This window comes from Centropristis striata, chromosome 12 (assembly GCF_030273125.1).
Source record: "Centropristis striata isolate RG_2023a ecotype Rhode Island chromosome 12, C.striata_1.0, whole genome shotgun sequence".
NCBI classification, from domain to species: domain Eukaryota; kingdom Metazoa; phylum Chordata; class Actinopteri; order Perciformes; family Serranidae; genus Centropristis; species Centropristis striata.
The window spans coordinates 12,144,385-12,432,742 of NC_081528.1; the positions used below are offsets into that span (position 1 = coordinate 12,144,385).

The following is a 288,358-nucleotide window of genomic DNA, read 5'->3' on the forward strand; positions in this document are numbered from 1 at the left end:
AAAGAAACCCACTCTCCATTAGTTGTTATTAGTTTGTTATCATAGCCATCCATTTTTTTCAAACATTAGAAATCTCAATTTACCAAGGGAGCTCTTAAAGCCTTTTTTTTTTTTAGCTTTCACAGAGTGCATGCAGCAGGGATTCTTCAGCACAACTGCTGCATTAATTCACAGAGGTCAAATGGAAAGGCTCAGCTCGAGAAGATGGATCCAAACTAATGTCACTCTGTTTGAGTATTGAGGCCCGGAGAGTAGATGGAGAGTGGGAGCCATATGCTTAGTCCTAATGCAGCAGTCGCAGTGAATGTACATCGAGTTGACATCGCAATCTGCAGCCGCGCACGACACCGCAAAGTTTAACGGATAATGGGATGCGAAACTGGCCACATATCACATCTGTGTGAGCGTGCTCCTGCCGACGATCCCCATACAATATGTCACAGTCTATTACAATCTCAACCACACGCCGACACGTGCCGACACACAGACACACACACTGATTATTCTCACTGCCATTTTTTGGTGTAAATGCACACACAAAAAAATTCCTCACACACACCGTGCAAATACCTCAATTCAAACATGCAGAAGTGTTATTTCTACCATTTTCTGTGCTAACTTTCAACTCACACCCACAAACTATTGTTCACAGCAACACAGCAGCCTGCACACATTACACAGAAGCTCAAGCTTGAATAATAAAACACCGCGACATGCTATAAGGAGACATTTCCTTCCCCTATCTTTCTTATTTAACATGCAAAGCATTAATTGTCCACATGATAAATTACAGCCATCTCAGCAGCAACCATGTGACATATACACACGGGTTGTTTATAAGCACAGATGTGGCAGCATAATCACTGGAATTGCGGGTAGAATGTCAAGGGAGAGCTCTCTCTTATTTGCCTTAATTAATTCTGCTATACCTTCATTTGGAATATGAGCGTGTGCATGTGCACCATGTTTAATTATGGTGATGTGGCTCTGGCAGTACATTTACACGTGAGACATGGAGCTTACGACTTGTTTTTCAGGATTTACATCAAAAGATGTTAGGTGTTGAAGTAGCAATCTCTGGGATTATTCTTGTTTTCATCTAATAGGGGAAGCATGTCTTGTGCTAAGGTGTCAGCAAAACAATATGAAATCAAAAGCTTTCTGTGGTGGAATAAAAATGGATGTAGGTAGAAGAAGTTATTGGGCCAGACTGGTCAGGGGCTATCCAGGGACTATCCAAAAGTGTTTTTTCACCCGGGGGTGGTGCCTACTGTCCAGAGTCACAATGAATATTCCTGACGGCTCAAATTGGGTCATCTTGTTTAAAATAAGATAGAAAAATCATAACCTAAAAATGGTTTAGCCCTTAGACTCTCCTTGTTTCATTGACATTTTCATGTATTTGCCTTATTTCTGAAAACCCAATAAATATATTTTGAAAAGAAATCTCAATGAACCATAATCGGTCATAATTATGTACTGCAAATTACATACAGCTAAATGCTAGCAATGATAGACTACAAATTAACTGATTTTATATTGTTTGCATGTACATATTTTTCAGCTAGTTTGCCAGATTGTCCAAGCTTTAGAAATACAACTAGCCCACACTTTGCTACTCAGTCCAACTCCTCTTCTTCAGGATTTTTACTTTGCATTCTTGCAAATGTACACATAGGTTTAATATATATGAAGCAGCCTTAACGTGAGCTAAGAGCATATACTTAGAAGTGTGTACAGCTACGTCATGCAAAACCATGCCCATCTGGGTGAAAAAACAAGTTTTGTGGATTTCCATTCAGTGATACAAACAGTTGGGAAGAAAGAAACTCACATTACTTTGCTATGCAGACAACACTCAGGTTTACTTAGCTCTGTCACCAAGTGACTATGGTCCCGTAGACTCACTCTTTTAATTCAAAGTGCAAGTCATTAGCTGGATGCAATTAAATTCAACAGTATCCGACAATACAGAAAACTGCCTTTTCTTGCCGAGGTCAGGTCAGGTCAGGCTCACGTTGTATCACCCAACAAGACCTTTCCAGAGAACAGCAGCATCGGTTGTTTGTTGAAAATGACCTGTGTTTACATTTTCCTGACAAGTGACCTCTTGTTGTAAATAGAGTCTGTCCTTTCTCACAAGCAAGAGAGGAAGGATGGTGATGAAATCTAACAAACGAGGCTTTGGCCATACAAAGTAGCTGCCTTTTTTAATGCAGAACATGGTCCTCATCAGGTCTTCTCTCGGTACTACCACCTACGAAGGACTTTTTTGGGACCTGAAACTTTCCTACAACAGCTAAATTTAGTCTCTGGCTCCTTTTGGCACAACACAGGATAACTTCAAAACTCAAAAGGTTTTAGTTTCTGCAGTAGAAAAGAACCAATGATTGAATGACCAATGAATGAATGACCAATTATCTTTTAACCATGAACAGGTTTTAAAAACATCAAACAAATAGCTATAGTTGCCAAAACCCGATTTAACCATGGAGCCGACAGATCAAACACAAGACGTTCACCATTGTTCTTGTCCTCTGTAAAACAAAAAGTCAACCTTGCATTATTTTAACTTTTGCATGTATACCCACATCACATGACTGGCAAATGCAACAAATGTACTTATTTGAGCTTATCTAACTTGTTCAAAAGTTGTTTCAGTGCTTAAATACTTACTGAGTACTTCCGTTTCACAACAACAACATGTTTATAACAGCAACCATGCCATTCCATCACTGGAAAACAACCTTATCTGTTGGTTCAGGTGCACATTTTGTACAGGCTACAGTGCATTTATGCATTGAAAAATCATATTTAACACCATAACAACAGCAGTACATATATACAGTAAACAGTGAAGTGACAGATGACGTGTTCTTAACAGAATTAGAACAAGAGCAGCCTGCAGTGCAGAGCATTATCTAAGAGTCTGATGCCTTGAAGTAGAAATGAAAGAGAGAAATTGATATGAATAGAAACGAGGCAAAACAATAGGCTAAGCAGAAATAAATACATGAATAAATAATGTTAAATGCATAAATAGCTGCATTTGCACACAAATGCAAGTTTGGCTGCACTGTAACTGTGTCACACATTCATGCATCATAAATAGTATTAACCTGATGCAAGTTATTTAAAAACAGTCCGAAGGGGCTCCAACTCATGAAAGGTCTCTGTGTGCACAATTACTGTATGCTCAAGTACACTGACAGTAGCTATAGTAGCTGTTGGGATTTATGGTTTCCTCATACAGGAAAGAGTTGTGATGCTATTCAGGTTAGACTAAAGACAAAGCGTATGTTTTATTTTTTATTGCGCTTTATAAATGATTCAAGCAAAATGTCCTTCATAACTACGCTTGGACATTAATAAAAGACTTGAGTTGTTTTTTAAATTAGAAAACCTTTTTATGTCACATTTTATTTGAAGAGCATTGCGAGATGAGCTCTTTATTTGCAATATATATGTAGGAAGTTAATGGCAGGGAAGAAATGTGCAAAATAAGGACATATTCTTACCTACCGTATACTGAAGAACTATTTTCAAATAGTAATAATCTTGTATTTTCAACTCTATTACATTCCAGAGTGAAATATTATGCTTTTCTGCCTTATATTTACTTGAAAGATTTAAGCACTGTTCCTTCACAGTTTGTATATTTTACATCCAAGATGTATCACAATCTGACAGAAGTATACATGGATTTTTCATATTTTATATGAAGACAAGCTACAACATTACAATGCTGCTTAGGTGGTGAAGCATCATATATAATCTTCAAATTTAAACCTGGAACGTACAATTATTATTATGGTTAGTTATTGTACTTCTACTTAAGTAAAAGGTTTGTACTAGAGATTATTTACATTGTAGTGTTGCTATTTTCACTTTAGGATCTTAATACTTATATCTAAGTCCATGTTGGCTGAATACTACTACTTCTACTACTACTAAGTATTTAGATGCTGCAGTTACTCCATGATACAAGATACTCTGCTACAAGTAAAAGTCCTGCATTCACAATCCCACGTACACTAAGCAGAAGTACAGCAACATCATCTGCAACATTACAAGTATAAGTTATCTTAATGCAGAAAATCTGAAACTGTAAAGTAAATATAGATATTAGATGAAAGTAGTGGAGTAAAAAGTAAAATATTTCCCTCTGAAATGCAATGGAGTAAAAGTAGAAAATGTCATAAAATTAGTACCTTAAAGCTGAACAGAAGTACTGTGTACTCACAAAAATGTACTTAGCAGTGAGGGGGGTGTATCTAAGTACATTTACTTAAGTATAAGTGTGAGGTACTTGTACTTTAATTATTTCAGTTTAAGCTTCTACTCAAATACATTTCAGATGGAAATATTGTACTTTTTACTTCACAATATTTATTTGATAACTGTAACTACATCACATATGAATACCAACACATAAAAGTACTCATTTCAAGTAAAACCCTGATCCATTCCTTAACATGTAATACAAGTAGTTTTGTTGTCTAATGCTGCTGGACATCTGTAAGTTAACACATAAAATGTATGCTTAACTTGTTGTAAGATATACAAACTGATTCAGATTAATACGAAATGCTAAATTAAAATACTACACATTGACTTTTCCTTGTAGCAGAGTATTCCTGCACTAACATTTACTAAGTTACTTCCACTGACAACTACTGATAAACCACCAAAAAAGATTACTCTTGCTATCATTATTCTCATATTTCCTTATATGATGGCCCAAAAGGAAGTAAATAAATGAACGAAATGTAAACACATTGTTATTTTAGGGGTCATTCTCCCCTCTGGATGATCGCCTGGAGGTCACACAGTAACAGCACACGGTGGTGTTGTGCTACTGAATAAAACAGTGGATAGAGCACCATTCGCTATTCATCACTCCTTCACTGGAGCACGCGCATATCTATGTGTGAGTGAGTGGGGCAGCCACAGAAGAAACTCTCTCTCCCTCTCTTTCCTTTTTCCTCCCCCTCTTTGTCAAGGACAGTTCCGTTTGGCTCAGACCCGTTTCACATTCCGTCTGTCAGTCTGCCCTCGTTTTGTTGCTTATACTGCCTACTACGGGATATTTGTGATTGGTTCATCCCCTCCCTCTGCCTCTCTCCCTTCCTCCCGCGTGATTGTATGTAAATCCGGTCGGGACTGAGCCAGTAGGTGAGGTTGGGGCTGGTGGCTCCTGCCTCGGTGGCGCACACGAGACCCGAGAGCGGCCGAGGTGAGATCGCTGCGCCGTCAGGAGCTGTCCACTGCGCCGTGGTGCTGAACTCCACATCCCTCTCCTGCTTTGCGTCCTCTTCCATCGGCTCTACTCTACACTGGTGATATTTTGGGAAAGGATTAACAACCTCCCCTTTGGCTGATTTTAGGTGCAAACTTCTCCCGAGGACATCTTTCTCTTTACACATCGGAAATTACACGCGCCGTGGATTTGACCGATCATTAATAATAGTTTGTTTAGAAGTGTTGCTTCCTTGCTTTTTCCACTAATATCGTTTGGATTATCCTCCTGGATGGTTTACGTCTGGACACACAGGTAAGAAAAATATATTTTTATGTTTTGGACTAATTGTTAAAAAGCCTATCCGAGCTCAGCTCCGTCCATGAAAAGTCTCTGACTCGCTATCAGGCAGCAAAGCTTAACCCTCATCATCGCTGAGGCGACACAACTCTTGTCTAATAATCCAGCAGGTCAGTCTCCTTGACTTGAAAATATCTCCCAATCTGTCGCCTCGAGCTTTTACCATTTCAATTTACTTGTCGCCAGGTCCCGGAGGCTCAAATCAAGTGATATGAGGATGTGTGAAGTTGAGATAACAGTTGGTGTTATTGTGTCAGGGGCGCTCTCACCGAAGCACTAACACTTCCTATTGTAGCACAATCAATGTTTGTGAAACGATTGGAGACACGCCACGTTGCCCAGAGCTTTTAATTTATCCGCCGTAGTACTTAGTGTGTTATTTTTTTCCTTGGCACGCTAATCCTTGAGTGACACCGTTAGCAGCAGAGGGATTATACTTTTGTTTTTCATCCTCTGCTTTGCGCCTGACTCATTTGGCTCCATATTACAGGCTGACGCGCCGGGGATGGACATTAATTGTTTTGTTTGATTTTGATGGTTTTGCGAATAAAATTTAGTGTCTTTAAAAAAAAAAAATCTTTATCACCGCGATGGTGCAGCAGATGGAGTTAGAGCTAACCCAAAGCCAGATTAAGTTCTGCCATAGATACGACTCAGATTTACAGGCTGAAACCCTTTGAGGACGTTGTAGGATGTACAGTAGCCTCATTGTTAGTTCCGGGAAAATATTATGCTATACATGACAATAAATACACCAGGATTACTGTAATGATATGTAAAATACTGTATACACAGCATCAGAGCTTTTAAACCCCATAATAATACCAGAAACACCACACTAACTAAAAGAAATGGTGCACTGTAACTGAGTAACCTACATTTACTGCACTTCTGCACACATCTGCTGAATTTCTACTACAGTTCCATGAGTAATTTTACTCCATTTCAGCTCAGAGAGAGATTTACAGCTTAAGTTTCTTGTAACTTTATAAAACACAAAACATTTTACGATACAAAATGCATGGTGGGTTCATAAAAAAAGATGTTTTATTATAGATACAATTTCTCAACAGTAAACTGAGTGGTTAGTATTATCTTCAGAGAGACAATAGAATCCTAATTACACATTAATGACAAATGAATTAATATAATAATGTAAAACTTTGTTTTTCTGCATTGAGTACTTTTACTTTTCACTTAAAGTACATTTAGTTAGTTTCACTTACATACTTTTACTAAAGTAACATTTTCAAAATGGGACGACAATTTGTCGACTAAGATTTCTTCAGCTGACTCGTCATCTTTTTTGCTTTTTCTCAAGCTGAATGACTTTTTCAGAGAAACTTATGACCTCGTCTCTGGCGAACACAAGATTTGAAGTGGTGCTTTTAGTTTTACTGTCCTGTCGAATCAACTAATCGATTTGTTGCCAAAATGAGGGTCAGTTGACTAAGAATTTCTTTATTCAGTGACAGTGTTTTTACAGTGTATGAATCTAATTCCTCCACCAATGAATATGAGAATATCATGGTGACTTTTGCTTAAGGCTTGGTGAAAATATCCACTTTCTTTATGACTAGTTATTCTTGCCAGGGTTCCTTATTAGTCCGGAATTTAATTTACAGTAAAAAGTAAAAGTGACATGACAAAAAATGTGTGTTGCTCCACTCAACTCCACAGCAGCCTGTATGTTGTATTTCCTACACAATTTTGACATTTCCTGTGATACGCAGACACTAATGATCCCAACACATAATTGCAGCAGTAATTGAAATTCTTGCGGAGGAAGTGTGAATGCTACAGAAACCGTGCAGTTTGGATGTTGAGCCATCTGCGGGCCTTTACAATCCAACTTCAATCCCTTTATTCCCACAATGCATTCACTTTATCTGCGAAAGCTCTTTGAAACCACAAGATAGAATCTATTTCCAGTGGCACACTGGATGAATGAGTGGATCTGTTTTTCAAGGCTGCTAATTGATTCTCCACTTGAATACGAACCAGTGTGCTGAGTAATATATCATTCATATAGGCTATATATTATATATTGTGCAGAATAAAGTGAGGATTCTTGATAAACGTGCTCGTCCTAATAAATGATAGACTATGAAGAAGAGGGAAATAGAAAGAGATAATGCTAATTTCTTAGAATGACTACAGGCTTTCAGCATTGATATGATATTACATACAATACATTCAATTCGCTCACAGGGGGGAGAAATTGTTCCATTGCACCAAAACCAAAAAAGCTTTTCCCCCCAGCTCAGATCCAATTAAGCCATTTAACAACAGGTAGGAGACGGTGCCAGCTGAGCAGCTAGTGGTGTTAATGGAGCTGCTCTGCTTTTCATTTCATTACAATGTCTTTCTTAGAGCACCGCGGGGAAGCAAAGGCTTTTGAGTCAATATTTCTTTTCACTAGAAAGATGGAAAATAATGCTAGGAAACTGATCAAAGCATCTCAGATGTAAGAGGAAAAGCAGTGTGTGTGTGAAGGTGTGGTCACCCAGTCCTGCTCGCTGGTAGTAGGGGGGCAGATTTGGATGATATGACAATGAAGCTGTGTGATGGGGCGGACAATTGCGCTGCCACTGAAAATGGCACCGTTTTAGGGTCTTCATGGTAATCTCAGGTGTCCTGGCATTGCAGCAGGTTCAAAAATCTTCAGCAATTACCCTTTGAGGTGTTTTTATGGGGCTATTTTAGGGAACAAACTGGTCTAAAGAAGCAGATTTTTTCACGGTTTTGCTTTTAAAGCTTTCTGGACAGATGCATCGGCAAATCCAACAGCTCAAGTCAGGTCCGAAAGGTTTTTTTTCCTTTCCACACCAATAATATTGTGACAATACATAATACTATATGGCTACTGTCAAGTCTACTTTTAAAGCCATACTGTGCAGGTGTTGTCCCTTACTGTTTCTAAACACAACATGTGTGAAAACTAAAGATTCACTCTCATTTTGGAAGAGCTTCGGAGTTCTGCTTTGCTATTTTTGTGTTTTTTTTTCTGCATTGTGCCTGCTATTTTTGTAACTTACTGCCCAAAGGCTGGTGCCCCCCGAAACATCCCGAACGCAACAAAATGAAAAGAAAAGAGAAAATACAGCCATCTGCAGGAATGGACCGCTCACTCCCAGTGGGTCATAAGTGCTGACTGAGAGGAATTGCATTTGTATCGGTCTATACATTGTTTTGTTTTTTAGGAAAGTCCTGCATAGTATACCTTTAAACTCCCAGTGGTTTTCTGCACTGAGCAAACATGGGAGATCAAACAGCTGCACTGGAACTCTGCCTGCTTCCTCTGGGCTCCGATGGGAACTATGAAATCCATTATGTTTAGGTGCCTTTCCAACATGTACCGTCATAACCCTGCTGAACAAAAATGTGAACAGAACATAATGGAATAAGGTGCCATACTGTGCCTGTAAACAGTATATTATATAAGCAGTATTGTTGCATTCATTCAGTCACAAACATACAGAGTGCATGCTGATGCACATCTGCATATTTTTCACATCAGAAAACACTGAATTCATCATCATGTCATATTATTGGACACATTTCCAAAACTACTTCTGCTATTTAAAGATTCAATTCACCCACATTACCGGAAAAATAATAATTTTCTCACTTGGTATCCTGCCATGCACATGGATTTTGGTTTTATTTGCAAAAGTTTTGAGATATTTGTCTCTGAAATGTCTGCCTCCACACAGTAATACATTAATTTAAACACAATGACTATTTATTAGTTAGAAAGTAGTTCCAAAGGAAACTGCAGTACCGTGAATTCTCTAAATTATCCTGAGTGATAAGGATGAAAACACATTTCTGTTGATTTTATTGTTAACTTTTCAGTGCTTTTGAGCAATTTAAATTAAATGTCATTTACCTCGTTAATAATCGGGGTGGTGGCAGCAGTAATTTTGGAGATGGAAATCTCAAAATAAAACCAAAGCTTTCTGCACCAATTGATTCACTGGAGCTGAGTGAGAAAATATGTTCTTTTGTAATTTGGCTGAACCCAACCTTAAAAGGAGTACTTCAACCTTTTCAAAAATACACTAATTAGTTGTTGCTTTTTTTCCTGAGTCAGATGAGAAGATCAATTCTTCTCTCATGTTTGTGCCCTGAGCCAAAAAGTGATTAGCCTAGTTTTAAACAGATAGCCTGGCTCTATGCAAAGTTCAAAACTAAGTCTACCAGCACCTCTAAAGCTCACTAATTAACATGTTGTATCTCATTTGTGTTTTTCCTACACAAACAAAAATCTAAAAATGAGAATTTATGACAAGGACAAAGTTATGTGTTATTGTCCTCACAACCCTAGGACCATCATATTAGCAGGTCCTCATATCTTTATTAAAACATGTCTTAGACACACTGTTGACATTATAATTGTTGCAATTTCATTTGATTCAGGCAATAAACCTTCTCCATTAAGGTTAGGGCAAAAAAAAAGTACCTGGTTTATCGTTATAAAAGATAGTTAAAAAGGTATGAGAAATAGATGTAGCTGTTGAAAAGTGAGGTTGTCTCGCAGAAGTAACTACCAGAAATAAGTTACGCTGGTGACGGAAATCATGACAGATGGAAGTTATGTTACGCAACTCCAAATAGCATTGTTTACTTTTGTTTTCCCATGGTCTCATGTGTTTGTTTGACTCATCAAACACTCCTCAAACCCTCCAGATGTGGACCTTATCATTCTTTATATTCCGTATCCTGGCTTCCACTTTGCTTTAACACTCACTTCTAACTTTGCGTCCTTTCAAGTAACGACTGCCACTAGAGAGCACTGCATATCTACAAGCGTAAATATGGGTCGTAACCTGCCTGGCACCCTTGAAGTGATTACAAAACTCCAAGAAGTTAATGAACCCAACTGTCTGCAAGAAAACTGTTGCAGCACTAAGACAAAAACTTAAATGTGTGCAGGTAAGAATGGAAACTACCATAGTGACATTGATCCTTTCATGCAACACTTAACAAGTGTATATTTACCAGAACGAACAACTTCTCATTGACAGGTCCCATATTGTAAAAAGTGAGATTTCCAAGTGCTTTTTGATTGTAAAGCAGGTCTAGGTGCGATATAAACCATGAAAGTATCAAAAATGCTCAATCAGTAGAGAAATGTGCACAGCCCGTATTCAGGACTTCTGTAAGGTCCTGATGTCACAACTCCAATATTAATAGGTAGCAAGATCCACTACGGTCATTAGCCGCCTGTAATGAAAGTGCAGAGACAGAGCAAATGCAGATGAATCAGAAACACTGACCAGAAAGAGGGAGTTTTCAAACAGACAGTATGAAAAAAATAATGTGTTTTTCTAACATTAAAGTGTAACTGCATGTATGAGCCTGACTGAAGGCACTCAGAGGGAGGCAGGGAGGAGGTGGAGGGGGGTGGAGTGGGTGGCTTTGATGTGTGAGGCGTTAACTTTGATGACATCGATAAGTTTGCACCAGTCGACTCTATATGTCAGCTTTGACCTTAAGGGTTCAGCTCTGATTTAAAGAGTCAAACCATAAGATGCAGATTTTTTACATTTGGTAAGATATGTCAACCTTAATACCAGCATTGATGTGTTTTTTATGAAAGTTCAGTTCATTTATATATCATTTGGTCAAAAAAGATGTGTGCAGTACCACCTTAAAGCATGTAAAAGTGTTGTAGTAGAAACTTAAAACACAGGCATGGACCTTAAAATAAGCATAATCAGCAATCCTTCATGTGTTCATTGAAATAAGCCACCTGCATTGACTCTGAATGTATCCAGAGTAGATTTTCTGAGCACACACTTGTTTCCCATTCACAGTTACATATCCTCACCTGGGAGTTGTCCATTACAGCCACACTGAAGCAATATGGAGGATAAAGCACTTCCATAATGGGCCCATCAGTACTATTCATACAGTAGTTACTTCTTCAATCTTCCCCAAAGTAGTTGACCAGCAACTGTTGGTATGGATGCTGACTGTCTCCCCTTTTTAACCATCAGGCTGCAAGGTGATAGATAAAAGAAATAACAAAACAAAAATATATTTAACATTTGTGCATGTAAAACAATTAAAATAATCAGAATCAGCAGATGGACGGCTTCATGTCTTCCTATAGGAATCTATGGAATCTATTTTTTTAAAGTGTCTATTCAGGGTGCCTTGATTTTATGACCCCCCCCCCCCCCAAAAAAAAATAAAATTAAAAAAAATAAAATAAAATAAAATAAATTAAAATAATAATAATAATAATAAATAAAATAAAATAAAAATAAAAATACTATTGAGTTACCTATAGAGATTGTCAGTAACAGTCACTTATTTATTTTATATTAGAATTATTAGGGTTTTTTAAAAAGTAATTCACACTCAAAAAAGGGGGTGACGAGTTTATAACCCTGACTGTGAAACAGTGCACAAATAGAACGATAACACTTAATAAAGTGAAAAGGCAACCACCAAAAATCCACAAGATTTAAGAGGTGCTGGATTATTTAAATAATGAATAAATATTATTAACATCACATCAATAATTCATTTCTAAATGAATATTTTTAAATATCATGGTTACCATCAACACCGATAGAGTCCTTTATATGTTTTTATCCACCAGCTGTAGAGGTTTTATCCGTCAGTAGCTCAGCCCCAACCCACCTCATCAATAACTCGTCTCACAATGCTTCCCCCTTTTTCCATCCCCTCTTCCCACTCTGACTTAAGCTGTAACTGCTGCCAGCTCCCATTTGTGTCTGTGTGTGTGTCTTTGTTGTTCCCCTTTCCAGTATGAGGAATCTTCATTGTGCAGGAGCCCCCCCCACACACACACAGACACGTTATCCTGCTGCCATGTTACCTACTGACATTCTTATATCTCCTGGTATGCAGGGGGTTTGTTTGATGAAGTGAGAAATGTTTTTCCACTATTGTGCACAATGCATTTCTCTTTTATGTACAAGCCCGAAAGCATGAAAACAAACGTCTTTTTGATCAGCTACAGATGAGACCACCTCTCATGTTATTTAGATCTCCACTGCATATTACTCAATATGATTAAAAAACATTTTAATGTACTTTACTACATCTACAGCTTTTTTTGTAAAACAGTAAATTTGAATTTTGAAAATTCATGGATAACAATAATAAATATATTTTAGCTTTAAAAAATATCATTTGGGTTAAAGGGTTTCTACATACTTGTGTTTTAACCATTACAGAAACATAAAAAATATTTTAGTAATGACTAATGCTAATACATTTGTTAAGCACTGTAGTTTAGAGGGGAGCTGTTGTAGAATTTCCAATTTTCATTTTATTTTATTATCTTATTTACTATGCCTCTTAAATAGAAATGTACACAAAAGTGAACCAGCATACACATTTGGGTGGGATATCATACGTTCTTCTGATTTCCACTTTTATAACAGAACAAAAAATTTCAGAAATTACAAAATATAATAAGTAAAAAGTTGGAAACTCTGAATGCCCAGCCAGTCATTCTACTTCGATATTTGCATATATTATCCATATAACGATGACATTAATTTTGCCATTCTACAAAAAACATGCCACAACTTGATTAAAATGAAAAGTCACCCCAGATAGTATTTTAAAATGTTTGAAGGAAATCTGCCTAAATATGGGACAATTAGACTTTTGGCCTTCTTATCATGATCTTCTCAGTCGGAGTAACAACAGGATTTTCTGATCAAAATATTTGACATTTTTTTGTCATAAAATAGTAAAAACCCCCTTTCACAACTATACAATAAAATATGTATTTTCTACAACTGTTTTTAAGAAAAAAACGTGATAAAGTAATTGTTGCCATGGAGCAACAGAATGCAACAGCTCAGCTTGCTGTAATAATGTAGGAGAATGTCTCTTCTTTGCAGTGAGGTCAAACATTCATACTGGATCCTATTTTTTTTGTTTCCATTTTGCTTCAAGGATCAATCTGAGGCAACAGTACAAGACTCCATCTCCTGACTTTTCAAACAGCTCTGGATATCTGAAGCATGACCTCCTCCACTCTCTGTCTTGATTGAACTCCAAGTGGATTGTTAAATTGTTGTTGTCATAACCCATTTCGTACAGCACGGCAGAACAAGGCTTTCCAGGCTTCTTTAAAGGCTGACACTGGATAAAATATTGAGACGGCTCTTTCTCTGTCTAACTGCTCTTTGGCAGATGGTCAGACCATAATAGAAGTTGCAGAAACCTTAAGGGTGAGGGTCAACGGGCTCGAGGTTTCTGCGCTAATCCTGTCAGTTTGCTGCAGCGGGCTGATGGAAAGTGTGGCTTGAGGCATTGTAAAATATGTTTCAGTGGGTGGGGGAGTTGGTGGCGCTGATCTCTGAGATAATAATGCTGTTGTTTGCTGTTTGTTGAAAGCGTCTAACACTTGGGGAGGCTGGTGTTTGGGTGGTCTGACCATGCGTTGCATTTTAATGGCATAACAGGTCGCAGTTCAGTGTTCGCTGCCGATGTGGCCAAGTGTGACGGCACTGTTCTGGGCACAGTACAGTAGATCAGATCAGTCTGATTATGTAATGATTGTTAACAATGGGAGAGCCAATGTGCCTCCGCCAGGCTTTTTCCTGCAGAGTTGTAGCGACAGCCTGTACCTCCAGACATCTGAAATGCTCTATAAATTAAAAGGCTATAAAAAAAAAGTCAAGGTCTTTCCTGCCACCACCTCGTATGTCGAGACTCCTGCGATCATAAATGATTATAACGTGGACCGTATAAAGCCTCAGTCCCAGCTGTCAAACCTTTGTCATACAGAACTTATAGGGGCACTCTGGTTCCTCTGCACAAAAAGGTCCTGAAACCTCTGATGTGTAAAATGACTGTTAAATATTTTGTGGTGTTGTGGTGCTCACTCATCTTAATTGTTAATAATTGTGGCTTTTTGGATGAGTCCCAGGACACAGTCGCAGCTGATAGTACACACTAGGCTGTTTATAATTCTCAGATGTTGTGCCAAGCTAAACAGAAATCCAGTGCATGACAAAAGATATATTAGAATCACTTAATTTTCTCACTCGGTGGCTATTCAGAGCTGTGATGAATAATGCGAACACTCTCTGAGGATGAATTAGTTAAAATTTTCATACAGCACAAACTGGCAGCCGGGGACTGGTCACAGTGTGCTATCTGGCATTTCTTAGAGGACTGCCTGGGTGGATCAAAGACAAATTATATAGTCTGAGAAAACCTAGAGCCTCTTTACAAGTGCCAGTCTTTAGAAGCCAAAAATACTGTCCCACAGTTTCCCTGCAAGTTTAAGTAGATCCTGGTGTTGGGAGAAGTTACTTTTATTCACTTTATTAAGTTAACTTTCAAAATATGAAAGTGTGTGCTGCTTATTACTTTGATTTTTTAAAAAATATATCTTGATTCTAATTTGGAAAAACTAAAAATTAATTGTGTCTAATTGTTCTCCAACTGTCTTCGATCAGTCTCAAACCAAAACACAACTAATTTTGAGCATGACTCATTTTCACTCCTGCCACTTATAAAAAATGATATTACTGTTTTTAAGTTGTAAATTTATGCACCGCTATCGGTATGAAACATTTTTTGTTAAACAGTTCTGAAGTCCGGTTCAGAGAATGAATGTTTAGCTGACAAATATACTATTCTGAATCCATCTCATAATAATCTGGGCTGCTCTAATGGCAACTTAATGACAGTAAATGTCTTCAGTACTCTGCATTACATAGCAGACCAAAATTGACTCAACTAGAGGGGCCAATGGTGCATTCACATGCTTCCTGAGCTGGGAAGTTGTTCATCTGACTTCAGTGTGTTCATGAGCTTAAAGTCAAAAACAACATGCACAGATACAAAGATTTATTTTATTGCTCAGGGTGTTAAAACAACATGTTGACAGCTTTTTGCAAAGGAAGGTGAGCCATGAAATATGATTTGGAATATTTTTTTCCACATGAATGAAGCAAAAATTAAATAAAAAAACTTGAAAAATAATAGTATCATAGAACAACCCCCATGACAATGACGATCCAGTCAGTGGGAGTGAAGGTAAATGACACAAAGTTGAAGGTTTTCTTAAAAACCTAAAAAGGGATTTTGAATAAACATTTCGAGGCTGGAGCCTTGCTTCAGGGTTGAGATTGAACGTTTATTCTTGAGAGTTATAACAATGTCATATTTTAAAAAATAGTCCTTTCAGGGGCATTTGTCATCTGTAATGGCCAGTAATTTTGCACTAGTGGTGTATATTAAGCACATTTAGTTATCTTTCGTGCATAAACACACTTTGGTCCTTAATAACCATTAATTAACAAGTAATAAGGCATTGTTCTTGCTTTAGATCCGGTAGTTGCAAAAAGCATAGTTAACTTATAGTTAACTTATAATAGATGAGCAATAAAGTATATTTTAATATCAATAAGCAAACAAAATAAGATTAATAAAGGCATAATGGGTGGGTCATGGGTGTTTGTAATGCCATTATTAACACTTATTTAAGCTTATAAACACACAATGATGTTAATAAGCATCTTGTAAGGACTTACAAGGGCCTTATTACTTGTTAATTAATGTTATTACAAGGACCTTAATATAAAGCGTTACCGAAAAAGGTAAATATGATAAGGTGAAAGTGACAAAGGCACATTTGTGGGTTCAAAAAATAAAGTCTGAGTCACTGCAGGATCCCTGAGCCAGTCTTACTGATCACTGAAAGCTCACACTCCGTAACACAAACCATCTATAGTCCTGCTGAGAACAAAGCAAGCTGCTGAGTTAGAAACACATCAGAGGCTCATTAGCGTTCCAGTGATTGACCAGCTGAACTCCCGTTACCCTCACGACTTTCTTAATGTTTTCGCTGCTGTAAATCCCCTCTCCCCTTCTCATTGTGTGCACCAGTCTCACACGGTTGACATCACTGTGATTCCAGCAGAAGTCCTTTTATATCCCATCTACAGTTAAAGAGTCATGCGAGACTCGAGGAGAGAAACACCTGGCTTGTTTTGTTCCCGAGACTGTCACTGAATTCTGCTGAAGCACCTTCTTTGTGAGTGCGAGGATCATTGAAATTCCACATTTGATTTCAGAAGTTTCTCTGCCTAGATTTGGACTGCCTGCCAGGATTTATAGCAGATTAACTTTGAAAGCGATTTAGCTCTCGGCTTCTGCGGTTGCTACCAGGGCAAAAAAAATTACTTTTTCTCAGCCACTCTTCCTTACCGACTCACACATTCCCACATTCACTAAATATTCCAAACATGCAAAATATGATCTGTTTGTGTGAATCCTAACAGTGTCAGCGGAGTATATCAAAATGTAATTAGAGTTCTGGGTTTAAAACGAGATGATTGACAGCCATGCAGGCAGAGAAGAGACACAGCAGCATATAGGCGTTATCTAATAACACACACACAATAAATACACTCTTCTTTGTGGTATACCTCCGTCACTGGTAAAATGTAAATGTGGTGCACAAGGGATTTAGTGGAGAGACACAAAACACCAGCATAAGTTCAAAGCTCGGTGTAATCACATTTTATGCGTTTGGATAGATATCTGAATGAAACAGATAACAGCCTCATAAAAAGGATGGCAGATAATGAATTATGTCATCACAACGGGCAGCCAACAAATTTACACAAGGGCCTATCTGGTTCTTTATCTGCTTTATCTGGTGGCACTGGGATGCACTGCTATTATCTGCTTGCCATGCGGAGCTGCTGTGCGTCCTGGTTAATGAGTCGGGGATATCGGAGCGGCGGGCTCCTCAAGGGTTCAGAAGCTCAGTTGTAGATGGCAAAGTTGCTTCTTTGAAGTCCAGTAAAAGTGACGGTTCACAAATCCTAAGAAGTCAGAATTAATTATTTAGTGTGGCACTGAACTCAGTCTCATAAATGTACAGTAGGGACTGAGGCGTGATTGATATGTGAATGATGAGAGAAGTTTCTCTGAAATCCCTTTGTGCCGGTACTTTCTTTCACGTTTTAGCCAATTAACAACAAGTCAGGTAGTAGTAGTTGATAAAGTTGCTTGGAAATAGAGGAACTGCTGTTAAGTGTAAGATATGGGCAGATCTTTGAGTCCGAGTAAAGGTTTCAAAACCTGTTTGATATGAAGCCAAACAACGGACCAGACTGTTATACTTGATTTTACCACTAGGTGTTGCACATGACTCGGCAGCCCTTTGCCTTTGAGTATAGCAACTCCAGTCGAATTAGTGGTGGTGATGCTCCTCTAAGCTGGTTTTTCAACCGACAATAAACAGAAGAAGAAAGAAAATGAAGACATGTGTCTCATTCATTATCCTTAACCGCTTATCCAAACTCCGGAGATGCTGACCCCAGCTGACAATAGGTGTTAAGGGGGTGAGGCTTTTTTTTCATCCAAAAATATTCCATAAAAGGGCAGTTTGAGCTTTCCTCTAACTCCAATTCTGCCATGTTTCATCTTGTCAAAAACACATGAACTCTCTAGTAAACGAACACAAAGTGCTCCCCGGGCAAATGCCAGTTCAGCTGGTCGGCATAAAATTAAACCAGTTTAAGATCGTACACATGGCCAACAAAACTGGAACTAACTAATACACAACTGTATGTGGAACTCTTAACTCGAACAACGTCATCGCTGTGAAAGGTAAATCATGCAATTCTTGCACAAGACGAAATGCTGCCTCTTATTTTTTAAAGCATGTGAGTATGGATAACACTTTGCTCTTTAGCCTTGAAGCAAGTTATGAGGAGCTGATCCCTCACCGGCTTCCCACTAGCAAACTCAAACCCAATTGCAGTTTCTCCAGTTGTTGTAAAATTCAACATGTTTACATTTTTAGTTCGAAATCCATTCTTGGAATTGAAGGCTGCACAAAACAATCACGCATACAAGTCGATTTAGTAGCTGTTCAGGCGATTTGAATTCTCTGTTTTGTGTTAAACTGCCATTTGGCATTGTAGTAGGTGAGTGCTTTCCCCTGTGTCACCCTGCTGCCCCATGTTGTCTGAAAGTTAAAGCAATAAGGCACACAGATATCAGAGGCCACAGTAAACTTTTTTTTTTCTCAACTTTTACTCATGCAGGTGAGGTTCACGGAGCATGAAAGCAACACCATGCTTCATAACGCACGGTCACACCTGAGAGCTGCCCTGAATAACCGCAGTTTTTATCTTCCAGCCACTGAGCAGCCCCACTGGAGCAATTTTGAGGGTTAAGTGCACCTTAGCAGCAGGTAATGAGGAAGCAGCAGGTCACTCAGCCAGTCAGACTCGGATTTATCCTTTCTTACTTCCTTACTAGTTTCTGTAACTGGCTTATTATTGACTCTCTCATGTTCCCTTCAAACACTTAAATGTATTACTGTAACTTGGAAGGGTTGGCAACATAATCTTCGCTTTCAACTGAAAAAACAGAAAATTTAACTTTGATCAAACTAAAATGTTGAGCAAGAACTTTACCCAATGAATTATTAATATAAAACAGTTTTTTTTTTGTTTTTTTTTTACAACTCATGTACATGTAATGCTTTTTCTCACATAGGCTTAAAACTTCATTGACAAAAGCAGACAGCAGTGAAATCACCCTAAAATGTTCTTTTAGTAAAGTATCACACTTCCTCACCATCAGGATGTTTTTACCTCCTACCAGTGAGGCACATGGTGCAGCACGCTTCATCATCATACTGGGGATGGCCTGCTATACGTCATATTTACACTGCGGATCATTGACTGATGTGGTTGGATCCTGGAGCACCTCGATGCATACATTTGCATATAAATGTAGGGAAAACTCGAATTAGTTTAACTCCTTACTGATTCACAATACTGTGGAGAGTTGTTATTAACACCTACATGTTACATGACGACAATTAAACCAACATAAAATATACACAAATGAATGATAAATCATTACGCTATCTCATTAATTAGGTTAATGAATTAGACCATTAGCATAACTGGTCATATTTAATATATCATGGTGATTATGGAAGGACATTAGGCAGCTCAAGTGCCTCTTATTTGGACGTGATCCAGAATATTTGAGAGATGATTAAAGCTGTGCCAGGTTTGGGCCTTAGCTTTTTCGAGGCCTGTTCCGATTTGGCTCAACTATTTGGACTCAATTTAAGCTGCACAAAAGAAATCCCCTTTTCTGAAAATTGCTCCTCAGATGAAAAGAGAGACATAAAGCACAGCCTTACTTTTTAAAAAGGGCCCTTTTCAACACTTTTCTCACGCTGTAGCTTCTATTGCTCATTATTTTTTACTGGGAATGGTACCAACCAGGATACAGTTAATGAAGTCTTACCCCTCCGTTGGCATTTTACCCATTCTAACAGAAGGCTGCTGTGGCTTAAAGGTGAGGTTGCGTTTGTTAGTCTGTCATGAAAACAGTAATATCTTTCTGAAGTTTAAGTTAAGCGAATCAAAAGGACTGGATTATAACTCATGAGGTGTCACTAACCCGTTTTAAGCCACAGTCAATCAAAATCTATTTCCCTTTATGTCAGCAGGGACTCTTAATTCATTAAAACAAGCTAGAGCAGAAGCTAAAGGTCACATATGAGTCAGCCTGCGTAGAAACATGAGCTAAATATGTTAAGTGTAAATGTGTCATCCAAATATGGAGATCACAGAAAATTTAGAGGCTGCACACAAAGCAGAAACCATGCTAGCTGTCAGCAGATACAGCTGCCAGCACAGCTGGGCGTCTGCAGAGGAAATGCTCTCATAGCAAAAAGACACTGTACATCCCTTCACCAAAACATCTGGCTCCATGTCATTTTAGATGAATGGCTGGTGATTACACAATGATGGTTTTGTGAGGAGGTGGCTTCGAATTACCTAATTCTGGGAAGATTACATGACTGTTTGTGTTGCCACATTTTTCGGAGAAAAAGAAGAGCTGATGAGATGTGTCATGTCTGAATTTGGAATCATTAAAAAGTGAATAGGCATTTATTTCTCATAGTGGTAGGGTTAGGGTTGGACCAAAAAACGTCTTATTTATTTGAATGTATGTAGTTGTATATTTTAGCCACATGCTAAACAAGTACATGACAGAAAATAGAAGACGTTATGTTTCAAAAGAAGCCTCATACATGCATTCTTTGTTATAAGCTTTGACTCCATTTTTTTTTTGCCCAGAACCCTACTTTGTCAGGTATCTTTAAAGAGATTTGAGGAAAGTTTATTAAAGCTTTTTGTCGAATCCAATAGTCCTTGGAGTATATTTGATCCCCAGGAACCAAAATTAGAAACCAGCTCAGGGACCAATAGTTACTGTGATGCAACCATGTTTTCGTTTCTTCAGCATCTAAAGAGCGATGAGGAGGCAAATTTGTTGAGGAGGGGTCGAATAGGAGCTTGAGCTCATGAGAAATACAAGGACTGCATCTGCAAAGCCAAACCAAAATACCAGAATTCAATATTAATGTTTTTTTCTGTTGCCCGGTCAGTCAATCCAATCAGAAATCTTCTTGCATGGAGACAATTTTTTCTTGATGCAATATAAATTGTTTATTCATTCTTAGTTAACTGTCATGTTTAGTTGGAGTTTCGCCCACATCCTTTAACGTAATGCAACAAACCCTTGCTTCCAGGATAATTGAAAATGCTTGCTTGGGCTTCAGCTCATATACTTTCTTTTTACAAATTTCTTGCTTGATCATTACTGCACATGTGCAAGTCTCAAATATGAATAAAGTGAGATCACTCACTCCTTAGCTACTTCCATCGTCAGCTCCAGAAAAAAACCCAACTTAATTTATTCATCAGTAAGAACAAAAATAAATTCCCCATTCAGCATAAACATCAACTACAATCAGCAAGGTCGCAGGTTGCTGCAGTGTAAATACTTTCTCATATGGATTCAACAAAAAGCTCCTTCTGAAACGGGAGACACGTTCCACTCTGCATTGCCAATTGATACCACAGAATTGTTATTCAAAGAAAATCACATTCATGACAGCTTTCAGCTTTATTTGTGGCTCTAAGCACCTGGTTTATAGTACTTTTTTTCAAAGAAAAAAATCCTCTGGCACACAGGAAATAATGCAATTTATGTTTCCAGCTGCTGCAACAGCTTGGAGTAAACAGAGGGACTGGGCAGTTATCATGTGCAGCGATTGTCACCATGTCTGAATAGACAAAACCAGAACCTAGCACTTTATTGATAAAAGTCAAGATGTGACAGTATCGGCCAGAAGATTTATTAGACAAGTGATGTCTTCCAGTGCTGAGCCAAAATCCTACATCCATGATTACGTATTACAGAAAACAAAGAGGCAGATCAGCATTGTACTTATAGTTTACTGCACAGTGATAAACACGCAGATAAAAAAAAAGATGAAAACTGTAAAGAAGCAAAACAATATTTAGATTTTAACATCTTTTACCATATCACTGAAAAAATCAAATAACTTTTTTTTTAGCATCAAAGTTTATTCTTGACCTTGGAAACAACAGTCTTATTTTATAATTAGTGGTACTTTTTGCACTCCCCTCATTCTCACTATTTGTTCATGTATTGATTTATTTCATTTTATTCCATTTGTTTAATGTTTCATGTGTGTGTGGGATACAATGACTCTTGTAACTTTGTATAAACAAATCTGAAAAAAAAAAATGATTTGCATTTTCCAGATCTTTCAGATATAATCCATAGCACTTTTAGGACGAAAAAAGTAGGATCTCTGAGCCAACACAGATGAAAAAAGTGAAAATCGCTAAGGATTAAATCATTAAAGCTACTGAGTTTGCATGTCAACAAATCCCTCTCCAACGAGCAAAATACACATCTGACTAGGAAGAAACAGCAGAAAAACTCTAGGAAAAGCTAGTAAATGATAGCCTGGAAAGTAGACAGATCTGCAGAGCTCATATGTATTTGCTCTGGCAGATGAGTCTGGTCTCTCTCCTATTCTGATAGGTTCATTGATGTCCAATGCAACTCACGCAACTCAAATCAAACTGTCAACCAAGCGGCGCCGGTCAAATATTAATCAGGATTCTGTTACTACGCTGACTATTTCTTGCCTCAAATGTTTTCAGAAATATACCTTACCACACCTTTGAGGATAGCTGATGTTAACAACCATTCAAATGCATGATAATGTCCGAACTGGATGCTCATAGACCTCTCCATGAATCACAAGGAAATAAAATGTTCAGATGTGACTGTTATAGAGTTTTGGAAGTGGAGACTCTTCCAACACGCATTGGGCAAAACTCAGTGAGGCACACTGAACAGGTTGGCAGTTGTTCTGGAAATGAACAATCTCACATTTATTCTGCATATTAGCATTAATAAATTACAAGCACAGACTTGTGATCAGTGTTGCAATTAACAACTTTGATTTGTGCCGTCTGTTAGGGAATTGAAGAGTTTTGGGATCAATGTTTAACAGTTTTTTGGTAATGGCTTCCTTTTAAAAAGGCGACAAGAAAAAAATCTGAACCTTTAAAAAACTTTATAGCCAATATAAAGTTCAATTTCAATTTATAGTTTATAGCCTACACACTGTACCTGCACAGTTTATAGGTTTAAGTTACGAGGGAAGCATTTGGAAATACAAGATCAACAAAAATGACATTATATAAGTACAAAATCTCTACATTCTCCCTATAATGTAAAGGTCAAACAACAGAAAATAAAGAGGGTAAGCTCAGGCTCTCCTTATACTGCTGACCAGCTTGTCCTGTCATAGTAGATATTTGGGGTTGAGTGCTTTGCCTCAGGGAAACTCAGCAAGTATTCAGCAGTATATTTGGAGGGAAAAGGGTTTTTGCCCCCTTTACATCAAACACACACTTTCTCTGAGCTTATATGATATCATATAAGCTTACAACCTTACATTCACCAGCCAACGTCTCTAACCTCTAGGCAAGTGCTGCCCCTTTTTATGAACCCACTTTGGCATTTATGAACTGACTTACTGACTGCAAGAGTTGCAGTAAGAAATGCAGTGTGGTCTGTTTGAGTTTTTTACTCCTCTAGAACCACTGGAAAACCGCAGAGAAATCTTTTTTTTTTTGTTTTTCGCCCTATATGCAAAACATTCCCAGCAAATCCTTTTGAAACCTCAAGTGTTTCATTTTTTATGCACATCATAAACGTCTGGACTACAGAGGCGGCTGATGCTTCCTTGATGCACAAAAATAATAGCAAAGCAGTCGTTGGGTGTAAGGATCTCTTGAAAACGATTCCTACAGACACCATGCTGGGATATAACATGAGTACTATTTGAGATACTCATTTAGGCATGTATGACATTCAAAGTGATCCTTTTGTTCCTTTGTTGTAAGGAACTGCTCCTTCTGAGAGATTGGCACTGCGTTTTCTGCATTTGTAAGGGAAGAACAAGGACCAAACGGAAGAAGTACCCTAGGGGGAAGTGTGTCGCCTGTGGTTTTGGACGTGCTTTGAACTTGAAGGAGTCCTTTATCAGTGCTCTGTGCTGACGGGGATATATGAGTATGAGAAGTGCCATGATAACTCTGCCAAATAAGACATGCTGCAGCAGGGTGCTTGGGCAGCAAATACACAGCAGATGCTCCAGTGTTCTCCAGATATCTCAGAGACAAACTGTAGTACTCCAACCAAATTGATCTGTACATAGAAATACTGCTGAGCGTGCTTAAAGTGATCTGCCCACAGGAGGTCAGAAATGTGTCAGCTGAAGCATATGGCGAGAGAGCAGAGAGAGAGCAGAGCAGAGCCGTTTATCTGCTGACTTCAAGTTCCCCTCCAGTGACCTCGCTGACAATTTGAATAATTTCAAACAAGCCTCTCAAGGAAATCATTGGTTTACAGAGCAAACTGGGAGCACCGGTGCATCTCTGCTAGTTGAAACAGGCCCATGTGCCACCACCAGAATGCGATTTCTCAGCTGTGCAGGTGGACTTTATTGTGACTGGAAATGGGCCAGGGGAAGATAATAACTTTTTCCACGAGGGAACAATCAGATGAGCTTTCTGAACATGAATGAGGTTAGGTAGGTCTGCTCATCTAGTCTGAAGTTGACATTGTTTTTAAGTCTGCAGTGTACAGACTGAGAACTTCTGAAATCTCAATCTGCATCATGAGGGACTTCCACTAAATCAACAATAAAAAGCTGTCTGGTTAAGTTCTTGTGCATGCAAAGCAAAATAAATCTCTTGAAAGCTCAGACGCTCTTGTAGAGAAATGTTTTGTGGTAATTCTAAAAGAAAAAAACAACAACACAAGCAAAGTTGTTTACATGTCAGTAAACATTTAAGGGTCAAAATTCATGACCAGAACTGACGGCAATGCAGAAATGAAAAACAAATCCAATATCTTGAGGTAAGAAAACCCTGTGCTCTAAATTGTATCCTTGTTTAAAGTGTTTTTTTATGCTTCCAAAAGCTGTGAACAAAACAAACAAAAAGTGAAGAAAATTGAATAAACCTTGAGAATATGGTTTGAAATTTCTTTCCATGGCCTGAAAGTCTGAGAATGCTGACTAGAAATTTGAAAATATACAAAATGAATACACTGACTGGGAAAGCTATAGTGTGTCAGCGAGGTGCTTGCTGTGATTTGTCTTTTATTTTTATTTACAAATAGTTGGTGGCAGCCTTTGTCATAGAGGTGAACATAACTGGTGAAGGAGCATGTTGACAGCATTATTAATGCCTGCGCTTGGGCCTCATAAACATAAAACACAAGTATGTAGGTTAATTATTAGTCAAAAACATTAAAAAAAATAAGTTCTACTTATAACACATTTCACTGCAAGCAAAGAACTGTATGGGATTAGCATACAGTGAGCATGTCTGTAAAAGGTAGACTCGTACAGTACTACACTTTCATACAACCAAGCATGACACGACTGATACCAATCTCCAGGGTTGGAAAACTACCAGCTACTCAACTTTTTTACCAGCTACTTTCTCATTTTAACCAACAATGTGTAAATACATGTGTAAATAAAATAAAAATCAACAATATTAAAATAATACACTCATCATTTATTGTAGAATCAAATGGTTTTTTGTCTTTTTTTATGTATTTTATTTCTAAAACAAATCCCATATTGTCCATCCCTACCAAACAGTTGTGGTTTGTTTGGTTGTAAGTGCTTTTATTGCAGCCTCTGGGGCCGATTTCCCCTGAAGCATTTTTTTATCCTGAATGTGACATTTTGACGACTTGTGGTCTTTTATGGCTTCTAACTCAAGGTTTTGAACAATGCAGCTTTTCTTACTGGAATCTGAAGTGTATTGGTGACACTCTGCACAGAACATTATCTGGCTTGCCTCATCAAAAACAAGCCCCTCCCGGCACTCTCCCCTCTCCGCCATTTTTTGAAAAAAAAAAAAATTTTTTTTTATTGTAGACTCAATGGGCTGAGTCTCCTCCTGAATGGGTTTATCTGTAGACCTCTTTGCCACCGATACATCTTTCTTGTTTGCTAAAAAGTTTGCTACGTTGCAGTACGTTTACATGACACTTGAAAAAAACGAATTATTGCCTTAATCTGACTATAACTGGACGACTGAAGTGCATGTAAACGTGTTAGTCCAACTAATATCAGAGTTCTCCAACTCTGATTAAGACACCCAGATAATGTGATTGGAAATCTATTTTGCTGGTAGTTATGACAAGACAAAGCATGTATGCATGCTCCACCCCCCCAAACCCCCACGCTGGCATATGACCCCAGAACAAAAACATCCAAGAAAGCACAGTAGCCGGTCACAGTAGTGGGTCGGTAGCGACTGCACAAAGTGTCGAACCGAAGACATGCTACTGTTGTAGCCCTCCTAACAATATACGGCATTCTTGTCTGCTACTCAAAACCACCATCCATCTTGTTGTTCTTGTTGTTTGAAAATGCCGGTTTCCACCTTTCTCCACTTGTTTATTATGACGTAATAGGTCAACCGGAAAGTGTTGAAGAGGAGGACACGTTCCCGTCAGTTATTCGAGTTGCATGTAAACTGGGACAAGAGCAGAAGTCCGATTTGATGTCAAAATCGAATTTTAAGCAAAGCTTGATTAAACTGTGCATGTAAACGCAGTGAGTGGTTAGTGAATCAAAGAAATGTACCCGACACTTGAGGAAAACAACTGCTTCCTTCCTCCCTGTCTTCTAGTTTAATATGATATCAATATCTTCACTGTGGCATTAAAACTGAGCCTGCTACAGCCTCTGTAAGACAAAAAGCCGGCCGAGGACGCCGGCATCCACAAAGAGTAGAGGAGGTTAAAGTCTTATGTAAACAAGCAGAATTCGAAACCGATCAAGGTAAAACTAAATGTAATTCTTTGTCTCTCCTCTATTCAGAGGTCACACTATGCTGATGTAGCATTATAACAAATTCTGAATTGGTCAATGCAGCACCTTGTCTTCGTCATACTACAGTGAAACTGTTGAGCAAGGCACTTAAGCTTTAGTAAGCGGCTCAGTTACACAACACGTCTGACTGAACTGGACCGCTCCCTGCTGTAAATCTGCAACACTGGCTGACTTTGAAGCAGTGTGATTGCAGAAAAAACCCCATGCATGCTCAGCAAAGTGGATAAATAACAGAGAACGAATGGAAAAAGGGTAGTTATTTTTCCTCCTTTGACACTTTGCATTTTATACTATAGAAAATAAATAGGATATACCTGCCAAAGTGCTGAGAAGTTGCTGCCACAGGAAAATGATGAATGAAGCTTCAAATGTCATTTCAACACTTGACAGGTTTCAAACAGTTTGCAAAAATGGCATTTAAAGACACTATCTAGAATAATATTGGTATGAAGAAAATTGTCTATCGTGCAGAACAAGCTTTGATTTTCAAATTATCCTACTAGGGTGCTGCTGATAGCGTTTTATGCCACGTATTTCTATTCGATCTGTCATCAGTTTATTTTGTGGCGGCATACAAATAGAAATAAGATAAGCTAATGTGGCAGGGGTGTGACCTTGTGTATCTCATAAATGGTATAGCGCTTCAAAGATGTGACACTCACACATTCACACACAAAAATATTGGTTTGTTTTAAAGCAGTGAATGAAAAATGTGAGAATATACTGTGTTTGAAATACAACTCTTTACATGTTGTTTAGTCCAAGCTGTTTAACCGTCACGATGATCAAGTCTCATGCTCTGCCAGGTTGTTTTATTTTGTGTTGAAGGAGATTTGGTTCAACATCCATGTGATGTGAAATATTCCAAACAGCTCTGTAACCTTGAGGAGGTCTCAACCTTCACATCGAGAGCGTTTTAGAGTTGTGTTTGGTTATAGTCGGTTGATAAAGTATGTATGTTTTTTTTTCACCCTGTCCTTTCTTCATAGATGTTTACTGCACTCACACTTGTGCAGCACAACCACAGAGCTCCAACTGAACAACTCCTTGGGAACTGAAGGGGAGGTTAAAAGATGTCAAACATGACAGCCTTGCATGTATTCAGCTTCAAAAAGCAACAAGAAATACACGAAAATGTTTAACTTTAATGTCTGTAAACTGCACACAGCAGGTTTATATTACTAAACTGAGATCAGGAGCTCAACCTTCAGTCCAGCTGCTGAGACAAGACAGTCTTGTTTTACCTAGATGTCACAAATATGGTTGCAGCAATATGCTGGTATTCTTTACTGTGATGTAAACACTGCCATTATGGATGTAATGATGCATCAACCCATACTGATTTATCAATTTATCAATTATTGATTCAATATCATTGATGGAAAGTTGAAATATACATACCATCCTCTTCAGGATATGGCTTTTTTTAATTCCCACTTTATTTTAATTCTTGTTATTAAAAAAGGATTTATTTAAGTGTCGGGAAGGGTTCAGTAATAAAATAAAATCATACTTTAGTTGCATTTTGTAAGTTGACAAAAATGTAACTGATCGTGTTAAACTTTTGTTTTCTAAAAAATTGCCATGTTCATAAATGAGGAACTCTACTGCAGCTTGTACAGTGAAAATCAAGTTAAAGTCCTTGCGTTGTTCCTAGTAGATTAACAGCATATTGAGAATTCAGAATTCTATATGAGTTGAGCTGGCTGTAGTTAGAAAGCTGTACATTGGAGAGTAATTAAAACGAGTCAGAATTAGTCTAACATGACTAATAATACTCTGTTGGGAGAAGAGTATTCCTCAATTATAGCACTTTGGTGAAAATAATCCTGTATAATGTCAGGGAAACATGTGCATGTTTTAATTATGTATTCCTATTTTCCAGACTTGTGACTTGCCAAACATGCATGACAGCTGATAGTAAATTACAATGTGTGCATTCATTCAGACAGCTATTGCCCAGTGTGTTGCATTCAGGTGATATATACATACACGCAGTCTCTGTAATAGGGGGCTTTATAGGAATTTCTGTTGTGAACCATGTCCAGTACACTGACTGACAAAATGTGCTGAATGAGACAGATGGGGTGGGGGGGTTGGAGGAGAGCGGCTGTGAGCTTGTCAAGACATGATGCATTGTGTACATACTGGGAAATAGGTAGTCTTCATTTGAAAGTCAATGCCAAAGCTTAGACGTGCTCCGGGGAATTTAAAACCACAAGCCAAAGTTATGATGACACTCCCACCGGGGGTCTAGGCAAAACTTCTGGACTGTTTATGTCTGCTGTACTTTAAACATGAATAAATAAGACTTGGGACTATTGACTCAAACATGGACTCTTACTCTCTTACACAGTGACTTGTATATACAATGAGCACTCACTCGCACTCAAAGATATTGTATTTTTTCTCATTTAAATCTGCATTTAGCATTTAGGCTTTTGTTAACTTTGATGTGAATAAATAATACCCTTGCTTTCAGGGCTGGGAATCAAGTACGAGAAGTACACTTGAGAACTGGTTACAAATTGTCTGATCCAACAGAATTGTATGTCTCCAAGCTCATCAATTCCAAACTTTCGCTTCATTTCACAAAGAAAAATGAAAACTGTGCTGCTCGTATTGTCTGTAAAATGATCAATTCAAGTAAAGCTGGAAACACCAGTGATATGCTGAAACACAGTAGGGCATACATCCCTAAAATACCATGTATTTGACATTTGATGCATGAGTTCCACTGATTGCCAACTGAGGAACAGGACGGTAACTATCTCCAAAAGGGTGATTTAGCAGTTATCGTCCCATAAGCATGGGTGAGTAGGGCCATGCTCCACCTGCTGGTAGGCCAGTCGGTTGTTATCAGACTGTTGTACTGGCAGCTGTATTAATGTGTGATATTAAGTGGTTTCCACTTCCAGCTGGAGTAATTATGAATGACACCAAGACGAAAGTGACGTAACAGGATGTGAAGTCAATGGGGAAACATAAAAAGCATAAAAAGTTGCTCTTACTGGGGATTTCCACCGGGAACGCAGCGGCCGCGGTTTTGCTCCGTCCTCTGCCTGCCGTCAATCCCCACCGGGCGAATACAGGCACGTTAAAGGCAGTGTAGCAAGCCAGACGTATACATGCAAGATCATGCGATAATCCTAAATATATGGGAGACCGCGAGATCCCGTGATATAAAGGAGTGTATAAAGGAAACAACAACAACAAACAGCTTACTTTACTTCTCCGACGTGGAAGACCTGTTGATCTGACCATCTATCCATCTAACAATAATGTTTTATGTCATAAATGATTGTATGCTGTTCCACTTCAACAATCAGTCTCTTGTCGTCCATGTCGCCGACCCTCTGAGACCCTTTGATTGATCGATTGCTGATCTGGTGCTTCGGTCATATCGTAATGTTGATGTGAAGTTGTTTTAGGCTACATGAACTGCATATTGTGTTTTATTTTGAAAGGGGGCGGAAGTGTTGATTCTGTGTCTGATTTCCTGTCTGGTGCGATCTGCTCTGTTGAGCCAACCAGAATGTTTTTATTTTAAAATTTGTTTAGTTAAGTAGTGCAATCATAAGTAAAGTGCAGCTTTTTAACTGAACAAAACTGCTTTGTTTTCAGCAAGCAGTCATTAAATAGGTTGATAACTATCATTAAGTACAGCTTTCTAAAGGTAATGTAGCCCAAAAAAAGCCCTGTGATGAAGCAAACCTTTGTGAAGTTTATGATGAATTTGATGAATGAAAACGTTTTTACAGCATTGTTTTTGGCAGGGCTGTTGAATAGTTACGTATACTTGGGACAATGTTAGCGTTAGCTGTTAATAGTTTTACTTGCAATGATAGTTTTGCTTTTGTCAAACATTTGTCTTCATCCCATCATAAAGTTTGTCATTGTGCCACAAAGCTCTTTCAACAGTAATGGTGCACATGATGAATAGAAAACTACACTCAATGACAAGAAAAACTCTGAAAAACTCTTAATGCAGTCTGGGGTGGAACAGGAACAATTTAATTGTGCATTGTTCAATACACAGTAAAGACAGTTTTTTTCTCTCTCTCCAGGGGGCTTTTGTAGTTTTTTACAATACAGAACAGTATAGTTGGCAGTTTAGGAACTGAGTTCCTACTAAATTACTAATAAGTCAGTAATCAATAGTAATTGAACTGGAGATGAATTTGCATGTGCTGCAGTTGTGGCTGATCACAACGAGTTAAATGTCAGCAAGGATCTGTACTGTATGACGCAGTTAAACTTCTTAAAAGTGTGCATATGTCTCTGTCTCTGACACAGCATCCTGCAAAAGTTAGTCCATTAATAACCCATTTAACACTGGGACGCTGCAAAGAAGTTGATTGATTGTGCTTGCAGATATGGTAATCCACCCAGTGTGGCTAAAAGACTGTGTTAGCAGAGAAGTGGAGCAGCAGCAGCTGCAGGCAGGGTTCCTACCTGGGACTGGAGAGTTTGGAAATGCACAGAGAATGAATATGATCGCATTACAGAGGCAATAAGTACAATTTTTATTGCCCCATAGCAGAAAACGACCATAATATGTCTGCAGGGGGTTGGTAAGGCTGTTGATCATTAACAGAGTTTTAACAATTACTTTGCCAGGTTCAGAGATCTTTTGAAATTCTCAACTCATGCTGCAGAATAAAGACTCCCTGCCCACTGCATTATCAAGTCACTTTCAATGCCACCCCCCTGCTACACTGACAGCAAAGGAGTGACGGACTGGTAGACGACACATTTCATCTACAAAGGCTAAAAGCTTTGTTCTGAAGGAAGGCAGGCTAAAGACCAAGACTTAAAGCAGCATCATTATGCTGTTTTGTTGCATATAACTTGTCCTTTAGTTTCTTTGTAGATATTTCCTTTGAATATTTGCTCTAATAAGCTGGTTTGTTTGTCTCAGTTGTGAAAATGGGACTTTAATGTGTCTGTAAATTCAGCAGAGCGAGGTGAATGGGTTGGGACAGTAGGTAGGCTGGTGGTGGGTGTAATTCTGTCAAGGTTGCCTTTGACAAAGAACATAGTTTTTTAAATGTCAGTGTCTCAAAAGGTGAAACAAAAAGTCTGTAAATTGGTTGTTGAATCTGGCAGACAATTATATATACACCCTGGCTGTTGATGTTTGTTCTTCTGATTTAAAGTTTACATTCACGTCTGCGTGACTCACATACAGATACAAAAATAAAAAGGATGGAATTTCAAGGCAGATGGAATCTGCAGGAGGCAGACAGCTCATGAAGTCAAAAGAAAAAGTCACATAAAGTCATAAAAATAAAGTTTCAGCGTTCCCTCTTCGTCCAACACATCACAGCGACACACTGCTCCACCGCCACGACCTCCTGACCTCCAGTGAATAGCATGTGGGCCCACAGAGCTGCCACAACAGTGCCGTTGATGTCTGACTCAGTGTCACTCCAGAAGAACAAGGAGGCAGGGTCACCGTCCTGCTGTCACTCATTTCCTCTGCTGCAGGATGATGAGCTGGCACTGGTGGCTTGACACGGCTTAGAAAGTACAGCTCAGTGTTTGTACGTGGAAATCAACAAGTCAAGTGGAGTCAAATTTATTTATAAAGCCCTTCTAACAAAGGGGATTTTTATGTTGTAGTAAACAAAGAACTGAAGGCATAAATGCAGATAAAGATGAGGGATAAAAATAAGAAGGAAAAGGCATTGCAGATTGTAACATAAAGCTTGTGTGCATGTGTTTGTGTGTAAAACCTCGAGTTAGGCAATATGAGAGCACTGGCGAAGACATATCCTCTTCTATGCGTATTTCCGACATTTTTACTTCCTTGAACATTGCTGTTTCTGGGACACAGACATTTTCACGGGGCATGTTGTTTTTTTCCCCCCACAAACACGGTTTTGTTTAATTCATGTCGTGCAAAGGTCAAACTCGTTTTTATAAGGTGCAATGAATTATTAAAAATACACCCATATTGGAGGTGAAAAGTGAATATTCTCACTCCCTTAAATAAATATATTTAGCCTGCATCTCTGTGAGGGTGTGAGGAAACTGTTTAAGATGTAATCTTGCCGCCACATCACAGTTGCTTGACTTAGACACTCAGACTAATTAATCCAAAGCCCTCTCTTTAATTGCCTTAATATATTGGCTCTTTGTCTTCTTTATCTTGATTTTCTCATGACGTCTATTTCCCCTTAATTGATTCAGAGGGAGATCTAATCTCCTAGCAGAGTGTGAGGCACGTATTGATAGCTTTAGTTTAAACCAGCGACAGTTTCGCGTTTCCCATTGTCTACACTAATTACGGCAGACTTGATGTATTGTCTCGGCCAACTGGTATTGAACCTCCAGAGTGTTGGAGAAGAACACTCACCTTTCTCGCTTTGTTTTTGACAGGAAAAGACCAATGAAGACAGCCAGATGGTGGTCGACGGCAATTTTACTGTTGGGGCTCGCTGTGCTTGGCGCCGACGGGAGACCCAACAACGAGGGATTCAGGTCGACGCTCTATCGACCAGTCGTGAGATTCCGACACAAGGTATTGATCGCCGCCTTTTTTCATTTGCTGCCCGTAACAAGGGCACTATGTGCTTTTGCCAAGTATGAAACTAATTACAGCGGCGCTTTTTTCCTCCATCAGATGACTCTCCCGTGGTTGTTGTTGTTTTTCTGCCCACTGAAAAATACTTGATGAATCATTATCCCTCCCTCGGTGCCAGGGGACTGTCTTTTCAAAGACAACATCGGATTTATGCAGGGCACAGCTGAGCGAAGATGAAGATGAGCTAAGAATGAAGTGAGGATCTTCATATGTCATTTTAGCTGAGCGTTTAAAGTAAAAGATGTCATTTAATGCTTATTGACTCAGTGATACAGGGTCGGCCCCACAAGCAAAAATATGCTTTTATTTATTGCTCTCGCTGCATCTTAAAGAACAAGTTACATTTTTTTCCCTCTAAACTAGTAGCATGGTCTGTTTTTTTCTCTGGTGTGGTTACAAAACACCAGAGTGGCAGAGATGGATCAATTAGAGCCAGACTGGGAAAGAAATGGACTGTTTTGGCAGACGGGGACTTGAGGAAAGCAAAGTGTTTTGTCAAGAGGCATTAGTCGGATGGTGGTCCTTCAGAACTCATTTCCCATAAGCCCCCTTGCAATTCTGTTCACTAATAAATACTTCCCCTCTCCACCAATTCACAAATAAAAAAACTTCTCCTCTCTATGAAAATACAAGATAAAAATTATCAGTGACAATTAGTTATGTTTGCTTTTTACTTCAAGACAATCTGTCATCTTTTGACTAATTATTGCATTTAAAATAAGTTCCAGCCAGCTTTAGTTATGTCTGCAAGAGAATGAAAGGCGAAGACAGTGGTACTACAGGGTGGGAGGGTGGGAGGCGGTTAGAAAGCGAGGGATACAGAAACAGATGGTCTGAACGTCACTGGACTGTATCAGAGTTGAGCGAGGAGCTGCGAGCGATGCAAAGCTGTTAAATCGACACAATGGTCAAACACATTTTGACCTTTTGAAATGAGATTTATTCAGAGAGATGCTTTCTAAACAGGCAGACGGCAGATATCAGTTAGGCGAGAGTTCTGCTTCTTTCCAGCCACAGCAACTCTGGATATAGTGTGTGTCGAAGAAGTGGAGAGATTTAAAGTTCAATACTCAAAAATCCTGTAATATGATCTCCATAAACTGCAGAGATAGCACTTCTTCCAGAGAGAGCTGCTTTATACCAAAGGGAAGAAAGGGGAAAAACGATCCAACGTCCACTCCTGCCTGGACAGTGTGGGATTTTAGTCTTAAAGGACTAGGGGTCTCATTCATCAAACACTGTGATCCTTACTAAAAGTACTAGTTCATACAAAAGCTGCAAATGGGATGCACCAAAAAGAAAAAACACAACAGCAACTGTGCATACACACACCTGCCAGCAATGTTCCCTTCACAAATAACAGTGCATATATGGATCAGCCTCATATTCTGCCTCTTTACACCCTCATTCAACCATAAATGGTCAATGCAAAGGATTTCATGGTGTATAGAAATGAGCCGGCTGATCAATGCAACAACTGACCATACATGTGTCAACAGCAATCAAACTGATTGATTCACACAAAATGATGGCAACGATCAGTGGTAGCTCCCACCCTGGGATATCATTTGAAGACGGAAGTTGTATAGGTTAAACACAAATTTTCACAATTTAGTCTGTTTATGTTGGTCTCATTATGGAGTTTAATGATTGTGTGAAAGCTGTCGCTGGCTTTTTTTTCAGACTTTGCTCATTTTTACAGCTCATATGTTCGGGTGGTGAAGGTGTACAGTAAGGTGGCTGGAGGGTGTTGCAGCCACTAGTTGTCTCCAGGATATGCTCTGTGCGCTTCACAGCAGTCGTGTTTACTGCAGCAAATTTACACACTAAAACTATATAACAGCCACAATCTTACTTAATGATAAATGCAGAGTACAAGAAGATATTATTGAAAACTCAAGCTCTGTTCTGCAAACCTTTAAAGCTATTTGAAGTGATTTTCTACAATCGCTGATGATAATTTCATCAGTTACCATAAACTCCGGCCCTCTCCTCTGCGCTCCGGGGGTCGGGGAATGGGATGGTGAGAATATTGATTCATTATTGATGAAATATTAAGTAGACTGTGATTTAAGATTTGAGTTCACTCATGACTTTAACCACTGAAGGTGCTTATGGCATATTTAGGGCTCACTACAAGTGCGAACAAATAACACTGCTGATTTTAATGCTAATAGATCAATAACAAACATTTGATATTAAGTGAAATATAATGTATGAGAGGCGTCATGATAAAAATTGGGCTCAATGCACCACTTTAAGAGCCAATTTCTTCTGTGTCCAAAATTTAGAGTTTACTTCAAGGTGTACCCATCAAGTTTTAATTTATAAATTAAAACTTTGCATGGGAAGTGGTGTATGGCCATATCACCATATGTCCATGTACAGTTTGGCATTGCTCCACTGTTTTCTTCATTCTTTGTTCTACAAACCTAGCTATGGACTAAGCAGAAGCACGAAAAAATAAGCTTTCTAGATTTCAGTGTCTCACGTTTTCATGTTTTAAAGTGAATGCTGGTTGATGAAATACATCTTTCCTTATCCTGTGTTCACGCCTTAAGGTCTTGGATTTTGGAGGTAGATCGAGCATTTGGGTCTCATCAAGTGTAACTGATCTAGGCAGAGAAGTGTCCTGGTGCCAGAGTTATATTTCAACTATGATAAATTCAGAATTTGCTTCAAAAATATATCCTTGCATTATTGTAGTGGCTTGTTGACATCCAACAAAAGAGAAACTAAGACACAGACCTTACAGGTATCTTTCTTTGTCTTGACTTCAAAATTTGAATTTCAATTCCAGCTTGTGTTTTAATATATTTTCCCCCCACAAAACAATCCTAAGTATCCCTGCTTTCACAATACTGTCTGTTGTGCTGCGTTGAGACTGTACTGTGTGCATTTTATTTTAATGCCATGTAATTTGAATGAAGCAGGCATACATTCTTAAAGAGGGTTTAGTTCAAGCAATGGCAAATTTTGAAGTTGATGGAAATTGTGCTAAAATAGTGCTTTCCCTTCTTTTGTATCAAGCGATATATTATCTCCAAGTTTTAGCTTTCTTTCAGTTTATTGGCCTGGTTTGGAAGCAGACTGACTTTAATAATTAAAGTAATGTACGTCCACATGTAGTGGGAATTCCACAAGGGAAGCTACAAAGATGATGTATGTGCTTTTCCACTCCAATGAAATTAATGCGCCTGCCGCTGTGATTACATCGCAGAGGAATGTCATTACAGCATCTGCATACCATTACAATTCATCCTGTGAGAGGACAGAGGTAAACTCCGCTCATCTATCCGCCTGTCAGAAGAGGCTGTGAAAAATTTACAGCTCTTTGGTGAGAAATGGCCACATTGCAAAGCCCTTTCTCCAAAATATGTCAGCGGCCTGTTTTGTTGCCTGGAGGATTTTCTCCTCTGTCGGCTAGATTGCAAAGAGGCTCGGGTCATCCACTTGTCAATACAGCTGAGTGAGCAGCGTTAAAGAACAGTTGTTTCAAAATGAGATATCCACAGATTGTAGAAAAGCAATATCAAGTTTCTGAACATGGGTTACTGCTCAAAATCTGGTGGTACCTTTGCTTACTAAGGAAAGTAGGTTCTCAAAGTCTCTAATTAGAAAACGGCAGCAATTAAAGGCTTCTTTAACACTCTGAACTCTTGTGTTTTTTTCTCTTTTTACATTTTGGAAGTAAAGTAGTTACGAGGGTGACTTGAGCCACTGAAGTTCCAAAAAAAACATAAGTTGCTGCTTGTGATGTTTTTGAGGGGAGACCGGTCTGTTATTTCTGTTAAATGACTGTCAGAATGTTCAAATTCCACTGATAATGCCCGTTTTCACAGTATTTTTCTCCAATGAACGGTGTATTTTTGGTATGTTTTTTAAAGAAAACATACTTCAGAGGGTTACAATCTAATTTCAGCCATATATTTGAATAAATTCCTCTTACATTCATCTTTTATGGAACATGACAGTACAAAAACAACAGTCATTTTCCTAAATGACATATTTGCATTAATGTCCACATCTGCACATTCAGAGGAATGTGCTGAACGTCCTTTGAGCTCACCAACACAAGCTGTGCTTCACTGGCTGTGGCCGTGTTAATGCTATGCCTTTTCCTATTGCTTTGAAGGACAGTGTTTGACAAGGGTAACGGGATCGGCTACGACCTTTATAAGCTTTCCCTCACAAAGACTTCAATCACCAGGAGGCACTCGGCCATAAACAGCTGGTCACATGCTCTACCCATAATTCCCATGGTATTGTTTCAGAAATTCAATGTGAAATCCTCCACATGGGGTCAGGGATAGGACACAGATGCTGGGCCACCAGAATCCAGTCCTAATTATAATTCACCAGAATAGGAATACCACTCAAAGTTACGGTTGTAAAGCTTCTATTACATGGAGATTTTATTTCATACAGCCTTATTTCACTTGAGCACGATGAGTTTCACTGTAAGAGTGATGGAGAGAAATTTGTGGAATAGCGGCCGGACTCGCTCGACATGAGGGACAAAATCAAATTCTGAGAGTTTGTCACTCTGACATCAAGCTGTTATGTCAGGACAAACAAAATGGAGGCAAGGACAACTGTGTGCAAAGCCCCATCCATCCAGCACTGGCTTGGCCACATGGCAAATCTAGATTAACAGGGGATAAGCAAAGAGAGAGAGAGGGCGTGGGAGGGGGCCGGGCAAATGAGATTGAGATAAAGAGACGTGGAACGGGAGAAATAACAAGAATAAAATGTCAAATTTACTTAATCTTAATGTACAGTAGCTCCAGTTAAAGCTGCAATAGACAATCTTTGGCTTAAGTGTGACTGCTGCCAGCATTATTTCCTCCCTCCTCCTCCTCTGCTGGTCAGTTTTAGCCCCAACCCTTGTCACTCATCTTGATGAGCTGTCTACTTTCAAATGGCAGCCAGCCGGAGGCTGAGGTAACCAGCTTCTGTAAAGTCTCCAAAGGGGCCGATGAAGCAGACGCTGTATGGAGCCAATCTGCTCTAACAATAACAAGATGTCGATGTCTGTGCTGGTGTTAAACTGTGTTTTTCAAAGCCAGTTCCGCTGCATGCTTGTCTTTGCTGTTCATTGGCTTACTTCTGTTGTCATTGATATCATGTTTTACAGTCAATTAAAGGGTCTGCATTTGTGTTGGCAGGGCCAGAATAGGACTCATTTTCATCCTGGGTGTTTCATGCCTCATACCAGCCCACTTCAGCCAAAAAAACATTTTACAGGAAATATGTAATTATAGCCTTACATTGTAAGTCCACTATGGTGGTCTATAATGTCATTATTCAATTTTAATTTCAGTGGTGTTAGCACTCTTGCCTCAAAGCAAGAGGGTCGCCGGTTCGACTCCGGCCTGCGGCTCTTTTGTGTGGACTTTGCATGTTCTCACTGGGTACTCCGGCTTCCTCCCACAGTCCAAAAACATGCACTTTGGTTAAATTGGTGACTCTAAATTGAGGTGTGAATGAGAGTGTGGTTGTCTGTCTCTATGTGTCAGCCCTGTGATAGTCTGTCCAAGGTGTAGCCCGCCTCTCGCCCAATGTCAGCTGGGATTGGCCCCAGCCCCCGCAACCCGAGTGCGGATAAGCGGCTATGGATAATGACAAAACAACAAAAGTGTTCTGATCATCTTTAACATTAAACAACAGGAGGTGGAAACACACCTTAGTCATGGGAAGTGCCCCAAAGTGCTGCCTGCGTCCTTTCTGCACCCATGTTAACTATTGATCAGTCAGACAAGAGTGTGGCTTGTGAATTTTGGCAATAGTTTCGGTGTTTTGTCTATTTCTTCGATAGCAAACCTGGCAATAAAACACACTAATAATCTATAAAATGGATATATTATGTACAATATAAATTATCTGATTCTCATAAAGGGGTCACACAGTGGTGTAATGATTAACACTTCGAGGATTCAAATCCGGCTTTGCTTGTGTGTGGATCTTGCATGTTTCTTCCTGTGTCAGTGTGGGTTCTCACAGGGTACTCTGGCTTCCTCCCACAGTCTAAAAACATGCACTTAGGTTAAATTGGTGACTCTAAATTGCCCGTAGGTGTGAATGAGAGCGTGAATGGTTGTTCGTCTCGCAAACCTAGTTATTTTGCTGGGCTGGTGCTGGAGCTGGTTCATAGTTGGTTCAACTTGCGCACTGCCTCAGAAGCTGTTTGCTTTTTTTCGGAATTGTCTCCGCTCTCCACCACTATAATAACAATGGCAGACTACATTGTCTTTTTACAAATGTTGCTCATGGTTTTGCGAGCCTGCGTTGGCATCCAAACACGACTGGTACAACACAGTTGTTCTACTCGTCTTGAATGCTATGGAGGGCGATTACGTTCTTATTAACACTGAACATTATATGACTTAAGTGATTCGTTGGTGCCACTCTGGAAGCAGTTTTCCTGGCCCAGAGCTGGTTCTTTGTCAGGCCTGTGATAGACTGGCGACCTGTCCAGGGTGTACCCCGCCTCTCGCCCAGTGTCAGCTGGGATTGGCTCCAGCCCCCACCTGACTGAAAGAATGAATGATTGTGACAAAAGATTAAACATGCATCCTGTGCTTCCCAATGCTTTTGATTTACCTTTCACTCTCCCCTGCTGTGAGTTTACATTTTTACCTTCCACATGATAAATTTCAAAATCTGCCCTTCCACTGCGTTTATGAGAAATAGCCTAGTTGTTTGTGATTGTATTTCTTAAATTATGAACTTGTGTCACATACTTGTCAGCTTCATGGCGCCTCTGCCTCCTGTCTGAACCTGCCTCCTGTGTAATGCGACAGCCTATAACGGATGGGTAGTCGACTGAAACCTGCCATTAAATGGGCCATTGGCTAAATTATTTAGCATGAACTGGAGTATTGATAAGCTCCAACGTTAATGGTTCTTTTGTCTGTAATTTTTTACATTTTGGGTTAAAACTATAACCATTCCCACAGTCTACACGATCAAATTATAAAGCGACACTGTCACCCGCCACCCAGTTACAAAGTCATCTACTCTGAAATCTTCCATGTTTTTGCTTCTCCAATCGCGGGTTGTTGCCTGTTGCACAAGTTCAACCTTTTTGCCAGGTGCCTTACATTTTCTTTTTTCATTCTGAGCCCAACTGTCACATTGAAGTGAATGAGGCAGCTCAGTTGTTTTTCACCCTGCACTATCGCTCTGTACTAAAAGACAGATTCAGCCTTGCTGATAGGGCGTTGTACTGTAAATTGTACGCTCTTGTCATACAGGTATGTTGCAATTTGCAGTTATATGTTTCAGGTTGAAGTGTACTTGGAAGTTGATGGTGTGGAGGAGTGAAGGATGTGAGATCTGAAGCAGCAGAAGGAGAGGAAAAAGGGGGGAAGTGTGGAGGGAGAGGTGTGTAGAGATAAAGGCAGAGAGAGCAGAGAGATGTGGGCGGTCAGCCAGCTCGCTGTGACAGGGCCAGATGAACCACGGGCTGTACAGCTGGGTGCTTCATCGTCCCCAGAGTCTCAGGGCAGCAGAGACAGGCCTGCGAGCAGCCCTGGGGAAATCACTCTCCTCAAACAAATGAAGTGTGAACACTGTCTGCCATATGCAAATAAGCCCCATTTGATATCTTCCCTACCTGTAGTGCAATTCTAAATGTCACCTCCTCCAGAGGGTGGGGGGATGGGAGTAATGTCAGTGAGCCACAGGTGCTTTTTGTGATTTGTCCCTACCGGGTCGCTAGTCAGCAGTGTTTAGTCAAATATCCAGATCATGATGTTTAACTTGGTTGTCGATTAGTTTCACAGTAATATCGCTTATTTAAAGCTGACAGTGTAGCCAGCTTTACACCAGAGGGAAAAAGTCCAGATTAAAATCATCCAACATTAAATTGTTGTGACTGGTCATAAATTTGCCTCTGAATATGACAAGGTTCATTACAAACATACACAACCACTATTAATGTTTGTATTCATTTTAGTGCTGGAATAAAAAAAAAAAAAAAGTAAAGACAGAGGATGCAAGCTTGGAGTCTCATTCTCAGGTCGTCATATACTGACATTAAATACTGGTGTCAATGAACTATTGTTCTCCATAACCACATACTGCACCTTTAACTGACAAATTGATTGACATAAATCTAAAGTAATTTATGAACAAAAATGCAAACATATTAGCTTGGAGAGTTTTCATGTTTCTCTGTTCTATATTGTTGTGATTCTGTGTAGGACCTGCAATTTCTACCATATATACTGACATTTGATGGTATGCTTAATCAATCAGTTTATCGGAAAGTTAATTACGAGCCCTAAAGATTTACCCAGAAGGGAATTATTGCTTTTCTGGAAGTGTTTTATGGGCAGTTGTTTCTTGATGCTTTAAGATTTATTATAACTGACATGGCAGTATTTTGTTGTCACCTTTCAGCTGCAGTGCATAAACACCAACAGTTTTATTTAGAGAACACATTACATTCAACTCAGGACTTGTTTTAAGTGTATTATTGCTCATCTGGGTGTTATTGCCTTTTATAAGGGTCTCATTAGCAACAGCAGCAATTAATGAGTGAACAGACTCACTACAGTCTTAAATGAAAATATGAAAAGGACAATATGGAGAAAACGGCACAGATAGTAACCAAAAAAGTAATTTTTTTTGTGAGATCTCTTAGATACAATTACCCATATATGTGCAAAATACTTTAAATACATTGCATACTTTAGTATTTGATTTAGAATTAAATAAAGCATATTTCAGTTATAAAATACACAGTATGCATATTCTCTGTGCAAACACAGGGATTCTGTAATCTGCTATTTTCAGTAGGCAGCCAGGGACCACTGTTCATTATTGATTGTAGACCTGTTGCATAATGCATCTTCTCCATAACACCACCGTGCTGGAGCTGCTAGAGAGTCTGAATTTCCTGTACAAGAGCGAGAAGGATGAGCTATGCAGATTCCACTGTAGAGAAATCAAATATTTATGCCTCTTTCTTTCGTATTCATGGTTTTTGTGGAGGGCAGCTATTCAGAATAGTAGTCCTGATAACAGCGTTTTCTACCACCATCATCACTATGCATGCTGTAAATGCAGCTCATTTTATAGTGCACCTACTCAAGGGGTCATGGTTATTTGCTTCTATACTTTAGAAGCAAATAATTTACTTCTAATTAGAAGGAGAAAAATATTAAGTTAGAATTCAATAATGTCCTTAAATAATCCTAAAATATAAACAATGGGAAAAATACTGCCTTCAACTGAATCTTAAATTCTCATAATGAACATGGCTGGAATTATATGCTTTTCTTACAGTTCTACTCTATCACTATGTACTGATATTCTTTGAGATTTGATATTATGATTTAATTCGATTTGTGTTTACTTTTCCAACGCTAGACCATGGGGAAAAACTTGAATGGTACACTTCTACAGCCTGAGGCATATTTCTAAAAACAGTGCACAGCACGTCAGTCAGTCTTTCTGACGGATTTCAGCAGCATCATACGTAAACTGCATAGAAAAGTGGGAAATGAAATGTTCATGTAGAATGAACAGTCTATGTCCTTCCACCTTCTTTTTGACAAAAAAATGAAGCAAATTTGAATGACATCAACTCAGGAATTGAAAAAAATCAACTCAAGAGCAAATTAAGATACTTAATTGAATGTTTTTTCCACTCCCAACAGTGACCATCTGTCTTGCCCTTCTATCTTGCACTTCTATCTCTGCTCTTAATGTTTTACAATTTTCTTTAAAAGGGGTTGTATTCTTTTAATTGACATTCATTCAGTTTTTCATGCAATGCTTGTAATATCCTTTTGTGTATGAAATGTTAATGCACATATTGAAACCATCAGGGATGTGACTGTGTGTAACTAGCTGAAAGGTTTATCATTGTGCATGTAATTGAGGCAAATTACCACTTAATGTAATGGCACGTTAATGTATGACTTATCAGTGCATCGTTAATTGCCATTCAAACAGAGCACAATACATTTTGTTAAACTAGTTCTCTCAGAGTGAAATCCTTGGACCTTAACGTCACACCTGCACTGAAATATGATATCAGTTTGCAAAGAGAGGTGGCTAATGCATTAAGTGGTCTGAAGAATACAATTTCTATGGTACAAGCAGGATTTCACTCCCTTAGCTAAATGGAAACACATTGTTGATCTTGTGGTTTATCATAACTCTGATCTTGTCTCCCTTTTCTTTTTGCTCTTGTTCCTGCAGGATGGGATCCCTGAAAGCTTGAGGATAAAGGGTGAGTTTTCATTTCTCATTCCTTTCTCTCCAGCGACATGCAATTTACACAACTAGAGTTGTAAATGATGCAGGTTAGGTGTAGGGTTATTGTCTGATGGAGGCCACAGTGTGGCTTAAGCACATCTGTTGTAGGATCTTTTGTACTACCCATGGTGTAAAGGATTTATGAGTTTTCTTTTTTTAATAGAAAGCAGCAGAAAACAACAGATACAGAGAGCACCACTAACAAAAAGCTCCACTCTAGGAAACCCATTAGGAGCACAGCACTCTATCGTCTCCTCTTTCTGGCTCAGTGTGAAGTTCTCACCAGATAACCATATTATCAAACACAGTCAACCAACCACGCTCTGGTGCAAACATTTGCCGTGGTGATCTCTCTTGGTTTTCACTGAACCAGGTACTTTTAAACGCTAGATAGAAACAGCAAAAACCAAGTTTGCCACATAGGAATTCACCAGCCGCTGACACATGTTTGCAGAGATACACCTTGTTTCATGCCAGATTCATGTGTTGTAGTGGAACATGTATGACAGAGCTTGTACAGACATAGGAAAACACTGCTGTGGTTCATGCTGTTTAACCCCTCAACATCAATATCATATCATCTCCTCAGCTTCAGTAGGGGTAGTGGTCCACAGCAGGGGTGTGGAACAAGTCACGGGAGCGGGGAAGAGATCCAGCTCAACTATGGTTTTTAACGGAAGCTACAAAAGATATACTGTATGTCCACCTTCTGCTGCTACAGCATACTTTGTATTAGTTTAGCTACAGTGTAGTTGCAAGAAATAGAAGTTTTGGTAACGCTTTATATTAAGGTCCTTGTAATAACCATTAATTAACAAGTAATAAGGCCCTTGTAAGTCCTTACAAGATGCTTATTAACATTATTGTGTGTTTATAAGCTTATATAAGTGTTAATAATGGCATTACAAACACCCATGACCCACCCATTATGTCTTTGCCATGCCTTTATTAATCTTATTTTGTTTGCTTATTGATATTAAAATATACTTTATTGCTCATCTATTATAAGTTAACTATAAGTTAACTATGCTTTTTGCAACTACCGGATCTAAAGCGAGAACAATGCCTTATTACTTGTTAATTAATGGTTATTAAAGACCTTATTATAAAGCGTTACCGAAGTTTTTTTCCAATAGACTTCAGTAAGTCTGTAATATGGATCTGAATGAAGGTTTTGTGCTTTGGATCATTTTTAATACATTCCAGTATCTTAGTAACTCATAACATTAATACCGACAAGAGAAGTTCAACTCTCAGCTTTTACAAAAACATGTTGTACTGTCAAGATTCAGCTACGTAAACGTAAGTAAAACTAAAAATATAAACGTCAGAAAATTCAGTCAGCAATTTTTTCGGATTGGCTCAGTCCTAATTGCAGTTATAATAACCTAATTGCCTGCACAGATATACTGATAATGTTCACATCTGAGAAACTGTAACCTGTGATTTAAGAAAAAACTTTTTAAACAATTATAAAATAACAATTAAAATTGTTTTAGCTTCAATTTACATCTTTTTATATCTACAGTTAATGTCTCATTAGGTCTCAAGCTAAACTTTTCAAATTATTCATTCCCAGTTGGTAAATACCTGGCATATTTAACATGAGCTCGGCAGTTTTAACTGGTTTTCCTGTCCAATTATTGGAAAAACACTGATCATTGTTAAGTGTCTATTGGTTTGACAAATCAAACAATTTCAAAATGTCACTTTGGACACCGGGAAATTGTGATGAACGTTTTCACTATTAACTGTCAATTAAAAAAAAAAAAAAAAAAAGAATCAATAGTTAGATTAATGTAAAGAGAAAATATCCATTAGTTGCAGCTGTAGTTGGCACCATTAAGCACAACAGCTTAATCTCCCAGTATGTCACAGGCCGGTGTGGGTGCATTAATGCGCTATGGTCCTCATGCTGTTTGACAGATGCATCTCATCTGTCAACCTGCCACCTTTCTAATGTCTTCTCCGTCTCCTCTAAACAAGAGTCAATGTCAGGCAAAAGGTGATGCTGCTGCCCAACATGTCTGCCACTAAGTGTTTGAAAGGGCCGCTAAATGGACGTCTCCCCATTTTTCTTCACCGGGGAAGGTCGAAGCAGTAATTGTAGAGGGTGCATTACCATAAAGGGCGGCCCCAGCTGTCTGCTGTGATTCACTTTAATGCGCCAAGTTCTGTAAGCCGAGAGGGGAGATCTCACTTTGGCCAGTTTTCAGCAAACTCATTTCCAGCCCCGATAACGAGAAGGCGAGCGGACTGTAGAGAAAATCATAAATAATTCAAGCATCACCCCGTACATTGGAGGCTTCTCATTATTACGAAACTGAGGTCAATTTAGCGTTAAAACTTCAATTTTACAAGCTACGTCACCATCTACATCTCCAATGGACATCCAGCGAGCCAAAATGAGAGGAGACACAGGAGCAGCTGAGCAGAGTTCACTGACCCACTTAATATTTACAAAAAGGCGCAAAAAAATCCTGGTAGAGAGAAGGTGGGGATTCAGTCCAAGTTTTTATTACTGCTGCAGAATACATTGATTACAGTTCTGTCTATAACCTAAAGCAAAACCACAAGTCACAAATCTTTTTAAAAATGTGCCCGGATGTGCTAAGGATTTCTTTATGTACTTTGCTCCTTTTTTGTGAATAATAAAGAAAACCCTGGTCCTGTACCTAAATATACACACATAGACGTTTGAATGTGTTCATATTATCTGCAATATTCCTTCCCCTGTGATTGATTGGCGACCTGTCCAGGGAGCTCCAGTATTTCACCTAATGTGTGCTGCAACCCTGAACAGGATGAGCAGTTTAGAAAATGGATGGATGGATATTATATTCCTACATTTAGTGCACATGAGAAAACAAAAAAAACAAAAAAAAATTATAGACTGGGGGAATGCGGCGGCCTATAAACTTTAACTGAATGTCAGCACGGAAGAGACAAAGACAGACAAATGCCAGCCGTTTTCCAGGATGCTCTGTAATTGGAGTCCCAGAACGAGCATGCCCCAATAACTGAGCTTGTTATGCAGGCTGCAGCAAGACCTTGGGCTGCCGGTGAAATGCAATTTTACGGAATAAATAGACTGATTTAGCAATATGAAATACCTGATGGAACTTTGTGAGATAATCGTACCTTCCTCATTACATGTAAAAAGTGTCAGCGGTGGCAACACTACTATGAGGGATGACATGGGCTGGCCTGGTGTGCAAACAAGAGACTACCATTTGGTTTGTTTACGGTCGTGTTCAGTGCAGCAAACCCCTGTTTAGATTAACAAATGACAAGTTATTCTTGTTCTGCATATATCAGGCTAAAGGAAGATTATTCAGAAATCAAGAAAACAGTTTTGAATTTATGTTCCTTTTTACCTCTTAAACTCTGTCCTTGGCAAACTCTCTGTATTCCAGAGGCTGAAGAAGGCTCTTTTTGGGAAGGGGACCCTGACCTCTGACATCAAGATAGCTAAATGAAAAGGGTATTATGTTTACCCACAAGTCTCTCCTTTACAGGCTTTGTAGCTTTGGTCATGCAGTACAAGTGTTATTTTGGCATAATATTGCATATGAATATTTCAGCCTACTGGGGTCCTAAACAGTCCTGGAATTGCATAACTTGTAAGTCCACATAGCAGCTCACCTCAGTGTACAAAATGAACTGCCTCATGAAACGTTATAAATACAAACTTAGAGCAATGAAATGATGGATGAAAAGAAGTAATAGCCATCCACTCGCTAATTCTTACAGAAATCTACAAATACAAAAATGTTTTTATACCAAATAACTGTGCTGATTTTTTAAAATTGTGTTCTTCAAAGATTTAGGTCGCTTTCACAACCCAAGGCTGTTTGGTTAGTTCAAATCAGAGTGAAATTGATACATTTAGTTCGTTTTGTTTCACAGTGCAGAAATGTAAACTGACCAAATGAAACAAAAAGAGGCAGTGAAGAATATAAACACAGAAATACACAAAGCAAATTGGAACCGATCACAAAGCGAGTACCATTAAATTTACCGGTCATAACCTGCTCTGGTGTTTTGACCAAACTAATCTGGAGAGAAACGTTCAGAACAAGCTCCTGTTGAGGCTTCGGGTCATCAATAACGCGTTGATCCATTATTTCCACAGAAAATGTGCTGCGATCAGACAGCTGTATAATCAGAGAAGGTGATCCTTGATGCGCTCCTACCACAATCTGCTCTTTTTAGCAATATGCTGATAATTCTGCAATGAAAATGAGCTTGACCTCAGTGGCAGCCTACAGAATGAAACTTAAGGACACTAATGTCATCTATATGCTATTATCTGTGTACAGCTCACAAAATGCCCGCGCAGGTATCCTACAATCCTCTGCGTGTTGGTTCATTTCCTTTAATTGTGTTGGATTCTGGTCGGATTACGTTCACAGTGCACTCGAATTGCACTAGAGATTTTGAAACGTTTTGAATGTTTCAAAATTTTGAACGTAGTTTTGAAACGGACCGAGACCCTCTCACAAGTGGTCTCAGACTGGTTGTTTTGGTGCACACCAGGGTACGATTGGAGCATTCACAAGCAACCAAACCTACCATAACAAGGATTTAACCGCACCAGAGTTCGATTCAAACAGACTAAACTTTAGGCTGTGAAAGCACCCTAAGTCAAGTGGTCTAGTTAATCTAGCACCAAATCTGTGTAGCAAACAGTATCAACCAAAAGTTTTGTGAAACAGCTTGTGTAACATAAATCAGCATAAGAATGGCCTGCTTATCAGAAGGTTCTCAGCCCTTAAACACTTTAAACTTTAAAATTGTCGCCTAACTAAACATGATGTTTATTACAGATTTCTAACTACCAAAACTTGACAAACAGTGCAGAGCTGCATCTCTAATTAATTTTAAGGTTCCAAGCTTTCAGATGATGTACAACACTTCTGTATAGCAATTACTGTTGACCTGCTACCTCCCCCTAAAGCAAAAGACAAAAATGGGTCTTTAGTAGTGTGGGGTTAAGCAGAAGAGGTTAATTAGGGTTGTTCTACTTTCTGTGTATTCTTAAAATGTTGGGACTAAAACTACGGATCACATTTTTTTTAAGTATACGACAGACCATTATTCTTAATCAAAACAACATGGAAACCAGCATAAATTAAAAATGTTTTTTAATAAATAAATGACTTTTTAGATTAATCTCTGCAGGTATGGTGGAACACGGTGACACATTAGAAACGGCACATTGCCTACATCTGGAGACGCTCTCCCTAATCTGCTTTGGAGAGAGATTGAGCAGGTTTGTCGGCTCACACCTGTCCAGTGGACGGTGCCAAAGCAGTCTAACCTCATCACTTCAATACAAAACATATTTGTGTTCACATCACTGCAGCTGATTGCTCAATGACGTTTTGAGTGCATACTAATGACAGTGAGGTGAAACAACTTCACAAATGTGACATCCTCCATGCTGTTTTATTGTTTTTCACAGGAATGTAATTTACTTTTCGGTGACAATACCATCGTTATGAAAAAAGTGTATAACTACAATTTTGTTTCATGAATATTCTTGACTTTAACAGGGTTTTTTTGCAACTTTTGTTTAAAGTTCATTTTTATTGAGTTTGGTGGTTCTGAAGGAGAAACATTTTTGTTTCGGTCTCAAAACAAGATTTGTAAAGCTGTTGGTTTACTGAATCAATTTAAGAACACTTTCTGACATTCTTGCCATCTTTTGTAGCTCTCTCCTGTGAGAATCTTAAGTTGTGATTCCTCGTTTTTGCTTTAACTTTGCTGTACACACGTCCTCTGCACATATCAACACCCTGAAGGTATGTTGACGTCAAGGGGAGACAAAAGTGAAGCCAATGCAGCAGTGCTTTATACGTGCATTCCTTCTAATGGCGCTGGCTTCAAAAAGAAGTATATAGAAACCAATGAGAAAATTACATACTTTTCACTTGATTTATCACCTCAGTAAATATTTCCCTAATGAGGTTTTAGTCTGAATAACTACTTTCAAGTCTTCTTCATACAGCATGATGTTTATTTTATAAATGATGCTCCTATGCAAAATAGAAGGTAAACCAAGCTATGCATTGGGGCTTGTGATTGACAGGTCACGATGATGGTGAAATGTAATGATGGTGTCTTGTTCAGCATTTATTTGTGCTAAAAAGCACTCTAGGAAGTCAGCTGTTCTGTTTTTCCAATAAGTATATTTTGTTTTAACGTTTTTTATTCACAAGCCAGAATAATCATCCCAATAAATATCATGGTTCATGTGAATAAGGGATGCATTAGTGTTAAATAGTAACTCAGCATACTCCTTCCCAGCTCCAAATACCATCACTTCTAGCTCCAAAAAAACATGATGGCAATGGCCAAACTCAAGGTTTCAAACACCTGCCCACAGCATACTTTGGTTAGTATAAGGAAAATCTTGCATTTTAATCAAATTTCTCATAACACAGTAAAGGGCAAAGACTTTTTCAAGCATGCAAATATGGCCAGTAAAGAAAGATTTCCCCACAGACAGACTTCAATATCACTCTTAAATAACAATCGAAAATCCCAGACTATCCCCACTGGTATGCTTCAGTCTTTTGAACTCTACACAAGAGCAAACATCTTGTTTTGTTGCCTTGCGCCAATGTTTATGTTTCCCTAATCTATGTCGTCTCCTATTCTTTCAAATACTGACATAATATATTAATTTGTATGCATAACAGCTGCCTTCCCCCCACCAGACCCTAGACCATAGCAGAAGCACATTTGAATAATTCAGTGGCTGCAAACACCAAGCTCTAAATTGTATATTAATTCTAAAATTACACACCACCCCCTGGGCCCGGGGTACACTTTTAATAACTCGTCACAGACGTACAGAAGAGCGGTGCATGTTGCCTTGCACTTTTCTTACACAGAATTATTGGAAGACTCCCTGTTGTTTCATCTAGCCTTTCACTTTTTTGTTACAATTTAATTTGTAATAGCTTTCATACAGTAGGTCTTAATCAAGAAACTGTAATTTCACAGAGTGCGCAGTCTGTTTCTGGGCAGGGAGAGAAGTCGTCTTTAAAGAGAGGCTGTGGGACTGCACTGCACCATCTGCTTATGAGCACTGCTGACAGGCTTAGATGAGTTGCCGAGTTAAAAAAGAAAGAAGATCCTATAGGATTTTCCTTTAGAATTCCCACAGGACTTCTCTGGCTAGCTTTACAGGCCACTTATGCTCCTTGACCCATTAAGCCATAAGAGGACAGTTGTGTCTGGCCTAAATACTTTACAGTACAACTCTGTCACCTCCTCAGGGGACAAAGCCGGCTATACCTTTCATGGTCACACTGCACTTCAAAAAGCATTAGTCTGTGTTTGAACTAAAGGTCTCCACACTCAGTTTTAAATTGTTGCTCATATCTATTTTTTTTGTGTGCGGATGAGTGTCCAAATCCTTGGATATAGCTCCTAAGTTATCTGGTAGCAATGTGACCTGACAATGATCTCAATAACATAATATGACATTACTTTTGGATGTCTACCTGTCTTTCTCCAATTGTATAGAAATAATCATCCACTAAGTTGTGTTTAATAAAGGCCACTGATCTCTGAATGATGCTTAGTTATTGCCTAAATGGAAAACCATAAACCTTTAATTTATACCACATGATTTCATGATGACTTCTGTGATAGTTAATGAATGCGTGTTAAGGACAGTAATGAGTTGAGGTAAGTTAAGGCAAAGTTTAGGAGAAAATTTGCAATAAAACAGCAAATTTAGCATATATGTACACTACATGTATATGACTCATATACTTTAGGAACTTTTAAAGATCTTATGACAGAGAACATGTATTTTACAATGGACTAGAGCTCAAAATATAAATAGTTATTGTTAAAAATGTGCTCCTGCATTTGTGTTCCAATAAGGCTAATCACACTGTGTTCATAGCAGATGGTGATTTCTAAAATGTTTTAATTGGTGACCACTTGGTGACTTATTTAAAAACTTCTATGGTAAATTAAAAGGTTATGATATGGCAATGTTGTGTTCACAACTTGTTCCAGCCCTCCCTTGAGAGACCTTTTGAGACACTTTGATGATTCTTCCTTAGAAAAAGGTGTTGAGTCCAAAAACACTGCACTGAAAATAATCACAGAGGGGCGCTCTGTGTGGGCGTGTTGTTATAGTTACTGGTGAGAAGATAAAATACAATCTAAGAACCCCGGTTCAAGTGATTACATCCTTGAGTTTGAAGGCTTGTCACACTTATCAGTCTATGATAATTTAAGATTTCATACCTATGGAAACTTACTTACTTTATCCTCCAGCCCACTGGGAAAAAATAGAATGTGGCTGTTTATGTTATAAGCATTAAAAGGAGACTATGGTGGTTTTCAAAATCCATAAATGTTATTCCTTTGGTCAAAAACAGTTCAAATATGTTAATATTAATATTATGAACTACTCTGCAAAATCCCCCCCCCAAAAAAAGGTAAATTGAACACTGACTCTCATTTTTAGTCATTTTTCTAATATTACTGATACTTGTGTTGTTATATATCATATTATTATTGTTACTGCCACTATTACTGATATTACAATGTCGATTCTATTATATTCACTCCCATTAGTACTGTCATTAGTCACAGATATCATTATAGTGTTAGTCCTGCTATTGTTGGTGCTGTGCATCTCTGTCTCTCTCTCTCTTCTCTGTTAACAAGATTTCCAATCTAAATGAAAGAGTTGGTCGTCTGTCAATACCACCTAAAACGACCCATATGAGCGTTACGCTGGTACAAAAAACGGGCAAACAGCAGACTTTCATCCAGGACAACGGGGTGTGTGTCCCATGTAAAAACAGAAGTAAACAGCTTTCTAATCAACTTCAACTTTTTCAGTATCGGTGGTTTGTAGCCTAAATTCACTGAAACTGCAGCTTTTTTGACAACCGAGACCTGTACGTGTACATATAATGATGTGTGCTATTTTTAGAACACTCTGCAAACACTCATAGGACTTGTTATGGGTGTTATTGACATGGTCTGTTCTGTCGTTTAGGTTGGAGGAAAAAAAAGGCTGAAGTTTGTCTGAATTTAGGCTACAGAACCACTGAGCTTGGTTTAGAAACAAAAAACTTCTTGGTTAGGAGTTAAAAAAGAGAGAGTTTAAACAGTAAATAAATGCACATTAATCCGGAAGTGAAGAAGTTATGAGGATGACATGACTACTGGAAGTTACGTAAAAACGTATGCACGGAAGTTAAATTATGTCTGAATCACATTGTTCACTGTTTTCAAATGGGACATGAAAGAGGTTCTCCAGAGTTTGTTTGACCCATCCACCTGAAGTGCAACTTTTGTGCTTTATACTCCGCATCTGCGTCATTTTCAACAACAGCAAGTCCTCCAACATAAAGGGCAGAAGAGATCATGTGTCAGTACCTCGGCGCGGTTCGCGGGCCCTCTGTACACCGGCATGTTCTAAAAATACACACGTACGGTCTGCGGTTGTAAAAAAAAAAAAAGACTGCAGTTTCTGTCAATTTATGTTGTAAAACTACTGACATTAGTTTAAGGGAAAAAAAACTTCTGGTAAGGTGGTATAAAAGACAGTTTTGTGGAGACACAGAAAGCTCTAAACCCAAAAGCATGAATCAGTGTCCAAAAAACAAAGTTTATTTAAAGCAGCAAACAACTTAGGCAGCAAACAAAAAGCGAACTAAACTGAGGGAGAGAGGCCAAAAAATCCTCTAGCAGAAGTCACAGGAAAGACACAGGCAGCGCAAAACAATACTGGCAAGACAAGAGCAGGGCTTGTGGCATGACGATCTGACAGAGGGTGAATGAGAATGGGTAGTATTTGAATGGGAAACTGATGAGGATAATGAGGGCCAGGTGTGGAAGTGGGCGGGGAAGCACAGGTGAGGGGAATGAAGTGATTGCAGGGGAGCTGCAGTCCAGTTCCAATCAGTTCCAGATTGGAACTGGAAGGCTCTTTTGAAGTCTGAACAGTCACAAATCACATGAAATACGATTTTTCAGACGCTCTGATGCCGTTACTATAGCAACCTGTCAGATCAATAATGTGGCCCAGTCTGAACAGAGCCACTTGCTAAAAACAGTGTGGACAGTCAGCCCTAAGAATCGGATTTGAGTCGGAATCTGATTTGAATCAGATTTGCCTGCAGTCTGAACGCAGCCTAATGCTGGGCTTACACCAAACGATTTTCCCAGTCCCAGACAAAAAACTAAAAGTCTTTAGTAAATCTAGGAGTCTTACTGGAGTCACAGCGCGCTCCCGTCATCCCGATCGTTAAGTGTAAGATAGTAATCTGCGCTGTTTCTTATCAGTCTTTTCCTAGTCTTTGGTTTGCGATCATATCAAACATGTTTGATATTATCGCAAGTCGCAGTGACGTAACACAATCAACAACCAATAGATGAGCGGTTCCAGACCGGCAGTAAAACCACTTATCATCACAGTATCATCACAATAATGTTAGTAAGCTCAGTCCTAAATACAAATATAGAGATGTAATATATTTACGGCCACAAGCGGGATTTTGGGGGCGCTGTTTCTTAGTAAAGAGAACAGTAAGCAGAGCCAGTTAAAATGTATACATAAATAAGTAATAAATAATTGATGATGAATGTGTGATTAACTAAATGAAAGTTGATAGAGCTGATAGTATAATTATTCAATTAAACAAATTATAATTAAATAAGACATAAATGTATATCATTAATTCTTTTCTACAGTTTCCTTTCCTTTATTCTTCCTTATATCTATTTTTACTGTAAAATAGTCAACTTTTCAGAAAAACAGAAATCCTTTTTCAGCTTTGTGAGGGCATCTTCTCTTCTTTTTTTTTTCTTTTTTTCAACACAAACCACTGCGCACACAAAAATTGCATGGTAGGTAAAAAATGCTAAAGGAAATCTAGTTGTAGTCTTGTAAATAGTGACCCTGCAAGATTCACAGTCTTTGTAGAATCTCAGTCTGAGACTAGGCTGGGACTAAAAACTCTTAACACTTGTCTTTAGATGTGAGCAGGTGTGAGCTGATAGTCTTGCAGGAGTCTTTCCAAATCTTTTCAAAGTCTTCTGGTGTATAGGTAGCATTAGTGACAGGCAGATGAACAGGTGATAACAAACAAAAAGAGTCCCCAAGCAGGCGATCCCGTGACAAGTTTAAACAGTAAATAAATGTATATGAATTCCGGAAATGAAGAAGTTACAAGGGTCACGTTAGAGATGGGTGGATGAAGCATTGTGAAGCTTTTGAGGCTTCTTCCTGATTGTATCGAAAAACATCTAGTGGTCAGCTGCAATTATAGCAGCCACAAACTTCCAAATGATTGACACATCTTATTGATAGCAATAAAATCAGTCCTATGCAGCGGTGTCCTCTTTCTGAGAATCATTGTCCTCACATGAGTGTTACAACAATGTGTAAATGTCAATTTACTAATAACATGTTTAAATGTGTTCCGGAAAATTCAACTATCTAGAAGTACTTTCGTTTGAATGATTCTGAAGGGCTTCCTTGTGCCACAATATGAAAAAAGCTTGCTTGTTTGACACATCCACCACCCCAACCTCTAACCAACCACAGGAATCCGCCCTTTTAAACTTCGCTTGGCTGTCAATCACTACTACGTCAGCAAGATGGCGGTGGCTGCATTACAGCAGCCAGTGAAATTTGTAAATATAGCTGGTTTTTCACTGCTTGGACACACAACTAATATTGACGTTTTTGACAGAAGGACAGTCTGCTCAATTACTACAGCCACTAAAGAGCGGGGAAGGACAGTCTAAAATGTAAATATATAAATATATATTGAGCTGCTTGTAAAAACAACAAATTGCTTCATTTTTAAGGGGAGAATAGTCTCTGTCTCCCTTGCTCCCCCTCTCAGCCCTTCCCCTCCCTCTCTATTGTCATTTTATTATGTTGATTTCTTCTGTACAAACATCAGACATCTGTTGATCCCTATGAGGGGGATCCCTCCTCCGTTGCTGATTTTTCCTTTTTTTTCTCTTTTGTTTACCCAAAAACTGTCAGTATGTATTCTTAATTTGCTTGATTTTTGAATAGCGTGATGTAACCCCACAGTAGTTTTCCATCTTTTCTGCTTGTTAACTGCACTCACCTGATGTCCCAGGTGTGATTCACTTGCTAATTAAGATGTAAACCAGCAGGACTCCGCAACCTGTGAACCATTTCGTACTCACTCAGATGTTTCTTGCCTGGGCACAGACTTCTAATGAGCTACTATCTTTAAGAAGTTATTGTTCAAATAGTGATTCTATAAATGGCAATTAAAGTGGATAGCTCTAATTGCTGGATACACATTTTTAAATAAATTCGCTGATTGCCTTTTGCTCTCTCTTTAAAGTGAAAGAAGTCAACAGAAGAGTGCATCTACTTAAGTACTTTGGAGTCGATCTGCTGAAATTCAATGAAAGACTGATTTGTGGACTTGTGGAGCATTTGAGTCCTTTGAAAACCAAATAAGAGGAGGAAATTCACCGTTATGTCCAGCAAAAAAAAAAAAAAAGCCTTTGTGTGCTTGTATGAGTTACTTTTTTCTACAGACTTTGAATCCTGATGACACAAAAGGTTCAAATCATAGTTGTCTGGCTCGTGGCTCTGAGAAGAGTTATTAATGCTCGTAAAAACATTGACTGATTGACTGTCCTGGGCTATAATAATAACATTTATGAGCCTTTACCGTAGTATACGGTTATGGCATGCAATTTATTTTCAGCTCTTTGAATTGCTTAATGAACTTGCAAAGGACGTTAAACTGCTTATTTGAAAATAATAACACGCACAAGGGTAAAAAAGAGAGTGATAGGTGTCATGGCGATCATCAGTACTGCCAAAGGAAGCATAACGTGCTGCACACTTAGCAAGATCAACAATATTACCAGCAACACTCATCTTCAGCGTATAAATGACTCCCAGGATGTTGATACCCATAATTTTTGGCAAACCATATCCTGAATATGTAGAATTAAATGGAGTGAGACGAATCTAATTGAGATTCATCAATAATTCTTAGTGATCTGTATGAACCCGTGGTACTTACAGTGGATAATGATGAAGGCTTGGCAATAGCAGTCCCTTCTTTTCCATCTGAAGGTCAACACAGTAATCACAGGAAGGAACATTATCTTGAAGGACAGCTCCTGCTCTCAGCCAAGATTATCTTTAATGTACCTTTTTTACTGAACAGCGGGGCCGCATCTGTGTCCAAACAGGAAATATCACCATAAGAGATACTCCCGACTCTTTCACATGGATATATTTCTTTATTCTATTGTGAATTAATGTCCAAAATGAAAGTGACTTCTTAAATTTTGCCGCATATAATACAAGAATGAATTCTTTAAGATTTATCTGAAGTCTTTATCCAATTTCTCCCAGCAGCTTGATATAATTTGCCTCACAGCAGTGACAACAGCTTTAATATCTAAGACAGTATTCGGGTAAATTTAGGAAGCATCAACACACCATATGAGCGAAAACAGCAAAGGCCTTAGTGTCTCTAACACACTCAGATTCCAGATTATATTTCAAAGCTGCTTTTTTTGTTTTGTGGATAACACTGTTTGCATGTAGAGACATAAAAGTGGATTTGACTGACAGTAGACTCTCTTGTTGTATCGTCTTGTTCTCAGCAGGGGGTTTGGCTTATTGCTGCAGTTTGCCGGGAAAAAACACGACTGCAAATTTTGTTTTCTTATGTTCTTTCTTGAGCTGAAATCATAGATGTACTTATATGTGTTTCATCATGGCAAAAATATATATATTTTGCTTTTTTTTTGTCAGAAAGGAGCATCATGGGCTTTAATCTCTTCACAAGTCAGTTCTTGTCCTATTTTTGTTTTGGTGATTCTGGGTTTTCTTTTCTATTTTTGCACTTTAGTACTAATAAAGTACTCCTATTTGATTGCTGGACACAAAAAAGTGATGATACAGCCTTGATCTTACAGGCAAAACAAACAATCACTTTGTGGTGTGCAGCCTTGTAGCAGCACGGCTATTATTGTGATGGCAAATCATGTCTGCTGCAGCACAGGATGGACAACGGCTAATTTTGACAGCCAATTGATGACAATTGTTGGCATTAATTGTCGATATTGGCATAAAACACTATTGACTGCAAAATAACAAGAAAAGTTTACCAAAAAATCTGTTTCACTGTAACAACTTTCAGCCAAATCAATCAGTGGTTGCAGATAATAAACACAGATGATTAACATTATGCATTCAAAATTGACTAATGTAAAATTAAAGGCTTTACAAGGACACCTACATGCAGCTGCGATCATTATGAGCAACCAGGTAACTCATCAAAACACCAGAGAACATGTACTAATGTTTTTAATATTTCACAATAACGCTTGTGATCAAATAGTTTGACATAGAAACCTTAGAAAGTGCTTGATTCTGGGACAGAAGCAGCTATATTGTGAGAATTCTGTGTAGCTTATTTGTTATTAACCTTCATTTTCACACGATGATATTACTTTGAAATTTCAAAGAGCTCTTTATGCTTTGGAAGGGATTGTTTAGCATTGAATTTTACAATAACTTTTAAATGGTCAGATGAAATTAACCCATAAGAACCCATGGTGACACCCATGTGACAAATCCTTTAAATCTTCTAGAATCTCCCATATTCAGCTTTATGCTTCACCTTAACTCATTAAGTCCCTAAGCAACACATACTCAACACCCTGGGGTGGTGGTCATGTGACAGTCATGTGACTTCTCCAAAATGTGGGTGTGACTGGAAACAAGATGTGAAAAAGTAGCTAATTTCTAAAAGCTTATTTTTGTTACGAGGCTAAGTTTAAACCCATTTAACAATTCTAATCTGTTAATAGGGAACTGAACAAAATAAACTCACAATTTTGATATATGTTATGGAGATGCAAACAAAAAGGCACATTTGTGTTTCTTTAAGCAGAAAATGTATCTAGTTTTTTTTTTATTTTAAAACAAGAAATATCATAAACATAAATACAATAAACGCCAAATGTATCATATATGTCACATCACAGATCTTTGACATTTAGGGGTAGTATTTTTTTTTAAAAACATCATAAATGTGTTCTATGTGGTCCACTTGGTCTGTGGTATATCCCCCATAATTTTCCTTTGAGGATAAATAGGTCTGGGTTCATATGGGTTAAACACTATACCATTCATTGTGCAAAAATAAAGTATTCTCTTTTATTTTCTTTGAATGTATTCAACTAAGATTCAGCTACTTGAGCCTGGTTTTCAACGTTGTGTAGCAACAACCTTCTTTGCAATTCAGCTCTCATTCACCCATTCCAATGTCACTGAATCGTTCATTATTGTACCTCAACTTTTCTTTATGTCGCACATGTCTTAAACTGAGATTAAAGTGGAGCAACTTCATTGTCTTGCTCAAGAACACTTCGACTTACAGAGAGGAGCCAGGGATCGAATTGCTAACCTTATGATTAACCAACGACCCAATTGTCTGTTTCATAAGTTAATAAAATCCAAAATAAAGCTACACCTACTCCTGATTAATCTGTGGAACAACACTAGACAATGCATACCCAACAGAATACCATAATTCTGATTTCAGCCTTGAATCAAAGACAATTTCTTAACCCTCAACACTATTCTAAAGAAAATCCGATTATTCATCTTTGTATCCCAATATTAGATCTTTAAAGGGACAGATCACCCCCAAATCAAAACAACATACTTTTTTTTTTAAATTAGTAATCTAGATTTTTTGATGTTGTGAAGATCGGCTTGTCGAGCTCAAAGCACCAGAAGAAAAATACCATAAAAACTCAACAGCATGTCTTTTCAGAAATCATGGTTATTCAAGAGTTTCATAAAATCACTTTGGAATAAAAGTGACTAGTAATAAAATATTCCTATTTGATTGCTGGACACAGAAAAGTGATGAATCAGCCTTGATCTTTCAGACAAATCTAACCTAGCTTTGTGGTGTTCAGCCTTGAAGCAGCAGCGCCATTACTGTGATGGCAAATCATGTCTGCTGCAGCACAGGACCATGCATTTTAACAGCTAACTGATGACAAATGTTGGCATTAAATGTCATAAAACACTATTGACTGCCAAATAACAGAAAAGTTTTCCAAAAATCTGTTTCAACAAGTAACTTTGAGCCAAATGAATCCGTGGTTGCAGATAATAAATACAGATAAGTAACATCTATAACAGTAACATTGTATTTAAATATTTAAATTAAATGCTTTACAAGGACACAAACATGCAGCTGGGATCATTATGAGCAACCAGCATATCGGGCCATAATTCTGATTTCATCCTTGAATCAAAGATCATTTTCTTAATCGTAACACTATTCAAAAGAAAATCCTTGAATCTGACATGTTTTCTGACTTTTGTGAGAGATTATTCATCTTTGTATTCAATATAATGAATATATAATATTGGATCTTTTAAGGGACAGATCACCCCAAATCAAAAATACATTACATATGTATTTCTGAAGTTGATCAATATAGATTGTTTTTGTCTTGAAGATCAGCTTGTCAAGTTCAAAGCACCAGAAAAAATACTCAACAGCAATGTCTCTTCCCAGAAGCCATGGTCCGGATATTCAAGAAAATTCACAGTAGGAACTATTTTCTTTTGAGATGTAGTTACATAAAACTGCTCACATCAAGGTCTGTGGGTTATCTTGACTAACAGGATCTTTATATATGGAAAGAGACATTGCTGTTTTGCATTGCGGCTGTGGGTCAGTTGGTAGAGTGGTCGCCCATCGATATGAAGGTTGGTGGTTCGATCCCTGACCGTGGCAGGATGAAGTATCCTTGGGCAAAATACTGAACCCCAAATGGCCCACCGATGCTGCAATCATCGGTGTGTGAGAATTCCCATTGGTGGCAGGTGGCCACTATAGGATAGCCTTGGCCACCAGTATGAATGTGTGTGAATGAGCGCAGTCTGTAGTGTAAAGTGCTTTTGATAAACGCGCTATATAAGTGCAGTCCATTTCCAAGTTTGTTTGTTTTTTCACCACGAGAAAAGTGCCATAGTTCCATTATATTTAAGAGAAGGATGACAACTCTATTTCTCCAACACTCTTAAACTCAAACTAAAACAATCTAAATTGCTCAATAGCACATATTTTTCCTCTATGTATACATGGAAGAGGAAAAATGTATTTTTTGTATTTTGGGGTGGACTGTCCCTTTAAAAATATAAATACAGTCACACAATCATCTTAAAACTGCTACTAGAAAAGAGGAAGAAAACCTGCCCAGCTTTCTGTTGGGCTTGCCTCCCAACAGGATGGCTCACTGTAATGTGAAGTAGTAATGGGAGTAGCGTGGGGTGCTTACAATTAGTCGGCAATCTCTGATAAATGGGATTGTTGGTGGAAATGCTCTCAGTGCTGCATCCTGATGTGGACAGAATGAGAGAGGAGCCGGGCCCACGTTCAGTCATTAGGCGAGGGAATGAAATGGGACGGAAAGTTGCCAAGTGGCTGCCAGGTGCTCTCATCTCCACTCTCGAGCACACACACTCAGCAAGGGAGCAGCACACACACACACACATACTGTAAGAGGGTGGAAGTAACACATTACTTTCAGTCTTGTTACTGAAATTGAAATTTTATTTTATAATGACTTTGCTGCATTTTCAGCAACATCGATTCCATTCCAGCCTAATCTCTACGTAGGCAATGCAAAAATTGAATAAATGTTAATATTCTAGTGTCTGCTGGAGCACATGTAAGAGTTATATTGCAAAATATAACAGGAGAAAGTAACAAGTAAAGTAAGCCAGTAAAAAGCAGGTGCACATTAGACTGATTGATATGCAGTGCAGATTTTTTTTCCATTAGCTGATGTCTTAGCCACATTGTGTCTTCTAGAGCTTAAAAGTAATAAAAAAAAATAACGCCCAGCTGAGCAATAGGATGTTCAGAATTATTGAATCAAAAGTAGGAATTGTATTTTACCTGCTTAAAGGGATAAGGTGGAGGGATTAAAGTTTATCATTATATCTTTAAAATGAAAAAGGTGGAAAAGCTGGTGCCATGGTTAGAGTTTGAAAATAAATATGAATCTTTTTATTCCCTGAATAAATTGAATTTAATTAGGATAAACTATTAAAATCCTTAAGCAAGTTACAAATAACACTCACAGATTTAATTTGCATCTGTAATCACATTTGATTGGCTGAGAAGCCAGAGTGATGGGAAGCAGCCTAATACTCTTCATGAACTGTGGATAGAATCAGAAAAGCAGCAGAAAAAAAGAAATGATGATTAAATAAGATGTGATGCTTTCAATTAACAGGTATCATCTATTTACTGCACATTTTTCAAAAACTACAATACTTCATCCAAATACCGGATCAAATAGTAAATTACTACACTTAAAATATGAACATGTTTATCTCTGAAATTCCAGCTCTGATAATTGATGTTATGCAATCAGATGATCGATTGGCTCGAAAAGAGTAATCACACTATTTTCCTGACTTACTGACTCTCAGAGCACAATAACTTTTTAATTCTGAGAACACCGCCGGTGGGAGCGATCCATTGCATAATTATATAAAAAAGACCTATTTCATAATCATCTATTTATAGAAGATATGAATGTTGAATCTGTTTTGTAATCTGATGTTCTCCAAACTATGTTTTATTATCAAGCATTTTAACAGTACTGTACAGATATAAACTTTGTAAATATAAGAACAAGTTGTGCCACAGAGAGGATGAAAATCAGATTTTCAGTCATTGCAATCCTTTCACTCTGGAACGGAAATAGAAATAGATTTGGATTCATATACCGATCAAAGGAAACCAGATAAATGCATTATAGTCTCAGGGTTGAGTAGCTATTTTAATGCATTTTGGGTACGTAAATTCAAGCTTTTGTTATTTTCCATGGAAAAGGGCGAGTGAGTAAGAGGTTAACCAGAACAAAGCCAAAGGTTTCATTTTTCACAGGTGGCTTCCAGGTGAAAGTGATCTTCACTGTCAATTGAAAATGAGAAACCTGCTCATATTACCTTAATTGTTACTACGTTTCTTTTTGCTAATGATAAAAAATAAAAAAATAAAAGCTTTTTGATGAGGTTAATGTGAAGTCAAAGCAAGAGAAACGTAACCTTCATTAATGTCCAATTACTGGCATTTATCTAATCCTTTTGAATCATCTCTCATGGTCTTTATCAACAAATTTAAGCAATTTTGATTCAGTTGTTATAGTCTCATTATGTGACCTTAACATGGGTAAGGTGATGCTCATGGCTAAAATGTTTAAACACGATTTACAATCTTGAATATATGCTTTTGGTTTGTGCAGTGGAAAAAAACTAAAATAATCTTTGTAGGAAACAGTACAGTTGCTCATATCTTGCTTAATCGGATAATATCCACAAATAAATATATTTGTTGGTGCGTTTGAACCAAACATGCAATTATTAGGAATAAAAAAATGTCATTATACTGCATCAGAAATCTCAGTTGAGAGATTAATGGCTGTAATTTATGTCCCAGAACAAAGTGTTTACAGAAATAATAGAGCTTTTTTTTTTTTGCATAAATTAAGATTTGATGTTTTTAAAGAGATTTTTTTTTTTTTACTAATTCAAAGAGACTTTTTTCTCTCTCTTGGATGAGTGTGAGAGGTGAATTTGTTGTGACTCAAATTTGTAAAACATAAAAAAATAAGACCATAATGGGTAGGTGGATAATTGTTTTCAGGCACTATATATGACAGCCATCTTTTTGAACAACAAGCTGCAGAATATTCCAGATGCAGTATATTTACATGGTTTTAATTTGTATTTACAGTACGTTCTTTGTACTCTGCAAAGTGGTTTGTGATGAATGTGTCAGGCAGCATTTTATGAATAAATTGGACGTGACTTGATTTGGTTGTTCTGTTAGATTTCTTGAACACCCAGCACAGTCTATTCATGTGCTGTCAGATGTGTTTGTAGTGAGCTACAAGATAGATGCTCAGTGGTTAACACCCCCCATCCCATATCTGCCTCCTATACCTGCACTGAAAAAATGTTCCTGTCTTGTTTAAAAATGTAATACATTTCCACCTTGCTGTATTTTTCCATCTAACACCTTTCTGTCGAATGTGATAATTCAAGTCACACAGGAGCATTTTTTCCTGCTACTCCTGTCAGCACGCAGTGGCTTTGACCCTTACACTTTTAACTGTGGCGGCTTTTACTGTTAAAGAGGAAATTGCATTTCACTGTTGAGTCATCTCGTATAAGAGGTAAAACATCTAAAATGTGAATGTGAAGGCTTTTCTCTTCACCGTGAGTGTTACATTTTTATAGTCAGGAGGCAGAGATGCAGAGTAACGCTGGCAAGGTTTCAGATCAGCAGGTTGCAGAGCTCAGCTTTCATTATAAAGAGGAAGAGGCATTCCCTTTTTATTAATGATACCAAGGATTTGTCCTCTGTTCATGTACAGTTTGCATTTAGTTTGTTAAACAAAACTAAAATGGAAAAAAGAAAGAATGGGGCAAATTAAAAGCAAAATATCCGGTCTAATGCTCCAGTATGAAACTAAAATGACTGCACATATTACATACTGAGAGCTACATGACGAGTTGTTAATATTGACTAAAAAGGGGTGAACTTTTTAAATATACAACGTGGCATGACACGTTTTTTTTTTTTCAAGACTTCACTTGTGCTTTGCATTTCAGAGGAAGGACTATGGAACGGACTCATTGATGTGGAAGGAAAGTCATCAATGTTTTAAACATAGTGGGTTAGTCTGCTCCACAGGGTTGAAAAAGCTCTTATGCCTTAAATAGCTTCTCATAAAATGTTCACGAGTTGTTTATGCCACCAGGAGTTAAAGTGTTGTCACAGTGGTGCAATTAGCATACGTCTGGGAGGGGGGGTGCACTCCAGCAGGTGATAACACGACACCTCCGTAACGTTGCTGATGGATACAGCTTTGTGAGCAGGTCTGGTCCTCGGGGGCAGAGAGAACGAGTCTTTGACTTGTCGTGCGTATAAGTTGAAAATAACAAAGCTACAACCTGCTGCCTTTCTGACGCTTAATACCACCAGACAACAATTTTTAACCACACGAGGAGGATCTTTGCCAAGAATACTTGCAGTGAAGTTTCTGCATACATCTCCATATTTCAAAACAGAGAAATTGACAGCAGAGTATGAGAAAGTGATAAGTATGCACATTTAAACATGCATACATGGAATAATCTTAAGCTGTGCAAACTTCCCATTAGACACAGGAGCTGTGCAGTGTGAAATGTGGTGGTAGTAGCTGTAGGTTTGAAGGTAAACCCTCAAGTAGCTTCTCAAAGTAATATGTGGAAGTCAGAAACATTGCTTCAAGCTTAATTTTAATATAGAGTGCATCCTTTGGCAGTGCAGTTGTTTTCAGGCTCGACTTTGAATTGATAGCCCAAGGGTAACTACACAGAGCCAAACAAAACAAAATAAATCATTTCTAAATAAATTAGAGGGACATTTTTCACCATCTTAACAGTATGTACAGACACCAGTTTGAGTTATTACCTCAAATTATGAAATTAGCTCTGTCTTCATGTGAAAAATCGATTGTAGCGTTCTGCACTTACAGGTTTGTTGAAGGGTCTCTGGGGCCCAGTTCACGCTTTGTATTAACATGTTCTGGGTGATCTGATCACAAGAGGACAGCTTTAGGGTGTGATCGCACTCAAGGCAGTGAGAATACATTTGAGATCTGATTGCTAAGATCACATTCAGGGGTATTCTGGGCTGCATATGGCCATATTCTTGCGTCCTGGACCACTTTAAGGACTGAGCTTAGGAAATGCATTTCTGCCTGCCTGCTGCTGTATTTCTTATGTTACAGAAACCACAGAGAGTGACACCTTTGCTTTGGATGTTATTATCATATTGACAGTGATGTTGGTGTTGTTCTGCATAGATCTGACACTAGCCGCGTTTCCATTAAAGTCAAATCTAACTTTGAAGCAAAATGTCATTAAACTTCCCTTCAGTTCACGTAATAAATTAGGAATGTTTCCATCAATCGGTTTAAAGAGAATAAACAAAGCTGCATAAACATACTTTGGTCGGACAACTTTGGCCACCCATGAGAGAAAATATGTCTTCAGGAATTTGATTCAGTTGGGCAACTTATAATTGTTCTTTCATGTCCACTTGACCGGCAGGGTAGAAACAGTCATGTGAGTTTATTGTCCACTACATCGTTTCCATCTCCCACTTAGCACATTAAATATTTTTTAGAAAAAGGCGAAAAAAACACCTCAAACTAAAATAAACTAAACTTTGTATGTGTATTGTGTTTCCATCAAGCTTTTCTCATGCGAACCTTCAAAATGCGCATCGAAATTTATTGATAGAAACGCGACTACTGTGATCTGTCGCCTAAATTCCACCTCAGTTCCCTGAAGCTCTGTGTCCTCAGTGTCCTTGCAAAGGTGCTGATGTCAGCAGCCTGGAGGTCTGCAGGGACCCCAATTTACATGTATGTATTTTACTGGACATTCCTGTAATCTTATATTGCAATGGCCGCTCTATTAGCCATAGTTCTTTCCTTGTTACTAGTCCAACATAAAATCTACAAGGTTCTGTTGTGCATACTGACAGCTAAAGACGGCTGGAAATGAAGCCATTAAATTTCAACCTGAACATATATGTCACAAATAATTTATTATCAACAAATTGGTGACATTCAGGAACCTGCTGCTCCTGAGACACTACTAATGGTCACAGTTAAATAATTGCGGGAGAAAACCCTGAGTGACAGCGGGTTGAATGAATACATTAAATCTTTTCTTTGCATGACAACAGGTTGGCTAAAAATACACCTAACTGCTGCCGCTACTGTAGATGTTTATGTATTCCAGCATATGCAGCCCTCCACACGGCCTTATGTACCTGCACAACATCTGCTGAAGCTTTCAAAGAACTAAATCGAGCAAAGTATCAACCGGCATACGGGAGTGTGACATTGTTTATGTGCAATGTAAAGTTTTAGCATTGTTTTAGTAGTTGTTTATTCTGATTTGCATCCCCTTGTACTCGTTCATGGGCCTTGTGGGCCAGCTTAACGCCACACCGAGTGAGCTTAGAGCCTCTGACTGTTGTTTACCACACTCTGGTCTGTCCCTCAGGACCCGGAGCTGCTGTAATGGAAAACATCAGATGGGTACTAGACAAACCTTCTTAGTTTAGAAGGAGAAGAAGGAAAAAGCCACGGCAGAAATAGGAAAGTATAGCTTGTTGGAAAAGATTCATGCCCAAGAGTGAATTTCCCTTAAAACATTGGGGTATATTGCTTAAGTGGTTTTGAGCATTTAGATTCAGCGCGAGCACCAGAGACATCTGAAAGGAGCTTTACAAAGAGGGCAGGCTGTTACACACATTTTTAAAGAGCAGTCCCCATTTTATTGCTCTGTGTTTTTTTTCTTCTTTTGCTGCGATAGCGAGACTTTAATCCATCTGCAATGACAATCTGATTATGTCGACCATGTCCAAGTACGTCTGTTATCCTTTTACACAGTGTCACCTCATTATGCATGCATCAAAGGACGATGCCCTTCAAATGATGGACTGGAGTCACATATGTCGGGATCTTGGTGTTGCCTACACGCTCTGACTAAAGGTTAACATTTTACCTGTGCACGCTGCATTTTCTGCCTGCTTTGTTTTTAATGAGATAATTCCGACCAATTTTCTTTGCATCTGAAGTGGCTCTCCACACAAAGTCCTGTAATAACAAATCAGACAAAAAATTTGATCAAACAAGGTTAGATTTGCAGTGTCTTATGCTTAGTAGGTTTACATGACACTTGAAAAAAAATAATTATTGCCTTAATCTGACTATAACTGGACAACTGAAGTACATTTAGATGTGTTAGTCTGACTAATGTCAGAGTTCTCCAACTCCGAATGAGACACCCAGATAATGCGATTGGAAATCTATCTTCGCCGGTATGTATGACAAGACAAAGCATGTGCACATGTTCCACCACCCCAACCCCCCGCGGTGGCGTATGACCCCGGAAAACAAAAACATCCAAGAAAGCCGGTTGCAGTAGCCGGTCACAGTAGTGGGTCGGTATGGATGGCCCAAAGTGTCGAACCAAAGCCAGGCTACTGTTGTAGCCCTCCAACAGTATTCAGCGATCTTATCTGCCCCTCAAAATCACCATCCATCTTGTTGTTCTTGTTGTTTTAAATTCCGGTTTCCCACCTTTCTCCACTTATCATTATGTAATGGTCAACCGGAAAGGGGGCCGTATTAACCCGTCAAAATGAAGCATATCTCCACCTAGTGTTGAGGAGGACACGTTACCTTCAGTTATTCGATTTTCTCAGTTGCATAAAAACTGGGACATGGACAGAAGTCCGATTTGACGTCAATTTTAAGCAAAGCTTGATTAAACCGTGCATGTAAATGCACACAGAAGAAGTTGTTGAATTTACTGTAGTAATGTAGCCTAATTGTTCTGTTTTTTAAGGGCTTCAGTCATAAAGTCAGGAATTATTTTTTCTATATAAAGGATCAGGTAATTGCCTGTTGTGAGTCTCGCAGTTATCAAGTGTTGACAGAATTTCCAGGTAAACTTGTTAGTCAGTGTTTGAAGCTATTGTTAGCGCAAACAGCTATAGAATTTAATAGCTATTTAATTTCACTTAATTAGATGTCATCAGACATATCACAACATTGTCCTTATTACAGTTAGTGGGCAGCCATGCTGATGTTATCAGCAAGCACTTTGACTGAATGTTTTGATTATATTTCAATTGTATTCAGTGATGTTAAAATATGCCACTGTGATAATTGTTTATATTTACTATAAATATGGGGACATTGTGTAGTAACAAGATACAATCTTGACAATGCTTGGTACAATATCTGATACAAATCTCTTTACTTTCCAGAAAAACTAAAATAAATCTGTACTTATTTTATTAAAACAAACCAAATACATGTTTATTTTGATCCTTAAAATGTCAAACTTAACCCCAAATTCAAAAGAAAGCCAATGAATAAAGTCATAATCGCTCTCTTGTAGGGCTGCAACTACTAATCGCTTAAGTTAAATATAATAATAGATGGCAACAAACTTCATCTTCGAGTACTTTGGTCTATGTTATGATCATACATGTTGTACTCCAGTGTTTTTGATTTAATTTCAGCTTCTTTGCATGAGCTAAATCACCGGTGTTTGTCAGATTCGGCAGAAAATTGACCGTTTACCGCCGTTATTAACTCAAACACAGTATAAATTGAGTAGGATAGACCTGTTTAAATACAGATTATTTTATGTATTCTGAATAATATGCCAGCTGCTGATAGGAGGCCCCAGGGAAGACCCAGAACACGGTGGAAGGATTATATCCCTCGCCTGGCCTGAGAATGCCTCGAGGTCCCCCAGGAAGAGCTGGACATTGTGGCTAGGGAGAGGGACGCCTGGAATGCCCTGTTTAGAGTGCTGCCCCCGCGACCCGGCCCCGGATAAGCGGAGGAAAATGGATGGATGGATGAATAATATGCATTAAATAATAAAATGCAGTTTTTTTTTCATTGTACCAGATTAACAATCTATTATTGAAGTGAAGGCATATTTACAAAATACTTTAGTTGCAACTCTACTCTCTTGTTTTCCTTTTTAATTTTATGTTGCAGCAGTTTGTGCTGACATCCCATCCTACATTATATCTTATATATCATAGTGTATCACCACAGATGTTACTGTAATATAGTGTTTTGTGTTGTGTCTTGTAATAAAATAAGCAGCACAACATAAATAAACCTACCTCTACCGTGATCTCTGCCCTTAGTAGGTGTTTACAAGTACAGTTACAGCTCAAATTCCTCACAACAGCCCTTGGGTTCACATTCAACTTTGAGCATCATGTATTTCTGCCCATGCTCTGAAAAAGTAATAGGTCATCAATAAATGAATGGCCGTGCGCAACTTCTCATTTGTCTCTGATGTCAGCTGATGACCGGACTCTTGGATGTGCATACTGATAACAAATGACTGCGCCCTTCGCTGACCCTGCTGGTGGCTGAGGATGCCTGACTGTGCGACACAAATTCACTGAATAATCATTATGCCAGGGCACCGCAGGGATTTAATAAACTAGCAAATTGACTGGCTCCAATCAGGTCACAGTGTACACACTCGTATCTCGTCGAAACCCTCTGTGACGGCTGGAGGATAATGCAGGACTGTGTTTGTGTGTGTGTGGAGGGGGATGTGAGTGGAGCTTAATGATTTAAGTTAGTGTGTTTAACAGAGAGCCAACTGCTAAAACTTATATTCATGTGCATGTGTTAATTGAAAGCCGTAAACTCTCAAAAGAGAATTCCAGGATTTAAATACAACCTGATTTCTCCATGGTGCAGCTTTAAAGTTTCACAATGTGTGTTTCTCTATTCTCATGTGATCATATTAACTTGTACTTGAAAAATACATTTTGCATTGATGTGTGTTTTAGCTGGTTACAGGATTATATGAGGCTCTGAAAAAAGACAAAGGGTTTTGAATTTGATTTTTAAAGCAGACGGTTCCAAACCTTGCAACGTGTGATGCATCTGAGCCACAAAGCAGAGCCACTTCTAATGCATTGCTCTAACTATTTGCTTAGGCGTATCTGTGAACACTGGGTGTTCATCTTGCTTTGCGTTTGAGTTTATATATCAGGAGACCATTCTGCTCAAAGCCAAATGCATCATAGATCGTAATTAATTCAGTGAAGCACCACTCTCTAGTCAATATTTATTGGTCAGTGAAACACAGTGTGTGCAATGTGAGAGTGAAGTTTGTGGACGCCAGTCTGAATGTGCCTCAGTTAAGTTATTTTTCTTTCTCCCATGACAGCTTTACAGTTCAGTTGGAACCTCTTATCTCAAGTAAATGCAGTGCAACACTGTCTTCTATAAATTACAGACGTGCAAACTAATTTGCAATGCAAATACGTTTTGAAGGATCGTTCTGTTTTCACACATGTACTGTGTTTTGACATTGTGCAACAGTGAAGACCACAATTATTCCCCAACTATAATGAGAAACATATTTTGAGGTTTCAAGAGTTGATAGGGCAGGGAAAACAAATAAAATACATTCAATATTTACAGATAATGTAAATATGAATACTCTGCAGATACATTTGTTACAATTGTTGCTTCTTTTCACATATATAAATGTCTGGATCCTCTAAGTATGTCATTTATACGAAGATTACAAATGGAAGCCAGTATTGTTGAAATAAAAGACTGAAAAGTTGCCAAATGGATCATGTGACAATAACACAATTAAGTCATTATTTTGATATTCCACATATAAAGAATTTAGCTGAACAGGTTTGTGTTTTTATGGCCAACATGTTGCCTAATTAGACAATAAGAATAAACAAGTAACGTTGTTGTTCCATCTGGAGTCTTTATTCAGACCACCTGATGAATGTGACTCTGTTTTTCTCTCTCACCAACCCGAGAGAAAAATATCTGGTTATGGCTAAATGCATTATGTTCTTCAAAAGGTAGTCGCTAACTTTGTCTGCCATTTGGTGCTGGGCCTTAGGGCTAAGATAGAGGAGAAGTCACAGCGCCATTTTGTGTCATGTCTTCGGGGTACAATCAGCACAGTTAAATCTGGTCTGCACAAATTCACGATGCACAACCACAGAAAATGGAGCTGTTTGTTTCATTTCACTGATGTGACTGCAGTCAGCCATGAGTCTTAACATATTTTAAACATATTGTAAAGATACAAGGAGGTTGTTTAACAATAGATGCTGCTATTTTGCAGCATCAACAGTTTTTGCACTTTCAGATGCAGCCAAAGAACGTGAGCGGACAGGTGCTAGCGCCATCTACTGTAACCCCTCAACATCACAGCTCCAGTTACATTGTGCATATGATATAACACATAGCTCCTATTGGGATCAGAGAGTGTGTCTAAGCATCCATTAAATACCTGTGGCACTAGGCAGGAACCGTAGCACAGCTTTTTTTTAGCTTGACACAAGTAAAACATTCATACCATAAATGCGCTTGTCATTAAACAAAATATATAATGAGATAGAAAATATCTTTTTTCTGGCTTTAGACATGGTTAAGTACATTTTTAATGAAAATGTAGTCATTGTGGGACACATCTTATATCTCTTATATTGCGCCATTATGGCTTGGGTGACTCCTTGGAGTGTCTGTTAGTCCAACCAAACGCTGAACAAGACAAGAATGAACAAAGTGAAAATACAGTGTGAAAGGGTCAAAGTTATGAGATCAAACTGGTAAATGTGTGTAATGTGCTTTCTTTCTTCTTTTTTTTTTACTTTATTGACACAGTGCCGTGGACACACATTGCTTTTCTTCTCTCCTGATCATACAGTCTATGCTCCTGATGATGTTAGTGACCTGTCAATCAAAGGTAGCCACGCCTCAAATCATATGATTCTTTATCTTCTATTTTATTCTAAATGGGGCCATTATTTGAACTATGAACATCAAATTGTATTGAAGAAGATTTTTTACTAGCGATTGAGACCATAGTGTTGTCCTAAAAAAAATTTCTGAGGTAACAAATGAAGTGAGAAGTTTTCTCATTTTGCATTGAAATGAATGGACCAAAATGCTTTTGCAGCCGCTGTCAGCACACCCTACTGAAATTTTCGGTAGAATGCAGGCTTAAGGCACTTCCTGGTTTGCCTCACTGCTCAGACCCGGAGGTTGCCGACTGGGTTAAACAGACCATGTTTTAATGATTGGCTAGCTAAAAAATCTGGAATTGCATAGACGCTGGTTTAAATTGTCCCCAAGACTTCCAGAGGAGAAGAGGTCTTTGGAGCCGCTCTGACCTCGTAGTATGAACAACCAGATTGTGCCGTTGGGATAGCGCCGCCTGCAGCATGAAACAGACATTAGGTATACAAGACAAACTTATGATACCCTGATCTCACTAACAAACCAGTATCTTTCATTATCCTTCCATGATGATTAAACATTCTGTATGTTGCTTACTTGATATGCACAAGGCATGTTATTTGATTTCTATTGTGTCCATTAAAAAATAATTCATAAGACTGTTTAATGAGGATATTTTCTGCATAATAACTTGTATCAAAGCTTTCACTCATCAACACTGGAGGGAAAAGAGCTCCGTATGTGAGGAAGTGTGTTTGAACATTTTCAATTTCATTGCAGCCTGAAAACGCTCTGCTCGTCATGTGATAGATAAGAAAATGCTGAGATATGATTTTATTATTGTAATCTTAATGCTTGTCTTTGAAGGGCAGTACACCAACACTTATGGATACCTTGACCTTTTCACAAATAGAATAAGCTGTGGACAAACCTATAATCATTTTCTGTGTAGTCATTGCCAGCCATCCCTTATGTTCATAACTTTACGTAACAGTGCAGCCTTGAGAGGCATTTGCTCTAATGCTTTTTTTTCCTTTTTTTTTCTCTGCTCATCATACCCGTCCACACTCCCTTGAGGACTATTCCAAAGGGCAATCTAAGAGTGAGCAAGCTGCTATTAGAAAGCCGATACATTTGATGTGGTTCATGGGTTACTGTACAGACTGATCTGCAGCCTGTCAAGACTTATTAGTGTTCATGCAGGTTGAAATGGCAGACCACAACAGAATCCTGTCCTCAGAGAAAATCACACTAATAACTTCTTAAAAAGGAAATTTTTGTTCTCATAAAATCTTTTGTAAATTAACCCTTCCCCACAATCCTGCAGTATATCAAAGTTTTTAAGAATTTATGTGCTATTTCTCCAAACAACAGCTGCAGAAACCCCACATTCTCCAATGTTTGGCTCTGTTGTTATCCGTCTTTCCCCCACTGCTCTGCTAATCCCCATAGGGAAATTCTCCTTTTCTTGCCTCCTCCACACAGTGGTCAGGGTTCAGGGTTTGCTGCAGAATGGCACCCAAGAAGCAGGCTCAGGAGTAAGGGTCTTGCTCAAGGACACCCTTTCAGCAATCCATTTGCTTTGCTTTTCATTCCAAACCCTCAGTCCTTGGTTCTAATGAATTCTCAATGATTTTTTAGTCCCGGCCACTTTGTATGAGAAAGTATTGGCTCATGTAAAGGTTCCCCTCTAGTCACCTACTGTGGAGTTATAATTCATATCAAATGAATGTATAAATGAACAGGTAAACTGTGCGACACACTGTCAACATACTGAAATGCTGAAAAATGTGCATTAACGTGGCATGTGAGGCAGTTTGCACATGCATTTTTAGAAAGGCAATGTGACAGCATTAACACGGTATGAGGGACTGTGTTTTCTAAGTGTACACACAACATCCCATCAGGCGTGCTCATGATACAGCTATGGTTATTTCAACAAGATGTCCAACCTATAGGACAGAATAGGTCGTGTGTCAGTACCACCCATTATAACAAGTATGTACATATCGCGACTCGCGTTTTTTCAGCTTGCAGTACAACAGCACGTTCTAAAAATAGCACACACATCATTATACATACACACATTAAACAAGCTGCAGTTTCTGTGAATTTATGTTATAAAACTACTGACCTAGGTTTAGGGCAAAAAACTGCCTGGTAAGGCTTTATAATACAGGGCTAGTAGCTCGGGTCAGTGCAATATAGTTTTATAGTTTAAAAAAGCAACAATTATAATATTTTTATGAAATGTAAGTGCAATATTTAAATATATTTCTCTGATGCTGCTCCTGTGCTGTGATGATGATGATGATGATGATGATATCTGAGGCTTCAACTAGTTGAAGTTTTAAGTTTTTAGTTTTGGTATGCTGTATGTTTTATTGTCATGTGGAAGTGATTGTGTTGTGATTGCGTATACTGCATAGTTTTTTGTAGTTTTTTAGTAGAATGTATGAATTTCGTCGTACTGCTGGTATAAATACATTAAAGATTCTATTCTGTTGTATCCTATTCTATGAAAGACAGTTTAAACAGCAAATAGATGTACATAAATACCAGAACTTAAGTAATTACGAGGGTGACGGGGCTACTGTCTGCAGTTTGGCTCCGTCCTCTGCCCAGTCTTGATTCCCACCGGGCGCAGAACGACAGCGTAGAGAGTTATATACACGATTACGATTACAAGAACACACGGAGACCGAAGATCCCGCGACAGTGTGTATAAAGTAAACAACAACGACAAACAGCTTACTTTGCTTCTCTGACGTCAAAGATCTGTTGATCTGACCATCTATCCTTATAAAAAGAATGTGTTATGTGATAAATGATTGTATGCTGTTCCACTTCAACAATCAGTCTCTCGTCGTCCGTGTCGTCGACCCTCTGATAACCTTTGATTGATTGATTGCTGATCTGGTGCCCCCGGTCATAATGTAATGTTGATGTGGAGTAGTTTTAGGCTACATGAACTGCGTATTTTGTTTTATTTTGAAAGGGGGCGGAAGTGTATTACATTGATTCTGTGTCTGATTTCCTGTCTGGTGCAATCTGCTCCATTGGGCTTGACGTGGAAATCAGGCTTAAGTGGCTTAAAAATATGAGTAACATAAAAACGTAAATTCCGCTCAAAAACGTGATTCATATAACTTACATAAACAACGTAACTTCAGATAAAGATTGTTGACTTAAGTTTTCGACCCATCCACCACCCTCCAACTAACAGTGGCGTTTTACTAAAAAGTATTAGACCATAGGAGACATGACGTGCGTATTAAACTTTGCCATATTGAGTTATTGTCCTGGATGTTAAAATAGCATTAACTGTCACCTCTCTTCCCCCCTCAGTCCTAGGCTTTTTATTAAATTTTTTAAATCTTCATTTTAATTCTGGAAATATATTCCACGTTATTGCATTACTTTAGACATTAGCACAACAAAACACAACTTGGTTTATTTCTAAGGCTGGTTATAGTTTTAAAATATATGTTACTATGAGCGGAGGCAGACATGCCTTTTGTTGCTGCAATAACCATGGTAACCATAGTAAACAATGCTGTATGTGTGCAATATATTTGGGAGAAACATGCTGTGAGCAGGCAACAGGCTGTGGAGGTTCCATATCCAGTCCTATTTCCTTTTGTAGGTTATATTGTGGCTAATTTTACATGCATAACAATTATAAACAACTAGCATTCATTATTAAATAAATTGGGGTTTTTGATAATTTACAGTGCTAATGAGTTAATAAGTGTTGGTGCTTCAAAGTAGAATTGGTTGAAAAACATTTTTCTGGAACAATTTTGATAATTTAGTTATTATACAAGTAATTCTTAATACAAAAGCCCTCCTAAATGCAGAAAATAAAACATTTATTTACATCAACCTTGTACTCTATTATGAAAATAAATTTTAGTTTTTAGTTGCTGAGTGATATATTGTCTTCTAACTTACACTTTCTGTCAAGCCTAAACTCGCCATGAAAAAGACAGCGAAAAGGGAAAGTAAGGCTATTTTATATTTCACAATGTAGCAACACAACTTTAGAATATCTTATGATGTGTATTCTGTTTTTTTTTTTTTGGCATGTATGCTCCATTAAGTGGTGCTGTTGCACACACGTTTAAAAAGGGCACTCTCCTCACCACATAGTGATGATGTGAAAAAAAAAAAAAAGTCCTTTTAAAAAGTAAAGCCTCCACACTAATGGACTGGATAGGGTTTTAAGTTTTACTGGCCGGATTGGGACAGTGTTACATGCTCACATAGATGGAATATATTACTCTCTGATAGTTAATGTAAAGTTACTGTATATGATTCAGATATACAGTTCTTAACATTCATGTAACATATTTGCAGTGTGGCCTCTGTTGGTAGTATAATACAAAATGACAAAACAGGGCATGTTTTGCTGTGCATCGCATTATCTGTGAAATTTTGGGTGGAAGCGAAGAGACTTTTTTAATCACTCCCACTGTGGGTGCTTTATAGTGAGCTTGGCTTGCATAATGTATGCAGAATTTGACTGACATTTTGTCAGTTTAGAAAAACACCATCCAGTATTGATGGGGTTTCCCTGAGGGTGGAGGGGACTGCAACAGAGATCCAACTTGTAACAAGAGTTTAAACCCAGACAATCCATCTGTTCTGACACATATAGATCACTGGTTGTGGTAACATAAAAATGTAATTTTTTCCCCCTTCTGTGTGTTTTCCACAGGGTTTATGGGACACAATGGCTATCCAAGTCCATGTGAACACAAGTACTGTGGCTTGGGGCGTCATTGTGTGGCCAACCATGAGACGGGCCAAGGGGAGTGTAAGTGCTTGGATCACTGTAAACCACACTATAAACCTGTGTGTGGTTCAGATGGGAAGCTCTACCAGAACCATTGTGAGCTCCACCGGGCCTCCTGTCTCAGAGGACACAGGATTACCATCATGCACAGCGAGGAGTGCTTCTACAAAGGTAAGAGCTCATGTGACCTTTCCCTAACGGAGGATGCCTGTGGTCCAGTGGTTACAGTACATTTTGCACCCTTTGCAATTTTATTAGAGGTCCTGTTGGCCCTGTTAACTGATTTAATCTTGCTTGTGTCTCGCTCTGACAGGCACTACAAATGTCTACATAAAAACATAATTTGATGCACTTCAGTATGTACATTTCAAGCTAATTTCTGCAAAAGTATCCCAAAATGCAATTGCTGCATATTTAATGAAGCATCTTGTTAGTTCTAGTCAGCTTTGATCGTCTGACAGCCCACTGATTAAATCATAACTCTTTTCAGCCACACCAATCACAGCCCATTCTAACAATAAGGTGGACTCTCTCGTCACTGATCTCTGCAACACCAATGCTGACACACGCCCTTGCAGCTGCTTCTGCACAAACCTACCTCTGCCACCCCAGAGTCCAAATGTCTCAAAGCCTTAAAAAGACATTCACTGTCTTTTTTAAAGGCCCATTCCTCTGCATTGTGCTCCCTGTTTTGACTCAGCATGCTGCTTGGTAAATCAAGAGAACATCCTTTCATAAAACCATCAGTGCCAACTTTAACTGCTTACATTTGTCTTAATAAATAGTTCAATCCATGACAAGATTGTTCCTGACTGAAGTGCTGATTCGGACAACTTCAGCATTTGAAGGTGGTATATTTTTACTAGAATGAAGGATAATGACCTACAAACCACACTGTATATGAGGTCAGGGAAACATTCATCCAAAACCACAAGCAGTTTTACTTTAGGTGCCTCCATGGGACGTAAATGCTTAGCCCTGGGCAGTGATGTCGTCATGTTTGACCCATTCAGAGACATGGGACTGTATCTGGGTTACTTATGACCTAAAGGAATTAGAGAAATGAAAGACTTTTTTCAACATAGAAGAAAAAGAATAACTGAAACATCTATGAGCGAGAGACTTAAGCAGTGTGGGAAATTATCACCAGCCCAATGTTGGCTGCTAAGTCAGTTTTCTTCCCCCGCCTGTTTGGCAGTTAACCAACCATCATTAGGAAGTGCCCTTCTAATCTTCTGCTACTTGGTTAGTCTCCACTTTGACTTGTACAAAGTTCCTGCCCTCTATCTGAATGGCTTATTGAAAATATTTCAACACTCCAGTGAAGATAAATATTAAACTCACCCACAAACAGTCAATAGGGTAAACAAAGAAATTGATCACTATGTTGTAATTTGTAGAGTTTGCTCATTTTGCAGAAATTAGATCCAAAATATGGAACTGGCTCTGATATTGAGCAGCTTGTGTTGAATTTGCTTTAGTGAGTGTGAGCTTGAATGAAAAGATTGCAATTTAGTGGAAATATGACTAATATCTGTTTGTTTAATATGAAACTAGAATAGCACTCAGAGAGGGCAGACCTCTGCTGAGGCCAATTGCACATTCACATGAATGACCCCAGTTGGGAAGTTGTTCTTCCGACTTCAGTGAGCTCATGTGCTATAATTTGCAATGTGAAAACAACATGGATGCTACAAAGAAGATGTCAGAGTGTGTAAACAACATGTTGATGATTGTTTCCAGTATTTGTGTCACAACAAAGAGCAAAGGAAATGAAACTGGTGAGCCATCAAAATGATCAGGAACTAATTTTTCTGATTATTTTGACACAATACAGCACCGATGCCCTGTCTCGCTATGTTAATTCAAGAAAGAATAATTTGTCTTTCTGTCAATAATTCAGATTTGCAACAACATATAAGGGGTTCTTCCATCTCCTATGCTAAAAATCGGGCCAGTAGTTTCCCCATAGTCCTGCTGATAGACAGACAGCATCCTAAATTTAGAAAAACAACCTCCTTGGTAGAGCTACAGCCAGCAACAGTTCAACAATAACATCTTAGCTTAGCATAAAGATTTAAAATAGGAGAAGAGCTAGACCAGCTAAGTATAAAGATAAGAAAGGCTGCCAACCAGCATCTCTAATGGTCACTAATTAAGTCCGTCAACAGTCCGACACATAACCCACTGTGAACCAGCAAATATTCATTTTTACTTTTATGCTTTTGTACGGATTAAACAAACAAGACATTACATGTAAATTAGTGAGATTTTGTAGGTGTTGGTAGGTTTGCCCTTTTAATCAAACTTTTCACCAGAATCAAATAAAATCAAATCAAATCAATTTGATTTATATAGCCCAAAATCACAAATCACAGATTTGCCTCAAAGGGCTTCACAGACTGTACATGGTACGACACCCTCTGTCCTTAGACCCTCACATCGGCCAGGGAAAAACCCCTTTAAAAAACCCTTTTAGCAGGGGAAAAAAGAAGAAAGAAAGCAAATAATAGAAAGCAAATAAATGTTGAACTAGTCTGACATGACAAGCTGACATGACAATATAATAACACACCTTTCCCTACTTCTGCAAACAAGCAGGAATGCAGAATCTTGTAACAACACATGGTTTTTGTTGCTAGAACTGTACTCAATGAAAGCGGATCTCTTGAGCATCTGCATTTTCATCTTGTTGTAGAGAATATAATGATGTTATTGAATCCACTTGGGAGTATTATACAGGGAAAAACATGAAAAGCAGAATTGTAATTACGGGGGTATCTCTAATGCTCTCTACAAAACAATTACCATTCTGGAAATGATGCATCTTGTACTGCAAATTTCGCCAGTTATTCTCAAAATACAAGCACATACCGTACATCAGATAACAAAAGAGCACATATCTGTGTAACAGCCAGCACAAAACCCATTGTAGAACCAAGGACATGAAATATTGACAGATACAGTAGTGTATAACACTGCATAGTGAATGCAATGTAAAGAACAAAAGACACAATTTGAAAACAGTCATATCGCTCTTCATGAAATGTGCGGCACAGTTAAGAGGCAGGAGCAGGTGGTAGTGCTGTAGTGTTCATATTTCCCCAGAGAAGCTTGAATGCTCTCTACCATTGATTGTATAAACACACCAATTATTCTTAGTCCCAGGAAACAAGGCTACTCTCCCTTTTGTAAAGCTACACATCAGTGAGGTAAGAGCTAAAGACACTCTGCACCTTTGTTCTATACAGAGCAAAAGGGGAAGAGTTGCAAAGTACTCACAGACAGCATATTCATAATATTCATGAGGGATTGACTGAGTCTCTGCATTGATTCAACAGGGTTCCTTAGCTTGCTTTGAAAAGTAACTTCACACGAGACTCGGAATGGCTTTGGATCTATGTGCTGATGTAACTCAATGTGGTGCTCCTTACAGAAGGGTTTTGAGGGGCAACATCCTTGGATTGTAAAGCCCAAACAAACCAAACAGCACATCCGCCTCACCAAGGATTCTGCTACTACTGATATGTTCAATTTAGAGATGAACAAAGCCTCACTGCAGGGAAGAAAAGCAGCAATTCCCTTCACTCTACTGTACAAGAGCCAAGAGCTAGCCTCATGACTGCAGTGTAGCTAAGCCAGTGCTAACAGTCAAAGCATCTGTTTCATCCCAATCACAGAAAAGGCATTCAGATCAGCGATACATCCCTGGTGAGTGACAGTCCTAATCGGCCTCTCTCTTGTGACCCGTCCTGTCAAACTACCTCCAATCCCCCAGCTCCTCTACAGCCAATCAGCATCTATCCGCAATGCAGAGTGGGATATTTGACCAATGTCAGACGATCAATATCAGATCAACAGGAGCCAAAAGAAGGAAGAAAAAAAACACAAGCCTTCTTTTTTTTCTCTCATCTCCTCCCTTGCTCAGTCCAGACGGTTTCTCTTTTTACTGTGACTGATATGTAATCAATTTCTCATTGGATGAGAGCTCAAGGGAGAGGACACAGGAATCCTTTAGAGCGATTACTGCTAAAGGCATTGTTTTCTTTTTAGGCACTTTAAACTATTTAAAAATAAAACTTTAAATTATACAAATTCTGTTTACAGTTTAAAATCTTTACACAGGAAAACAGGAAGGATTTCCTATATTATACAGCCACAGAGGATTTGTTCTTTGTTGCGACGACAAAAGGCACCGTGGCAATCAGAGGAAATGGATAATTGAGCAAATGTAATAGAGCTTACAACCAAATCCAGATGTAATTATGATCCAGGGGTTATTAGTGGGTAAAAGGGAATGTGCCCTCAACGGCATGTTAAATGTGTCACTTGATTATTTGTCCTCCAGGTAACGGGTTCAATTTACCGAGCAATATGGGGAGTTTCATTATCACAGCATAATAATGGATTTCCCTCAGTTCAATATTAGTTACCTCCACCAAGGTGGTTATGTTTAGGTCCCATTTGGGCCTCCATCTGTTTGTCTTTGTTAGTTACACGGATATTTACTTCATGGATTTCCATTATGTTGGGTAGAAAGTCAGGCCATGGGCCAAGAAGCAGTGATTGCTTTGTGTTCAGTTTATTTGAAAAATGTATATATATGTATATATTTAAGACATTGTCAGAGATAACATGATTAAGCCCAGGATTTATTTCCATCATGGTGTTCCATCTGTCTATCCTTTTCACAGACAAGATGGAGGCAACCAATCAACATCCATAAAGGGAGACACCTGGCCATAACAAATCACATCCCAGCATCACAATACGTTTGCAGTTAAATATACCAATAAAAATTAAAATATTATGACATACAGTATGTGCGATTCACAGATTCCATTGTTTTAAAATGACCATGACCTTTTTTAGAAATGTTTTCTTGTGCTGGGTTTTTCACCCTCACTTGCATTGATAGGTTGAATGTTTGGTTGGGCGTCTGGTGACCCCAAAGGGGGGGATTATATAATTAAATATAGTGAACATAGTGTGGGGACACAGATGTTGTATCATTCTCATGTCCTGAGTTCTATAATCCATAGTGAAACATAGGAAAACAGCATAAGCGCAGGTGTTCCTGGGGAGACAGTAAATGTCTCTGTTAAATCAGTTTTTGAGCAGGTTCCTTTGGAAATAAACTCCAAGTCTACAAGTTATAGTTTCTGCTTCTTTTGTGAAATATTCTCAAGAAGACCACCACCCTAACAGCCTCAATGTAACTTTTATTTATAGGTGTGTGGGTTCTTCACCTCATTGATATCAGAAGGACGTTCACTCTGTAGCACTAGTATATACTGTATACAAAAAACCATACCCATCCTATAGTGTCAGATAAGCTGCCCTAGCTTTTGTATCGTGATTATGAACTTCTTACAAAGTAAATATCTCTAGGGGCTATAACTAGGGGCTCTTTCATTCAAGATCTTATGGACCGTACTAATATGGAACTGGTACATATTAGCCATTGGAGTTGCAGAAACTGAGACTAGCGACATGACTCCTATACTCCAGCCCAAGTGCTACTATCGGCAGTTTGTGCTCTCAAGGAATTTCCTGTCCAGTAAGCTCTTGGTATCTAGTTCTGGCATGTACCTTCCTCAGAAAACTTCCGGGCCATGGAAGCCCTCTGTAGGTTTGCCTTTCTTTTCTGCCCTCTACTTTGTTTAGTCCACCTTAGACGACTTGCTGGAAGCCAGAACTGGTTCAGAATTCCAAAAAAAAAGTCAGTCTCTGTGGCAATAAAACAGTTCCATTGACACTGAAAACCTGTGTAGGCCTACTATTTTCAAACATAGAAAAGTAATTTGAATCGATAATTTTTTTACAATTGTATCAATTTCAATCATTAGTTGCACCGCTGCTGTTGTGTACCACACCAGTGCTACATTTTTCTGCATATGAGTCAAATTATTACAAATTACACACTATCACATTTAGTGTGCATGACTATTAAAAAAGTTATAATTTGTTTATGTTACAGGAAGTTTTATTTTTAATATTCAGATTTGAATGATACATAAGCCTATATATTGATACCATGCATGCAAAAAACGACTCCTTGTGCTAAATACAGCTCGGTTTGAGGTAGAATGTGTCGAATCTGCACCTAATGACGTGCAAACATCTTAGCCTCATCCTCTGCCCTCAGCTGTTTCCACGGGTAATGCATGGAAAGCCTGTCATTACAGCAGCATAAGGTCTTCCCCTTGTCCAGTATAATAAACTGGCTGTAATCTACGACCACAGGCTGTTAAATTCACAACACATTGTCATAAATGAACTGTCAATGCCAGATGGATGACATGCTGGTTCCACTAATGCTCTGCTGACTGCCACAAATTGCCTCGTACACTTTCCTTGTTGTTAGATATACAGAAGCTAATGAAATGGCGATCGGGTGGTCATACATGGTGTATTTCCATCATTTATCAGCCAGTTTTTACCTCACACCACATTCAGTGGCAAAACAATCAGTGCAAACCAGGTTTTATTTATCAATGCCCAGCTTGTTTTATTATGTATTTAACCATATGTGTTCAAAATCCTCCACCACACTGCTGCTGATTGAATACCTCCAGTGTAAATATTCTGAAAACAACGTGTTAGTGATATGCCTTTTTCACAATCATTAGTATGTTTATTTAGTGGATTTACATATTCAGATTTATCTTCAGTGCTGTATGGTATTTTTAGCATTTTAGCATACCCATTTAACACTTTGAGCAAGCAATTATGCTACATAAAAATATGTTTCAGTGCCTTCGCTTAATTGTCGAACAGACGCTAGGAGATTGTACCATTATCTCCTGTATTCAAATGTCTAAGTGATGTCTTAATAAGACCACATATAATCAGCAGGCAAGACCAGCACATCACATGATCACTGAAAAGATTCTGCTTCATATTAATTTGATAGACAGACAATTAGTCCCCGGGGCAAGCTTAAACCCCGAGCCGCTGTAAATGATTGCTTTTGAACTGACACCCATATGCAAAGAAGCTGAGCCATTATTGGTTCTGGTCCCAGTTGGACGTGTGTATGTTGGAAATGGACAGGCCCTGTCAGCCATACCTTCTATGGGCCTCATATCAGCTATGGTAGACAGGATAAAAAATGACAGCCATGTGTTGACTGAAGCTTCTCATTAGCACTGGGGAGAGCATATGACCCACCATTTACCCCTCGCGCTGCATGGCAACTTAGCCGGGATCGGATCTGATTGAAAATTAAGTGGTGCACAAAAGCCTGTCCAATCTGCGGAGGGAAATGTGTGCATGAAGGCGAGCAATCTCTGCAGCAGGCAATTGCCACGAGCGGAGACAATCAGGGCTAAGGTTGCGGCACATCAAGCAAGTGGTTTCAGTGCATTCAGCACATCCAATTATCTGGGAGATCATACATTTAGAAAACCTTCAGACATTTGGCTCCCAATAAACCTTCCGTGCCCGAGCTTCTCAATTTTGTATTTACTACTTACTGTGTGGTTGCACTGCATCATTTACTTTGCTATTGCATCATTGTGTTGTGTTGTGTTGTGTTGGGGAACATGGATCACCGCTGTATACACACTTTGTTTCTACATTGAGATGAGCTTCTGGTGTTAGATTACATCATATGTACCGTATAATGGCCTGCAGACTTCATCTAGTCCCATAAAACATTGATTTGGATATTTTAGGGGTATCAAATCTAAAACAGCGAAGGAGAAACATACACACACAGTCAGCATTCATGCAGAGTTTGAAGAGATTACCTCTAATGCATTGTGTACATTGTGTTCTACTGAAGGTACAACACTGTATAGTCATGTAATACATCCAAACATGTTTTAAAGAGTAGAGAAATAGAGTATTTAGATTGTACTTGAAGGGTATTTTAGATGGCTACAGTTTCAATTATGTAAAGTTAACATTCTGCCTTTAACAGAATGTAGTTTCAAGCTTTTATGCAAGACATGGGAATAGTTGGTCCAATAATAAGGAATGGGTTGCTGAGTAACATAATTACTGCCAAAACATGATTAATAAGTAATATCTAACCTATAATACCACTTTCATGATTACAGTGTAAATTGCAGTCCTGATTATGTGCTTGATTAATCAGTGAATACTGCTCATCACAGTTTCTCAAGATGACAGCCTCAAATTGTTTATGTTGGCAGACCAGAACAGTCCAGAACCTAAAGATGCTAATTTAATAGTTTACTATCTTTGAAAGTAGAGAAAACAAAAACTTCACCCAGTATAAAACAAGGTAATTTTTCATGATGTTTGCTTAAAGAAAGTTTAATGATGACTACATTTGCAAAATTCTTTTTCTTATTTTTTTGTTTGACAAATTGTGTTAGCTCATTAGTTTAAAGTACTGCAAGCATTGCAGAGTTACAACTTTTTTGGTATAGCTGCTGGTTAACAATATGAGTAATACAATGTATCATTGCAAATAGCCAACAAAATGTAAGCATGACCAACTGTACAGGGCCCCTATACATATAGTTTTTTAAATATTATTTATGTGTACATATCAAATAACAACAAAGACTAAAGTTAATGGTCATGAGCAAAATGCGTATCTGTAGTTCCACCCACATCCTTTCACCCACATAACTAAACTCCTGTTATCAGGATACTTAAAGTTCTCGCTTGCACTTTAGCTCATAAACATTTTTTGTAACCACCACCATTTTGTTGTGATCACCTAATCAGTACTGCGCATGTGCAGCTCTCAACAGAGATGAGACGGAAGTGAGATGAATCACTGGTTAGCTACTTCCATCATCAGCTCCAGCAAAAACAACAACAACAACAACATGTGTTTAACTACTTTTTTCCACTTGCCCGATAAGGCGGGTTGCTAGATTACAATAGGGTGACCATATTTTGATTTCCAAAAAAGAGGACAATCGGCACGGCCTCGAGACACAAATTCAGACAGGCTTCTCGGAGGTTGATGAACATGCTTTATTATGCTTCAATGGTGCAAAATTAACTTCTGTAATAAAATAAAATGAAATCTGTAAAAACTTGTAACAAAATAATAGCTCTCGTAGACTCTTTTCAAATAAATGAATAAATAATATGAAATAATGTTCTAAATATGAACTCTTCTGTTAGAAAATCTAGCTTCAACAATATATCTCTTAATAACTGCAATAAGATAAATAATAGAAGAGTCTCACAAAGATACTAACTTAACAAACAAAAAGGATCTATACTTTTCATCTTTAGTTGTCTTTGAGCTTTGAGCTTTGAGATCTCCAGCATCTTTATTAGACACTGAGACATATGTGCCAGCATTGCACACGGTGCACTCCGCCTCCCACCTGTGACGGTACGTCGGAATTTTTTTTTGCAGTTCATCTGTGAAGCTGCACTTACGCTTCGGCATTTCCCGTGTAATGCTGCTCCGCTGTTCGATCTGCCCTCTGTCTGCTCTGCTCTCTGTCTCTCTCTGTGTGTGTGCGTGGCGCTGACCCGCCCACTAGGCAGCCTCTTGGTAATTACGTCTCGCGAAATTGTGTGCAAAGCGCCGGTCAATTTACGTGCACGTGTACTGGTCCTATGAAAAACAGTGAACACCGGACATTTTCGTGAATTTATAAAACCCGGCCGGACGCCCCGGACAGGATGTAAAAAGTGGACATGTCTGGGCAAAAGAGGACGCTTGGTCACCCTAGATTACAACGATGTGCCAATTACGTTGTCTTTTTTGCCAATCCTTATTATTGAGCCCTGATGTATTTCTAACATTAAAATCTATATATTGGTCCTACTTCTTGTTTGGATTTAATTTCTGCAGATAAACCATTAGGGGTTTAGCTGTAGGATGCAGTGATATAATCTGATGGACAGAAAGACAGAGACAGGACGAGTCAGCTCTTTTGTGGGTGAGAAATGACTCAGAGGGAAAACATTTCTGAGTTTACATTATCATAGTGAGGGAAAATCAATAGAGATTTGACATTGATGGGTGCTTGTCCCTCACATTCCCCCTGTTAAGTGAGTCACAGGCTCTAATGTAACTGTTGCTGTCTTGCAATCAAACTTGGGGAAAAAAAGAGCTGTATTTATATTACAGATATTAAATAGACTTTATATTAGATTAGGGCTGGATAATAAATAAATATTAGCTCGCGGCTAACGAACAGCATAATGCAGCAGTGTGTTTGGACCGTTTGGACCTGTGACAGGCCTGGACAGGTTGATAGTATTTAGTTCGGCTCACGCACACACAGGTAGGTTCTTGTTTTGAAGTGCTGTGGGAGGGCAGCTCGGTATATACAGTGCTGAGCAGAACATAACGCAAAAATAACTTTATATTATGAATAGTGCAGATACACTTTCAGGAGCTTGAAATGTGATGTTAGCGCTAACTATGTTGGGTCGCCACAGTTTAGGTAATTAATGGGAAATCCTAACGCCACTACGTCAAGAAGTAGGAATGTCGGCAATATCATTATATGCATTTTTTTTACCCCACCCACAAAAATGTACAGGTAAAATCGTGAATGATACGATATGGCACACCCCTACCCTATATTAGATATCAGTAGGGCTGATTATCAGTATATATTTAGTTATCAATAGTGTGTACAGTATGTGTCTGAGAGCAACTTTATAACTGACTTTTGAGTTGTTTTTATCTTAGTGTAGTATTGTTATGTTTCTCCTGTACAGCAAAGTTATATCTTGCACTGAACAGGGCCCATATGCTGCACAGCAATATAATGAACATCTGTAATTAGGCTGAGTCTATAAAAGTAGAGCTTGTTGAACTACAGTGCTTTTGTTGTTTTCTGCCTCTCTGGCATCTCCGTAGAGCAAACTCTTTGTGGACGAGTCCCCTGGGCTCTGCCAAGAAAAACATGCTCATGAAGCATCATAGCTTCCGGCCTCTGGAGACCCTCTACCTCAGCAAAGTGTCTGTGTCTTTCCCCCACCGGAGGCATTCCAGTGAGATCAGCGTGTGTACAGTAAAGGGCTTCTGAACCTCCTGTGTGTTCTTGCTTTCTTTTAATGACTCTGTGGCGCCATTAATGCTGCGACCTCTGCGCGAGACCTGGCATTGTCATCGACAGCAGCGCCAAAGAACAAGCTCCTCATTAAAATCTAGACCTGTGGATCATTAAGTTTGCAAGGGCGTCCAAGCCATTGTCAGCTGCAGGGTCTTGGTGCTGGTTGACTCTGAAGTTAGAGACCTTGTGCATCCTGTTCTGCTTCGGTGATTAAAGGAACATTTTGCTCCAAAATGAAATTCACCAAATTATATTGATTTATTTGAGAGCACAACCACAAAAAAACAGCTTAATTAATTATTTATGGGGGGAAAAGTGACTTTACAAGCTAAAGGGGGTGCACTGACTTTTTCAGTCCAGATACTGATGCCCAGACTTGGGTATCAGCAAATACAGAGTACAGATCCAATACCAGTGTTCAATTAATAAACTGAATGCCTCACAATGTGTACGGCAACACCAGGCTAGACCTAAACATTACTTTCCTAACATTGTAAAACAAAATGTAAAAAATAGATACAAAGATATTATATTACTGAGCTGGAGTAGTTATTAGCACTTTCGCCTCACAGCAGCTTTTAATCTTTTTTTTTGGTAAACTTGGTAAAATATCTTCAGCATTAACAGGGATAATAATTTAAGTGTAAAACTAAAATAAATTTATATTCTACTACATAATGTGTGGCATTTTAAAATCAGATATTTAATAATTTTATTTAGCCAGAAGCAGGGATATCTCATATTCCCGCCGGGTATAAAATTTAAATAATGTCAAAATCCATCCCTCCGGCTATTCACATCTAGTGTATATAGTATATAAACATATACATAAATTGAATAGATTGACCTCAATGCCACCGTTATCCCATCCTGGTATTTAACTTAATATTGGCCTGATATTCAACATTAGTATTTGTATCATTTTTATCTTGGAGATGCACTTATTATAAATATTTCTCTAAATCTAAGTTTTGGACATACAGTCTGGAGGCTGTGGTGACTGGCTAAATGCTCCTGTTGAATTCTGCAGCACTCAGAGCAGGAGATTAATGTTCCACTTCAATCTATCCAGATTATGTGCTCATCTGCTGTGTATCAGATCAGTTGATGCAGGATCACATTGGGTTTTTTTGTAACTAAGAAGAGCCACACACACATCAGCACTAAAGAGGTTGTGCAAATATCTTTGGTGCAAGCAATTTTACAGCATGAAAAAACAAGCTAACATGATAACACATATTTGTGGGTGTTTGTTTCTATGAAAATGAGTATTTGTGACAACTGCCTTATCACCGTCGTGAAAAAATAAAGGGCAAACAAGCCATTACCTGAGAGATAAACTTGCTAAAGAGAGAAACCTATCCTCAGCCTCAGCATTAGTTCAATCCCATCAGCGAGCCATTTTCAATGGGCAGGAAGAGATTTATTGTTTCACATGATGCAAATAATAGAGGAATACACGGCCAGGTTCATGCTATGGCCAATACTTGAATGAATACAATGAAGTTACCTTTTGGAACAGGAATGAATGGTGCCTTCATGACTCACTTTGCCATATTTTAATAGGAGCCATGAAAAGGTCTATTGTCTGAGGCAATGACTCTGAACATTCATATGCCTCTTTCTAGTCGACAAATCGATTTTTCACAAAACCTGACCACTGGAAAACTTTGAGTAACAAAACAAGCCTTCCATAATCAGTACAATGAACAATGTACAATGAAGCAAAGATGTTGTCGCTATTTTTAATCGATTTTTTTCACCTTTTTTTCTCTGACAGGGGCATCTGCTAATGATAGTCATATCACTGCCTACACGGCACCATTGGCCTCTCTTATTATATCTCAATGAAGACGGATGCAGCAGGAAAACATTGTAGATGTATGACATAGCTGTAGGGAGTGGCGCCGGCCAATTTGTTGAAAACTGATATGGTCAGGGAAATTTCAGAGCACAATGGTCTCATCACTCTTTGTGTCTCGGCTTGCAGGAATAGCTCCTCTCGATCTGGAGGGATGCACCGGGGAAGGAAAGGGAATAACCAATAATAATACACACTGAATTAGGGGCAGAAATGGAAAATACGATGAGGATGAAATGTTATGTCAAGGTGAATCAAATCCACCTGTACATAGTTGAAAATCTTTAATCTCATTGTTTTCCCGAGTAAAGGCCCTCGCTGTATATTTCACACTAACCTTGTTCTGTATGACAGAATATTTCCAGTTTTCTGCCTTGGCCTCCACAGTCACCGGGAGCACTCAGATGTATTTGTCTTGCTTGTGTTATTGATCAAAAGGCAAGATTACTGAAACCTGCAATCATGGGCTGAGCCGCACAAGATATATGGGGATCTACTGCACGGTGGAGTTTCAAAGGGAAAACCAGGGCGAAAAGTCACTGCAGATGGCGAGGACAGTTAATATTTGCTGAAGGACCGTGGCCTGGAGCCGCTATCCCCTGCACTGTGACAAGGAAGAGCAGCTACAGTGGTCTAATTTTAAAGGCTGCAGGTTCAGTTTGTTTATGCATAGCCCTGACTCCTGTCAGAGTGACAAAACACTGAACCCCCAACATGTCGCCTAAATTAGCTGGTAAGTCACTGCTTATATAGCAACTCCTGTCATAAGTGGGTTTTGTTACAAGCTGATGCCTTCAGTAGCAACAGTAAATTACAGTTGCTCACACTCTAAATTTTTAAGACAAGGTCACAAGACCGTGATCCTAATGTGGAATCATAAGCCTACCACCAAAATTCAGAGTCGGCACCTGCTGTCTCTCCAAAACTGATTGACAGGTCATTTAAAACAGTTTGTTACATAGTTGCTTACTGGTTGACACTGTCACCTCACAGCGAGAAAGACCTGAGTCTGATCATATCCAGGCTAGGGCCTGTGGAGTCTGAATATCCTCCTGCTGTTTGTTTCTTCTCACAGACCAAACACTTGATGTTCAGGTAAATTGGAAACCCATTACATTTGTAACATTTGCATAGGTATTTGCAAAATACATTTCAGCTAAATGTTTTTAGAAAGACATTAGAGAGAATCGTAAATTAACTGCTGCCTCCTCATAAAAGGTTAAGAGCATCACAAGCAGCAGAGACACTTACAAAATGTGTCTTTTTCTTCTTTCATTTCAATTACTTTCATCATGGCCACTGATGCTCTCTGATGAAAAAGAGATACAAGAGATAATTTGTAAGTTCAAAAAAAATAAAAGTACATGAATAGCCACAGATACTTTAGTCTGAACAAATTAAATTAGAAAATAAAAAATAATGACCTTGACAGGCCAATACAACACACACAATGTAGATGTAATCGACAAAACTGTGTTTGTGTGTGTGTGTGTGTGTGTGTGTGTGTGTGTCTGTGTCTGTGTGTGTGTGTGTGTGTGTGAGAGAGAAAATCACTGGAATGGAGAGGACTCTTCATTTGTTGGAGGACATGCAGTCACAGATGAACAAAACTGATCAAAACTAAGTTTGAACTTAAATGTTTATCATGGGTGGAAAGATGTTTCTTGCATACTTAAATATTGTGCTGGTGTAAAAATGTTTAAACCAATTTGATTCCACACACCGGACCGGTCTGGACTTACCACTAGGTGTCGCATTTGAGTCAACAGCCACTCCCGAGTGGAACATTAAGACCCTGACAACCCCAGCGGTGGTAATGCACCTCTAATCTGGTCTGCCAACCACCAATAAACAGAAGAAGAAGAATCAGAGTCAGTCTTGCCTCTTTCATACAAAATGTTACCATTTTGGAGCAATTTAAGATTTCTTTAAAACTCACTCTGCCATGTACAGAAACGCAACATGCAAACACACCTCTACCCCTTCATGTTGCCGGTCTTAGTTACAGTAAATTGTGAACATGGCCTGTTAAACAAACAGATTATTATGTTAATCACATTGTCCCATTGCACCATGTCCGTGTTTTCAAACATTATACCAGAGAACATCTCTTTCTCTCCTTGTTCCTCTGCGGAACATGTAAACAATAAGCGAGTTAATCAATCGCAGATGCTGTCAATCTTCCAGATAAAAAATAAAAAAGTAAAAATTCTTAAATGGGCCAACGGATATTTGGCGGCCATTATATCTGGGTGCCCACCCAAGTAAAGCCTTTGTTGGAATACAAGTTTGGTTTAGCCCTGTGACACCACAGGTTGCTGATGCTACTTTATCCTAATGACAAATGTTAGCTCAGCTGGTTTGCATAACATCACATCAGTTTAGACTGCTGCATCATGGTGGTGCCAAGTTATAAGTATCTAGGTGTATACCTGGATAATAAGTTGGACTGGTCCTTAAACACAGGCGAGCTCTACAAAAAGGGTCAGATCTGCCTCTTTTTCTTAAGGAAGCTCAGATCTCTGGACATCTGTAGTAAGATGCTACAGATGTTTTATCAGGTTTAGGAGGTGGTGGAGAGATGCACTGTCAAGATGTTCGAGGCCATCTTGAAATACCCGGATCATCCGCTACACAAAACCTTTAAAGACCAAAAAACAGCAGTGGACGGCTCCTCTCTCTCCATTGCAGGACGGGGAGATACAAAAGATCCTTCGCTCCTACAGCCATCAGGCTGTCTCATTCTTCCAGAGTTACCAGACTAATTTAATTTCCCCTCGTAGATAAATAAAGTAATTTTGATTTTGATTGATTTGATCAGACTAGTCTGCAAAAACGGAAATCAACCATACTCTAGTATTCTCTATTGTGATACCAAGATCTAGAATCAAATCTTGAGATTCTCAAAGAGTCCTATTTGTTTCCATCTGTCGCTCTCCTTCTCCTCCTCTCAGTTATGTAAAGGTATCATGATCATCAACCATAAAGCAATGATCTGCAGCAGAGCCATCATGATGATGACTGCACAGCGCTGTGATGAAGAGATGTGCAGGACTCTGGACATTGCACGTCATCCCATATTTTATATTGATCCCTAGTTGTCAGCCTGTCCTTCCCTTGAATCTAGCAAACATGATGGGCTTCACTGCCAATAGTTCCTCTAATGTGATTATAATCAAAATCCACTTTTATGCGTCATGATCTTTTGTTCTTGAGTGTTCATTTATTTCCGTTTGTATGTGTTTTTTAATTATTTATTTCCTTTGTTGGAGGATTTCCACTCACAGATGGAGATCTTCTAGAGCAGTGTTGGTATGATGACACATGCATGAACTGTTCTGAGAGTTTCTACTCAGAAAGTTGGGAACTATCTCTTTGAGGCTTGTTTTTAATTTGTATTTAAGTGCTTCAAACAAAAGCCAGGCTGATTAAATCACACTACAACACTACCATGTTATAAGCTGCTTACTTTACCCACATATTTGAAGTGTTTAATCATATCTTCTGTTGACTCTGCAGAGTATGTGACAGTCTCTCTTTCAAAGCATTACAGGATTATCCATCCCTATATTCTTATAGCTGTTCAATATGTTCTGGTTTGTGTTCACAGCAGTCACCGCTACATATGACGTATATTTGCTAATATCATGGCAAACTGACAGAAATAAAAAAAATGCTCTTTTTGCATTTGGTTCATTGATCCAAAAAATATGAGGTGGGACTGAATGCATGCCGTGTTATCAAAATTATTATGCAGTTTTGATTAAATTTGTCCCAGTGCCCCCATCTCTCCATGTGTAGCTTTAAATAAGTATGTATCAGAGTGTTTTTTTCCTCACCCTTGAGGATTTCTCCACTTCCAATTTATGCAGCTCGCACTTATGGGTGGTGTGCCTTCCTATCTTTTATTATCTGTACGTGCTTCTTGGTTGTACTCTGTCTCGACACCTGAGGCTTGCTTTAACCTATTTATAAGAACAATTAGCACCAGCTGCGTTGGATTGTACAAAAAAAAAAAGATTCTTTGGGCTTGCTTTATAGTGTGTGAGATAGCGGAGGTTTAACTTCGTCTTTTAGAGGCCTTTATTACGAGCATGACTCAGAGGAATTAAGAGAGAGAAACGACCATATCTAACTTCAAATGCAGGAAACATACTTAACTAATTCACTCTATTATCCATTACTGCCACTTTTAAACTTACTGAGCCCAAAAGAAAGTCCCGTACAAGCTCTCTTTATACATAATATAAGGCCTGTGCAAGAGATCCAAGCCAAAGGGTGTCTGTGTTACAAGTAGAACTGTAAATTATACAGTTAGAATGGTATCAGCAAGAAATTGCACATAGAAGTCAGAAACAGACAAGGTGTGGGTGGAAATACCTTTTTTTTACTACATCAATTATATAGCATCAATCATTAAAGTGAAAATAAAAAAACAAACATATTTTTCGACCAAACATTATGTTCAACTGCAGTCACGAGATGTTTTCAAAGATAACCACAAGCAAATCATAAATATTACATATAAATTTTGTGGTGTATTGATTTCCAGGACTACAAACTTGGCTTTGATATAAAACATGAACACACACATATTTTTGACCTACAGTACCTCAAACTGCAGAGAGAGGAGAATCTGAAAAATCTTTAATTATTTTTCATGATACATTTCATACCTTACAGAAGCAGCAAATCTATTTATATGTTTAAATTAATTGGTACTGGTACGTTTTTGAAGTGCAATCTGATGTAGACAACGACAAAAACCCCTGCAGGTTTGTACACTTAAAGACGAGGAACTGGTGGCTTTGATCGATGGGTTTATTTATAGCTTGCTCAGTTTCAAAGCATCCTATATTCATTTGCATGTTCATTATGTGCCTAAAATGGCCAATTATTCCATCAGAGGCGTGTGCGGAGGACTGGGCCACAGATCCCAAACAATCATATGACAAATTAGCCAATTAAACCTGTTTGATGTTCCTCCCCCCTGTAGTGCTGAATAGGAGGTTGACAGTGCAGAATAATTTCATTGATGTTCACAAGAGGAATTTGTGACAATGATAACCTAAGCTACAACCATAGTTAACAGAAAATGGTTTAGGACTAAATATATTAAGCATAGTTAGACGTAAATATGTATAACGTTTTTTCCAGCAACTTTATGTGACAAAGTTTCAAGGAGTCACAGCTTGACTACAGGTTGTACTTATCTGCCGGCGCAGCTGCAGGTTGAATGCTGTACAGGAGGGGACCTTGGCAGTGGTTGTTGACTTTCCCAACTTTATTCAGTCCATAAAATTACCTATTTTCGCTTAAATTAAGAATGTATTTAGCCCACAGTGTGCTCAGTCCTCTAAAACTTTCCAATAAGTTTATACAAACCATTAAAAACCCTTTAGACTCTTGATAAATTGGCCAATTGAATTCTGTTGCAAGTGTGTTTACTTTGAGTGAATGGATTCCAAAAACCAGCTCTGTTTTTTCTTCTTCTGCAGTCTGCGCAAGATGGCTTTCCATTAAAGTATTGGTTAAAAAGCTCTTTTCCTGTGCAAGCCATTATCCTGAAAATTTTTCATTTTATTGCCCTCTGCCTTCTCCCTCTCTTTTGTTTCCGACCTTTTCTCCAAGTCTGGATATCAAGCCTTTTGAACAATTTGGTGAAATAAAAGTGAACAATAGCTGCCAACATTGCTTAAAGCAGTGTGTTTTGTGAGTAAGACACAGATAGAGAGATGGAGAGAAGAAGAGAGTGTGGAGGGGGAGAGCGCTGACTGGGTTGCAGTGCTGTGGGCGTTTTCTAATATCAAAGTGTTGACTTCATTCTATGTATAGAGCAACCCATCTGACCCAGTGACGTGACAAATGTGTTGGGTTTTCAGGTTCAGGACAGTGCAATAAATTGAGCAATGGGTCTCTTTTGAGGAAGAAAAGGGAAAAAAAACCCTCTGCAATACAAGGTCATGTTTTTAATTTTCCTGATGAAAAGTCTGCTCCAAACAACAGCTAGTGTACACATGAGCAGGGTGGTTTTATGAAAAAATATATATTTTCTACCTGAAAATGTCCTTTGACATACAGTCTCCATTCAAGGTTCATCCACTTGTTCTACAGCCTTCGACCAAACCTCAACCTAGTTTCCCTCAGTTGTCATGGATCTATTCTCTGTACTGAATCATTTGACTGTATCACATGGACCTGTACACGGTCATGGAAAAATTTATCAGACCACCCTTTCCTTCAGTTTCTTGTTCATTTTAATGTCTGGTACAACTAAAGGTACATTTGTTTGAACAAATATAATGATAACAACAAAAATAGCTCATAAGAGTTTAATTTAATAGCTGATATCTAGCCAGTCTCCATAGTTTTCTTGAAAATAACCAAAATCATTATCAAGAAAACCATGGAAAATGGCTAGATATCAGCTATTAAATTATGAGCTATTTTTCTTATCATTATATTTGTCCAAACAAATGTACCTTTAGTTGTACCAGGCATTAAAATTAACAATAAACTGAAGAAAACAAGGGTGGTCTAGTAATTTTTTTCCATGACTGTCTGTGTTCTAAAGTGTCTTGGGAGACGCAGAAAGAAATTGTGAAATAGGGATGCCTACAATTCACTGTTTTACCTTTAACTGACATTAAGAATTTTGACCAATTAATACTAATTTGTTAAAAAATCATAAAGAATGAAAAAGTACATACGACTTATGGGGGAGACATGTGAATACTCAGTATTCAATCCGGTCTCACAAATCTGCTTACAAATAACACAACTTTACACTTTCAAATAAGCTGCAATACATATGCAAAAAAAAAATCCAATTTATATATGCATATATGTGTTCTAAAAAAAGCAACCGTAGCAGCAGCACAACATCGTAAGGTTTGTTTGACCCATCTGCCCATCTGTTGTGCTCTATACTCCACCTCAGCGTCATTCATAATGTAAATGACTGAGAGAGCGAGTGCACCACTATCTCAAAACGTATAACATATAGATTACATGTGACTTCAAGGTCTAAAGTTTGTGTTATCTGTTTGCAGATCAGAGAGAACGGGCTGCTGTGTTGCTCTGTAGTTGACCAGCATGACCGCCGTACAGCTGTTGATTGTGTGAGTCGTGAACTTTGCAGGAATAAAAGGAGTTTAAAACTCAACCTGCTACTGCAGTAGCAAGAGCTCAGTGACACATGGCACTATATCAATGAGGACTGGCAGGTTGAATCGGCCATCCAACTAACACAGAGTAACTGCCGGACAGACACACAGGTGTCAACCTCACAACTCAACTAGCTGTAGTGACTTCAGGACATGGCTGCATCTTTCCCCCGAAAATGCGGACATTATCATGGCTTTTTTACTGTACATGTCTGCAGAAAGTACATCCGATTCGCTAGTTCTTCTCCGGGTAAATTTAGACTTAGTTGCCTGCTGTTAATGGTTTGCAAGGGACGACTATCAGTCATCAAAAAGTGCCCAAATTAGCAACCCTATTGTAGCAGCCCTTACTTACATAACATTACCCTTCAAAGTGTATATGGCAGGCTTGACAGTTGCTTAAACATCCAGCAAGATACTGAACAGTATCATTCATTTCAAGTTGTATTTGTGTCCATCTGATGAATGTAACTCCAATATTAACTCTCCTTTAGCTCCCTTTTCGGGTTTTACCAACTCCTGAGAGAAATACTGCTCACTCTGTCTGTCTGGTAACAGGTACAGAGAGGTTTTTAAAGCTTTTTCACTGAAAACAGCTGCCTGCTGCTGCTGAAAATGATGCTATGAGAGCGATGAGAGTGGACCAAAGACAGACAGCTAAACAATGTGCTGAAACAAACCATAAAGCTCTGTAACACCCAGGGGGAGCTGACGATTAAGGTGATATCTCTGAAGCTCCTCACAAGCAAGCGACACCTATCACATTGTCAACTTGTTTTCACATTGTCATTTTTTTTTTTTAAATAAAAAAATATCAATTATATTGCTTTAGACTTTGCGTTATGCTCAGCAAACTGCATCTGGTGGTAAAGACTGTATAATATGGTTGACAGCTGCAGAACAAGCGAGTAAATGGACCTTGAGTGGTTTCATCTTTGGAGAAGCTGCAGCCTGAGATGTACGGCAGATGATATCTCTTTATATATTCAAGCTTTATGCTTTTTTATGAGCGATGAATTAATCTAAAAATGCCCCGAAATGACATACTAAATGTTTTACTAAAAAAGCAGTAAAAGGCTAATATAATTAATTATTAATCGAACTGTTTAAATTCCTCTGGTGGTTTGGTGAATACTAAAGCCTTTCTGCATCTTTTTATTGGGAAATTGCAGTAATTCAATGCTCAGCACACGGTGCAGTGCACATAAAGCCTCAGCTTTGACTTTAGTTAAGGAACTTTTTTCCTCACAGCCTCTATCAGTTCGAATGTAAGTCTGTCAGAGGCAGAAATGACTGAGCAGGCTGCCAATACAGCAGATTACGCCATACATCAGAAAACATTCCAATTCCTGACAAAACCATCAGCAAGAAAAATGTTCTGGACACAGAAGAAATGCTTTACAATCCCGCTGACCTGGACCTGTTCACTCCTCCCTACTGATGGTCAAGGTGATCACAATACACCTCAACAAAGACACATGATTAATGAACATGTGTCACAGTAATAAGTGATTTGGAGATGTATGTTTTGACAGAACGCTCCTGTTTTCATCCGTGTTTGTGAAGCTGAGTGCTTTATGGGCCGATCGATAACGGCTGCAGAATATGCCATATCTAGGGCAGCAGATCTATAGGAATTCAAGTCTAAATGGTTTCAAGCTATGGCTCGAGTGGCGAAATGGATGATAATAGAGTCCTTTAACCTAATGCTGACCCTGCTGTGGGATGAAAAGCAGGACTCAGGAGGGATTGTGATAATCAGAGTTGTACTGCCGGTCAGCGTAAGAACCTGCTTTGTACTCTAAGCAGGAGACTGTGGGTGTGCGTCTGTGTCCATTAGTATCTCTAATATAATACCAGCCACTACATAAAGCTGCATGGATTCTTGTTCTCCTTCAGACCACAAAGCACACTTATGTCAGACTTGAATTTTATTCATGCGGTACAAACATATATCAGATGCTGAGCTGCTCTGGGGAACAAAATAAATTCATTCGTTGAGGTAAACACTGATATGCTGAGTCAAAGAAGCAAACAGTTTCTGGGTGCCAAAGAAGCTAGCTGGGTAAAATTTAAATGCCTCAACTTCTTACGGTCAGCAGAACGGCTAACTATCACTCCACGGACCTATTTCCACACAACAACGCAGCAGAGCCAATTATTAGCCGCTATAAATGGTAAACTGTCCTTGGTTGACAAAGTATTCTTAACTCAACGTCAGCTTATGCTAATTTTACACTGCTCAACTTTCTGTTCACACTACACAGCGTGTTGTAATGTTATTAAGAGGCTTGAAGTACTTTTTTTCTTTTTTTTTTTACTGACCGGCGTAGGATAAATCATGGATGAGTGATCAGTTGGGCTTCAAGCTTTATACAGTCTGTAGTTTGAACTAACTAGAAAATATAACTTGTTGGCACAGATGGGACAAGAAGTGTTTATTATCATTATTATTAGCTTACTAATAAAACATTGTGTACAATCATCTGTCTTCCACCTTCTCTATTTTCTATCTCAAACAGAGTGCATGCATAAGTGATGTGTTGTCTGCCAGAAATTCGAGACACAAGGAATTAAGTCATTTGACATCTGACTTTTAAGTTATCAAAGAAACAAACTGAACAAAAGTTAGCAGCAACTTGCTTGCAGCTGCTCCAGGACATCCTGTGTCCACCAGACATCATTGGAGAAACACTGATTTTTAACATGAAACTGCTTTATTCAGTGTTTTTACCCACTCGAATCACCACATTCATTTTTTTTTTTTGGAGAGGAGACCTCCCCCTGTGGATAATTCGTCTCCCGGACAATGAACACTGAAGGAATTTTAACTGGGAGAAACTGAGTACATGACAACCAAAAATAAGACGTCAAATGTTTAACTGTGCTTACCTTACTTGTTCAAAACAAATTTACCTGGGTGAACCACTTGCACATTTAATTGATAAAAAGTAGAACCATTCGGAAACAACAATCATTCGGAACAAACAGAACATCCCTTTTTTTAGATTACATTTTTTTTCTCTGAGAAATTTAGGAAGAAAACAAAACAGAGAGGGAAGCAAAATGTAAATTCTGCAAATAGAGAGTCATCCCAGCAGTTCACACTGACTAAATCTAGGTAGGCTTGGTAGCTAACCAGCCCACACTGTGAGCTGCTATGGCGAGTTTAAACTGGGATCATCATCTAGGTTTATCTTTTGATGTCAAGACTGCATTTTTCTTGTGTTAGTATCAATAATGATGTGATTTATGATATCAGACACTTCCCATTTATCTTGTGTTTTCCTCTGAGCTTCAGTCTAACATATTAAACCTTTAAATCAACTTGTGACATCATTAACGCCACAACTCTACATGTGAGGCATGTCTCCATGCCTACTATAAAGCCCCTGTCTGCCTCTGTGGATGGCCCAACTGTGGAAAAACAATATTCCCCAGTCTCTCTGCAGAAGTCCAAATATAGACTTGCAGCAGTGTGTTGATTTGATATCTCTGCCTAGGTGTGTTCAGCCCCTGGGTCACTGTCCTCTATCATGTCATCAACAAGACTTGCCACTGAAGGAGTAAGCTCTATGTAATCAACTCTACCGGGATCAGATTTGAGAAGTGAACAAAGCCGCCCTTCTTGCTATCTCCTTCTCTTCTCTTCTTCTTTCTCTGTCTGACTTTCTGACTCATTCCACTTCCATCTCACTATTTTTCAGGTTTGTGTTGGCTTTGGGTTGGGCATCATTTCTTTTTCCATATCGTCCATTTGTGGTTACTTGAGATTGCAGATAAGTGATCCGATTTCCAGTCTAACAGGCGAGCTACATCTAACACATATAGAGCAGCTGCTGCAACACTATACTTCCACTATATTTAGTGAAACTGGTACACCAGCATGGCTGATGTACAGCTGTGAGCGTGTTGCCTCATATCTGGTTTTCGCCGCCTTTGTGTTAGCTTATTCTTGCTGATCTATCTCAACCAAGTCATATTCTTCATTACAGAGGCTTGACATATAAACCTCCACTAGTTCTGCTCAACCACTATTTTTCTTTTGGTACCTCTTTCTTGCTAGTCTTATAGTTGTTCACACACTTTGCTCCTTTAGCTATGCAGTAAGCGATGGCTTCTCTCTTGACCTATTCCTCTGTCGCCTTTAGTAATAATGGCATATTACATTAATGTACTTTTATGCATTTGGTTAGTGGTTGTTTTAAAAGTGTGGCTCAACAAAATGAAAAATTAGGATATCCAGGGAGACAGACATGTCCATCCACCAGAAGCTTTTCTAAATGCGCAGTAGCGCACAGATTGTAGAGATTATTTGAAAAAGTTTTAATTCTGATAGAAAGCTAGTTAAAATTAACAGAATATTGGGGTAGATTAAGGCCCCGTTCACACGAGGACGCTCGCGGGTGAAAACGACAAAATATTTTATCGGAAGTGCCTTTCGTTTAGACGGTGATGGCGTTTTGGGGGCTTAAAGACGCAAAAATCTGAAACCACCTTCCAAAGTGGAAAAGTTAAATACGCTCCGCCGTAGCGTGTCCGTCTACACTGCCAAGACGCAAAACTCTGCTCAGATCTGCTCACGTCACGTATGTGTTTACGTCACATACATGCTCCAGTACAGGAAAATAAACAAACGTGGAATTATTTCCATGCGTCGGACCTTCAAGCTGCTCTGGCAGCTCTAATAAACTTACAGGAGTCTTTCCACCAAATGTACAGGATATGTACAGATAGTATTACTGAACAGAGAAGGATCTGTAATTACCTCTATCACATTTTGGATGCAGCAATTTGTCGGAGGCGAGCCAGATGGCTTTGGAGGAGACCTGGGAGATCTAGTGGATGGTGGAGAACTTTGTGGAAGGAGTAGCTGATGAAAATGTGTGGCGTGAAAACTTCTGCATGCCCAAAGATGCTCTTATTGCTTTAAGTGATGCCGCCTGGCATGCATACAATCGAATTTCACACACTTTTGTGTCACCGTATGCACGCAGATTTCCCCCCGAAAATGCTTGTCTAAACGAGGAATAAAAAGTGAAGACGCGACGCCACTTTTGCGTCTTCTGTTCAGACCGTCCTCGTGTGAACGGGGCCTAAACCAACTGTCAATCACCCCTTCAGCCAGCTTTTGTTGGCATCAAATCTGGCAGAAAATGAGTTTGAACCAGTCTTTTCTTTCAAAGAAATCTGGCTATTTTTTCCGACTATTGAGCCTATAGCCGTTAGACAAAAGTGCTTACTACTACACAACCATGTAAATTACTTAAAACAAACCAACACAAGAAGTGATGAGCCTTATGAATAAGTTCAACCAAAATGTTCTGTTCCCTATCTTCAGCCTTGCTCACTTATCCATGTTTCTTTTTAATTTATTACGAGCTCCAGAATACAAAGTTTGCTGTGGTATACTGTAAATACAATTTCACTGTATGTAAAAAATAAATATAATCCATCATTAATCACAGCCGCCATGGATGGATCAGAGTTGGAACAAAAGCTCATTAAAGTGAAAGTGTTCCCGTTTGGTGTTACTGTAGTGTATGGTGGCAGATGGCACGGAGGCTGAGATTGTTTAAAAGAGGAAATTTAGAGGCTCCAAACACCTCTGGAGGCTTCTGTCAAAGCCCGGGAAAGAAGATGGGAGTGGGAGGGGTGAGCTGGATCGGTGCGGTAGGGTTGGTGTAAAGTCTCCTGGATGATAATGATCCCCTTCAAGGTGAGAGAGGAGGGGTGGAGGGGGGTAATACATCAAAGATAAAGACATGAGGAAGAGCAGCGGTCCTGATGAAAGATGGGAGGGAGAGAATTACACCTGCATCCGAGGAGGAAACAGTAGTGACAGAGACTGAATGAAGGGAGGGAATCTGTCTTCAGCTGTTACCAAACACTCACAAAGTTGTACTCAGACAAAGTTCCCAAAGAAACTGTTGTGTGTGGAGCCTGTTCTCCACAGAACAAACAGTATTGGTTGTTCAATAACTGACAATGACCTTTGTTAACATTTTCCTCATAAGTGACCTCTTCTGGCTGTGCAAACAGTGATGTTCTTTCTAAGCTGCAAAGATAGGGTGACCATATTTTGATTTCCAAAAAAGAGGACAATCGGCACGGCCTCGAGACACAAATTCAGACAGGCTTCTCGGAGGTTGATGAACATGCTTTATTATGCTTCAATGGTGCAAAATTAACTTCTGTAATAAAATAAAATGAAATCTGTAAAAACTTGTAACAAAATAATAGCTCTCGTAGACTCTTTTCAAATAAATGAATAAATAATATGAAATAATGTTCTAAATATGAACTCTTCTGTTAGAAAATTTAGCTTCAACAATATATCTCTTAATAACTACAATAAGATAAATAATAGAAGAGTCTCACAAAGATACTAACTTAACAAACAAAAAGGATCTATACTTTTCATCTTTAGTTGTCTTTGAGCTTTGAGCTTTGAGATCTCCAGCACCTTTATTAGACACTGAGACATATGTGCCAGCATTGCACATGGTGCACTCCGCCTCCCACACGTCCCGACAGGGACGGTACGTCGGACATTTTTTTTGCAGTTCATCTGTGAAGCTGCACTTTCGCGTCGGCATTTCCCGTGCAATGTTGCTCCACTGTTCGATCTGCCCTCTGTCTGCTCTGCTCTCTGTCTCTCTGTCCCTCTGTGTGTGTGTGTGTGTGTGTGTGCGGCGCTGACCCGCCCACAGGCAGCCTCTTGGTAATTACGTCTCGCAAAATTGTGTGCAAAGCGCTGGTCAATTTACGTGCACGTGTACTGGTCCTATGAAAAACAGTGAATACCGGACATTTTCGTGAATTTATAAAACCCGGCCGGACGCCCCGGACAGGACGTAAAAAGTGGACATGTCCGGGCAAAAGAGGACGCTTGGTCACCCTATGCAAAGATGGAAGTAGTACCATATACTTATATTGCTGCAAAACTGTCATAGAGGAGTTTGCATGGGTTTTTGGTGTTGTTTCAGTACAATATTATATTTTTTTTGTGTTGTTTTTCATGGTTAGATAAAAGGTCTGTTGGTTGTGATCCTATCATAAGTGGATGTGCTTGGATTTAGCAATTAATCCATACCTTTTCATAAATTTCACATTCATAAATCTGTAAGGGAGAGCAAAGATGTTTCTCTCTTCTTTTTTTTTTATGTTTCTGATTGCCGTTTCGCTGGGAAAATTCTGTAAATCTGTTTCAGTTTGTTTCAACTCCAGCAGCTACTTTGACATGTGACTAATCATCATTTAGAGACTCTAATTATCAAGCAAGCAGGTGAGAGTGTGGTAAGTAGAAATTAGGTTGGCTAGTTTCCAAAAGTTCACTTCACATTCAGGGCCACTCAACCAGGGACAGGATAGAAAAAACACAGCGACACAACATAATACACAGGCAGACATAACTAAAATAGTTCAAATTAAATATCTACAGCTCCATGATAGCTGGACAAACTCCATCTACCCATGAGGATCATGCATCATGCTACAATACACACTATTTTACAGAAACAAGTTAAGGCCGATGGTGAAAAGTGGCGTAATGATAGTGTCATATAACTGTAGGGCTAATTCGAAGTTAAAACTTGTTTTTAAGAGGTCTCAATAACATTTAGAATTAAAAACATTCCTGAAGCTGATGATGGGAGTAGCTAACACATGAGCCATCTCACTTCCTTCTCATTTCTGTTGGGAGTTGCACATGTGCAGGACCGACCAGGCCGACCAGTCAGCTCGGATAAAACACTGACAGCAAGATTTTCTCAGGGATTTCTAAGCTCAAGAATGAAAGTTGAACCACACATTTGTATTTCTTTACCCTCCAGTTTCATGCAGATGTACAGCTCTTTAGCATGTCAGTCAGAGACTAAAAGTTTCTCTGGAATATTAGCCAAAGTCTGTTATCTGTGCCCGAGGTCTGCTATAAGAGTTTAGCATTCGTATCATCCCGGACAGAGTGGCTGTGAGGAGTTTTCAGCCCTACTGCCCAGATATCCATTTCAGATTCAGTCAGGTGTTGCAGCAGTGACACCTCTAGTTGCTCTTAAAGATTGCAATCAGTGACCTCTGATTTGGGTAACCCAGTTGTCACGCTGTGCTGTCTTGATGTATTGTGAGCCGTGGCAGAACCCAGGGCCCTGGAGATGGAGATGGAAAAGCTGACGGAGATTGTGGGGGGCAGGCTCCAAGGAGCCAAAGATGGGACAGTTTCAGCAGAGTGGACTTCAGCTTTTCCGCTGAGCAACCTTTTCTTTATATAAATAAAACAGTAGTGCTTTTAAAGGGGTAGGTGGAGGAGGCAGGGTTGGTGGGTTCACTCACGGTCAGTGAACACAGACGGGAGAAGATTTCCTTTTTTCTTGTTGACTCTCCTGCGATTGATTAGTGTGTATTTTCAGCTCTGGAGTCAAACAAACACATAGACTTGGACTGTAAAATAACCTGAGCAAAGATATGCATGTTGAACAGTGTTCTGAGCAGCTTCTTAAGTCATAAAGTCATTTTTTAATCTAACAAGTGGTGCCAAACAGTGATTGTTAATGCAGGAGTTTTTTCTCTGTGTTGTTTGAGTCTGGTGGTGGCTAATGGTGCTCCTCTCAGGTGTTTAGAGAGCACCACCACAGTTGCTGTCTTGAAAATATTCAAAATATTCTACTTCACGCTGGTGTCATCTGCATTTCATTACTCACATATCTGTTAAACCACAAATCCTTTAAAGCAAACATTGTTGTTAGCCTTCATGCTTCATCTAGCTTGTTCATCTCTAGCCAGCATTCCCTGTGGATCTGTGCCATCGTACCCAGGAGAATGTCTTCATGCTCTGGTTTGCATGCTGAGTTTAAAAAACAAAAATATGTTGAGGTTCATTTAAGTGCCACATAGCCAGAGAGGCTGACTTTGTTATAGGAAAGTAATCGCTCTGTCACTAACGACTAAAAAGAACCTCTGTGCAGAATTGAATATAACATGCTTAAGGCCATTGAGACCAGTTACATACACACCGTGCAGTACTTACACAGTACAGTTTCTACACAAATCACAAGTTGATGCATTGAGGTTGCATTTAAAACATTTCGATATTCATACAGCATACTGTTTTCAAAATATCGTACATGCTGTATATATTTTTTACATGATACTGCAGTACCCATTTAACCATAACTCATGGTTCCATGCCTTGGGATCATAAATTAAATGTATTGTATGTTTACTTTATGGCTTGAACTAGAAAAATGTACCAAATACGGGAAAAATTCAGGAAAGTGATAGCAGCATGTTGAAATCAGTGCTTGTCACATGTCACATTTCATAGGATATCATAAGAATTGAGCCTGCAGACTCTTAGGAAATCAACTGAACCCTTTATGAGTGTTGCATACATTGTTCTCTTCAATTAGTCATTGCACATAGAATTTGGCACATTCAAGGTTTGGAATCAAACCTTTTCTCATCATGTCGGTGGATTGGCTGTGTGGCTGAAGTAATTCATGAACTACTCAGCAGTATCTTTCATTGACACAGTTAGGCGAAATTGCAAGAAAGATAAAACACCATAAAAGTACCTGCTGAATTTTGAAATACTTGAATATCTGACCTTTTTGGTTCGACCTTGATGGTTTCTCCTGATACTATAATTATTCTAATAAAAGGTGTTCAGTCTTTGCCCTCTCTAAATGGACCCTGGATCTTACAGTTGTACTACAGAAGGGTCGAACTCCACCTCTGGGCCCTGTTCTGGCCCCTTTTTAATGGTTGCATGGATTTAATTAACTAGAGGGGAAGTCTTCCGTGCATTTTAAAGCAGGATGACATACTTGTGAGAATCACCTGCTAAATTATGGATCACTAAAGGCCACTGTGCTGACTTTCCTGCTATATACGCATTAAACCTATTTCTTTCCTGCAGATTTAAATTTGTCTACAGGCTGGGGTTTATTTAAATATACAACATTATTGCTGCTAAGTATTTCATTTTCAGATTGTTGCCAGAATAATAAAACAAGCCCACTTCTGATACATCTATTCTCAGTGTGACTTCTAACAACTTTTGTACACTGGCCACGCAGAGAAAGTTACAAGTAAGCAGCTTTAGAGCATATTTTGTCTATTTAGATAGAGAAAAAACTTCAAATGGCTGTTATGCACTAAAAGCAAGTGAAATGCAAAGCCATTATTTGTCATGACGAGACAGCTCAGAACTTATTTTACTTTACAGGGTTTTTTTTGTGTCAGATGCCAGTGAAATGCAGCTGCAGCGGGCCCGTGTAGACAGCTTGTAAGTCCTAATTTGCACCTAAAACCAACAGCTCTTTGCACTGTGTCATTTCAATTAAAGTCCCACCTGTGTTTCTCTCCTCCCACCTATTCACCGTGAGACGACTACACAAAGCAGATGGCTAAATGGAATTTCAAAGTCAAAAAGTACCACATAGTTATATAGCGCTGCTTGCGCCATGTTTGACACTCAATACCATGAAAATAGTCTTTTTTCATGTATTTAGTCTACATCATAGCACTTAGGAGTAAATCCAGTCACCAGAAAAAATGCCTGAATTGCAAATTTCTGCAAGGCACATATGCTGAATCTATATTTTTGAACCACAAATATGTTGAATATTAATATTTCTGAACCGCTTCAACACGTTCTCATTGTAACACATGACAACCAATGCTTTAAACATGTAACGACTGCAACAGTTAAAAATATGACGATATCTATGTCAAAGAGATTACAATCTGTTTTAAATTTGGATTAAGATTTGGTTATGTAAAAATAACAGGGTTTGTCTAAAAAAACAAATTCCAGACACTACTTGTGATGCAATCACTGGGCAAACCTTTATATAACCTTTTTAATCATGTTGTTTGTTGTTGTTGTTTTTTTTTTACACATATGTATTATTACTCTTAAAGAACTGTAAGGATATTCCAATGCGTTCTCATCCCAACTCGTGATATACCGAGGCTCACATACATGGAACCCCTTTCTTCGATTTCAGGCACCCTTTTCGCTAGGAAATGGATAACTAAGTAATAAAACCACTTGACTAAGGTTAGGGTAAAAGAACAGGGTCGGGCTTAAAAGCAATTACTTCTGCACATAACTGCAATTACTCTGTATGACTCCAAATCACAATGCTGATTCTTGGTTTCACACAATCACAGCTCTGCTGGGTCAAAATCTGGGGTTTGTTTGAACCTCTATCTCTCCACCATCAGGAGTCTGAGTTTCTTGTACTACGTCCTTTCCTCTAAGTGTCCAATGTTATCACGGATGGATTTCCATAACAGTCAAAGGAAAGCCCAGTGTGTCTCATACACATTCTCAAGGGTTCCATATGTATGAGTTTCCCTTCATAATAAAGTACTAGTCTGTCAACATGCTATTTTAGAGACCTTTCCTTGTGAAACCAAGGACTTTGAAAGCATTCTTCGAACACTATTTATGAATCACAACCCATTTAACAGTTCCTTCAGCACACTACACCTGAATAAATTACCATTTCTTGAAGCTTCAAAAGCAGAGTAAAGCCTGATTCATTCAAAGCTAAGGTAATTAAACAAGTATACCAATAACAGCGAGAGTTGGCGACAATAGCAACTGATGGCTTTGCATTTTAATAACATTCTCTTCACTCAGTGCCTGCTGCTACCGTGTTGCTCTTTTTGACCAATAGCTTTAATCAAATAAATTATCTGGCCTCAATCGATACAGCGCATATGTCCTCTCACTCTGACATGTATTTCCATCCAGGTGGGGACTTGACCTCCACATGATGTGAACAGTTCAAGGCAATTAATAAGAGGCAATGGCTTTGCACGGTGGAACCTGGCCAGCCGCTTTCCACATATGGAGCCTATGTGACTGGAGACATTTGTCACGAGCAAGGTCATTGAGCAGTGGAAGCTAAACGACTAGGCCGTGTCCTTCATGTGCTGATAAAATCTGTTAATACCTGAAAATACCACTACATTTTGACTAAAAGGCACTTTGACTGATTAACAGCCACTATGAAAATGTACTATATACCAAAGATTCTTAAATCGTGAAAGAGATTGAGAAATATTGAGTGAAAAAGCTCCTGTGAGTGGATTAAAAAAAGTTTCACAACCTCACTCTTCGCCACCCAATTCAGTTCGCTTTCTCTGCAACCTCCTGCCCCTGGAAAATGTCATGCGTTCCATTCATGAATAATGTTGACAAAAGCAACATTATACTAAAGCGTTCCTGAGAGTCTTCCAGTTGATGGTTCTATTACAACAATGTTACCTCTCCTTGAACGGTGTTTACTCAGCTTGTAATTGGATGTTACATAAAAAGGCTTTGTTGTCATTAGTATGTGTCATAAAAAGGAGCAGGCCTTGCATGACTATGAAAGGAACATTCTTAGATTGCATGTCAAGATGGGTCACATCTGGTAATTAAACCTACTCTAATTCAAAACAAATATATGGGATTGATAGAAAGCCCATCCCCCCCATCTTTATTACTATGGGGAAACTGGTCAAAATACATTGAAATTTTAGCCATTATTCTAGAGGTTGTAGCTACCTGTAGAATGATTTTGAGCCTTTTTTAGAGGAGCTTGTGAAAATATACAGATGCGGAAAAAACTTGTGTGCAAGTTTATAAGACAATTAGATATAGTGACATGGCATGACAACCACTTAGCAACATGTTCTGTCTACTATCACATACTTAAAAATAAACATGCAAAACCATCAGTTCCATAAATTAGATTGAATTTAGTCACTTAAACAAAATCTGAGAAGACTACCAACACTGCAACGCCTATAATTTGCACTGTTTACAGCTGTTTCATTTGATTAAATCAGGAAAAACAACATGCATAAACATGTTGATAGTGCTGTACAAATAATGTGCTGTGGCAACGTGTCCATATATTTAACCACAAACAGTTTTTTCACTGAGTAAAACTAAAGTTAGCTATAGCTAGCAGTCTGACACCAGTGAGGCTTCCATGTTCACTTTTTAGTATAAGTAGCAAAAAGACCTTTAGTAAACCAAAAATCAAAATCAAAACGGTAATTTTTTAATATTACTTTGGTTCCGATGTTGTGAACCAAACCCACACAGATTAGTTCTAATCCTCCAAACTCTTGTACACAATGGCAAGTTTTATAGGTGTTTGGAGTCTGTTGCAAAGACACATGAGAAAGATTATTTGACAATCTGAGTTTTAAATCTGGCCTTTGCAAATGATGTTTGTTTAATTAGCATTTATGGGGCAGCTCTAGTTTGTCAAAAAGCATTATGGATGAAGTTGTTTTATGTGGAGTTATTACAAGACTTGTTATAAAGAGTAAGCAGGCAGGTTGCATTGTAATGTGTCCCACACAGCTCACAAGCAATTTGGGTGGCTGACATGCCTACACAACCCAAGGCTGGGTTTTACAAGCCTGAGAATCTTATCGCTAGATCTCAATTGGACTGAAAAAATACAACAGATTTTTGCTGAGTTGTTACTAAATCCCGAAAGGCCTGTTTTGACTGAGGAATTTTAGTGCAGCTAATTTGAGGGAGATTATTGTAGCCATAGTGTAATTAATGCTGACACTCCCCTGTGTGGACTGTTTGCATATGTGGGGGTAGGGAGGCTGTATGTAAAAGCATGTGTGTACGTGTGCATTGCAGCGCTTGTGTACGTGTGTGCGTGTGCATGCTCCTTTGACGCTGCTGACCTTCATATCCCCTGGTTATGCCAGCAGCCATTTATCTTTTATTCATTCTGCCATTTGTGACCAAGGCAGCGTCTCTGGCACTGACGCTTGTCAAAACAGACCCTCTCCCATGATATGCAGCATGCTGTAGCCTGAATGGCCCGCACACTGACAGCTGATGCACAAGAATTAGACTGGCTGGTTCCTTTCCCAAGAATTCACCAGCCACTCTCCCTGTTTCCACAGCCAAAACTTTGTAATTCCACAGATCCTGCTGTTGGTTTGCTATCTGCAGTGGCTCGTAGAAAAAACAAGCTCACCAGCCACCACTGTTGTTGTTCACGCTCTGCTGGGTTCGTGAAGCTTCTGACTGAGCATGCGGCTCCAACATCTGTCAACAACTCGGCTTGTCTCTCACTGACAGGTGTACCTGCTAAAACAAACTGAAGCATTGTGTCTGAGCTCCTTGCTTATGTTTAATTCTCTCCACCTGGCTATGTGAGCTTTCAATTATTCAGTCTCCAAGTTGTTATTAGAAAACAAAGCTTTGCAGGAGGAGATTTCCATTTTGGACCACGTTTCTACAGCCCAGATACAACTGAGACCTTGTAAAAACACAACATATACAGATGGTAGCAAATGAAAAGACAACCAACATAAAGTGGTTTAATAAGGTGTTGGCTACTACAAGCCACTGGTCCGACTTCAGTGCTCCTTGGCATAGAGTCTTTACTGCTCCTGCTACTCCAACTCCACTGGAAGATTTACCATTATTCTTCCAAAATATATCTCTCATTTGTTGATGAGTTATTGGTGGCAGGGAGCATTGTCTAGCCCATTGGTGCAGAATTTCCCTGGGGTGTCCTACTGCATTGAGAGCTGTTGACTAAAAAAGGCCACAGCACATTATTCACATCACTTTCACACTCATCAAACCGTTCTGTGACCTCTCTTGTGTGGGGGATTTGCATGTATTGCATCATTCTCCACTCATTTATTCAGGTGTTTCTTATATTTCTCACCCATCTGGAGCTAAAAAGATTTTCAGAAAATTGGAATTGTTCATGCAGAACTAAGGAGCTCACTAAATTATCTCTAATCAGTTTATATTGCAGTTAAGCCCTTTCTTTATAATAATACTTTGTCTTAGAAAAGACTCCCAATGCTTCCTTCCTCCTTATTTCTTAAACCAAAGAAAGGCTCATAACTTTTGTATCTCACACCTTTCTCAGCCACAATACTAAATATTTCAATGTGAGGGAATGAAGCTTTTACAACTTTGGACTTTGCAAGGTCAGACAGAATTGAGATGGAAATGAAAATGCCTTAATAGCCTTTGTGGAAGCCCATGGATTTATGTTAGTTGAACCTAAGAGACCTTCTTCCAGCCTCCCTTATATCCTAATGATGGTTAGTGTCAGGATTACACAGACACGGTAAAAAAAGGTAAATAAATGGTAAATAGTCTGGCAGCAAGAGTTGCCAAACAATCAACATCAAATAAAAGTAGACAACAATATTTTTTTTCTTTCTTTCTGTATTTAAAATATATACATATCTATAGAATAACTAAAGTTAAAGTTAAAGTTAAAGTTAATAACTATATTTTTTTTAATTTAATATGACGGTAATTTATTGTAAGTCGCTTTGGACAAAAGCGTCTGCTAAATGACATGTAATGTAATGTAAATGTAATGTAACTGCCAGGCTTTTTACCATTTTTTTACAATTTATTTTCCCTTTTTTTTTTTTACAAAAAAAACAGAAAATTGCCTTTATTTTACATTTCGCAATATGATGTGTATTTTTACATATAATTCACTGTAATTCAACATTATATGGACCATTAAGCAATTGAATAATAGTGTAAAAAATTCTATAATGTCCTATTATATCATTTGACAGATTTGAACTTCCATGTCATGGTTAATATTTGTAAAAAATAATTTCAGTTTTTGTGGTATTTGAACTTAATGCAGAAAAAGATCAAATGCCTTGTAAAGTAGTACAGTTTCTTTTACAGTGTACAACCATCATCTCATTGTTCGCTGATTGCAAAAAAAAAACCCCAAAACCTAGCTCCTACACATCAGATAATGGCAGAGATTTCGTCTCTAGGGTCATTTTGATTCTGCCAAACTAGTCATGAGCTCTCAGCGATGACTCAGCGAGATCTCATTACCGCTCTCACTAAATCATACTCGCATGATCATCCTCAACAAAGTTCATTTGTCTTGTGGTAGACTCCATGCAGCAGCTATTATTCCAGATCCTTTTCCTGAGCACAAATGTTGCAGTGATGTCACATTTCTCCCCTGAGATTCGAAAAGCATCTTTGTGAACAACAAAGTTTTTCTTGTGGGTTGGTTGACATCAGCTAATATAACTGTTATTAGAGGAGAAGCGCTTCCAGATCTAACAATGAGAAGTTGATATGACATGTGTCAACCTGTAGTTCTAGTCATTATTTTCTCTTTGCCTCCGACTCTACTCTGCTGAACCTTTCATGTAGTTGACTTCTTTGATCTCGAGTCTTTGATGGCGGATTGTAAATACAACACCATCATGTTTTCTGTTGCTGTCAGGGTTAGCTCTTGACACCGATGTGATGGATTTGTTCGTCGGTTTCTTTGTGGCGACGAGGCTTCTGCTCTCTTAGTTTGAGGCAGTGAATGCACAACTGTCACAGTTCATGCTCCCCCCGGGGGAAATAATCCTTAGCATTTTGTTATTGTTATTCAGACAATCATAGACATGCTCAGATTTGCTGAATATACACAGCAGCCTATTGTTTGATATTATGAGTCTTCAGGGGGGGATTCTGGTTTTCACAGGTACTAATTGGCTGACATATAAAACACTGCATTCATTTTTAGGAATCAAAAGTTCAATGCTTTTAATCATGCACCCCTTTCAACACCTGGGAGTTATTTAGGCAGTTATGCAATATCTGTTTTAAGACATCTTGTTAACATTCAAATATTTTAGTAATCCAAACAAAACAAAAACATTTTTTTTTCTCAGTACAGTAGCAAGTGTTACAAGTTTATTATAAATATTCTCTGCCTCTCTCTTTATCTTTTTCTCTCCCAGATGATACCTGCAGACTGAGTGACTACCGTCGGCTGAAAACCAAGATTCTGGATTTGCATGACAAACGGTACATGGGGTCTAGCATCCATGGAGCCCACAAGGACAACATGGCTGCCAAGAAGCAACTGGTTGATATGATGTTCAAACGCTTTGACGCAGACACCAACGGTCAAATAGATGCCAGCGAGCTCTCACAGGTATGGACACTCAACAAAATGTGTTTTAAAGCCATTTCACATAGAAAAACAGATTATTGTCTGAAAAAATTTGAAAAAAATGTATAAAAACATATTTTGTTCTTATGAATGCTTGCACATGGTTGCAGAATATGATTCATGATTTCAGCAGATTTCAGGTTGCGAAAATATGTCTGACCAATGAAATCCTTTGTTCCAACTGATGTCATATACCTCTAGGTCATAGGTCATAGCTAGCTTGCTGCCAAAATGGGGGAACATCAGTTTGGTTTTCTCAACACTAATGTTGGGCAAAAAAAAAAAAAGATATAATGTAGTACTGTGATATGAGGGATATCGTCTCAGATTTTGGAGAACACAACAAGGAATAAGAGTTGTCTTCTCCTGGTTTTAAAAGCTGCATTATAGTAAAGTGATGTTCTCTTGTGAACTCAGTGGTCTGTTCTTGTTGCTCTATTATAAGTCATCAAAATCTGTGAAATATAAATCAAATCATTAAAAAAAATTAATTATTTTTTATAAAGTATTGTGAGATATTTGATGCTGATATATAGATATTTGATTATCTCCATATCACCCAACCCAACTCAACACCCAATACTGTTTGACAAAAAAATCTGCAACAGCTCTCTTATCAACCAAATACAGAACAATATACAGCATGATACCGTCCAGCAACAATAGCAAGTGCATATCAGCTAAATTACCATCTTCACACCATCATCACCCAGTTGCTCGTACTTTCAAGCATTACATTGTAGCTTCTTTGTCTGTATACATTTTTTGTGTGTGAAGCAGAAAACACTGCAACACAGCCAATTCCAATAAACTTGGTGTGCATAGTTATCATGCGCAAACATTTGCATGTGGATTTTCCATTTTCACACACTCGTGATTAGAACACAATACACATCACATTACAGTGATTAGATGGCTTTTAATGCACAACAAGACATTTTCTTTAAAAAAAAAAAACAATACTTATTAAAAGGGGGGAAAATGCATTAACTAACACGAAACTTTTCAGAAAAAAAGATTGAGGAACAGGAGATCTTCTAGTAGTCAGGTTCTTTTATCCAAAAAGGAAAGCTGTTTAGCATTTTGTAACAGCACTTGCCTTTTTTAAACCACTCCACAGCACTCCTTAAGCCTGTCAATACTGCACAGTCATTTATATTTAAATAACCATTCAAATGTAGACTGCAAATGAACAAACCATCAGTATGCTCAGGTGTTTAAACCAGCTGCTTTGATGTCTGCTATAATTGTGTCCATTTTGCTCCTCTTACCCTTCCCTCTGGTAGCCGTGGTGCGTGGCTTGAGGTAAAGCGTTTGAAAAGCAATGTGGGTCAAAGGATTCTTGTGCTCATGGGAGGCTGCAGCCTTTGACCAGCGCTGCCAAGAGGAATGCTTGTAAAAAGATATTCTGTGCATAACAAATAAAGTCTCCCAGTACCTGAGGACTGATTTAACATAGAATGTATTTAAATAATTGAAAGGGTAAGCAACCTGCAGTGGTTTTCAAGAACATGAAACCAGTTGCTGTTCTCAGGTCAGTTTCCTGCTGATCCAGTAGGATATCCCATCTGCACAGGAGTCACCTTGGTCAGCTCTGTCTGCGCCCTCTTGCCCAACAGGGGAGGCCTCGTTAGATTAATTTGAATATATTTTGGTATTTGGAGTTCAAAGCATCTAAATAACGCCTCAAAAATAGTGATATTTTTTGCCATATTTTCATATTATTTACATATTTTTGCATGTTTTTACATTTACTTGGTACCCCGTGCCAGCATGAGAGAAATCAATGCCTTGTGAGTGAAATGCATAGTCAACAAAGCATGTAGTGCTCTGTTTCATGGAATAATATTGTCAGTGTGCTCTGAATGTGGATTTGAATATGCCCTCTAAAGCTATTGAATATTGTTCTGGATTTCCAAACCTCTAGGAGATGCCATTTGTTCTATTCCAGGCCAAGCTGTACATCTCCACCTCTCCCTAGGTGTTTGAATGAAACAAGCTAGTCGGTAATAATTAACATCCAGATGGAGGAGCTCTTTTTAGGGGTTCCTCAAGGGCTGCTTTTAGCCCTCATCCTCTTTTTATCCTAGACACATATGGGAATGTTGGCAGATTTCACACACCAGCTACAAATGCTGAGAGAAAAGAACAGCAGTGTGCTTTTCTGGAATAGTGAAAAATTAAAATATTAGTGGATTGCAGGTGGCTCTTGTTGGTTTTCAACTAACTCCAATTTTTTCCATCGTGCATACTTTGATGGTCCTTTTTGACTTTGAGGCACAGAAATTTGTGTGACTAACTTGGTTTTCTGACTTGCTTCTTTTTTGTTCTGAGCTTCAAAATCAGGAGTAGCCCTGTTTTGCTGCAGTGACAGGAAACCTTTTTATCTACAGCCTCAGAAAACTTCTGAGCTTCCACATACTTTCACCTCACATCAACATTACTGCATAATAGATGATTGCATGATAAATAACAGCACAAAGTAGCTTAATCAGCCTGATGAATCACTTAATAAACGAAGACAGTTGTGGGTTGACAGTGCTTCAACATAAGGGCGCCGGAATGTAATTATGGATTGGGTCTTTAATGAGTTTTTATGTTGGTGGATTAAATGTTCTCACAGAATGTAATTTAAAAGTAATTAATAGCTTGGAATGTACAGTTTTCTTTTCTCTCCAAAGATGTGGCTTTTAATATCATACACAATATATAAGGAGTCAGATTCACTCAGATTTCATTGTCAGAGCAATCAGCATGTTCTTAACCCCGGTAGCGGCTGCAGAGTTCTGCCTTATTGACAGAACTTGAATGTGATAGAAGACAAGATATTCATGCAAATTAAATGTTAGTGTGACAAAGCCCTCAAAATGAGCATTGCACAAGCATATCACATTCTTATCAGCTGTTGAAAGTATCAAACTATGGCTGGCACCCCCGTGCCCTAAAGTGCCCTTTATAATTGGAGTGTTTTCTGATCTCATTTCAAATTCTAGGATGGAAATCCCTCACCCTGGCTTACTTGACTTGCTAGAGTGTGCACATGAAGGGGCACAGGGAGCAATTGTCCCTGCCCTTTTAGTCTTGGGTGCCCTTTTAAAATGGCAAATCAAAACTTTTTTTTTGCATTGCTTTATCTATCGTTTGACCAAAGACAGAATGCCTGAAATGAGCAGAAAAGGTATGATAAGACCCCTTGCTGCTGCTCTGTCCCTGTCTGCCCACACTGTTGTGTCTAAAAACATGACGATAACGATTCTTGTCATCTGATTGTACTATTTTTTATAATGCAACTATAGAGTTTCTTTTTTAAATTATATTCTGTAAAAGAAATTCAAGGTCATAGCTTTTGGAATGATTGCGCTTATTGTCCCTTCATAGAAGTGAAATTTGTCATGCAGTTCTGAAAGTCTTTTCAGAATTGTGTTTTAATTGAAATAAAAAAAAGTGTGAGATCAGATGACCCCTGCTCACTCTTACAATTTGAGGATCAGACATGTCCTCAGCTAGACCAGAATAAGGTACAATAAATGAGCAACAATATGCTCATATTTTCTTAAAACGAAACAGTATTAGATATCTGTCTGCAGCAGTTTTCTCAACCTGGGAGGTCACCGGCAAAAAAACAAACAAAAAAAAAAAAAACTGTTACTGTGTAAAGTCGGTTGCATGTGTTATTCAGTGCTTAATTTGTAAATGAGGAGGAGCTGCAACACAGAGAGGAAGCTGGTACAACCAGTCAGTGGGAGAAAGTCACAACATGTATTGTGAACGGCTGTGAGGCTCAGTTGGAGCGCTCGGTGGTTTGATCCCTGACCTAAACCCTGGCAGCCTACATGTTGAAGTATCCTTTAGCAAGATAGTGAAAGCTCCTGATGCTGCGTTCATCTGTGTGTATCAATGAATTCCTGATGGTGGCTAGAAGTGGGTGAGACATATATATGTAGTCTAAGATATTATTGTTAACGTTGTTTTGAAGATGTGCAATTTTACATTATCAAGTATAATATCTTAAAAAGAAAACAAACGAAAGGCGCATAGATGGTAGGGGGGAGGTGCATGAAAGTCACTTTGTTAACAATATTAAGAAATGATAATGATAGACTTGCCGCTCTTGTATGCTGCACAATTTACCTCAGGAGAGGGAACCTAAATGTTTACCCATTTAATGTCTCTACATTTAAGTTTAACTGGGAGTCTATTGAATGATTAAGTTTAAAGAAAATAAACAAGAGCTGTTGTTTCGATTGTGTTCATCCATAGATGTCCTAGTAAGCAAGAACAATTTTAACAGCTTTTTTTGGGTAAAGAAATCATTTTTTAAAATATATCGTCAGATTATCGTTATCAGAAATTAATAAAAATAATCAAGTTTTTTTTTTTTTTTTAACATATCACCCACCCATAAAAGTGGCAGGTGGCAACATTAAGGGTAGCCCTTGTCCACTAATATGAATGTGTGTGTGAATGGGTCAATGGGCCGTGTGTAGTGTAAATTGCTTAGAGTAATAGCAAAGACTAGAAAAGCTCTACATAAGAGCAGTCCATTTACCATCCATTTACAGTGCCTGGAGCACATGTGCTGGCTGTTACAACTTAACAAAAATCACCTAAAATGAGCAGGGGGAGGTGTATAATAACAGATGTGTACGCTGGTTTGTAGTTCTTTCTCATCGCTGATGTTGTGGCTGGTCACAAACTTCATCTTGATTATTTTGAGCAGTGGTGGAAGTATAGTCCCCTTACTTAAGTAAAAATACTATTACCACACTGTGAAATTACTCCACTTCAGTAAAAGTCCTGAATTTAAAACTCACTTCAGTGAAAGTTTTTAAAAAATCATCAAAATGTACTTAAAGTATCAAAAGTAAAAGTACTCATTATGCAGAATGGCTCCCCTAAGATTGTTTTATATATTCCAAATGTATGATTGTATTATTATTGATGCATTTATATAAGCATAATTTAAATGTGGCCAAGGTAGGGTTAATGTTGACTACTTAATATAGTGGTATGTTGTTTCATTTGTTAAAATAAGATTTTAAATTTTTCATGTTTTTTATGTTGGCAGCTTAATGTATTGGAATGAAAAGTACAATATTTGCTCCCAAATGTGGTGTGGTAGAAGTATACAGCTAAACAAAATGGGAATAGTTAAGTAAAGTACCTCAAAATTGTACTTAAGTACAGTAAATGTAAATGTACTTAGTTACATTCCACCACTAATTTTGAGTGATCACGACTAAAAAATAATAGGAACCCATTATTAACAGAACAAGGTCTGCAGTTTAATACAGTATCCTCATTTGTCTGTAGTAAAATGAAATAAGTTAGCTCAGGAGAAGATAGACCTAACTTTAAGACATTTTGTGTCTGTGATAATGTGATAATCAAGAAGAATATGGAGTTAAAAGAGACAAAAGGATGTCAGAAGGCTGGTCGTGAAGGTTGGACAGAGGAATAAAACTAAACTTAGTAACACTATCTGATCAGAATCATGTGGTTTTATATATAAATAGTGAGTTTTCTGCTCGTACAGGACAGCAGCATGCAAATGTGACCTTGCCTACAGCCTTTAAAAGTAGGCCAGTGACCAGTGCTGTGTTACATTTGTCCAAGTGAGGCCATGTCTTGGCCCTGTGTAATCACTGGAATGGGTCTGAAATGTTATGAAGCAGTAAAAGCTTTTGTCAATAGGTTTTCTATCGGACTAACTGGCCAATGCTCCATTGGTTTTGTAAATTAAGCTTCGATTTGAAACAGGCAGAAGATGCATTCTCAATAAACATTACAGCTGGTTATCCCATCAGTGATGTGCATCAGTTCATTTAGCTCTCAAGGTCTGCTGAAAGCGAGTCGACGTGCCCGTGGTCCTCTTTAACTGTGGTTCAATAGTTACTCAATACAGAAAAAATGCCTGCAAATTTCTAAATATTTTTGTGTGCAGGGATTAATGTCATGCCAGGAAATATTTAAGAAATAGAGTGAAAGCATCAAAGTATACAACTCCAAAACCATTACAAATCTCTCAAAAGTGATTACTCCAACACATTACTCCAAGTCAAAGCATGCAAGAATCAAACATATTTTTGAGTCTGAATACCTTTTTCTAATGAAGAATCTGAACAGCATTTTAAGTGATCACTCATCAGGAGGTCTAGATGAAAAAAACCTTTTGCAAATTCTGATCAAATAATTCTTTATTTGAAAGACACAAGCTGCTTTTTTATCGTGCACACCAGTTATTTGTTACTTGTTGTGTTTCTGGGACACACTAAGGATGTGCCATTACAGGTGACTCCTAAATTTTGGGCAAGTCATCTGGGAAGGGAAGTGCAGTGATCCGATGGACGAGGCATGATGTATAAAGCCGTCCCTTGTGATCAGCTTTTTGACAGCTGATCTAGTATGATGGATGTTTCACTGCCAGGGCCACGCGGAGGGGGATGAGCAGGACCATGCTTTAGCAGCATGATGATAAAATCTGCACAGAGTTTGGGGCCCTTTTCACCATCTACTGTGATAAAACTTCAGCTTGGCTACACTAAACTGACAGCTAATACCCTGAGTTGTTTCATCAGCTTTGACATTCAATGAAGAATTTAGTGAAGTAACGTTGACTCATTACAGAGATTAAACCCAAACTTTTCAAAGTAGAATATCAAGTACTGGTAAAGTAAACACAGGTTACACAAGTACTGCTCTTAGGTACAATTTTGAGATACTTAAACTTTGTGTAATTCCATGGAAACCAACACTTCAACAGAGCAGTCTTACTATATGTTTCTGTTACAGACATTCTAATAATTCACACTATTTCTGTTCAGTGATTGATTGAAAATGAACCGATTGGTTTTATTTTATTTTATCTGATACAGCACAGGGTTACACGGTGTTGTAGTGGTTAGCACTCTTGCCTCACTCTTGGCTCTTCTGTGTGGAGTTTGCATGTTCTCCCCGTGTCAGTGTGGGTTCTCACCCAGTACTCCGGCTTCCTCCCACAGTCCAAAAACATGCACTTAGGTTAAACTGGTGACTTTAAATTGCCCATAGGTGTGAATGAGAGAGTGATTGCCTGTCTCTATGTGTCAGCCCTGCGACAGTCTGGCAACCTGTCCCCCTAATGAATGATGCAGCACGAGTGCTTCCCAAATTGGACACTCTTAAAGTTGAAACCATATTACACCAGACCATGATTTATTTCTAACCTTAACCATGTGCTGTTTGCTATCCCTTAAATCACACGCGGCCCCAGCCAGGCCTCCCCGTTTGAAATGGTCTAGAACAGCCCCTGGCATGTTAGCAGTGTAGCGATTGGGGGAAAAAATGGGCTTTTTCTGCAGAGGCTTGGCTCTGGAGCTCCCTGCCCGAGGCCAACAGGCTGAGTTTGTTGATGCTTTTAAGATGCACCTTTTCTTCTCTAGCTTTTTACACTGTTTTTCCTTGTTTTTATTTTTTATTTTTATATTTCTGTACATGTATACTGTATGTTATTTTATTATATATTATATATTATATATATACAGTATATATATATATACTGTATATATATATATATATATATATATATATATATATATATATATATATATATATATATATATATATTTATATAGTCATGGAAAAATATTAGACCACCTTTGTTTACAACAAAAATAGCTCATAAGAGTCAAGAGGGAGAGTGCAATTACATAAAACACATAATTGTACATGGTTAAAAAAGCCAGAGTTAGCCAGAAGGCTAGTTTTCATCTGTAGTCCCCTGTAGGCCATGATGTAAAAAAGCAGAGAATTACGAAACAAACTAACAAACAAAAACAAAAAAAAAAAAACGACAACAAAAAAAAAACCATGTACAATATACAAAATACATATACAAACACTTACGATACAATTAAGAAAAAAATACAACAGCATCACAACATAACATTTTATCATAAATTGGTTTAATCACAGTTTAATTTAAGAGCTGATATCTAGCCATTATTTCTTGAAAATAACCAAAATCTTTATCAAGAAAACCATGGAAAGCCATGGAAAAAAAGCTAGATAACAGCTCTTAAATTAAACTCTTATGAGCTATTTTTGTTCTTATTATATTGGTCCAAAAAAATTACCTTTAGTTGTACCAGGCATTAAAATGAACAAGAAAATGAAAACAAAGGTGGTCTGAACATTTTTTCCATGACCGTATATGTTTCATCTGTCTGATGCACTTGGTACAAAGAACCAATCAATAAAATAAACTTGAAACTATGCTGATAAATAAGAGAATGTAACCTGGAAGGCATTATTGTGGAATTTTCAATTTCACTTAAAAGTACTTCTTAAACTGAACATCAAAACATTCTCATTGAAGGTCATCAAGCAAGAAGGTCTGTCCAAGGATGTCTCTGAGTGCACATTGTTCGACCTTCTAAAGTACAACGATGTCAACGACGATGAGCACCTGACAAAAGAGGAGTTTTACACAGCTTTTGGTGAGTCTGAACTTTTATTAATAAAATGTTTTGTGCCGTTAGAAAAAAAAAACCCTTCTAAGTTTTTCCAAAGGCCTAACACATTACCAACAGAATACCAGTATTTTCCATTTACTTCATCTAAAAAAATAAAAATAAAAAAAACATGGATAATTTAGCAAAAATTCGAACTCAATACTTTTAATATCTCCTGAAGTGTTATTATATGGGCTGATGTTCATCGCTTCTGTCATGCTCGTCTATAAATATTGTGAAAAATGTGTTCTCATCATGTTTCACTAGTTGTAATTATCTTGGACAACAATGCAGTTATTGTAATTCAACCATAATATTCAAAATAACATGAAACCATAGAAACTCATAAGCTCATTAAATAATTAATTTCCGTATCTTCATTACAAAACATTAGATTCTGTTGATAGTCATGCTTTGCTTCCTGCTGCTTGCCTTTTATTGCATTCAATTAAAGACACCTGCTTTAAAATTTACAAACCTTAGAGGCTTCATTAAAGAAAAGGGTTGTCGTATTAAGTTTTTTGTAAATAAGTCTATTGCATGTCCTTAGAAACATGGATCATTACAAAATTATGATAAAAACTTGGAATAATGTTTGAGTTCTCTGAAAATATTTACTTACTTCAAGCTCAAGATTGTTGTAAATTGTATTGCCTATATGTTTGGTTCTCTTATGTAAATGGATATAGTTGGTGCCAAAGGAAGCAGGTCATGACTAATGTGAAACAGTAGTTCAAACCTAACCCCCCCTCATTATAATACAACAGGTACTCTGCCACGTCTGAGTCGCTCCAACACATGTGCACCAGTTTCCTCCTTTTGTTTCCTCCTCATGCTCTCTTTCACGGTTCCTCTCTGTCTGACATTTTCAGTCAGCTCAATATCCTCTGACAGAATATCCTCTGACATTTGGCTGGCTTGACACATTTAGCAGTGGGAGAGAATTCATAATCAACCTTCATCTCGTAAGCCCTTTTGTATTTAAAGCATTTCTTAGAGCAGACAAAGTCACGAGAGCAAAGAGAAGGAGTCTCATCTTGTCTCCTGCTCTGCACATCATGCGTGGATGTGTGGGAGCAAACCCCTTCTGGCAAATCATGAAAATAAAGTAACCCCAGCCAATCTGGGGAGAGCTGTGTTTCCTTGAAGAGTTGAGTTCGTCTAACTCCCAACTACTTCCTTTTCAGTTTTCAGATCTTTTTATGCAAGCTTCCAGCTTAACTCCTCATGAGGAAATGGGATATTTAATGTCAGTAAATCTCCCCCTCTGTGGTGGTGTTTCTTTCAACCTGTCTTCCTCCTCTTTTTTACTTCTTCTTTCCCATTTCCATAAAGCACTATTTAAAAAGTACCAGATTAAATCAAGCAGTAATGCGGTAAGTAGTAGTTTTTGTTTTTTTCTCAACTCAGCTTGAGTCAAGAATTTCTGCAGCGCTCAGAGCCATTTCACCTCTGTTCACCCGGTACTGAATTTATATGAGCGTTTTACATACTTAGAGGTCATCGTAGTTCTAAGCCTGTGTCTTCTTGGCTTCATTCATCGTTAAACTTACTTCAGGCTGCTAAATGCTTAGGTGCTTCAAAGCTAGGCCTGTGAGGCAGTCGAGAAAGAAAGACAAATAATAAGGTCACAATTTCACTAAGCCTAACAACTCCCCAATTCTTCAGATTTCAATACAACTCTATTCATCAACTAAAGGAGATAACAAAGCCATGGTGCTGAGGAACTGAAGCCTTAAGAAACAAAGAGACCTGGATTTGTTAAAACATTAGCACCAGTTGTGTGTGTTCCAAGAAAAGAGTGGGTAGATTGTAGATCTGTGCCAAACAAGCAAACCAAAAAAGTGATCAGAAAATGTGTGGACTCAGTATCGAGTTGCAGATGCTGGTGCAGATTCTCAGTGGGCTCAGCAGTACTAGCAGACTCTTCACATTATGGGGAGCCATTTAATTCAATATTCATATTTTCATTAGCTCCAATCAAGGATGTCAGGGTCTCATTAAGTTAAAGGACATCTAACCATTAACATTTAAAGCTTTTGTAGCTCAGCAAAAGTTACTGACGTCATGTCCAGATATCGCCTCCTTTTCTTTGTTACATCAGAATCAGAATCAGAATTGTTTTTTATTGCCAAGTAGGTTTTCACATACAAGGACTTTGCTGTGGTGTATTGGTGCAAAGGAATAAAAAACTTAATATAAAGATATACTCCAAGTAAAAAAAACAGCAACATAAATAGAAAATATGAAGAATAGAAAAAGTCGGCATGGAAAGAATATTTAAAAAATATAAACAGTGGAAAGAGTATGTATAAATATTGAGGTTTTTAAATGAGGGAAGGAACTGTGCGAACAGGAATGTTGAAGTTTACAGTATTAATACTAGCAATAGTGCAAAATAGGTCAGGTGAAATGTAAAGTCTACGTGGCATTCAAACTTGTCTTATCACCAGATCACCGTGCTGCATTATGTAACCTGCCCTGATGCTCATAATAATCTGTCATCTATAAGATTCACTTTAGGAAATAAATGCAAATTGGGAAAGCATTACTTTTTATTATGTTTTGGATGGACTGAAAAACACTAGTCAATCAGATTTATGGAGCTTGGCCAATCTATTTTATTGCTGTTATCATGGTGTTCTTTCACATACAGGTTTAAAACAGCTATATAACTTAACACACAGATAGAGCTATGCCTTTATTTTAATATGAGCGGCCCGGTGCACAGCTGTTTATATGATGCAATTGCAGGCGTCTTTAATAATGACTTGCATCACAGCCTTAAACATGTATTTCAAATTAAGGTTGCAGATGTAAGCAGGAGACCAGCAGTGCGGCGTGGGCAGAAATTTGTAGATTGATTTGGCCTCTCACACCACTGTCAAAGTGCCTGAGGAAAAAATGCATTGCAAAGTTATAGTTTTCAGTTCATTGCCAGCATAATCTGTGAGTGGCAGCTATAAAAATCTATGCAAATACCTTAAGCGCTGTCGTAAACTGAGCACCGTCATAAAGTAAATCAGTTGATCCAGTGTGTCCAGAATTATGGTGCAGCTTGGAAACGAACAGCAGTAAATGCAGAATGACTCCCCATGAAAACAGCACCTGTCTGACTGCTCTGCTAATAAGGACCCTTTGCACACCTTTGTGGAATATTCAAAGCGTGGCAACGTTGTTTGTCAGGACAGAAGATAAGACTTTAATGTCCATGCATTATTCATTCCTCCTTTGCATAGACTAGAAGAGGGTTGAGAATCAATTTGCTTCAGCTAGCAGTAAGGCAACTGTCTGGCAGGAGTGATGTCTTTTAATTAGATGATGTTACAGATATGAATGATGTCTGCCACGCTACAGATAGTCGGCCCCTTGTCATCGTTGAATAATTTGGTGAATGATGGCCTGGTGCATCATGGGTAAACAGATAAGGTGTCATCTATCGTAATGTGTCATTAACTTTTGGTCGGATAGTGTCACGATACATCGGAGTATTGACTGTCAAACATTAACTATATGCAGCACATGCAAAGTGTATGAGGAAAACTACAGTATAACAGGCACAGCAGTGACCTTGAACATAACTCACTAATGCACGTACAAAGGGTTGGTAATAAATAATTTGTAATTTAGTACACTTGATAAAGCACTTACCCTATATACTGTACACACACTAGTATGAGCTTGACACCAATGGCAGCCAGGTCAGGTCAGAGCTGCAATATCATTTTTGCATTTCAATAAGCAGAAATTATTTTAGGAAGGCCATTGCGGTTGTGCCGTAATGTCACAGGCTAGCACAACCAAATATTTTTAACATTACCATTCTTTCCTTGATTTCATCCAACCTATATCCAACCAGTGCAACAGCATACACAAAGAAGACAAAATAGATATGATATACTACAAGGTCTGAAACCTTAAAAGAGAGGACTCTTGGCTTGTAACGTTGTACAGCTTTACTTCAGATTGCATGATGCAGGTGCACATAGAAACATATCCTGCATGTGTTTACACATTTGCCTTTCCCTGCTTTGCCATGGAACTGTGCACTCTGCCAAAACAAGATAGTTGAAACCACTTTGTGCAGTCAGTGCTGGGAGGGAGGTCTGCCATCTGCAGCAGACCAGTCAACATCTGTGATCACTGCAAAATAAACTGAGGAAAAGGTCATGCTCACAGTTAGTCATGTTTTTTTTTTTACGTTTGCACTATTTCAACCTTACTTTAAATAGGTAACTTAGAACATTTGTACTCCTGATGTCTGAGCTACCACTGAGTATATGTGATTTCAGCTACAACACCCAGGCACTCTGAGCAATGAACAAAGTGTATATGTTAGCTTAGGGTGGGTAGCATTCAGACAGAGGGTTTTTAAAAGCTCCTCCACACAAGGCAGGCTGTGACTGCGTCCTTGTGCCAATGTCCTCTTTAAGCCCTTTGAAGTTGGCTGGACAATCACAGGGTGCTTTGCCTGTGCATCACGCAGTTTAAATGTTATTAGTTTGGGTACACCTACTAAATGCATTTACTAAGCCTCTAGACACACTGCTTCACAGACAACAATGAAAATGAATGTGTAAGTGTTTGGAAAGAATCCTCTGTCTGAATGCTCCCCCAGGCTAGTTTGTTGGCTTGAATCTCATCCTCAACAAAACCCTCTTCTTAGCTCCATGCACAGCAGACTTGCAGTGCACAGAGTTTTTTTAACACATGAAAATGCCTCATCCCTCAGAGGAGCTACATTTACACATTACCGCAGTAACATTTGCTGTCTTATTTGATGTACTGCACTGCTATGACTACAGTAGTTATCATTTTAGCTTGTCTGTCAACTACATACGATTTATTTATTCAGTCCATGTTTTTCAGCTGACTCACAGTAATGACCTTAACTGTGCTTTCCTATCAAGTGCAGTGGTAATGCTATTTGTGCTGCACTGTGGGACGTATCTCACCCTTGCTTGTTGTTTCTTGGGTGCTAAGATATTGATCTGAACCCTGACACCCCCTGACAGAACACACAGCCAGGAGATACAGCTCTTTGATTTCTGCTGAGGCTAGAAGCCTTGGAGTGCCCGTTAGATTCCTGAGGGACTGGTTGGAAACTTAGATGGACTGAAATGTGATCCATCATATTGTAACGTTGATGCGGTGAGTTGAAGGTGGGGACTGACAGTGCTTTTTGAGGACAAGAACAGTATATCAACTGTAAGTCTGGACTAGGTATGATCCTCCACGTCCATCAGTAGGAGTGTAACAGTACAAAGAAGTCACGACCTGGTTTGGTACAGCAGAAAAGAGAAACAGAATTTCAGAAGGAAGCATTTATGTTCAATCATTTTGAACCGTGTCAAAAACAGACAACAACATAATGCTGAGACAGCCATTTGCCATCACGCAACTCTGGTATTTTTTTTTTTTTTTGTGGTCCACAAACCATCACAGCCCTAATGACAATTAGCATTCATATTAAGGATGCTAATGATTGATTGATTATTGGTTAATTGCTGAACAGGCTGAATTCCTAAGTATAACAGTTGCCCTTTTAAACACATCATTCATGTTAATAAATTGTTAGTTCTGTTAGGTTAGGGTAACAAAACTACTTGCTTAAGGTGAGGAGAGAAATACATGGTTTTGAGTAGGAATAGTAACTACCTGAAGTCAGTAGGTGACGTAAAGCATGAAATAAAACATGTTAAGTTCCGTAACTTCAGATAACAATTTTGACTTTTGGTTTCTCATCAGACACAAATGTCCTGTGGATCTTGACGTTGTTTATACTGCGTATCCTCATTTCTGCTATATGTCTTACTATGTAACATCACTTCTGCCTTCGTGTCCTTCATATTACTACCACGAGTGTAAAAACAACAGATTGGGTCATTTTTTGGTGGGGTATAGTCTCTGTAATTAATTTAACTGATATATATATATATACATATATATATATATATATATATATATATATATATATATATATATGTACGGTGTACACTGGGTGGAGCCTCCTACTTTTTAAACTTTTTTTCCCTTTTTTCGACTTTATTTGATAGTAGTAGGGATACAGAGTGAAAGGGGAGGACAGAGTCCGAAAGGACTGCACAAACTGTAAAACAATCACCTCCCTGGTCTCGGAGGACGAAAAAGATAACTGTGTGCCTCACTCTACTCATTGAGGCTGTCCTGTCGATGAACTCTGAAGCATAAAGTTGTGAAAATCCCACGGAGGTGCTATCTGGTGGCTTTGCGGTTTGGCTAGCTGCTCAGTTAAGAGCCGAGTGTCAGACAGCAGGGAATCTAATCACACATGCCTCCAACAAAATCAACACATAATGATGAACTGTATAAGTGACACTCCCCTGCTCTGAGTGTAAATGGATTTTAGCGACAGCAGTAAATGGACAGATAAGTCAAAGCAATAGTTTGTTCTTTAGAGATCTTTGCAGCTGAGCAGATGAAGGTGAGATGATTTCTCTCAGCTGATATTGTCAGGGTAAAGAATGACCTATAAACTGCAGGACTTGGTAAAAGAAACTGTTGCTGGGTATGGTTTAGCGTTAGTAAGTCCCACATGGACTTGCCATCATTTGTGTCATTAGGCGGAACATTTCAGCTGAAGCAGAACAGCTGTAATTTTCTTCTCACTTCCTACATTTTATCTTTTGTTTCACTTTATTCAGTTTACATTATCTTCCTTCTCATTGTCTTTTGTGTTAATGCAAGACAGCTCTAATCTTGTGTGTTTCCAAGTCTGGTGTAATCCTTATATTTGCAGAAAGTTTGCCAAGCTGGAAAATGAGTTGACTTACACTCTCTACTTCTGTGAAGATTATAATTAGACATCCAAACCAACAGCCGAGCCTCCTCCGGGGAAGGCTCCTTCCATTAAGGCAAATTTGCTGTTATGCAGCACCCATGGCACAGCGACAATTAATGGATACTCAGGCTTTTACTTGTCAAAACCCCTGCTGAGCATTCTATTCACATGCTGCGAGAAGTGGTGTTAAAATGGTTTCATAATTCATGGTTCATTTTCCAGCATGTGACTTTTTATCTCCAGAACGTATTAGAGAGATTTAAAAGAAGTTGAATTACTTTTTTTTTTTTTTTTTTTTTTAATTCTAAGTGATCCTCAACTGAAGTATAAGGGCCACTTTTCTCAACAGTTCTCCAGGGGAGGATAGTTTTTTTCCTTTTGATCTTGATGACAATGGGGTGGCATTGTGTATTTTTCACAATTATATGTTAACTGAACACAAAGGTAGGGCTGTTTATATTTTAGCTTTGAACAGAGTAAATGATTAAATTACTATTGTATTATATGAGAGACATGAGCCGGTCCACCCTATAAGCTTTTCATTCGTGTTGGATAAAATGGATCAGTTCACAATCCAGCACGGTGCAGTTAAGATCAAATAAAATGGTGGTTAAAATATTAGATTGTAGCTGGTAATTATGGTTTGGATTGCTCTAAATATTATACTGACAGGTTTATGGGCAGGTCTTTGCAGATGATATTATGTATTTACTGATTTACTAGACAGGAAGCATTAGATAGAGTCTGTTAATGCCATTGGTCAATGATAGTGGTAAAAAGTTGGTGTACCAGTGCGGTCTGGTGTTGGGGTTTGAAAATATTTCATGGCACAACCCTAGGTAGGTGTTAAACTAATAAGCCAAATAAAATTAGAGTGAAATGTTTATATGCAGCTGATTTAAACACCATTGTGTAGTCAGAGATGTGTTTTTTTATTTCTAGAAGCAGAAACAGCAGTTGGTTTAAAGTATTAGATCCCAAAAAAGATACACACAATAAATGAAAATATAACTGCAGAATGAGTTTTGACAGAAGAATAAAGCCGAATGAAGGCCAATCCAAACCAGCAGCCTTTTCAAAGCTTCCACACCCAGTCCCATGAGATGTGCATCACTGTGCAACCTCCTGTATATTTTACTGCTACAACTCTTATTTTATTTTTCTGCTGGTATGCTTTGTGAAGTGTAATCTGCATCTGCAGTTGTTCACATCACATAAATCAGAACTGCTTGTTCTATATGTTATCAACTCCATTGTTAATTAACACTTAAGAGCCCCAGTTTCAGTGTGAGCGAAGTGGTTTCTATGGAGATCTAAAGGTGGACTTTAATGGAGTTTACTTTAAGACAATTTTCTGTCCATTATTTTCAGATGTTAGTGGTGTAGACAGCGTGTCCTGCTGCTGTCAGGGCAGCTTGTTCTGAGGACAGTGACTCCATTACAGAGGTCTTTGTGGATTCAATGAATGAACGCTTCAGTAGTGCTCACGCGCCACTGACGTCTCTGGTTTATATTCACAGTAAGAAGAAACCTTCTCTTAAAATATATTTGAGTGCCCTCTGACTGCGAGAGGTTCAATGTGCTTTTCTGGCTGTCAGGATTGTTTAGCAGTTCAGTGTAAACAGATTGCTGCATTCATCCTCTTTTCTCAACATTTAACGTCTCCTGTCATGCAGTTGGAGGTGTTGGCACCCAACATCCCGAGTGTGCTGCGATGCTGATGTAAGACTCGTTTATACAGAAGGGTGGAAGCAGCATACTGTACTGTAACCCTCTCTGAGTTTGTAATGGCTGAAGTTAACCCTCTGAACCATGAGCACTTTCAGGGTTGTCTTTTTTTTTGTTCTTTTTTACATTTTTCCTCACTGTGGCCTTCTTTTTCACCGCAATATATAAAATATATATATGAAACTTGTAACAGCACAATTGTGGCTAGAAGTGGCAACAACTCCACAATGTCTTGTGCAGAATAATACAGTTATAAAGACATGAATCATAAAAGAAGAAAAAAGCAAGTGGAATTTCTATTAAAGTAAAAAAATAAAAAAGTATATTTTAAGTGGAATAAAATGGAATTTATATATATAATAATTGTCCAAGAGCCCACAATTGTCATAAATATTGAAAAGGAATGATTCTACACAGCCGTAATATACGTATTGAACTACTCTTTCAAAACATTTTTACAACATCTACCTCTCCTCTCCCCTCCTCTCTGTTCTGTGTAAACAGCCTGCAGTTCTGTCCGGTATTCAGTGAATATTTGTCAAGTGAAGTTTTAAGAGGATCTAGTTATTTCAAACAGTTTGTTTTTTTGGTGACATTTTAAATAAGACACGTAGAATAAAGTCATTTTGACAGGAATATAACAATTTAAAGCTTAATTTTTGTTATTTTTTCTAACAGAAACGTTTGTAACCTTTGATATGTTCAAGGACTGTCGTAAAGATGACGATAATGTCTGTTTTTCCAGTTTCTTTTCTACAATTAACGGTGTTTCTTTGGCGATCTTTTGAAGAAAACATACACTTAAATCTCGGCCGGCTGGTGGGGGTCAGAGGGTTAACTGATGCACCTTGTTAATAAACTGCCATCTTAACACACACAAACATGCAAATGTGTTTTTGATGCTGCTCTAAATGGTGAAGGAACAGGTGTCACTCAACATTAAACCCTCAATAAAATAAAATAAACAATGCAATCTGATATAGTTAAAAAGCATGCAGCTTATGTGTGTGAAATATGATGGAACAATTAAATCACAGCCTCTCTTATGCTAAAGCTTAAGTGCTCTATGATTTACTTATTGCAGCAAGATAGGGGATTTTTCATTAGTTGTTTTCCACAAGGTAGCTGTGATAAAATTAATCCAATTAGAGCTCCTCTTAGGCTCTGTTGCATACTAATGCCGGCCGTCCCTCAGGATCTCTCCAACAGCTGCTTTGGAAACAGACTTGAGGCAGATCAGCCAGAGGTAATGCACTCACTAAGGCCATTTGTTAATGTTTTACAGCCATCTTGATGTGTATAATGTTTGTGGGAGGAGAGAGGAAGGGGGTAATAATTATCCTCTCGCCTTCTACCTAACACCTGTAATTTCTGCATTTTTAATAGCGATAATGCTCCGAAAACACTATTATTTCTTTTGGCTTGCTGGAGATGCTGATAGATACTGAAAAGACTGGTCACTGCAGCTGTGCCGGGGATATATTTTCCTTGGATTGGGACTGTTCACAGCATTATAGAATAATCTTATTTAAGTAGGAAAGCTAAGAAACCACATCAAAGGTAATTCCGCCCTCGACACGATGCCAAAGTTCTTTGACCTGAAGTTGAGCTGCAGAGTTTTCCATGTAAACAAACAACATATTAATTTATATTGATCAATTCAGTCATGCAGATGTGGAGTGTGACTGTCTCAGACGATGTTGACTGAAGTTATTATATTCAAAGATGCTCAGAAGATCCTAGTTATAAGTCTGTGATGTGGAGATAACAAGCCTCCGATGTTTACATCTGTTCTATGTTTCTCTTTCTTGTTTTCTCAGTTTAGTTTGTTTATTTTGCACGAGATATAAAGCACACAATACACAAGAAAAGTGCTGGATAGATTAAAGACCCAAATGGTCTTATGAAGTTATTTCAATATCCATAAGACGGACAAATTAAACGACTTTAAACAAAAGAAACAAAAATCGTTTCGCCTTATTCTTGTTTTCTCTCTAAATTTCACTTGGTTGTTTTATGTTAGGCTGTTTTGTAACTTTCTTTATATATATTCAAGGATTCAAGAAAGTTTATTGCCATTATGGGGATGTTGGTTCATGAGGTGGAACAAAATGATGTACTCAGGTACTCAAGATAGAACAGAATAGAACACTAGAAAACTAAAGCGGAGGCCCTAAAATAAATAAAAAACAAACAAATATAAAATAGACAATAAATAGATAAGTGTGAGAGAGGTGGTGTGTGTGGAAGGAAACACACTGCCATTTGATAGTTCATGAGAGTAAAATTAAAAAGTTTAATAGGCAAAGGCTCAACCTTATTTGGGTGAAAAGCATGCAGACTAAAATAAACAATAAAATAAAATAGACAATTTTTTACAATAGCACAGGGAGAGAAAACTATGATCTCTGTTTTGTTTAAAGATATAATAGAGGAACATGTAGTCATGATTACGGCATAGGAGCAAAAACTGGAGGCAAACACCAATCACAGCAGAGGAGTCAGCTCCGTAAGCTACTGGAAATGCCGTCATATGTTTTGTTGGGTGACAGAATTGAAGAAGTAGTGGTCAATTTGAAATGTTATCACATACTGCCAAAGAAAGTCAAAGACAAATATGGTTAAATGTCATAAGGTAAAAGGAGTGAACTGAGGCAGTCGCCAGAAATACTTATTTCTTGTGATTGGGTTAAATAAAGGTGTCATGTTTGTCTGTAAGATCTCATTTTCTTTCAGGTTAGTTTACAATCTTCAGCTTGCAGACTGTTTTTTTACTCTGAATACAAAACAATCATCATAAGGTTAACATGCTTTTATTTGTGTTTCCACACTCAACATCACAGTCAGGTTAGATTTTTTGTTCTTCTAAACATGGAATGTGTCTTTGTGTGGAGCTGAGACAGTATGACTTCTCCCCGTCTTTATGGGCTTAAAGATCACCTGATTATTTTTTGCTATTTTTGCCTTATTGTACAGCAGGGATCCACTTTGTTTAGCAGCGCGACAAGTGGCGGCAGCTCGACATTAAAAGCAGAAATAAGTATTTTCCTTGGTTAGACAAAGGAGGAGTGTGTATGTTTCAACGTTCAAGCTCTCTTCTTTCTCTGTCAAACATTCAAATCCTCAGAGTCGCTTATCTTTGGTATCAAAAAACAGAAACTCTATTCTTCTTGCTTTGGGAGAGAGTTGGCACAAATCAACTCAACCATCCAAGATCAGAGGCAGGAGTGTGTATTCTGTTGTTTTTTGTGTGCGCGTGTGTGTTGTTTTCCCCTTTGAGTCTTTGCGTATGGGCTATGAATACTCGGCATCAGGGAAAATACTTGTATCTCCACTTCAGAATGTCAAACTCAAAGCAATTGGGGGTACACAGCCGTTCAGCTTTAGTAATACTGAACATCATTGAGAGGGAGAGAGAGGGAGTGGGCTGGAGGAATGAGGGACTCGGTGGAGAGAGACGGAGCGAGCGGGCATGTGTTGGAGAAAGAGAGCGACAGAGCATGATAGAGGATGGAGTAAGGGGGTTGGCTAAGCAACCTTAGTGCAATTTGTCTTCATACAGCCGGCCCCTCGCTACATCCTGCAGGCCCAGGCTATTTTCCCTGACAAGCTTGTTGCCTCCAGTGCAATAGGTGATTTACCTCTCGCCGTGGCACTGACCAACATCCCATTCTGGGAGCAGAGCAGAGTAAATCAAAAGTCTGGACTTCACCGTTAATCACTAATTACAGGTTGGATGGTGAAGGTTGATCCTTCTCAGGGGGCCGAGTCCCTCAGGCCTCAAATCAGACAAAAAAGAGGAGCCAAGGCCACTCCCTCCTCTGATAAATCTCTCACAGAGGAGGTGCGGGACTCAAAGACTTTGAGTCGGTTCCAGCAGCCCAGACTCCCCATCTCTCCCAGGAGTTTCTCATTCAGGTCGGATTCTAACCCTCTCTTCCTTCCTCCCTCCCTCCCCTCTTTCCTCCATGCACCAGCTGAAGCTATGATGGAGCCCGCCCGGCCGTGTGTCTGCCCACTTTCTTCTTTAAATTCTCCCTATAACTTCACACATTTCTATCCCCACTGGGGATCAGCAGCAAATCGAGTTTGTTGCTCGCAGCGTATTCCGAAAGCATTAAGATACAAGGGGGCTGTAATTGAATGGTTAGGGAGGACATTATTGAAGGAGATTTTTGTCAGCGTATCCACCCACCACCACCTCAACATCACGAAGAGCGCCAAGTGGCTGCATGGTGTGTTGATCTGCTGGCTGTATAGTGCTATCAGTGTCAGGGGAGGAGGAGGATCATGGATTAGCCATGCGTGACTGATGGAAGATCTACTTTCCTTAATTCTTCACTTTCTGCATCAGAGCTGATTTAATGTCTTTCACTTTCTCTGCAGTGTTGTTTTTCCTACTCTCCTATTGATATCTGTTTTCTTTGCTTGACATCATTTATCCCAATGTTGTGTTACAGTATTTCACTAAGATTAATGTATTTTATTTAAGCTGAAAGCTCTTTAAAAATGCACTGAATTTGTAGATATAACCAAAAAGATACATTTCTTTGGAAGAAAAAGTGAATGTTACAATGGTATAATTTCATTCAGCAGACACTTTCATGCAAAGTGTTTTATAAATGAGAGACTCGTGAGGTGGATGGGTCGAACGGTGGACTTTCATCCAGGAGAACGAGGTTTGTGTCCCATGTGAAAACAAAAGTAAATTATTTTTTGTAACTTCCGCTTTTTTAATAATAGTAGTATTGATAAATGGTCTATTCTGTCGATCTTGTTGGTTAGAGCAGTGGTTCTCAACCTTTATGAGTCGCGACCCCCAATTTAACATGCATGTTAATGCACCCCCCCCTTGTCTCTTCAGTTTTATTGGTTTCAAGCTTTCGTTTGCCAGCACTTTAGAGCAAATGACACCCTGTGGATATTCTGTGTTATTGTTTGTCATGCATGAAAAGCCATACTTGAAGAAGTGGGTATGATATTTAGGGAGCCTAGCTGGTGTCGGCCCCACTGCCCTCCGTTTCTGGGCTGGTGGTCCCATTAAGCTTTCTGCTGGTAGACATTGGGACCCCTGCTGCTGCTGCTGACCCAGTCTGGAGCTTTTCTTTGCAGCCATCGCTACATTTTTCCAGCATCAGTTATAGCTAGCTGCTAGCAAACTGCAGCTGCGGTGAATCAACAACAGCCAGTTTTTTTTTTTTTTTTCGCTGTGCTCACTGGACAGAATCTCACAGTTCAGATCATACAAACTCAGTAGATACGACGAATGTTGGACAAATAATGAAGCAGACAACAACTAAAACATATCCCTGTTTGAAAATATGTAATTTAATATTCATTTTGTGCATTTATATTTTTTCCAAAATGATTTGGCGACCCCCAGAAATCATCTTGTGACCCCAATTGGGGTCGGGACCCCAAGGTTCAGAATGGCTGGGTTAGAGGACATAGCGTCATTACACAGTGTCATTGAAGTATCCTTGTGCAAGATATTGAACCCCAAATTGCTCACCACCTTGCATGATAGCCTCAGGAACCAGTATATATGTATGTGTATATGTATATGAATGCTGACCTGGAGAGAAAAAGCACTTTGATTGGTCTCTATGATAAGAAAAGCACTATACAAATGCAGTCCATTTACCATTTAACTAATCTGGCAAAATGATCTGCTTGTTTATAAATCTCAGCAGTTTCTTTTAGTAATGTGGGGATTTTTTTCTTCCAGATTCCGGTTTTCATACCTTCAACCTTCATTCCAAAAAAGTTGGGATGCTGTGTAAAACGTATATAAAGAGTGTATATTTACAAAAACCAAAGTGTATCAGTTTGACAATGAAATATATTGTCTGTACAATTTCAGTTGATTATAGGTAATGTCACAAAGGATAAGCAAACTATTGCAATCTGTTTTCATTACATCAGGGTTGTAAAATGTTATCCTAACCGATAGAACTCACGGCCAGAGCTATAGAAAAAAAATAAAACCCAGCCTGTCATAATAAACAACACATTTGCCGTCCCAGTGAGTTGTGATATTTTACCAAAGAAACACCAGAGTCAAAAGGTCTGATACGATTAAGTTTTGCTTTCTCTGGAGGAAGCACTTACTCACCTCAGTTTAGGACACTTTGTGCTTTATTTGTTCCGCCTTGCCGGATGAGAAAAGGCCACCAGAATTTAATATTTGACAAGTTGGATGACTTTACAATGTCCCAGCTGTGGCGGCTGCAGATCTGCAGTCTGAGGCATTTAGTGTCAGTTTGTTCTCACAGTTTGTTATCACAGCTAACGACAGAAGAATATCTGTAAGCCCTGAAACAACCATTTTGTTGTTTGAAAATAACTACTGAACAGAACTAAAGTTGCCTCACTGGATGAAATGGAGTTTTAATGAGGCCTTGTGAAAGCAGAAAGCTTTAGTTCACCATTGTTCACTTGTTTCCAGTCATTTATTTTCTCTCTGACCATGTTGGCTCTCACATCAGCCCCGCTGACTGCCGTTGTCATGTCTTCATTACATACAAACAGCTCTTAACTGATCAAACGGGTTCCATCAAATGATCTCTGTCACATTATGATGTCCACAGGGGGAACATTTCAGTCTCTTTATGAAGTTGGTTATTTCTCTTCATGTACCATTTAAACCCGTTCTGTCGTAGATCAATACAAGTGATGGGTTATGTTTATGACAGAAAGGATTTCCCTCAGTGCAGGCCATCACAAGACATTCTTATCACCAACCAGTGAAAGAGACTGACTAATGAATGAGTAAGATCATGTTTTTGCTCAATAATGGATGTTTGAATCTGCTTTCTCATTTCTTCTTTTTAGTGTGTGTGTGTGTGTGTGTGTGTGTGTGCGTGTGTGTGTGTGTGTGTGTGTGTATGAGGTAATTTGGTATTTAGAAAATATCAAAGTACTACAGTTAAGGGCTAAATAAAAAAGTGTATAATCCAAACATCACAAGTACTATTACAACAGAGTTGAAAATTATTATAAAATGTATATATATATATATATGTATATATATTCTTGTTACTATACTGCAACAAGAGCAGCTGCTGTAATATGAGATACAATCTGATGCAATAGTGTGGCAGCTCGTACTCACACTGGTTTCATGGGATTGATGATGCTCAATTTTTGTCACCCGTCACAGAGGTGTTAGCCCAACACTGGTAGGGAGGGCACCATGCAAGATTTCGTACCATGACTATTATCAGGGAGAAAAAATCCTGGTTTCAAGATAATTAATCAGGAATTTATAACAATATTATTAATTAGGATAACTAACTTAATCTGTATGAAAAAAGATAGCAGAAAAGGAATCAAAAGGGACCCATAGCAGTAATAGTAACAGACCTTACTGATTTATTTGTATAGAGTTAATTAACTAAAAATACTTATTATCATCATCAACTATATAAGACTGGATCGTAATATGTGACTATTTAGATTAATAGGTATGAGGTTTTAATTTGGGGATTTTTTTTTTTCTTCTTTCTTGGTACTGTAGAATAACAGAATCCTTAAAAATTAACATCTTCAATCAAACTGAAAGAAACTGAAAGACAATTGTTGCAGCACAGTGTCATTTCTCTTCACCCACCCCCCCCCCCCCCCCCCCACCCCCCACACACACACACACACACACTATGAATCAGGACACAATAGATATTGTAGCTTCTTAGCTTCTACAGTTATTTGGTTTTATCTTTAGGTTAACTGTGACATTATGCTACTTTGGGTATGGCAAATACCACAACCAGTTCCAGATGGGAACTGCATTACAATAAAGTGATGTTACACTGTACAAGCTGGTCTATTATTTGCCATTACCCACTATTATACTCACGTCACTGATGATTACTTTAAAATCTCATTGTCTAAATATTTGTGGAAGCAGTTAGAGCGCTGGGAAAAATAAAATCGGAATACATAAATATTCAACTGAATACAGCACATAGACAAGATATCTAATGCTCAAACTGGGGAGGTTCTTTTGTAAATATGTAAAGTCATTCTGGATTCGACGCATTCTGTTCATGTTCTTCTTTTGGATTGGGGTTATACTGTAAGGTGTTTTTATCCTCAAAGCAGTGAAGAAAGTGAAGCAGAAACAGCTTTCTACTGTTTTGCAAAGCTGTTTTGAACTTCTTGATATGCACAATAACAGAAACATCTTACAACACATTTTGCAAATTTATTCAAAATAAATGAACCAATTTATTAAAATACTAGCTGCCTGAGAAGGTAATTTTCACCTAGACTTTAGGTCTTCTTGCACCCAAGTTGTTTCTTGCAGCAAGAGCAAATTGATCACAGTTTACAGTAACACTTATAAAAATAAAAAGTGGAGAAAAAAAAAAAGTAATTGTGAAAATTAAAAAATGCAAATTAGCTGTTGATTGCGTGCCACACTTGGTTAAAAAAAGAGAAATACATGAATGATTAAAGTATTGTATTTGTTTGAAAACTTTTTTGAACCAGGATTTATGTAGGCCTATTGTTTAAACTGTTTACTGTATTAAATGAAATGAAACAAACGGTTAAGCTTCTGCATATTTTAAAGAAACACAAAGAGAACAAAAGTCAGCCTCATGAATAACCACAGAGTCTAATCAACTCTCCACTAACAGTATAATCATGTAAACTTAGAGTTATACTCCACTCAGAAGAAACGGCTGTTATTAATCCTCTAATTTTGATGTAATCCTGGCGGAGATTTGCCCGGGCTTAAGCGGGGTTTCATTGGGCCAAATGAGAGATTAGAAGTCTTAACTTGGAGATTCCCACTGAAAAGAAGTACGGGTTGTCTCACGGCTCCAGTCTGATTGGCCTGGATCTAACGGGCGAGCTAAGTTCACAGTTCAAAGACAAAACAAGTGGAACAAACACGGTAAATGAGTGAGAAGGTTAAAACAGCATTCAGAAGCCATTGGTACGGGGCCACCGGAGTCACGCTGTAATTGAAGGTGCTCTCATCCTGATTCTCTGGGCTGTGGCGAGCGAACACTGTCTGCTGGACCTGCTCTTTCATTAGGTTTTGTATTTCATGCCCTTAGGAGCAGAACAAATTGAGTCTCTGTTTCCTTTTGCTCTGTTGCTCATTACCCAAGAGAAAGATTAAAACGCATTCTCTCACAGGCCGCGTTACATAATACCACCACAGAATGGATGAGTGTACATTGTGCTCATTGTCTCATCGAAATACTGGACACACAAAAGGCGTTAACCAACCATAGCCATGCTGACCTCTCACCAACCCAAAGTGGATTCTCCCTGTGGCAATAATTCTCTCAGTAATGGGTAGAAATTAACAGCAGAGAACATCTCAGCAGCACGGGAAACATGTTTCAAAAACTTTGAGCATTGTAGGAATACTGAATGGAGCAAAGCACCGACTCTGGTCGAGGTCTCGGTTCTGTGTTTCCATGCCTCTCTGACAGCACAGGATTTTTTTTTCCCCATGTTACTTTCATCAGAAAGGATGCACTCCTGGGCTTTTTACAACAATGTTGAGAGCCTAGCCTGTTTTAACTCTCAGAGCACTGAGCATGGTAAAAATATTCCATCTAGTTACAAAACAGCACGCTTCAGATGAGGTTTCAGCAGTCCAGAATTGTCTATTCTGTACCGTGAAAAAGAGCTACTCAGTAGTGAACCCCGGGTCCTCGGGGAGACCCAGCTTCCATTATTGTATCATTACATAAATTATGCAAAGTATTTACGAACATTTAACTTAATTCCTTCCCATTACTTTACAAATTGCAATAATTGTGCTGCCTCAGTGCATCTTTAACTAAAAAAACATCTGCCTCTGTAGCACAACAGCAGCTAATTGAGACACTCTTGTGTTCGGTATTCTTGTTTTCAGGCTTCATTAAGAGAAAAATGTGTGCAAAACAGGAATTCTTTTGCTGTGATGTATCTCAGTGGGTTGATTCCTCTGAATTTTAAGTTGTTATAAGAAACAGAGGTCCATCAAATTTGATGTATAAAGTATAGGCAGACTCTGACATAACAGAGTTTTCTTACTAACTAACTTACTCAAATTAAAAGTTTTTACTGATAACTTCTATGTTGCCACTCTTACCACCAAGCAATTTAATTTAATTTCTCAAAGCTTTGACTAAGTCAGTCAGTTTACACGTCACGATTTTAACCCTGATTTTTCACTCGCAGACAACTTTTGGTGATCAGAGGCAAATCACGTGTCCTTCCTGTGAGCGAAAGATGTGATCTGAGAGATGTGTTAATGCATTGCAGACACTGAGGAGATATCTAACAGGTTACATTTCTGGACATGTTTTTGAGTCCAGACCTTGTAGCGTGAAATCTGTTTTGACTGGTAATGAAAGCAGCAAAGACATTAAACCAATGAGAGTGCAAGATACAGGGTGAGGGAAACATCTTTTCTTTTTCTCTCCAGGCTCAAACAACTTGAATCACAAGCTTCTTGTGAACATCTGTTTTAGAAGGAGAGAACTCAAGTCTCACATGTGGTCTTGTGTCTTTTCCTGTATCACTTTGCACATGTGATTCATCGACTAAATGGGTGACTGATGACATTCTTAATAAACTAACACACTCATGAGTGGATTTAGTCGAAAGGTCGGTATTACAGAGTTTCTCTATGAGGAAAAATGGAAAAACTGCACTTTAAATCTTGTGTTTACCAGAAATGTACTCAAAAGTTTCTTGTGACAATAATTTAGCATGAAAAAAAACACAATAAATTACTTATTGACTAAAGAAATCTAAGACCAAAACAATCTTTTAGTCAACTAATCATCAAGGTCATTTCAAGACCAGACAGACTTGCCAGAGATTCATCTTATTGTGAAATATCTTGTAATTTGTGTGACCTGCTGTCACTCATCACTTGTGTACAAACAACTTCAAGATGCCCCATTAAAAGAAAGCAGTCATTGTGGTCAGTAATCTGATCGCTAAAGAAACCTTATGACTGTGAAAGTCATACAGTATGTCGGTGCCATGAGATACAAGATTTTCTGACATTTTTTTGACATTTTGTTTTCTCTCCTCTTCAGACGTGTACCTGCTCACACTTCCAGATGACCAGAAAGTGAGCGTCACCACAGTAACAGTCGGCCAGAGCGCTGTGTTGACATGTGCCATCACAGGAGAGCGGAGGCCTCCGATACTGTGGAAGAGAAACCATCAGTATCTAAACTCCCTGAACCTGGAAGACATCAACGTAAGAGCCAAATCACTCTCTCTCATGTCATCCTTATAGATAGATAAATGGGTTGTAAAGTAGGCATTAAATAGTAGATGCACAGATAGGTAGACAGATACCTGTGCATAATTATAGGCTAGATGAATGGCTCTAACACATGCTGTGCACAGGTCTAATTATCGTGTTTTCACATTGTGAAGCATCAATTTTTAATGACTGCTTCACAGCCGGAGCTGCAAATCTAAGATAATTTTATCCTATATTTCTTTCTCATCATATCATATATCAACTTTATTTTTGTTGGCAGTGGCTCAGATTGTCAGCACATTTTATTTGACTGTTGGCGCTGGCTTTGTATTGTCGGCCTGACAGTAATCCAGGATGTCAGTTTGTGTTCCTGGTGTCTGTGTTTAGAGACTGCTGGGAGGGACAGGGATTTCAGACAAAGAGAGAAGATGAAGGGGGATACCAAAGGGGTTCAGCCCTAGAGGAAGGACCTACTTTTACAACTGAGTGAAAGACTCTATGCGCGTATGTGTGTGTGTGTGAGTGTGTTAATGTGCATGCACAGCTCTAGAAAGCCCTCTGTGTCACTTTCATCCACATCAAAAGGAGCAAAGATGTGGCGAGGTACAGGAGAGGCAGACCTCCTTAGCCTTACCCTCTCCCTCTCTGTGTGTCAGCGCTGACCAAGATGAGTGTGATACTGCTGTGCATAATTAAGTCAACACTGTCGCAGTAGATAAAGGGAGACCCAGCGAAGCCACTAATGTAACATTAAATGTTGATGACCCTTAAAATGAGTAAGAGGCGCCCAGCTGTCGCCAGTCATCCTTGGCACCATCAACTGGCTCTAAACTAGTCTGCTGGTTCTGGTTGTTGGTGATGTGTGATCCCCATAAAGAGCGCCGTAGACGCCATGAAGGGATCTTCAGACCGTGCATACGAGAGTAACAGCTTTCCCACAGTTTGCCTTTTTCAGTCATTTTCTATAATATATTATGACTGCTTTTAAGCAATTCATAGCCAGAAAAGATGTATGCAAGTGCTGGGTGTAACAAAAAAAGGAAATGTCAAGTCAGATTATTTCTCGAAAAAGCTCTGAATATCTTTTGGAGGATTTACACAAGGAAAAAAGGGGTGCGAGGCCTTGTAAGGTCATGGCAGGCTTTGATCTATCTTTCATATTTCTTTTACCAAGAACTGGTTTAGTTCTTTCTCTTTCTTTTTTTTTTGCAATTCAGTAGATCGCACTTGTGTTTCATCTCCTGATTTTAGCCTGGAGACACATAGCACAGTTCAGAGCCCCGACCAGAGGTGGTCTTTGTCTGCGCTTCACACACAGTCATCAGTTTCCCGGTGATTAATATCAGATCTTGCACAGGTGTATTTTGAATTCAAATGTCAGCTCAGTGATGAAAGCTTCGGCTGCCAAATGCTGTTCAGTATATCCACTGTAGCCAAAAAAAGCTTTGTGTGAAGTTCATCAATAGTTGGGATAATGACAGCATATAACCCAAGAGCCAGAAAAGACCATTTATCCTTTAAAATGAGCATTGATACGAGTAGAGTTAGTTTTAAAGCCTGACCTGCTGATTCAGATTTTCTTTCTTTCTATAAACTATAATTGACAGCAGGCACACACATCTTTCCAACTTTTATTTCATAGAAAATCTAAATTAAAGTACATGTCCATAATAAAACATTGACTAGTCAACAATTTCCATTTTCTGCCCCAAGTTATAATACATTATCTTAGTCTCTCTCAAACAAATCTCAAAATAAAAGTGTTATAACTGGACAAAGGGGATCTAACTGAACATGGATTGCAATAAATCCCACTCTATCTGTCATTAAAATAAGACTAGCTGGACCACCTTCAAGGCCGGTCCACCTTAAGAGAGCCTGAGCCGCAGTTGTTTCTAATTCCATGTCTAACCCCCCTCACTTCAATCAGCTGGTGGCAGCCAGACACTACAATTTAGCTTGGATCTCGAGGGGAAATAGCATTCATTCACAAATGGCCCACATTATGCACACATAGCTACGCAGGATGGAACTGATCTGCTGGTCACTATTCATGGCCGATCAGCTCAAAATTGTCTGTTTTGACCAGCAGCCAATCGATCGATGCATCTCGAGCTATGAGTTTGCATCAAAACTTTGAAAATCCTTCTTTTTTTACCTTTTCATTGGGGAATGATGCATGCTTCACTTTTTATCCCTTTTTTGAGACAGTGGAAAGAAGAACAGGCTGTGTTGGTGATCAATCACAGCTTGGCCTTTTGTGGTTTGCAACCACCATACTCCTGGAGACATGAAAATTTGATTTCAGTCTACAGATCCCATAGCTTGAGTTATACATCACAGATAAAACAGAGCTGAAAGGAGGATGCAACTAACGCTTTGCATTTTAATTAACCCTGAACCACTTTGGTACCCCCCTGGATCTTTATATTGCCTGTATTTAATGTTGTTGCATAAAATTACACTTTCTCTGTCTCTGAGGTGAATGCTACACTCTGGGCTGATGCCAGTGCAGCTTCACGAAGTGTGACTACGTTAAACTACTACAGGGACTAATCCGTCTCCTCAGACTGAGAGAACTCGCTGTATTTTGACCCCGGAGGTCTGCGATTGTCAGATTTAATTTTTTGTTGGTGTCTAACAAAGCCTGAGTTTACAACCTCTGCTGGTGCACAGATTACCTCCAGAACACCGAACACCAGCAGCAAGCGAATCAGCATGAGTCTCTTGTGGCTCATCAGAAAACTGTGCAAACCACGCAGCAGTGAGAGGAAGTTCCAATAGAACATTAGCTGCACACCATCGCTGGCTTAATCCAGATTTATTTTTGGCTCTCAGACTTCCAGTCAATCATTGTTGTCCCTTCCAGAGAGGAGAATGGATTTTGTCTGCACCTGGCATCCACAGACTAATTCTAAATTGCCTTGCAGACAATTTCTGTATAATTGCAGGCTGTTAATATTTGTGAGCATCCACTGCCAGCCTTAATTAGAGTCATATTCCTGTGAGTACACATGGGAGGTTTATGCAGCCTAATCTTGCAGGCCTTCCCAGTTTAGAATGTGGTTATTTTAGAAATTTTGTCGACATTCAGACTTAGTGGATCGCACATTAATCCCAGTGGTGCGCTTGTATCCCGGAGTTCAATAGAGCCTCTCTAAATTTTGACAAAGCAGCTTACTGTAATTCCATGAAGTTGACAGTTGCTGGCTATTGCATCATCATCCAAGGCTGTCAGTATTTCAATCCTCCCTGAGTGGCCGAGCCAAAGACACAGTTTTGTGTATGTCTGTGTGTGTGTGTGTGTGTGTGTGTGTGTGTGTGTGTGTGTGTATACATTTGGGGATGCCGATATTGTGGATTCTGTGGCCCCCGGAAATATTTCAGAAGATGAAAAATGCATTTGATATTTTATAATTCTTTAAAAGTTTGACAATCCGGCAAAGTCAAAGTGTATTTTGCAGAAAGATTCTTTAAAGCTGCTACTTTTTTTGCAGTAATACTGTCTTGCTGGACCAGTCAACTTGCAAGGTCACCATTAAGAAATATCTGATTTAGTACCAAAATCTTTGAATTCAGTCATGAAAATGAAAAACATGGACTTATTAAAAATAGACTGCAGCCTTAAGAGGAATAGATATAACGCAGGAAGAAGAACAATCGGAGCAAAATCTTTCTTCTCCTTCTTTCTTATCTTGTCCTTTGGAATGTGTGTTTTTATCTCCCATAATGCTTTGGTGCCTTATTCCGGTGGGTTTAACATTATCCCTGCATTGTTGATATGTATTAAATGTATGTGATCATTTATAATATCTACAGTTAGTTTTGATCTGTGTGTTGTGTCATACTGTGCATTGTGTAGTCTTCCTGTGTCGTTTTCAGAGGATGAATAAATGAAGCTGTGTGACTTTATACAGCAGATAACACATAGATCATACTGAATAGTTCTATTTTATCTCCAACTCATATAGAGAATGTTTTTGTTATTGTTGAGTTAATGTTGTGGTCAGAGACCTGAACCACACATGCACTCATCTGTACTATTTCTATATTATCCCGACAGTAGATCTACATTGAGGTATATGCTGTACTTTGCCTGTAACATCATGCGATTCATTCCAGAGTACAACACCAGCAGTGCTGTCACCTGTCTGCTTGAAAATATATTTCTTGTGCTTTTATTGAGGTAAACTTCTTAATGTTTGACCTCTGTTTTACTCCCTAACAGATCCCGTCCCAGGTAGGATGTTTTTTTTGTTTTGTTTCTGTCTCAACAGACATAACTTCACTATTTATTTTCCTTTTACATTCACAAAAAGCCCACAAAGCTAGCAGGGTGCCTTCGACTGATGCATCAATTTCATCCAAAACAAATATTCTGGTCAAATCAAAGGATAAATCAGACTGAAAAATATATTAGTAGATTTTTGTTTATGTCAACAAATCTAGTAAAACGACCAAAACCAACCACATTTTTGTTCATCTTCTAATTCTCTGACCACAGCCTGTCTGTGGTTCTCAGCCTCAAGCTCTTTCATTCCCATTGAAGATGAATTAGATAAATTATACTTGATTTTAAAAATAGAAAAAAAAGGCTAAATCATTCTCGAAACAGAGTAAACAACAGTGGCTTTGCTCATATAAAAGATGGAAGATATCACACAGTGTGACTCATTTATGTAAACAGAATTTAGTTTGTGAGGCTCACAGCATTGAAAAAAATACATTTAACAGCAACATCAACCAAAAATAAGTAAGCACTGTCAACAAGTTTCATTAAGTCTGTTTCTTTGGTAAAAAGTAATTCCAGTGGAAACTGTTTACAGGGAAAGAGGTGGAGCAACGTTATAATATTACAACACTTGGCACAACTGCTTTGATCAGGAACAGTGCTGAACTACCCCACTATTACATTGATAATGTTAGCTACAGTGGCTGCGTGGGTAGTCAAGTCTAATTTACTCATAAACACATGTAAAAACATTATATGTTGACCAAGGTGTTGCACAGACCATAGCAGATAGTTTTAATTGACAAAAAAGAAAAGAAAGGAAACATTGACAAACATCAAAGCACACAGCTCATAGAAACAAATTTAGAAATAGTAGGCACCAGTTACACACCATTCGACTCCCAGTCGACTCCTCTAATATTAGGATAGCAAGTAAGCATTACAATGTTAGCTAATGTTACTTGCAGCTATTTTGTTTGACCCAAATTACAAGATCTCCAACCTAAACGACAGAATAGACAGTTTGTCAATACTAGTGATGTCTTGTTCTTGAACGTTACGCTTTAAAGAAACAAATTACTTGGCAAAATGTTCTTTTCTCAACTCCCATCTCGTGTGTCTGTCTCTCCAGACCGTAAGTGCTAAGTAGCGTGCGCACGGAGTTGCTCAAGTTCACCCAACTCCAGACTTTATTTTTTATTTTTCTTCCGTTTATGTTTGGCAACCACCAATAGGTGCACAATTGCCACCTTCTGCCACCGAACGCCCTTTAGCCCTCTCCAAGGAACTGCCATTTGTTGTCGGCATCTCAGTCAGTGTTTCAGTTCATGTACTGAAGGTACTAGTAGGAGTTAACAAAATTCTTGATTCGCTCTCTGTCTCACTCGGTGAGACGTTCAAAGAACGTACTGCCTCCGCCATCCAGTTCAATGAAGTAACAGTATAGTGAACTGGATCCCTGTGAGAGTCACCTGTTTTGATAACGGACACTTTTATTTTGAAAGGACAAAAAGAGACTTCCTGTCGATGGTAAAACTAAATCAACTGAGATTAAACTGTAAAGATAACGTCAAGGTGTTCAATGTTTATGTTTTAGCCCCTGAAGAGGCATGAGGTTAGTTTTCAAGGTAATTTTGCATATTTAACTATTTTTTTGTGTTTAAATAAGCTTTGGATAAAATTAAACCTAGTAATTCATGCTAGCAAGGTTTAATACAGTAAGCTAGTTTTTCTCCAATTAATACTCTTGTTTCTGTGTATTTTATAATCGTTATTGCAACTTTCAGTTTGCAATCTGTAGCTGTATCCAACTTAATTCTCAGTTCACTGGCTTATTCATGTATGGCCATTGTCAGTTCACTTAGTGCAGAACTTAGTACTGAATGATTCTGTGTACAAATCTTTTGTACTTATCTTTTTAAAGAACACATTCTGAGGATTCAGTACACTGAAAATAACATTCCCACCACCATTTTAAAAAGACAGTTTAAAAAGTAAATAAATGTGTGTAAATGCCAGAAGTGAAGGAGTTACAAGGGTGATGTGAGCCATGGAAGTTACATAAAAAGAATAAGTTACCTACAAAACATGGTGTTTACTTTTTTTTTTTTTTTTAAACGAACCCTCTCTTGGGAGAAAGTCCACGGCTTGACTAGTTATAATCATGATTCCCCTTCCTGCACTCTCCTGTTTTTCTCCTGTCCTGTCTTATCACATGAGAAATAGTAAATATGACTCCTATCCTGCAGGAATCCAGGAAAAAATGTCAGCCTCTAGCATGTATCATTCATGCTGAGTAATGAGAAACATTGTTTCATGAAAAGCACATGGTGCTTTTTTAAATGTCATTTTTTCAAAGCACCAAAAAACAAAATTACTTTTAACTCATTAAATTGGTGTGAAGGCAGAAATGTAAGCAGCTGAAATCTCAAATCACTGACACACAAAACTGTGCGGTTAAATACCACCAGAGACAAGTGAGAAAATGTGATATTTGTTATTTGAGTGAACCTGCTCTTTAATGTCAAACTACGTCTTAGTTTCATATAATATGCTTTCATTCTGGGGAGCCATGTTTCCATCGCACCTTGGGGTATTTTCACTCAACTTACTGCGGTGGTCTCACAACGTTTCACGAGGAAACTTCTTCAGAGGCCATTTTCTGAAATGCCTCGTCACGAGCAGAGGTTAGCTATCCAATGAGGTGGCTCTTTAGTGTCCTTTCAGGGGTGACCTGGCACTGACAGCTTTATTAATTATAGTTTCTTGAGGGCTATGGCCTATTTGTAAATCAACCTCTACCTGCCCTTGTCTTCCCTCTGAGTAGTCGTACGCTGGCCTGCTTTGTCTGCAGAGAGCTGGGTGCTGGGTGCTGCTGATAGCTGAGGTGAGGGTGGTGAGGTGAGGTGGAGGAATCGTGTCGACAGCCTCCGCCGTGGCTCGTTCCACCCCTCTGAGTTTCATTTCTCCCTCCATTCATTTTTCATTTAAGAAGGTGACACAATATGCTCTCAGCCCAAGGGGCCAAAACGCACCATCGATTTCCCCTCATATTGTGAAGCTCTGATGCTTCACTCAGCTCGAGCCGTTACCGAGCTCGTAGGTTAGATCGGAGCACGCCGAGACGAACTGATAAACACACTGTGTGCCTGTAAACATGAGGGCTGACTCCTCGCTTGTCTGTAGACATTTAAGCAGAAGCTGGATGTCAACACGCAAACAGCCAGCAAAGATGTGATCAAAATGTTAAAAACTATTTAATGATATAAGGCACTCTTCTTGTTATGAACTTTTCTGAAGGAGGACTGATAATTACAGAGACTTTTCAATAAAAAAAAACCCTGCATTTGGTTATAAGCAGTTAGGAGCACAGGGGCAGACTCATGGACATTCTTCAGAGCAAAGGTTCACAACACTAAAAAGATTCCTCGATGTTTTTTTAATGCGATGCAGCAATCAAGAATGAACACGTTTTGGCACTTGGCCTACATCAAGTTAGTGGGCACTGAAGAAGACTATAATGAAGGCTGAGTGCTGGAGCTCCCTGATTTATGAAAAGCTGCTGTGCATCAGAAAGAGGCGAACACCTATTATTGTGACATCAGGCAGTTATTTAGTCCATAAGCTGTCCCTTAAGATTAGTAGTATTATCACTTGATTTCATTTAATCAAATGTATACTTTGAAATCATTTCTATATCCAAAACCTTTTTATCTATTTGGATAATTATGTGTGTTATTGTAACATAAAATAAGACTGATTATTTACAATGTAAGAGCAGAAACAATATCAGGTAAAAGCGAAAGAATAAGACACATTAAGTGTCTCACCTATGTGTAATATTTAGTCTCAAGTAACAACATACCACATTACTTTACATATGCAAATGATATATGTGTGAAATCGTCAATATTCTTCCAATTAACACATGACAGGAACAGGGCTTGGCATTAACAGTTGATTGGTTGTAAGTTTGAGAAATTGGCATCCAATTTTTTGGCCTTTGGTTGCTGTGAGTGGCAACAGCTTTTTAGCATGCAGTATAATTATACAACAGGGGCCGCAAACAGAAAAACATGTGCCTAAATAAATAAACATTAATATTTGTTGGATTACTGATATTTAAATATGGCTGTTACAGTCAGAAGTGGAATCAAACAAATCACATGATGACACTGAAGAAATACAACAATACCAGCACTATTGGTGTTACACTTAAAACACTTTCGATTTAAAGATGATGAATTACCAAATAAAACTACAAAAAATGTGTTTGCTTTTATTCTTTTATGTCAGATTATCATTATTAAGATGATGTATAACTGCATAATAAACTCTAAGTATAAGGGACTGAGTTATTGAAACTAAAAACTGATGTCCCCACATTTAAAAGTTGGTGTTAAGCCCTACATGAAATGAGCAACAATTTAGTACTATAAAAAATATATTTATGGCAATAAAATTGACTAAAATTAAAGGAGATCCACAATGACTAATTCACGAAAAAAAAAAATGCTGCAAACAAGTCAGTGCTATCCTATTCTGAAAGATAAGATAATCAGAATATCCGATTATCTATTTTTTAACTTGCACTTTTTCTAATTAGAATGTTTAGATTTCTAAACATGTCTCATAAGCTGCATGCTCGGATCTCTCTATCTTGCAGCCATTTCAGACCCTGGCAGGCTGCTCTTAATAGACTCAAGATATCTCTTGTATATTCTTAATTCAAAGGAAAATAAACAAATAGTTTTTAAACTTAAGTTTACAAGTAAAATATTTATTTATTTTTAGGAAAAGTTACTTTTATCCAGAGCAGAGGCGGTTGATTTTTTGTCGGAAATGATCAACGCCCCCCCGTTTTTCACATTTTTTTGATAAACATAATACCACTATAACGCTCTATATAACACAAAGAAAGTCATTACCATGGCTCGCCAAAATGGCTTTTTACTGCGACGTGATCTTAAAAAGGTGGCACACGTTCGCTCTTTGCCAAATGGATACATCACACCGGCATAGCGTCAATGGGCTCATTAGCTTTGGGGGCTTCTATCTATTCTCCCACTGAATAACTTATTCTTCTGTTCTCTCTCTCTTTCTTTGTCCAGCATCATCTTCTTTGTTCACTGGCCTAATAACCACAACACAGCATGAATTAATCATGTTCAGTTTGCTCTGCATAAGTTCACATCATAGATAGGTTTCTGTTTAATCACATCTTTTGTTTTTTTTATTTTAAACAGGCCACATGAGAACTGAAGTGCAACATGTTTTGTGTATTTGTGGGACGTTCATGTTAACCAAAGGATTAAAAAAAGCTGCATTTTGGGTTTTTCAGGGACGTTTGAAATGAGCAGCATACGTTTTTTGATTGACTGTATGTCTGCAGCCCTGTTTTTCTTTTGAAAGCAGCTAAAACTGTGTAATTTCTATGCTAATCAATTATGGCCTCAGTCCCTTTCCATCAGATCACTTTACTCTGATTGGAAAAATGACATGTACCACAAAACTATTTTTCTTAACAGTTATTTTCCTCATTTGTTTTCTGTGCCACCAAATGGCTTTAACTTCCTACATAGATTGATGGACATTGCTCTCCAATGTGCCTTTTTGGACGGTTGTATATTACATTTTCTATGCTATAAAACATATTTATCTTCTCATCTGCACACTGCAGGCGTGTTGCATTCCCATTAAAACCATTCATTTCCAGCTTTAAACGCCTTCAAACATCACTGCACTGTTGGAACAAGACCGTTAAGGCGCTCTGTTAGTTATTAAGACTGTTTTTCTCTCTTTCTCTCTCTGATAGGACTTTGGGGATGATGGCTCACTGTACATCACCAAGGTGACCACAACCCACATGGGCAACTACACCTGTCATGCTGATGGCTACGAGAAACTCTTTCAGATCCACAGTCTTCAAGTGAACGGTAAGAGGCCGCCACAGAGACAGAATTCACTTTGTTAAAGTATTGTCATTATCAGGTTTCACAGGCTGTTCTCATGAAGCCTTTATAGCTATTCCTATGAAAAGTAATGCACTGGAATTTGTAGGTATCACACATAATCTTGTCGACTGAAGAAGCAATGTAATGTTAAAAGCCACCAGTAAGTCTACTATCGGGAGGGTGTGAAGGGAGGCGGATTACCCAAATGAACCCAGGACTTTCAACCAGGAGGGAGATGTTCATAGTTGGAAGTTAGGTTTTTATGAAAGTAGTGTTTAATGTTCTAACCCTTTATTAGCCAAGTGGTTTTGGTGCCTAAAATAACTGTTTGATAAATGTTAAAGTGCTGCAAGCTTCACATGTCTGCAATATAAATGGACGGCGTGACTCCACTTCCTCCCATCATACAAATGTGAAACCAAAATATCCCTGATATGGCCGCTGCCATCTTGCGCTGGTGTCATTTGGAGTCTGTGCTGAAGTGACCTATGGTATAATGTTTCTGTCCAAAACACCCTCGTGACCCAACAGGAGCATGATAAAGTTCCACCCTCAAGATGTTTTGGGGAGCTGTCAGGCCATCCATCTTTATATACGGTCCATGGCTTGTAATGTGTTGAAAACTGGGATCGTAACATGTCATTTTTCGTAGGACATCTAATGACTTGTGCTGCCAAGTTTTTGTAAGAAATTATATGAACCCATTTATGAGAATATATGTTGAGGTTGAAAACCCTTAACTGGAGACTCTGTCCAGGAAGTCTAAAATCAACTGCATTTTTTTTATTCTACAGCATACATGCTGTATGCTTATGGGGAAAAAATAGACTAAAAGGGGTAAAATAACTATATTATCATCTTGGGTTTTGCACCAATTCAATGGGACTTGGTGTCTGTCTCCATAGATGGAGACCTTGTTTGGCATCAGCCAGTCAAAACTAGCATGGAGCAGGAACACTGGCAGACAGCAGCCTGCTACATAACACAAGAGCCAGACAGTTTTTACAACAACCCACATTAGCTTTGTACATAAACATGCATGTTGTCCTTCACATGAACTGGCTATAGCTAATTAGCCGCTCAGCTGCAGCACATTAAACAGCATGTAAATGTACCTGCAAATGTCACTTTGGTCCAGTTAGATGCTGGTGTGGTCTTCAGTACCACTAACTACACGTTATGCCCACCACATGCACGCTATAGCACAAGTTTGTTAAATTAATCTCTCTACGGTTTAACAACAAGATATACTCTGGGAGCCTGCCAGCTGTCAATCAAACATTGACACACCCCTCCAGCCGGCTAAGGGGCATTTCTGACATTTCCTTAAAGAGCTTTTTTCCTTCTTTTAAATCATAAAAAAACAGCAACACATTCAAAAACACATTGACATTATTCGCAACTTTCTTGAGTAAAATGCATTTTGGGACCCGTCAGCCACTATATGTCTGGCAGATGGGAGATTTGGATTCTCACTCATCTTAAAAGACAAATAGATTTGCTCTTGTTGTACAGATTTACTGACTTTTGTTGTGCTGGCAAAGAGATTACCATAGTCTCTTGTCATTGGTCAAAGGGATTTGTTCAAACAGCTCTCATCTATGAGAGAAATCCCTCAAATCTTTAACTCAAACAGAATTTGCTACACTGTGACGTCTTCTGGCTTGGATTTTATGTTGATGAAGTGTAAGTCTTTGCACTTTTTTCTTTGTCTGATGGCTCAAACTATGAACCCAGTCTTGCTTCTGTTTGTTCCAAATGCAGCAAATTAGAGTCAGTAGAAAAGTGGAAATGCACTTTAAGGGAAATATATTGGATTATTACCTTATGTATTTATTCTGGATGCACAAAGGTCCCTTTCCAAAGGGTCCCTCCCCAGCAGTACTTCAAAACAAGAGTGTCTCTGTGGAAAGCTGTGGATGGCTCTCCTTATTAATGGAGATGCTGCAAATAAATGGATGAACTGTGTGACGCCATGCTGTTCTCAGGACGCCGACATTGTGCCATGTGATGTTTTTGTTGTCTTTTTAGCTTCTCAGATAAATGAATAATATCCTGCTATAAAATCGAATGCTTGATAACATGATAAATGTTTGACAAGATGCCAGACAGAGCTCAGTTTGTGTGACAGTTACTGAATGTTTATTCTCTTAAGGGTAGTGAAGTACTGTGAAGGAAAGGACACTCCAGTGTTGATATTTTTTTTGTTAGGTCTAGAAGGATACTCAACTTGATTTGCCTGAGGGCCCCTTAATAAACAAATATAATAAAAATGTAAAATAATGTTTCTCAGGAAAATGAATAAACACTAAAAGACCCATAACTTATTTTTTTCCATCTTTGACTGTCTATTTCACTTTAACTAAATAAACTTGGCATGAGAAATAACACGACGACAGATAAATCAGTTATTTTACTGCTTTTAATAGCTGCAATTACATTTTGGTTGAAAATGATGTGGCTACATTTGAGATAGTTTAATTAACATTAAACACAGCTTGAACCTTTTCCATCATGCAGTCACTCAAATGTTGAAATGATACATCATCTACTTTGATGTTTTTTAATGCACTCTGGCACCTTGTTTACATTACAAGTACAAAAACAAAAAATCCTGCTGTTAATTTATCAGATTATTTTCATTGTGAATTAGAAAATGGCAGGGCACCTATTTTCGGCCACATTTGACCCCAAGGCTGTAAATTAAGTATCAATGGTGGAGTTAATCGAGGATTTAATCTCTACTGAGTCTGTTAGCAGTAGCAGCTTCTAGTAGGCCAAGACCTACCTAACTTACACAAAAAAGGAACCTGAAACTGAAGAGTCTGACTAGTTTTGCTCCACTCCTTCCCCACCATGCTGCACGCTCGACTGCTGTGGCTGCCAACTCGCAAAATAAACAAAATACTTCCCAGTGAGGGTTATCACTTTGTTCATCACAGTCTCAGCAAAACAAAATGTGATTGCAGCAGCAAGCCACTCTCTTCTACTCACTCCCGCTTCATTGGGCGCCTGGCCTCTAGCAGGACCTGTTATGCAACACATGCCCTCTTCAGATTGACAACCAATCAGAAATAACAAACACCAACCTCTGACCGTGACGCTAGCTGCATCTGTAAATATTTATTTGGTCTCTTTCACTTTAACCCAAGCTCTAAAAGCCTGTTGGATTACAACACATGAGCCACTGTTCAACTTTGACCTGTGAACTACACAGTCACTTACAGAAGCAGTGTTATCTTTATGTAGAAGGCATTATTCTAGCACTGTATCACTGCCTTTGTTTTTATAATATCACCCGCCAGACTAGAGACTGCTGCTCTGCTCTGACATGTTGCTTATTGTCGAGTCACTTTGCTCAATATGTATTTGTTACCCACATTGGACCCATAACTTCACATCTGCTTGACTAAAAGCCTGCACTTTAAATCAGCCTTGATACTCATTAATTGTGAAGAGTTTTATATTCCACTTTCTGCTAATTGGTTTTGAATAGTCCTCTGTGTGATGAACCTGCCATGTGAATGCTCAAACAGGGACCTTACGGAGAGGTCAAAGGTGTAAAGGCTGGATCGAGTTTATGTGAAAGTTATCTCCCAGCCTCGCCCTAATGAGTTGAATGCAAACGAACCACAATGTGTCGATGCAGAAAGCGCCACATCTTCATTACAATTTGACAGACAGTTAGTTCATTATCATTCTTCTAAAAGACTACTCCAAGGTTAATTGCAATGATCTGCAGGTCTCACTATACCAAGTATTGTGTTTACAGAAACAGAGTGAATCTCATGAGACCTGTGACTTTTGCTCGTAATTGATACTGAAACTTCCAGATGACCTTTTTTACTGCAGACTATGAATTTCACATTCATAGTCTGGGTAAGGTCTCCCAGGACCAGCTTATTACCCTGCCATGACTACTGAGAATTTCTCAAACTCAATTAAGAAACAGCTGAAAGAGTAATTTTGAGAAACTAGATTCAGAGTGCTGTCCATCACTCTGAAGCCACATGAGAATGACAAGACATAGACACCATTTGGAGTTTTATTCAGAAGACCTGATGAAATTTAGAGTGGAGGTACATTTGGAGAAACTTTTGATTGATTTCCTTATGGGTTTTTATCTGGTTTCTGTACTTTAAAGGCCCTTCCATAACAGGGGTGTTTTTTTTTTTTTCAATCAATTTGCAGGTCAATATAGTATTCTGAAATGTTTTTCTTGTTGAGTATTTTAACTCTGAACGCAAATATTACACATTTTACAAATTTTCAGAATGATGTGAGTTTTTACACCACGAATGGCATCGACCAATCACATTGTGTTGTATGCTCATGAGGATCATAAAACAACATGGAAGCTCTGTAGTCCAAATCAAGACGGCAAACTTTATTATTCCTTTCAACCATAACAAAGTTGGCACATTCCACTCATTCTGTTCTTACCTTTAAAATGCTAGCATATACACTGCGTTTACCAAAGTGAACTCAAACAACTTAGGTCATTTCACTATAAGAAAACTTTACAAAAAAGCTTACAATTGCTTAAGCAGGGGATGTCACAAAAACTGATATTTCCATCATTTTATTCCTTAATTCTGAAAACATTACACTGCTCATTGTCTACAGAAGCATACTGTAGGTAACATAAAGAACAGAGGATGCAAAGTGTTCCTTCAATTCAATTCCACCAATAAAAGTCCCCCGGACTGCACAAGCTCTATGCACCTTTGCATGGAGCGAAGCTTGGTTTGCCTTTATTCCAAACAGAATACCATGTTTGAATGTTCTCCTGCATGCACGTTTTTCAGCCTAACATTGTTGAAACAGAGCAGTTCATATTGGTAGTGAGAGCAACAAGTTAGCGGACTGATGAGTCGTCTTTGAAGCTTATTCTCTGCTCCGCAACAGGTGAGAAAAAGGAGAACAAAGGAAAGCGGAGACAATAATAGCAAAACTAGAGATGCAGATGTAACTGAGACGGACCTGGTCCCTCGATCACAATGAAATCTGGCTGTCTGTAGAATGAAACAAAATAAGAGCTAAGGATGAAACTAAGGTTATATGAATTCTAGATTAATTCCAGGTATTCCATACAGTCTTTGTGGTTTATTTTTATTTTATTTTATTTTTTTTATTTGATAGGGACAATGCAGTTAGCATAGATACAGGGCATGCATCCGATGTGCTGCATATAGGGATATAGCTTCAGCTAATTTTCAACTCCTGTCCCTAGTTGGGCTTTTACAACTACATACAAAATCACAATACTATAAAAATCCAATATACAAATACCCCATCTACAAAATAGAATAAAATTACAAACAATTACAATATACATTTATCCTGAAAAAAAAAATATATATATAAAAAATAAATCCTGTATAAATATAGCTTGGAGTTTAAAATCATCATAAATCTATACAACAATAAGGAGAAAAGAAAGAAATAAGAGAGAAAAGGAAGAAAGAAAAAAAGAAGAAAAAAATTGAATTTATTGTCTTGTTTTTTTTTTTAACCAACGTATTCAATTGGGTATAAAGAATTGTCCATTTCCATTAGTACTGGTATCAACTACTAAATTTAATTGATGACTTAAGCGACACAAAAACTGACCTGGGACCGACTGCTCAAGGCTGCTCTGGATCAACAGGATCCAGATAGTTGGTCCTGAAGAATAATTTTGAATCCATTCAAACCTTTCTTAAACAAGTATTATTGGTATAAAATAATAAATGGTTTTGATGCAAAATATAGGCGAGTGAGTATTTCAAACTATCATGTTGCTTATTCGTCACGCCCTCAGTGTGTAAAGGCTTTAAAATTGTGCAATGTGTGGAAGATGACTCATCAGTTTTGGGCTTTAAGTATAACTTTCCCCACTTACACACAATGACTCACATGCACTTTGTGAGCTTTTATCATCAGCCTCTTTATGTTGTCTGCCTCATGTTGATGAAAACACTGTAATGCTTTCCTCCTTGTACACTATTATCTTCAAGATGTTCATTTTGTTGTGATTATTTGTTATCTGCAGTATGCTATGTCTGCTTGTTTTTTTTTTTTTTTTTTAATCTATAGCCCTTTCTTTGTTTCTGTGACCCCACTTTACCCACAGGAATCAATAAAGTTGCATCTAATTTGTACTGTGGCTGCAAAGTTTGTCCACTCCTGCAGCCACTTTGGCAGAAAACAAATCGTTGTTTGGGGTAAATTAATGAAAGTCTTGGTTGAATCGTCAAATACACTATCCACTTCTGCTGCTGGAAAAATAAATTTAGTTTTCCACTCTGGGAAGCTGCATTCATTTTGAAAACATAATTTGAAATATAAGTATTTCTGATGGGTAAAATGAAACAATATAGGCCCTAATGTTGTGTTTACTTCTGCCTGGCAGCATCATCTTTCAAAAGGTAGCTCTAGCTGTTTGTAGATATTAATGATACAGAACACATACATTACTGATGCAGTATACATGTGCAGCGATTTGTCACTGTCATTCATTATTGCCCTCTCACTGTTTTGAGAATGACATAGTAATACCCTTCTGAGAATTACCGCCTTATCGTGGTGGGGGTTTGGTGCTCCTGTAACCCTGGCAGTCATGTTGTTGGGGATAATAGCTCCTGGTAGGGACTCCCAGTTGAAGGGGGGCATTAAGATCTGATGCGCATGGCGGCCAAGCCCAGACCCATGGGGCCTTGCTGGGAAGTAATGTGAGATAGCCACTATGTAAGCCTGCAAGCTTAGGTGTATGTTGCAGGAAAAGGCTGTGGTGTGTTGATCTCTGGCTACATAACTGGTCTTCAGGACCGGGGATATCATATTTCTAGTGGGAAGGGGCTGGAGCTAGAGGTGGTGCAATACCAGGTGGATATACAGGGGTTGAGCTCACCTCGATGCACAGCTGTGATCCGAAGCAGAATCTTTGATCGGGGCTGGACTGACTTTTTTTCCATAGTTGCTCAACTGTGTTGGGGATTCTCGCCTGTTGGAGTTTCCCCCCTGAGAGGGGGAGTTGCCCACATATGACTGCATGTTGAATGAAATGGAACTCTGACTGTTGCTGTGCCAACATGCTGAAAAGAGTTCGGAGTATCCTGACTTTGACTAGTGTGAGCCACCTGGAGACATCATAGTTTGGGCAACTACCACCCACTCACATTTCTTATACAATAACGCCAAATGTTCTGTGGTTGCAACTTGACAAATTCAACTATGTGCTGTTTTTTTTATCTTTATTATTTGTCAGTAAATTAAATATAGGTTTAAGACAGTCAGACTGGAAAAGCAACTTCAATTCAATTATTTAGTGATTAACTATAATCATAAATGCCCCAGGAGGAACAGACGACCTGCCCCAAGATTGTTGATATAAATATTTGCCCTGAGAACAGTGAGAAGTAATTTTTTTCACATGGATTTTTAGTATACCATTGAATAATGACTGAATACATAAGCTTAAGCAACAAAAATATTGTTTATTTTTGTTCAAGTCCAACAGACCAGTGCAATTTTTGCCATTAAGTGTAGCAATAGCATATTTAGAAATATAGTACATTTCATAAATTCAGGTAGCCCATAGGTAGGTAGACCTTCTGTAAACTATAATACTTTGGTTTTTTAAGTAAAACACAATCCACGCTAGCTACCACACTAGCCGCTAGCTGCTAAATTTTTTGCATTGAGGTGATACTTGAGGCTGGATGTGCTGCGGTGATATGTGAATTCCTTGTTGCATAGCAACACAACCATGCTCTTATCGACGCTTCCATCCGTTCGTTTTTTGTAACAAAATTTCCCATCCACGGGGCCAACCAAAGCGTCTCATCAGCTTCTTCCTTCATGTTCACTGTGGTTTGTTGTTGTCTGAACTCATGAATGCTAGTTGGTGCTCCAGTATAATTGGTGTGCCTGAAACTCTTCCAGTGAGAAACGTTTCGTGGTGCAAAAATAAGTGTGATTATTAAAATGCGTCAATTTTTTTAACACGTTAATTTTTGTGTGATTAATAATTCTTAATTAACGCGTTAAAGTCCCGGCCCTAAAAAAAAGATAATGTTAACACCTCACACATCAAAGCCTCCACCACCCAAGTTCTATTCATACTAGATGAACTATAAACCCCAGTTATATTCATAAACAGTAAATTCTGACACATGGCTTCTTAGAAATACTATTTTTATATCCTAGTGAAAAAAGTTATTTTTTCCCCCCATTGCTCATTATTCCTTTAAGCAACATGTTCTCTGTGGACTTAATTGCCTTAATTTTAATAGTATTATTTAGATTCACTGCAGTAAAAAAAAATAAATCAAATAAAAACCCACAGAAAAAAGAAGAAAATGGGTGCACACTGAAGTCAACACCTCCTTCAAGGTAAAAGAGAAAGAGCACCCAAACACGGCATAGTAGTACTTCTCCCTAGAGATCCATTATGCTCCTTAATTTCTGTCCCAGATCTTTTTCAGAACAGCTCCAGCAGTTTTTACTTTACCCTTGAAAAGTACTTTTTCATCAGCTATGTGATGTACATGTAATGCAATGGATTCAGTCTCTGGTAAAAAAAAAAACTGTTGTCTGAGCTGGATTACTCCCACATGTCCCTCGGAGGCATAAAGCTCAGGTGAGAGAGTAATCACAACTGAGAGTGGAGGCTTCCATCATGGTGTGAGCGTATTTGTCATGGTGTGTGTGTCTGTGAACATCAGTGTGTGTGTACAATATGTCATGATGGGGTATGAGTGAGTGTTTGTATAGAGAGGGTATGTGTTGTTCTGACTGTGCGTTGTTCACGGTTAGCCGGTCACTTCTCACAATGCAATGGTTATGACCGCCATTTTTTTCAGTAGCAACCACAAGTTGAATTTGATTGAAGAGTTGTTACAAGTCTGCCAGGCTTTGTTGGAAATCTCCCAGTGGTGTGATGGCGAAGTGGTCTTCTGCCATGGTGTTTGTGTGTCCTTTGCTTCTGCGTGTATGTGTTTGAGTGTGTGTGTGTGTGTGTGTGTTAGTGTGTGTGTGTCTGCCCGCCTGCTCATCTTCTAGAGCGCCATGGCCGACGGGAGCCTTGCTGAGTGATTGACGACTGGCTGGGGAGCTTTATGATGGAGCTGTCAGCCCTGCTGTGTTGCATTCTCCTGGCAGTGGCTCTCCTGACACTCTCAGAAACACATCAGAATGCAACTTCTCTCACATCTTGTCTGAAACGAGTTTTGAGTGGAAAAATCCCACCGACCGGCTTCGCTCCTTTCATTTTCCACGACTGTCCGGGCAAAGGAAATGGTGATTTGCACGCAGGAATTGAGTTTACACATGCACATTGGCGGAGTGTGTAAGTGAGGTATTTTCAACAAGGCAGAAAACACACTTTTCCTGTTTGGAGGGAAAAGAAGAGTTTTATGGCTTTTCTGCAGCTAATAAGGCTGTTAGGGACCTGGTGAAAGATGCAGATTTACTGTGAGGGAAGAAAGAATATTTATTGATGTCTGCAAGCAGAATACTGGATGTTTTTTTTGTTTTTTTTAAATGCTTTCAATAAATGATTCAATACATGCACTTTCTCATTTAATATCATTCAATATTAATGTATACGAGTAGAGTCAAAGGCTTATTTGCAGTTTCAAATCTTTGTTTTCACTGTGAAGCATCATTAGCATCAGGTAGAGGTGTGGAACTCACAAACACCAAGTGTGCCAGCTGATAGCTCATACGTTTCACAGGATTTCACAGGTCTGAACTGTAACATTAAAACACTTAAACCAATCAACACCTAATGCTCTCTATGTCATGTGAACAACATCAGCAGCTTAAAGCTTTAGAACTACTTTAAGGGACATTTTCTACACTCGAATCGTGTTAAAGCTTAAGTAGAAACTTTAAGTAACTTTAACCTTTTGTCACATTTGATGAAATTGTCACTTTATCTTGACAATAATGCAAGAGACACATTATCAGCAAAAAATAATAATTTGTCTTCTAATTGCATATGCAAGAATAGATGAAATATGACTTTTCTGACGTTTCTGTTACTACATTGCATATTCCTTACCTCAAATGTTTTCTGAAACATATTTTAGTGTGCCGTTTAGCTGTAAAATGAAAAACTTCCATGATCTAGTTGACATTTTCAAAACTGCGCTCAACCAGGTCATGTGATATGCTACTTCAGTACACTTTATTAAGAAATATTACTGATGAAGGTTAATTATCCTGGAATTCACTTTAAAGACACCACCGCTAGCTTTTCATGTAACACTTTTAGCACAATTAAGCACACTGGGCCTCATGCAAGAACCACTATTTATTCTGAAGTGGCTTGTACAAGTGAGGTAGGAAAACTTAACGCAGTCAAGAATTTTCTCATATTGTGAATTTTATCTTTGGCACAAAGTGAATTTATGAATTGAAGTGAAGTGGTTAAGATTTGTTGTATGAGTCTTGTGCTGTTTTTCATCAATGAAATAATGGATTCATGAATTTTAAATGACAAAGTGAGAGATAAGCTTAGAATACGAAAATATTCTTGCATGAGGCCCAATAATTGGATCCCACCTTATTGTTAATGCATCTACAGCCTCCTAAACTTTTTTCTTTTTTCCAAGCTGTTTCTAATTTAATATATTTTAACTCTAACAATTTATAGTACTTTATTGACCTCTGTCTACAGCAGCACATGATTTACTTTTTCTCCCATATTCACAGTCACAGGGGGGATTTACTGAGCTTTTTGTTTAAAAAATGGGTTTTCAACTAAGGAATGACCTTTATTGAGCTCCATGGGCAGCCATTGGGATTTTTGGCAACACTGATAGAACTTGGCTCATCCTACACGAGTCTCCCACACCTCTCCAACCCCCTGAGTAACAGCAGGGCCAGTAACTGAAGAGTAGCAGTCTCATTTTAACAGTAGAGACAGGCATGCTAGATATTCAGAGCAGACACCTGACAGAAAAATCTATAAGAGGTAATACAATGCAAACTGTGGTGTCAGAGCTTCAAAAAGTTTCTTGGGCTTAAGACTTAAGTGAGCAGTAAGGGGCTCCATTGTTGAAGTGTTGTTATTAAAGGCAGAAATGCAGCACTTAGTGAATATAACTTTTGTTCATTGATGTTTTATCAATGATCCTATTCTACCACCAAACAATAATTGTGCTTTTACACTTTGCTGTGACATCACATATTGTTCCTATAATAATATCCATTCTTTAAAAAATCAATTTAAACACTCTATTTACTCCATTGGTCCAATTTTCATACAAAAACCTTTTTAGAAACAACAATAATAACAAGTTAAAGAATCAACCTGGATGAATGAACATGGAACGTGTCTTTTAGAGTTAGAAATAAATATGATCCTTCATTTAGTCTGACAATCAGACTAAATATCTCCAAGCAATAGCGAGTGATGTATTCTTCCAGACTATGTGATTATCAGTTGATAGGAAAGCTGCGGACTGCTGACAAATTTCACAACTAAAAATTATGCTCATTTGGGAGTTATTTCTGTTAAGCCCATTTCACATTAGCAGTTTATCCCTGACATGCCCAGAAACATTTCCTGTATGAAGTCATGTGTGAATGGGAGCAGAGGTCGATATTCAGAGAAAAGTGTAAAAGATGCCATAGAGTCGTCCTACGAAACCCTTTACAGTTGTATCCATCTCATCAACTTTTTTTCTTTTGTAACTATGTTTTATTAGTTGGCCTTACCCTTTAATTTTTTCTCTGACTGGTCAATTGTTCCTTTAACGATGGGAAATAACTGCCAATAGGCAAAGCAACAAATCTCTTTGAAATACTGAACAACTCAGAAAATGGTCTGGAATTAGGCTAACAACTCCAAAGTGGTTGGGAACCTTTGGTTTCTTTAGGCTAACTCTGTGAGAATATAGTCAGCCTGGATTGTAGGGGGTAACTAGCTTTTATAGCCTGATAACTCTGTAGTAAATAATGACTACGTGATAACATTGTACAACCCAAGTGGGTTATTTCTTCCGTGCAGAGCACACAAAAGGCTGCCTTTTCTTTTGCAGTTGTTATACACAAGCACCTCACTGTGTCTGCAGCACCTGCAGATTACACCACTTTTGGTGTCACACATAGGAGAGTCTCACTTTCAATAACAACGCCAAATGTCATATACGCACATTACCCACAAGACCACCTGTTTCAATGGGGAAATGTATGCTGGTAACTTCAGCAATGGAAAATGAGAATTGTGTGTTTACCTTTGTAATAAGCAGCCAAAAAGTTGTAGAATTACATTGCACGTCCTGTGATGTGACTCCTGCACATGCACATGTCGCAATATCAATGTTAAAACGACAAATGGTGCAGCACTAACACTGATTCTAAACAGGCTCCTCTCTGCTTACTCAATATGCTCAGTTTTCATACACGTATTTTAAGAATGTTCACCAACGCAGTTATGTGTGTAATTATGCTGTGCTGAACTGCGTAGAAACCTCACTTGGATGTTTGAGGAAACTAGGCTGGGTTAGTGAAGTTTTGGCAGGCAGCGTGTCCCTCCCATCACAGATGTTTGGTTGAATTAGGTCCATGAAACCTACAGAGGACTCAGCTGCAACTTGTGCTCTGCCTCAGCCAACCTCTCTGTGCCCATTCAGAGCTCTGATTACACCTGCACTTACATACTCTGTAATTACACCTCTACACACACTGCACCAACACTTTTCCTGTAACCTATCTGACTCCTGTAGTGGTGTCACTAACTCTGATTGGAGACCTTCAGCACAGAATACGAGCCAGTTTCATCTTCTCAAATCTCACAAGCAATTTACCCAAAAAGGTGTATGAGATGAGATGTGAGCTCGATGCCATGCTATCTATTTTCTATCAGTCCAAATAGCATCAGAAGATAGTTCTATATACTGTATTGGCCCCAACAAAAGAGCATCTTCATCATGAGATCACAACCCTGTCTCCCCTTTTCAGCACCTGTTTCCAGATGAATTTTCAAGGTTAGAAAAACCCATAATCTCTCAAAAAATTGAACATTTAAATTGAGTTATTAAACATGACAAACTGCAGCCTGTAGCTATTTTCTAATTCCGTTTTACCATCTCAAAGAGAATCATTATTAACCGGTGGATTAGTGTGTTAAACCACAAAAGAAAAAAAAAAACCCTCGGGAAGCGGCTGGTTAAGTTACATCCAGATATTTTTTCTGTTTTTCCCTCACAGTATTCACCACTTTACTCTTCTACAGAGAAAGGCTGTTGAATGCATAATGACATCCTTCAAGTCCTTGACTGTAAGACAGCTCTACTATTTTCAAATGCAGCTTCTTCAGTGAAAAGAAAAACCCATCATGTTAGATTCAGATCCATTGGGCTCAAGTATCCAGCAAAACTAATGCATTTACATCTCTTATATCTACATAATGTACTATATATTAAGTGCTGAAACTTTTGTTCACATTAAGTGTCTGTCCCTGGAAAACTATTACTTACTCATACCGTGAATATTTTTCATGAGTGAAAAGTCGTGTGGATTAATTCCAACACACTAATTAACGCTATTTTGTGAGATTGCCTGAGAGGCTTTATTAACAAGGTGCTCAAGGGAATGTGGTCAATCCAGACTCACACTATACGGCTGTTGATTAATAGGTTGTTGTGGTTGTTGGCCAGAAACATAGGTTTATACCATGTGTGCCATGACCCCAAAATCTCCCCGAAACCACTGCTACAAACACATGAACAAATGATGACTAGATGTACTTGTACCATTCTCTTTTTGTACAGTGAGACTTTTCATCTTCTCACGTCTTGAACCTAAATACTACTTATAACTTGCCATGAATTTACAATACTGTGCTTACTTTAATTTACTTCAAACTGAGGATAATTTACTTCCAACTACAGCCTGAGAGAAGGGATATGTTGCCTTGTCTTCATGAGGGGCAAATGCGCGTGCACTCTTACCTATTCCACTTTACAGGAATGGTTTTGCTCCTTAAGGGAAACATTTGCCGATTTTGAACAATGCCAGAGCTTCCCCTGTTCATCCTGGCAAACCGATCACTTTGCCGCAGGTGAGTGGTGGGAGGGAGATCGGAGGTTCATCTACAAATCTGCAAGTTTCCGTGAGGGAGCAACACTGTTCCTGTAAAAATAAATAGGTCTTTATTCACTGGTGTCCATCATCAGGAAGTAATAGCCAGTGAGGAGAGCATTATTCCTGATAATTGACACCTTGAATGGTCACTTGCCAAAGAAAAAAAAGAGACTATTTTACGTTGGCATTTCCAAAAACCTGATCAGAGCCCGTTTATTCGCATGCATGTAAACATACTTAATTACAGGGTATTTAATGTATAATGGATAATAAATAGTGTGCTCAGGTTCTTTTAGTTGAAAATGCAGTTATCCAACTCACTGAATATGCATATTGCTTTAAAAGTATATACCTTTTAGAAACACTGAGATTGCTGTTCTTATTGTATGTGCATTCATGAAGATTGATGTAAAAATGTAGCTATACATTCAAACAAGCATAATTCACAGAGTCATTTCCACCAGCCGGTCTGCGGCAAAGTGATTTATAGTAAACGCACAGAGGGATAAAGAGAAGGATAATGAACCAGAGAAAGAACATGGGCTGCACACACACAAAGAGAGCTTTTGTATGCTTGTATGGCCATGCGTGATAATATTAGGTATGAGTAATAAAAACTGCCTCTGTGGGCTGTGTTCAGTCGACCTTGTTACTGCTGAGGGCCACCGGTGTGAGAGCGTCTCTGTGACTGTGATTGGTAAAGTAACCTGGGTGTCACAGGAGCCCCTCGGTGGCCCACTCTGGATGGCGTGTTGGCAGTGAAGTTGACGTGAGCTCAAAAAGCCCGGGAGTGCCGTGGTTACCAGATGGCCGTGGCTACAATCTTCAGTCATTTCACTCACCTGGCTGAGTAAAGACTTCCTCTAACCCAGTGCCCACAGGAAATGGTCTCCACAGCATGTCTGCCTTCTCTGCTTCTGCCAAGACTTTCCCTTTCCATCCTCCACTCATGTCTCTGAAGTCTGTTTCAGAAAGGAGAGAGAGAAAAAAGAGGACACTGATTTGGGCCACAGAGGCTGTGAGGGATTGCTCAAAACAAGATGGAAAGATAGAGAAACTTGATGTCCCTACTTAAACCGCTGCCAAGTTGTCGTCTTATACGTGACAGTCTGTTGTGGAGTGACTCATGCTGCTTTTTTTGTTGTGGTCGCTCTGTAAACAGTTCATTGTCACTGTCCAAGTTTCAGTCACCATGTCTGTGGGAGAGTCTCCTCAGAGATACTACTATCCTTTTTGAAAGGTTTTTAGCATTGTTATGCTACTCAGAGGAGGCTTCTCCCTTTAAAGGATTATTCAAATTCATTCTTTTGATATTTTCCATGTTTTGTGGAGCAAAACTCGAACAATTTAGCCACCGGGTGTAGAGCAAAATTTGTGGCACATTCTCAGCAACTGCATAAATACATATTATTAATGTATTTGTGTGTTTTATTGATTTATGTTGATTTATGGTTCTTGAGAGTACAGTATGCAGGGGAGCTTTTTTTTTTGTTTGTTTTTGCTCCGGGGTAGGGTAAAGAAGTGAACCTCCAGCGTGACAGTGGCACACTGTGCAGAAATGTGTGAAGTCAGCGTTACAGAAAACAGCGACATTTAGTTTGTGCCTTTTTCTTTCTTCACACGTTTGGTTTTCCCTGCTTCTATCCCCTCATTCCCTTCCTGACAAAAGGTTACATAAAATCAATGGCTACCAAGCAAAATCAATAGCGTCCGAACAGAGGTTCTCTGCCTTATTTATCTATCTGATTTGTTTGGCTTCACAGAGCATGGTAACCTTATCTAAAGGCATTCAACAATGCTGAAAATACACTCGATTGTATTGATAGTGTATGCTAATGCCAAACCATAAGTTCAGAACTTGGCACCTTCTCTAAACTTCTCGCTCAATAAGGCTGCCTCACCGCTCAAGTGGTACTTATGTAAACAACCGTTGTGGGATGTACTGCATTTATTCATCTCTTTGTCTTCCTGTCCTCCTCTTTCTCACCATATTCCAGTTCCCCCCGTCATCCGAGTGTACCCAGAGAGCCAAGCCAGAGAGCCGGGCGTCACTGCCAGCCTGCGGTGCCACGCTGAGGGCATCCCCAGCCCCCAGCTGGCCTGGCTGAAGAATGGCATGGACATCACAACCAAGCTGTCCAAACAACTCACCCTGCAAGGTACAGAGGAGACGAGATTTACTGCTCACTGCATTTACACATGCGTATTTTTATTCCCACGACTGCTTCTTCTATTATTATTTTAAGTACTGCAGTTACTAACATCTTTACTGCAGCTGCTACTACCACTAAAATAAATGTCACTATTATTGCTACTATATGACCATGACTACTATTAAACATTATTTACAGTGCCCAGTTTTCTCAAGACACTTTTCATATAGAGCAGGTCAGGAGCATACTATAAATTACAGAGACCCAACATCCCACCATGAGTGGGCAATAGTGCACCAGTGGCAAGGAAAACCTGCCCTTTAACAGGTAGAAACCTCGGGCAGGACCAGGCTCTGGGTGGGCGGCCATCTGCCTCGACCATCACACTAAGACTGTACCTGAGTGGAGAACAGGGCTGTATGATACAAACTAAAATCAAATGAATATTAAACTGTGTTTTTTCATGCCTAAGCAGGAACTTTTTCCCCTTACATCAGAGAGGTAATTTTGTAGCCTAATCCAAACAAAACTTTGGCATTTTTCAGTGCCTAAAACTTGTGAAACTGAAAGTGAAATGTAACAAAACAGGGACCGGCCATTAAATGGGCTTATGACAACCTACTACAAGGTAGAGTAGGCCCCTACTTGCCCATACTAGGATGATATGCACTGATCAACGCCCATTCAATAGCGTGATAAAGTCCTGATCAGGTCTTCTAATCTTCAAGTTCTGACCTTTCAGATGGTGTATACCACTTCCAGTGTTGACATGCTCTTTTTAACAGACAGTAAAGCCAAATGATTTTCCTTTGAGGTTGTACACAAAAACCATTAAACCAGAGACCTGTCCTCGCACTTACAGAAACATGGCATGCGGCAGACGTGTGCCACCATCTTACTTTGAACTTCTAGCCTTTTGAATCCTGCTTGAAACACACTCTCACCTTCCTGCCTCACATATAAGAGAACTGTTATGTAACAGAGTAATGGTAGCAGAGGGCGGTAGCATCGAAGTATCCTTTTATCTCTTTCTGGAAGGCAAACTGTCTTTTTTTTGTCTGTTCTCTCTCTGTTGTTCCTCAAAGCTAATGGAAGCGAGGTGCACATCAGCAACGTGCACTTTGAGGACACTGGCGCCTATACCTGCATCGCTAAAAATGAAGCTGGCGTCGATGAGGACATCTCTTCGCTATTTGTGGAGGACTCTGCACGCAAAACCTGTATGTATAAGTCATGATATTGGTCTGTTTCCATCCAAGGGATAATGGAGCCATGTAAATGGAACTGTTAATAATTTAGCCTGACAGTTCTTAATAGTTTATATCCTGTGATGCAATGATAGAGCCTCTGCCAGGGAAGTAATGGTGATACTGTCTTTATTCTCTTTGTCTCCTGCTTTGGTGGCAGAAATAATTGTACCTGCACCCCTCTGTGCACTCAGGATGACATATTTTATCTCCTCCATGCTGAGATACACTAGATCTGCAGCTAAGACAATTTTTTATTAATTGCGCTGAAGCAATAAGTTGATTTATGTATTAGTTTAGTTCAGTTAATTTGCACATATACACGAGTGTACAAAAACTAAGATGGTTTAGCTAAGGTTTAGCCAAAAATTACTTGTTAAGATGCATCCCCTATTAAATATCAATAAAATAAAAAAATAAAATAAAAAGGTAACAAACTTCACAGTTCAAAGTTTCAAACTTTTAAATAATACTAAGTAGATATAGAAATGTATATTAGCACCTACTGTTTTCTGCAAGTTGCAATGGATTCAATGAATATTGATTGAGGGAAAGTCCAACAGTGTGGAAGATAAACTTGTCTTGTGGAATACAAGTGAATTATATATAATTATTAATTAGTCAGCAGACAGAAAAAAAATAACATTCACTACCACCTCCCCTTCCACCCCACACTGGAAGCGCTCTTTTCTGTATTATACAATGTTTCCTTACTTTGTTTTCACATTCCAGAACATCACTTCCACCTTTACGTGGTCCATAATTCATATGGCCACTAGAGGGCACCGCTACAAACACCTGTTACACCCCCAGCTGATTTCAACCTACTAGAAGGTAGATCAGTCCCTGCTCACTTATACTTATGGGATAGCGATAATGACAGAATCAGCTGAAATATCCTGAGCCTAAGGTAAATTTCAGAAAGCTTGGTTTGCCTTATAAACAGTCCAAAACCCTTTTTTTTTACTGATACATGATACAGAAAATAAGAGCAAATCCTCCTCATCTCTGTTCATAAGGTGAGACCACTAAATGTTTGAAAATTGTTGTCAGTTACTCCTCTAAAGTGTTCAACACCACCATCCTCACAGTTTCCTCTCCTTCACGCTCCACATCAGTAATTTTCAGCATGCATATTAATTGATTAAGGTGGTATTTGGAATTAGTTGTCAACTGTCAATATGTAACATTAGGGTTGTGACACGAGCAACCTTCTTATTCAAATGTGGCAGCATTTTTCGACACAAACAATCTCCTCTTGTACCCTCGTCATGAACAGAGTCTCACACGGTAATTAACTTTGACCTTCTCTGAAATGTCAGAATCTGTCTTTGTGGTTCAAGACCAGTTGTTAGTGTGTTGTTCTTTTTGCTGTGGGTAATTAGAGCTCCCAAACAGCACACTTAGCAGCTTTGCAGTCGAGTCACACACACAAATCACGTGTACTCTGTCCCGCACCTCTACTACACCCATCACGCTCAGATGTCATCCCGGCGGTACGACACTTCCTCCACCCAGCCTGTCATGCATCAGAGGATCATGCTCGCTGAGGTCGGAAGTCACTGGTGTGCTTTGAAGCTTTTGAAGCTCTACCGCGGGCCAAAATGGTGCTGGGAGATGGATATTGCAGACGCTTTGGTGCGAGCAACCCCACAGGACAGGAGTTCAAAGGGATGTCAGCAGACAGACAGACGTGGCTGCACTACTACATTACGACAGGGGGGAAAATTTACTACAGTCATCGTCTGGCATGAATATCTGACTGACTGTATACTTGACCCACTCCAGTTTCCCTACGAGAATGCACCTTCATTCACAAACTAGTTAAGTGAGCAAAGCAGAGCGGACTCTCTATCCTTCCTGGACTGGCTGTCTCTGTGAGCCTGAGGCTAATGTGGGGAGTCAGCTCACTCCGCCTGCAGGCCTCCACCTCTGAAACCCTCACCTCTGCTCCCAATAATGCACGCTCTGACACCTCATTCAGTGCTGAAGGGAAATACTCTAGAAATACATTATTTATAGTGTTTAAAATGCTTCCAATGACAGTATATCATTTTTGATGGATCTTATATTATGCTGGCAACTTTTTAAGGATAAAGCTGGTGTTAGTCCTACAGGTACTTGCAGCTCCTTGAACTAGGTTCGGACTACTCTCCATCATGCCCTCATGCACTGATGCTGCATCAGGGCTTATTGTTGCCCAAGATGAATGTCGTTGGTTTAAAGGAATACAAGCAACTGCAGCATGTTTTTCTTTTCCCTATGGCAGAATGATAATGGGAGCAGCCAGACCTTTCTCCAGCACTGACACAGCACTGTGGCAGGTCTGGCTATACAAGACTACAAAACAGGTTAAAGGATAATATACAAACTACTGAATGTGCACAATTTGACGCTTTTAGATCTCCTCAAAAATAAATGGGAATAAGATTTTGATGAACCAGTTTCAGAGGTAACTGCAGTATCCTGTAGCAGTGTTTGTTCTTGTGATTTATAGATAGTCAAAATTATTCCCTGGAAGTTTCACTTTATCTACCTCCAGTAATTATGTCAAATATAGAACATTAAGATGATAGAATTAACTCAGTAATTCCTTCAGCCAATATGTCAGGACAATCAAAAACCATCATGTTTCATGTTTTCAACCCTGACTTCTTCTCTGGGAAAGAGAGACAGAATTGTTCTATACACGTTTAATTAGTTTAATCATCACAAAGGTCAAGTAAAGTCAAATGTATTGCCTTCAACACAGTTCATCAAAAATTACTTTACAGCTTACTTTTAGTGTGTGTGTGTGTGTGTGTGTGTGTGTGTGTGTGTGTGTGTGTGTGTGTAAGGGAGAACAAAAAAGTTTCATATAGGATTGATCTACCAAGAAAGTAGATTGATAGAAAGAAGATTTAAAGAATTCATTTAAATAAATAATTTCCTTTCAGAGGTAAAAGGAGAAGCACGATTTTTTAAATTGAAAATATTGTGCATATAGACAATTCAAAGTGCTTTACATAAAGCATTAAAAACGTACAAATTTATTTATTTTATCAGGGGTGCCACAACTTCTTTTCTTGGTTAATAGATTAGTTATTTCATGGATAAGTTGATTAATATAAATGATTCATTTTCCTAAAATAAATAAACTTTGACCATTTAATTTAAGCCGATTTTATTTTGACACATTCCCCCTGCTTAACAATCAGTAATTGTCCAAATCCAGGACTTTATCCGACCAGTGTTCTTAAGTTTGTTTGAAGTTTTATCCAGAAGAAGTGATTTTGCATCCCATTGTTGAAAGTTATGTCTGGAACAACTTAATTAGTGTTTTCTGTGTTTAAAACAGCGACTGTTTACATGTCTGCAGCATGTTAAAGCAGCAGAAGTTACAGTGAGATTGGGTTGTCAAAACTGAGAAACCTTTATAAAAAAAAAGAGTTTCAGTGTTTTCTGTTGTTATTAGTAAAAAAGTACAATGCAAACATCAATTCTGTTGACTGGGTTGCGATGCATTTTCGCCATCAAGATCATCGATTATGCTGACATATTGTGCCTGTCCTATAAATACATAAATAGATACATAAATACAAATATAAAATAATAAAACAGATTTAGCTTGTATAAAACACTCACAAATATCAATGTGTAAAACAGCTGTACATTCATCGCTCAATAGTGAGGGAATTATTTGATCAAATGAACTTCAGAAATATGAAGGTGTGATAAAAGATTCATCATATAAATCTGGGTGGAAAGGAGAGAAAGTGACTCACATTTAAATGCAGTCGTATTTATGACTGTGCATCCTCTTATATGAGAAGGTGAAACAAACAAACACAAAACTTATTAAATCTGTGTGAAGGCTGCGGGTTCTGATTTTTGACCTTCTCTTGTCATTTGCATTATCTTGGCATTTGATTAACCACTGGAGATGGACAGATATCTTTATTGGGCTCTCCAATAAGGGGGCGGACGCGTGATATTTTCTCGGAAAGCTGCCAGCTGCTCAGACTTAATGTGATGTTCAGTGTTCAGGCACAATAAGTGTTTTACTGCAACTGTGTTTTTTTCCATGTTAATGTATATTTATATTTAAAAGAACATCTGTTATTAAAAAGATAAGATTAATATAAATCACCAGTTGATTGGCACTTACATAGTGCAAACAGATGATCTTGCAGTGAAAGTTTAGCGCATGCAGGGCTGTTTGTTGGATGCGTTACTTTAACAGCAGAATCCCCGTCTGCAGTTTACACACACTCCTGCTGCTTCATGCTCACACACTCTGGGAATCTCACACTCATAAGTAATTTATGCATATTTACCCAGACACAATGTAGCCATGTTCCTATTTCAGCAATTCAAACAGTTGAATTCTGTTTGATGAAGACTGAAAATGAATTATTACAGTAGTTGATGCAAATTCATTCACCATATTTAAAAGTGATGAAGATAAAATATTTTACATTTAAATGTTTCTGTTAAAAAAAACAACACTTACAGACCTTTTACCCTCAAAAATGTGTTTTTCCTATTTTTTCTTATGTTTTTCTTTCATCCCCAAAAATGTCTGACCTTGACTATAGCGACTTGTATCTGTGCAACGTTTCTCACTACAGAGGTGTTTTCACATCCTTCAACTGAAGGGAGAGATGTCAGTGGATGTCTCTAAAATCTGAGATTCAAACATGCAGCAGGCAAGCTAGATTTGGTGCATCACAACTTCAGAAGGAAACCAAAATGTGGAAAGTGTGGAGGTGGTTTTGGGTCTTTTTTACGCAATCAGAAAATGTTTAAAGGAAAACTTTCACAACATTTACAAACAAATGTTTTGGATTCCAAAGAAAAACCTTGAATTTGCAAACAAAAGTTTTTGCAATGACACATTTTTAATCACAAATTTCTTTTAGTTGCAAAAGAAAACAATTTTTGGATTGCAATGCTGAAATGTTTGCTCTCAAACCTATTCAGTGTTGAACGTCATGGTACGTCATCACTGTATTTTTCACAACCACTAACACTGTGTCAGCTACTGCCAGTTAGAAGCCAACTTCCTCTTTCTGCATTTTCCCATCGGGGGTTGCCACATCGGATCATCCTCCAATACCCTCTGTCTCCTGTGTCCTCCTTCCTCACACCAATCACCTGCATGTTGTCCCTCTCTGCATCCATAAACCTCCTCACTGCTCTTCCTCTTCTCCTCTTGCCTGCTAGCTCCATCCTCAGCATCCTTTTCCCTCCATAACTATCATCTCTCCTACATATGTGTCCAAACCATCTCAACTTCATCAACTTTCCCACCAAACTATCCAACATGAGCTGTCCCTCTAATGTACTCTTTCTAAAGCCCTTTACATACTCCACAAGAAAAGAGAAATTTGTTCTTAGAAAGAAGAAAAAAAGTCTTTCTGGCCAGGACATTTCATACTTCACGAGAAACTCTTCTGCAGAACTCCTGGGAAGTCGTCATAGGGCCCTCCCACTGCAGCACACGTCTCATTCAAATTAAAATTTCTGACTAATCACACAATAGTTCTTGGACACCACACAATAAAAAAATTCTGCCCAGATGATCAAGAACAGAGAAATGTGTTCTCTCTCCCAGGGCTGCAAGAACAAATTGACATCATTCTGTTCTTGCAGCCATGGGAGAGAGAACACATTTCTCTGTTCTTATGTAGTATGCATGTTATATAAATATAACAGTATGCATAGCCTTTATTCCTGTCCATTATAGTCACTCCCAATGAGAACCACAACATCCTCAGCTCTGTCACCTCCAGTTCAGCTTCTTGTATTTTGGTCAGTGCCACCGTCTCTAAACCATACAACATAACTGGTCTCACTACCGTCCTGTAGACCTTCCCCTTCAACCTAGCTGAGACCCTTCTGTCACAGATCACTCCTGACACTCTTCTCCATCCAGTCCGCCTTGCCGCCACTTAGAAGCCAACAAGCTGAAAATTAAAAAATTTCTTGATAGACCTTTTTCATTGGAGACACTTTGACACGTCATAGTAGAAAAACACAGGTGTATTCAACAGCATTAATGATAGGGAGTGTGGTGTTATGTGTGCCGGCTTACTGGGACACTTAATCAAACCGAGCCATCGTTAGTGTTATCAATTTCACCTGTGCTTTTCCTACTCTCACAGTCAATTTCTGCTGTGAAAAATGAGATATAGATTTTACTTTTGTTGTGGGAAAACCATGTTTAAAAAACATTATGAATTCAAATATTTGTTGTAGCAAAGTACTTTTTAAAATGTGTCATAAAGGGAACTTCAAAAAAGTAAATCAAGGTCCTTTGACTAACATACAACAAACGGATTAACATGAAACAAACCTTTGTTATTAACTTCAATCCCAACAAAATGAACAATTCAGTCTAGATAAAGAAACAAGCAGACATGTTAAAGCTCATAATGACAAGTACGGATGAAAGACTAATTAAAACAAGAAGAAGATACAAAAACAAACAGTACAAATATTTGTTGGATAGCATAGAGTTCAATATTTATCCCTTCATTGAATACAAAATGTTTCTTTTTACGTGTCAAGGTAAACTGACCTTAAGAACAGAATGAGTAGGGAGACTGATTCAGCTGCAGGTCACCTGCTAATTAATCTCTGCCTGTTTTCTACAAGCACTCAGGTTCCCAGTAACAGCAGTTGATCTCACAGCACTGTAGAACATTTATGTATGCTTTTTAGTGTATTTTTCTCTTAAGTATGGAATTTCCGTCAAGGGGTACAAAGTACATTGCTATTCCTGACTTCAATTCAATTTCCTGCCCACCTTCCTGTAAATGGCGTGCAGCCATCATGGGGCAGAGGTAACCTGCATTTATAAAACCTGAGCGAAGAAGCAGAAGCATAACACAGCCAATGCACTTGAAATCACATTATAATTAACTTATGTATTAGTAATGCTCTCACTGACAGAGCCAGAAACATTAGCAGATAGGCTGGCCAGACTTCACCTGTTTTGGATATCATCTTTCTCAGTTTGTTTACATGCACTCAAGTGCCACTTTTTGACCAATCAACGCTACAAAAATGTAATCAAAAAGTAATTATTTTGAAACATCTGTGTACCCACTTATGTCGGATAAATCACAGTCATGCCAGAATCCTCATTCAATCTCCCAAACTGGAGTACCTGTAGACTGTGAAGCCAGATTAGCTCCATATGGCATCATGTTCTGGGCTGAGAGTCTCTCTAAAGACATTGGTCCACTTGTTCTTTATCTGTAGATTAACAACAACAAAAAAAATGCTCTTCTTCTTTTCTCTTCTTCTCTTCTTTTCTTCTTTAACATATAGCACTCCTGTAGCGATGACAGTTGGCTCCTAAAGTTATGTACTTACTTGATTCCTGTGGTCTAAGTCTAGTACCATCAGGTTGAATGCACTTATTGTAAGTCGCTTGGGACAAAAGTGTCAGCTAAATGACATGTAATGTAATGTAACATGTGGCTTGACATCCTGGTTTCAAGGAGAAACTACAAGAAGAAAAAGTATGGAAGTAATATAATTACTGAAGATTTGAACTTAACCAAACCAAACCTAAAGATATCTAAAATCAGTCATGTCTAGCATAATGTTTGAAGAGAACTCCCATTGCACCCATGGATGTATAAATAAACTAGATATAGAAAGTTATTCAGTGGTGCATGAAGCCAAAACTTTGACTTATGTGTTTAAAATGATTCATCTTCATCTATGACTTTTCAAATTCTGGTATTAAAATCTGCCGATGTAAGTGAATGGGAAAAATACTTGCTGCATCACCAGAAGGTCCGAGAACTTTTAATTCTACTGAAAACTGGAGACTGTCGTCACCTAAAATACAACCCCTTACTGCACATATTTTTGTTTTGTAGTTAGTTAGTGGCTGGAGTAATTATGAATGACGCCAAGTCAGAAATAATGCTATGGAGTGTAAAAACAAATTGGGAAACCACAAAAAGCAAAAAAAGCTCTTCTTTCACCCAGAAAACCAGAGTGTGTCTGTGTAATTACAAAAGTTAAGGATGTTATTTGAAGTAATGTAACTTAACTTCCATGGGGCATGTTTTTATGTCACCAACATACCCCACTTCCAGCATTTATGTGCTTTTATTTTACCTTTTTAACAATCCATAATCCAGCTAACCATGTACTTTTTAGCCCTAATCTTAAGGAAGTAGTTTTGCTTCTTAAACCTAAATGAAACTGCGGCCATGTGTTAAAAACTTTCATGTTTACATATGAGGATGTGTTGATCTCATGCAACTGGTAAGGAGGCTATTTTTACAAAAGCTCCTGTGGGTCGTATTTGAGTTTGGAGGAAACGACATATGAGGTCACACGGTTCAGAGGACTTTTTGGAAAGTTGGCTTCAAAGCACAGCGCTCTTCCTGGCAGCTCGCTTACACCGATTATCATGGACAGTACAAACATGTAATCATTATCCGCCAAGATCAAACACACAGATGTCCTTGTAACCTCAAAAAAACCCTTTTAACTTCCGTCAGATGATTTTTAATATAGTTACTTTGTTGTCATTCATTTTCAAGCGTTAGTTCACTGGTTTTCCAGCTTTTGCAATAAGTATTACATGTTCACACGTACTGACTTTAATTGTCTTCAGACGGATGGCATTTGCCTCTAAGAAGCAGAATCAAATACGCTTTCAACCAAGAGCTTCATACTCTGATCCGCTGATGTTGAGCTGCTGGTGGGCATGTTGTAGCGTCAGACTATATTTGATCTAATACGATTGATCTGAAACAGACACAGATTCTAATGGCACATTGCGATTATACTTGGAAATGTTTGAGAAATCCGACTCTGTGGAAAGTAATGATCTCATTCTGCGAAATCATTGTGTTTATGACCTGCCTTGGGCTTCTCATTCAGACACTGGAATGAGAGACGGAGCTGAATAACTAACTAAGCCAGTCGTCAAAGGGCTGAATAAGGTATTAAGCAGGAGATGAACTGAAAAACATGATTTGATGAGCAGGGCATGAATGATCTTCTTTCGATGGCTTCACCTCAGAGCAGCTTGAAGGTCGGAGCCCTCTCTTTGCCGTGGCAGCGCAGAAGTGAATTGTTTTTCTCTCAAAATTTACCCAAGCGCTTCGTTGTTTGGGAAAACCTGAGCAGTCACTACTCTGAGATCTCTTTAACAGAGTCTGTCACCAGCAGGCAGAGCACCATCCATCTCTGACAGTCTGCTGCTAAACTGGCATAAATATCTGCCCTTCACAATGTGCCAATTATTTCTGCAGTGTCAGAGGAACGGCGGGGCTCAGAATGAGCGTTTGTTGCTTTAGTCTCTCCACTTTATGTCTCTACATTATGCTGCACTTCATGCCTCATATCAGGGACCTTCAGAGGACTGTGTAGTGTAGAGGCCGGCTCGAGCAGATGCCCCTTTGTCCTCTTTAAATCAAGGGCCCTTCTGGAACAAATAAAGAAATTATAATTATAGAATTATCCTCAGTACTGTTATCGTATCGAGTGGACATTGTTCTCTTTAGTGCCACTTTTCCATATGTAACTCTCTGTTTTCCTTTCTGGCTTATTATCTTTGTGCATGAATCATTTCAATATAACGTTAGTGTTGTACTGAGCAGTTATGATTACGTTGTATGTTGCCTAAGTTTTCACTGCGTGGCCATTTACTTGTTAATTGGTTCTCATTAGAAATGTAATTAGCATAGAGGACACAACATGGCAGCAGCACTGGTCTTTTATTTGTGGTCATTGTGCTGCAACACTTACCCTTGAACTCTTGCAAATAATTAAGACTTTAATGAGATTCAGGGAAGTTTTCAGCGCTAATACTGCTAATTAATGACACGTTACATTAGATATCTTTGTACTCAGAGTTGCTGAAACATTTCAGTGGGCTAACAGCTGACTGTTCAGTTTAGAAGAATAAAGTTTATTACTACATACATATATAGATAGAGTTAACAAAGGTGATGAAGAGAGATGAAAAGCTGAAGTAGGTGGTGAAAGTCCAAGTTTCTTTTGCAAGCTTTTAAAGAAGCAGCTGTCCATCAGGTAAAAAAACATGACTGAAATATTTAGCCACAGGTTTACATTATCTCCACTGAAATAATTTGACTCTGTTTTGAGCAACAAAGCTTGCTTTGGTGGACTGTAAAAATAAAATTCAGGCTAATCCACCAACATTTTAGACCTTTTAGGCCTAAATTAAGTCATCAGCATCAGATCAGTAAGTCAGGACTGCTGTGTTGTCATAAAATAAACTGTCTTGAAGGGCTAATGGGTAAGATTTCACTTACAATCATTGTGAATGTAGCTATTTCAAGGTTTAAATGTATCAGTCAATAGGACTGAAGCCACTTTTTCATAGTTCTAAGTCTACGTTTGTTGGTCGAACACATGAGCCAATGCAGAAAAGACAACTGCCATTTTTTTAAATGTGTTGGCTGTATAAACAAAATACAAACCAATACACAAAATGCTACTTGTAGCCAAAATAATAGAAGAGAATATGGACAAACGGACTGAAACTTACGTCCAGGCTTTACTGAACATCTGTGCGGTGGTGGAACTACAATGCATTTTTGAATCGTCAACTGCTGGCTGGCTTACATCACCACATCGGTACTATTGGCAGGTGTGAATGCAAACAGAAAAAAAGCCCTTGAAGGTATGTAGTATGTAGAAGGGTATAAACCCACTCATAACACAGTCACTAGGCAACAAAAAAAGCTGAATGACATAATAAAATTTTCATGCATTTTGCAATCAGAAATCTAAATCTAATGTTTATCACATGCCACAGCTCCATTTCCTGCTGGGGCTTTGACTAATGCCTGGAGTAATTATTATTCAACAAAGTTCTGATGCACTGTGTCCCTGTTGCTATGGCTACTACCAACCAGCACATTAATTAAGAACAGTAACCAGACATTTTAACCAGAACTATACTTAGTTGGTGTTGACTGTCAGGAATTAACAGCTACCCTGCAGCCCATCAGGATGTATTCACCCAGACTGTTGTATAACGGTAAATACTGCGGCTTCTTAGTTTCTGCTCACGACTCCAGTATGTACTCTTTACACCTTATTCTCTTTTCTTTACTCAGTGCCTTATGACTCACTGTAGAGGCCCATTAAGTAATGTATGACCTTTACATACCTTAGCAGGAACACAAAGTCTTGGAACTCCAGTGGGCTGGAAAGTACTGTACTGCGAAACATCTCCACTTAGTCATAAGTCGGTTACACAAAAATCTGCACATTACAAATAGAGTAGTTTTAAAAAATTAAAGTGTAATTTTCTTGATCCTCAATTCAGATCGGATTGGTCTGTTTTGTGTCAAGATATTGACACTCCTTTTCAGACATTTCCTGGTAAACTATGTGCCGTTACTCTTCTTTAAGAAATGTAACACATGACCCTCAAAGGTGCAAAATAGGATCCCCCCCCAAAAAACCTAACAACAATGTATCGAAAAAGAATCCCCCTAAATCATCACATATGGTCCACTAAAATGTGTGGGCGAATGTGTATGTGCCTGTTTTGTTCAGATTTTGCTATGTTCAGGAATTTTCTCGGCACAGCCTGGTTGTCACTGTAATCTGTGTCGTCTGATTCGGTAGCTCGCTTTGCTAAATTCTCCTGTCTGGAAACAAAGACTGTCTATTCGCTAGCTACTGAAAGTCCTTAGACTTGCTGGCCAATTAGACATCATTGAGCAGACCGGTCAACAAACAGAAAAATGATCATTCCTTCTTTAAATTACTTGTTAAGGCAATATATATTTTCAAGCGCAGTTGCCAAAATTGGCAAATAATGAATCTTTTATTGCCCCTTTTGGCTTTTTATTGGAGGATTGGATAATGCCACCCACTTTGCCTACAAATCGTCTGGGGATTTCAAAATCAAAATAGTTATTTGAATTGCAGTGAGAACGGCCACAAACAAACGTCCGACCCCTTAATTTTCATTGTGGACATGCCTCACAGGATGTTTTTTTCCAAATTCTCTTCTGCAGTGAAACTAACTGCTAATACGTATTTCAATTTTTAAGCAATTGAAATTGTATGTTGATATTTAACCTTGTTCATGCAGCTAGACTCATCAAAAGACTTTGTGCAGCAGGTCTGTTAATGCAAACATGAATATGTTTTGCCACAAATGCAACATACATCAACAAACTTTAGAGCAGCCACCCTACAACACACATAAAACTCTGTAAATGCATCCATCCAGTGTTAGTAACAAAAGCTTGAGGTTTATCTTCTGTCTCTATGAGCCACTGACCCTTGAGTCTAGCCTTTTATTGTTTATTATTGCTCTGTACTTTTTTTCTGTGCTCTCTATATTTTACCCATTTCCATCTTCCACATACACAGACTCAGTGTTTCTAAACAATTTTCTGACGTTTAACAGTTTGTAGGCTTTTGTTCCAATCAACACGACACTGTTTGATTTCAGAGATTCAAGCAGAGAGGAAGATCTAATCAGTGAAATCCGCTGCTGTAGTGATTGGTTGGAACAAAACCCTGCAATCTCCCGGGCCTCGATGGCACATGGATGAGAAGCAGCTCTCCACACCAAAGTCTGCACAAAGCGGTTTTATTTCATGCGGTCCGCCATGCTGTCTGCTCCATATCCTCTGAATAGAGAAGATCAGCTCGTGCCAAAATAGCATCCATGTTTCCATCAGCACTGTCCCTCCCCATCACAGTGGGCTTTCACACAGTGTTGGACACGCTGTCAGCAACAAGGAGCTCTAAGCAGGCAGTGACGCTATCCACACTGTCAGCAGCCTACTGCCTGTCCACTGAGTTTCATGCTGAAGGCTTTGTGAAATGAATATTGTAAATCCATTGGAAAGTTTAAATGCCTTTAAGCTCTGGTTACAACATGGCAGCTTATGAATACTCCTGATGAGTTCTGTGAGGTTGATTGATCTTTTAAAATAAGTAATTGATACAAGACATAGAAAGCAAAGAGGGCGAAGCAGAAACAACCTAAAAAGGTTGTGAAAGTATTGCCATTTATTTTCTATTTGATGAAACAAATTTGGTAAAACTGAACTGTGACCTTACAAAGCATTATACATCTGATGACAATATGATGAAATGGGAAAAATCTAACCTTTTCTCTCACTGAAGGTGATTCACATTCATCGCACATATGGATATTTACTTCCCTGTGTCTCCCATTGCCATATTTATTTGTGATGAGCACAAACACTTTAGTTTTCAAACATGTTTCAAGCGCTCTTCACTCACTTTAAAAACCTTTACTTATTTTTTCCGAAACTCTCATGGATTTTCCTCCAAGGATTTAGTCTATGGGATACTTTTGCTCCTGAAGAGATGATACAGCCTTCAGTCCTCCACAGGCTTCTAGCTCTAATTCTAGTGGAGTTGGTCTTGTTATTTTGAAAGCTTCCTTATTCCACCTGACTGTAAATAGCACTGCCAGGGACTCGCTGTTGAAGTTAGCCCTCAATCTTTATGCACCTCAAATGTATGCAGCACAGAATTGCTAAAAGCAACGGGAGAAAAGTAGTTGGTTAAAAAAATATATTACAAATTTGCTGGCTGAAAAATGGTAAAATATGAAAGGTAAAAAGACTTCTTGCTCTGTCAAAAGTGGGACTTGCTCACTAGGTGAGTGAGGACTGTGTAGTGCAGGGAGACAACACCATGTGAGAAGCACAAAGCGCTGAAACTGATCTTTTCTTCATCAGTATTCACTTCAGCACTAGAGAGGCCACCAGCAGTTGGTGGATGCTTTGAATTAGACATGAAATATCTCAGCATTTAAAATGACCCTTCATGACTTCTCCTCGACTTTATCAATCATCACTATTCATTTTGCAAATCACTCAACAAAAAAAACACATAATTATACTTAACTTCTGAGAGCTACAATTTCCTGACCTTCTCTCTGACCCCCTCAAAACTCACTATGCTATAAAGTTGAAGCAAAGAAAAGTGTCACAATATACCATGATACTAAGTCTTTTGCACTGAATGTTAAGTTTCCGATTACCCTTTTATAATTTATTTGTATAGCCATTTTCAGAAAGATAAAGCTGGTGATATTCTACAGGTTTCTTCATATCTACAAATTCTATGAAAAGGAGTTTAATCTTACTCATAACTCATCCATCTTTTTTCGCTGTACCACAGAGCTCCATTTCTGTCCAAAAATGATCAAAAACATGGATGACATGTCCTTTCAATAAAACCCAACAAAAGCACTTTGTACTCCAGTATGAGTAATGTTTCATAAAAACTAAAGAGCCCAGTTGTTTGAGGTAATAACTGAGCCCTTAAGAAGAAATTAAACTGTATATTTGTGACCTGACCTTTAAAGATTTATGTCTTCAGTAGGAACAAATGGTTTTGGGGCTAAGAGCCCCAGACAGGGGAGGGAAGTTGAAAGCATTGAGGAGTGGAGACAGGAACTTTTTTCACTGCAGTGGCTTGGTAGTTGTGATATGAATGCACTGAGTTGCTTAATATTTTTTTAATGAATATAGAAATGTGGTCTACAATGCAAGGGTATGAGTGGCTGTAGCACAAGCAGCCTGTGCACAGTGGTGGAACGTAACTAATGTGTAGTGAAGTTAAAAAATGTAAAAAAAAAGTGTAAAAAAAGTATTTTAATCTCATGCCACTTTCTACTTTTACTGCATACCACTGCATTTCAATGGGAAACAGTGTACTTCTGACAGCCCTGGTTACTTTACAAATAAAGATTTTATGAAATGTAAAGTACAGCTGAAACGGTTAATCAATGAGTCAACTAATGGAGAATTCATTTGAAACTATTTTGATAATAGTTTCAGGCATTTTTCATGAAAAGAACATTTCATTGTTACAGCTTTTCAATGGTTAAGATGTGATGTTTTTCCTTTAAACTATTTTAAGAATTCTGCACAAGTGATTTTGCTTTTCAGAATTTAAATACTATTTTCAGATAATATTTACATACATTTTCAACACAGCATTTTTACTTTGTCCGCCACTTTTTTGGGGAGAGCAGGGCTGTTTGTCTCTGTTGGTTATTTGGAAAATTCTGCATTTTCAAGTTATAGGTCTCTGCATTAGCATTCTACGTTGGCCAAGTTCATGAACCCTGACCCTGACCTGTTCTCTGATAGTGTATGACTGTATCTTCATGTTGAGAGAGCAACTCCAACTTACTGCCCTGTGTCAGCCCTGAGGGACGGACTGACCTGTGGTTTGAATGGGATTTGTTGACACAAAGAAAAATATAGATAATGCGATCTTTAAAGCCTCCAAAACATCTGGTTTGAAACCAAAGTACTTCTTAACAGCATGAACTATTCATGACTAAATTACCAAAGTCAAAGTGTGTGTGTGTGTGTGTGTGTGTGTGTGTGTGTGTGTGTGTGTGTGTGTGTGTGTGTGTGTTCATGTATCAAAAATAGCATCTTCAGATCTTCTAAACTTTATGTGGTAGGGTAGCTCCCCATTGCTCATAGTACAAAGCTAATTAAGAACTATTCAGGCTGTTAAAAAAGCCAAACAAGTCATCCTTGATTCTGATTAAAGAAACAAAAATATGATACAGTTATGGCACACTTAGAGAATCAATAGTGAGAAAATTAAAAAGAGGACATTTGAGGTTGCATTTGGAGAGAAAAGTGAAACCTATTTAAAAGAGAAGAGTTGTAGATAGAATTAGAGACGCCATTGATAAATATACATTTCTGCTGATCTCCAGGTTTACTGGCTCTGGCTGAGACCCAAAGCAGGGGGTCCTGAGACATCTTAATCCAGGCCTGGATGTGCTGTAAGTGAGAGTTGGCAGGTGCACTGAAAGTTTTTTTGGCGTAGCTGCAGAAATGGATATGTGCAGTACCTGCTCTGCATCTCATCAGCCACTGTGCTCAACAGATATTTGTTTTGCATCAATGCAGATGACGAAAAAAAGCAATAAGACTAAAGGATTTTTCCCCTTTAGTTGCATTCCGGTTCTGCTTCCTAACTTTGCAGCTGCCTGCAACGCTTGTAGTCGGTCAATAATAAAGTATTTGTCTGGTGCTGATAATTGAAGCAGAACTTAAACACACTGCAGGGTTTCAAGTTTCCAAGAAACTTCTGGGATAATCTCTAGAAAGAGCAGCGAAAACTCTGCGCACCCGAGGCACTCGTCCTGAGTTACATTTTACATTTGCATCTACTGTGACCCAATTACTCTACCTATATTATGCATCCGCTGTCTTCTGCCATGCCACTATGGTGAACACCACAGGCTGTTTGGCCCACTGTCGCAGTTCTTGTAAACAAATTGAATTTATGTAACCTCGCTGACGGGAAGGAACTGCAGAGCTCAGGCCGGCTGGTGAGCGTGGCGTTCCCAATGTTCGGAGCCCAGTGGAAACACAGTTATTACGGCCAGAAAGAGTGAACTCACCGCCTACAGTGGCAGCCAGCTTGTTTTGTTATATGGATGATGAAGTTGATGTATGGGCCCCTTGTATGCGCAGAACAGCCACAGTCTTTCTGCCAAGTGATGAATAGCATCAATACTGTGGGCTATTGGAAAAGACCGGGGCACACAAGATCTCATCTCAACTCCTCTTTTCCATTTTCTCCATTTTCCATTTTTGGCACTTCTCAAATAAATTGTATTGTTTTTCTTTATATTTTGCCCTTCCTTTTCCTTCCTTCATTGTCCCTCTATCTATAGACCCCCACTCCCTTTTGTGCAACTTTTAATGAGCTAAAAGGTATGCAAGAGTGCACAGGAAACACTTGACAAAGCACTTTTGAAAGATTAAGGCTGACTAACGGCACAGCGGTGTCTCGTTGGCTTTGTCTCCCCCCCTCTTTCCTTTCTCTGCATCTGTCCAGCCGAGCAAGAGGCTGCGAGAATGAGCATCGCAATAGAGGCGAGATTAGAATCGGATGTGAATTGGGCTGGAGATTGGTTTGTAGACTGAAAATGCCTGAAAATGGAAGATGGGGTGGAAGCAGAGGGAAGACCGGGGGACAGATGAACAATGAGAGAGAAGGTCACAGTTAAAAAGGCGGTGTGAGAGGATAGGAGTGCTGCTGGTGTGGTGGAGGATAAGGATGACTGAGGAGCAGAATTTGCATGGAAAATAACTTTATAATAGCTCCCAATTTTCTCCTTACCACATCCGTCTTTAGTCATGTAATTTTAAGTCATCTTTTGCCCAGCGGCTGCTTTGAAAACCAACAGCTGGTCTGTGGTTTAGGTCGACCGTTAAAGCGCTCAGTGTGTTATGTGGCATCCACTCGACATTTCACGTCATTAGTCACCTCTAAGTGAATTTAATGAGAAATTACCTGTTATAGGAGCCGAAACTGGTTTTGCCACCGAGGCAGGAGAACACTAATCCCTCCTAATGACTTATGATAATCATCTGAGCCTGAAACCTGTGGACTACTCATGGGTGTCTAAGGCGGCTTATCCATGCAGCTCATATTGATGGATGATGATCTGATGTCAAGGATTTTATTTTATTTCATGTCTCTTCTCATACTGTGGTCGCAGCATCCAAAAATCATAAACTGTTTTACAGTACTTGTAGTTTGTTGACTGCACTCCATTTTCCAGTGTTTGGTATCAAATTATTTCCACGCAGAGGGCTCTATCGATTGTTTGTTGCACTAGGTGTCAGAGAGACAGTTTCCATAAAACTTTCATGCGGCCTGCTTTCCTCTTTGCCTCAATAGGAGTTAGTGTTTGGGTGTTAGCTCTCACAAAGGGACCCCATTGATTCTTGCATTGATTTTCAACCGCGCTTTCCTCTTTTTCTCCCTCACAGTGGCAAACATTTTGTGGCGAGAAGAAGGTACGTCTAGACTGCTTCTGCTTCACTATAGCATTCATTAAACTGAGTTAATTGAATTTTTGTAATAGGGTTACTGAACTGTGATGAGAGGGATTAAATGATTTGATGCTTTGAAAGTAGATAACAATGTTGTAGGCTTATTTCCTGTTGCAAATGCTCACACTGTGCACACAAGCTATTTTGGGTACAAACTGTGTGTAACTGGGGTTCTGCTTTTCTTTCCAGGTCTCGGCATCGGCAACATGTTCTATGTGTTCTATGAAGACGGCATTAAAGTCATTCAGCCTGTGGCATGCGAGATACAGCGACACATTAAGCCCAGCGAGAAGCTGCTTGCTCTGCAGGTGAGTGGTCATATAAAAGACGCGTTCAGCTTTTTAGTTTAAGAGTGACTCACTTTAACTGTGATTCATTATGAGCTGAACTCAACATCCAAGTTAACTGTGTTAGTTGAGTCTGTTTGGAGGAGCGTCGAGGCCTGAGCGTTGGCAGTTTCAACCCATTCGGCAGAATAAATGTTGGTTTTGTATGTTTCTGCAAAGCACAAACACTTTGAATCTCAACATTTCAGATCTGTCCTCATTCCGTCATGTTGGTTAAAAATCTTTTGGGGGGAAAAATACTCACACTGAGTTGCAGTTTTAAACACATGGTTAATGCTGAGAATTCAAATAAGAAATAATTACCTGGTTATGTTTAGGCAAAAAACTACTTGGTCAAGGTGAGGGGAAAAAACTTAAAATTAACAAAATGAACCTCAAATTGACTTTAGATTTCACAAGGGACACAAATGGATCCAGAACAACTGTCTTCTCGGTGAAAGTCCAGTGTCCACCCGGCCTCGTACTTATGATCTTTATCAGTTATCAATGGTTTATAAGTGGTTTCCAGAAATGTGCAATGGCAACAATTTTTTTCTGGTGACTGTGCTGAGCACTATTATTATCAAAAACAGTTTCCTGGATGATTAACAGCAATTTTGAGATTTATCTTTTGATCACTGATCTTTATAAATTCCGCATAGTTTCTGAGAAGTCCTGAGCTCAAACCAGAATGTTTTGCACAATAAGCTGTTATTGCTATGAGGAGGTATCCACTTACAGTTTTCTAGAAAATTAATTTAAGAATTACCCAAAATATGAATATAAACTGATAAAAACAAATTAATGTTTTCAATCAGGTTTTTACAAATCATGAGCTTTAGCATCTGCTTACTGGAGCAGGTTTCTAAGCTCCGTGATTGCTGTTTACCAAAGTACTGCTTGGGATTCTGCAGTTCCTCTCATCTCTATGAAGCATTCTGATGCGTTTGAAGTCATTGTTTTGTTTGTATGTCCCACCACAGAAGAAAAAACCCTCTGATAAACCCACTATATGCTACCTGCCAAGCACCAAACAACAGATGGTTTAAAGGTATAATATGTAACATTTCCACATTTGAATGGAATCATATTTTGCTCTTGAATTGCTTTAATGTCCAGGGAATCCACACAGGATTTCCATGAATTGCATGTCAGTTTGCAACACAGTTATCCAGTAGAGACTTAATCAAACCAATCCAGCTGACTATGATGTTGTGCATCTATGACACGTAGCTCATGCCAGCGAAGCTAACATTATAACACTACAACAATATTCAGCACTCTTAAAGTTATTTTTTGTAAGATGTAGTCTACTCATTTAGTGGTAAGTGACTATCATGTTAGCTAACATAACTAATATTTAATTAGAATGCAATGGCGTAATGTAAATAAACGTGACAAAATGTAACATAATATATAAAAAATGTATACGTTAACTAGTTCATAAACATTATATCTGCCTGAATTACATAAGATAAAGTTTCATCGGCAGTGATGGTTCTTCAACAATGAAGACAAGACCTCCCATGATCCCAGGCTCCAAAGTCTTTTTTTCTTATGGTTTTGTTTGAGAAGCATTTAGCAGCAGAAAGCCAAAGACTTTTTCTCAGGGTTAGTGGAGAGCAAAACAGACCTAAAGCAAGAGAGAATACAGGATTTACACTCACCAGATGGATGGAAACAAAACTTTAAATGAATGCCAATGTTCTTCCCTTTTCACAGATTGTCGTACCCTTGACTTTGGTATTTCTTTTCTCTTTTAAACGATTTAACCTGTAAAATTACATGTGTATTCAAAACTTGGAGCTTCAACATTATAAAGAAAAAACGAACCGGTACTTTTACTTTTAAAACCCTGAACCACCAAAACGATTCACAAGTAAGTACAAAAAACTGTAATAATTTATGCCTGCCATAAAATCTCTTTTTTAGTCATTTGAATAGCCGTGACTGGGAGTTGCTCATCCTTGGCAGGCTTATCTTAAAAACTGTACATTCTCCACCAGGAAGTAATAACCCGGAATACAGTTAAATGTTTTTACAGTGAACTCCTGTGAGTAAACAGTGAAGTGTTATGTTTTTAAAAGGCAGAATGTGTTAATATGAGACTCATGTGATTTATGATTCGCTGGCCTTGACAAGCGTCCTGTTGCCTGACCCAGTAACAGCTACTCCAATCAATCATCGGCAGTCAATAAAGTTTGTACAGGGATTTAACTGAGATTCTTATTCACATGCAGCCAAGCAGGTTCAGTGTCCTGTCCAAGAAAAAAGCCTTTACTGTTACTGCACTAAATTTAGAGGACACAGACTCCAAACACCAGCAGCCAGCTCCTATGAGTGCACATATATATGATTTATAATAATCATAATAATACAAGTTTATTTGTATCGCACTTATCATAACCAGAGTAACAAAGTGCTTTACAACACATAAAACACAGCTTCAATAAAACAGAATGATATCTGAATAACCAGGCATGCATAAAGAGACAATCTTAAAAACAATGGATGATTACACTCAAGAATAAACGGACATCAAGAAAAAAATAACCACTGCACACAAGTATAATGTGCAGTGCAGCTCAACAGTTAAAGAATAGAAATAAACCAAAAACTAAAGGAACAATTAAAAGAAAACCTCCCTATAAGGACATGTATTCGTCTGTTTATTTATCTAGAGATCTGCATGATATCTATTCATTGTCAAATGACAAACAAACTGTTGTAAATTACTCACAGTGAAAAGAAGTTGCATGATTTTTTTTACTGAAATGTGTGAGGGTTGAGGGTTGAGAGTTAAGACGACAGCAGCTCATTAGGCTGAATAATAACTCACCAAGACATAAAATAGGTTCCATTTAACACATAGAATAACTAATAGTATATTGTCACTTTTGAATTAAAACAATATATATCCATATTTTGTGCTTTTTATGTCAAATCAATATCCCTGTGTGGATTGAACCTAAGTGAAACAGCAAAAACTCTTGTATCCTGATATAGTTCATTTCATATCTTGATAGCGATTTTTTTTCGCAATATAGCATGTTTTGTGGCAGTCCAATACATGATCTAAATGAGACCTTATGGTTAATGCAATTTTTTATTCTACATCCTCCATGTTAAATTGTTAAAGAATCACTTAAAAGATGTAAATATTGTCATAACGCTGCTTGGCTGCTGTTTTTTTAACATCATGAAAGAAAACAATACAGGAAAATAAATACCGTACACATTTTATATTATTTTAATGTATTTTTTCAATATGTATAGACTGGAAAGAGCTCCAATGCTGTTTTCGTACTTCATGAGAAGTTGACATTTAGAAGGTGCTCGGTTTTCATCAAACAGTGACAAAGAACATAGAGGAAAAAAATAAATTATAATAGCAGGCCACCATCAAAACAGACTGATATAAAAGTTGTTTTGTGTACTTCAGCTTTAAATGAAGGAGAGCTGCAGTGAGATAGAGGTGCAAAAAGCTACACACACAATAAACATCATATTGTAAAGTTGTTAGTGTAAACAGACGTGTATTTAACCATCCAGCAGACACACGGCAGCATTAGCATTCATTTAGAGTCTTGTTTATGTCCGCCTTGTGATTCCAATGTTCACTCTCCTTTTAACACTGTTTGTTTTTGGTCCTCACTAACTCCTGAGGGAAATATCTGGCTGTACAGTGGGTTTGTCTGAGTCTTTTTTTTTTCTTCTGATAACAGCTGCCTGCTGCTGCTGATCAGCAGACAGACTGAACCATGGAAGCAACATAATGATCTGAAAGATGCTGAAATGCCAAGCTTTCCCCCTCATAAAAACGACAATATAGGCAGCAAAATACCACTAAATTTCCTTTTTAGACTGTTGTCCACCACCATTTTGATGACGTGGTAGTAGTGGTTGACGGTGATGCGGAGTTTAAACAGCAGATGTCAATCTCGGGAGAAAGGGATTGGAGGTGGATGAGTCGAACAAATGGCGGTTCGTGTCTCATGTGAACACAAAAGTAAATTACTTTTTATGTAACTTACGTTTTTTACGTAACTTCCGCGGCTCACATCAGCCTTGTAACGACTTCAAATCTGGCATGTACTTACATTTATTTACTTTTTAAACTGTCTTTTATAACGCCTAACCAGGAAGTTTTTTGCCCGAAACCCAGATCATTGGTGTTATAACCAAAACTGCAGCCTTTTTAACAACTGCAAACCATACTCTGCAAAAAAGGGGTGTCTAAAAACAAGATAAAAACCTGAGGGAATCTGAGGGAAATTATCTTGCTGCCTGGACAGATAATTTCGCTTGACAAGATTTCTTAAATTAATTATTATTATTATTATTATTATTAAATGTAGAAAATAAGAATGTTGTATGCTTAAAATGAGAAATTAACTCTTTAAACAAGATAAATTATCTAACACTTCTAAATCTAAAGGGTTTTTTTATCTTGGTAAGAAACAAATAATTTGCAGCGCACTCTGCAAACTCAGTTCATCGCTGCTCGCAGCTTTAATTTATCTTGTTTTAAGAGTTAATTTCTTATTTTAAGCGTACAACATACTTATTTCTAGATTTAATAATATTCATTAATTTAAGAAATCTTGTCAAGTGAAATTATCTGTCCATGCAGCAAGATAATTTCCCTCAGATTTAGTGTTTTTATCTTGTTTTTACACACCCCTTTTTTGCAGTGTACGTATAATGACGTGTGTGGTATTTTCAGAACTATCCGCTGTACCATGAGCTGTGAAATGCTAATACGGGTCATATGGAGAAACACTCATTATGGATGGTATTGACGAATATTGTCTTTTCTGTCGTTTAGGTTGGAGATCTTGTTGAAAATGCTCTGCAGATATGACAGAAATTGCAGAGTTGCATGGTAGAAATCAGAGGATGGTCATTAAGAGCAAACCCTTTGATATTACACCTTGTAAATGTTCCTATTGTCGATACAAAACTATTGATTAGTGCAGCTCTAAAGTGGTTATAGTCACACATTTTCCCAGCTGGCATTGCTAGCTACAGAAAACGATGCCCAGAGGAGACATCGGCCACCTTACAGTGGCGAGCCTGTTAATTTACAGACCGCAGGCAGTCAAAGAGGGTTTCACCTCTCAGCGGACTCTTTACACCCAGCTCTCCCCACTGAAACATCGTTTATCACTGAAGCCTTCAAGCAGCAAAATATTCAAAGCGTGCTGCTGATAGATACCTGTTAGATTTACATGTGTTCTCAAACAGACGCTTTCCTCTGAGCTGCTTTTCATCCCTGCGCTTATTGGATGGCTGTTATACATAAAGTGATGCCATGAATGCACAACAATCAGCCAAGCGCTCCTCTGAGAGGTGTGCTTGTATTAGGATATCAATCACGGCGAGCGATGTGATGCCAGTTCCAGTGCTGTCATTGGGGATTGCTGTGTGAACACATGAGGCCAGTAGCAGCATGGTACTCACGTTTTCTCCATCACAGAGGAGCAGTGATTGATTTGTTTATGGTAATGGTGCAGCCAATCCATTATCCTTTACTACCATATAGAGTGTTTCACGGCGATACACAAAGTAACGGGAAAACACTGTGATGTCCAATTGTAGTAAAGTCAGTGCAGGAGCAATCTTTATTTCCCTGCTGCAGCAGAGAAGAAGCTGAGAGGAAGCATCCGCATTTGTGCCAAGTCCTGTTGTGTTGTTAAATGGTTCTTGATTAGCTGAAAATTGGGAGGGGGTATTGTGGGGATGTATTTACAATGTGCCATGTACCACTATGTAGCAACGCTGCGTGCATGTGATGTACTTAGCTTCCTGCCATGAATCAGGATCTGAAAATGTAATGTTATTATTATGTGTAAAAGCTGAAAGGGATAGTTCAGATTCTTGAAGTGGAGGTGTATGAGGTACAGTGCATTACCGACAGTATGGAGTATGTGAGTGGATGATTTTGAATGAAGATTCACAGCACAGATTTTTATTTTTTAAAGCAGGAGCGTCGCCGGTCCATCATGCTCCAATAATCACTCCAGTACTGCTCGTGCCATGAGTTAAAAACATGCCTGAGCCGGACCCTCCCTATTCTATATGCACTCTGCATAGCGTGCGTCTATCTACTCACAGTCCGGGCCGGGGACGTGATGGAGTGCACACCGAAGACAGACACGGGACGGGTTGTTTACTCCATAGATGAAATGGCGATCAATATAAACACGATGCAATTCGAAACGCCAAAGACATTCAGTACATTCTGGAGCAAACGTACAGCTGGGTCGAGATATATATATATATATATGTATATGTATGGACGTGACTACAATAATTTTGGCTGAGCAGGATATCATCCGTTGTGTTTACTAAATGTCACCAGCATGTTACAAGCAGCATAAATTGGTCTTAAAATTACAAAAATATGATTTATTTTATACTATGTTCATAGTATGTGTTTACAGTGTGCACACAAACACATTTTTCTACTAAAATAGGCTGCTGCAATTTCAACAATTGAGTTCACAAAGGCTTTTACTTTTCATGAGTAAGATGAGTGGAACGATGTGACATCCGAGTTGAGCGTGGAGCGATATTGAGCAGAGCAACTTCGAGCAGGGGGACCGGAGGGAACTAACAGCTCTGAAAAAAGAAAATAATATATGTTTAAGTGAACATTATATTTACAATATTTTCATCGCTTTACCTTGGCATCAAACTGCCGTAATATCCATCTGAGCTCTCTTCAATGCCACCAGACTCATGACAAAAACAGTAATTTTACCTTGCAGAACACAGAAGCTGCTGGTCTATAGTGCTGCCTTGATCTGTTTGCTTGTCTGTGTTATTGTGTTAGATCTGTAGGTTATACTCAGACTATTGATTATTGAGTGCCTCATACAAGGTCACATAAAAAAATAAGAAGAATCCCTTTAAACTGAATTTATCTGAGTTATCTCCCATTTAACATTTGAAACCTGCATTACATGTTGAAATATTGTGAAATCAACATCCCATTGTACTGTATGTTCATAGGAGTTTGGATTGAGAGCTCAGAGAAACACCTTGAGAGAAGAGAAGTGTGCACACTGTGTTGCTCCTGTAAAGTTGCTCTGTTTGACACTTTGGATGATGCCGTTTTACTGTCTCCTGCAGATTTCCTCCCTGCAGAAGAAGCTGCTGATGTTGTGTCACAGATATATTAACACTACAAATCATTCAGTGGCTTAACTGGGGAATATCAGAACCCTCATATTCCTCAGCATAGCTCTTTAAATGCCATCATTCACAAGTGAAAAGACTAGGAATCTTTCTAAGAAATATTTTGCAGTAGTATTTTTTTTCTACAGCTTTTGTTCAGAAGCTGCAGGACAGTGTTCTATTGTATTGTTCCTGGCAGCTTTCCAGTGCTGCATAGTGTCGTATGCAATAAGGATTGGAGTGAATCCATTAAAAATATACACTGTGCTGTATCTGTAGTGAAGGCATTTCCATAATAAAGAGGAAAAACATATCTGCAGTGTTTGGAAGCTGTCAGTTACTACATAAATCACATACATGCCCACACAAATACCGACATATGCAACACACACAAACACATGGAGGATTACAGCCGCCTCCGTTCACACCCTCAGCTGGGCATCAGATGTTGGATTCCTCACCTCTTAAAGGTGCAATAAGTAAGATATTTACAGCCGAGAAGCACAAAATGACCACAGTGTGGGCCTGCAGGGGTTTCACAGGGTTCAATAGCAGTGACTCAGCCATTACTTTAGCAAGTGCAGAGGATTTCTGGATTCCAAAAACTGACTTTCTCAACCTGTTTTGGATCAAAACACTGACAGATGGTGCTACAACTGGACACTGAGCAACATTACAGCTACAAAGAATTGAGATTCTTGTTTATGCAGCCAAAAACACCAAAGCACTGTCATTGTTTTAGCATTCTGCATCATGAAACGACCTCTCTGCTGGATGTTATTGTTGCATGTCTGCCCAAATTAACCTGCTTTTCTGCAGATAAAATACAGAGGACAGGATGAGTGGGGGCGCTGAGCCCGAGATGAAATAAATTGTGTCAGAGATGCTGCTGCTTCCCTTCATCCCTGATAGAGTTCAATGAAGTTCATACATTACTGAAAGCCCCTCTAACTGAGAGAATTTGGCCTGTGGGAAGGCTCCTGTCATGGACCGCCTAGGCGGTTGTAAATATGGGAGAAAGAGTTCATCCCTCCATACCGGAGCCCTTCATTCATCCTTGCTGGCCAACAGCTCCCTAAATCGTCCCACAGAGTCTAGAACAGAAGACTGGGCTGAGCTTGGAGGCCGGGAGGAGTCGTGGGGAAGGAAGGGGAGGAAAGCACGGGAGACAGAAGGCCGGTTAAGGTTCCTGTTGGCCAGGAAGGCGAGAGCTGCCAGAGCTGAAAGCTTGAACAGCCACAGATTGTCTGCAGGCTTTGTGCTCTGGATTATGTATGGACAAATGGGAGCGATTACAGAGATTTTTCAGGACCTCGCAAAGCTCATTTATCTAAGTTGCCAAGATAACATGCCTCACATCGGCACAGGAGATAAGAAGCGAGTAGTAAACAACACAGAATAACGACTGAATGAAGATAATTGTTTTTTAATGAGACACATTTCCCTGTGATATGAAAACAATTAGTTGACTGAGAATGCTTTTGTTTTGTGTTTTTTCCAGGAGGAGGTGTGCCCCACCTCACCAGGAGAGGAGGTTCAGAGGTGCGTGTGGTCATCAGCAGTCAACATCAAGGACAAGTTTATTTATGTGACACAGCCAACCTTGGACCGAGTGCTCATAGTTGACATCCAGTCTCAGAAGGCTGTCCAGGTAGGTTACACGATAAATTGGAAAAGCAGGTTCATGTCAATTCTGTCAGCAGCATTACAGCAGTATATTATGTGGGTGGAGTTACCCATTTAACACAGAAAATAGGAAACAGTAAAATCATTTCCCCTGTTTTGTAAAAGGGAACGTTCTTTCTGCCTCCATCTGTGCCAAAAAAAACTCAAGGTTGCAGGAGACGATTGGATTTTTTTTTGCTTCCCTTTGACTTATTTTGTCAAACAATTGTTCCAAAAACTCCCAAATGTTCCCGCATTGATTGAACACAACATTTTTCACAAGATGCTTCGATAAATCATAACTTCATATGGGTATTTTCTATGATTGATTTTGCTGCATGAAGGACATATTTTTTCATTAAATTCCCTGCTTTGATTCAGGATTCGGTTTCTCATAACACACCATCCATCCAGAAAGTCGATTATTTTAGCATTGGATACATGTTTCAACTTGCATGTGAAATTTTTCCAGAGCTCTTGGAAACATCTTGCACTTTAGATACTCCTGCACTTAAAATATTCTACTTGAGTAATAATTTAGTAGGATACTAATACACAAGAGTGAGTGTGTGCTCATTCTGGCCCTGGTGAGCTTCAGATGAAGGCAGGAGTGCAGGACATGTTTGACGGCTGGTTGATGCAGAAAGACATTTCGTTTTTTCAGTAATGTACACAACGATGTAAACATAAATTTGCTTTCAGCTCCTGACATTTATAGTTAATCAGAGGCTCAGTCAGATACCCAAAGCTAATAGATGTCAAAATGTTGTAAAACCCAAGAATTTGCCAATCCTAAGCACCGCCTCTTTTCCTTAATGCACCAATCACAGCTGCCCAAAGCAAAAAATGTGTCATCTTTCTGCTGTATATCTTCACCTGCTCAGTGTGTATTTATTCATTACAGTTAATGCAACAAACTTCTCCTATTACTATCAGAAGTAATAGCATGAATTTCAGACACAGCATACAGTCATAGAAAAAATGATTAGACCACCCTTGTTTTCTTGAATTTCTTGTTCATTTTAATGCCTGGTACAACTAAAGGTACATTTTCCATGGTTTTCTTGATAATGTTTTTGGTTATTGTCAAGAAACCCATGGAAAATGGCTAAATATCAGCTTTTAAATTAAACTCTTATTAGCTATTTCTGTTCTTATCATACCTTTAGTTGTACCAGGCATTAAAAAATAACAAGAAATTGAAGAAAAAGGGTGGTCTTATATTTTTTTCCATGACTGTATATGTACAATCTTACTAATGATAAGATGGTAATATAGGATGGCAGAAATGTGATGCAATCTATGTGTAGTTTGCACCCGAATCATCTTCTACAAAAAAATATTTTTTGGTACTGACCACAAAAAAAGCTATAAAGACAGTACAAATACAATTTCACATAAACTATAGAACGATTTGCATTTTTATTTGAGCTATAACAAGGCCAAAAATTAATTTACGGTTTGGTAACCAAAGCCAGTTCTATTTTCGTGGTCGGCAAAATCCTGTTATCGCTGAACTCTTTTCACTTTTTTGGCAAAGAACGGTGTAGAAAAGACTCAGCAGGATTGTTGAAGTTTTATGCCTGCGTTTTGCCAATTTAAATGATTAACATGCTAGTTCTGAATCCGAGTTCTGAAGTTAGTGTAAGCTAAAGTAGTTATGAGGATAACGTGCCTAACGGAAGTGAGATATTAACGTTTAAAAGTGATGCAGGGAAGTTTTGTGATGTTTAAATCACATGGAAGGACCCTTTTGGAAGGACATGAACCCCGTTCTCCTGGCTGAAAGTCCTGGGTGTGTTCGACCCATATACCACCCCTCCCTCCCGCCCAGAGTGCAAATTTCGTGCTCTATTCTCCGCCTCAGTGGCATTCATAGTTACTATGGCCGCTAGAGGGCAGGGTAGGAAAGTCTCAAACGTAAATATGGGTTGTTTTTTGCTGCCTGCACAAACCACCTATGAGGTTATTCTTGAGGGGGGACCAGTCTCAGCCCAGCCCTGATATGACAACAGATTGGAGGGCTTTGTGTCACCTGGTTCAACATGTGTTTGTCATTTCTACATGATGATGTGTCTGAAGTTTCCTATAGATACAGAGCAGTGGCAGTGCTTCACCCCTGCCCTGTTCCACTTGCACAGACAATCCAAAGTGTTCCCTTTACAAGTTGAACATTGGTTTTCTCACCTTTAGCTCACCTGCTCACCCCTGACCTGCCCCTTTCATACATACTGCTGCAGTCACAACCTACACTTAACTGCCGCATTGATACGGTGACCAAGTAACCCCAGATACTGTAACCTGGCAACCCCATTCATAGATTTTGTAACATGGCAACTGCAGTATTCCTCACTGAGGGGTGTGAGAGCCAATCCCTTGAATACTCTGCCACCTTGCAGCACCAATTATTTTCCCGAGGGGAATTTTAGTTTTGAGAGGCAGGCTCTGGAAAAATAACAATTCCTGCATGACAACATTCAGCACATTTCCAGCGAGCAGCGTTGAGTTAAATCATCGGTGTCAGTGGGTTTTTGGGTGTGTCAGGTAAATCCAGGGTTGATCAGATCCCTGCAGATGTTTCCGACACCGTGATGGCTGTTTACAGCTCTAGAGCCTCTCGGGGAACTGCCAGTAAGCAGGTTGGCGTCCCAGAGACTGTCACAAGCTCATTATTCAGTCGCCTGGAGGTTTAGCTTCATTGCATTATATTAGCAGTTGTTAATTAACCACCTGAACCCGCACCTCGTCTCAAATAGCAAGACAGACAATGCGTTACGGTTTTCCAGTTTTGCTGCTTTCTATTTCCTTTTTGATTATTAATATGATCGGCGTGCATAAAGTAATCATTAAAGTATCGGTGAAGACATTTTAATGAGCTGATTGTATTTTCCACGTTATAACCAAGTAATTGCACATTGATGAAGGCGCTGTAATGTTTTTCCCGCACTTCATCCCTGACAGATCAGCTGTCGGCACTGGAGTTACACGAACATATTGGCTGAGGATCTTCATAATCTTCCTCAGCCAGAAAGAAGTTGTTAGTCAAGAGAAAAAGAACAACACGAACACCTGTTTTCTCAGATGACTACATGCTCGGAGATTAGTTAGGATTCAACTGATATTCTCATCTTATTTGCAGTAACCCTCTCAGGAGCTGTTTGCTCTCTCAGTGATACAATATATATTTTGCCTAGGTAAACAATACTATTAGGGCTGCATGGCAAAACAAACAGTATAGAAAGTAAGCTGCAGTCAGAGGGGGATGTGGGAATACAGGGTTGCAATAATTTTCTTTAAAAAAAGATGATTGCTTTTTCTGGCTGTTGTTGAGGCTCCTGCCTGCATTCTTTTCCCCTGTGCTCTCCCTGTTCCCTTTGAGCTGGCTGTCTATCTGCACTCAGGTGGACATAATGCATGAAGAGCGCTTTTCTGTCACATGCGACTCATCTATTGTTCTGACTTGGAATATTGCCGCCGTGTGTCAAGGAACGGATAAAGACTGAAAGCAATTACTTCAGTGTGGTAAAGCAATTGTGTCTGTCACCACTTGATTTGAAATGCAGCTCAACACCAAAAACACCTTATACATAAAAAGCACACCTCCACACTGCCTTGTTAAAAGAAGACTTGCTCCTGTCAACCCCTGATGCATTAGTCTGCAGGAAAACTTTTCAAAAGCATTACCTCTGCACATCAAAGACGGATCTCTTCAAAAGCAAAGTCTAGATTGCCTTGAATTGTTATTCCACGGCCCTGCTGTCTTTAAAGGCTCAGTGTGGTTTGATTTGATTGTGTGTCCCCATCCAGACGGTCAGCACCGACCCCTTTCCTGTGAAGCTTCACTATGACAAATCTCACGACCAGGTGTGGCTGCTCAGCTGGGGGGACATGGAGAAGAACTTTCCTACTCTACAGGTAAAGCCACATTTCACTACTTCTTTAACTGATTTATTCATCTGCAGATTTTTTTTGTTTCCTTGTGAAATAGTAGAAAGGCACACAAGCACAGAGATGCAGCAATTCAGCCTTTTCATGATTCGATCCAAGGATGACAAAAGGCCAATTCATGGTGCTGACTCCTGTTGATTATTCTGTGTATTATTGTCTCAAGTGATACAATGTCCAACCTAATTTCTTGAGCCCAAAGTCGTGCCTTCCTTTGCTTGTTTTGCCCAACCAAATTCAGAAAACAAAGACAATACTCACATTTAACAGTTGTCCATCTCTATGGATATTTTCTTTTTCTATCTTTTTGGCTGTGTTAATATGGTTTAAATTTTGGCAAACTAGGTACACAAAATACAGACATTCAGACCGTTCAGGATAAAAAAAAACACAGCCTTTAATCCCACGGCCATTACAGCACAAAATCATCATTTCTATTATATCAGGTTTTTAATCTAATCTTTTTAATGGCTAGTTTGATTTGGCCATTTTTTCACATTTGCCCAATGGGGCAAATACACACTATGTTCCTGGTTTACACTGAAGTTATTACTGCTGTATTGTAAGGCAAATCAGTGTTTGATGCAACGCATTAAAGAAAATCTAATTAGAATTTAGATTAACATAGAACAGGTTGGCATTTGAAGAGTTGCGATATTGAAAATAAATGAATATTTGGTATCTACCATCAGGACTGATGTCGGTGAGAAGATTTAATAGTGAAAGTGGAAAATAATATTATTATATAATATCATGGCATTTATTTTATGCAGATATTTCTGTCTTCTGAGAACATTAGAGCAACTTATTTAAATGGATGCAGAAGGTTAAGACGCTTGTTCCAGCAAATGTTTGGCTTTTTTCTTGAAATGTGACTCAAACGATCAATAAATTCAAATGACAATTGATTGTCAAACTGAATAACTGACCTTTGATCAGATTATATACTCTAGATAGGGTATAATATCTACCAGAGAGCATCGAATATGCATGGGTTTGTCAACACGGCACGGCCCTCAACACCACAATGACCAGTTATAATCTCTCTTACAGACTTCTTTCTGCCTGCCACAAACACAGAACTTTTTCACCACACATACAGTTCATTGTAAACAACCTTCTAATCACCATCTTGGCAGAGCATTACAATTAATTAAATGTTCCTTTCTTCCCTTTTTTCCAATATGACATGAATGTGGCATTAATCACTGCAGCCTCTCTGGGATTTTCAAATGTTGATTTGTTTGCCTTCCTTGATGAGGGGCAATTAATAGTCACTTACAGTGCACTGTGTAATTATGTGGACAGTGACACATTTTCAATTGTTTGGTGCAGAACTCTGCAGCTCACTGGATCTGAAATTAATACAATGACCATCAGGGTTTAAGAGCTGATTGGACATGTGAAAGTTGAATTTGTATATGTATTAAAACAAACAAACAAAAAACAATATTTAAACTTTTTTTGTTTTGTCATCATCGAGTTGTTCTTGTTGAGCATGTGGTTAAAACACAACCTAAACTACATCATGGCTCAGTTATTATCATTTTTATTTGATCTTCGTCTATAATAAGTCCTATTTGAATAACAGTAACTAAGACATGCTTAGTGCTACAATTATGCAAATCACCATACTTCAATGTTAACAACCACACTTATGTACGAATCCAATTCTAAAAAAGTTGGGATGCTGTGAGATCATAACAAAAACAGTATGCAATGATATGAACACATCTTTTACACGTCAAATTTGATCTGGGTTAAATGGGTTTAGATCAGACATATGGGTGTCTATATTCTACTGTAATTCCCTCAAAATACCAGATCAATTCCAAAAAGGAGAATAAAACTTAATAATTGAGAATAAAGTTGGCTAAGGAGGAGTAACACAGAATTGGGTGATAATCTATCTACTTTATAATGCTTTATGCAAACAAAACATGAATTTTGACAAACAGTATACATGTGGCACATAGGAAAAGATTTGTAGGCAGATGTGCCACTCCATGTATGCTAGTGAGGATTAAAAATCTGAGGAGAAATAGACTGAGACTAGCATGCAGATTTTAAGAGATAAACATCTTTTGGGGAAAAAAAGTCCAAGTGGAACGCCTGACATGACCCCCGCTTTACTGAATAAGTGCTATTCAAATGGACATTCAAGATAACAGGTAAACATGCAGAAGGCTTTTAGTTTGCATTAACTGGGGAAATTAGAAAGTCTTGTTCTCTGTGGCACCGAGGTAAATAAAGAAGAACTTATGATGTCTGCACTAAGCTAATATCAGCATGGTCCATTTATTGGTGTAGCTCAAATCACAGCCATGTTCAGTAAATAGAGAAGGAATTTTCTTTTGTCAAATGTCACTTCATGTGGATGTAAAAAGCCTCAAATCATGAGTTTGAACTGAGATCCAGTTTGCTTGAATACAGAAATGAGTCACCCTCCAAATACTTACCGATGACATTGAATGTCACCATGACACAAACTTGAAGATCATGCTACAAATAGAATCAGTAAATAGATAATAAAAATGTTAATTTATTTAAAAAAGCAGCTTTTGTTTCCTCTGAGAGTCATCTTGATTCAGCTTGAGTGTGGAGTGGTTTTTACTTGCTTGGAACAAAAAAAATCCTGCTTGTCATCGCCTGCACAGAAATTCATAATGCGGGGTTTGGTCTGTGGCAATTTGCTTTGTGCATTGTGGCACAATCAAAGCAAACCCTGCCTACACACGAGCACATGTCTGCATGCTGCCATGCATGCACAAGTATTATTTAGACACCAGTGACAACAGCAGACATCACCTCCCACTGTGAAGCTCCAACATCTCAGCTAGGAGGGAGTAGACAGAAGGCTTGTATCTCAAATCAGTGTACTCCAGCAATAATAAATATGATGGCAACATATTGAGTGTTTTAATAAGTGGACACTGCTTTTATGGAATTATTTTACATGAAAAATAAAATCTAAATTACTCCCCTTTGGTTGCAAGCTACAAATCAGAGTTACAGACTTAACCGAGCAGAAACCACCGAGCGTATTCATCACCCTCATGTTAAACGCCCACCCTCTTCTTCGTTGGTGTTCACCAGGTGATCAATCAGGCCAGTGGAAGAGTCTCCCATCACACCGTTCACACGCAGCCCATCGGCAGACGCTTCGACAGGGTGGACGACTTCTTCATTCCCGCCTCCAGCCTCATCATTAACCACATCAGGTGCGTCCAGTATGATCTAAGAGCGATCCTAATGCAAATTGATTTGCAAATTACATTCACCCCATTGGCATTTTGCTCACTTTTTTCCCCCCTCCTCGACTCAATACTACGATAATGATTTGGACAGGCATTTTGTGTGAGAGTGAGTGTGTGTCTGTTAATGTGGTAATGGAGGTTTTTGGGGAAAGGCCCAGTGGTCATCTGTGCTGCAGGAGAAGCCGTAGCCAACAACCAGGAAATACTTCTAAAAATAAACCCTTGTTCCATCAGCTGTCGGATTCACTTTGAATTCTGAATTTGTAAATGCAAAAGCCAATTGACAGCTACTGACAGAAAGGTAAAGAATATTCTTGTTTTTTTATTGGAAGGGATGGCCCATATAAACACTGAATAATTTAGAGAAATATATCTATTTATGATTATTTGTCTGACATCCACATCAAGAACTAGAGCTATAAATATATATTGTTTCAAAAAAAAAACGTTCTATCAATTAGATTAACAATAGAAACACTGACAGCCAATCAAAATCCACCCTATCAAACCTCATTCAAACGTATTATTATTTAATAAGTAAAGTGAAACAACGTGTACTTATTGAAATCCATAATATCTTTCTCCTCATCTACGATATTATTTTAATTTTGCTATATGCTGAGTTTGCAGTAACATTTATTTCTATATAATTAGATTTATTTCTATTTTTTAACTGCATATTGTGTTCCTAAAGAAAAACTTTTGTCAATATCTCTTTTTCATTGTCATTTTTTATTGGAGCAAATTGAGATTGCAGAAAACACGGTCATACAAACCTGTAAGAAATGTTGCATGCACCTGAACAACTGTACTGTTTTTATTGCAGTCTATTTAGTACATATAAAAAGTCAAATGAAACAAAATATCTCAAGCAATTGATTTTTTTATCAATCGATCATAGGAAATTATATTAAACATTTAATAAGGACAGCCTGTACATGTTTCATTTTTAATTGCCTTGAATTGTCCAAATCAAATAGTCACACTCTCAATGACATTTACTTTAGTTGGAACAAGAGAATATCTGGCATTTTTGTTTGAAACATAACTTCAACTATTGATTTATCATCAACATTGTTGCTCTTTTATTTGTTGTTGATTCTTTGAATCTCATTTTAACTGGAAAGACTCAAAGTCTCTGCAAGAAACAGATTGGTGGTGTTTATACTGTAGTTAACTCTGACGAAGCCCTGCACCAACAAAGCTGTTAAACAGACCAAGGTGTCACATCACATGAAGCATCATCATCATCCACTAAGACAACTTGAAAGCAAGATGTTGCAAGAAGAAAACTGACTACATTTTTATCTATCAACTAATATGTTGCCCTCCGTGGACGTCAGACCACCTGCAGCTGGTGATATAGTTGAGTTATTTTTAAGAAATGTACTCAGTGTCTGAGCACTTTGTTTTCACCGGCTATTTCTGAAAACAAAGGTAGGCAGTGTAATTATGTTGCTAAGCACCCAGAATGGTAAGTAAAAGCAGCCTTAACTAAACTCGGCTTCATTTTAAATGCCAGGCAGGTCTGAGTGTGCTCCTGCTTTAAATCATACACACACACACACACACACACACACACACACACACATTAGGGAAAAAAACAAAACAATCGATAATGTTTTTACATTTTCTCTTTGACAATATCAGAAAGAAAGCGATTTAATCACAACTCCTGCCTCCTTAAATCCCAGGGTGGTTCTTCTCCAATAACAGTAATTATACATGCACTTGGTCTAGGATTACTTATTCATTATTATTTATTAGTTTTCAAGATAAAATACAGTCTTCATGAAGCTTTTAAGACAGTAGCCAGAGGGGGACAGTTGGCATCCTCCCTGATATTTAAGTTAAAGCTGCAGTATGTTGTGTTCTGGAAAAAGGCACAGGCACACACTTTATACAGTAACCTGTACCAGTACTAGACCGTACTAGACTGTGTGTCTTGATGCTAAATTGAATCAAGACACACAATGCCACTGTTGTTGGAGATGTTGGAAAAACTATAATAGAACAATAGAAACTCCTTATGCTTCACTGAAGTCAGCAGTGTGGAACATTTTGGCTTCCCGGTGAGTTATGTAAACAACGTGACTCCATGGTGCATTCAGGTGCACCTTGGAAACTCTAAGAAACTCAAGTTGTTCATCTGAAGTACCCTTCTGCAATTGGCTCCTCTTTATGTTGTATAGCAGCTTAGTGAATTAAATTGGTGTTTAAATAAATGGTTGCAAAGATATAGTGGTTATGCTACGTTTGATACCATATGGCTTCTATAGAGAAGAGTTTGTTGAGATTTACCAACCAAGAGTCGAAAGTCTAATGGAGGCATAGCTGTCAGCACTGGGGAAAAAAACACCTTTAAATCTTAAATTGAATCGTGACTCCCCTAAAGAGGACTACTCATTCAGTTCAATAAACCTTATTGTGAATGAGACCTTTATATAGCGGCACTTCTATCAGAATGACCGTCATAGTTTCTTTCAAAACCTTTTTTCTCTGTAAAGTCCTTTGAGTCTGTGATTCAAGGCTCTAGCTGCACAAACATGAAGTTGGATTAACCACAGCTGTAGGCCCTTGGCTATACGGTGAGCAGAAGGCTAAACTTTTAGCAACACCTTCCCTATTTAATTGTGTTTATGCTCAGACTCTTTTAAAAGGTCTCTCTTCCTTTTTTCTAGTTGCGTTGAAGTGTAGGCAGTTGTTGCAGATGCTAAATAACAACTTTTTCAACAGGATATTTCGGCTATTGAATCAACTTTTCTCCACCTGAATGACCTGTGATTGGCCAAAGTTTTCCTCTCACAGGATAGATTTACTTACTTACTTTTTAAGCATGAGCCAAGACGAGGTTCAACAGTCTAGTTTTCTCTCAGACCACTTGAATTACAATGTGCTAAAAGGTGATTATGTAATCTTTGCTCAATAATTCCAAAAGAAAAAAGAGAAAAGAAAAAAGTGAAAAGAAATGCCGACCCCATGCAGCTCCAACCACAACAAACCCAAGACATGCTGCAGTGGTTTTTATAAGTCACCAGTGGGCTTAACTTCAGCAGAGAAAAGCCGCTCCCAAACGCTTGACTAATGTCATCGAGAGGTTAAGAACAAGCAGGAGGTCTGGAGGATTTCTGGATGTTAACGGTCCCCTGGAGAGAAGGAGTAAGCAGTCCAGTGTGTATGTGGAGGGTGGGGGGTTGTGGGTTGCTGGCACAGCTGTAATTAGATCCACTGAGACCTGCAGGAAAGATTGCAGGAAAGTGTGTTCCCAGTTTTGTCTTTGAAAATTACCATCTTTACCAACCAGTTGCTTATCATTTTCTGATGCTCTTAAAAGCATGATGTATGTTCCTGATGCTGTTGGCAGGTCCGCTTATTGAAGGATGTTTTTTATGTGGCTAAGATGTGAAATAAAATAATTGAACAAATATTTTTTACAAAGTATAAATGTTGTGCATCTCAGTAGATACAAAAAGGCATTCACCTCCACAATCATACAAATTATAATGTTTTCTCACTGTATGGCTGCAATTTTGTGCACAGGCTGCTAATTTTAACTAATAAAGGGTCATTCAGGCAGTTTACTGTACTTTTATAATGTTGGCAGCAACTAACACATTTTCAGATCCTTTTTCTTTTAGCATTTACCTTGATGAATAATTTATTTAGAAATAAGAAAGCCCATAAGTATTTCTCAAATATGTCTTTTTTTTATGACTCATAGTTGAAAATGCATGTTAAGACAAGAAAAAAACGCTCAACTGTGTAGCTAAACTATTGGCAAATAAAATCTACTAATCATTTCAGTTATCAATTAGTCTGATTAGTTTTCTTGCCTTTAAAATGTCAGAAAATATTAACCAGAACACACATATATAATAAAACAATCACGATCACAACAATGCACTCTCGCATTTGAATTCATCTGGATCACTGTAACACAATTTCAATATAATGCAACAAAGTTATGTGTAAGCTTCCACTTTTAAGAGCAAAGAGGACGATGACAGGCCCAGGATCAGAGGCAGAAAGCAGATAAGTTGGGAAAATGTTATAATATTTTGTTGAACAAAAATTGCAGCAAGTTTAAATGACCGTGAGGAAGACAGCTTCATTTTAAGATAAAGTGCATTTCATATGAATAGCCTGCATGTATTAATTATATTATTAAGTATATATTATTAATATTACAGTTTTTGATTTTACATTTTACAAAGGAAATGTTTATTTACACGTCTTTATTGTGTGGGGGGGAAAAAATGTAAATGTGTAATAATCAGACCGCCATTACATTTTTCATCTCGCGCGCCCCCTAGCGGCAGCTCGTGCACCACACTTTGGGAATTCCTGTGGTAGAGGAATAAATCAGTACACAGCTAAAGCACACAAAGCGCTTCAGATCTATATGTGCATGGATGTTGTTTTTTATTCGGACAGCTGTTGCAGGAAAGTTTGAATTAACTGCTGCCTTGTGGCACTTGTTTTTTTGATCTTGTACCCAGACAGCCATTTGTCCGTTGGCAGGAACGCAGCATTGATTAGTCGATTTAGCAACATGAGCAGTGTGTGAACAGCCGACATATATTCTGCAACTTCCGGGGATTGTTTAATGACTTGGGGATTCCCTCAGCAGCTACTATAAAAAGAGCAGGAACTTCTGGGGGCTGTCATTCATTAAAACCATCGACTTACAGTCAGGGAACTCTGCATGGCAGCAAAAATAGAGCTGTTATTTCTTATTTTTACCCTACAGATCCCTGCAGCTCAGGCTGCCCGCACCTATTTTCCGCAGAGACTGGCTTTTGGCAAAACAAGCCAAGCGAGATGTTGATTCGATGTCTTTGCGCTGGAGGATGGCTGAGCAAGAATTGCCGTGTTATAGATATCTTTTACTGTGCCGCGTTCATTGTTCTGTTCCCTGTTCATGAGTTTTGCCCTCAGGAGCTTTAACTGAACTGCAGAGTGTGGAGACCGAGCCATTTCTTAAACTGGAAAACATTGACATTAAGATGATAAAATATGAAGTAGCTTTAGTTAAACATAACCCTGTTGTGCAGAACTATGGAGAATCTTGAATGCATTAATCATTGGTACAAATGACAAACAGCAGCTGTCAGTTTGGCTGAGAGCAATCTGGGTCTGCCAATGAAGCAACCCAGCTGTGTTCACATTAGAGCGAGGCCAAACAATGTCTGATTATTAATTTATCACACATGAAAAAGGATCTCGGCTGTTAGTAAAAAAAAATCATTTTTTTCATTGCAGGATAAACACACCATTGACCTTTAGCTTCCAAGCATGTTACCAACACATCACAGTATGTGTGAGCAGCCATTGATCCGTCAACAGGTTGCATATAGCAAAACCATTTCTGCAGGTTTTTACAGGCTATGGTTTTAAACTCATCAGTGGATGAAATAGATAAATGGTTTCTGAACTAAACTGCAAGGTACATTATAAAAAAATCACTCAATTCTCACATCTTGGAGCTTATTTTTTTTAATAATAGGTGGGAAAAGTTGAATCAAGAACCTGATTAGTGTCAGAGTGCTTCTCTTGAATTGAATCTAACACATTTAGCTTCCCAAGTCACACAAAGCCCTTTTGGTTTGACATAAAAGCCAATATGACAATCTTCCAACTGTTAAATTAGATTGAAATGAATAACTGAAAGAAGAAGGATTTTTTCCAAGACTAAAGAGACCCATTTTCTGGAATTACTTATGAAATAAATATAACCTGGTTCAGGTAATTTCACACTTTCCAATGTCATTTATTGCTGAAATATATGGCTATCTTGCAATTTGCTCGATAAATATTGTAAAATGTATTGTAAAATGCCTATTTATTCAATTTAAAACCCTTGAAATGATTGTCATTTGTAAGTGAAATATTTTAAACATATCTTAATAAATAACGTGTTCTATAATGAAGCAAAGAACTAGGAAAATAGAAAGGAGACTAATCTATGTATAAGTGTTTAACATCATAATGTTAAAGGTAAAGGTAAAATTTCATAAATAACACAATGGTCAACAGGCAAAATAAACAATGACGAGGGCAAAGATCCACCCATGTAGTCAATCTCCATTGTGAAATTGAAAATCAAAGCTGTTCTTTTGCCTTTTTGTTTACTTCTGGGGGTTTTCACACATGGACATTTTGACCAATTAGACAGCAGCTTTGTCGAACATCCTAAATTCAGGTCTGTTTGTAAATGCTGGCTTGTGAATACAAACCAAACTCAAAGTAACATTGTCACAGTTTGCTTCCTATTTGTACCAGAGCAAAACAACTATAGGTGTTAAAATGCCAACATGGTCTCACAGGAATCTGTGAAATAGCCACGGATTCGCTTAACTCAAAATCTGTGGAATAGCCACGGAATCACTCGAATTTCCTTGAAACTGACACGGATTACGCTACAATGCAAGTTAATGATAGTCATATCCCGTGGCTATTCCATGGATATTTTTTCCTATTGGTTTGTGTCCAAGTCACGTGACTTTCAAGGTTCCGGTGGTCAGAACAAAAAACATGGCGGACAGTTCTCTCATTTTTAGTGAAAAAATCAATATGTTGTCTTAGTTTCTGCATAAAAATGGATTTTGATTACATTTCTAGCAAGAAACATATGTTTTATTTTCTAAACATTCACTCAGTGAATGTACATAATCACTTTGTCGCAAAGATCTCGCCAGAAAAACACGATCCGCTGTGTTTTATTTTGAAATCTCCCTGATCCTCTGTGTATTAAATCTAATGAAGAGAAATGGTTGTGAATGTCTCATGTCTTTCTTTTTTTATGATTTTACCATGTTTTTTATGCTTTGCCATCCCTTTAGCGTGACAGACATTGTGCTTTTTAAATTTAAATTCTGCACAGCTAAAGCATACACTTTTCGTATTCACACTAAACAGAAAACCTTTGATTGGTTTTGTCCATTGATGGTTCCAATAAATTTTTATGAAGACAAGACAACTGAAGGAAGAAAGCCAGCATGACTTTGCATGGTTATACAGAAAAGAAACTGTGGAGATGGCTGGGAAGATGTGGACATTTTTTTATTCATCTATCACAGCTCAGTCGAGACTACAGGTAGCCACAAAAGGTGAAATACTACTCCAATAATGTTAAAACAAGCTCACTAAGGTTTATAGCAGATCCTTTGACAGCAGCCATGTGGGAAATGTGATCACAGAACTACTCAAACCGCAAGACAGAAATTTCTGACGTGCCAGAAATCCACCAGATTGTCCGACAGCTACGAAACATCAAACGAACAACTAAGTTTAAAAGTTTGACTTAATACGAACAATGTCTGCCTGGAATTACACATATGTTAGAGATCATTTAACAATCTTTTTTCCTCTCACGACCAAACAAAAAAAAAAAACATCCAGATCTGGTCTTTCATGACCTGAGTGCAGCCTCCTGCCTGGACCTAGTGGTCAGAACGATCTCTGGATCAATGATTCCCTCCACAGGGATGATAATGTGCTCCAAAGCTTTCAAACAGCCATTTTCTGTTCGCAGGTACAGACAGCTTGGTGTTCAAAAGGCATGAAAGATGATAAATGACGGCAAGATTGAAGAGCCTGTCAGCATCGATCAGCCGGTATTCACATTTAATTGAGGCCTGCCAGCTCCTTGCATATTCCCCTCTACATCGTTCAGCTGATAAAATGTAATGTGCCATTAAGAATCTTTTGGTTTGGGTAATGAATAGTATTTTCACTGATTCATGCCCACATATAAAACTGTTATAATTCTATTAAGGGGGGGCTGGGGTGTAGATGATGCTAGGCTGCCAATATGAAGATTGTCAGGGGCCAGTATTTGGCTGGTGAAGTGGTCATAAATGGTTCTCTCAGCAATCATTTCATTTCCCCTGAACGTTTCTTTAAAAACGACGCCAGTCCAACAATTATCATAATTACCAAGTACAAATCAAATTGCATTTCTTGTTTCAGGTTGATGCATTTTGATATGACAATTGTCCTTCTTTATTTTAACATGTCACCACTTGCTGCTTGAGAAATAATGACTGTTGGAAAGAAAGAAAATGACTGCTCTTTACTGGCACATTCTTGACGTAAAATGAAAAATTGATTTGCTGACAAAAGGCACGATCAAATTACTGCTTTAGAAATTACTTTTTTTGTCATATTTATAAGATTTCCTGTTGTGTTAACATCCAAAAAAGTTTGGAGTGGTGGTGCACACAGCCCCAAATTTCAATTTTAGTAAAGTAAAGTATTAATTACGATTTGTAACTTATTTACCAGTTTGGCAATCAGGTGTTCCTCTGTCAATCAACCTTTTTTACATTTAGACTAGGAAAAAACACAAGTCCAAATTGCATTAACTCTAACACAATGTCAGAGCCCTGCAGCTGGCTCACCATAACGGAATGAAGCCATCATTAATGCACATTTGCATTTCGTACTAAGACAAAATATCTACTCTGAAAAGGGTTAGCTGCTCTGGGACACTACAGTCAGTAATGTCACAGCGTGTTTAGCAGGTATATTGTTTGTCATGTTCACCAAACTTAGTTTAGCACTTAGCACGCTAAGTAGCACAAAGCAACAAAGTATTAGACATGTTGAAAAAAAAACCTTATGGTGCTACATGAGTTGCCAAGGTTGGTATTCAATTCATTCATCCTTCCAACAGCTGTCAAGACATTTTTACCAAAAAACTCCCAAAGTCATGAAGATACTAGTAGCTGACATATTTCACTTGCTAACCAAATACTTGGTGGCTCTCCAGTGAAAGTTGAACCATAACCAAACTCAGTAGGCCTCAATCCTCTGTGAACCATGATTAGATCTGATGGCTATCCATCCATTAGTTATTCATGTATTTCAGTCTGGACCAAAGTCGTGGACCGTCCAAATCATCACTGCCAGCCAGAGTCGTGCTGCTAAAGTGGCCAAAAATCTGTCATAATTTGGGCTTTACAAGAATGTGTTATTGATTAAATCATTTTCTTTGTTTTTCTCTTGTCTACAGATTTGGCCTCATCCTTCACCGAAATGAGCCTGTCCTGCACAAGATCGACCTGGAGACAACGTCGTATGTGAAAAACATCAGCTTACGGGAGTATAACTGCATCCCCAAGTCTGTAGCGTACACCCATCTCGGCGGCTACTACTTTGTCAACTGCAAGCCCGACTCGACCGGCGCCACGCAGCCGCAGCTCATCTTGGACAGTGTAACAGATAGTGTGATCGGCCAGAACCGTGATGTCACTGGCGCTCCGTACGTGTCTCCAGACGGACACTACCTGGTCACTGTCGATGATGGCGACGGCCTGATTAGGGTTCAGGTGATCTTAGAGCGGGGAGAGATCCAGGAGCCCTTTGACATCCACACCAACCTCCACCTGTCAGACCTGGCCTTCCAGCGCTCCTTCACAGAGGTCCACCAGTACAACGTGTTCGGCAGCTCCGGCCGTCAAACTGATGCTCTGTTTGTGGAGCTGAGCACCGGCAAAGTGAAGATGATCAAGAGCTTGAAAGAGGCCACCAAGTCATTCGAGTGGCCGTGGAGCAGTAGGAACAGGGTAATGGCGGGCAGCGGACTGTTCGGACAGTACCTCATGACTCCGTCCAGAGAGTCCCTCTTCATCCTGGACGGACGGCTCAACAAGCTCAACTGTGAGATCACTGATGTCCTCAAAGGCAACGTGGTGGTGTGGGTTGGGGAGTCTTAGGTCCTAAACATCCAGACCCAATGAGCTTTCTTTTCCTCAAAGGTACTGTTGCACTGAATTCTGTTGCATATTTTTTAATTTTGTGGGAACGCGATAGTGAATACCACAGATTCAGAAACCAAATTGACCATTTGTAAATCCACTGGATGATGGACTGTCATCCAAAAAAAAGAAAGAAAAAAAAATACACAAGTGAGGGATTAACTGATTGATATTCTCTTAAAGCCAAGTTTAAATCTTTTTTTCCACTGGGTGGTTCACATTTAAGTCAACATAAAGTTGCTTGCTGGTAATCTTTTTCAGGAAAAATTGGTATGAATCCGTAAATATGTGCAACTTTGCATTATTATTCACAATTGGTTGTATTCAGTGTGTGGGAATGCTGTAGATAATCTCTGAACAAAACTAATATTTAAGTGAATTGGCAGAAATTAATATACATATATATACTGTATATGTCCGGATTAACTCTTGTACGTAAGTTTACCCATCCCAAACTTTTTTCCTGTGCCTTCAAGGAAAATTCCCCTCCATCAGAGGAATTAGCGTAATTATTCCCAGTGTGACTGCAGAGTACACCTCCTTCTTTGACCCCTCCATTCGTGGTGAGCGTGGTTCCTCACAAATCCACCACTCTTGTCTATCCGTCCGTCCAACGCTGCCGATTCAGTCTAATTAAAACGAGCCCTCGCTGTGATCCCATCCTGTTTGAAGTGGAGACCGAGAGACTGAGTGGTTCATTACGGCTGTGCGCTATGTAACCTTTGATCCGAAATTATAACCAGCGTTGGAAGGTTTTTAATGATATCTATATAGGTCTCCTTTTTAGTCCAAAGCATAAAAATGAAAGTCAGTGGCAAATGTTAGTGAAATTGTACCAGCTTTATACACTGCACATTATATTTAAAATATTTCAAAATGTTCCTTAGCAATGAGTCAATAGAGCACTCGTGTGTGAAGAGAATTGTAATATCCCTGGACCAAAAAAAAAAAAAAAAAACAGAAAAAGATGAGAACAGCATCTTAGAGTGTAATAGAGTGAGCTGTTGAAAAACATGCATTGTCTTTGGCAGTGTGCTTCAAGTGGATGTTTTAATGTGGAGTAATGATGAGCTAGCACACTGGGGAGAGGGGTAGTAGTGTTGTGTAGAGGGTCTGTGAGGCTTTGAATCTGACAAACAACTCTTTCTGAATGCTCCTGCAGTAGACACGTAGCCGGAGAGTCAATGAAACGGTTTCCTAGCTGGACACATTTCTATGCATTTTCACCCTAGCACTCTATGACTCTGTGAACCACAATGGGCAACTCAAATTTAGTGAGGACTTTTGATGTGTACAGATTATATAAAGTCATTCTGTCTTTCCTGTTAAATCTTCCTCCGATATGTTTTTTGATTTTACTTTATTTCCTCAGTCACATGTTTTCAAACCTTTAAACCCTGTACTGCTGATGATGACCTTTTCTCTCTATTTATGTTCTGTACATAGTGGCTGACTGTGACTCCATTAGTTTCTCATTCAATGTACAGTTTCACGAAAGGTTCTGTTCATAATCAACCTTTTTAAGAAATAAAAACACACAGCTGTCATGATCCACATCTTGTACCCCCGAGCACATTGTGACCAAACACAAACGCTTTCACCTCCACATAGCCATGTCTTGTATGTTTCTTCATGTGATTGTTATTTATATAGAGAAAACACGCTTGTCATTTTACCCAACAATAAAAACTAGACCATGAAAACCAAGTGTAATATTGTCTCTTTTCCTCATTTAAACCACCTTTTGTACTGGAGCTACTGGTATACAGACAAATCACGCAACACAAGTTTCCTTAAGGAGTTAAAGCAGCCTGTTGCCAATTATTATGCTACAAGAGTTGCTACAAGAACAAGGTCGAGACTTTGTTGTCCCTTTGGGTATATTTATCTTGCAGCAAGGCGTGCAGTATGAAGAATGATTATAATTAGCAAACAAAGAAAATACAGTTATGGGGCTTTAAGATCTGAAGGAAAAGCAGAGTGAATCACCAGGAGGAAAGCAGGGCAGTGTGAGTTAAAGAAACTAGTTTGTGTCAAACATATTAAAATCATTTACATTTTCTTTGATAAGGAAAGTGTGATATTATGGATATTTTTTTGAAAAGGTGATCGACACGGACATGATTCAGCTTATAACTGCCTGAAGGCTAATAGAAAAATGTCAAGATAGACTTGATTATATAATTATATTTTGATATATTACAAGTCGACTTTGACCTGGGAGGAAATTTGGAGAGTTCAGGAAGCTGTCGAAGTATTTGAATAGTTCACCTCCAAATAGTATTACTTGTATCTACACGGTTGCCCATAAAGTTGGAATACGTTTTTGAGAAGATCTTTATCTGTCAAGAATAATCCCATTGTCACAATCTTTTCATGGAAAGAGGTAAAATATATATATATATATATATATATATATATATATATATATATATATATATATATATATATATATATATTCCAATATATGTATATATATATATACACTCACCGGCCACTTCATTAGGTCTGTGTACCTAATAAAGTGTTAGTGTGATCTTCTGCTGCTGTAGCACATCTGCTTCAAGGTTGGACATTCAGAGATGCTCTTCTGCAGACCTTTGTTGTACCAGGTGGTTATTTGAGTTACTGTTGCCTTTCTATCATCTAAAACCAGTCTGGTAATTCTCCTCTGACTTCTGGCATCATCAATAAGGCATTTTGGCTCACTGGATGTTTTATCTTTTTAGACCATTCTCTGTAAACCCTAGAGATGGTTGTGAGATCAGCAGTGTGTGAAATACTCAGACAAACAACAACGCCACGTCACTTAAATAACCTTTAATCTTCCCCATCCTGATGCTCAGTTTAACCTCCAGCAGGTCGTCTTCACCATGTCTGCATGCCTAAATGCACTGAGTTGCTGCCATGTGATTGGCTTATTAGGTATTTGCGTTAAACAAATTAAACAGTTTTACCTAATAAAGTGGCCGGTGGGTGTATGTAATTCACCTCCAGAGGTTCTTAATGGTCCCAGGGAAAGTTTTCTATGAAATTACACAAATTAATTTACTTTTACTGTTTATCTGAAGCAAATCAGAATGACTTTTTAAAAAAATGGCAATAGTGTTTGATGATGGAGGCAGATTTCCATTTGTTTGATTTCCATAATATTCCCAATATATAAACAATGCTGTGTGATAAATAGACCCTGTGTTTGGTGTCTGTTGATACTGCTTTCAGCGATCTGTGATACAGTTCAATAAATGAGATGAGTCATTCTGAGTGATTTCAAATACTTTGTAGCTTGTTGTTTCGTGGCCATGACACATGTGTCACCAAATTACTCTTGGTTGGGATAATAAGTAAAAAATATATTTTTCTGGAATGTTTCTTGTTTCAGAAAAGACCAAATTCAGTCCGTTCACATTAGTTAAAAGTTGCAAGGACATTTTCTTTCATTTCTTCGGGATCAGATGTGAAATATGAAATATGAAATATTTCAGCTTATCGGTAAAGAATTGCCAGACATCTCCCACTCTTTAAACTTTTTCACTGACTTTTATCAAATTCACATCCTTGAAAGACAAATCTTGTGTGTCATCAATAAAATGTTATTTTCTTCTCAAGGACCTGCATTCAGGCTACATTTTTCTGCTGAAAAAGTTTCTCTTTCACCACAGCTCACGCTTTCAGGCAGTATGTCAGTTTTCCCCTCTGGCTTTATTCATCTTTAAAATGTATATGTGGCTGCAGTTTGTGTCAGGTGTTTTGGATAAAAGGGTCCTCCAAACTGCACAAGGCCTCAGACTTATCTCTGAAATCCTTGTGGAGAAGTACTTCCATCTGAACAACCCCTACATCAGATAAGCCTCTTCCACTGATAACAAAAACCTACTGCATTCAACCGTCCCTATGACAAAGAAGAACATGATCTCATATCCTCCGCCTCAAATCGGTTTCATATTTACAATCTGAATGTTTTTCAGACTTGCCAATCATATGTTTGAATTGATTTTTGTATAGTCTGAAAAACAGTGAAACCGTAAAGTTGTTCAATGTATATTGATATAAAAATGCAATCAGGCTGATATATCACTTTGTGTAAGAAATTTTATAAAAGTGTGTAATCCCACTGTTAAATGTCCTGCTCAGTATACACTGTGGTCACAAAATAAATGAAATAAAATAATAATAATAATAATAATAATAATAATAATAATAATAATAATAATAATAATAATAATAATAATAATAATGATAATAATAGATTAACCCTCTGAATCCCAAGCAGTTAAATATCACATCATACTCACTGTTCTGCACAATCATGGGTAGAAGTAGAAATAACTCGTAAGTGTGTTAAAATGCTATAAATTTTAACTAAGCATTGGTTACATTTCTTGACAGAAGCATTCATCACACATGATTTGTTTAAGGATCATCAAAAATTTGAAAATACAATAATGATTCTATTTTTACACTTTCTGACTATGATAAATGGTATATTGTTGGCTTAAAAAAACATGCCTGGTGTTCAGAGGTTAAAGTGAGGACATTAAAAACAAAATATATTGTGACTACAGGCTAAAAATAAATATCAACTTTGGTACCTGCTTCCATATGTAAATATTAATAATAAATAACAAATACTGGTATTTCTGCTCGACAAAAGACTTAAAATCATTTCTCTCATCATTGAAACACTTGCAGCAATTTGATTGATCAGTATTTACTCTTATATAATTATATTAATAGAATCACTTCTGTCTTCATTCTGCTTGTTGAGAGACATGCTGGGTTTCTTTCTCATTGCATACTAATACAGTGACACAGTGTGCTAAAGACACAAAGCTGTTTCTGAGTCTAAAATGACTCAGTTAGTAAAGATAAAGACTGCAACTAATGATTGTTATTATAGGTAAATACGATGTTTTTCTTCAGATAAATCAGTTACTCGTTTAGTTTATAAAATGTCAGAAAACAGTGATAATCTGAATTTCACTGAACCACACTCTGACTGCTTTTTGACCCAAAGTTGAAACCAAAAGTTATTTAATTTAGAGAAAAATACAGATAAAAGCAGAAAATCCTCCCATTTGAAAAGCAGAACTTGGTAGTAAGGAGTAAACATTTGTCAATTAATTTTCTGTTATTCTAATGATGGGATCCACGGGCACACACTAAAATCTCTAATATCTGCTGTGTTGCAATAATAAAAATACTTTAATCATCATGAATAATACATTTTTAAACAGGGCGTTCTTTGACAACTTGAGACACTACAACACAGTGTAAAGCGACTGTTCATCCTCAGTGTCTATGTTTATTCTGCACAGAGGAAAGGAGAACATTTTTCAATTTTGAAGCAGAAATAATTAAAATTCATATGATATAATAATATGATGTAAGACACTGGGGAATACAAGCAGAGGAAATATGCAGGTTTTTTTTATTACAATCTGATTTAGTTCAGGAGCTCAAATTTTATGAGTTCAGGAGGTAAAAATCTACTGTCAAGTAAAAAGAAGAGAAGAAATATTGGCTGCTGTGTGTATATACCGTGTGTACATTTGCGTGTGTGTGTGTGTGTGTGGGCCGCTAAAGTAGGGAAAAAAAGCTAGAGATATCACTAAAGAGAAGTCCCACAATGGGGCTTTTAACAGGTTTTAAAACTAATAAAAGTGTAAATGTGAGCGTGTGCCTTTGCATAGTCCAACTTCAGGCAAAAATAAATTTAAAGCACTTAACTGAGAGATACTACTCTTATCGATACCCCACATTGATATTGATACTATATTTTTAAAAATACATTCAGAATAGGATGGGAATTTAGTATTTCAAATATAGCTACATGTTTTAAGTGTATCCAGTAATGTTTACACAGTAACTGTCTGCCTGGGTACAAAACTAAAATGTCAAAAAAGCAAAAGCAAAAGGTGAGCATATCTCGGAGGAGCAGCTTGTCACCACAATGAGAATAGCAGGTCCACCTTAAAGGTCAGTCCACCTTAATTGAGCGTGGGCTGAAGTTAGCAGTAACTTACACACACTATGCTGCTACCTGCACAGCTAGAACATTACTGCGTACTCCGCCATCACACACCTTCTCCCTCTGACAACACGGACAACACATACACAGACAGATATTTAAATAAAACTTTTCTACATGTTTAGGCTCGTTGAACAAGTGTATTGATAAAGTTTTGGCTTTTTACTTTTACTTTTACTAGATTTTATTGGATCTAAAGTGACGAGCGTAGTCAGAAACAGTGAGCAGGGGAGATGCTGCAGCGTGATAATAAATTACACTGAAAGGTCCTGTTACTATTCAGAAGTCCCGCAGGCGGGCCGGCGGAATGATACGCCACATTTTTTACCGGAGGCTGTAGCAGGCTCAATATATATTATATTATCATTATTTAAATATAATGATATAATATGAAACTAGAAGTTCTAATGTTGCAAAGTTGGGCTGTTGTGGCGATTTTCAAAGCGGTCATGTGACCTCTGACATTCTCATCTCAATGAAAATAGACTCTGTGTTCCAAGTCTCCTCTTTACATACATGCCTACTTTATGCTGATAAGATGCAGTCTAAGGCAAAAACCTCATAGTTTTTCTCCTGTAGCCCAAATTTGCCATTTTCACTTACTGTATTTGAATATTTGTGCACACTGAGGTCTCTAAACAGGCTTTGAATGACATAAACTGGGTATCAGTGGAAAGCTGAGACTCTTGTGGATTCAATGAGCCCAGTTTTCCTCGTGTGGGATGATATTAGTCATCAGTATTAGCCAGTTCATTGCAGTGAGGGCATTTCTTGAGTCTCGACCTCACAGCCTCATGAAACTTTACAACCATGAACAGAAGTGCTTGTCATCCATTCAGTGAAAATACAGAAATCTCCAAAATGACCATGAAGTTTTTAAACCCAAATCAGAGCATGGATTCTTCTATGTTGTTCCAAAGGTCTTGATATATTGATGTAATATTCTGAAGATTTTCTCTGACCTTCTTTAACCATTCTAGATATGAATAAAATTGCATTATTGAGCACCAAATGTGTGTAGCAAATGGTATCAACCAAAAAATTGCTTCAACAACTTATGGAACACAGTTGAACATGGACTGGACTTTAGAAAGCGTACCCTAATGTTATGACCCTTTATTCACCATAATAGGCTTCAATAAATAATTTATTGATTAATTAAGTCATTTTTATTAGATATTTTTGACCAGAACAACTTGACACACAGTGCTGAGCTGCATTTCGAATTAACAGCTTTCAGAAGATCTACACCACTTCTATGTGGCATTTACTGTTGACCAGCTATCTCCCCCTAAATATCTACAGCCCACAACCACCAAAAAGGTCTTTAAACAATAACAGGTTAAAAGCCATGATAAAGGAACCAGTAATAATGGAGCTTATTAAAACTCAGACTATGAGGCCTGTTTAATACGGGTTTTGGTACCCAATCTAACCCATTGGTTAAGTTAAGTCAACTCCACTTCTTCAACTGTAATAACACAATAGTAAAAGTCCATTAAAAAAGAGGAAAAAAAGGAAAAGTATCAGTAAGTGACACATTACATTAGTGGATTATTATTATTGTTGCGATAACAACAGCAGGATTTTATTGTTGGAGCTAATTAAAACTGCTTTCATACAAGAGCAACAAGGAGTTCTACCTGGTTATGGAATATGACCTGTATGACCTACTGTGGGAGGAAGCCAGAGGAGAAAACTCATGCTGACATGGGGAGAACATGCAAAATTAACACAGAGGTCAGTTTTCAAACCCAGAAGCCTTTTGCTGGGAGGCGACATTGCTATCTTCTACACCACTGTGTCGTCCACACTCCTTATTCTGTATGGCTAATTAATAACTATGGCCTTCAGAAATATGCAAGATGGAAAAAAGTACAATATTTGCCTCTCAAATGTTGGGGAAGCTGGAGGAAGCCAGAACACCAGGAGAGTGTGAAACAGTGACACAGGGAGAACACACACACTCCATTGTCTTCTTCTTTATAATTCCTTCATACCTGTAGCTCAGTATGTAATGGAATAAAGAGTACAATATTTCCCACTAAAATTTAGGGGAATGAAAAGCAAAACTATAGCAGCAATTGGATACACACACTTTTGCAGTATAAATGTGTACCTGAAAGCCTTTGATGGCACTTTTGTTGTTGAAGACGTGTTCAGTTATTCACCGGAGATCAATGGAGCTGAAGTTTAGGAATGAGAGTGTGCAGCCTGTTCTCATGATCACCATGCCCCCCTGCGTTGCTGATAAATGCTCCCTAATGCATTCCTCTCCCTACTGCTCCCAATTTATATTCATCTCCGAGTCACACAGGCTGGTAGTTTATATTAATATTCTTCCTTACCGAAACCCCTTTAATAAAACAGCCATGTGAATAGAAAAGAGGTCCTGGCAGTTCCTTAATTATCTATTGTCAGTCCTTTATCTTCTCCCGGTCACATGGGAGGGCCTCGGACTCCACCCCGCCACACATCAGGGGAATTTAGCTCCTCACTCTGCCTCTCTCTATTATTCTATTCATAAGGCGAGCAGCGTAATCACGCTGCCTGTTCCTTAATCATGTTGCTGGGGCCTGCCAACAGTGCAACCTCTCTGCTCCATCCATACCCAGGCTCCTGATGACTGATTGAGGCCACTGGTGGTGCTGCACCCTGTGCCGGTTGTAGGTCCTCATCCTGCCTGCTCTCTCTCTCTCTCTCTCTCTCTCTCTCTCTCTCTCTCTCTCTCTCTGTCTGTCTCTGTCTCTCTCTCTCTGTCTGTCTGTCTCTGTGTCTCTCTCTCTGCCTCTAGAATAATCAGTGTAAACTTCTGTGTGGCGGCGCAGAGAAGCAGTTAGGAAATGGATTTTCTCTCAGGGATAGAAGCCTTCCTCAACTGCAAAGTGAACTTGTCATGTAAATACAAAAGAGATTTAATTAAAGAAAAAATTGATTAATTAGGGGATGGCTAAATGTTGCTCTTCTGTGAGGTGATTGTTTTCATTTTTGATTAGTCTGTCAAGATTTAAAAAGTGAAAAGAGTCTAAATATATCCATCACGACTCAATGTGATGCCTATAATCAAACTTTTTATCTCAAGTCACGTCAAGTCAAATTTTATTTCTATAGCACATTTACGGACGGCTGAGCTGCACCAAAGTGCTTCACATAAAAGCGCATGAAGTACAATGAAATACAGGATTGACAAAGGTGTAGTGGCCATTATACACTAACCAAAGCCTGGCAGATCAGCTGACAATAGTAGCTCACGGAGATCACGGCTGCAGAATGATAAATTGACCCAATAATAATAGCATCCTACATTTATAGACATTTATGACTTTAATTTGTAAAGGGTCGGTGTGCCCCATTTCAATTGCAAACACTGACTGTCCATTTACACATGTGTGAAATAGGTTAGAGGTCACACCCTTCAGCTATACTACATAGCGAAGATGTTGACCGATGTTGACCGAGTTTTCCCAAAAGAGCCGCAAATCTTCATTTTTGCAAAACTAGAAACAGCAAATGTTTGCATTTCTAAACTGATCATTTCACTAAAGGAGTTAAAGTAAAAGTTTGCTTTCCCCACAGATGTTAAGATTTGACTTTCACTAATCTGAATTGTAATGGTGTAATTTTTCTGTTCATCAATTGACTACTTAAGTCCTTTTGCAGTTCATGAACTAAACTTTTTCTTTGTATTCAAGTTTTCAAAGTTAAGAAACTGTCTTTTGAGTTCTGAGTAAAAAGAATCCAAAACCCTAACTGTCTCCTCATATCTCTTCAGGTCCTCCTCTCATTGGCTCGCTTCAACAAATGGGAATTTTAGGGGTTTTTGCTTATTAAACCAGAGTAAAGCAGTCCGTCAGGGAGTTCACGGATCTAGACGCCTCTCTGTGCAAATAAAACAACCTTTTAAAGGTCATTTGGCAAATCTTTCACATTTTAAATCACTGGATAATGCTGACTGGAGATGCTTAATAATTACAAGATTATTCTTCATTGTTCTGATATATAGTTAGATGAATATGGGGAGTCTTTCTAATGCAAAGTCATGGCCATATGGTGATGTCAGCAGCCCAAGATGTGGTTTAAGGTGATGACAGCAGATGCCTGGTCCCCTTTAGTCGTCCTATTGTCATGCTGAGCTGGCTGTCATGACACCAAGGCCGAAGGACGCCTGTGGACACCCGGCAGTGATGGGGACGCAGGCAGAGTCCTGTCATCCAGACACAGCCGACTGATCCCATCCTGATAGCGCCCAGCTCGACCATGACAGGGGCAACCACCTCCGCTTAGCATGCACCTTGTCTGTCCTTTTGCTGTTCAGTGTGCTGCAAAAAGGCAGCGGAGGGAGCACTCCTCAAGGTCGAGCCGAAAAGGAAAAACAGAGGAGGAAAAAGGTCTAAAAGTTAAACCCAGAGGTTCATCCTACCTGTTTTTATACCTTTCTGACACATTTTGTCCGAGTATGGAGCAGAACATCAGCTCTGTCAGACCGAAAACTCACAAACACAGCGCTGTGTTCATTTATGTCATGCTGCACTGGTTTCAGCATGTAGGGACTGCAGCCTGTTGGGGTTTTATTCCTAACCACATGATTCAACCTGAGCCCTGTGAGATTAACAAACTCCTGTTCACAACTGACACATGTTGTCTGTTCTGCTCTTCCATACACAGGAAAGTAAAAGGGAATCCAATTTTAACTTTGTGTCTCTGCAGAAGCATCAGCAGATTCAGCTCCTTCACATCTCGTAAACATGTCATTTGTGGATGCTCATGTTGCTAAAGCAACATGGAACAAATTGAACTGGTTCATGGAATTATCTGTGGTTCTGTGTATTTGACATTAGAGCAGTAATTTGTCATTTGATTGAATAATCTATTGACAAAAATAAATAAATCCAATCCAATAAGCAACCTTGAATGGGAAAATCCACTAAATCCAGCTTCTCAAAGGTGAATATTTTTCAGGTTATATTTGTCTTCTATGATTGTAAATGTAGTTTTTTGGGGGTTTGTACTGCTGGACATTTTAAATGTCAACCTGGGCTCAGGGAACTGGATTTATTTTCTGGTTTACACAAAAAAAACCCAGCATGGGTTGGGTCAGTAGGGGCCTGCTACACCTTTAGTGGGTTCAGAAGGCCATTATCAGCACATTAAATAGGCTATTATAATGTTTATTACATTGTTAGGTGCCAGTGGCTAGTGGCCTCAGTATATCATGTAAGTGTCCTGACTTGCAAACGTTTAGAAAACATATGAAATCATGATTTTTCTTAACTAAACCTAACGGAAGTGGGTTTTCCCCCTTAATTTAACATAGTGATGTTTGTCACAAACATAAAAATGTAGTTTTGGTGCCTAAACGGCCAACAGCACAAATCTCTAAGCAGCAAATACAAAAATACAATGCACAATGTATTGAGTATATGAAAATATACTAAACCCCCCCCCCCCCCCAAAAAAAAAAAACCAAAAACAAACAAAAACAAAACAAAAACAAAACAAAGAGATGATGGATGTGATAATGTAAATGCATGCATGTATGCGTTCATGCATTCACACTCAACCTCACAATCACTGGACCTCCATCAGACAATTTTACCTTATTGGGCAAAAAATGCTCCAAAGGGTGGGGAAATTTTCATGCAGTTAATCCAACCAAAGCTGTGAGCTATATAAGTTCTAGTTGCAGCAATGATGGAAAACACTACTTGGGTAGCGATTTCAATTTCTGTAAAAACTTTAAAAGTTATAATGATGCCTTTACACAAAAGGATATACATTTCCTTCTGTACATCTTCAGGGTTTAACCAGAGACACACCACATACATCTAAGATCCATAACGACCTAAAATTAAAACTGTAATTTTATTTTGCCTAACATCTGTCCATACTCCTTTGAACATTGAGCCTTTGAACAGTCTGAGTGTTTGCCCTGCAGTTACAGCTCAAATGTTCCCCAAACGGAGGTCTACTGAGGGTCTTGAGCCCTAAAAATGCATGAAATGACCATCACATTCCGTAAGAATGCTCTGCAGCACATTCATAATGTATTTGTGGCCAAATGATTGCATTGTGCTGCTGTATTTCATCACTGCAGAGTACAATGTCAGTGATATCCAACTGGGATGTTTGTGTAAAAATGAGCTTGATGTATGTTAGCTGTCTATATGTTGGTACACTGCTAAAAAAAACTGTTTGATTTGTTTGCTTGCATGTTTTTAGGCAATGTCTTTGATGTTAGATTTTCTGTGAAAGTGAAACTCTTGTTCATTTGGCGATGGAGGATTATTTCTACTCATGGAAATCATCAAACACTTCCATTTTTATTTGACAAACAATATGATGTTGCAGGAAAAACAACCTGTTCCAATGTTTCCTTTGATATCTTTACTAAAACATATTTTTTTTGTCACGTTCTTAAGTTGAACTGACTCAGTTTTGTGCTAAAAAAAATACTAATAATCCTGCAGTTGCTGCATATTATTCAAGAGTATTAAACTGTTTTTTGATGCTTCAGGCCTCTGAGTTGGTGTTTCAATTAAAACTGTATAGCAATTAAAAGTGTCTGTCATTTACCTTTTAAATCACTCAACCTTCTGGAGAAACCACTGTGCTGCACATTTGGGGTTCGCCCAGAAAAGTAGCCTGCTATCATAAGCACTAACTTTTTTTTTTTTAAAGATATTTTTTGGGCACTTGTAGCTTTATTGACAGTACAGAGAGTGAAAGGGGGAGACAGAGGAGAAGACATGCGGGAAAGGGCTCCGAGCCGGATTCGAACCCGGGCCGCCCGCTCACGAGGACTGGGCCTCTGTGGTATGAGCTCTACCAGGTGTGCCACCGGGAACGCTCCTCATAAGCACTAACTTTGACTTAATGCTACTTTTCATTCAAGATATTGAAACACCTGCTCCAACACACTCAATATTATTTTTGTCAAACATTTTAAAAAAGGAGGTGGCTATCATTAAGACTTATCCACAAGAACAGAAAAAATGTATTTGTTATCTTGAGGTGTCAAGAACAAAAACAAAGTTAGTTCTGGCCAGGACATTTCATACTTCAAGAGAAACTTAAGTGCAGAACTCCTGGGAAGTCCTCATGGGGCCCTCCCACTGCAGCACATGTCAAATTCAAATTTCTGACCAATCACACAATAGTTGTCAGACACCACACAAGAAAAAAGTTCCCAGATGATGTGTCAAAAACAGAGAAATGTGTTCTCTCTCCCAGGGCTGCAAGAACAGAATGACATCATGCTTTTCTCTGTTATATTTCTCTGTTTTTGCGGTGTATGTATTAGCCTTTAGCCTTTAGCCACAGTGTTTCTGTCATTGGTCCAGATGTGGTGATGGCAAGGACCAGACTGTCAACACCATAGACTGTATAAAGAAATGTATTATATGACATTGAAGCCAAAATATGCCAAACACAGGTGCTGCCAACCAAGGTTATAATAGTTTTGGATTTTTCATTAGCTTTAGTTTTAATTTCGTTGTGAATTTTTGTTTTCAAATTCAGTTATTTTTATTTAGTTTTTAGAGTAAGTTTGCTTGTTTTAGTTTATTTTTTATTTTTTAAAATGCTTAGTTTTAGTTTAGTTTTTATTAGTTTTAGTGTGAGTTTTAGTTTTTTTGTAATGGGTATGTGCCTTCATTTCCTTTGGTTTATCCATCTTAGCCTCAATAAGGTTATTAACTCTTACAGTTCGGGATGTTTTGTATTTTGGTTGAAGTGTAGACATCCCAGTCTCAGTAAACATAGTTACCATGTGTTCCTGCATGTTGAAATAGAAACACTGAATTATGTATGAAAAAAGTTGACAAAGACGAAAACTAAGGACATTTTCACTATAATTTTAGTTAGTTTTAGTTAGTTAGTAACCACACAATACAGTTTCAGTTAGTTATCGTTTTAAAAAAAAACTCTTGTTTTGTATTTTTATTTCAGTTAACGAAAATGTCTTTTCAATTTTAGTTTTCGTTATTTTGTTAGTTTTCGTTAACTATAATAACCTTGCTGCCAACTCACTTTCACCCTGACCATCATCCCGGCCCCAGCCTGCCACATCCTCTTTTCAAAGTAGCTGTTGGGTTCAGCAGTCATGTCTGGTCTCCCCTGATTGACTAGCCGGCGAGCAATCAAGTGGGCAAGCACCAGCTATGGCTCAATTTATCACGCTTTACTAACACAATACTAATGGTATAAGTGATACCTTGTGATACTCTTCCAACCTGTTCAGGGTGTACCCCGATTGATTTGATTATTGAAGACTATAATCCAGTAAGTGATTTCTCTTATATGCACTATTTTTTGGACAATGTTTAAACTTATCTTGTGCTAAATTTTGACTGAAATTCAAGTGTTTTCTTACTTTTAAACAAGTCAACTAGACAAAGTTGAAACTTTCCATTTAAAGGTCAGGGGCATTAGTCATTAGGAACCTCCCCGGTATGGCCTGACTGTAATTTAAATCCTCATTATTTTATTGTTTCCACCCTTTAGACATCAAGCGTCCATCAATTATCTGACTGAGCGTCCATCTGGACCCAGCAGCTTTCAGACCACACTGTGTGACCTTGGAGAAAACAACCAGCAAAGTGAAGAGTCAGACAATGCAGCAAGACACGCTGCTACATGTACCGTTTCAAGCCTTCCTCATTTCCATTCAGGCAGTAAAACACCTCAGAAATGTGTTCACCATTTCACAAATCATGGAAGACCTCCATCTTTAGAAGTCTCTCTCCACTGGAGCAGGAGGCCATCTTTACACGCAGGCCCTGGCGGATCGGGCCGTTGGCCAGCCGGTCGTCATTAAGAGAATTTACTTCTCGCTGCCTGCCACCGTCGAGCGGAGGGCCAGATGTGATGCCTGTCTCCTGGGTTGCCAAACACAGCGAGACGCATCCTGCACCAGGGGAAAGCATTCTAGAGAGCAGCTCTATCACTGCCAGGAGGAAACATTGCACAGCTCTCTCCAGCTTGACGGCTGTTAGCCAAAGAGCCAGCTGTTGAGAGAGGAAGTCTGAGTGCAGTGAGAAGAAGAAGTCCTGTGGTTTTTAGGCAGAGTGGGACTCCTCTAATATGTAAAGCTCTCCAGTAAAGATACTGAACAAGGACATTTACTGGGATTCAGCTTTGTTGTATTTAACTGTATCTTTCTCTGTCTGCACATTAACAGTAATTGTTAATTAACTGCAACATTGTATATATATTCCTAAGTTCCTGTTGAATAAATTTACAGAGATGTGAAGCTAGTCAAGCTCATGGTCAAAAATCAGATATAAAGCCTACTAATGAGCTGTTCAGCTTTATTAAATTGTGTCCCTAATGAGGATACTATGCAAGCTTTGTACTGCATCGTACATCGTCATTGTCATACTCTGCCAGTTAAAATTTTAGACCTAAAACTTCCCAAGGTCCAAAAGATTATTATTTTGAAAATACTGTGCACAAAAGTTATCTTTTTATTTCAAAGACTGCATGAAGATTCATCTTTAATTATGTCAGCTCAATATCTTGCTTTTTTTTTTGCTACTAACTGTACTTCTCTCCTCTTTTAAAATACATTTTAATATTTTTCCTTATTCAAATAGCTATTTGTTTCGTAAAGCACTTTGAGCTGCATCTTGCATATAAGAGGTTCCACATAGTATAATTATTTCGAAAGTTGTTTTGTCCTGAAACACTTTACTGAAAAGCACTCATGAAGCTGATGATGCAGTGGTTACTTATCATTTAAAGTTTTGTCATATAAATGGTACAGTAAAATAGCAGCAACACAATTTGATACTGGTAAGCCTGCATTCAAAATACACTTATCAGTAAGTGTGATTTTATTATAAAAATGTATTCAAGATATCAAATAAACTCATGTTAGTAACATTACATACTGTATGGATAAAAATATCTAATATATTATGATATAACTATAAATTGTGATATTGTAAAGTTTCCATAATATGTATATTAGAAACTGTTTACGTGGAAAATAAAATAATATTTTTTTGGCTGCTCCAGTTAATTAAATACCAAATATATGTGCATTATCACACTAATAAAAAGCATATACAAACCTCATATTCTATTATAATCTAATATTAATTATAATAGTCTTTGATGCCTATGCTGACTACCTCAACAGACTATATGTTACTTTACTAATCATGTTTAATTATTCTATATTAAAGTTGTTACTTTCTGTTGTCTTCACCATCATAAAAACATGTTGTTTTGACAGCATGTCAGAAAAGATTAATTGAATATACACAATGTTGATGTTTGCAGTTATTGTGACTTAATTTCTGTGTTTCACATAATTTAATTAACAGCCATACGTTTATGAAGTGATAGCGAGAGCAAATATTAATTAGTAGCATTCCTAATCATGTTGCAGTTGTTGACATTTAATACTATGTTGAGGTGAAATGAGAGAATTTTGACAGCTGTATATGTTTTATTTATATTTCTGAGACATGAGCTGAGCTATTACCAGATAATTTTGTTGGTATTTTGATGAAAACTTTTCCATAAAACTGTCTTTGTGCGATTTCTCAATATTTTAATGGCAATAATCAGCAGAAATAAGACAATCACTGAACTATGACTGAAAAAACTAGACGTTTTATTACGGTTTTTGTACTATGATAAGAGGAAAACATAATCTTATGTAAAAAAAAAAAAAAAAATGAACCCAATATTGGTATTTTACTACAAACACATACACACACATCCAGCCCACGCTCTTGATTTAATGAGGGGAAGTTTGCAAAGAAATGTAGTTTGTTTTTCCTCTCAAAAACAAAAGGTAGGCCTCTCTCATCAGATAAGATAAGCTCACAGTCATATTTACTCATAAAACAAGTCATGGACAACATGGAAAGCCTCAGCCGGATCAAACACACTAGCTTTATTATGAAATGGCGTGACTGGATGTAAACAACTTGTTATTCTGGGCAGGAAGCCTAAGCCGCAGCAGAAGGGATATTTTTCAGTAATGTAATGAAGAAAAGAATATATATTTTCTCACTGGCACCCAAGTGAGTTTTAAATTATATAGTATAGTTTAACACATACGGGTTTAATAAATCATTAAAGTTCACACTGTTAATGACTAATCTTAACAAAGAATGCTAAAGAGAAAGAAGGAAGTAGTTTGGTGATTTTTCAAAGGTTGTTAAAGAACTGGTTTGTATTTGAACATTAATAAGTTAGCACCCTGATGGGACTGTATCATTAGCATTCAGCTTGAAGCACCATTGGGCAAAGTACATCTGAAAAACTACTGATGGTAATTCTGTCTTTCTTCAATGCAAAACCTCTATAGTTTCAAAATCATTTTTGTACAAATTAACCAGTCTTATAGTTGTCAAAGCTTCCTCAGTATTCACACATTACACACACACAAACACACACACACCAACACCATATCTGACAGTCTCTTTTACTGAGGGAAGGTCAGATACTTACATCCCCTCACAAGAGGGACAATGTATGTAAACAGTTTGCTCTCACCTTTCCAGGCAGGTAAGATCACATCATATTCCCTTTTTCCTCATAAAACTTTCAGCAGCATCAATAGCTTGTACAATGTGCTTCCAACAGGAAACAGTCTGACTGGAGGTAACATTAGCATGCTGCATGCAAAATTGACTAAAACATGGCTGTGATGTTCAGTTCATATAACAGCTGGGGTTTAAGGACAGTTCAGACAGATGAGAGTGGAGCCATGTCTGACATTGGCTATGTCTACATGCACATAATGCTCCAGTTTCTGCCCTTATCAGAGGTGTCAAGTAAAGATGTACAAATACTTTGTTACCTTACTTAAGTAGAAATTTTGGGTATCTTTACTTTACTGGAGTAATCATTTTTTAACTGACTATTTTTTTTTAACTTCTACTCCATACATTTTCAATCAATTATCTATACTTTCAAGTCAATTCAAGTCAAGTCAATTTTATTTATATATCCCAAAATCACAAATCACAGATTTGCGTCAAAGGGCTTTACAAACTGTACATGGTACGACACATTCTGTCCTTAGACCCTCACATCGGCCAGGGAAAAACTCCTCAAAAAACCCTTTTAACAGGGGAAAAAGAAGCAGTCAGTCTTAAGGGAGAGCGACAGAGGAGGGATCCATCTCCCAGGACAGACAGACGTGCAATAGATGTAGAGACAGGGGTTGAAGGGGGAGAGGGAGGGAGGATAGAGAGATGGTTGAGAGGGGTAGAGAGAGGAGCAGGAGTTCTGGGAGGAGACAGCAGCAGGTGATGACGCGCCACCATTGGCCAGTAGTGATGGTGAGTGTAGAGTGGACCAGGAGAGGAGCATTCCATTCTGGGGCCGAAACCAGATCCACGGTAGTGAGACCAGCAGGAGTGGTGCCGAGCAGCAGCTCGACACCCTGTGAAAGAGAAAGGAAAGGAAAGTGCGAGTACTCTGGGAAAATAAAAGCTTGTGTCATGTATTATTGGGACATCAGAGAGAGAGAAGAAAAGAGGGGCCCAGTGTACCGTGTCCCCGGACACATTGGGCCTATAGCAGCATAACTAGGGGCTGGTCCAAGGCAGACTCAGCCAGCCCAACTATAGGCTTTGTCAAACAGGAAAGCTTTAACTTTACTCTTAAATAAAGAGAGGGTGTCTGCCTCCCGTACTGAGACTGGGAGATGATTCCATAGGAGAGGAGCTTGATAACTGAAGGCTCTGGCTCCCAATCTAGTTTTAAGTACTTTAGGAACCACAAGTAACCTAGAATTTTGGGAGCGTAGTGCTCTAGAAGGGTAATATGGCACCAAGAGGTCTTTAAGATATGATGGTGCCTGAGCATTTAGAGCTTTGTACGTAAGAAAGATTTTAAACTCAATTCTGGATTTTACAGGGAGGCAGTGCAGCGAAGCTTGAACAGGAGAAATATGATCTCTTTTCTTGGTTCCTGTCAGTACACGAGCCACAGCATTCTGGACCAACTGCAGAGTTTTAAGGCATTTATTGACTGACAGTAAGGAATTAAAGTAATCTAACCTTGAAGTAACAAAAGTATGAACTAATTTTCTGCATCCTTTTGAGACAGGATGTGTCTAATTTTTGTTACATTACATAGGTGAAACAATACAGTCCTTGAAGTTTGTTTTATATGGGAGCTTTCTACTCCTTACATTATAAAAAATAAAAATTAATTACAGATTTTTTTATTGTTTAAATAACACACACACAAAAACACCTATCCAGATAAATCGCTCCATCCAGATAAATCGCTCCATCCAGAGTGAATTTGATTGTGGTTGGATGAGAAGTATAAACATATACCATTCTGACACCCTATTGGTTTGTACGCCATCCATCATACCTGCATATGAAATACATCACACTCCAGCAAGGAAAACAGCTACAGTATATGTGGCCGAGCACCAAGATGTCCGTGGTAGAGACAAGGCTCTCAAGTGTCACGCAATGAGCGTGACAGTCACTCATTTCAGTCTTTTGTCACACACTCCCGACACATTGTATTTCTCACGCATGGAAATGTATTGTGTGACGTCCACCAAGTTACACCGTTATTTATGCAGTGGAACATGTAGCAAGTTGCTATAAGCATAACTCAACGGGAGCTTGACATGCCTCGGTCAATAAGATCAACTGCCCATCAGCCAATCAAAAATAACATACCACTACACGTGGGGTAGTGTACTTTAGGCCCCTGTGGCCTAAGATTCTTCCCTTTATGGAATTTTTCCCCCTTACATTACTTTTACTCTTATACTTTTAGTAGTTTTGAAATTAGTACTTTTACACTTTTACTTGAGTAAAAAGCTTCAGTTGATACTTCAACCTCTACAGAAGTCTTTTTAAACTTCTACTTGAGTAATGAATGTGAATACTTCTGACACCTCTGGCCCTTATTAAAAACGACAAAATCCCTATTAAGGTGTTTGCATTGCAAATTAAAATGAATACTCCATGTTGATACCCAACTCTTTTAAATATAGGCATGTTTCTTCTTACAACCAGACATGTGGGCTTTTGTTTGGGCATGCATCTTTACCCCAGCCTTGCAAACAATGGGCTAGTTGGTGTACAAAAGCCAAAAAAACAAACAGAACTGATCACAAACAGGCAAGCTGCAGTAAAAAAAACACAACAGGGATACATATTCTGCATACAAGACCAAAGAATACTCCCAAAATGAGAATTATAATCAGAAAAGCATTCTGACTACCCAAATGAAATATGCTGTTTTCATTACCTATATCAAATGTGGAATATTGTCATATTTTGAATAATTGTGGAATATTACTGTGCATGAAAACATAGTCAATGTAGAGTTAATCCTGATATACAGAGTCAGAGATGAGTGTCATGGCTGTAAAAACAGGAATTGTCGGTCCACCACTAATATTTCTCATTGTTCAATACTATAAAATACTTCAGTTTCACTCACCCTTTTTGTTTAGCTAATGTCATGCATTATACCATCAAACATCAGCATGTAAAGATCATCAATGTAAGCATGTTAGCATGCTGATATAAGAATGTATCTCAAATCACCTCTGTGCCGAAGTACAGCCTCAAACAGCTGCTGGCATGGCTGCAGACTCACAACATGCCTCTGGAGATGATGCTTAAGCATGTTACTCTTTTCAGTTACACACACCTGTTTCAAGGCATACATTAGAAGCCTACACTATATGAAATCCTCATACTAGGCAAAGGAATATGCTGTGTCTTTGAAAAATATTATAACTAAATAATACATGTAACCACAATGTAGCCCTCCTGCAGGCTGCCATTCACAGTGTACCTGCCAGTGACAGCCGATGAAAAAACATCCAGATTAAGGATGTCACATCAATATTAAACAAATAAAGAGGATGCTGGCCTGACACTATCCTGCTGTAACTAAACAACGTGTCATAATTTGGTGTCATAAAGCTGGTATATACACAGCTTGCCTCTGTCTGCCCTCTGGGATTCTGCCTGCAGCTGCATGTACTGCAGTTTGTCAGAAATTCTAACTAAATCCGTTTCAACCTCTCTCTCTCTCTCTCTCTCTCTCACACACACACACACACACACACACACACACACTTACAACACACACAGAGACAGACTGGCCTTTTAATGCATGTCACTTGCTTGAGAAATTATAAATAACTTTGTCAATCACACCAGCACACTGCTGAATACCGCTGCCTTGTCTGTGCAGCACTTAAATCAGTCATTCCCTGTGATCCTCTCAGCCCCCCTCCTGATGTAATCACATCTGACCAGTGGAGGACAATAACCAAGTATTACTCAAGCACTGTACTTCAAGTGCTCCATACAGTAACCTGTACCAGTACTAGTCATTCATTTCAAACACCCCAATATGGATTGTGATCCCGATGCCGTTATGTAGACATTGGTGTCTTCTACACTGGGGACATGTCCCCACCACTTCTAGAAATTCTTGCCCCCAACAAATCTTGACTACATTAAGAGCAATTTGAGAAAAGTATTTGGACAATAAAAATAACAAACATACAATGCAATGTAAAATGTAGAAAAAACAAATGTGAATTGTCCAAAAAAAGTAAGCTAAAAATCGAACAAATAAAAAATTTCCCTTGACTACCGAAATTACATGCATGCACTGCTAGGTTGCAGCTGTACAAGTGTGTTCCTCATAAACTATTTATGTATTCTTAACCTATACTGATCATCCATTGCTTCGCCTTAAATATCATGTTTTGAAGATCACTTAAAAATTGCTTTCCTCGGGGCGTTCCGGTGGCACACCTGGTAGAACGCATACCACAGAGGCCTTGCTTCTTCATCTGAATTGAAAAAGTGCGTATCCCAGATTTGAGTTCAATTCTGAGTGTTTAAATAAGACTTATTTGTGCTACATATACATTAAATACTTTTACTTAGTTTTCACAGAGCTCTGTTGTTACTTTTACTCAATTAAAAGCTATAAGTACTTCTGCAGCTACATGGTGATGTAGTGGTAAGCACTCTTGCCTCACAGCAAGTGTGGAGTTTGCATGTTCTCCCCGTGTCAGCATGGGTTCTCATCAGGAACTCCGGTGTGTGAATGAGAGCATGATTGTCTTTCTCTATGTGTCAGCCCTGTGATAGTCTGGCGACCTGTCCAGGGTGTACCCCACCTCTCGCCCAGTGTCAGCTGGGATCAGCTTCAGACCAACGCGACTCGAGTGTGGATAAGCGGTTAAGGATAACGAATGAATGATTGAATGGATGAATTAAATTGCTTCTGCGACCACTATATGTAGCATTAAATTAAATAAACTCTGTGCAAGTTGCAAACTTACCCCTCATAATGTCCTCCCCATTGCCATACACCTTTTGTCTCAAAAATGACCCCGCCTGGTTTGACTGGTATTTAAAGCATATGTATAAATTGTCAATCAATTCTGTGTTACCTCATTAGTCTTTGTCGCGGGGTTCTTTTTCTAACCTTGTCACTTGTTCCAAAAATCCAGGCTGAGTCAAAAAAAATGATGGTGAGAGTTTTTATTATCCGCCTCATCAGGTGCAAACAGTGCCAATATGTACCACCAAAAAATAAAGAAAACAAAGTGAATGAAGCAAAAGATTCTCTATATACACGTTCAAAACAAAAAAAAAGAAAGCAAAAACAAGTCAATAACTTGATTTTTCACTAAACTAAACAAGACATCCAGTACACTGTTACCTCCTCTATAACCAACCACTCCAATCAGGGCCCTGGCTGCCCCTTTTATACTAGTGGTAGCTCCTCCCACTAGGACTACTACATTTCTATAAAAATAACATAAACAACATAAACATCAATATACTTCACATGTGATCATTACCAACAGTATACAAAAATTACCACAGTTTGGTCACTGTTTCTCTTCCATAGAAACTGTCTTCTACCGGTACAAATTGACATAATTAATAAAAAATTTTACTCCCAGGATCTGCTGTAGCGAGGTTAAGCTCAAAACCGTAAACCATACCAACCATACCAACCATACCAGTGTTAATATGTGCGCTAGTAGTGGTGTATCAGGATAGGTCAAACATTTTTTAGTGGGGTTTAAACAACTTTAGCACAAATTACTGGATTTTCTCTCAATAAAAGTGCATAACTTTCATTTGTAATGAACACTGTAAAATAGTAGCTTAATCCATTTTTTAAATGAATAAATGACTCCACAAAAAATCGCTACCTCAAAAGAGAGGGTATTTTATTTAGTTTTCCTGAGCACATCCTTTTGGCTTAAAAACCAAAAGTTCAAAGCAAACACCAAAACATCATGTGAGACGACTGAAAGCTACAGAAAAGCTACCAAATGGACCATGTGATGAGATTGTTTCTCTGGCAGTATGACAATGATTTACTGTTGTTAAAATCAAGGAAAGGAGAGTTACTCTGAAACATTTTCTTAAGGTTTAACATGCAGTCATTTTACTAAATAGGCCTCCCACATTAAAAAAGCATAGTTTGGAAATCCTTAGAAGTTCTGTATCATGTCCATGGAAATACGCTGAATAAGTCTCTCAGTGCTTTTTTTAAGCCTTCAGACTGCGAGTGGACAGCTCATCCAGACACAGAACAGAGTTTGTATCTCTCAGAGATATTCTCATCTCTCTGTGAAGGTAATTCAAAATAATGAGAGTTTCTCCACTTTTCAAAAACACACCCGGTCCCTTCCCTTTTCCAGTCTCCAATTCCTCCCCCTGTCAGTCCTCTCAGTGCTTGTCTGTTATCTCACGCTTACAGCAGCCGTTGCTAAGCAACAGTTGACACCAGATTACAAATATCACTATATAAACAATGTTCAATAGTCCATGAAGAGGCAATTAAATTACAACCATTTAACACCTTACGTTATCTGATGGTAGAAGCTGAAGACAGGACTGCCCTGAAGCAGCAGTGTGGGAGCACTGCAGGAGTGAAACAGCTGATCCTGGAGCAGAGACAGAGAACATAGAAAGCTGTGTGTGAACAGCGGACCAAAAGGGAAGTGGTAAAAGGTCATCGTCACATCCAACACCAAAGGCTGCCTTTTGAACACAGACAGGGGTTCTTTACCCCCAACATACAGCCACCTATAGAGCTGTCAATCCTCCTCTAAAATTAAGTTTACTAATAGAATTGTCCAAGTTTCTAGACACATGTAGACTTTCGCATTGTAGATGAACAGAAGGAAGTAAGGACGTTTCTAATGTCAACTTTGACTAGTTGCATTGAGCACGGTCTGTATGGTCAAACCATTTGAAATCTCATTCTTGTACAACTAAATCATATTTTAAAAGCCACTGAAATCCATATGTTCCCACTGAGTGGCTCCTGTTGCCCAGCTAGAAATGTAATTACTAACGTTATTTGATTGCGAGTGGGGACAATGACCCAAGAAGAGTCATGGCATGATATTGCATGCAAGTTTGATTCATTGAGCTAACTGGCTAGTAAGCTCATTTCAGTGAGCCCAGGACTTTCAACCAGGAGACCAGTGTTGGTCTACAGGTTGGTCTACTGTTGTCAGAAGTTATTTTTGGTGCTTAAACCAACAACACTAACACTTTGCGGTAGCGTCACGTATTTGGTTCGACCTCCACACGGCACCAACACCCACACCCACCCAAAAAGCGTCGTCTTGCGTGCGCCAGAGTGTTTACCTTTTGTCCGACAGTGTTTACTTGCTGATTTGGTCGTTTCCGTTGATATTTGCTCTTCTACCATGGGTAAGTAGGCTTCGCAGTTAAATGTTTTTTGTGTGATTTAACTTGTGTTTATTGTTGTTTCATACCATAGACTGTATATAAATAATGGACGTAGTGACCATGACGTCACCCATTGGTTTGTGGACTGCCCATTGGAAGCATCAAGTTCATCGTCGCCATCTTGTTTCCCGGACTTTGCCGCCTGTTTTATACCTTTTATGCTTTAGTCTCTGTACTTCTATTTACTGCCTAAATTACAGTTCTAAGCTACGTGAATGAAATCTGTGTGTCTGTGTTTTAGTTAAAAAAAGCATTTAGCCGTAATGTTGATCTAGAAACGTGAAATACAACCCGAAGTCTGCTCATGGTGTTTTATTTTTTTTAAAATGATCAGATTCGCTCTGCAATTTCTGTATGACTTCCTGTCAGAACGATCCACTCTCTGTCCAGCTTGATGTGTGCTACTCGCGCTGAGCGTCAAAAATAGAACAGACATGTAATTCACGGGTGGCCGAGCGTCGAGATGCGTCCAGTACACATCTAAAACGAAGCTCTCACGTGACTCGCTGTGGACGACCCCGAAGGATTTTGGGGGTAAGTGTTGCTAAGCGTCTTGCATTTCTCCATTCTATGTCCTGGACTCCCAATATCATTTTTGTTTTTCCCATTGCCCAATCAGATGAATTGAGATGAGAAACTGTCCCTGATTAATCCTAAAATAGTGTTTGAACCGACCATCAACCAGGCGAAGCTCCTGAACCAGATGGTGGAACTCCCTGCGATTCTTCCTCCTTCTGAGGGTCTCACGTACCCACGGGGATCTGTTTCCTCATATTAATTGAGAACGGTCTCTCACCCTCAATCAGACAGAAAAGTGTCCTCTGCCTGTCCATATTTAAAGCCATCTGAAAAATTCAAAAGGTACAGATCTGAGAGTTTACTTCACAGCCAGACAATGGTGAGGTTAAGGACAGGTGAATCTGTTGGTACTGAGCAACAAGTAGAAAGAATAAAAAAAAAAAAAAGAGGTTGCAGGAAAATATGGTCCATTGGATCAGAGCCTTAAAAGAACACACATACACAGCTTGGCTGCAAATTTCTGCATCTAGACAACAGTAGAGGTTTTACCTTAAAGGGACAGTTCACTCCAAAATCAAAATTCATATAGGAACTATAATAGCAATAAAAATGTTTGTACATGAAATTGCTCACAACAAGCTCTATGGATTATCTTGAGTAACCGGATCAGGATTTATTTTAAGGGAAAATGTCTTTACTTCCCTCGTGAAATGCGCATCTTTTATTTGTATAATTGGGAAAAAATAAATCACAGGCAAATATAATTATAATTCAAAACTTTATCCACTACTAAAGATTCACTAAATTTAAAAAGTAATAATTTCTAAGACCAGATGTGAAGCTTTTGCAAGGCGAACAGTATCACAGAGCAATGACATTATCAGCGAATAATTAAGCCTTGTTACAAAGGACTGAGATGACATTTAGTTTTGTCGATCATTTGTCGGTCACTGCATGTCAAGCCTCACTGCGCCATCAGTCTCAGTCATATTAAAGAGAAGGGGCTGAGTCACTTTTATTCAGGGATACTGCCTTAATGGTACAAAAAGAAGCCAGACATATGACTAGGTGAATAACTGATTGCACCCTTATCATCAAATAATTGGGCCGGGAAAAAAATCCATATGCCAACATCAGGCATATGTTGAATAATAACAACGTCCCTGTTTCAAACCCAGGGTTTATAATACATGTTTCTAATATCCACTGAAGGTAAAACGATTCATTCTAAATAATAACAATAATAATTCTAATATAAAAGCCAACCTATGAAGGGAGGGCTGCAATACTTTAATGTAAACATCTGCATTAGTGTGGATTTATTTTCATGGAAGTTGACAACATAGAATGACAGGAATTAATTATGTTGTTGCACTGATGGTATTAGTGCTGGAGAAATGTACATCACGCTGAATTTACCAAGTCAAAAAGTAAACATGGATGAGGTTTTGTGTTTGCATTAACCAGAGCATGAGGAGAAAAGCCTCTAAATAAAGCATCAGTTAGTTCAGTGAGGTAAACAAAAAATAAATTAAAATAGGAGGTAGAGAGAGCAATGTCGCATATGCAATTATAATCACCTGCAACTCAATATTAGCCCTAGCAATGAGCTTGTGGTGGGCTACCAAATAACCTGAAAGAACACAAAGTTCTAGCCATTACAGTGCTTCAGATATGGATTTTTGCTGCCAAAAAAGCCACACATTGTAGGAATTGGATGATTAACACATGTCTTTAACCCAACATCACGGATGACCTATACAATCACCACAGACTTTTCAATATAAAAACCATTGCTTCATTTGATCCTTTTAGACATTAGTATGAAATTGTGGCTTAACTACCATATGAATTACTGAGTTTTGACCAAAAACGAGTTTGGTGAGGTCACAGTGACTTTGACCTTTGAATACCACAATCAGATCAGTTTACCCAAATGTCCAAGTGGATGTTTGTGCCAAGTGAGGGAAGTCAGAAGGAATTCCCTCAAAGCACCAGAGATTCAAGAGGAATGGACAGACAGACAGACAGACAGACTCAAAAAACTTTATGCCTCCGACCTCAGCTGTCACCAGTGTGGAGGCATGAAAAAGTTGCAGAAATTTTAATGACAGAGAACACCACCTGCAGGTCTGACTCTGCTGACATGCACTTTATGGTCCAGTTTTCATGTGCACTAGAGATGACCAAGTCACATCACAGATATATAGAGTTGAGAACACACAATACTAAACTAAATGAATAAATAAAGAAATAGTTTTTCCAACAACCAAAATATGTCCGTTAGTCGAGTCCCGTTCAGTCCAATTTTATTTGTGATAGGGAGCTCAAACTGAGTCCTGTCAGGCTGTTGAGGGCTGAGGTGTACCAGTGCTTCTTTAAGCTCTGTTTACCGTGTCAAATCTTTCCATCTCTTGCTCCCACAATCTGATCCTTAAAAAAAACCACCGGAGCTGGAAAGCATGTTGTGTCACGATGTAAACTGAAAACCATAAGCTGTCATGTCATTAGCTGCAGCATAAGAGGGTTTTTAACACGGTGATATCCTTCTTTCATCTGTTTTTTATAAGTTTGAAAACTTAACATGACATTTAGTAGAAATATGTAGATTTTGCCGACTTATTTCGTGAAATTAAAACCTACACAATAAATATGATAAATCTGGCAGCACTCACTGAGGGAACCACTTCTCAAGATATCCCCTCATGCCTATACAGTATATTTATGGATAGCTGTTTTCATACTGTATTCTACTGTACACTCTAACCTTGTCAAAGGAGTGAACATCTTGTCCTGAGTTTCCCTTCCAGTCTCTGACACGCTCATCTTGTTGTCTTCAGGTAAAGGCTTTACATGTTGTGCTCACAATGTTGTGATAATTTTTTTTTTTAACTCCCCTAAGGTGAAGTGCTTGCTCTGAAACAGGCAGCGAGAACAGGGCTGCAACCTATTGTGCAATAAAGTAAAGAAATTGAGTGTGTTTGGCATTCATCTCCGTAGGGATGTTTGATTTACATTTTCAGCCACAAAGCTGTCAGATGTTCCACTGATGTTTGACACCGTAACAAGGTTTTAATCTTCTTTCACACACGCCCCACGACCAAGGTAATAGTTCTTACACTGGAAGGAGAACAGGGCTACTTTATGTGGTTCTCAATCTAAATTTGTTTTTGTTATGGGTACGGAACAAAAAAAACACATATGGCACGAGAATAAACAGTTATTCCCTCCAGGAGAATGCTATGCGCAGGTGAGTTGCAGGCAATTCGAATGCAATGGAGCAAGCAAGCTTATATTTCCCAAAATAATATAGAGCCAACCAATACTAGCAGCATTTCTCAACAGCCTGCTTGCGAACCACCGCACTCCCCTCACTTGGGACTTTAGAGTTTTTCTTGGGAATATATTGAACACAGAAGTACTTTTCAGAAGGCTGCACGTTCATCATTTATTACTGCAAAGTCCTTCAGTACTGCCTACAACAGACCTGAGGAAATTATCTGGTGACCAGTTCTAAAGGTCTCTGCAATTTTATACAGCTGTATGGGAATGTTGAGGTGCCATACTGAAAATAGGATCATAATATAAAGAAAGATGTCTGATAGGTAATAGGATTGGGTGTTTTTTTTTTTTTACAGTGTGCATGCATGGGCTAGAAATAGCAAGGTGTGTTTATTGTTTATTGTTCCCATTTGTTTGGTTGTTTTCCTGTTTCATATGACAATGAGTCACAATGACAATGCTAACATGATGATGTTTAACAGGTATAATGTTTGCCATGCTCACCATCTTAGTTTAGCATGTAAGCATGCTAACATATGTTAATTAGCACCTAACAAAGCAAAGCTGAGGCAGCTGAGCATGAAAAGTCAACGGAAAGTATATATGATTCAGCCATTAACATTAATGTTGCCCAAATTTGATTGCAACCCCATCTGAAATATCTCTCTCAAAACCACAAATATTAACCTCATGGTGGCGGGAAAAGTCTGAGAAGTATATTTATTGGGCATTTTTGCCTTTAATAGACAGGAGATAGGAGAGAGAACAGGACGACATGCAGCAAGGGTCGTGAGTCAGAATCAAACCCGTGGCTGCAGTGGCAAGGACTCTTCCCTACTAACAGGGCGCCCACCAGGTGAGCTACCGGGCACCCGTATCAAATTTGTTTTACCAACTAATCTAGTCAATGTTGAGATATTTCACAGTATAAGTGAAAATGTTGACTTGCTGATGGTGTTGTAGAAAGGTCAAGGAAACATCTTAGCAGATTTACAATTTCTATGTTTGTAGTCCCTATCTCCCACGCTGTTGTTGCTGTATGTTGTTTATTTTTGAGGCTCTACTGTAAAACTGCCTTGTTACCTCTGCATTCAGGTCACATTTAAATACAGAATGTACAATGTCAGGTCACAGGGCATTTAACAGATAGCTTCAACTCTTGTTCACACAAATATTAAAAATACTATGCTGTGTACAAATAGAACTAGCTGCAACAAACATATGAAGTGACATTCTCTCATTGCACTTGAACATTTTAAAATGTTGTACTTATGTATTTTCAATCACACTTGAAAATGCTTGGGTATCTGTGACTACACAAAACACATTTATTTTTGTACACAGGTCTCATCCCAATCTCAATGAGCCTACTTGTTTTTTAATCAAGGATTAAATAAAAAAAATTGCATTGTTGGCTTACTGGTAGTCAGATAGAGGAGCCAAATCAATCCTCTAATACCTTCCTGGCCTTCCCCCTGTCCTGTGCACGACCACTAGCACAATCCATTCAATTGGAGCCACTTTGTTTGTTTCCCATTTACAGAGTCAGGGCTGTGTATGAACACTGGATTTTGTTTTTCAGCTCAAAAACCAAAGGAACAGCTAGCAGATATTCATGGAATTCGACATAATTCAAATGTATTTGATTAAAAACACAGACACCACCTTTAAATAAAAAAAAAAAATCAAACTTTGATGATTAACTGTTTTATGAACAACACAAAATTCAAGTCAAGCTCTTAACACCTGAAGCAAAATCAGCCAACTTGTTTCAGTACCAACGTAGTGAAGGATGAAACTGACTAAGATTTCAACAGTTATGTTCATGTATACAGGATACTGGATAATCAGGCTTCATTATGTTTGGGATACTAGTAAGCAAAAATAATGTTTTCACTACCTCTGCTGACTTTAGAGTAAGCAAGAGATGCAGCTCTCCTATTTGTGTACAGTTGTGTTGTTTACCACCAACCAAGGTTGTGTTTTCAGCTCTGTTTTCAGTCTGTTTGTCTGTCTGTCTGTCGGCATTAAACTTAAAAGTGGAAGTGTGTAGCATTGGCTAAGGAAGAACAAACAATATTTTGGTGTGAATCTGAATCAAGCCAAACATTCAATTTGACTTTTGTTAACATTGCGAGATTGGGCATTTGTGCTGCATTCATGTGGTGTCAGAATTATTGTAAAACTAAGTTTCCTTATCGTATTCCATGGCTCACCTATTCCTTTTCCTTTGCTCTCTGTTGTCATATTGGACACATCTATCAACTTCTCGTTTACATCCTATAAACTATGACACATATTCTTTGTAGCATCCATGTTATACAACTTAAAGCTCATGAACACACTGAAGTCTTACTAAGAAGGAAACGGGACCTTCCGAGGACCTGAATGCACCATTGGCCTTGGTGGAGGTCTGCACTCAAATTGAGATTTGTTTTTCCTTTCTATATTCAGAATTTCTGTCATGTCCCAGGCCCCACCATAAACCAATTTAATCTTAATCAACCATTTACAATATTGGAAGTTGAGCTTTAACTTTGTAACTTATGCAACCTTTACATAAGCTCCTTTTAAGCAAATGAAAGATGATGGTCAAACTTTTAGACACAAACCTACAGAGACAGTAAACCTGGGAGCAAGATAAGTCTTGTCATATTGTCTTTAACTGACATGTTGTTTGACGATCATCATCTGTCAGAATCTTTCCATCTTACACTTCACATGCTGCGCTGTCTGAATGAATGTTTTTTGGCTGTATGACCCCCCAGGGGTGTGTGGAAGGCAGAAGGCATTTACTGTGATGGGTTGCCATTATTTGTATGCATATTGTGAAGCTTGCATTTCTGTTTTATTGCTTTGACCTTGATTATTATGTAAATATGAAATTGGTGCAGTACTTACTTACATTACTGTGCCCAGCATGTAGAATAGTTTACTGAAAATGGCTCTGATTAAAGCTGTAGCAGCTGAATTACATTTGATTATCAAAGACCAAATGTATGGCATTCTTGAAATCACACGTTTTAATTGTGACAGTCAGACGTGGCCTGTCAGTGCAACATTGCTTAATTTAGTTCTTAATGAGTGCAGGAAAGGCCTGCACTGTACAAAACAAAGTGAAGTAGTTCATTATTTTGTGCAACAACAGAAGACAGGGAAAAAATGAAATGCTCTTCTCTTTCAATCACAATGGGGACTGTTTCCTTTGTTGCCTCTGAATCACTTCCTGGCTTGGCATGTCCACGGGGAACTATCAAGACTTGTTGCTCTGTTTGTCCCATTCATTTGCATTTTTCCGCTGCAGAACTGCATTTAATTATCACACAGAGAGCCCATTTACAGAGATAATGAGAGAGAGACCAAAAGCTAGCAAAAGTCCCCATTACACAGTTAAACACTATATACAAGAAAAGCAAATCCCACTCTGCACCCATTCGTTTTCTCTCCATATGTTCTCCTTAAAGAGAGATAAAAATTCAAGCGGCACATATCGCTCTTTACTTCAGCACTAGAGGCCTTAATTGGTCACTGTAGGGCAGAGCTGTAGATTAATGAGGGCTTATAAAGAGATCAGTACAAATTAAACTTATATTTCAAGCTCCATTCCTTGAAAACATCTTGTTTGAAGGACTAAAAAGCATTCTGAAAGCACAGCTACAGCCCCGGATATCATTCCACAAAAGGTTGGCTGCACAATATTCACCTATCCATGACAGCAACATGGCAGAAATTACAGCCTGTAAACCGGAACAAATTGTGTAGCTGTATGCTGTGTGGGTTTTGGAGTAATCTAATAAATACCTTCAACATGACAGCATCACTGCAAGCCTAAACATTTCCTCTCCTCAGCTCTGCCCGTTTATAGTACGTGACACGGGAAATTGAATGTGTGTTGTAAAAACCTTCTTCAAGCATCTTCCCTGTGTCACTCACAGCAGAAACAGCAGTTCACACAAAACTGTGGCTTGTTCCAATAATCTAGTTACCAACAGACAACAAAACTTGATGCATGCAAACAATTATTTGAGGCAGCACAGCTTCATCATAAACTGTGTGAGTTTTAAGAATGGCTACATCATTTTATGATTTTACTTCTGCTACTCTTTACAGACCTGCATTAGTTTTTCAGCACTATGAACATTTTTAATAAGGCAGAAAGAATAAAATTGTGTTTGAATTAATATTTAAATGTTGCTTTATTTATCATGCTCAAACGTGGTTGTATTTTTGTATTTTTCATAAATAGAAAAGGTCTTTAATAACCATTAATTAACAAGTAATAAGGCATTGTTCTCGCTTTAGATCCGGTAGTTGCAAAAAGCATAGTTAACTTATAGTTAACTTATAATAGATGAGCAATAAAGTATATTTTAATATCAATAAGCAAACAAAATAAGATTAATAAAGGCATGGCAAAGACATAATGGGTGGGTCATGGGTGTTTGTACTGCCATTATTAACACTTATATAAGCTTATAAACACACAATAATGTTAATAAGCATCTTGTAAGGACTTACAAGGGCCTTATTACTTGTTAATCAATGGTTATTACAAGGACCTTAATATGAAGCGTTACCAGTTATCATTGTATCAAATAGTGTCATCCAAATTCATAATAACAAGCACATACTAACTCAAGTTTCTCCGGAAATATGATGTGCAATGTTTTGAGAGCATATCATTTGAGGAAAACACTTACTTTTTATTTGTCAAGTATTTCATTCACACGGGGTATACAAAAATGGAAGAAACTGTCAATCACTGGGGATGACATTTCCATAGCAATCTGAGCTGTTGAGGTATGAGGAAGGTTAGAGGTAGGAGAACATTTTGTTCACCATGTTTCCCTCCAGCCTTTAAAAGGATATTTTATTTATTCTTTGAACAAAATAATGCTCCGTTTGCGATAGTTGCGTAACAAAAAAAAACAGCTTCTTCCTGTCAAAAGAAAATTAACCATCCATATTTACCATATGGGTATGGAAGTCACTTAATAAGAACATTTGTATGGATCCTGGAGAAGTGTTTTAGTATTGACAACCTATCAAACTGATTCCAGTAATCTAAGTGAAGTGAGATTCCTGCAGTACAGTAGTTGTAGACACCGGCTGAATCGATGCCAAAGTGCAGCAAAACTCCTGGCAGTAAAAAGTGACTTTAAAACTTGTCATGGCAGTTTTCTTTCTGTCTTTTTTTTGGCATTTATCTAGACTTGTTCACTTCATTGAACTAATATGAAGTGTATAACCTTTGGTTGAAATGGCCGCACTCAGCCTTGAATGTAAAGCAGGGCTTTGCCAGCTTGCTCTCTTGACACCTTACAGTGTACTGAGGCGTGAGATTCTGCTGCCATGTTGGCTCGCCCTTCTTCCTAAGCCACTTTCAATCACTGTGTCGGGACATTTGCATGCAAATAATGCATATCTATACTACTCACATAGTATAATAGTCATTAATTGTGTGAGGACATTTGTTTGGGAGGTTGTACTGATACAGCAGCAGGTAATGAATGAGGGAAAAATATGAATACCAAACTTCATGTCATTTTTATAGAAACCTACGATAGACTGGTCCTTTATAAATATGATGACTGTTACTATGCATTGCTTTGCTCATTTCTATAATAAACTGGTTCTGGATTTAAGATAGAGGAAAACAAAGGCGGGTTTCTTATTTTAGCTGTTCTTGCAGCATGCAGTCTAATTAAGTTTACATTATCTCTCTTAGCTGGTTCAAAATGCCATCTCTAGATGACGTTTTCCTCCCTCAAGCTGACTCATAGATGAAAGTTCTGTAAAAGGGGTGTTAAATATGCACTTGCATAAAATGCTAAATAACTGAGGCTAAAAGCGTATATACCCAGTTAAAAGTCAGCATCCCCACCAGTTGTAAATCGTTTTAGAGGACATAGAAATACAGGGAGCAGCATTGTTCATTGTGTAATGCTACTTTTTAAAGAGGAAAGCTATTAGGATGAAAAATAACCACCCACAAAGACTAACTTTAAAGATAATACTCGTATAATACTTTGGATAATGTTGGCTGGAGCGTTTAAACCTCTTTACATTCCGCGCACTTTTATAGAGAATTGGGGTTGGTAGCACAATATGTTTAGGGGGAGATAGCAGGTCAAAATGAATAGATTTGGGCTCATTAATTCCAGTCTCAGATTTCCAGTCATACCCAATGTATTCAATTTCAAGATTCTTTGGGGACCCCCTTATGCATCCATCCATCCATCCATTTTCTTCCGCTTATCCGGGGCCAGGTCGCGGGGGCAGCAGGCTAAGCAGGGCATTCCAGACGTCCCTCCCTCCCTCCCTTTTGCAGAAATATTCAAATACAATAGCCAAAAAGTAACACATATGCACTACATGATAAAAAACTGCATGGCTTTTACCCATACACATGGATGCATTGGTTTCGCATAAATTGAGCATGACAGTAAAGACTCCTGGGTAGCCATAGACCCCATTTTTATTCAGATATTGAAAATTGTCATGTTAGTTCTTCCCTTGTTAAAAACTAGCCTTAATTTGAGCTCCCTCCTCAACAAGATATCATGACATGGCTGCTAACAATAAATCACCCGATACCATATATTCATTCATTATCCTTAACTGCTTATCCACACTCGGGTCGCGGGGGGCTGAAGCTGATCTCAGCTGACCAGAGACGCGGGGTACACCCTGGACAGGTCGCTAGACTATCACAGGGCTGACACATAGACACAGACAATCACACTCTTATACACACCTACGGGCAATTTAGAGTCCCCAATTAAATCTAAGTGCATGTTTTGGACTGTGGGAGGAACCCGGAGTACCCGGTGAGAACCCACGCTGACATGGGGAGAACATGCAAACATGCCATGTAGCCCCTGATACCATATAATAATACCAAATTTTCTCTGTAGCGTTAAGACCAAGTCCGCTACAGCCTCTGAAAGGAAAAAAGTCAGCAGGGCTATTGGACCACAAAGGGTTAATCATCCTACCAAGTGTAATTAATAGACTGGAGATACAGTAGATAGGAGAGAGAACAGGACGACATGCACTAAAGGGCCGTGAGTCAGAATCAAACCCGAGGCTGCAGTGGCAAGGACTCTTCCCGACTAACAGGGCGCCCACCAGGTGAGCTACCGGGCATCCGTATCAAATTTGTTTTACCAACTAATCTAGTCAATGTTGAGATATTTCACAGTATAAGTGGAAATGTTGACCTGCTGATGGTGTTGGAGAAAGGTCAAGGAAACATCTGAGCAGGGTGAATTTATTATTTTTGGATACAAGAAAAAAATAGGGTGAATTTCTATGTTTGTAGTCCCTATCTGCCATGCTGATGTTGCTGTATGTTGTTTATTTTTGAGGCTCTACTGTAAAACTGCCTTGTTACCTCCGCATTCAGGTCACATTTAAATGCAGGATGTACAATGTCAGGTCACAGGGCATTTTAGCAGATAGCTTCAACTCTTGTTCACACAAATATTAAAAATACTATGCTGTGTACAAATAGAACTAGCTGCAACAAACATATGAAGTGACATTCTCTCATTGCACTTGAACATTTTAAAATGTTGTACTTATGTATTTTCAATCACACTTGAAAATGCTTGGGTGTCTGTGACTACACAAAACACATTTATTTTTGTACACAGGTCTCATCCTAATCTCAATGAGTCTATTTGTTTTTAAATCAAGGATTAAATAAAAAAAATTGCATTGTTGGCTTACTGGTAGTCAGATGGAGGAGACAAATCAATCCTCTAATACCTTCCTGGCCTTCCCCCTGTCCTGTGCACTAGCACAATCCATTCAATTGGAGCCTACACCTATGGGCAATTTAGAGTCCCCAATTAAATCTAAGTGCATGTTTTGGACTGTGGGAGGAACCCGGAGTACCCGGTGAGAACCCACGCTGACACGGGGAGAACATGCAAACATGCCATGTAGCCCCTGATACCATATAATAATACCAAATTTTCTCTGTAGCATTAAGACTAAGTCCGCCACAACCTCTGAAAGAAAAAAAGTCAGCAGGGCTATTGGACCACAAAGGGTTAATCATCCTACCAAGTGTAATTATAGTAGTTTAAGACAATGAGGAATGACAATTTAATGTGTCAGAATTTGTGGAGATAGGCAGTGAGTGACGTTAGAAATATTTCCATTCTTTCAAAACAAAGAGACAAATATTAACATGTAAATTAAAATGTTTTATTTTTAAAAACACATTTATTTTCTGGGTGTGAGTGTGCGTTTTCAGACTACATGCAAGGGTGTGCTTAAAATGTCATTATTTTCCCCAAAGCACACACAGAGACATTGTTGGGTACCCTCTTTGTCCTTGTATTGTGTTGTAAGATGTGGCAGCCATACGGGCTGATGCTGAGTCACACACTGAGCTGTGTACAAAATGCCTAATTACTCATGCATAGTAAATACAAACAAATTGTTTCGTCTTAGACATTAGACATTTCAGACTATGAGAAATTAACACAGGACCATAAAACAGGGAGGTCAGTGCACATTCTCTCACACATTATTTGTTCTTGGCACTTAAAAACTATGCTTTAGAAAGATAAATAATAGCAACAATCTCAGGGATTCTTTCCCTTTGTGTTTACCCTTTGTAAACAACTGAAATTATTGTGTCGTCGCTTACAAAGAACCTGTATCACACCTTCTTTGCAATTCACTCTGCCTGCCGAAAAAGAAAAGAGAAAAGTGAATCCTTTACTCAGCGGGACATTAATAGCTCTGCTTCATACAGTACCTATTCATATGTGAGATTGGCTACTAAGAATGCCAGGGAGATGAATAAGGCAAAGGAGAACTATGCACGATTTAAGAATACAGAATGAGTCACTAAGAGGTTGCAACCATGACAGATCTGTTGGCCTCCGGCTGCCGGGTCCTTCTTTTTTAAAGATTCTGTCAAGGAACAAAGGTGGATTGGTAATCATGCATATATCACCATAAAAAACTAGTGCACTTTGTAGCCTCACAAGAACAGTTTCAGCCGCTATTAATGACTTTGGGAGAATATTACATTGCATTTACCGAATGGTATTTGCTGAATTAATTGAATTTGAGGTTTATGAATTAAAGAGGAGCCATGTAAATTAGAATCCTCAATTCACTTGACAAGTCAGGCGTGAAATCCATTTTCATCTTTTTCTTTAACTCTCTCATTTCTGAGTGCACTGCTCGATTCATGTCTCCGAGCATTAGTGCAAATGGATCCGACTGCAGATAAAATGGAGCTAAAAGACTGAAGACGATCGTATTCATTCATTAACAGGCAAGTGCACAAACTGAGACGAACACAAGGTGATATTCTCGACTGTATGCAACATAGCCAAACCCTCCAGAAATCATATAGAGAAGATAAAATTATCCCACTCATTCACTCACTCTTCTCAATTTCTCAGGCTCAATAGGTACTGGCTTGGTGCTTTCCATTACTGAGACCTCAACATGAGTCCCGCCTACACCTTCCTCGATGAATGTACTTTTCTGTCACCGGTCTTTGTATTAAGTTCTTTAACTGGAGAGGCATGCTGGTTTCTCTGGAAACTATAAAACATTCTCCTAAATGAGGCCACATAATTGCATGTTTTACTTTATATATGCAATGCAGAAAAGGTGTTTGTAGGGTTGGGCGGATGGACGATGCCATTGACCAGTATCGACCACTGATTTAAATGATTTAAAAGTCCCCTGTCTCAATCCTCAATCTTGACAGTAATGAAGTGTCAGGTGGGTGCATATTAAAGAACCCAGACTGTGCATCACTAATAGGGAGGAAAAGTAGCCTTAGGAAAGACTGAGAGAATAGATGAGAAAGGGCTATAAAGTGCAAAAATATGAATTTGGTATTAATATCCCACACAAATTTGTAATAAACAACGTATAACAGAAAGCAAATAGACAACAACATTATCATAATCTATTGAGATGTTTCCCTGTGGACATTTGGGATGTTAACAATTAACCGTTTATCCCTTAACCGCCAAAGAGTTTCAGTTAAGTTCAACAAGTTCTCCAACCTAAATGACACAATAGGTCATGTGTCAGTACCACCCATTACGACATGTATGTACGTATCGCGGCTTTATGCTACAAAACCACTGACCTAGGTTTAGGGCAAAAGAACTTGCTTGTAAGGCGTTATAAAAAAACAGTTTAAACAGTAAAAAAATGTACGGAAATGCCGGAAGTGTAGTTACCTTAGTAGTTACAGGGTTCATGTGACCACCATAAATTATGTACATTTTTTAAGTTACATTCTAAATTGTGATTCACGTAACTTAAGAAAATAATGTAACTTACGTAAACAATGTAACTTAAGTTAAAAACCGTTTACCTTTGTTTTCACGCAGGATGCGAAAACCAGTCTGTTAAGTTAAACAGTAAAAAAATATATTGTTATTGAAAAAGGTGATTTAAAAAACCTTGCATGTCAAAATAAAGGCTTTACATGGACTGCTAGTGGAAGGCTAATCACTGTATTCAATATGGGAAAATGGATAATTAATCACAGGAAACATTCTGTTTCAGATGTGTCATTATGGGTTGTTTTATAAAGTCTCCAAGAAGACACTGCAGGTGAAAGCTTGATCACAAAGCTTCTTGAATGGGGTAAAATTTCACCGTAGTGAAAGTAGTAGTAGCGTTGGAATGTATGTTTCCATGTGTCTTAATTCATGTTTTCTTTTGACAATCTTTTGGGAATGCCGTTAAAATGTGTGCTTGTAACTTCAGAGATGTTGTACCATTGCTTGCAAAACATCTAATAGAAAAGGATGGGATGGATGGTTGTATAAACAGCGTCAGGTCACATCTTGTATCACAATCAAACTAGTAAGTAGTTTTCCCAACATTAACCACATATATTTAGTTGCCCAGAACTTAACCAGAACCACAAAGGTGGCAGATTAAAAAGTCGAACTGTTTTTGTGACTTTGTGAAGAAACTAACAGTGTGTTTTGTCATTTGGAACTTGATTAATTGGTGCAGCTGGTTACTGGATTCAGCCGGTTCTCAGTGGATGTTTTTCATCCAAAACTCTTCAGCTCACAGGTTTTAGAATAGCTCAGTGAGACCAGAAAATAACTGCAAAACTCAGTCCAATTGTTGTAACATCAAACATGATCTGCAGCACAAACGCTTGTTGACACACAGCAGGGGAATAAGTAAAGTTTCTGCAAAGAGAGTGGGTAATTTAACATAATTGGCTGTTCGTGTGTCAGCTGTATATGCAGCTACTATCATTGCAAATAAAGCATTGTTTCAGATTAGTTTCAGTTTTTCACAGCCTCCAGACAAAATAAATCCTTGTCAGTATGTATGTAGTCCATGCTGTCCAGGTCTTATTGCATAAATTGTTCATATAATCAACTGTCACTGTCTCTGCCTCTGACGTAGTCAGTCACATTAGGTGCTGTGCAGCCTCTGTGTTGAATAAATCACGGTTTAAACCTGAAAATGAGTCTTCATTACAATTTCTCCCTGTTGTTTTGTTTGAAACTTAAGTGCTGGAAAGCAATATGATTGAATTTCAGTGTCATGTTGCTTTAGTTGCCAGGGATTCCATAATGCAATATATTATAATTTGCACCTTTTCCCTCAGAAAATGTAGCTGTGATAGAAAAGTACCCAACTGTTTTGAAATATTCATTTTTTCCTAAACGATAACTCTACTCTTTTATTATCATTTAAAGCCCATTTTGAGCAAAGTAAACCCAGAAGAACGCATTTAATGATGGTGTATGGCAAACGTAAATGAGCCGTAACATATCCGATTTACATGTTTTCCGGCATATATTATGATTTTGTCAAATTTGTGGAAACTCAGTAACAAGCAGGAAAAAGTCATTGAAATAACTCTAGAGGATAGGTGGCGTCTTTGTTTTATCATCGCCGAACCAAAATAAATCAGTAGAAATGGAAGTAATTTATCTGTAAAGTACATTACTCATTATACAAGACACAAAGTGAACTTACTTTTTTTCTCCTTTAGATAGTTTCTGTTGTCTTTTGAGTTCCACTAACTTTCAGCTAAAGATAGTGATGGAAACTGTGTTTATTCAAAGTTATGCTACATGCATGTAACACATGCAATCACCTATTCTGGACAGATGGGGAAGCTGAACACAGTAAATTTGATGGCTGCACATCTGTTTTTCAACTGGCCGATCTGGAATCTACTTTATCACTGAAACTCATTACACACAGACTGTGACTGATAAACCTCCGCTGAGTCCATCTATTCTGCAAGCCTATTCAATTAAAAAATTCATTTGTCTGAGGGACTTTACATTAATGTGTAATGATCCTGTGATATTCATGAAACATCAGTGTCTATGACCTTGTCCTTTAAAAATAGAAAGTGTCACAGGATCTTTCTCCTGTATGAATGAATCAAATTCTGCATTTCTGCTGCTCTAGGCACTATGTTTGTTGTGCTACAAACATACGCCCAGTAACATTAGAGGGTCATTTTAAAAGGGTTTTTGCATGGGTGTCATGATGGGGATAATATTCAGGCCGCAATTTTAATTATAATGAAACTGGGAAATGGTTGATAATGCTATAAAACCTTGAAATACTGAAGCATATTTCACGTTTTGGGTTTTAATGAAGGTAGGTTCCATTAGAGGTCAGTAATGGATTTTTAAAGGCTGATATATTAACGATACTTTGGAGCAGTAAAAAGCAGAATGTCGATTAATCGGCAGACAAGTTTTAGCCCACATTTCTAGCCCTATTGCCAGAATAATGCATTGAAGAATGCATTTTTTCAATACTTACTGAAAACCCTATCTCTGATGTAGTTTGCATTAAAGAAAACTTTTATGGCTGGAGTGCCAATGTGGACACAGATTGTTCCAAAGCAAGAGTGAATCTGGTTGGTATTATTTTCACTAAGCCAGGGAGGAGGGGCGACGTTTGAATGTTGTGCTTACAAACAGTAATGGACAATTCCTGCACAGTATGCCTTTAAAGAAAAGTATTTATACCAAACTGAGAAAATGTCTTGGATCCAAAATCTTACTCAAACAAAATAATGTAGAATGTATTAGCACAATGTACTTAAGTATGAAAAGTAGGAATATTTATTCTGTTGATTTTTTTTTTTTTTTTACTATGACACATGGTGTTTCTGTAATAATAGTAAAGTTGCATTAATGTAAAGTATATGTTAATTTTAATGTTGTAGGTGTAAATAAATAATCAAAATTAGGGATGGGAAAAATTAAAGATAATTATTCATATGTTTATATGAAGAACAGTTGCCTATATAACAAAAACAGGTAACTAATGAATGTGTTTCTCAATTAAATTTTTATTTTCACGCTTCAAAAGTCTAGTGACACGTGTTTTGTGTCTTTATTCGATGCTAACATCAGATCGACAAAATTCCATGTGATCGACCAAATTCTTAAGGACCATTAATTAATAATGGATTTATTATTCCCACCCCTAATCTAAATAAATAATAACCTGATGAAGGTCTCTGAAATGTTCCTCCTAAATATTTAATAAATGGAAGTGTTACAGACAGCGTTTAGGACTTCTTACTTCTCTTACAGTCTACCCGTAGTGTGCAAAAGTTTGACTTTTTAATGGAGCAATGCTTTAATGTTCATTCTAACTGCTGCTTCTCAGAAAAACAGCAGGACAGGAAGGGAATGAAAAATAATCTGAAAGCTAACTGAAGCTGCCAGACAAATCTAGTGGAGTAAGAAGTACAATATTTGCCTCTGACATGTTGTGGTCAGGAAGTATAAAGCTGCATTCAGTGGAAACACTCAAGTTAAGTACAAGTACATCAAAGCTGTGCTTAAGTACAGCTGAGTAAATGTACTGTGTTGACCTGGTGAAGAGAGATTGTACCCCTGTTGGACTGTTTTATTAAGATGCATTTTACAGTCCTGGTTTTTGTCATTATTATATAATTATGTGTTTATTGAAGCAGACCATGCACAAAAACATTAAAAACAAAATGAGAAGTGATGATTTATTCCATTGAGCTAACTTCAATCTGCAGTCCTCATGCAGGTTCACACAGAACAATTACCAGACATTAAAAACATTGATTTACATGCAACAGCATTTATAACCTCTATCACACCAACAATTACAGAGACAAATCTACAAGCACTCATCAACTTATAAATACCAGCATATTCATTCATGCTACAACTATGACATTGCAATTCATTACATTAAAAAAAAAACAGAATCTCTGTCAAACTAATTTCCACATGACTGGTTCTTCAATATCCATTTTCTTTAAGAAGAAACGACTCAGCATTCCAAGAAAAATGGGGAAAAACAAGAAAAGAGAAATGCCTAAAAAACAAGTCATTCTGTGTGTGAGTAGGGAACCCTTTGCTCACCAATGGATGGGTGAAAACACTCATAGGAAAACTCAGTCTGCACACAGCAGTCCAGCCATTCATCAGAAGTTGTCAGTTTAAGCTTTTAGCATGCATTTTATCATGCCCTGTGTTGACAATGATGCAGTAGTCATAAAGAAACGTCGATTTGACAATTCCACTGAGGGACTGACAATTCGACTGGAGCTTCTCTGACTGATTATTTTAATTTCATGCCAGCGCGATGAAATCTGACTACAAAGTCGAGCAAAGTGCTGTCTGAAATGCATCACTTATAGAATAATCTAATAATATCCAGATGAGAATGATAGCATGCTTCTTCATTGCTGCAGATGTTCCTTTGCCCTTAGTTGAGATGGATCTCGGCATCTCAGAACCTCCCACAGTTGTCTCAGCTGCTCGAGCAGCTCACGGGTCCAGGAGGGGATTTGGCAGCTTTACAATAGCAGGGCAGACTTCCAAAATTCCCCGAGCCTCATGGAGCTCCTCCTCTCTTCCTTTTACTGTCCTTTCCTTCCACCTCCTCCTCACCTTCCCCACTGCTTCATTGTCTTTCCTTTCGGAATCCACTGATCCAACCTTGGTTTCTCCAGATACCTCTGCTAACTCTCAACTCACAGTATCTGCTGATAAAGAACTAGTGCTCTTCATCCTCATTTTGTGCAGAATAGGATTTATGTAATGATGCTAGAGATTTCTGTGGTGCTAGAAACTTATTGGCACCCCATCGAGACCCAGTGACTGTAGCTAATCGCAAAAACACTTAATTCCATAATGATATTGACAAAAAAAAATGTATTTCGTTGGTGTTTATGAGGTGATTGTTCCACATGAAAGGGCAGTTTCATAACTGAACAGGGCTGAAAGGATTTATCAATGAGTCAGTAAACAGAAAAGTAATTGTCAGCTGTTTTGATAATCAATTTACGTGATCGAAAAGGAAAAAGCTTGACATTTGCATTTTCAGCCATTGGAAAGTGAACATTTCTTACCTTTGTTTTATATCAATATAGATATCACCGTTCTGGGAAAAAGCTTTGAAGGCATAACCTTCAAAGCTTTTTCCCAGAAAGCTCTTTGTGTACAAATGGTTCTGCCACAAAAGCTTTTTAATATATGGTTAATGTTATGAAAGACTGTATTTGAACTCAAACAATGATTATTTTTGACATCTTGGTCCATTAACCTCACCATTTACGACTGAAAAAAACAAATAAAAACCAACAACAAAATAATAACAGTCAAAAAAAATGTGTAATAAAGCCCAGTCTCCTGTGTGAAAGTGTTTTACCCATTCATCCACCACAACTTTTTCCCTGCATGTGCTTTGTCGCTTTTTATACAAGTGCAACTACTACTACTTTCTGGCAATGGCTTTCTGTCAGACAGCCATATCTCCCATATGCAAAAGTCATGGGTAGAAATACTCAAATGAGAGGCGGTATATTCTAATGAGCCTGCAAGTGACATTGTAGGAAGGAGAGCCAAATCTGAATGGCTTGTTGAATCCAATGTTTTCTGATCTGGGCAGCCCACAACAAACTGTCTTGGTTGCCTTGTTTGACAGTTTGTGGGTTTTTGGCACTCCAAATATCCAAATGTGCATGTACAAGAAGTGAAAAGGGGATTTTTTTTATGATATGCTCCTTTTAAATCCAGCTATCTTCCCTCTCAGCGTTTTCCCACTTTCTTCTCTACTTTTCTCTCATTATCCCATTTCATTTTCCTCCTCTTCCTCTCTGCTCTAATTACTTTTTCTGTCCTCCAAACTCATCCTACTTAACTGCTGTGCTGTATGTTTCCACTGGCCCACAGAAACCCTAAAATTCAGGTTTCAACTGGCAACTTCCAGCTTTGTTGGTCGGATGATGATGAATGGTTGCTCATGCTGCATCTGGAGAAGACCCTCTGCTCCTGCGGTTTTTTAAATTAACTCATTGGAGCTGCTGGTTTAATTTATTGCGTTTCCATTTGTTTTCAGTGAAAGTCATTAGAAAGCAAAAGGAAAAACTATTATTAATGCAGTCTGTCTTTAGCACTTCACACAATGCACTGTTGATGGTGCTGCTTTCGGTTAATCTAATATACATGGTGCTCTAACTAAATAAATGAGAGCCTGCTTTGTAAAAAGCTTGCCCATGTGGTAATCGGGGCTTAATTACAAAATAAAAACACCACCCACAAAGTGTGACACCTCCTTTTAGTAATAGACTGGTTGCCTGGATATTTGCTTGGTCTTGGTTCTGCTCTGCAAATGGGATTTTTTAGGATTTTGCTCATTTAGCTATTCTCCAGGGAGACTGGGGATCTGGAAGTCAAAGTAAGTTCACTTTCTCTCAGCTTTGAAGCATGTGACATTATATCTGCCATGCAGGTGAACAGGACAGTGAAGAAAGATGAGGTGAAGAGAAAGGAGGGACGATCTTGCTGCCCTGAACCCTCTGGCTCTTCCTTTTGTCTCTTCTCGATGGCAAGCGGAGCATCTGGCAGCGCTAAGCTTTCCCGGGCTCCTCTTCCATATTTCTCTCTCTTTCTTTCTCTCTCTTGGTTTCTGTCGGGCTCTGACAAAGGCAAGCTGGCAGACAAATCCAGTCAAGCAGAACACCATGCTCAGATGTAAGACTATTCGTTTTAGCAGGAGCAAGTCGGGGAAAGTAGTCTCTCCTTTTCTGCTTCTCTGGTCAATTTTGTATGGAGTGTCAATGTAATAGCAGCATCAGAGTAATGGATAAAGATGTTAACCGGGGAGAAAAATTATTTGTGCTGGCTTGAAAAACCTATAGATCCAAAAAAGTCTGAAATCTTAGAAGGTCAACATTTCAACCTGCTGCAAATGTTATCAGAAGGTAAACAGCCGTTAAGGTGTCATCGGGAGCCCTACTTTACTCCACTTAATTTACATTTATTGTAAGCCAATTTAAGGAATAAGTGACTGAGTATAAAGGACAACAAAGTCTGCTTAAAAGAGCAGGTAGGGTTGGATAGATGGGACAAACAAACACAGGACTATTACCCAGGACTTATTTTAACTGACCGTCATGAGCAAAGTTCCATAACAAACTTCTGTCACATTACCGACAAATTTATAGTATTATGTATAATACCAGTAATGAAAAGAGGCAATAAATAGAGCCAAAGCCAAATCGCTTTTGCTTACTTAGCATACAAGTCCCCAGAATCTCTTTTATGTTTTAATTAAAACATTAGTCCACTTTACTGTGTGCCTTTTTGTATTGTGTAAGTAAGCAGCCATAGGTTTCAGTTCTATAAAATTATTTTTGTATTGAGTATTTAATAAAATGGCATGTCTGATTACCTCAAAGCATTCAATTTAATGTTTTAGACAAAGTGTTCTACAAAAGCCAAAGAGTTTTTTTATCTACTCTATTAGAAAAACAAAATAAAAATTTGAACAGTTGTGTTAACAAAATAGGGCATTGGGTCAATAAATAATTCATACCTGCTCACTACATCTTAGCTTTCCTTACCATCTGATGTGCATGCACTACAGATTATGACCTTCTTTGTTAAATACATCAGCTAAATAGTATCAGCTGAAAAACTACCATATTGTGCATCCCTTCATGTTACAAACTTAATTTCAATGTAAACACTGATCTTTTCTTAATCCTAACCTTGTAGTTTGGGTGACTAATAAATAAATAAATATCCAAAGTGAAACCTAATGAAACTTCAACTGCTCCATTATGGTGCCAAACCTTCTTTCCTACTGGTATAGGTGCAGTTTGCCCTGTCTGAAGAATTATCATGGCAGTGATAACATCTGATAACGAGTTTAATGGGCTGATAACATTGAAAGGGGCGACACATTACTAATTCAAACACCAATAGATCAGAGGATGAAAGGAAGTTCATTTTAACTATTCAGAGAGTCATTGGCTTGTTTTCAGATGCCCTGCCCCGTGAATCAACTGCCAGTCTGATGGAAATGTTGCAGATGATTAGTGACACACACGGCTCATCTGTATTTAAAAGGAGGCATATCATCAACCAAGTGCTGTCCGGTGGCATTGAGAACAATCACAGCGGGATATTGGTTCACATTCAGTTTGGACACCTAATCACAAACTTGATAGGACTCTGTCAGGTAACTGAAGCTGTAATTTTGCACTCCAGTGATCTCAGAGAAGCACTTTGATATATATGTTTCAAAGCCCAAACAGACAGCTTATCTGATCAGCAGGCACCTTTTATAATAAATTACATACAAGGAAAGGTCAAAATAATGGGACCGCCCAAATGTCAACATTAAGTCTCCCCAGAGTGACGGATGGGATTTCTATTCTAGAGTGGCTTAATTTCCTGGCGAGTTATCTGCCCTCGGGGAGCTGGATTAATTGTAGTAATTTCTTATACAACACTTTGTGCTGAATACTCTCGTTCTGGGATGCAGCTCCTTCACATGATGACTGCTCCACTGTGATAATCACGCAGTTGGAGGAGAACAAAGGAAAAGAGAAAATGGGTCTCAATTTGCTGATTACATTTGTTGGGTGGTTTTATCTGAAAAGCAACGAGTGGAAATATTTTAGCAAATAACACTCAACTGGAAATATTTAAGTTTGTCATCTAGGACTCATCGTTTCAGGTACTAAACACTATAAAATTATTTTTTTTAAAGAAAAGAAGATAAAATCTGGCACTTTAAAGGAAAAGCTAACATTATATACATTTTAATTGTAAAAGACAAAATAAGCAGGAAATGTTCCTTACTGTTTGTAGACAACATTGAAACTTGGCTCCTCCTCTCTGGCTCAACGAAAATGAAAGCAAACCCCAAAATCATTCTCATTTTAAAATAAGCTTTGTCTGCCTAGCATTTCACTGCAATATATTGCAGTTTTATTGGCACTGTATCTGCTATTGTCATTGCTTTGTCATGTATCCATTTGTGGACTCTACTAACTATTTATGTACCATTTAAAAAAAAAATGTATTTCCTTTTACCTCCTAATTCTGTCCGTATTACTCTATCAGGATACTTTTCCTCAGTATATAAATGTCATGTTTGATCCTAGATTGTATTTTATTCTTTTAATGCAAGAATTGTTTTCAGCCTCATGGCTTCATTCTCCTTGTGATTAACTGCTCTCTGTCAAAGCACTTTGTAAGCTGTTGTTTTTAAAAGTTATTTCTATTATTATTATTATTATTACTTTGTATGGTTTATATTGTTTTTGGATAAACTATTCCTTTAAGTGATTGAGGTGATTTTAATACTTAAATAGGCCTACAACATAGGCTATTTTTTTTCAACACTCTTCAACAGTGTTTGGGGTAACGCATAACACTGTTGAAGAGTGTTGAAAAGAAATAGCCTATACCGTAATATATTATGTTTCGGCAGTAACGGAGTAATATAACGCGTTACTAACTATATTTTGGTAATATTATTACAGTTACTGAGTCCGGTAACGCATTACAATCAGAGCTATCGTACAGGTGGAGGTTTCAAAATAACAACCGTAAATAAAGAGGAGAAGAAGATGGTTTTAAATCAACAGAAGAAGAAGAAGAAGGCGGTTTGGAGATGGCAAGATGGCAACAACAACAACAGCAACTGATAAATTTTCGTTTTGTGGTTATAGTCGCACTATTTTTGAATTTGTCACAGAAATAGATGAGAACCTCACAGTAAGGTGCACTGCAAAAGCCAACTTGTATTTTTTTGGCTTAAAACAGTGATTTAAGTTGGTAAAACTTGGAAATATAGATTATTGATATTTAGGGCAATAATGTAAGTTAGCAAAACAAAACAAGTTGTAAGCCAGTTGTATGCTCAAAAACAAGTTGGTGAGTTGTTGTTACTTATATATTTTAATTGGGGTTCAAAACAAGGGACAATAGTTCTGCTAACTCTTATTTCTTTGTTGTGAAATGCGAGAAAGCCAATTTTCAAAAAATTCAGAGTTGAGCAAACTCAAAAGCAAAACTTAAAATATTTAGTTTAATTGTCCAACTCAAAATTTTATCGAAGTTTGTTCCTTTGAAATTTTGAGTTCACCCAATTTCTTTTTTTGCAGTGTGCACTTTATGTGCTGGTGGGAGGCCGAGGGAACTGTCTACGGCTAAAAATAGTACAAGTAACCTCAAGAAACACCTGGAGAGAGTACACAGCAACCAGCTAAACAACATCTTGCTAGCAAACAGGTGGAAGATGACGGCGTGAGCAAATCTAAATAACCAAAATTGGATTTCTTCAGACCAGAAGTGAAGATGTTTGACCCATGAGAAGTCAGTGGCTGAGTATGTCGTGGAGGAAGCGCTGCCTCTTTTTACAGTTGAGTCGCTGGCGTTTCAGTCGTTTGCTTGTTAACAACATCCCTGTTCGACCAAGTGACAAGGTAAAAATAAATCTCTAATGATATAGTCCTATTGTTAAGGTATAAATATATTTACACAAATAGTTCATTTAAGATGAGACACTACAGGTGGTGTTAGAGGTGATTAAAAAATTGTTGTAATTTGTTAAGTCAGTTGCGTCTGTAGAGGGACTTTCATGGTTGTTATTGTCACATCATCTCAGAATACTTTAACAGTTAAGTAAAACAATAAATATTACATCTCCATTTTTTACCATAGTCATAAATGAGACTGTGGGTGGTAATGAACAAAGCTCTAACTAAGAAAAAAATATGGATAGAAATATATAAAGTTATGAGTCACTAGAGAATTGTGTCATGTTTCGCGGAAGACAACCTTTAAAACTATGCAATGTAAATTGTAATTCATATACTCGTAGTAGATTAAAAGAATACAAGTGAAAATATAAAAAAAGTTTACTTTAAAAGAAATACAACCAAAAATCATCAATCACAGTGAGACATTCTGTTCTATGAGTTGAGTGATTTTTATGATTAAACACACAAATGCTCTGTCTAATTCAAATTTGCATTCATGGTCAGAACATTATTTTGGATATTTTCTTTCCATTAGTCTTAAAAATGTATATTGACAGCAAAATTGCTCACAATTCAAAATTGATTAGTGCATGAGTAAACAATGTTTGTAGTGTCTTACCTCCTTATGCACTGCATTCCATGTGGGTGATTCATACCTAGTTATCGTCTTTATTTTTCAGCATGTACTACCAGACAGAAAAAAAATACCCAAAGATTTGGACAAAGCCTATGAAGCAATGGAAAAGGAGCTCTAGAAAAAGATTGACGCCCAAGATTATGTGTCTACAACAGCTGATATATGGAGCGTCAATAACAAAAGTTTCATGGGAGTGACTATTGACTGGATCGATGGAGGTACCTTAAAAAGAGAGAAAGCAGCAATAGCTTGTAAAAGATTCAGGGGCAGACACACACATACAATGCAGTTGCATCAGAGCTGGAGGACATCTTTTCCAGATATGGACTGAACAACAAAGTGACTGCATGTGTGACAGATAATGGGAGTAACTTTTTGAAGGCGTTCAAGGAGTTTCAACAAGCACAACCTGAGTCTGATGAAGAGCAGGAGGAAGGCGAGTGAGGTAACCTTTACAGACCTGCACAATGTATGAAACATGAATGACAAGGGAATACCAGGCTTTTTGTTAAATCTTTGTGTGGCCGCACTTTGTAATTCAGGAGCTAATAAATAAGGCATGGAAAAAGACTTTGTGTCATGTCGTGTAAATGTTGCGGTTGTTAAATTTTTCTATTTCATTACATTATCGTTATTCAGCTATTCATGGTAACCACTACTTGCAGATGCAATATAGACCTCATTAGACTTTAATGTGAAAAATTAGACTTTTAATGAAAAATGGCTGTAAGTTGTTGCATTCATGTTATCGATGGGGATATTTCAATCACATGACAGATCAATGTGCTGCATATAAGGAGAGCAAAAAACACCCTGATGAAGGCAAGATAGCAGAAAACATTGAATAAATCATTATGCACTGGAGAAGAGTTTTAATTTTGATGGATTTGCATTGAAGATCACACTGCTGCTGCACCCCGCTGTGTGTGATCTCTCAAAGTGCACAGTAAAACATTCAACATTCATTTAACATCCTATTGTGTTCAAACTTGAGGAAACATTAGGGGGTGATCAGTGTTTCAAGACAAATCCTTCTGTCTTTTTTGTGGGGGGGGGGGGGGGGGGGGTCTACATTAGAGTACTGTATTATTGCCATCCACTCATTGCTTCTTTCTGTAATCAAACTACCATTACTCTGTACGACATTACAGCTATGCAACAGTAATGTGACATGCAGTCAACTCAATGTAGCAATAATTAAGACATGGTTAAGTCCTTTAAACTATTCCCATTTTTTATATTTTTTAAGTGGGAAATAGCAATGCAAAACAGTGACAAGCATTAGTCGACACTGTTTCAACAAAACAGCATAAGTCAACCATCCATTCTAACTTCCAGCATAATGAAATGCAACACAATTTTGGCTATGGATAAGAAGTTAGCTGTTCAAGGTACTGATCCGTAGAGCAAATGTGATAAAAACTGGTGCTTTTCTGGAGAGTTGATGTGCATTGACGCGAGGAAATGGGACATTGAATGTTCTGCAAAATATGTGACGTGTGATACAAACATTCAGCCACTGAATGGTAGTTCAAGATAAAAAAGAAATAAGGGATACAAATTATGGTTACAACGGGATGGTGTTTGTAGAATTGTTTGTTCGTGAATGTGTGCACGCTATGTTGTGAATGTGTGTGTGGGTGTGAGGAGAGAAACTGACAGCAAAATGCCTCTCAGACTGAGCTGCAGCATGTGTTTCTCAGTTTAATTAAACTCATACATTTGTAAGGATTTTGTGAATGAGGAAAAAAAAAATCCAAACCCCAAAATTGAAAACAGAATACCTACCAAATCAATGAATAACCAAATAGTGGAATTTTAGGGCCCAGCCCCATATAGTTTATTATGATAAGAAGTAAATTAGTTGAATAGTTTCTTAGAAATATTCAAAATATTTTCTGTATTTTTGACATGGATTTATATAATTAGCAGAAATAATAATCACAGAGTGCAATAAATTCCCTAATGAATAACCATGAAACTGAAACTTTCTTTGACAATAATCATGACATCAAAATACCCAATAGTAAAGTGTCAGAAACACTGCATTGTTTCACAGGTTTATACAGGAGCAAAAGGTATCAGAAGGTTTCAAACACTGACACATTCCTGTCAGTTTAAATATTGAGCTCAATATTTTGCCAGTTGCCATATTTATGCCACATAATTCACCTCACATACTTGAACATGTATCAGAGACCGCAATTTTAACCAATCATTGTAATTTGAGCTAATGACAGTGTTTTTCCTCCAATCAACAACAGTGTAATCAAGCAATTGGTGAGGCGCTGAGCACAGCAGCTTCTCATCACTGGCTGCTCTTCTGGTTCTCACTATTTTTTACTCAAAGTAAACAACAAACAACACCGTGCTCTTGATTCTGTGGAAGATATCAATAAATATTATTTTACAAGGAAAACTAAAATGATGCCCTTTGTTCCCCAACCTGTTTTTTTTTTCTTTTTCTTTGCAGTACAGCTTTACACAGCAATGGCACAACTGGCTGCTAGTGTAGGTGTGTAAGCTGTTGAGTCACCCGTCCAGCCAACTTTAGAGATAATAGAGTTGAATTCAACACTGACTTCATTTCCATCATACAAAATGTTGTGTGAGGTAGAAAAAGTCAATTCAGATGCAAATGTATATTCAGAGTTCAGGTCAGACATGGCGCAGGCTAAGTATTCACAGCAGTGTAGCAGCAGGAAAGCAAATGCTAACTGCACAGAGGAGGCAACCTTACTCCGAAATTACTGACAGGTCTCATTTCTCCGTGTTTCCAGGACGTTTCTGCCGCTTTATCTCGCCTAAGGCTCAGAGGAGACTCAAACTGACACATTCCAGCTGCTTCTCTGCACTCGCTGCAGACAAAATAACAAACTGCCAAGCAGCCAAGTGCGCGAAGGGATGCATACTGTGCCCTTAAGGATTTATGCCCTGGTCTCTTTGAAGTGTTGCTGCAGTCTCTGTAATTGTCTGGCCTTTGTGGACTAATTGCTTGTCTGCTGCACTGTGGCATACTGCAATTGCTGAAAGGAGGACTCACTTTAAAAAATAAAGGGAGGAGCTGTCTTCAAGAGCTGCAGGTTTGAAATAGAGAAATCGTGGCCTGTGTTGTTTCCAATTCTTCAACACACCTGAGCCAGGAGAACATATAGCACACCACTCAGATGTATGTTACATTACAGAAAACACAGAAGCATAAGCTAGACAGCATGTAATTCTGATTAACTACAATTATAACTACTAATTCTGCTTTTAGTAGCCCTACAGCTGTTCTAAGTTGTACATAAGCAACACAAACTACTACTACTACAAAACTGAACACAAACAAAAACCAGGTAGTGTGAATCTCAAGTTACTTCCAAAACTACTGCTTGTGCTACATTTTTTCTTTTCCTACTAATTATACTATAATTATACTTGCAAATATAGCTTCTACTATGATTTAAAAATCCATATTACTAATGCTACAACTCTTTCTTTTAATACTGCTACTAAAATGACCACTTAGCCATAGAATTACACCTACATTAATACTACCATTCTTCTTCCTTCTAGTGCTGCAGTCACAATCACACGCTCATCCACACCTACAGGCAATTTAGAGTCACCAATGAAACCCAAGTGTATGTTTTTGACTGTGGGGCAAGAGAATTAACCTCTACACCACCATGTAACCCCATCGCAATCATATATATATCATTTTTTCTTCATGCAACACAAAGATTCTGTGCAGATAAAACAGTACAAACCATTAACAGTCACCTCAGCGCTGCTGACTGCATTAGCACTCATAGCTTGTTCCAGCCAACTCAGCAAAATGGCAGGAGCTTGATTGGACCATATATGAACTGACATGTCACATTATTTCCAACACTCTTCTATCTGTCAGATGGCGACTGTCGACACAACAGCGTGTGACTTTTGTGATAAGGTTGCCATGACATTTTCCAGATGGCGGCTGAAAAATGTCGAAAACAAAAGGCTGGTTAAATGGATTCCATCCTTTGCTGCGGGTTTGATGCTGTCTTATCGACAGGCTAATTCCCCCAAGGGATGGGATGTGCCAGGGGAGGAGACTAATGGAACAAATGGAGAGTTGTATTCTCTGTACACCCTCTCTGGGTTTAAACTCGCCTGCTTATGAACTGCAGCGCTCCCCAGCTCTGACTGACTCGCTCTATCTTTTGCTTTGCAACGCTTGCCACCTTGGGGCTGGGTTGAAAGGTCAAATCCACATCAGATTTGTCTTTATGATGTTTCTAAAAACACAGCATTATTCTCTCTCCCCCTGACCGCATGTGAAAGGGAAAGATAAGGCATTTCTGCTGGTGGGAAATGTACCGAGGCACAGCATGTAGAGCTGGACTGACAATGACACATGACAATGACTACTCTTTTGGAGCTCAGACTCCTGGTGAGATTGGATCCACAGTGACAACAGAGCAGTATAAATAACTCCAGCAGTGGATTAGATGAGGGAGCTCATAACGGGCTGTTCGTACCGTTTAGACTGAAGCAAATAAACACAGGCAGCAAGTGACATGTCCAACTGCTAATGCAGCACTGACACGCAGGACTCCAGAGGCAACATGCTGGACTCTCTGGGTGAGTAGTTGAAATGTCGAGCAACATAAAAGCTATATCAGGTAAAACTCTTCCTCTACCTATCTGCACATTTCACATGTCTTCTGTCATTAGATCCAGGCCCCACACCCCATCCCTTGATGAGGAATTATTAGTTTAATGTATTAATTTATTCATTTAGATTTTTTAAATAAATATATAGATATTAAGAAACAAATTTGACAGGTTGAGGCAATGTCAAGTTCAAAAATCAAGTACTGTGTTTTCAACTGACCGACTGGTGCTATAATTTAATAAGACATCTCTTTTCATAGGTTTTTTATATTTCAAAGACTGAACATTATTTGCTTCAGTTTTACCATAGGGAGTTGTGTCATAACTTTTTTCAAAAATATCAAAGTTCTTTAAAAGAAACCAACACCATCAACCTGGCGGCTGAGGGAATGCAGATGCCGCAATGCAACTGACCAATAAAAAGACCAAAGTCAAACTAGCCGCAGCCTAATTTGTGCCTCTATATTCTGATCTTTACAGTAAATCCACTGAAACATCCTCTATTTATAAAAAGGTGTTCAAAAAATGTAAGTGGATTATATTCACAGAAAGTGTACAAAATGTCACACCTGTCCCTTATAAAATAAGGAAGCTCATTTAATTGTGAGGGAAATTACTTTATTCTTTGAATTTGGGTTGCAGGGGAAAAAGAAATCCCTGACAATGACTAATACATTTCAGTTAAGGAGAACTCATTCAGCTTTTTTTTTTTTTTACTATATGTATTCAGAGAATTTTCAAGTCCCATATTTGTGTTAAGTAGTCAAGACTTCAGGCAAGGGAACTGAGTACATCTCGGATACAGTACGTCTTCCATTCAACATCCCACTAATGAAGAGAAGATTTAAAGAGCAGCTGGGGCTGTTCCACCACAGTGGGACCTTTTTGGCAGTGGGAGCAGTTTTAGTGTGTCATCGATGATACAACAGGGTGTGGTGTCTGCTGAGCTGTTCATTTGTGAAATGAGCAATGCTGCGGTTGTAATCAAGGCTCCCCAACAAAACCCAATCTGAGACCCCATCATAAAACAACCGGGGCTGACAGCGGCACCATCAAAACCAAGGCTGCCGAGAAGATTCCCAAACCATGATCACACTTAGGTTTGATTCACTGAAAGAGAAAAACAATAAATCTAAGTTTAATGTTCACTCCGAGCGGAATCTAAATTGACATTATAGAGTAGTTTACTCAGTGGTTACTGTGTGCTTTAATTGAATTTTATTGCTACTTTAAATCCGTAAATCAGATTTTGTTTATCTTAGAAAATAGTTTGAGTTTTTTTTAGCTCAACAGAAAATTTACTCCCATCTGGATTTGGGTAATTAAGGAAATAACTTTTGTGGTCACAGCTTTAAGCAGATAATTCTATCTGTCCATCTTTATTCTACACTTTTCTTTGTTTGCTTTTTTAATTTGCAGTATGTCAGTGATTCTAATTAAGATGTCTTTTAACTTAATGGCTTTTGCCATGAACAATCTCTTTGGGAAAGTTCCTATCTGTGATGTATTTAATATTTAAATTACACTAAAACTGATGATACAATGACTATAATGTGAAGCCCTGTAAAAGCGGAAGCAGCCCCTGAACGTCACTCGCTTTATTTTTGTACCAACACGTTGCACCACACAGGAAGCAATGTGTCTGTGTGATAGGATGAAGAGTGAAACCTGCTGGAAGATAATCTCTTAACATGGTGCAGCTGATGAGGATGTCTTTGTGTGGAGGAGACAAAGATTGTCCTGCAGGACACCGCGGTGTGCGGAAACATCAAAGCGCTGAGGATCAAGTAATCTCAATCAATAGCTTTCCTGAGTGCAAAATGTGCCGAGGAGAGAGAGAGAGAGAGAGAGAGGGACACACAGAGAGCCGGAGACAGGTTCAACATAAAGAGGTTTAAAAGTGTTTTCATGAGGGCATGTATGCTGATGCTTGAAAAATGTGTTTCCTACATTACTAAAATGAAACACCGTCATGAAAACACTGTTGGTTCCCTAAAATGCGTTATGTTTAAGCCTATCAATGTCCCAGAAAATCTTGAGAGATGCAGCATTTGGTGGAAAATCTAAAGGGATTAGGTTGCCTTATTGTGCATTTTCTTATTGTCAACGTTTCCATGCAAATACCAAAACCACTAATGCAATAGACCATCTGTCAAAACACAAAAAACAAAATCACAAACATATATTTAGTTTTTAAACAGCTCAGTAACTGGCCAAAAAGGCTGTGTACTAAACTAAAACATTACTCAAATTTGTGCTGCTGCTGACAAAAAATTCCATTATCTAATAATCTGGAGATGATTTTTTAAAATGATTTTCTCCTAAAGTCGTCCCCAAATTGTTTGTTTTTGTTTAACCAGCAGTCCAAAAACCCAAAGATATGTAGTTTTACAATCATAGATGGAAAAATAGCATAAGAATCTTCACATTTTTAGAAGATAAAACTGGTGATTTTTTTTCCATTTTCACTTAAAAAGGATCCAAACCATCAATTTCTTATGATGCTCTGAGGAGTCATTTACTGTTGATCATCTTATCAGTTCACCAATCTGTCCCATTATTCATATGTTTTCTGTTGCAACTGAAACAGAAGTAAACTGGTGGTGTCATCAACTCCACTTCTCTGTTCTCAAGTGTTAGAAATATTTTGATGCAAGGGGACAAAATTTCAATGTATGTTAAACTGCTCCTGCCTGCTCGTCTTTCTTGTGTGATTGACTGGTCATTAAATACCTAGTTATCCTTGAGAGGAGGGCCAACTGTGAGCTTCTCTGCGGTGCTCGACAGTGCAAGGAACAGAAGAAATCTGTCTTTTTCACATTTCAAGCAGCTCATTCCAAGTGACAATGAAAAAGGATTTTAAGATGCTGCACACATTTCATTCAGGACTCAATTTAGTACCAAGGTAAACCAGCCAACAAATATATAATGTGGAAGAAACTGCTGCTGTTCTATTCTTGGCATCTTGTGGAGCTCAGTAACAGGTAACTTCTTCTAAATGAATTGACGGCAATACTGTACTTGTTTCTGTTAAATTAACTGGACAACTGGAGCACCGCAAGCATTTCAATGCTAAAGCTTCAGCTTTGGGTGAATTTGTCGAGTTAATCACTGCTAAATTAACACGTCCGTCTCCGACTTCCTTCCTTGCAAAATTACACATACTGTGTAAAGCAGGGCCAGGCTGAGTTATTCCCTTAACTGGGTTGTATTTTTTATGCACATTAATGCTTCTTCCTTAACCCACGCTAAAGAAAAACACATTTTCATGTTGGTGATGTAAAAAGCAGATGGGCATTTTTCAATATGTTGTGGTCCTGCTGCAGCGTGTTGCAACCATTTTGGAGCTCTCCGATGAATAAAAAAATTTCAGTCTTCTGTGTCTTCAGTTTGATATTCTGATATCACGTCGCCTGGATCTATTTGGCACCAGTCAGATAGTTGGTATGAGTCCTAAAAGAAATAAATCGATTTGCACTTTTAGCTGCAAGAAAATAAATAACACTAAATTGGAAATCTTAATATCCACCTACACAATACATTGCTGGATAACTGAAATATCAAGTTATATCCTTCTTGACAAAATGTATTATAACATCAAATGTAAAAAGTTGGCAACCAGCAGAGACACTAATGTGAATATCTGATTTGTGTAATGTTGTATATATGGTGGTGTGTATACATTTGTTTATATGTTGTGTACAACAATTAGTTTATTAACAGTAATTAAATAATAAGTGCCAAATTTTTACTCGTTCCAGCTCCTCCCTTTTTCCCCCAGATTTTTTGGGCAAATTGTTCATAAATAATGAAATCAGGCAGCCTTAGTCATCGTCTCTGGTCCTGTCCCAAATACAAAAATTCTGTGAAAAGTGCCCTGTATAAAATGCGTAAAATGAGTATTTTGGGAACTAAGCTTAAACAGGATACAGTATCTTTTCTCCTTGATCTTTCACGGTAGGCAAATTGTTTACAGTCTGAAATTCAGTACAAGGAAATACATTTATTTCAATGGCTCTCCTGTGGGGCTGCCATGATCTTTGTTTGATATAAAATAAAAATGGAGCATATTCTGTTGGATTTTCTAATACACCCCAAGAAAGCTAACTTTAACTAACTGTGGAAAACCCTTTCTTCAGTATCACGGTGAATGTATCTGCCACTTTAACTACAGCTTTAATATGAAGTATATGAGCTGCTAAGGCCAAACCACATTGGTTGTTGTTGTGATACTGTGATCACTGATTCAGAACAGCGTTCAATGTTTGACAGATGGGCCTCTGGAGAATGATACAGACCGCCTTCCTAGAAAAAAAAAAATAAAAATAGATGTCCTTTGTATAAGCAGCGTATACAAACAACCTCTAGTGGTCGTATGATTTATGCAACATTTTCTTATGACGGGACCTATATAATTTTGTATAATAACATTTGATATAGTGATATACTATAAAATGTGACATGTGGCTAGTTCTGTTTTCAACACCTTGTTAGCATTTGATGGCTGCTGTTACCCTACCACACAATTGATGTTTAAAACATCTTGTTAATGTTGTAAAACTTCCTGATTTATGACAGGAATAAATGAGAGTCTGTTGATGGAATCTAAAGAGTGACAAATTCTTCATATGGAGGAGCTTGGGGTGGATGGATTCGTCCAATGCATAAGTACATTACATACATACCAACTATGATCTTTTCCTTAAGGTACTGAGTTTTTGGTGCCCAATTCTAATCAAACTGCAACTGTTAACCACCTGTTTAAAACCTCCACGCCATACTTAAATGTAGTTTTGGTATGAGGATGCGTTGATCTTCTTGGGAAATTTTCTTTAGGAAACGTGGGTCGTATGGAAGGAACAAATGAACTCTTGGAGGATTTGTTGCTGTTTTTTGTTTGTTTCTTCCCTTTTTTATCTTTGTCTATGTTGAGCTGAACAGGATTACTATTGTCAAGTTGCTATTATCCCTTTATGCCTCATCCATAAACAGCACAAAACAAAGAAATAATGAAAATAAGTGTTAGTTGCAGCTCGAGTTGTGATAATTGTGTGAGTGCCACTAAGACAGAGGTTAGAGTGGGTTTGGATGAGTGTAAAGAAAGAAGGTTTTTTTTTTTTAGATAAAAAAAAGGAAAAGACATGATGAGCATAAAAAGGATGTTGTCCTTTTATTTTCTCCACACAGTTCAGGCGCTAAGACCTCAGGTATAAATTTATGGGACAATTCAAATGGCCATGGCAATTTCTGCTTCTTTTAAAACTGCCCACCATGTAAAAACCTGTCACCATAGCAACCTGGCTGCTTCGTGCATGTCTGCATTATATATAGATTTTCAAAACATATGGTTTTCCTGTACTGCAGCTTTAATCCAAGCATCTATACAGCATCATGATTGTGATGGGCTGTCACCCAACAGCAGCAGACCCCCTAACCTTGGCAGTGTCAGGTCGATGCTCTATCTATTGAGCTACACATGTAATAAAACCCTTAATCCTGACAGTGTTAGTGTATCACTCTGCCCACTGAGCTTCAGAGGACATGGGATACCGGAACGGGTAAGCACTGAAACATCTCAGTAAGCAGGATGAGATGTAGCAGGAAGTAAGGACACAAAGTGAAGTCCAAGGACAAAAAAATAAATAAAATATAACGCAAAATATCTCTGTACCAAACACCAGAGGGGAAATCTCTCTCACAGTGTGATTTCCCTGGTGGAGCAGAGACGAGGTGCCCTTGTGGTTTAAAGATACTGTGCTGTAATTAGAAAGTCACGGGTTAAATCCCATCAGCGGCCAACACATCCATCGACAGCCATTTGTCCTGTTAAAATGTCTTTACTACCCTTTCGTTTGGTGCATTTTGCATGCACAGAGCACCCTGGCTATCGACCATTCTCTGGTTAAGGTCTAATGTGGATTAAGCTATTTAAAAAGAACCTATCTCACCCTGATTGAGTATCCTAGAATAGCTTAACATAATATTGCATAAGCCTGTCACCTCTACCCTCTTTATTTGACTGAGTAGAAAGCTTTCAATACCCAAAAGAAATAATTATCCCAAGAGTAATTTGTGCAATCTTTTTTGAATAACCTGACAAATAGGTGTGTTAATGCAGATTGTGAAATAAGCACTCTGAATGCTGGGACATTTGGCTTTGGTGGATAAATCAAAAAGGGTCACCCACCGCATTCGGCAGCTCTCAGAGACAATAACATTTTAATGCCATGGTGATACACGGCCTCTGGACTTTGCCTTTTGTTCAGGCTGAACATTGTTGACCATTTCTGACCATGAGCCAATTAAATCAAAGCTGACCGACAAATGTGTCAAACGGGCTCAGAAATTGGCCGCCTGTTACTCTCTAGCTCTGAGCCACAGTGTCTGATCTCTGACATGATTCTTTTATGAAAAGTGTATGTTAATTGTTTTGGCTGATCCTTTTTCTTTCTTTTTCTTGGCAGTTATTACTGAGTTCACCAGCACCCCCAACAGCAGAGCCAGAAAGTTAATTTTTGGATGCGGTAAAAAGCAGTTTGATTTTCCTGGGTTGACATCAATAATGTTTTGAATTTGACACAGACTGTGAAACTAATAAGTCTCAGGATTAAAATTTTACAAAGCATCCTGAATACATTAAAGTAAGTCCTTTTAGTAAAGTCTTGTTGTTTGAGTATAACTTTGTTTAAGTTATTCTTCACTTAAGTTTAGGAGCTTCTGAAGTCTATATATTATAATATATGTCATGATAAAAGACATTGGCCATATGGCTCATGCCTGTCTACAGCTTGTGATCATTATTAAGTGATGTGTTGTTTAATGTTTGCAATGAATGTACGCGGATGACACGGTCATCCTGGCACATGGAAGGGACAGATGTGAAGTGGCAGCCAAATTGACAGCAGCGATGGCCAAAACTGCCACCTGGCTCTCAGAGTCTTGCCTGACACTAAACGTCAGTAAAACTGCATGCATGTATTTTTATATAAGAAAAAATGGAACTCAGCCAGACTGTGTCACATTTTAAATATCTGGGAGTCATTGTTCATTCACAGTTGTCTTTTAAGAAACACATAAAACAGGTCTGTAACACCGTCAAATTTAATTTAAGAAAATTCAGACACATTTGAAATCAACTTCCACTAGATGCTGCCAAATTATATATGCACTCTATGATTTTTTCACATGTTGCATACTGCATCACAAGTTGGTCACAAACTGGAAAAACAACACTTGCTCCACTACAAACGCTCTATAAACAAACTCTCAAGGTATTAGACAAAAAGCCATCAAGTCATCATCACTGCAATATCATTCAAAAGCACAAAATCTTGACTTTTGAAAATTTTGTGTGTCTTGCCGATGTTAGCTTAGTGTATAGGGTGATTCATTGTCTGGCTGCTCCTCCGTTAAAGGAGTTTATATCACTGCGCCAACTAGGATGACCAGTAGAGGTCACTGTGCAGTACAGCGCAGATGCACTGAATTTGGCAGATCAGCTTTTTCTATAAGAGCCACTAATTATTGGAACTCAGTACCAAATGAGATCAGAGACATCAGCACATTTGTTGGTTTTAAATCTAAAATAAAATCATGGCTTAAATCCACTCAATCATGCACCCACTAACTATAAACTCAAACATTAGTTCACTATTTTGCAATCTCTTAAGTGTTGTATTTTGACATTGTTTCACTTTACACTACAGACTGCGCTCATTCACCCTTTCACACACATTCATACTGGTGGCAGAGGCTACCCTAAACAGTCACACCTGCCACCATTGGGAATTCATTCACACACCGATGAACACAGCATCGAGAGCAATTTGGGGTTCAGTATCTTGCTCAAGGATACTTCGACATGTAGGCTGCGACGGTCAGGGATCGAACCACTAACCCTTCGGTTGGGGGGCAACCCGCTCTACCAACTGAGCCACAGCCACCCCAATGGAACCATTGTTTAGTCTACAAGCTGTACTTACTTGTGATTTCGATGACATCCTTAGATTGTTGGGTGTGAAAAAGCAACAAGTTCTCTAACAGAAACAGCAGAAGAGATCGTGTGTCAGTAACACAAATAGTAGGCACGTATCGCGGCTAACATTTCAGGGCACATACTGTATGTACATATCGTGGTGCGGGCCAGCTCGCGGCTTGTGCTACAACAGCGCGTTCTTAAAATAGCACACGTGTACGGTCCACAGTTGTAAAAAAAAGGCTGCAGTTTCTGTGGATTTATGTTATAAAACCACTGACCTTAGATGTAGGGCAAAAAACTTCTGGTAAGGCGTTATAAAAGACGGTTTAAACAGTAAATAAATGTACGTAAATGCCGGAAAAGAGGTAGGTACAAGGGTCACACGTCTTCCGCAAGTTACGTAAAAAACGTAAGTTATGTTGGAAAACATGATTCACGTAACTTAAGTTAAGAACTTAACTAAAGTTAAAAATGGTTTACTTTTGTTTTTACGCGGGAAGCAAACCCCAACTCTCATGGGTGAAAATAAACTGCTTGTTTGACCAATCCACAACACCAACCTCCATCTGTATGCAGGAATCCGTCCTTTTAAACTTCACTTGGCTGTCAATCACTGCTACGTCAGCAAGATGGTAGCGACTGCATTATAGCGGACGGTGAAATACGGAGACATAGCTAGTTTTACGCTGCCTGTACACGCGACCTATATTAACATTTTGACAAGAGAACAGGCTGGACAGAGACCCAAACTCCAAAAAGGTTTAAGGCCAGAAAACAAATTTGAGGTATTGGTGCTTTATTTATTTATTTATTGTTGATCTACTATCACAATTGTTTTTCAGTCTCCTGACAATGGATGACTGATTGATTGACGGATCATTTTATCAATATCAAGACATGTGTTCTGCTCTCTGTGATACACTGCTGCCTCTCAGCTCGTGTTTCTTGGCCCACATGTGGCACATTTCCTTTGCCAAAGCACAGCAATGTTCCTCTAACCGTTCACTTTGATATCTGACCACTGCCTATAAATTTATGTAATGGTTTGGCTGTCGGAGCTGTCAGTGCTATGACATGCTGCCACTCAGCCCGTTCTGTCAGTCTTATTCGTCACACCAGACTGCAAGTGTAGCCTGTCAGGCCGTAACCTTTTTCTTCTTCTTTTAGCTTTACAGTGTGATTTTTTTTTCGTCCCCTTGTACATGCATTTCTTCAAAAAAGTTGATTAACATGCAAAACAACCTTCAGAGTGGACAACTCAAAAACTATTTGTGCACGAACACAACATTTCAACATCACTGTGACTAAAGAAAAGAAAAACTGTGTGCAGCTCAGAGTTCAGATGATTATGCAACCATGTAACCTTGATCTGCCCACAGGGTCATAAATGAATCCTAAGGAAATCTATGCCTTCAGAAATTTAGAGCTGAAACTCTAGTTAGACACATCTCAAAAAGTCTGGAAGAATATTTAAACATGAAGTGCAATAGTTTGAAATAAATTAATCCAGCAAATTACTTAGAATATTTATATTTTCAGTTTGTGTTAGAGTTGTTGATCGATATTGTTGTTGCTCAATGAAGAAAATATTAAAATAGAGTTAATAAGGTGGCATGAGGATACACATGCATGCAAGCACATGGACAAAACAATTCACATCTTGCAATCAGTTTCACGCTATTCCACTGATCCACAACTACAACAGGAATACATCAAGAAACATAGAAACACACTGACAAAGGCAAGTAATAATAAGACTGAAAGCTTATACTCGTGGATGAAAAAAACATATTTAAAAATTCACCTTTGTAAATGTTCAAAGCATTCTCACGGACAGGTTTCTATGATTTCTCACGAAAACTTTTGGTGTTTGATTCATATCAAATACTGGGATATGTGGCGTGTGATGGTCATGTTATGCTTGTTTTAAAGATGTTAATGTTGTAAAGCAGTTAGACACTAAAACCACTTGGCTAAGGTTAGGGGAAAGAACAGGGCTCAACCAGTGCATTACTTTTTGTAGGAACCATAAGAACAGCCTCAAATGTGTTATGAAAAAGGTAATGCATTCAACACGTTTGTTAGATCTAAAGGACCCAAACACATTTTGGTGAAGAGATTAAACTATTTTAGGGGGTTAACACCTCAGACTTAGTTCTTCATTATGTTATTTATTAAGGATTCCTCCCAAACAGTTTTATTACTCCTCCTTGTCTTCCCTTTATCACTAACAGCTATCGATCTGTGTTTAGCGGAGAGAGACTATTTGGCTATCAGTGATGAGATGGCGATTGCTAACTATTTCACCCACCTGCAGCAAGGTACTACAGGACGCACCTACTACATGACACTCCACACAGTTTAGGAAGGTTTAGGTATCAAAATTTCTTGGTTTGGTTTTGGAAATTGTGGTTTGGATTAAAAAAAAACAAGTATGTTATACTGGAAGTTATATCATGGGGTTTCATGTAGTAAAGTTATCATCTGCAGAGTGACTCATAATGATGTCAGCAGCAGATATATGTTGCCTTTTAGCCAACAGGCATTCACAAAACAAACAACTCTTTCTTGATTAAGTTTAGGAGTAAAATATTTATATTGATGGCTTTTATTCTCATAATTCTTTTCCTGCTCATCAGATCGCTCCACACTGAGCACAGCTCATAGTAAACATTAATTGTTAAGACATAATTACATGAATCGATCATGTTTTTTGTTGTTCTTTCTGCTTGGGGAAAATAATAATTTGTTGCTGAATTAAACCTCACACATCTCAGTGTCACTGACTGCTGTCAGTGGATCAGTTATTTAAGGTACTCTTGAGAGGCCAGAACCATAAACTCATTGAATCTGTATCCCAGTACAGTATATGAATTTGTATATACATACTGAACCTCTTTTTACCCACACAGGGGGGTTTGTGTAGATGAAAGTGTTAATGGTAGCCCAGGGAAAACACCAGGAGTGGTGATAAAAATTTAGAACAGCAATAACAACAATTGCTGTGGGGAGGGAGCGACGACGGAGGCTGAGGGGACGCTGAGATTTAGAAGCCATTTGATCGGTTATAAAACTGAAGATCTCCAAGGCAACAAAACGAACTGTGTAATATTTTAGACTAATTGCAGATGGTCTCGCACAGGGGGTTGTTGTTTTAAAAGTATTAAATTAATTTGGCCAGCGAGCATGTACACACTGCAGAGCCTAAAGCTGGTGCGGCACTTTGTTTTCTCAGCCACTGTAACCTTTAGTTCATACAAACCTGACAACACTTATTCCTGCAGAAAGTATACTGTGGTCATTAGTGTGTATGATGACACCAGCTTTACTTTTGACAGCAAAAAAACAGCTAAAAATAAAAGGTTCAACACATCTTGCTCGCTGTGAGAACTATAGTGGTGCTTTCACACTCAGATCCCTCCCTGACCTCATCAACCTGCCCCAACACCATCATTCATCAACGCAGCCATTAAAAGTAATGACCTCAGCAGAGCTGCTTCATGATTTAATGGCCGGCACTCCTCACTGAGAACTTGGTTAAAGGTATTGTTTACAGATGAAGAAAAAGACTGTCAAGGTAATGAATTTTTACACTATCAACTCCCCCATACTTTTTGTGTTCGGAGTACTATGTAATACTGATATATGCATGCTGCCACAGTGATGAGACAAGGCTAAAATGGGCTTGCATATTGTTATTGCTGATGTGCAGAAAAAAATAAACATGACATATATTACAACTTATGAGCTCCATATGCTTATGTAACGGAACAAATATGTCAAATCTGTGGAAAAGAGCAAATTATTACCTGAAGCCACAGTGAAACCTGTACAGCTAACCCCTTAGACAAAATATCTGCCTACACTATGTGACTTAATGAGGCAAAAACACCATTAGCATGGCGAGAAACACACCAATAAATTACTCAACCAGTAGCGACTTCATTACCAGTAAACTGATTGAAGTGTCTATAGATAACTCAATGTTTCAGAAGCCTTTCCACTGCAGTAATATTGCCGTCTACATAAAACACATAAAGATGTGGTAATATGTGTGGAGGCGCTTGGAAATCCAATTAGTCCTGCGATGCAATTTTGCAGTCTGGAGTTCTTCTCCCAGAGATGTGCCATGTAAATGAGATTTTTTGCATCTTGACGAGATGAGAGTGCAGTTTGGTCCTAATGATGCTGTAATGCTCAAGGTTACAAACCTGCTTATAGGGCAGAGGGGAAGCACAAAAGTCTGAAGTCGCTTCTGAGAAAAGTGTAAACTTAATATTGGTCACTGATCATGTCATTATCTTTCTGATGAGGCAGACAGGTTTTAGACATGAGAAATTTCTACTCTAGAGAGAGTTAGTGGATCAGTTTTCAGTTTTAGACAGTGGACTATAACTATCTAAGTATGATCACTAAAGTACTACAAATTCAAAGTGCTTTTACTTTGTGCGATATTTCCATTTTTTTCAACTCTATACTTCCACTCTGCTACATCTCAGAGGTTAATAATTGTCATTTTTACTCCACTACATTTGTCTGACAGCTTTACCTCTTCGGGTGAGTTTTTTCATCATTTTCTGTCCAATGAAAACCATGTGTCTCCATGTATTGTGAGGGTGAAGTGTTCCAAGAAAATTCTCCTAATTGTCCTAATCTCTTACTTGATAGTTGACTGTAAGTCTCCCAAGAGGTCAAATGTGGACGCTCAATATTTGGCGACCTGGGAATGAGACCATCTTTCTCCAGAATTAGATACTGCACCTTGAAGTTGATTAAACTCTTTAAAAACCGTCTCAGATCAGCTGAAAATTGCATCACCACAAAGCTAAAAACAGGACTGTCTTCATCTCACAGGAGAGCAAGTCGCGACACAACAAACATCTTATAGATTATGATGCATTGCTGTAAATTGAACTACCCAACAGCATATAAAATAGTTATAATTAGTACAACCTGAAATACTACAGTAGTAAACTGCAGCATAGGCATTAATGCAGCAGGATTATTAATCCAAAAACACCATAATAGTTAAACACTGACAGGGAGCCTTTTACTGCACAATGAGTACTTCTTCTGTTTATAATACTTACATTACAACCACAATTACAAAAAAGTTGTGTCCAAATGTAAATAAAAGGTAATAATGTGATTCTGCTAATTGTTATGGACATATAATCAATTGAAAAATGTACAAAGATAATATATTTGATGTTCCAACCTATAAACCTTTGTTTTTCTGTAAATATCCAGTCTGAATTACTTTACGCTTGATTCAGAATTTGATTTATTACGTTTTTATTTACGTTTTAACACAGCGTTCTAGCAGGTATTTTTTTTACTTAAGTAAGGTTTTGAATACTTTTTTATTAGAAGACGATCTTCACAGGGTGGCTTTAGTATTTTTACTTTGGTAAAGAATCTGAATATGTTTCCACCTCTTGTTTCAGGTTTAATTTAGGTGACAAAAGAAGAGGAATGCATATAAATGTCTCTGTGTTTACTGATTGAAAGTCAAAAACCTGTCTCCATTGTGTTTCTTGATGTTTGAGCATCAATGGCTGGTGGAGGGGGAAAAAAAAGACTTCATTCTCTCTGCTCTCAGAAGAGTCATGGTGATTTTTGAAATAATGTTTTATGATATCATTACGGGTTGATCAAACAGGAAAAATGACTTTGGATCCTGCTGAGTTGTAATCAAAATGTTTCACTGAAAACGACATGCTCTTCCATTGTTGATGATTTGATTTTTTTATTATTATTTTTATTTTACTTGATGACAAACCTCACCTTTGTGTTGATAAACAGCCAGTGAAGAAAAGAAAGCTTCTGACAAGCTGTGCCACATCTCATTGTTTCATATTTAACAGAGGAATGAGTGTCGTGGTTATCAATCCAGAGCCAATCCCTCCATAACTGTGGCAGGAAGAGACAGATGATTGCTTTGTGACCCATGGGTATGCAGTAAACATCCATTTCATGGAGCATTCTTATTATAAAAACAGGAACTTAACCTCCTGTAAACAAAAATGTGACCTTTTTCATCGCAGTGTTTTGAGCAATGAATAAAGTTATCTTTCATCGTGGTAAATTTGATCATGGTGTTGGTTTCTCAAACAGCAGTTCAAAGCCATCTGTTGTCACAGGCAATATTACTTTGTAATTGCCACTATCTAAAGTACAGGATTCTTTTGAGGCGCACACAGGCAGTGAAATTAGAACGATTCTTCCTCTGCTGGCGTGCGATGCAGGAAAACTGTATTCAGAGATGAGGAGTGAGTCCCCTGCTTACATCAATCAGCATGCTCCACTAGATAGCCCAAAAGATGGACGAAGCACAGTAAGGATTCAATTAAAGTATAATTCAGCGTTATTTATTTAGATGTCCTGGTCAACATGTTCTTCATAAATCTAAATAAATAATTAATAAAACACTTCTTCAGGGTTCATATGGGTGCTTGAAATCCTTGAAAATGCTTGAATTTAAATGTTGTATTTACAAGGTTTAAAAAGTGCTTGGATTTTGGATAAAGTGCTTGAAATTCTTACTGTATTTCTCTTGTAATCTGACTATATCCATCTATAAACTATAGATAATCACAAGTTCAATGTAAAAAATAAAATAAAATATAAATAAATAAAAGATAAAAATAAGACCGTTCCTCCTAAAAGTGTAATACCATCGCTGTTGGTATGGTTAAGTGAAATCTTCCCCTTTTAGTATGTAAGTACTCATCTAAAACATGCAATTTACAACAGGTGTAAGAGACTGGAAAAGCTCGAAAATTGACCTTGAAAGTCTTGTTCCTTTACAGTTGCATAGCAAGTATGGATACCAGTGTGTTGTTAGTGTTTCTTTTCTGTCAGCAGTGCTTCATCAGAAGTTGTTTTTTGAATTTAGACAATAACATTCATAACAGCATATGTATGAAGTTGAAGTTTTGCAACTTTAAGAGGAAGAAAACAGATCAGATTATACGACACTTGCAGATGCAGAATAACTTAATCCTCTGTGAGGATGCCATTACTCCACTATATGTTTACATGGCAAGAAGTTGTTTACTGCTAATAAACAACTTAACTCAAGGTCTACTGACTAGATTTTTCTCTGCAGCAGTATTTTGCGAGTGCTGTACAGAGAGGTGTGTTGGATTTACTGGGCAGATTTTTTGGTGCATGTTGGTGCATGTGAAAATACAAATCACCTGTCCGTTTTGTACTTTGTATGTCCTATGATTTGCCTTTGCGCTGTCAGAAACTGTTACCTATCACTAATTTGAGTCCAAGTCAGAGGAGGAAAGGCAGAGCCAAGGAAACATTAATGCAGGACAGAGAAGAAGACCCCGACTGCAGAATATGTTCAAGGTTGATTTAAACCAGATTTTGACTTTCCAAAATGATAAAAATCAGCCAACCGGCCAACAAGCTGACTGCCAACAGAGGCCAGACAGGCACCTGTTAATACACTCGACTTATTACAAGTTTCAGCTGGAAAGAAAGTATGTTTAACTATGGAAAGATGTGCTTTGCCAGTTGGTAAAATAATTGTGACCACTGAAAAGTGGAAATGTCTGGTGTGTCTCTTGTCTGCCAACAAGCTAATTCACGACTCAGTTAGCCAGTCCATTGTATAATTAACTAAGTTATAATTGGTATATTGATATTACTACTGAACATTAATTAAAAATTCATATTTATTAACAAAACTGAACTGAATGAACTGATGTAAATCACAGGATAGTCTAACTAGGGATGGGTACCGAATTCGGTACTTTTATAGGTACCGACCGAATTCCATCGGTACTACCGAGTACCGATTCATGTAAAATCAAACGGTACCATGTTTTGGTACCTAAACGGCGTTAACTTTAAACTGATCATTGATTTCAACCTGTTTTCATTTAAAGTCTTTGATTAACAAGCGTGCTGACGATCGCACTATTTTTTTTATTTATTTACCTCCTCGTCTGGTCCTGTCTGCTCACCGCGGCCACTAGCCACTAGCTGCTGCCCTCTTCCAACCCGGCGCAGAGACGAACAGCCCGGCTCTAGGCCTGCTAGCAGCCAGCTGCTATCTCTCCAATGTCTCTACCCGGGCTTGGCCTTCGTCTGCCTCCAGATTGGACCTTCCTTACTCCGTTTGCTCTCTCCATTCGTCTGTAGACCAGTCATTAACAGCTAGCAGCTAGCTCTGGTCCTCCGCTAATACTCCGCTCTTCAACTCAGGAATATTACCTGCCAATTTACTCCAAACTGCCTCGTTGAAATTAAATCCCTCAGACTCCTGCGTCATCCTCGATATGTGCACAGAGCAGCCCGACTCAACTTTGTTTATTCCAACCATGCTATGACCACAATACTGTCTGACCGGTGCTGCGCCGCACAGCTACGACGTCATCACAACAAATCACACGTGCACTTGCAACCTTTTTTTTTTTTCTCCTCCGTGCACTTGCCACCTGAGAGCGCTCCTCTGCATTCTTTGATAACACTGCAACTTTCATGTTACAAAATGCACGTTCACTCAACAATAAAGCACTGCTCATCCTGGATTTTATATTGTTTTGATATATTTAAGTTTATATTTTGAGAAATAAATATGTTGAATTGAAAAAATTAGATTTATTATTAAACAAATTAACATTTATTACCACATAAACAAACGCAAAAGTACCAAAAATTGGTACCGTTGAGTACCGGTACCGATTCCCAGGTACCGAGTATCGGTACCGTATCGGTTCAAATGTGAAAGGTACCCCTCCCTAAGTCTAACAGAGTGAGATTAGAAGACGGGGGAAATTCAGGAGAAAAAAGACAGAGAGACAAACAACACATCGCAGTATGAAGGCAGCAATATACCAAAAATGAACTTGAACCTGCGTGAAATCAAACTGTTGTCGCACCTCTGCTGAACACAGTGTTGTACGCACGTCTGTATGCTCAGTGTGACACATCTGGCAAGTTCCCTCACATTCCCTGCCAGACGTGGGAGGGTAAATCACAGGCTAACTGTAACACAGGAGGAGGAGACGGTCAGAGGCTCCATCTCTACATCCATGACTTTCACAGACTTAATTACTGCACACTCAGCATGTTGGAGTGCAAGAATGCACAAGGGCTTCGAATGCTGGAGGAGGAACCAAAGGACAAACAGCTGTGTTGCGTTTTCAGGTGAGGTGATGTTTACTTTTTCACTCCCATTTTTAATGTTACAACATTACAAATCCTCTCTTTAAAGTCTGCAAAATTATAGAAAGTGTGGATTGGGAGATAAAAAAAGCACTTGCCAGCTTTACAGTTGCTGAGCCAAAACTGTGTCTCAGACAAATTACATTTTATGATTTATGTTCCTACACAACATGTAGTATCAATGCAGGAAGTAGTGCGACACTCATATTGTAAAGATGAATGTAATGGTGTGAAGGTGAAACAACTGTGTGCTTTGTTTTACTGATGTGAAGAGAAATGCATAAAAAAAGACTCAAGACTAACTTTTAAAAGTGGTTGCAAGGGTGACAACAAGGCTTCAGCTTTTGGCTGCCCATTTTGAGTAATTAAGATACGATGTGGTAGCTACAGTGGTTAGCACTGTTGGCTCACAGAAGAGGGCAGAATGTTCAAATCCAGCTTGAGGCTTTTCTGCATGGCATTTGCATGTTCTCCCCGGGTCCTCCAGCTTTCTCACAGTCTAAAAACATGCACCTTAGGTTAAATTGGTGACATTAAATTGTCCGTAGGAGTGAATGAGAGCGTGAATGGTTGTCTGATGATAGTCCGGAGATGTATCGGGTGTACCCTGCCTCTCGCCCAATGTCAGCTGGAATCAGCTCCAGTTCAGATAATCAATGAATTAAAATACTATGCAGTTAACATCAGCTTAATAATGAAAATGTGCCCTAAAATAATTAAATATCAAATGTTACCTAATGGCACTAGCAGTGGTTGTCAGTGTCTCAAAATCGTTCTTACTTTCAAACCCTGGTAACTGCACTGCACATCAACTTGATATGTTCTATTGATAAAAAATACTAACCATGATGTTGATTTAAACCACAGTTTTCCAGCCCTGCTGGCCACACAATATGGATTTAGTCACTTTAAGCGGTAATTCTGAAAAACCCTCAGATCCACTTCAAAACTTCACAGCTGAGTCGCAGTGCCCACTTAATTCAACCACAGTACAGAGAGGGAGCAGAGCAGTGGACCATAAAGCTCTTAGGGAGTGATGTAAGGAACAAGAAAATGTGAAAGGCTAGTAAGGAAAATGAAAATGGAGGACCCAAACGTCAGCAAAATGAAAGCTTCTCTGGTCTTGTCTGGAAGTCCGGAGGTGCATTTGAGGGTCCTGACTGGCAGAAGGATGGTTTAAGAGTGTGTGTGTGTGTGTGTGTGTGTGTGTGTGTGTGTGTGTGTGTGGCGACATTGTGCCCAAAAGAACGACTTCAATATGTGCATCAAGCCAACTGAGAAAAACCCATCAAAAACAAAACGAAAAGAGGGCGATACACTGAAGTACAATTTATATCCACGTTGCTCTGCTGTGTCACAAATGGAGTTTGTGGGCTGAAACCAGGGAGACTCACACAATTGCTTTGTGTGTTGTTTTCTGCCAGCACTTAAAATCGATGATATTATATATTGATGAGTCAATATATTCCGTAGAATAGGAGACAAAATAACTCCTGAAACAGAGTTGTATTCTCCCATCGGAGAGCAAAGATGAGTAAATCTAATCATTTCAGGGAATTGATAGAAAGGACTCTGGGAAGTAAAAGTATTTATTGCCTTTGTATCATTTAATTGGGGGATGCAGTGGTCTCCTAATACTATCGAATCATCATTATTCAGACCGCTCAGTGCCACAATGGATATTTGCTGAGCTGCACTGGGATTACTCTAATACACTGAGTAGTGTACTTTCTGCAAGAGGATGAGGTTTTCTTTTCCTATTTTCCTTCACCGTTTTAATGGAGCGTGTAATTCTGAAGCAGTTGTTCCGAGATGTGCATCGTTCAGAGATAAGACATTAATCATTTACTGGCACACAATACACTAATTTCATTATTTAATGATTTGCATTGAAAATATCGTTAAAATGAGATTAGGGAGGCAACCAAGTGTAGGTCCCACACAATTGTTATGAATGCTCGTATATTCTCCTAAACTAACCTTTTTAATCATGTATGTGCCCAAAAATTAGAGGGCAAGATGGTGCCTCATATCCCTCCTAAAGCAAGTTTAGTTGAAGGACAGTCTGTTAACTACTGTTTTAAAGAGAAAGATAAGGATAAGTCTAAGTAAAAATAATAAATGGCAAAAATATAATCAAAAGGGACAGATGATAAGAATTTCAGCTCCGCTGCAGTGGAAGATGTGCTAATGTGAGCACACCCATTTGTTTCTGCATCACCTCATAGCTCCATAATCATCATCTCCTTGTCCCCACGTCCATGCACATTATGTACTCTCTATCTCTCTCACACACACACCCGGAGAGAAAGCTCAGTGCCAAACATGTCTGAGAAACACCTGCAAGATGCCTCAGGCACTTCATTGGTAATGTAAATAACAGCCTGCAAACAGGAACTAATTAAAAACACCCTTTTGATTTCTGTTCCTTCAGAAATGTAGTAGAGACAACTTTATAATTCTAAACTTTTATCATGCATCTTTATTA

The 288,358-nt window shown here is 38.5% G+C and overlaps 1 protein-coding gene across 1 annotated transcript; it reads left to right on the top strand.

The window, feature by feature from the left end:
* The first annotated feature begins 5,083 nt into the window (after positions 1-5,083).
* Positions 5,084-215,711, top strand: fstl5 (follistatin-like 5). The gene is made up of 16 exons (XM_059345975.1): positions 5,084-5,554; positions 33,297-33,438; positions 43,717-43,747; positions 76,943-77,191; positions 113,848-114,044; positions 122,419-122,539; positions 142,160-142,326; positions 152,382-152,502; positions 168,597-168,758; positions 169,838-169,972; positions 187,810-187,836; positions 188,062-188,180; positions 196,882-197,031; positions 200,853-200,960; positions 204,087-204,211; positions 213,264-215,711. The coding sequence occupies exons 1-16, from the start codon at positions 5,532-5,534 to the stop codon at positions 213,964-213,966; spliced, it is 2,580 nt and encodes an 859-aa protein (XP_059201958.1). The 5' UTR covers positions 5,084-5,531; the 3' UTR covers positions 213,967-215,711.
* Positions 215,712-288,358: the final 72,647 nt, after the last annotated feature.

Excerpts from the sequence above, each read along its gene's own strand:
- fstl5 (XM_059345975.1), top strand. The coding sequence starts at position 5,532 with ATGGTTTACGTCTGGACACACAG. Across the intron at positions 77,192-113,847 it reads CGAGGAGTGCTTCTACAAAG|ATGATACCTGCAGACTGAGT; the intron begins GTAAGAGCTCAT and ends TTTCTCTCCCAG. Across the intron at positions 197,032-200,852 it reads AGTCTCAGAAGGCTGTCCAG|ACGGTCAGCACCGACCCCTT; the intron begins GTAGGTTACACG and ends GTCCCCATCCAG.